The sequence below is a fragment of the Trachinotus anak genome, unplaced genomic scaffold (assembly GCF_046630095.1).
Source record: "Trachinotus anak isolate AG129_WGS33_773 ecotype Australia unplaced genomic scaffold, CSIRO_AGI_Tana_v1 ptg000001l, whole genome shotgun sequence".
NCBI lineage: Eukaryota > Metazoa > Chordata > Actinopteri > Carangiformes > Carangidae > Trachinotus > Trachinotus anak.
The window spans coordinates 23,530,450-23,802,035 of record NW_027273852.1 but is presented as its reverse complement, the minus strand read 5'-3'; the positions used below and the strand labels follow the sequence as shown (position 1 = coordinate 23,802,035).

Sequence of the window (271,586 nt, the reverse complement as noted above, 5' to 3'; positions counted from 1 at the left end):
GGGGAGGATAGGGCCACTCAGAGCGGGATTCGAACTGGGGCCGCCTGCAGTGAGGACTATAGCCTCAACACATGTATGTAAATTCAGTCCAGACATTGTAGCGAATCTAGGGTGTCATTGGGGACTGGAGATGGACATAATTAGTCAGTTAATCAATTGGTCAATTGACAGAAAAATAATCTGCAACTATTTTACTAAACTGTCAAGCATTCTCTGCTTCCAGCTTCTCATTCGTGAGGATTTAATGATTTTCCCTGTTTGATGTGAAATAAAACTTATTATCTTTGGGTTTTATCATATAGTTTTTGTAAATGTCATGTGAGTAATTTTAATAAAATCTGACAAGCTTTTGTGTTACAATGATCTAATATGATTCCTTGTATGGGGTTTTCTGTAATTAAAAACACAAAGGAGTCTCTCTGTGTACCTCAGTATAATCCTTTATTTTGCAATTTTAGTTTTTAAAGGTCATCAGTTTCAGTTACTGTGGCTCCACTATCAGCAGGTAGAGGGTTGTTTCTTTACATAACAGACACAGGACACTCACTGAGCTGTCACTTGGAGCTGGACTCTGATAAAGCTGATAATGGATGCACCTCTGGGCTCTACAGCAGCCAATACAATCAGCAGCTCAGACTCATTTCCTCTCTGCCGACTCTCACAGGAAGCCGCTTGGCTGGTTTTAGTCTTTTATGGTCTGAATTTGAATAATGCAGTAATGATCATCACACCTTACAGACACAAATGTGTCATATTTAAGAACTAAATATTTATCAGTTTGCATACTCAACATAGAAATTATAACTGAGAAATCACTCACCAGACTCTACAAGTCCTGGAAACTGAAATCAATCTGCAAGATACTGAGATTGACACAGAGGAACTCAGCTCAGAATAGAAGTAATTTCAATTATGTGGCTTCTCTTTTTTTAAAAAAAAAAAAGATTATACACATGTGTTCACACCGAACAAACATACAAACCCAAAAATGAATGATGCAACATGTCCATTCTTCAGATTTTTTTAATAGTTTTTTTAATACTTTTGCCCGGTGGCATTGTGGTACTCAAAATGATAAGCCAGTCATGTGACACCTGCCTAGAGAGAACAAATGTGTGTTTCAATCAACGTCACTTTTTAAAACCTTGTAACCTTATAACTATAACCTTTAACTGGATGAAGGATTTTAGTCATTGGACATCTGGATGATCAGAGAAACAAGCTGAGAAAACAGCCCCTCGTGGCATCCTGTGTCTGCCAAAAAGTGTTGGAAAATACTGATTTATAACATGCAACTGCTTTATTGAATGTTCGTACTGTCATCAGGGTCTGTTTGTCTGTATTATCCTCTGCGGATTATTCTGCTTCTGGTAAAAAAATCTCCTGAACAATCACAGAATGATGCCTAAACTAAAAATAAAATGGCATTGAGTTGTTTAACAATGAAGACAATACATCCTATGATCCCGCACTAATTCACAACATCATCAAACTCTGTCTTTTGTTATTTTTTTGTTTGACAGACTCCTTGCAGTGCTGGTGAGATTATACTGACTGGAACATCCTCCTTTTTCTGAACAAAATGAGGTATAACACTCCAAGGTTTGATATACATTTGATAAAAAAGACATTCTAATCATGCTTGCGATTCAGTAGCACAAACTAGCACTCAGAATCCATGCACTGTTACAGTAGGTCCATAATTTATCCTAATCCATGAAAGTTTCAACACTCATTATTTTACCAATTACAGTATGTAAGGAGGGTTGTGATGCCTTCCAGTTGCAGCAGTCATGTTCATGTTAGCTGTTTAAAAATCTGATCAAGTGTGAAGTAAATTCTTCTTTAATGTGTTGGAATGACAATAACAGCGTCACTCAAAATCAAATGTTGGTGTAGGCCGATGGGCGTCTGCTACTTCATCCCTCTCACTGCTGAGATTAACAGCCTTCATTCTTTTATCATGTTACAGAGAATCAACCCCAGATAAATAACTAATTTAAAGCTCATATTCCCAGCAGGCACAAAGCTGGCCACCGATGTGGCCAATGTAATCTTGACACAAAAATATTGACATTGTAGTTGTGAGCAAAACCCACCCTCTACTAAACATCAGCTAAACATCACAATGTCAGTTAGTGAATGTTGGGTTTTGACGTCAACCCAATTTTCATTTCCAACCAAAATTTAACATCGGTCAAACTTTAGAGTGGTTAGAGTCGAAGGTCTTTCTGAAGTTATATTGACATCCGGTGCCAGGAACCTCACAATTAAAAGATCATTAACACAGGGAAATGATGGTGCAAATGTAAATAAAAATAATTATTTCATTTATATTGATTATTAATTCAGTCAGTAAGTAAGAAGAACATTCTTGATGACTGTCCAGAATATTAAAGGAGTTCATGTGAGATCATGAGTGTCTCTCATCAGCAGGAATACTAACAGAGATAATTACTGTTCAGGTCATCGTGAGCTCATCAAAGCAGATTTAATGTACTGACCATGACCCTGAGCTGATGTTGCTGCTTTACATCACTAACTTGCTGTGGAGACAGGATTAGATCTGTAACACATTGTAATGTTGAGAATCTTTCATGTTCATGTTGCTCACTGATTCGGTGAAGGACATGTTATTTGTTAGAGAGACATCTCTTAATGAACTGCCGGTCATCTCTTTAATGACTGGGAGAACATGTTCTATCAACAGAATATCAATACAACATCCCAGCATGAAGAAGTGGACTAACACTGAACTCCACTTTCTGTGCAGCAGGTCTCTGTGACACCTTTGAGGGTTTTTGTGTCAGATTTGCATGAAATGTTCTCTGTGGAGATTTAAACCATGAAGCTGTCCTATTAAATGAGCATGATTTGTTGTAATTGTAAATGTGTTTGTAGAAAAAACATAATTCAAGAAAATATAGTATAGTATATTATAGCTGCCTGATATTCACAACTGGGAAAAAAAGAGAGAAAGGGGGGAAAAAATGTGTACAGTATATATATATATATATATACACACACACATTTATGATAAAGAATTAATAGCACTTCACAAAACCAATCTGCAAAACCTGTGTCAGAGTGTCTTTCTTTCTTTCTTTCTTTCTTTCTTTCTTTCTTTCCAAGGTTTAGCTTGGAAACACAGTCTTTCACCAGTTCACCAGACATGTTCATCTGGTCAATGTTGGGAGGAGGTGAAGTTTATGTACTGACTGGAAGGTAGAGAGTTAATTGTTTTGAGATGATATGGTGTCACATGCTGTTAGTTGACTGCACTGTGTTCATTACCATGATTAGAAGTTACACATGTTTTGTGCTGCTGGGCTGCCATGTGTCTATTGTTGTCAGATTAGTTCTTTTTATTTATGAAGAGCCCTACCAAAAGCAGCATATTAATTTCTTGATATCCTTGGGTCGGGATTAGGTTGTAACTCTGGCAGTACATGATGGGTTTGGTCAGGTTAAAGGGTAAAAGCTGAGTTTGGGTCTTGGTTTTTGGCCTGTGCTGAACTTTAACATGTTCTAATAAATATTTGATTTTCATGATAGTAAAGGTTTGTTAGTATTGTGGTTGTCTGCCAGAAGCAGAAAATTTATTTAGATTTAAGTCACAGTTTTAGAGACCCCTAGCAGCAGATGATTACATATAGTCTGTTAAATTATTTACTTAATGAAAGATAAGGTTGAAGTTAAAAGGTAAAAAACTATACATACTCTGACAGTGGGGTCTGGGGTAGATCATATTCCTTCTTATCCTGTCAATGGATTTAAATCCCTCTGGACTAAAAACTGATATTCTGACATACATGGCATGTAGATGGGAACTGCTGTCTGCTGAACATTAAGGACAAACACCACAGAGAGGCTGAAGAATCTGACCAGTTGTGGGAATGAGAACAAAATTTGTGCTAGTGTCTGAGCCTTAGAAATGCACAAGGTCTGATAAAAAGTTTTCCAACTACTTTGGTTTGTTTTTGTGCCCTTCTCTCTTTGAATTGACTTGTGATGATAGTGTCATCCAATTAGCCAAGAGGTTTATGTAAAGACCATCCCAGAATTCTGATTAAACTGGGCTCAAAGTGAGACTGCTGGCATGATTCAAACCTCAGAGCAGACTGATGGATCATGTTAAACCCTCTGTGATCCATTTTGCTGCTTTAGCAAGATGGTGGGAGGTGCAGGGCACTGATTTGTAAATGGTAAACTGTTAAAAGGTTTGGAGCAGCTACAGCAAACACCTGATACCCCTTCGCCCCAACCAAGGGACAACCAGCAGCAACTGACCTGATGTTCTGGGAGGTCTGGGGATAGAAAGGGGACAGGGGGTCTCCATGACGTACTAGGGTGACAGGCCATGTAAAGCTTTAGAAAAAAATAAAAAAGAACCTTAAACACACCACTGAGCGGCTCTGTTATACCCCCGATGAAGTTGGAGGGACCAAACAAAACCACTTCGATCTTACTACCATTTAACTGAAGACAGTTATTTACCAATATTTCACCAATTATTTGGAGACAGTCAAGGAGAACCTTTGTTGAATTATTTTGTATGATTATAACCAGGTTCTAATGGGAGGTATAGTGGAGTGTCATCTGAGTTGCAATGGTAGGAGATATTGGCTCTATTCCAATCTGACCCTTACACCCTCCCCCCACTATGTTTTCACTTTCATGTGGAGAGTCCATCACATTAAGGGTCGTTCCAAACCAATGACCTTTAAGTGGGATGGGTTATAAAGCCCTCCAACACAGAGTCTGCAACAATGCAGGCTTACAAATCACAAATTCCATATTTTGGAATGAACATGTTGTGTACTTCTGTTTTTTTGATGTGTGTGCGCGCTCTTTCCTAAGAGCGCGGATGTCATTGTTGAGTCAGGGTTGTTTTGTGATTTTGAGAGTGCCAAGAGTGCTACACAACTACACAGAGGACTGAGGTTGAACCATCATCAAGACTTCTTGAGAGCACCTGCCAGGTAGAATGAGATAAACTGCTGTTGGGACTCAGTTCATTCAAGGTGGAGGTGACCACATGCTCTTTTGTTCTACAGACAAAAGAAGAGCATTATTTTGAATCTGCCATTTTTACTTTGTTTGCATCATCTCAAACCCCAGACACATACAGAGACACTTAGAAGATTAGACATTGGATATTCTTGTTTTTCCTCCCTGTAAATAAATGTCTTGAAGTACAGTATCTCACAAAAGTGAGTACACCCCTCACATTTTCGTAAATATTTTATTATATCTTTTCATGGGATAACACTGAAGATATGACACTTTGATACAATGTAAAGTAGTCAGTGTACAGCTTGTATAACAGTGTAAATTTGCTGTCCCCTCAAAATAACTCAACACACAGCCATTAATGTTTAAATTCCTGGCAACAAAAGTGAGTACACCTTAAAGTGAAAATGTCCAAATTGTGCCCAATCAGTCATTTTCCCTCCCCAATGTCATGTGACTTGTTAGTGTTACAAGGTCTCAGGTGTAAATGGGGAGCAGGTGTGTTAAATTTGGTGTTATCACTCTCACAATCTCTCATACTGGTCACTGGAAGTTCAACATGGCACCTCATGGCAAAGAACTCTCTGAGGATCTGAAAAAAATTCACTTCAATTCAATCTGATTTTATTTGTATAGCGCCAAATCATAATATACATTATCTCAAGGCACTTTACAGGGTCAGGTCAAGACCTTACTTTGTTACAGAGAAAAACCCAACAGTTCCCACAAAAAGCAAGCGCTTGGTGACAGGGGGGAGGAAAAACTCCCTTTAACAGGAAGAAACCTCCGACAGAACTGGGCTCAGGGTGGGCAGCCGTCTGCCTCGACTGGTTGGGTTTAGGAGGAGATTAAAAAAGGGGTGGGGGTGGGGGGAGACCAGGAACAGCTGTATAGGTAATGGTGTTATCAATAATAATGACAGATAACAGTGGTTAATAGTAATAATGAGTAGTGGTGGATCTGGATCCTGCTGCTCCCGAGGCAGAGAGACCTGCAGAATTAGGACAGAGAGAGGGAGAGAGAGGAGAAGCACAAACTACGGGAGAGAAAAAAAAAAAACAAAGTTAATGGCATAAAGACTACTGTCTAACTACTGTAACTCTTTATTGTCAGGATGTCCCAAAAATTCAGTAAAAAGCCTCCAATTGATCCAAAATGCAGCAGCACGAGTACTGACAGGAACTAGGAAACGTGATCACATCTCTCCTGTGTTAGCCTCTCTGCATTGGCTCCCTGTAAACTCCAGGATAGAATTTAAAATCCTCCTCCTCACCTACAAAGCCATTAATGGTCAGGCACCATCGTACCTTGGAGAGCTTATAGTTCCCTATTTTCCCAATAGGATACTTCGCTCTCTAAATGCAGGTCTACTTGTGGTTCCCAGAGTTTGTAAGAGTAGAATGGGGGGCAGAGCCTTCAGCTATCAGGCTCCTCTTCTGTGGAACCAGCTCCCAGTGTGGGTTCGGGAGGCAGACACCCTCTCTACCTTTAAGATCAGGCTTAAAACTGTCCTGTTTTGTAAAGCTTATAGTTAGGGCTGGCTCGGGTATGTCCTGACCCATCCCTTAGTTATGCTGCTATAGAGCTAGACTGCTGGGGGATTCCCATGATTCACTGGGTGCTCTCTCTCTATTTCTGTCTCTCTCCCCCTCTCTCTCTCAATGACTTCATGCCATTAACTTTGTATTTTTTTTTCTCCCGTAGTTTGTGCTTCTCCTCTCTCTCCCTCTCTCTGTCCTCATTCTGCAGGTATCTCTGCCTCGGGAGCAGCAGGATCCAGATCCACCACTACTCATCATTACTATTAACCACTGTTACCTGTCATTATTATTGATAACACCATTACCTACACAGCTGTTCCTGGTCTCTCTCGCTCTCTCTTCTCCCCCCCCCCCCCCACCTCCTCTTTTTTATCTTCTCCTAAACCCAACCGGTCGAGGCCGACGGCTGCCCACCCTGAGCCCAGTTCTGTTGGAGGTTTCTTCCTGTTAAAGGGAGTTTTTCCTCCCCCTGTCGCCAAGCGCTTGCTCTTTGTGGGAACTGTTGGGTTTTTCTCTGTAACAAAGTAAGGTCTTGACCTTAACCTGTAAAGTGCCTTGAGATAATGTATATTATGATTTGGTGCTATACAAATAAAATTGAATTGAATTGAATTGAATTAAGCATATCTGCTGTACTAGTCATGAAATTCATTATTGTGCATTTATAGAGCTACAGTATTTTTTGACCTTTGTCTGCATGGTAATTCAGCTCCATTTCTTGTTTAAAAACTTTAGCATAACACTCATTATTCTCAACTATTCCCAGTTAGTTCTACAAACATAATACTACTTACTCACATCTCTGTAAGGACAGTAGAGCTAAACAGCAGCTCGATGTTTGAGGTAACCTGACACAGTCCTCTCACTCCACAGCCAAATCAATTAACACTCATCTTTAATTTAGAAGTATTGATCTGCAGCAGCAGCACTAATTGTGAAAAGATTCAGGTTACACTTGGTGTGAAAAGCAGCACATGCCATTCACAGTCACAATAAGACTATTTTATTACTGTGGTCAGATGGGGATTTAGGAGAAATCAATTATGAGGGCTGAATATTGACTGTTGCCTCTTTTGGCATCAAAAAAAATGTCCAAGTATCAAAGACTGTCAAGAACCATGTGCTGGAAAACAAGACAGAAAAATTCAAGGCACTTTGAGTCCTGAATATGATTTTTTTTTTAAAGAAAACTTGAACATTGCACTATTGATACCACTGCATTTGGCTAAAAGACCCCTGTTTAATTAGATTATAAATTGACACAATGGAGTTATAGGTGTGTGAATGGAGGCAGGAAAAAGGCGAGCTATAGGAATCACACTTCCATGCTTCATACAATATGATGCAAATTCCCCAAAACAGGTGAGATGTTGAAAAAAACCCATCAAAATACAACTTCTATAAAATTCTGCTCCAACAAAACTTTGACAAAATAAAATCAGTGGATTTATTGAGTCACGGGAAGGTTGGCAAGTTAAAGGATGAATTTTATTTTATTTTTCTTACTGTCACCAAATCTCATGTTTAGAACAAAATCAAGAAATAATGTAATCTAATGACCTGTTTGTGTGTGCGAGAGAGAGAGAGAGAGAGAGAGAGAGAGAGATTTGAACCCTCTGGAGGGAGCTGTGTCTGTGTGAAACTGAGTATACTCCATGATGAAGTGACAAAGTTGTAGGAAATGCCATTCCAGAAAGACAGGATACGTTGCCACATACACATTTACATTTTGCATTCATCAATCAGAACAACTTTATGGGAGGACAGCTGCAGCTTCAATTAAAAAGGTCAGGTAAGAAGAATTTAATGGGATTACATATAGTCTGTTACTGGCACAACTGAGGTGGCTAGGAAGCGTTAGTGACAGCAGTTTGGTGCATTTGTTTGCAAAGAGATAGTCAGGCAGAAGCAGAGTGATCTGCTTTATTTCCTCTAAGGACAAAGATGCCTTGCTTGTTGAATTTATTCCAGATAATAACTTTATGCTTGCTGTTTTATATCCATTATTTACTATACCATTTCAATGTGTTCGTTAGTTAATTTTAAAGACTATATACGTTAAACATATGGAATCAAGGCTAAAGAGTGTCTGTGAGAGGAGACATGGGCTGGAGATGTTACTATATATCTGACTCTATTTCCTTGCATTAATCAGTCTTGTAGAGACCAGCTCAGGTCTATGTGAATAAAGGATCTTTAAACTTGGACTCTCTTCTCCGGGTGATTTTTCCACCAAAAAGGAAACTGAGTCCAGGGTGAGTCCAGTTTTTTGTCTTTGGAAAGAGTTCTGTCAAAGCGTTTGTGAGAGTTGATAAGTGGAGGTGAGAAAGTGAGCAGTAGAGTGACAATAAGAAAAAAAAAACTAGAAGATGGAGTATATAAGGAAGTACATTAGTCAGGATCCAGCACAGGCTTCTGAAAGATGGTCAGAGAACAAAATTATAGGCACCTTTCAAGCATAGCCCAAGAAACGGCAGAAATCTGGATAAATCAGAGTAGATCCAAACCATGGTAAATGTCTTTTTTTTTCAAGGGGCATGTTTAGCAAAAACTTTAATAAATTCTCTAAAAAAATACAATAAAAAAATATTTTTACAATGTCTCATAGTTACATATATACATAGAAACATACATGTTGTGCACAGGTAGGGGCAATTTGGTTATTGGCGTATACTATTAATGATTATCAGGGATAATCACCTATATATATATATATTTATATATATCAGAATCAGAATCAGAATCAGAATCGGTTTCCACATACAAAGAATTTGTGCTGGTGATTGATGCAATATATATATATATATATATATAATGTTTACTACAAGTAGTAACCTTGGGGCACCACCCTGTCACCAGGGACCAATGACCAAATTGATGGCTCAAAATGCAGTCTCAGAAGGTTAATTGAAGGGTAAATTCAAGCACTGACTGTCGTGAATCCAGCTGTCACAAATATGGTCACAATAATCACAGACAACGATGAGTTAAATTGTAACAGGATTTATTAGTAAGAGTAATAATTATTCAAAATAACATTACTTGATATTAAACCGATTATAATTCAACTATAACTAAAACAAACATTGGTTACTAACTAGATGATTACAGGCAAAAACCCATATGTAACAACCGTGTGTGTGTGTGTGAGAAAGAGTTAGAGAGAGAGGGAGAGAAAAGATGGCGACGAAGTCATGAGAGTAACATGTCAGTAGGAGCCAAGATGGCAGCTGGCGGTGGAGTGTGAATGGCGTGAACAGCGAGAACAAAGGGAGGGGCCCTTGAGCTTTGCATGTATGACCTGATCACACCCTAGGGCAGCCTGAATGTGAGTGAGATGCGATTGGGAGAAAAGAGGGAGAATAGAGGTGAAGAAAGGAAAGACTCCACAAGAGGTCGTCACCACAGTTAATAATCACCACAATATCACTACATAATAACGGAGCCAAGATGAACCGGAGTTCGTCTAGTCGGATATTGGTCCTTTAACTAGTGATATTTGGCTTTTTAAGCTGATCACAGTGAACGATCTAAAACAACAAGATATGCAGCACTTATAAGTCAAATTACAAATACAACATGCTACACTAATTGTGTCTCTGCCCAGACATAAACCTCTTACTTTGCGTTGCTCCGATCCTTAGTTAGATATTCTGCCCTCGCTATGCTCGGTACAGCTAGACAGATAGTTAACAGCCATGTAATGAAGAGAAAGTCTGAAAGTCTTGTTGAGGATTGTCTTTTGTTCTTCTTTTCCTCAGTTTTATTTCTCATAATTCTTCAATTACTCAATCTTTTTGTAAGACTGAAATGACAAAAAGAAAATATACATTACAAAATGTAACGTTTTGCTGTCTCTTTACAACAATAAAACATAAAGTTACACAGTCATAAACACATGAATATGAATCAACAGATGTGAATTCTGTGGCGTAACGCCACTGCCCCTCTAGTGGCCAAACTAAATATGGCGTCGGCAGGACGAACAGTATTTACCGTGAGTTTCGCTCGTAAAAATAGATACAGTCAGAAACGTGATAAACTGTATAATGAAAGGTAAACAAATACACCACACAATAACGTTATGCTGGCGTGAAATAACTTACAGACAAAGATTTAACCCAGCGCTGTATTGAAGCAGACTCAGGTGTGATTTCCTCGTTGTTGTTTTAGCTGGTCCGTCACTCAAAACGGTACGACTAGAAACTAACTCAAAACGCGGGAGGGCGGAACATTAGAGTTAGAAAAAGAAAGTCCGCTCTGATTCTCCACAGCTCAGTCCTTGGCTGGGAGCTTGGCGGTTCATGTCTCGCTCTCCTGGCGATGACGATGTGATGAGTTCCTCGGCGGCAGCGGGAAGATCACAGATGAGGGACGGTGAACTTTGTTTGGTCCTTAACAAAGTCGGGGCTCATCCTCACAGAACGTAAAATCAGCTGATTGCACAGCGATCTACGTCAGATCTGAAGGATGAAAAAAACAAAAAGGAAAACAAACAGCAGCAGTCTATGCGCTCAGCCCGCGAGTTGAAGACTGTGACCTGCGCTTTAAGAAGTTGTGGAAAAAGGTCAAATGTTTGCATATTGCTCCCTTTCAGCAGCCGAGTCATGGAGAGAGCTTGGAGTAGCTCTCTTCTGTTACTGGTGCACGGGAAAAAAGCAGCGGCGGAGGGTCGTGGTGCTGGTGTTATCACCTGAGTGACGTCGCCGGGGATCCCTGCTGAGAGTGCCTGGCCTCGGCCAATGCTGATGCTGAGTTTACATTCAATCTCTGATTCGCAACTATGTGTGAATTGTGGGGGGGTCGTGGCGCCGCTGTTCAAACGGTCGGCCAACTCAGGCTCAGGCTTTTGGAGGGACATGTAGGCCTCTCCATTGTTCTCTTTAGGATACATGGCTTCAGACTCAGGCTTTTGGAGGGACATGTAGGCCTCTCCATTGTTCTCTTCAGGATACATGGCTTCAGACTCAGGCTTTTGGAGGGACATGTAGGCTCCTCCATTGTTCTTTTCAGAACCCGTGGCTTGAGATTCCAACATACATGTATCTTGGAGGAAAACAGGAAATGATTGAAATATAGTTCAATCAGGAGAGACCCCATGATGACGTCATCATATGTAAAAAGGGGGTAGGGCTGTGTGAAGTATAGGAGACCTCCCTGGCGTCTAGACACTGGTGTTGGTCCTGTTGATGGAAGAAGAGGAGTGGATGTGATGAGGATTGATGATGAACTTGGCCTGCACTGAAGGCTGGAGGTGGATGGTGTGTAGGACAGTTGCAGCAATTTGCACTGGATATGAAGACTGAAGGTCAATGGGGTGGAAGAGTCTCGCAGCAAAACACACTGAAGTGACAGCTGAAAGCAGGGGAGAACAGATTTAAAAGTATGATATGGACAACAGGATTGGCGGGTTGATATCATGGCGAGATCTGATTGGTTGCCAAACACCTGAAGTCAACTGATTACAAGGACAGGGGTGAGAGGGGGAGAAAACAAGAGAATTGTGAATGGAAAGGGAAGAGAGTCTTCCCGGTTTAACTTATGCTAAGATTCATAAAATAACAGTATAACGTCACAAAAACAATCAGAAATCCCCTCTAACTTAATACAATATTGTAATAAACCCAACCGGTCGAGGCAGACGGCCGCCCACCCCGAGCCCGGTTCTGTTGGAGGTTTCTTCCTGTTAAAAGGGAGTTTTTCCTCCCCCCTGTCGCCAAACGCTTGCTCTTTGTGGGAACTGTTGGGTTTATTCTGTAACAAAGTAAGGTCTTGACCTTACCCTGTAAAGTGCCTTGAGATAATGTATATTATGATTTGGCGCTATACAAATAAAATTGAATTGAATTGAATTGAATTAATAATCCTGTCACATCCAAAGAGGTAGAGGATCCGGAGAGGATGATGATTCAGTAATTTGGGGGTTCAGTAATAAGTTAAATTTATGCTATCAAATATGTTTTTATCATTTGAGGTGGAACAATATAAACAATTTACATTCAAGTCCCCTAAAACAATAAATTCAAGCAGACAGAGAGAACCAGTTGACAGGAAAGGTATACATTTAGTGCATCTAGAAGGCACAGGTGGAGGTCTGGAGATTTCCCAGAACTAAATATTTATTAGAATGAATATTTATCTTAACAAAAAGACATTTAAATGATCAGGTACAACTTGAGGAATAACAAGCTGTCCACCCTGTCTGCTTCAAACAAAACATAATCCTCAGTTTGGAGCTCCCCATCACAAATACTATTAAACCAAATTTGAAGGCGTGAGAACATTAGATCTGTACTGAGTAATCCAGACTCTGGAAAGGAAAACTTTTGAGAGAATGCTCCTAATGTTCAGATGGATGACTTTTTAAAGCTTTTACAGTATTAATGCTGTGGAAAATAAAATGAGAGAGGTATGAGAGAAGGAGAGAGCCACACCACAGCACAACACACAGATATGGACATAACAGAACAATACAAATTACAGAGCTTTTTACCTCATACAAATTGCTGCTACTCTTGGATGCTGATGGCTGGAAACATGGTTCCACTTTAAAAATGTCAAGCATGACGACACCACACTAAACAGCTTGTTGACATCTCTTATTATATTTTTTTAATGAGTGTATCACATCACTAACATCTGAAAAAATGTAAAGGCCACAGAAATTAAACTTGACAGACAGCTGGCCCATGATGAAACACTTCACTTTGTCAAAAATCATTGCAATGGTGCCACCAGTTATTGATGTTTATTTGACTAATACTATTCCTTCTTAAATATTCATGTACCTTGCTTTGACCGTGGTGACGACCTTGTTTATATATGGTTGACATAAACGATGGCAGCAGATTGCAGCCAACACATGTATTTCTTCAGAAAAGAATTACAGACCTTGAATGAAGTTAAATGCAGACCAAGTATGCAGCATATTCTCACGCAGTGGCCATTTTTCATAATAAACAATATTTATAATAATAATAATAATAATGATAATAAATAAATAAAAATAAATAAATAAATCAATAATTTTGTCTCATTTATAAATGCAAGTGCAATGCTGTTTTAAGTGTGACGACCCCTGTGGTTACTTGTGTGGCTAACTCCTCTTACCACCTTCAAGCATGGTCAGTGCCTCCTGGTGACACCTGGTGTTAAACCAGCCTGTAAAATCTAGGTCTTGTCAATCAATCTCGCTCTCTCTCTCTCCCTCTCTGCAGGCACCATGTTGGTGAAGTAGCAGCCTTAGTTTGTTTTGTTTTCTGTGCATCCTACACACACTCACACCCAGCACACACACTCTGCCCCCACACATCCTGACATTAACGCTCCATGTTTTGTAATTTGGTGTAAACCTACAATACCCACCATAAACCGAAGTGAAGCTGAGGGTTGAGTTGAGTTGACTAACTGTCTTAGTTAGTGGTGAGAAACTCTGTGGGGTCAGTTTTGCCTCCTGGGCATTTAGGGAGGTTAACACAGTGTGTTCTGTTGTGAGAGTTGAGAGGTTGTTTTTTGATATACCTTCAGGGGTGTTTATTGGTTTCAGTGGCATTAATGTTGCAGATAAGAAACTTAAGGGCAAGATAAAATAGTATTTTGCCTCTTGATTGCAGAGGTGTGGACTCGAGTCACATGACTTGGACTCGAGTCAGACTGGAGTCATGAATTTGATGACTTTTGACTCGACTCGACAAAATGTAAAGTAAACTCGCAACTCGACTTGGACTTTAACATCAATAACTTGTGAATTCACTTGGACTTGAGCACTTTGACTTGAAAAGACTCGCTACTTTCCCCAAAGATTAAAAAGTATGTTACGTATGTAGGACCACTTGTGTGCGTCTCTCTCTCTCCCTCCCTCTCCCTCTGTGTGTGTGCGTGTGTGTGCGCGCGCGCTGTCGGCACAACATCCAATCAAATTCGAGCCACGTTGTTTTGATCAACAGCATCCATCCAATCAAATTGCAGGACAACCAACGAAGAAGAATTGCCAAACAATGGCGCGAGTTGGCAAAAATGATACCAAAGATAGTTTTGTTCGGTATAAAAACTACGAGGTGGTCAACAAAAAACGAACTGCAGTATGCAAAACATGTGGGACGAAGATTAAAGACGGAGACGCAACAACTTCCAACTTCGTCCGACATTTGAAGTTGCACAAAGAACGGTAAGTTCTGAATGAAAGCTAACGCTAGCTTCTCGGCTAAGTAACTTTGCTCGCAGCATTGCTAAATCAGTGAGAGTGTAAACTCATTACATTACATTGCAAACACGGTAATCATTCCACTGCGGGTTCACTCCCTTACTCAAACTATTATAAAATGATATAGTTCGGGATTTTTGAAGCGGGTTGTATGACGTACTTAGTCAGTGTAGCTATCACACACATTAGACAGCGGTCAGCAGCAAAACGTAAACAACGTTTAAATGTATTTTATATTAAGAATATATGTCGTTTGTGTAATTTCGGTAAATCACAACTAACCCAAACTAACACCGAAGACATAAAGTAACACAATTAAACATACTAATTGAGGCAGCAGTAGACCAGCAACTTCTGTGAGATGCGGGGTAAAATTGCCTGTTTTTGTCAATGGAGTTTGTTGTGCTGGATAGAGTGAATTAATAAGCGATATAATCCTGACGGAAAGGGCTGTTTGATGGCAAGGTAAAGCAGTAAAAATATTCTTAATATAGCATGCACTTAAACTGATATTGATTTTATTAGATTTGTGTCATGGCTAAAAGCCTATCTGGCGTGGTGGTAGTGTCTGCTTCTCCATACTGAGAATAAAATTAATATTAACACAATGTTCAAATTGATTGATATTAATAACATGAGTAATAAAGAGTAGTTTCAAATACAGTTCATGTGTGGCTATAAGGGATTTTCTGACATCTTTTTAATATGCTTACCTCTCACAGATTTGAAGAATACCAGATGAACAAAAGCATCATAAATGAACCACAACAGCCTTCAATCTCGCAGTTTCAAAAAGATTTCTTGGGATCTTCATCAACGTGAAAATGGCAAGGACACAAGATGGGATCACTGACCCCTTTTCAGACCCAGTCTACCTCAAAGTAGCTGCCTTGGATCCTTCCTTTTCTCTGCTGTGGGTGGAGCCCCATATGCTGGTCAATTGTGACATCAAGGCAGAGGTGGTACAACGAGTTAAAGGTAAATATTATTGACTTAAATGTAACTTTTTTCCTCATAATCTAATTGACTGCAACAATAATTGTGTTTTTCAGTCTAATATTGTATCACCAACACCAATGGTAATGAGGGCTCTTTTGTTTCTGCTGTTGTTGTTACATGTTTTGCCAGAATTGATCCTGCAAGATGCTGCAGAAACTGAGCAACCTGTGCCGCTCGTTGATGAAGAAGAGCAAGAGGACCATAGAGAAGGAGAAGGGCTGTTTGCTGCATACCGTAAGAGGCAGAAGAAGGATGTTGGGACCACTCCAGCACTACAGCTAAGTCACTACCTTGACATAGCCGAAGGACAGAGCGCACTTTTGTTCTGGGCATTGAACATGAAGACTCTTCCTTCCCTCTTCCGAGTGGCCATCAGAGTCTTGGCAGTGCCTGCCTCCAGTGCTCCAGTGGAGCGAGTTTTCAGCCATGGTGGCATCGTACTACGTCCCCATCGTGCACAAATGACTGACAGACTTTTGGCCAATTTGATCTTTTGCAAATGCAATGCAGCATAGGGCCCTGACATAAGAAAGCACAAGCCTGTTCATTGTTATGTTCATGTATGTTATTTAGCCCCCCTTCTCTCTCTCACACACGTACACAAGCGCACACACACACAAAATATGAGATGAGACGAGACAGGACAGAAACTGCTGTGAAACTAGTTATAGTGCAACAATATGCTTTCGAAATACAATGTCAGCACTTTTATATACATTTGCACTTGTTTTTTTTCTTCAAATGGAAGAATGTTGTTGCAAAAAAAAGTTTTGATAAATAAATACAGATTTTAAAAGCATACATGATCTGTGTAAATATTATTACTCTGTTGTTAAAACGACTCAAAAGGACTCGAAACTCAAACTGTAGGACTTCGAACTTGACTTGAGACTTGTCAGTCTTGACTTGGGACTTACTTGATACTTGTAAATCAATGACTTGGTCCCACCTCTGCTTTATTGGAAACAGGCACTTTGGGGAAGGAAAAGCCACTTTTGGAGTTGGCAGCGCCAGGTGTGTCATCGTCTGTGCCAGCATCTGAGTTGACTTTTGAGCAGCGAAAGGAATTACTGATTTTTGCAGTTTGAGCAGGAAAGGATTGGACTGAATGTTGAAATTGAACATTTTTGCTAGTCTATAAAGGTGTGGGGGGCCAAGGGCTCCCTGTCTTTTTATGTAAGCCGTCTTCTGATATACAGTTCTCACAGGTCTGATGAACCCATTTCACTGCAGTATATAAAACATATTTACATATATCTTTATCATAGATGTGTCATTTTTTGGAAATATATACCCGGTAATCTTTTGCTTTTTCTCTTCCACCGATTTAAGTTTTAAAAAACAAATTCTTAAAGTTCTGTGTGGTTGGGTCCAGAACAGCTGGGGATCAAACTTTGTCTTCTTGAGTTGAAGAGGTGATGAATTGGAGGTGTGCAGATGGATTGGCTTGCCCAGGCAGACACGCACGCACGCACGCACGCACGCACACACACACACACACACACACACACCGGACCTGCCAAAATGTCCTCACTGTTAGTAAAATACTTTTTTTGGTCCTTACTATGTAGGAAGTACAAGTACACACACACACCCACATACCCACATTACATACTGTATCTACATTAGATATAGAGAAATTCAGTGTCTGATTTTGTAAATTTATTGGTATTGTCATGTATTAAAAAAAAAAAAAAGGAAAATCTGTAAAATAAGCAGTGTATATGTGATATGTTGGTTGTTTAAGTCACATCATGGCTGCTCAGGAAAACTGTACTATACTGTGTCTGCTGTCATTCAATATAACACATTTCCTATTTGTGCTTCTATGTTGTTGTGTGTGCAAAAGTCACTTTTCTGGAAATAGAAGATCTGAGTACACCCTGTAAATCACACATCACACACAGCAGCTGTTTTATTTTCAACTGATTGATCATCTCAAGTTCAGTATTAGCAGCTCAGTGAGTCACAATGGGAGCACTTAGATAAAGATTGTGCTTATTAATTAGTATATAATAGAAGTATTATTACTCATAATAATGATAATATTTTTAGGTACACATCATTAGAACACGATAACATTAGCTTACTAACAGGGGATTGTTGTAGTCACTCGAAATTAACAATGAGACCTGGTTATGATGTCATTTTAATTGACAATATGATATTAATATTAATGATTATGATGAAGCTGCTTTAGATATTGTCTGTTTTTGTTTGGAAGAATAACTGGGAGGAATTTCACTCATCGACTGTGAAGGAATAGAGGGTGGTATCCTTGGGTTGGAGATGCTGGGATTAGTTGAGCCAGATGGTATGAGATGTGAGGGGTAGGTGGAGCAGATAGTGTTAAAAGATGATCTTTGTAGGCTTTGAGATGGACTATTAAACCAATCTTTTTTCTATTATCTAATATTGTTACGGCCATAGTGTCGTGCTGCATGTTTTTTGTCTGCTGCCCCTCCAGGTATCGCCCTCCTGCGGCAAGTGCATGAGCGCACCGGTGTCCCATTGCTTATTAGAGGTGGTATAAAGGCTGGGAGTGGAGGTGTGCAGGTGCCAGTCTGTCAGATGACAGCATGATGCTGTGTGTGTGAGCGTGTGGTGACGGCTCCAAGATCATTGTTAACGGCCAGTGGGCCAGTTCTTCTAAGTGTGTACACCAGGTAGTGTCTCCCTGTGGCTGGGAGGGTGCTTTCTGTTGTAACTTATCGTTTCCTGATTGTTTTTCTTTTCCATGTTTTGCAAGCTCCACCCGTTTCCTGGAGCTTTTTTTGTGTTACCATAATAAATTACCTTATTTGTGACCTTACATTTGTTTCCTAGTAATTCCTTCTCCCCGGTTTATTTAACTTTGTTACTCCCCACTCCCCTGGACCACTTGGGGATGTAACAAATATGAATTCAAGTTTAAATTTACTAAATATATCAATAATCACTACAATAAATGCCCTCACAAATTGTTAATTGGCAAAGCCCTTAATTCAGAACATGTTGGTTATTCTTTTCTGCTGTTCAGACATAATTTGAGTTGAAGCACACATGTTTCTGTAAACTGTTACTGCAGGTCATAATTTTACTGTTCATTTCGTTTCCTAATATTCTAATAAACTGACTTATCCTTTTAGTTGCTGTGAATAAAATGCTGTTGACATCATCTGAAAGTGAATGTCTCAGAGGCCACACTGGTGGACAGTTTTTTTCCTGAATGCTGAAGCTGTTTCTGTCTGCTGATAGATTTACGGTGGCTGGAGAAGGAGGGTGGGGGCTGCAGTCAGCCAGAGTGCTGCTGGTTAATGACCCATCATTGCAGGGACATGCTGTAACCTCCAGAGCCATGATGAAGCTGAGAGCTGCTGAACACCGCTGCCTTCACATGCTGCTGCATACTGCTCAGATCAATACTAGGGAATGAGTAAGGATGGACATAGTGCACAGAGATTAACACATCATACATACACTGTATAACCTTTCCATTTACAATTGTTTTTGTTCTTGGTGACAAGCCTTCATGTTTTCTTTGTTTTTATCAATGATGCTCCATGATTTTGTAACAACTCACTCACTGGTTCCACTATCTGATATTGTGTTTTTGTGACTACAATAATATGTTTTTCATTGAAGATATGTTCCAGATGTGTCTGGAAACCACATAGCAGCAGCAGTTGCAGGATGATGTAAAGCAATTGTTTCCCGTGTCAGGTGACAGAGATAATAGTAGCCACATCCTCTCAGAGGAGGGAGTCCTCCTGCTCCAAGATAATGAGGTTGGCTCTCTGCAGTGTTCTGCCTCCCTGCAGACACCTGATCTGTCACCCTGAAGCTCTGAAGGCTTCTGGGCAACTTTGAAAGCCTTTTTACTTTAGGAAAACAGGAAGATGAGAGCGCTGGGTTTCGGAGTAATGGGAGGAGAGGCTCCATTAGACTCTTCACACCAACATATTGCACACAGTCTTCAATGCCAGGCATCAGCTGCTGGTAAAGGACAACAAACAGATGTCCTTCTTGTTAAGTTATAATTTGGCTCAGGCAAATAAAATAACCATTCATGCTTTAAAAATGCTAATGTTTAAGTCTGGTATTATTCAATATTTAAATCCTAAAAAGACACACCAAAAATGTATTAGCTGGGAAAAGAGATCTCACTGAGACTCTCTTGGTTAAAATATGTGTCCCACAAGGCCCTTGGTCTTACTCTTCGTCCTCTTTTAGTTACCGCATACATAAACAGAAAGATCTCTGTCATTCCAAACTGTATTGTACAGTTTTACGCTGATTACTATTTTATATGCCACTGACTCTTTTCTCCATCTGACCATTGCACATCTACAGTCCGTTGTTATTAGCTTATTTTAAATTCTGACAAAAACTAAATGTATGCTTTTCAATAGGCCACTTAAAAGTTTCAAGCCTACTGTCATGATCCATACTGTTACTGGTTCTCAAACTTGAATGTTATAAATTCTCTAGCTGGATACTGGACTCACTTTTAGACCAATGTCAAACATTAAACAAGAAAACTGAAGATCGAAATTGTTTTTTGACAAATGTACAATCTTCTGTTACATCTGTTCTTGAGTATATACATGCCTCTCCCTCCACCTTAGAGCTTCTGGACACTGCAGTTTATCACAGTTAATAAATTCCACACGCACCACTGTAACTCATATGAAAAGGTGGGATGGTCCTGTGGTGGAAATTCTCTGCTGTTGGTGAGGAATGAAATAGAGACTTCTGCCGGCCGACAAGGTTTTTATTTTCTTTGCAAAGAAAAGGTCAATCAACATGCGAGCGGTCAGAATGAAGAAAGACCCCGAGTATGGGGAGACCTAAACATTTATACCTGAGGAACGCCCCTCAAGAGTGTATCAAAAGGGCCTTTGATCATGTTGCCCTTTGGCACCTTTCCTGTCTGCTGCAGGGACCGGCGCACCCCCCCCCCCCCCCCGCCGGGGTGATGTTTCACACTTGGGGTATCCTGCAGGATTTTGTATCTAAGTGGGAAATTAAGAGGTCTTGACATCACAGTTCACAAATGGTTAAAAGACAAAAATTTTTTGCCTTATTTTCTTTATAAATTCAGTTTTCTGCCTTGGTTTCCGGAGCTCTTTCACCAGAGAAGAGCTCATAAACATCAGAGAAACAACTCCAGAGGATTTTTTCCCACCTTTCTAGACCGTTGCTCTCGCAGTGAAACGCCGGAGGAGAGGAAAACGTGCCGGTGCACTGTAAAGAATTTCACTGTAAAATAACAGTAAAATACTGGCAGCAGGGACGCTGTTTGGTGATATGGCTGTTTCTGCTGCAGTGAGGCGGACTGCTGGAGTCACGGGGCTGAGCTGCCCTGCTGGGGGCCTGTCGGCGTTGTGGCGCGGTCTCCACGTGGTAAGTCGGCGTTGTCCGCCTCTCGTTTCAGCCTGTTATGCTGCTCCCGACTGATTGTTTTGTCCTGCTCTGTTGTCCTAGACCTCTCGGCGCTCTGTAATGCCCTGCTGGTGAGGCCCAGAAACTATTAAAGCCACCATTTCCTGGACCCACTGCTGTTTTGGCTGCGTTTGGTTCACCCTGACTGTTTTGGCTGCGTTGGTTCATCCTGACTGTTTTGGCTCACTGAAGCCGTTTTGACTCCTCAGCTCTTCTGAGCTGTGGGGAAGCAACATACTAAGGCTCTTCACAGAGCTGGTGTCAGGGCCTATTGCTACTTTAAGGATTCTGTTTAGTTCATTAATCAACCTTGAAAAGATTTATTTTGTATTCATTTGTTTAATTTGTTGAACATTATTGACTGTTTGTTGTTTAAGGAACATTATTTACCTTTGTTTGATGGTTTGTTTCGTTGTTTTTAATATATATTGTGTTAATGTATATTGTGTGTGTGTGTGTGCGCGTGCGCGTGCGTGTGTGTTTGTGTGTGCGTGTGTGTGTGTGTAAGAGTGTTAGGTAGCAATCAAGGGCCATATTAACTGGGAGGCCAGTTTTATAACTTGCTTTCTTGTCTTTGTGGACAGGTGCGGAGGGCCAGGCGGCGACCCAATTCCTGGTGGTGGTATTTTCTTCACGAACCCCTTGCGGGTGTGTGTGGTTGCAGTGTCACGGGTGTTTTTGGTTAGTTATTCCTCCCCCTTGATTTGATTTTGGGCCGCCGTAGCCTCCACAGCCCTGTTCATTCTGCTCTGTGGCCCCAGTACGTAATTACGAGCCAGTACTGTTCAAATGATATTTTAATTGGTTGTAAAATAAGTCATTTTTCTACTTTTCCAAATACGTCTCTGCTCGTGGTATACGGACCTGTGTAGACCTGTGTATAGTAAATTTAACCATCTCATATAAACTATCTCCTGGGGCGAAATTCCCCAGGTGGCGTTGTCGGTACACCCTTTTCCACCCCTCCACTCGCCACATATGCTAGTGTGTTATAAAATCTGCTCTTTTGCATTCGTATAAATCCTCACCAATTTAAAACCAAAGTATGCAGGGCTTTTCAAATACCCAGCCCTAGGCTACCACATTCATCCCGACAGCCAGTCAATATCCAGAAGTCCTACACGAAACACATAGCTTGACTTTTCTTGTATTTTAATAACGTCTTGCCTTCTCGTGCTTCGAGCGGATCAGAAACACATTCAGCAACAACACGCATTCATCACTGTTCATCTGTCTATGCTCAACTGAAGAAAAGTAGAAGGTTAAGCTCGCGGAGGACACGGAGGAGGAGAGTAGTAAAGAGTGGACAGTACAAGGAGCGCTTACTCTAATGCTGTTTTCAAGAACCAGAACTCGCAGAGCACTAACACTAACATGGCTTCCCAGAACAGACAGTACAGAGCTCTCACTTTAAACTTATTCAGCTGATTAATAAATTTCACTTAATAACTTCTACCAATCTGTCTGAGCTGTGTCTGCCTCAGTGCTGGCTCAATGAAGAGACATAATCATAACTGAATTGATAACTGATTGATTTATTGCCAATCATCAGCGAGTACTTGACAGCAGCGTTTGGCTGGTCTCCTCAGTCACTGATGACAAGTACCTGTAAAAAAATAAATAAATAAAATTAGCAACACTGGTAAAATATAAAAATCTGAAAGACTAATGGCGTGAGAAAAAGAAACATAAAAATGAGGGGGGAGAAATGGGCCAGAGCAATAAACTGTTCAAGGGAGAGAGAAAATGGTTAAAGACAGGACGAAAAGTTCAAAGAAGAGAAAAGCAAGAGACAGAAAGGAGAAAGGGTAGTTAGTTTAGGGAGGGTTACCTCCCTAAACTAACTAGGCTAGGTCAGTAGAGTAGCATGTTGTTGGAATGTTAAGAAGGACTAGTGGGAGGAATGGAGTCAAGCAGAAACTAGAAATGTCTAAATTTTCAGAAGACAAATTGTGTGCTTGCAAAATTTTGTTTTAAGTATTTTAATCAGTACTTGATGTAGTCATCAGTACTTGAGGCAGTAGTTGAACAAGCTGATACAGTACTTCATGTATTTTAAGAAGTTTAAAGAGCAGGCAAAACAATGCGGTCATTTGAAATCAGACCATTCCTCTGATCAATGATAAAACCAGATAAAATTATTTGCACACGTTCCTGCTGCTCTTCTCAACCAAGCGCAGTGATCCTGTCAAGACTGCGGTATTCTAGTATGTTGCTTTGGCAAATTTATCAAGTTTATAAGCAAAGAAGAGTGTTTAGTATGCCATTTTAATGGATCTGAAGCAAGCAAATAATAAAGAGTGACAAGACATCTGTGACCTACCTTGATGAAGTCCCACTCGAAGTCCAGCAAGTTATTCAACAGTGTGGCAACGTGGGGGTTGACACTTTCAGCCCTTTTCTGAACCACCTTACCGTCATCTTATCTCTTGGAGATAACCTTTCCATAAAAATGAGGGGGGGAGAAATGGGCCAGAGCAATAAACTGTTCAAGGCCTTGCTACCTCTTTCCGGATTTATACCGATGAACCGTCTTAAAAAAAAAAAAAGAAGGAATAAAGAAATTAAATACTGCAAATGCATAATTGTCACATTGGTCTGATGACAGGAAATGTATCTGATGATTGCTTTGTTTTTGGAAAACTCTCTAGTCTGATGAAGGTCCTTCTGGAAACTGGAATTTTAATGGATAAACAGTTGAAAATGTCACAGGTGATATAACAACACCAGCCTACTGTATGTTACACAGGTGGTTAAGATAACTTCAAGGCCTACTGGATGACGGGGGGAGGAGCTCCCACTCCATATTGGCCAATATCAAAGCAACAATTGCAACACCTCAAATTGCTAAATGGGGTGAAAAAAAACACATTAAAAACTATTTACAATGAGAGAGAAATCACACTCAAAACAAAAATCCATTTGTGTGGAACTTCACTGTCACAGTTTGAAGAGTTTCACAGAGTTTGAAAAGCAGGTCTGACTGACTTATGTCATGCATCTGTTGATAGTCCTCTATGAATCACAGAGGCTGGAAGGAGAAATTTGGCTTGCAACTTTTCTTCCACAGCCTCTGGGCAGACCTCTGTTTGCTCACAACTCAACTGACCTGGCTCATCAATCTGCATATCACTATCTCCATCAATATCTCAGGAACTGGACGGATTCACAATGCAGTCCATCAAACCCTCTTTGGAGGACTTTTTATGTTTACTTGAAATATGTGATGTGAATGAAGACTGGACTTTAAATCTTTTGTCACAGTTTCTGAGAGGGCATGCCACCTCTTTCCCCTCTATGATATGCACTTTCAAATGTGAGAAAAAGTTCTGAGTATTGTCACATTTAGTACTGCACAAGCCAACATGACAAGTTAAATCAACCACACCAGACAGTGTAGACCTAGACTGGCCACGACAGTGGTGGTAGCTGTGTGATTTAAATGTTCTGAACTTTTGGAAAATTCTATGACATCCAGGAAAAACACACTTAAAAGAAGCATTGGGTGTGCAACTGTGGGTCCGCATGTGCCTCACATATGTTAACATATCAGTGTATGTCTTAGCACACGTCACACTATCATCTTGCTTTTAGTTAAATTAGTGTGATAAAAGAATAACTTCTGGCATTTAAGAAAAACAAAGTAGGCTACTGTATGTTAGCCAAACACAGCAATACTTGGCTAATATGACAATATCATGCAGTTTAAATGTGCAGACTTGCCTATATGATGAAATGATCAAGCAAAGTTAAGGAAGCTGATTTTTTTCCTGATTCAATTTCACTGATCAAGAAAAACAGACACTACTACAATGGAGTACATAATAAAATGTGTTTGTGTTTGTTTTTAATGTTGCTCCTGGCAGGAACACACTGACACACCTGACTTCTCCACCTGGTGAGAGACTGGTGATTGTAGGTCCTAACTCACTCCCTTTGGAAAATCCTCTGTTCCTTCCCGTTTGTAGTAGCACAGTCAGCTCTATAAAAGCACAAGTTAACACAAGTTAGTTATATCTTCACAAAATTGGCGATTAACTTTAATAACGTAACAATCTCTAAGATGTTAATGACATAAATTTTACAATAAAAAAACTTTATGAAAGTCAGCAACACCTACCGCTAATTGAGCTCAAGCTAGCTACAGAGCTTGCTTTCACTTAGCCAGGCAATCTGAACTAATGAAACAGACCTAATAAAACATCTGAAATGTCAACAGTTCAATAATCATGCAGACAAAACAACACTGGACACTTCCAATTTCGGGAGATAAGCATAACTTTACTTAACCTGCTCTGTTAAACTCCACATGGACTTCTCAAATGATATGACGGAGATGTGCTCTCCAAAGTCAAGTTCAGGAATAGCCAGTTAGTATATTGTCACTCAAAAATGAGGAGTTTGAGGAGTTTGATCAGTAAAGAAGTGCAAAATATCAAAATAGAAACATAAGCCCGCAATCATCAGTAAGATGCTGATGGATAATGACTGGACTAGAGAAGCTATTCCTCCACTGCTTGACAGAAAATACAGTTTTATGCTGTTAAATTACAGTTTCTTATTGTTAACTGAGCATTAACTGTTAATTTACATGTAAGCATGGATATTTAACCGTATTTTACAATTATTTTAAAATACAGTAAGATACTGTAGTCATCCACCGTAAATTTACCGCAATTCATTACAAATACTGTTTTATGCTGTTAAATTACAGTTATCTACTGGTATTGTTAAATGACTGATTTAACTGTTAATTTACATGTGAGGGATGAATATTTAACAGTATTTTACAATAATTATAAAATACAGTAGGATACTGTTGTAAATCCACCGTAAATATACAGCAATTCGTTAGAGTGTGCGCTTGCGCGTCTCCGCCGGCGCGGACTCCGCACACCGCTCCCAGGTATCTTTCTCTCCAAGGTGCGTTCACTGTCCAACAAGCTGGATGAACTTCAGCTTCTGGTGCAGAAGAACAGAGACTTTTCTTCATCTGCCGTCCTGTGCTTCACGGAGACGTGGCTGTGTGGATCGATTCCGGACTCTGCGCTGGAGCTGGCCGGCTTCCAGCTCTTCAGAGCGGATCGCGACACAGAGCTGTCCGGCAAAACCAAAGGTGGAGGAATCTGTTTTTATGCTAACAGTGGCTGGTGCAGAGACGTGACAGTGATCCTGCAGCACTGTCCTCCTGACCTGGAGACTTTCATCATAAACTGCAGGCCCTTCTACTCCCCCCGTGAGTTCACCTCATTCATCCTGGTCGGTGTTTCCATCCCACCACAGGCCACAGCAGATACTGTGTGTGGAGCGGACCAACCCGGACTCCGTAATTATTGTCCTTGGTGACTTTAACAAAGGGAACCTCAACCACGAACTGCCCAAATACAGACAGTTTGTTAATTGCCCGACCAGAGAGGGGAACACTCTGGACCACTGTTACCCCACAATCAGTGGTGCTTATCCCGCCGTCCCCCGGGCTGCACTGGGCCACTCTGACCATGTCATAGTCCACCTGATTCCCACATACAGGCAGAAACTAAAACTGTGTAAACCTGTTGTTTACAAGAACCTCCAAGAACCTCCAACTGCACCAATCACCAGAACAAATTCCTTGTATGTGGAAACATACTTGGCAATAAAACGGATTCTGATTCTGATTCTGAAAGCAGAAGGTAGGGTATCTCAAGTTGAAACACAAGGAAATTGAAATTACCATTACAGTCCTCAAATGCACTGTATGTTGTTTATCTATAAGGCTCTGCTGCAAAAACTGCTCTCTGCTCTCAGACAGATACAGAACTCCCAATGTCAGGTCACATGATATTTTAACATTAGCTGCACCACGTCTTCAAACTAAGCTGAAAGACCTGGTTTCAGATACATTGCTTGCTATGTCTGATATTGGCTGCAAAAAACTGCACTGAAATTAAAACCTTTTAGTTCACTTGATGATTTTAAAACACCACACACAAGTATTTGCATTTCCATTTACTATAGCTTTTCCTCATGTGAAACTATCTGTCTAACTTGTGTGTGTGAATTCCAGTGTCTGTATGTACACTGTATTTAAACTGTACATTTTTTTTATTCTTGTATACAGGTCTCTGTTGAAAAGAAGATCATGATCTCAGTGAGATGGCCTGTATCAATAAATGATTAAATAAAATATATATCATAGATGCATGATTTGTGCAATATAATTAAAATATACTGTTATTATTACCTCATTACACATGCAGATGGTTTGAGCCCACAGATGTCACTGAAGCCTGTGTGAGCTGACACAGCCAGTGGATGACTTCTCATCAAGTTCACACAATGAAAAAAACTGACTGAACATAAATCACTCAGCATCAGTGATCAGTGTGTTGTTTGAAATGGAGATTGGCTGGATATTTATAGATTTCTGATCTGATGACTGTCCAACTTCTTTTATTTTCTCAAGTGTTCCACAGTGCACTTTTGAGTCGCAGCACTTTAGAGCTCCTATGCAGATTAATGCTAATGTCATCTGTTTAGGAATTCACGTGGCAGTGCAGAGCCACAGAATGGGTGATGAATTCATCAAGGAATAAATGAAGCAGAACTTCACACCAGGAGCCCTGAATCTCTTCCTGAGTATTAAACCAAAATCTGTGTGTCTGGCTTTGCGAACACTGCAGCACTTCTAAGTGGTGAAGTAACATCGAGAGGGATTATTGGGAGAGACCATCTGTAATCTCTGCAATTTCACAGTTATCTGCCTTTAGCCTGAAGTAGAACCTGTGGAGGAAACAAACAAACTAAAGAACATTTATTGTTTTTTGAAAGAAATAACAAAACCTGGATTCTGAAAATACAACATAATTAACAGATAATCTACCTTTGACCTGCTTCATATCTAGGATTGTGAATAATCTTACTTTTTTTTTTTCAAAGAATGTGAACCCTGTTAAAAGATGATGGGAACCCTGTGGAATGACCTGTTTTTCTGGATTAACTAGTTATACGATGTGATCTGAGGGGACGCGGTCTATAAAGGTGCGGCCCTTCGTGGCCGTCATAGGTTGCAAAGGCCAACCTGAAATGAGACAGTATGGTCTATGGAGGATTTTCCCCTTGCGCACTTGCTGGGGAGCCCACCCCCACCCAAGTGTGGTTCCTGTCACCTAGCAGCCTCAACAACATGTAAGTTGGGAATTCTCTATGGAGAATTCACTATGGAGTGATGTGCACATGAATACTTATTGTAAACACTTTTCAAGGAGGAGTAGAGGAATAAGAACACCAGAGCACTTTCTAAGTTGAACCAGAACATATAGCCGGCATTTATTTAAGAGCAACATTGAACATAGTACAGTTCCTTTTTCTTTTCAGTGTAATATGTTGGTCAGTCTTCAATAAACAACCCCAAAATCTCCTTCAGTCCAAATAGTTTGAGATTTAGTCTATTAGTTCAATTGCGTTTCCACTTGCTCACTTCTCATGTTGGGGAGCTGTGTATGTTTCTTGAAAAAATTTGCAAAATTTGATTATTCTCTTTAATTTCTTCTAATTATACCTTTGTTTATTCAACTGAAGTTCTACTACGATTGTTTTTTTTTTCAGTAAATATCTATGAAATTGCCACATTGTAAACACACTCAGTAAATAGCAGTTACTCCTCGTAACCCATGAACTTTTTCCTTGCGTTCCTTCATTACTTCTATATTTTGCTTCTATTCTGTTGTCTAGTTGTGGTGTTTCCCTTTCGTTATACCGTCTCTCTATCCTGGAAATGCTGTTGTGTTTTTTGCTCAACAGTACTGTCTCTGCCCTCTGCTGGACTGTTGAATGGACTGTTGAATGTTGAATGAAAAAGTTCTATCTTCAAAGTCAAACTCTAACTGGGTTTTATAAGGTTCTACTTCCGAGCTAATCAGCACTTAGAATGCACACAAGACAACCAATCATGTTCTGCTTCTCTGTCATGTTACCTCACTGCTCAGTGGGTTGAAAAAGGGGCCAACAAGACAGAAAACTTATTGGAGATAAGAAAATATCTACAACATGAAGTTTATAAGAATAATGACGGCAGAACAAATGCAAAGCAATTCTAGTCTTTATTCAATCGTTTTAGATCCTGCTGAGTTTATTTTCCCTGTTGGCTACAACGCTAGCCAGCTAACGCCTCACAGGTAATTCAGTCTACATTTGAACTGATGGGGCCTTTTTTTTTCCCTGTCTGTCATTTTCATGTATGAAAGAGACCTGTTCCATATAAGTAAAACTTTGAAACTCTATATCTAAATACCACTCAGAATGCAGATAGAACATTATAATTTGAAGAGGACAAAGTGGCATCATTGGAACAAATAGGTCATAATTATTGTTGATATGATTTGTCCTTTTTATCTGCCCATGCCAAGAACAGAATAACAACATGTTGTGAAAAATTTCCATGGACAGTTTATGTTCTTGTAAGGTGTAAGGTATTAATCTGACACAAAAATGACATTGGAAGTTCAACGTTACATGAGACAGGCAAGTTTAATATTCCTTCCAGCACATTTAGGAGGTCACTTTCCCCTTTTGTTTAAGGAAGCTAATCACAGTTCACAGCCTACCTGTTTAAACTCTGAGGTAAAAGTATCAGGAGGCTTGTTTGGCTTGGCGTGACAGTAATCTGTTTAAACAGGATGAAAGCTCATATGGTAATGCATTCAAACCTCTAGGCCTGACCATACAGAGCAGTGCTTTGTGCCCTTATTACGTTTTAAACTAAGGTTGTTCAGGGTCATTTTCATGCTCTGTGGAATTATGAGCCTTGTCTGCTCTCAAGAATGAACAAAAAAAAGAAATATTCAAGGCTCAAATGTTTAGATTGTATGTCTTATACAAAAGTGCCACTTTACAAAATAACGAGGAAAATAATGTGTATTACATAAAGTCAGTGCTTATAGATCTTGGAAAATTGTTGAAAAAACAAAAATATTGTTCCCCAAATTCTGTTCAGAGCCATTGCTCTCACTAAAGTAATAGGGTCAATCAATTGTAAAAGGTGGTGTTTAATGGGATATTTTCAAAACTTGGGGTATCCCTTAGGGGAGGGTCTTGACCACTCATCATTTTAATTTACATTAATAATTGAAAATCTGACTGTGGAGGCTGCAACATTCATCACATTGCATCAAGATAACCTGTTTGTACAGAATATTAAAGACAGTTGACTTTCTCTGTGTTAATTCTTTTTGTATCTCAAGTAGAGCTAGGAAAATATCCAGAATTTTTAGTTAAGGTACAAACAGTACTGGGACAGTAACAGCAGGCTATAATGTAGATCATCACTTCTCAGTGAAGGTCATTACAACTTTGTGAAAAGACCAAATTCTTAGCCAGGACAGCAGCTCTGCTAGATCGTGGAATATTTAGTTTGGTGTCAGTAGTTCTGCACAACTCATAAAGATTTCTCAAAATAAGCTTGTTATGGCTGTCTCCATTCAGAGTCAGAGTCCTGCAAAGATGAGACAAGACCTCATGCCTGTCGGTTTGGAGGCCTTGCTGTCACAGGTTGAATTATCATATGTCAAGAAATCCCTACTAGTTGGAGGCAGATACAAGCAAACAGCTTGTATATGAGTGAATTGTGTCATGAAATTTATCTAATGCGTGACTTCAACATAACTTTAGACTGATGTCTAAAAACTGTCCACTAAAGAATAAAGTTCTCAGTGTGGATATTATTTAATGCAAGTCATTAATCAACCAACAAGAATCTGTATAAATAGTTTTGTCATGAGAACACTGACTTGCATATATCTTCATAACATCTTTACATATGCTGTGGAGCACATGCTTCAAGGCAAAACAGCTCCCAGTGGGTCATCACAAGCTATAACTGGGAAAGCAGAGGTACCCAAAGGGAAACCAAAAGTGATCATCATACAATAGAATCATTTTGTGCTGATGTAAATAATTTATGATGGTCTGATGTACAAAAGGAACGCATCCTTTAGATACCACAAAGCTTTTAAAAATACACCGTATTATAAAAACATGCACCTATCAATCAATGCAAAACTTTCTCAAGTTCAATTTTCTGCCATTTAGGATAGTGTTAGTCACTGAAAAGCTTCATGCAGTTGTTTTAGCTATCACTAAAATTAACATGTCAGTATTTTGTCTCAGTTTACAATACCATTAAACAACACTGTTGCTTTTGCTGAAAGATAATTTAACTGAAGTAATGTAGTGAGGTGATAAGTCTGACCTAATGCTTTGTTTTCCACTTTGCAGAAAGAGTTAAAAAAGAAGACAACATCAGTGAACCTGCATGTTTACATTCCCAAGCTCAGTGACTTCAAGTGGGACTTTGATTGTTCATACACACATGCACACACCCACTCACTCATTCAATATTGTTCTGCTATTTGAATTAAAAATTGTCATGTTTTTATCATTAGTTATTGTACCATAGTAACATACTGTAAACTTATGGTAATTTACTGAAAAACTGTGAACAGTATTGTGTTGTAAATTTTGAGGAATAGAGTAAAGAACTACATATATTTCCAGTGATTCACTGTAATTCTAAAATACAGTTGTAAAAACTACAGTACCCTATGGGCGAAGCTGCTGCCAGTAAATTATTGTATATTTACACTAAAAAGTCTTACAGTGAAATGTTTTATTGACTATTTAGATAGAATATTGGAGCTTTTTGTCATTGTTATGCTCATTATTCGTAGTTTTACTATTGTTTTTTTGAGATTATTTTTGTTCCCTTTTGTATTGTTTTGCATAATGATAATACTGACTTGAGTGGACCCAGGAAGAGTGGTTGCTACCTTGGTGTTGGCTAATGGGTACATACAGGAACTCTGAAGCAACGGCAGACTGAGAGAGGTCCTAGTTTCCAGGATCTTCTGATGATTTGTAGAGTGAGGATAAACTACCAAACTCCAGTGCCTTTATTAGAGTTGTGGAGTCTAGCTCTATATCACTTTGCAAGCCACAATGCCGTGGCTCTGGCTGCAGTGCTGACATGAAGAGGGAAGCACCAAAAGCGGCGTGAGAGTACCCAGAAGCAAAGGCATCCAAGCTATAGCTAAAGGTGGTCATACTGTCTGCTGAGAGAGCGAGAACTTTACAATTTTATCAACAGATATCAACAAAAAGCCAACTGATTTCAAATCATATCACTTTGCAAATAAGACATTTTGTAGCTTGAGCTTTCATTGTATTTTCAGTCTTTTTTTCTTTTTTTCTCTTAATTGTCCTTCAGTAAAAGCAGATTTGTTTCTTCTCTGTGAAGTGAGCTGAAGTTTCTATTAAGGCAGCAGCAAACAACTCTTTGATTTCCTGGCAACAAACAGTTTACATCACTGTCCTGGTTTAAATAAAGGTCTATGAAAAATCAGTATGAACTGAGAAGACGAGCTGGGGTCATAAGAGTCTGGAGATGATCTGACATTAAAACATCTCCCAAGAAAAAATGTTGTCTGTGTGGTGGAGATACGGAAATGCTAAAACATGCGAACCTTGCTTTTATAATGCTTTCTATTCAGTTCTGCTAATCTGGATGTGATTTCTGTGCTTATATTTTGAAGAAAACGTTGGTGAAATAGCACTTGACAGAGTGACTGTGGTGGTTTCAGCTGGATAGTTTCAATCATGGTAAATTGATTTTCTAAATGCCAAAGAAGCTGCTTTATAGATTGGCCCTCCCAGAGATGAGAGCAAATTCATTTAGCTGGAATATCACTGACTGCTGAAAAGTCTCTAAGTATTTCCACAAGAAAAATCAAGAGATAATGTTAAGTTCATCCTGTGTGAAACATCCTTCCATATCTAATCTGTGACAAATTAAATCAGAGTTGCTGCCAGTTTCTCCCCTCCTATGTTTTAATTCTTCACTTTTAACTCCAATCAGGAATCATTTCAGTTTTTAAAAAGGGAGATATGAGATGAAAAATTGTCATGTATAGAGAAAAAAGTCTGCATATTATCTATAAAATATAATGAGATCTAAGTTCTGTCTTAAATAAACACAAGGCCATGTCAAAATAACAACAGTGGAAGTTTTTACTTCATTATTTGTTTCAGCTGTTTTTAACAACAAAGCTTTTGAGGGGATTCTGTCACAGCCACACTACAACCGCCAGTTTTCCCCAGTGTTTCCTGTTTGTGTTATTCCCTGTCTGTCTTCCCAGTGTCTCCTCCCCTTTGTGTGTGTGTATCAAGTGGCAACCCACCGTGACATCACCCATTGGTTTGTGAACTGCTGTTTTGAAGCCTCGAGTTTGCAATTTGGCCACTGCCATCTTGATTTTTTGAAACCAGAAGAAACCATATTTGGAGAACAGGGTGGAGCTGAGGAGGAGCGAGCGGTGGAGCTGACCTAAGAGCCGAGGTCACTGCGCCCGCCCACCGACACCGGCTACCTGACGGAGCGTGAGAGGCTGCTCCGTGTGAATCCGAAATCAGTCATTCTCCATAAGTCAAGGTAAACTTTAGCACTAAGTGATAACTTACTGTTAATAGCTAACTGCATGCATGACCACATGTGGAAAATATTACATATAGGAATGTAATGTACACACAGATAATGAAATGTTATTGTAACTGAAGTTACCGTATGCTAGCTTACTCACAGAGTAAGATAACTGTAGACTAGCAGTAGTATAACATCTTGTGGTAAAACCATAGACTGTAAATGGTAAAACACTTTACTGTTGTCTTTTAAAACTGGTTCTATGAATCAAAGGTTATTGTCTGACTTCATGAGTGTTAACGATGACAGCAGGTTGTTGGTGTCGTTAAGTTACAAAACGATAACGTAATTACAGTGAACTGTGCTGGAGACCTGCAGACCCAGCAGATCAGTGTTATTGATTAATGTTTATTCTCGCAGTGCAATCGATCATCACGTAAGTGTGCGTTGATATTAAGTGTGGTTCAGTGTTTTTAGTTTTTTGTTAATTTCATCGTTAAAAACAGGCATCAAAACATGTGTTGGAATTATTCTTTCTCTCTTTCAGAATAAGTAACATCACTGTCTGCTTGGATTGATTATTGCATCTGCACCCACTCAATGTCACTGAAGTGAGTATTAGTTTCTATTATATTATATATTGTAAAACAGTACAGCAGTTTTTACAACTAGCTGGAGGGAGTACTGTCTTTTCAGATAACTGTGCGGAGTTGATCTAATAAGAGTGCTTCTTATTTTGCCTTTTTCCAGCTAGAATATCATACATATCTCAATATTACAGTGTTTCTTTCCATCTGGCCAAGGTCTGGATCACTGGGGACAGCTACGTCCATCGTGGAGCCCAGAGAGCTACAGAGACCACGGGGATCAACCTTGGTGATGATGGTGTCTCCGTCCATTATTTTGGCTGGGGTGGTCTGAAGGGGAAGCTGTCTAACACCTCTACTACTTGTTACTAAAATTGAGGGATTGAACAATTTATTATGCAAACTTGTGACAGTTCACCTTTACCTTGAGCCACAAAAGTATTTTATTTTTTTTTAAGTTACTGAATTTAGTAACTTTAGTACCTTTCCAGTATTGGCGATGGTCAATGATTTTGTTGAAATTGATGATTTTGCAATAAAAGTATTTATGAATCTCTTGGTCTAAGTTTGTTGATGGTTTTATGGTACAAATTTTGACAATCCTAGAACACTGACAATGAAGGATCAAAAGCCAGATATTTTAGTTTGTGCTTTCCATGTGTTTTATGTACTTTATGTACTATGAATTATCAACTTCAATGACACTGAACACTCATTCACCAAACTGTACTGTTAAATACATCACAAGGTGTATGGTACATCTGGAAAACCCAGGCAATACTTCTGTAGTTCATAGAAAATGTTCTCAGTACACTTTAATCACAGTAGGTTTATTTAAGATTCCATAAACAAAACAACAATCACAAATTAGAAAAGCACATTAAACACATTTCAATGACAGTAACAGCAGATATGAGTAAAACTAATGTGCATAAGCTGTACTTCACCATACAAAAGAAAAACCATAAAAGGACATAAAACATCAATTTCTTACTGCTTACTTAACTTGACTTTTAAAATCTCACTGTCAAATCTGCAGTACACACCAAAGATTTTGTAAGGCTAATATTTTTGAAGTGGTAACAGCAGCACACATCTGTTACAGGAGTCACATTCTGCTCCTGGTTGCACTTCTGGACTGACAGTGCCAGCTGTTGTCCAGTGAAGATCCTTTAAATGTCAAATTGGGAAATACTTTCATTTGTGAAAGTGGTGACTAGAGTAAGACTAGAGTAACACCAAGGACAAAGAATATTAAACTTCTACAGAACTGGTCTGTCTTTCCATCAGAGGCACCTGAACTGGAAGTGGTTTTCTAGCATCATCATCACCATCCATTTCAGAACTAAGGATGTTGTCCATGCAGCCTCCTTTCTCCACAGCCAGATGAATGGAAACAAATACTGTGCTCCATACATGAGGTCCTCCTTCTGTTGGCAGTGGTCCTTCAGTTTTCAGCGCAGATACCTTTCAAATCACAGTAAAAGACTTTAGTTCAGACATGATGGATCAGTTTATCACATACATAAACCAGCTGTCAGGATAACTGCATGAATATCTACTTCAGTTGAGGACTGTTGTGTATGCACTTACAGTATCAAATGAATGAACTGCTACATATTTTGTACTAATGTTATTTTCTACATTAGTAACAAATTGCTGTAAAAATACTGGATATTTTGAACAGTATTGTACCGTTCTCCATTAATACAGTTGAATACTGTAAATTCTGACGTCTTTGAGAAACAAAATATTAACAGCAAGCTTCTGTAAACTCTTACGGTGCGAAGCAGTATTTTTTAATTTTTTTTACAGCAAGCTACTATAATCTTACGGTATAATATAGTATTTATTTTCCTTTTCAGTTAAGACTTGATCTTTGGTCCATTCAAGAGCAAAATTAGAAAGTAAATGAAATTTAAAATCAGACTGCACATCAGTGTGTTTATTCAAGATTGAGGAAACAGTAAGAAGAAGAGAAGAATTAGTTTTCAACCAGACTCTTAAACTGAAAGCACCAAACTGGACAGAGCACCTGACGAGGCATCACCTGCTGCTTTCCCTCTGCTCTCATCAACTCCGTCATCCACCCTGGCCCCAAAACTTTCTAAGTAAGGTAAATATCATCTTGCAAAAGTCAGAATAAGATATTATTTGATTTTGTATTGGATTAACGTTTTATTGACCGTTTGTTTCTTGTTTTTGTCGCCAAAAAGTTACCGCGGTAAAGTTGGAAAGATATTGGCAGATTCGAACTTCCGGGATCAATAACTCTTAAGTGAAACGTTGTTAAAACACAAAACACACATATTTTCAACAATAGTAAGATAGACAACGAGCTACAACCTAACTTTCATCAAAATGAGCCATCCTCGGAGCCACACCAATAACATTGGGGTTTACGCGCAGCCGGCTGTGAGAGCAGCGCGCAGGGACCGTCTACAAAGTGCAACACCGAAAAGAGACATTGCTAAAATATTCAATAACTTCACTATGATAGAGTGCAGTGTCACCAAACCCACGACACACTTCATTGACCTCCTACAGATTACACTGCAACACTTGGTTTGAAAGAAAGGCATTTTTCATAATTTCTGGGAATTTGTATTATGAATATTAATCAATAACTTCACTATGATAGAGTGTAGTGTCACCAAACTCACTACACACTTCATTGGTGTCCTAAAGATTACACTGCAACACTTGGTTTGAAATAAATGCATTTTTTATAATTTCTGGGAATTTTTATTATGAATATTAATCAATAACTTCACTATGATAGAGTATAGTGTCACCAAACTCACTACACACTTCATTGGTGTCCTAAAGATTACACTGCAACACTTGGTTTGAAATAAATGCATTTTTTATAATTTCTGGGAATTTTTATTATGAATATTAATCAATAACTTCACTATGATAGAGTGTAGTGTCACCAAACTCACTACACACTTCATTGGTGCCCTACAGATTACACTACAACACTTGATTTGAAAGAAAGTCATTTTTCATAATTTCTAGGAATTTTTATTATGAATATTAATCAATAACTTCACTATGATAGAGTGCAGTGTCACCAAACTCATTACACACTTCATTGACCTCCTACAGATTACACTACAACACCTGGTTTGAAAGAAATGCATTTGTCATAATTTCTGGGAATTTGTATTGTGAATATTAATCAATAACTTCACTATGATAGAGTGTAGTGTCACCAAACTCACTACACACTTCATTGGCGTCCTACAGATTACACTACAACACTTGATTTGAAAGAAATGCATTTTTCATAATTTCTAGGAATTTGTATTATGAACATTAATCAATAACTTCACTATGATAGAGTGTAGTGTCACCAAACTCACTACACACTTTATTGGTGTCCTAAAGATTACACCGCAATACTTGGTTTGAAAGAAATGCATTTTTCATAATTTCTGGGAATTTGTATTATGAATATTAATCAATAACTTCACTATGATAGAGTGTAGTGTCACCAAACTCACTACACACTTCATTGGCGTCCTACAGATTACACTACAACACTTGATTTGAAAGAAATGCATTTTTCATAATTTCTAGGAATTTGTATTATGAACATTAATCAATAACTTCACTATGATAGAGTGTAGTGTCACCAAACTCACTACACACTTTATTGGTGTCCTAAAGATTACACCGCAATACTTGGTTTGAAAGAAATGCATTTTTCATAATTTCTGGGAAATTTTATTATGAATATTAATCAATAACTTCACTATGATACAGTGTAGTGTCACCAAACTCACTACACACTTCATTGGCGTCCTACAGATTACACTACAACACTTGGTTTGAAAGAAATGCATTTTTCATAATTTCTAGGAATTTGTATTATGAACATTAATCAATAACTTCACTATGATAGAGTATAGTGTCACCAAACTCACTACACACTTCATTGGTGCCCTACAGATTACACTGCAACACTTGTTTTGAAAGAAGGGCATTTTTCATAATTTCTAGGAATTTTTATTATGAATATTAATCAATAACTTCACTATGATACAGTGTAGTGTCACCAAACTCACTACACACTTTATTGGTGTCCTAAAGATTACACCGCAATACTTGGTTTGAAAGAAATGCATTTTTCATAATTTCTGGGAATTTGTATTATGAATATTAATCAATAACTTCACTATGATAGAGTGTAGTGTCACCAAACTCACTACACACTTCATTGGTGCCCTACAGATTACACTGCAACACTTGTTTTGAAAGAAGGGCATTTTTCATAATTTCTAGGAATTTTTATTATGAATATTAATCAATAACTTCACTATGATACAGTGTAGTGTCACCAAACTCACTACACACTTCCTTGACCTCCTACAGATTACACTACAACACCTGGTTTGAAAGAAATGCATTTGTCATAATTTCTAGGAATTTGTATTATGAATATTAATCAATAACTTCACTATGATAGAGTGTAGTGTCACCAAACTCACTACACACTTCATTGGCGTCCTACAGATTACACTACAACACTTGGTTTGAAAGAAATGCATTTTTCATAATTTCTAGGAATTTTTATTATGAATATTAATCAATAACTTCACTATGATAGAGTGCAGTGTCATCAAACTATTACAGTGTAGTATCATAAACCTCAGGTCAACCACTCCTGTTACCTCCTTGGTACTACAACAATTAGTTTGTGAGAGATGGCTTTAGTATAATTTGGGGTATTTCAATTTTGTTACATGTGAGAATGCTGTGGTTGCCTCATGGCCACTACCATGAACCAATCAAATGAAGGATGGATAGGAGTGGCTCACTGGCCAATCAAGAGCAACTTTCAATTAAGCTCTACCTGCAGTGATATTTCAGTCTGCAAAACCTCTATCGTGGCATGCCTATGCATATGGATCTCCTGTGCCTCCAGTCCTGCTCCATGGTTATATGTAAGTAATCTTTTTATTGTAGTTATTAATATATATTAATATATTTGCCTACCTCCCTTTCTGCACTTTAGACAGCACTGGCCCCTGTGCCACGTCTGTGCCCTTAACAAATGCTTAAAATGTTTACTGTAACTTTTATACTTATTCTACTTTTTTGCACTACCTCACGGTTTTTACAGTATCTATCCTTATACAGTATTTTAATTTAGTATCTTAAATGTTTTGGTTTTTTCTGTGTTTGTTTGTGCACGGTAGCTCTGCGGGAGCACCCTCAAATTTCATTGTACTACCCCGTACAATGACAGTAAAGACTATTCTATTCTATTCTCTAACCTATCATTAACCATATTGTGAAATGATTATTATGTGGAAAACTGTAAATGTGATTTATTTTCATGTACTGTTTGTGTGAAGTGACAACGATGGCTTTACTGTAGATTTTAGCTTTATCAAGACTTTATTACACAAACTCACTTTATTTTTCCCTTTCCCTAGGTTAGAGGCAATTTAAAGACAATGGGTAGAATTAAAAAAGGAAGCAGAGCTCCGAGGAAAAACTTGTGGGCAATGGCAGGTGGAATGGAAGCTATTGTCAGATCAATGAAGAGCATTAATATTACAAAAAGAGAAATAGAGTATTCCTCAGAAATCTGGTCTGAACTATCTGTAACCCTTTTTGGTCAAGATCAGGAGAAAAACTGTCATTGGCTGTGGGTTATATGGACCAAAAATAGAAAAGGCGTGAGGGACCTGACTATTAAACAACAAGACATGACAAAAAGAGAGAAACCCTCTTTTATCTGACCATTTTCTGTTATCATTTGAGTTTTCAGTCATGGACTACACAGCATCTGGGAAAAAAGTCCATTACAGCAGGTGTCTCTCTGACAATGCCATTAGCAAATTTAAAGAAAGAATCCCATCAGTACTTAGCCCACTGCCATGTACCAATGCAGTAGGGAACAGCCCTCTTAACTTCACATCCACACAGGTTGATGATCTTGTTGACAGTACTGTAGCCTCACTGCGTGCAACTCTAGATACAGTAGCCCCTCTGAGGAAGAAGGTCGTGAGTCAGAGAAGGCTAGCTCCATGGTACAACTCAGAAACACGAGCTTTAAAGCAAAATTCAAGGAAGCTAGAAAGAAGGTGGCGTTCTACTAACCTGGAAGAATCTCTAAAGGCTTGGAAAGACAGCCTATTGGCGTATAAAAAAAGTCTCCGTAAAGCTAGAACATCCTATTATTCATCATTGATAGAAGAAAACAAGAATAATCCCAGGTTTCTGTTCAGCACTGTAGCCAGGCTGACAGACAGCCACAGCTCTGTTGATCCATCTATTCCTTTAGCCCTCAGTTGTAATGACTTTATGAGCTTCTTTACAAATAAAATTGTCTCTGTTAGAGGAAAAAATTCACCATCTCCTCCCCACAGCTGGCTCAGATGTACTGTCCAGTTCAGCAGCCTCAGAGTCCACTGTAACTGGCTTATATTTTGACTGTTTCTCTCCTGTACATCTCTCTGAGCTTGCTTCAACAGTTTCTTCATCTAAACCATCGACTTGTCTTCTAGACCCCGTTCCAACAAGGCTGTTCAAAGAAGTTTTTCCTTTAATCGACACCTCTATATCAAGTCTGATTAACTTATCTTTAACAACTGGTTATGTACCGCAGGCTTTTAAAGTTGCAGTAATTAAACCTCTACTTAAAAAGCCTACTCTTGATCCAGATGTTTTAGCCAATTATAGACCTATATCCAACCTCCACTTTATTTCCAAAATCCTTGAGAAGGTCGTTGCAAACCAGTTATGTGATTATCTGCACAGAAATGGTTTGTTTGAAGATTTTCAGTCAGGTTTTAGAATCCATCATAGCACAGAAACAGCTCTGGTTAAGGTTACCAATGATCTCCTCATAGCCTCAGACAATGGACTTGTCTCTATACTTGTCCTACTATTCAATTCAATTCAATTCAATTCAATTTTATTTGTGTAGCGCCAAATCATAATATACATTATCTCAAGGCACTTTACAGGGTAAGGTCAAGACCTTACTTTGTTACAGAAAAAAAACCCAACAGTTCCCACAACGAGCAAGCGCTTGGCGACAGGGGGGAGGAAAAACTCCCTTTTAACAGGAAGAAACCTCCAACAGAACCGGGCTCAGGGTGGGCGGCCGTCTGCCTCGACCGGTTGGGTTTAGGAGAAGATAGAAAGAGGGGGAGGGGGAGGAGAGGGGAGAGAAGAGAGAGAGAGAGAGACCAGGAACAGCTGTGTAGGTAATGGTGTTATCAATAATAATGACAGGTAACAGTGGTTAATAGTAAAGATGAGTAGTGGTGGATCTGGATCCTGCTGCTCCCGGGGCAGAGATACCTGCAGAATGAGGACAGAGAGAGGGAGAGAGAGGAGAAGCGCAAACTACGGGAGAGAAAAAATACAAAGTTAATGGCATGAAGTCATCGAGAGAGAGAGGGGGAGAGAGACAGAAATAGAGCGAGAGCGCCCAGTGAATCATGGGAATCCCCCAGCAGTCTAGCTCTATAGCAGCATAGCTAAGGGATGGGCCAGGACATACCCGAGCCAGCCCTAACTATAAGCTTTACTAAACAAGACAGTTTTAAGCCTGATCTTAAAGGTAGAGAGGGTGTCTGCCTCCCGAACCCACACTGGGAGCTGGTTCCACAGGAGAGGAGCCTGATAGCTGAAGGCTCTGCCCCCCATTCTACTCTTACAAACTCTGGGAACCACAAGTAGACCTGCATTTAGAGAGCGAAGTGTCCTATTGGGAAAATAGGGAACTATAAGCTCTCCAAGGTACGATGGTGCTTGACCATTAATGGCTTTGTAGGTGAGGAGGAGGATTTTAAATTCTATCCTGGATTTTACAGGGAGCCAATGCAGAGAGGCTAACACAGGAGAGATGTGATCTCGTTTCCTAGTTCCTGTCAGTACTCATGCTGCCGCATTCTGTATCAATTGGAGGCTTTTTACTGAATTTTTGGGACATCCTGACAATAAAGAGTTACAGTAGTCCAGTCTTGAGGTAACAAATGCATGAACTAGTTTTTCAGCATCCTTTAGACATAGAATGGGTCTGATTTTAGCAATATTGCGCAGGTGGAAGAAGGCTGTCCTAGAGACTTGCTACTAGATCTTAGTGCTGCATTTGACACCATCAATCATAAGATGCTATTACAGAGACTAGAGCAGGGGTTTTCAAAGTGTGGGATAGTGAGCCTCCCCTAAGAGAACTCAAAAGCATGCCGCCCCCCCTTCACCCCCCCTAATTATTATTACTATTATTACTGTTATTGTTGTTACTTTGTATGTTCCACACAGGCTTAAAAAAGGTTTTAAACAATAAATGTTATACACATCTTTATTTTTGTTAACATCTTTCCTTGTCAGGAAAATGTATGTCTCTCTGCAGGGGAGATACAGAGAACACATCATGTTTCATAACTTCTCTGAGCAGTTACTCCTTAAACCCATGCAACCGAAAGACTTTACTCAATCTCAGGAGGGTTGGGCAAAGCGAGATGGAGCAAAGCCCCAGACTTCCAGTTCCAAATTTTATACTGCTCCAACCACTATTCCAGCTCCAAAGAGACCAAAGTCAACTCTGAACACTGGCAAAGATCTTCAGAAGAGCGCAGATGGGAAGAACAGCAGTGATGTCCTCACAAGTAAAGGGTCCACGTCTGCCACAGAGGTACTTTTTTGCTGATCACTAAAATGAAATGACTGCTCTAAACAGATTAAAACCAAGTCAGTGTAACTTGCACTTTCCAGAGCTATACAAGCATTGTTAAGGAAGCATTTAGAAACATTAAGCATCAGTGAGGCAGTTGTATTCACAACTGCCTCACTGATGCTTAAAAGTAAAAGTCCCATAAAAGTATGTTTTAAGAAGGGACTTAAAAGAGATCACAGACTCAGGACAGTGCAATGTTGAAAGTATTGCAAATGCTGTATGAAGTGATTACAGTTTCATTGTTCATATCCTTGTAGGTTGACGCCCTTTGGACATGCAAACCAACTGAAGTTGTTGTGGCTGTTATACGACATGCTGAATGTGGCGGTGGGAGCGCTAGGGGGAGGAGGATACACACACACCTCTAGGTTTTATACATTACAACAAATACGGTAATCCGACAACGCCACCCTGGGAATTTCACCCAAGGAATTGTGAACCCTCAATTGATACTGATATTTTAAAAAGGCATACAGGTGTGTTCTACTCAGGAGGCCAGAGATATGGTTCCATCCATCAATAATATTTATTAACAATTTAAAAACATAAGGATGATCATTAAAACACAATTCACTCAGTAGCAGGGTAACTGAAAGTAACTGGAGCTTAGGGGCTTACTCGTGGTAGGGTAGGTCCACAGAAGGGGGATCCCAGAAGTCACCCGAAAGCACACGTACATACACACCCACACAAGTGGAGTCAACACTGGGAGACTCAAGACACTGCACACAAAAAGAGGGCTCCACCACCAAAGAAGGACACCAGCCCCACCACCACCACAGGTGCCCAGCTCCTAAAACAAACAAAACATGATTAGGGGATTACAACTTCCAACATAAAATATAAACCATGCAGTGGCCAAATGCTGAAACCTTGACACTGGTTATCAGCGGCTCTCAAAATGGCCTCCTGCCAGTGGTGTAACCAGAGAAAAAAAAAGGAAAGTAAACTAATAGAAAATAGACTAAAGAAAAGAAACTAATTAGTGCTAAATGATCAATTCAATTAATAAATCAGCACATATATAACAATACATAAATTAAAGTGAAATGAAGAGTAATCCCATCTTACAAATCATATGTATAAGAAAATAAACTACACAGGGCTATTTGTGAATGAACAGCTGTGTGACTGCACTCACACAACATAAACCATACCTGATTAAGGCTGCTTAGATGGCAGCTGTATTACTGAAACAAATAATACAAACAATAAAATAAACAACCATATGGAAAAGTAGATACAAAATTACCAATAAATCAGAACATCGCAAAATAGAATCCTGCACGATCACATTTCTTACCATTCACACTTAAAAACGGACCCAAGTTAAAATAAACACAAAACAAACATTAAACGATTACAGGCCAAATTACTCGGAGGAAAACAGCCAGAGGCAAAGCAGCAGCATCCCTGCTGTGTGCGCCACGGCAGCAGCCGTCGCTCCAATAAGGCTGTGAACGCCAACAGCAGGCCAGTTCCAATCGGGCAGCGTGAGCTCTCACCCGCAGGAAGACAAGGGAATCTGCAGGCGCTAGTCTGATACAGCAGCCATTACCAGCGGTGATCAGCAGAAAGGTCATTGCTCAGAACACGGGAAGCAACAGCCAGGAGATCTGCGGCAAAACGGAAGCAAGGGGCACCAGAAACGAGGCGTGCGCTCTCAGCAGGAACGAAAGAGCACCCGAGAGTCACCTGCTTTTATAGTGCGTCCCCTTATGGTGATTGGCCAATAATTACCAAGTGATCTAACAGAAAGATCCTCTTAAGCCAAAAGCCGCTACAACAAATCTTTATTCTGCTACATGAACATAAGCACAATTACACCCTGCGGCACAGAGAACTTCAGAGTTTGAGGCCTGATGAACTCATCATAGGCGAGGCAAGTTTGTCATTGGGTGCCTAACAGCGTCGCTGTGTAGGCAACCATTGTGTTAGTAGCTTTTCCTATTATTCATCAATTTCCACTGCAATTGAAGTCTATGGCAGCCCCTAGAACGCCATGGTGAAAAGTTTTGAAACTTGGCACATGTATTCAGGACAGTCCCATGGTGAACCTCAGTAATTATCATGCCCGTACATTGAACTCTCTAGCGCCACCAACACGTCAAAGTTTGAAGTGCATTCAGCTTCATAACGGTGGACCTGTTGGTCCAAATTTCACAAATGAGGTACCGTTGGAATCCTTGGATCAATGCTGTCATTTGTACCATATTGGATTTTCCGCCATTTTGAATTTTATCAAAAACCTTCAAAAAGCATTTCAGGTCATGCAGATTGTCCGATTTCCACGGGACTTGACACATAGAATCTTCAGACCAAGCCGCACAAAAATTATTATGTGGACTCATGACCACTTCTTTGAGAAGCCCAATAATTTTGGTGACCTTTGATCTTTGGGGGGCACTATAAGTAGGAAGTAAGCCCATATCGCTGTGATGCATTGATGTATCGATACCAAACTTGGTGTACGGACTCATGACGCCTTCCTGAGCAGGCATAGGCTTACCTGCTACGCTGCTATGCTGCTAGGCACCCTCATTGCTGCTCGCAGCTATATTTAGAACTGATGTCACAGATTTATCTAAAAGTAATCTACTTGTTGATGGATTAATCCTTTAAAAAATGATGTGAAAATGTTATGTGTTGTGCTGCATAAAATGATTTAACAAGTTAATTGTTGTGAAAGAAGGTCTGGAGTGTGACTTCGGACAAACCAGTCTTTAGCTAAAGTATTGCATCAATGACCCATTCTCAAACATGTTGACAACAATGTGCTTAAATATGACTTTAGACTCTACATTGCCATTACCAACACACCGATATTTTTGTGTGATTAATTTTCTCCAAAAGGTGATAGAATGTTACATTAGAGCCATCCTCAATTCGAAGGATACTGCTGGCCAACTGTACCTCATGAATCACTACACCGTGGGTGCAATTGTACATGGCACAAGAGAGCAGATGGCAAGGCAAGGGTTAAAAAAGGTGAGTATAACTGTAATAATTATTATGTTATCACTGTAGTAGTCTTGCTTTTAATCAATACATTTACAATAGCCACTTCACCTTTTTGGTTGGTCCTGTGGAGGAAAATACGTAATATATTCTCATCATGAAATCTTTGTTTTCTGTCAGGTAACATTTGATGACTATAATGGAGCCATTGGATTTGTCAACATAAAAAATGTGCACTGGAAGTTTGTGGTGAGTATAAAGCTACTTATAGTACTATGTGCCTTTACAGCATTTATTTATGGCTCATGGTTTGTCCATTTAAAAGTTATCAACCTTGTAATTGCTATAAAGGTTTATGAATACCTATAATCAAGTAAATAAATCTACATAGATTACTATGAGTTGAATCTTCTTTTAATAAAAGTTCATGTACTTTTGTCAAATTTTAGAATTAATCAACTCACAGACAATGAGAGGCTTACTGTGCATCAAGTTGTCAACTGCAGTTTTGAAGTTTTACATAGATGAAGCTTATTGTTTTATTATTGTTGCTGTTTTTGTTAACGACACATTTGAAGATGGTATATGGTTTAATGATGATACCTTTTCATATTACAGTATCTTCATGCCCTTTCAAACCACATTTTTGTGGTTGATCCTCTGCAAGGGTCAAATGAATTGAGGACTCCAGAAAGGCTGGCTACAGATTTGAGTAATATTAAATAGATTATGGGAAGTAAATAGGTTTCACACACATTCTGTATAGCCATAGAGTAAGCGCAAAGGTTAAGCAAAAATGTATTTTACTTTCAACCTGTAGACAGTATTTCAAGATGCGTCGGAACAGACTGGGAAAGGAGGACTGGGTTAACATCAAGTGGCAGCCTGGCAAGATAACCCACACCTTCCAGAAAGATGTCACCAGTTGTGGGATCTTTGTCATGCAGGTGATTCTTGTGTTTTCTTTATGATAAAAAAGCATGTAGTTTTACTATGTAAGATGATCATACACAGTACATGTGTTGTTTTGCCATCTCTACAGATGGCCAAGATGACAGTGACACAGTTTCCAAACATCCCAAAAAGGTTTTACATTAATGCATCAAAAAAATCTCTTCAAAAACTAAGAAGAGACATGGCTGAAGAAATTCTGAAAGGATCAGGTATTGCTCAAAATATTACATTGATATGTCAAACACTTCCTACAAACTTAACAGTAATAAAGGCCTGTATTTTCTTTTTTTCAGTTTAAAAGGATGCGTTCTGTTCCTTCTGTGGCAATGAGGACCTGCCCAAGACTGCTGTTGATGCTGTCTGGGTGAGACTTAGACATCAATAGATAATCTGAATAGTGGATAATCAGTAATAATAATAATAATATTATAATAATAATAATATAAGAACCAGACACAACATTAAAGTATTCAAATATTATATACTATTATGCATTACGTAGAGGTAACATTTTCTTAATATGTTTAATAAATGTATCCCTGTAGATTCAGTTTGGAACTTGCACAAGATGGTTTCACATGCAGTGCCTTGGAATGACAGCGGCAACGACACCAAACAAAGATACTCCTTGGTATTGTGTACTGTGCAACAACCCTACATAAAGAGGCTGTAGGTGAGTTTGGTGTTGGTCTTACCTGAGATAGGAGACTTTGTATGTAAAAATAGGACTGTGGATTTCTATCATTATGTGTGTGTCTATTCTAGGAGCGTTAATTTTGCCGTAGTTATTTTTCATATAATTGGATTGTATCACAGATAATCAAAATGTTGTTTTTCAGTTTCAGGTCTCAGTTCATGTCTTATGGCCACTCATTGGTAATAAAAATTGAAATTATTTTTCATTTGAGACTGTAAGGCATGAGTAAACTGTTCAGAGTGAATCACATTTCAACTCCGGACCACAGGAAGGCCTCCCAAACCAAACTTTCATCCAGAAGATGCAGTTTAGTAAATATAAGATGGATTGTGTGTTTGAATCTGTACGTCAATTTAACCAGCGTTCTGGTTTGCTGACAGCAAATGGGGCAGCTTCTTATATGGTTTTGTTAAAATAAATCAAAGTAAAACTGTTTTAAAAACTAGATTTTGACTGACCACCAGGGATATCCTGCTATTTGAGGAGAATTTGGGGCCACTACACTTTATCTTACAATTAATACAATTAAAAAGGAAGACATTTCTCAAACTAAGCATTGTAGTGTAATCTGTAGGAGGTCAATGAAGTGTGTAGTGAGTTTGGTGACACTATACTCTATCATAGTGAAGTTATTGATTCATATTCATAATAAAAATTCCTAGAAATTATGAAAAATGCATTTCTTTCAAACCAAGTGTTGTAGTGTAATCTGTAGGATGCCAATGAAGTGTGTAGTGAGTTTGGTGACACTATACTCTATCATAGTGAAGTTATTGATTAATATTCATAATAAAGATAACTAGAAATTATGAAAAATGCATTTCTTTCAAACCAAAGTATTGTAGTATAATCTGTTGGACGCCAATGAAGTGTGTAGTGAGTTTGGTGACACTGCACTCTATCATAGTGAAGTTATTGATTAATATTCATAATAAAAATTACTAGAAATTATGAAAAATGCATTTCTTTCAAACCAAGTGTTGTAGTGTAATCTGTAGGAGGTCAATGAAGTGTGTTGTGAGTTTGGTGACACTGCACTCTATCATAGTGAAGTTATTGAATATTTTAGTAATGTTTCTTTTCGGTGTTGCACTTTGTAGACGGTCCCTGCGCGCTGCTCTCACAGCCGGTTATTGGTGTGGCTCCGAGGATGGCTCGTTTTGTTGAAAGTTAGGTTGTAGCTCGTTGTCTATCTTACTATGGTTGAAAATATGCGTGTTTTGTGTTTTAACAACGTTTCACTTAAGAGTTATTGATCCCGGAAGTTCGAATCTGCCAATATCTTTCCAACTTTACCGCAGTGAAAAGTTTGAGTCAAAATTACGTGCTGCAAGCTAGCATACATTCACTCATTTAGCAACTGTGGACAAGTTTAACTTTCTGTTGAAGCACGCTGCTAGCTTAAGCTGGCTTGGTCATTTGATTTGTTGGCTATAAGCTTCCATTTTACAATTTGTTGCGGTATTCTTTCACATAAAATGGTTTAAAGGAGTTTATAGGGAGACGCTTGTTATGCAGGTTGATGCAAAAAGCTAAAAAGTAGCTTCAAATGTAGCTAACAGTTAACTAGTTGTTGGTGTAATTACTTTGTTTTCTTGAGAGAGTATTTTAAAGATTGTGTGTAGGTGAAATTATTTTGTTGTGAAGCTGTAAGTGAAAACATGATAACTTGCAATATATGTGGTAAGACCTGCAGGAATACATTTGCACATGTCAGGCACATGCGGACTCATAGTTGTCTGCCCACTGCATCTTTCAAGTGTGGTTTCCCTGAAAGAACTTTTTCAAAGTTTTCAGCCTTTCGCTCTCACACTCATCGCCATAAATATGTAAAGAATGTAACTAAACTGGATAATGCAGGAGATTTAACATGTCATATAGACTTTTGTAGTACAAAGTGTGATGATATCCGGGGTCTTCTCTCGCACCTCAAAAGCCATATAACTGATGGCAAGATAGTCTCCTGCCCTTTCAGACAATGTGACAAAAATCCATTTGTTCCAGTTGCCATGGCCCCGCGGATGGCTGCCTCGGTGTGTAGGTGCGCACTTTTTTGCCTTATTTTCTTTATAAATTCAGTTTTCTGCCTTGGTTTCCGAAGCTCTTTCACCAGAGAAGAGCTCATTAACATCAGAGAAACAATTCCAGAAGTTTTTTTCCACCTTTCTCGACTCACCTGTGGAATTATTGGACATTTTGGTCAGAGGTGCACTGACCGTTGCTCTCGCAGTGAAACGCCTCCGCCGGCGCGGACTCCGCACACCGCTCCCAGGTATCTTTCTCTCCAAGGTGCATTCACTGCCCAACAAACTGGATGAACTTCAGCTACTGGTGCAGAAAAACAGAGACTTTTCTTCATCTTCCGTTCTGTGCTTCACAGAGACGTGGCTGTGTGGATCGATTCCGAACTCTGCGCTGGAGCTGGCCGGCTTCCAACTCTTCAGAGCGGATTGCGACACAGAGCTGTCCGGCAAAACGAAAGGTGGAGGAATCTGTTTGTATGCTAACAGTGGCTGGTGATCCTGCAGCACTGTTCTCCTGATCTGGAAACTTTTATCATTAACTGCAGGCCCTTCTACTCCCCCCGTGAGTCATACTGATCGGTGTTTACATCCCACCACAGGCCACAGCAGATACTGTGTGTGGAGCGGACCAACCCGGACTCCTTAGTTATTGTCCTTGGTGACTTTAACAAAGGTAACTTCAGCCACGAACTGCCCAAATACAGACAGTTTGTTAATTGCCCGACCGGAGAGGGGAACACTCTGGACCACTGTCACACCACAATCAGTGGTGCTTATCACGCCGTCCCCCGGGCTGCACTGGGCCACTCTGACCATGTCATGGTCCACCTGATTCCCACATACAGGCAGAAACTAAAACTGTGTAAACCTGTTGTTTACAAGAACCTCCAAGAACCTCCAATTGCACCAATCACCAAAACAAATTCCTTGTATGTGGAAACATACTTGGCAATAAAACTGATTCTGATTTTGATTCTGATGTCTCCAGAAAGCATAAAGATGACACTGAAGGAAGTCTAAATGAGTCCATAGCAAGTACAAGCAGCTTTTTGTGCTTTTTGTGCATCAGTAATCAGAATGATTACTGATGCACAAAAAGCACAAGATTTTGTCTGTATATCTGACCCTTGCAAATATTTTGCCCTAAAACAGATCAAATATCAGAATCAGAATCAGAATCAGAATCAGTTTTATTGCCAAGTATGTTTTCACATACAAGGAATTTTTTCTGGTGATTGGTGCAATTGATCAGCAACAGTGGGGCTCTCTAGCCTTGTTGATGAGGCTAATAGCAGATGGGAAGAAGCTATTTTTGTGGCGAGAGGTTTTGGTCCTGAAGGACCGCAGCCTCCTGCCAGAGGGGAGTGTCTCAAAGAGTTTGTGTCCAGGGTGGGAGGAGTCAGCTACAATCTTCCCTGCACGCCTCAGAGTCCTTGAGGCGTACAGGTCCTGGAGGGACGGAAGATTGCAGCCAATCACCTTCTCAGCAGAGTGGATGATACGCTGCAGTCTGTTATTGTCCCTCTCCGTGGCAGCAGCGTACCAGATGGAGAGAGTTGCATATTGATCATATGCAACTTGTGCTACTTTGTCGAGAGCAAGACTACAAATATTTTGGACAGGATCTAGTGTTTGGCTCTCTTGTGAAAGATTTGAAGGAACTTGAGCTGAGTGGAGTAACTCTGCCAGATGGCCAGCTCTACAAGGGAACCCTGTGTGCCATAGCAGGAGACAATTTGGGTTCACACAACATTGGAGGCTTCACTGAAAATTTTAGCAGGAGCTCACATTTTTGCAGATATTGTGAGATTGATCGGGAAGCATTTCAGGCAGATCCTCTGGCTAAGGACCCTGACCGCACACCACAATCATATCATGAAAACATTATGACTCGCAGCCTAGTCATAATGTGGAAGCAAGTGGCTGTTGTGGTGTTAAGTTTGACTCCATTTTCAATCAACTGGCATATTTTCATGTTTGTCAGCCTGGATTACCTCCTTGTCTCGGCCATGACCTTTTTGAGGGCATTGTCTCTGCAGATTTGGCATTGTACCTCAACTACCTTGTTTCAAAAGAAAAAGAATTTACTTATGTTGAACTAAATTGGCGCATTAACCAGTTTAAATATCTAGGTAATGATGCCAACAACAAACCTTGTGAGGTTAACCCTGGGGCTGGAAAACTCTCTGGACATGCAGTTCAGAATTGATGTTTCCTGAGAATGTTGCCATTATTAATTGGTGATAAAATAAAAAACCCTGGAGAGAGTGAGGTATGGCAACTTATCTTACAGCTGAGAGAGATTGTGGAGTTGGGTTGTGCTCCAACCATTTCCACAGGACAGGTAGCATATTTAAGAGTTCTGATAGATGAGTATTTGCACATCAGAATGCAGACTTTTGCAGATCGTCCACTCAGGCCTAAGCATCACTACCTAAATCATTATCCAGAACTCATTGTTCAGTTTGGGCCACTCATCCGTCTATGGACACTAAGATTTGAGAGTAAGCACACTCATTTCAAGCAGTGTGCAAGAAAGTTGCACAACTTCAAAAACCTCTGTGGAACCCTTGCTGAAAGACACCAGCTTTTCCAGTCTTTTCTAAGTGCTGGAACACTGTTTCCACCATCTGTTGTGGTACAGAAGGGAACTGAATTTATTGTGGGAGACTACAATGATAAGATCAGACAGTCAGTTGCTCATCTTAATTTTGATCCTCTAAATACCCTCATTAGTCATGATGTGACAGTAAAAGGGACAACATACAAGAGCAACATGTTTGTTGTTGTAGGTCATAATGATGATGGCCTTGTAGTGGGAAAAATCAAAAAGGCTGTCATTCATAAGAATTCAGCAGTGTACTTCATCACTGAGGTATATCAGGCTGTTCGTCAACCAGTGATTAATGTTTACCACACTTCATTAATGCAGGAAGCCTTCTACTGTGTCAATCAAGCAGAGCTCCTTGATCAATTCAATTCAATTCAATTCAATTTTATTTGTATAGCGCCAAATCATAATATACATTATCTCAAGGCACTTTACAGGGTAAGGTCAAGACCTTACTTTGTTACAGAATAAACCCAACAGTTCCCACAAAGAGCAAGCGCTTGGCGACAGGGGGGAGGAAAAACTCCCTTTTAACAGGAAGAAACCTCCAACAGAACCGGGCTCAGGGTGGGCGGCCGTCTGCCTCGACCGGTTGGGTTTAGGAGAAGATAGAAAGAGGGGGAGGGGGAGGAGAGGGGAGAGAAGAGAGAGAGAGAGAGAGACCAGGAACAGCTGTGTCGGTAATGGTGTTATCAATAATAATGACAGGTAACAGTGGTTAATAGTAAAGATGAGTAGTGGTGGATCTGGATCCTGCTGCTCCCGGGGCAGAGATACCTGCAGAATGAGGACAGAGAGAGGGAGAGAGAGGAGAAGCACAAACTACAGGAGAGAAAAAATGCAAAGTTAATGGCATGAAGTTATCGAGAGAGAGAGGGGGAGAGAGACAGAAATAGAGAGAGAGCGCCCAGTGAATCATGGGAATCCCCCAGCAGTCTAGCTCTATAGCAGCATAACTAAGAGATGGGTCAGGACATACCCGAGCCAGCCCTAACTATAAGCTTTACTAAACAAGACAGTTTTAAGCCTGATCTTAAAGGTAGAGAGGGTGTCTGCCTCCCGAACCCACACTGATCACTACCCACTGCCTGAGTATTCAGTTTGTGGTATGTCGTTGCTAACTCTTCATCATTCTGTCCCAACATTTTAGATTCATGTCATCCATCGGTGATGAAATAAAGGTCATCATCCTCAAGACGTTGCCCAATTTGTCTGAGGATACTCAAAAACAGATCATCACAGCACTTGAGATCTCAGGTGTGGAATCAACAGAGGACCTCAAATATGTGCAGCAGGATGACATCAGAGATCTCTTGCCTGTTATCCAGCAAAGGAAACTTCTGGAGGCATTCAAAATGGGTAAGTATTATCAATTATAGTTTTTTCCTGTACACTTAATAATATATATAGTACTTGGTCAAAAACACAACACTATACACAATCCTACCAAAGGCTGTAGCCTACTGTAGCCTGAAGTCTGTTCAAAATCTGTTCACAATCAGTTTGCATGCATATCTGAAAAATATTTTGAAATTGTGATTATAATATGTTTTATTTCCATGTGTTCTAGAATCTACTACAATCACACTCGATCTTCAAATCTTGCCAGATGACTCAACAAGTCTGACTTCACTCTCTAGTCCATTGCCCCGCTCTTCATCTTCACTGTCCAGCACTTCATCCCTGTCAAGCTCCTCAGAAACATCAACACCAAGTACTTCACACAGACTAAGACAATCAGCCAACATATCCAGTAAGTGGTATGAAACCTTTGAAAACCCATGGAATAAAATGCCAGAGGAAGTGCAGTCAGCCATTGCCAACAGCAGGAGACCTGCTCCTGACAAGCGACGCCAGATGATACGAATTCTTGTGGATGAAATGAGAAAGTATGAGGTTAACCCCACACGCAGCGAATGTCTTCTCATCTGCCAAAACATTGTTAAGCAGTACCCCAGTAGTTTTGCTGATATGACATCAGGAGGTGTCATCATTGCTGGCGGTTTTACATCACTGGGCAGGGACATTGAAACGACACCGAACATCAAGACGGTCTGGACAACTGCAGAGGCCAACTGCTTCTTACGGATGCACACAATTTCAGCCGGACCCTCCACCTGAAGAAACCAATTAGACAGTGGAGCAGAAGCGTCAACAAACAAACTGAAGAACAAAGATGTACAGTCTGAAGATGGGGATTTGACTCTGTTGAGTTTACTGTCCTTTCTCGTTTCAAGTAAACTCGCGCGTTCGTTTGATGAAGTTAATGCAGGAGACAAATTCAGAATTCTTTTCACTAATTTATTAATCAGAATCAGAATCAGAATCAGTTTTATTGCCAAGTATGTTTTCACATACAAGGAATTTTTTCTGGTGATTGGTGCAATTGATCAGCAACAGTGGGGCTCTCTAGCCTTGTTGATAAGGCTAATAGCAGATGGGAAGAAGCTATTTTTGTGGTGAGAGGTTTTGGTCCTGAAGGATCGCAGCCTCCTGCCAGAGGGGAGTGTCACAAAGAGTTTGTGTCCAGGGTGGGAGGAGTCAGCTACAATCTTCCCTGCACGCCTCAGAGTCCTTGAGGTGTACAGGTCCTGGAGGGATGGAAGATTGCAGCCAATCACCTTCTCAGCAGAGTGGATGATACGCTGCAGTCTGTTATTGTCCCTCTCCGTGGCAGCAGCGTACCAGATGGTGATGGAGGAGGTGAGGATGGACTCGATGATGGAGGTGTAGAAGTTCACCATCATAGTCCTTGGCAGGTTGAACTTCTTCAATTGCCTCAGGAAATACATCCTCTGCTGAGCTTTTTTGATGAGGGAGCTGATGTTTAGCTCCCATTTGAGATCCTGTGTGATGGTGGTTCCCAAGAAGCGGAAATGCTCCACGGTAGCCACGGGGGAGTCGCACAGGGAGATGGGGGTGGGTGGGGCTGGGCTCTTCCTGAAGTCCACTATCATTTCCACTGTCTTCGGAGCGTTTAGCTCTAGGTTGTTCTGCCTGCACCAGGTCACCAGACGGCCAGTCTCCCACCTGTAGGCAGACTCATCGCCATCAGAGATGAGTCCAATGAGAGTGGCGTCGTCTGCAAACTTCAGGAGCTTGACAGACTGATGGCTGGAGGTGCAGGTGTTGGTGTACAGGGAGAAGAGCAGAGGAGAAAGAACGCAGCCTTGCAGGGATCCAGTGCTGATGGTCTGGGAGTCAGACACATGCTTTCCTAGCTTCACGTGCTGCCTCCTGTCAGACAGGAAGTCGATGATCCACCTGCAGGTGGAGTCAGGCACTCTCAGCTGGGAGAGCTTGTCCTGCAGCAGAGCCGGGATGATGGTGTTGAAGGCAGAGCTGAAGTCCACAAACAGGATCCTGGCATAGGTCCCTGAGGAGTCCAGGTGCTGGAGGATGAAGTGGAGAGCCATGTTGACGGCGTCGTCTACAGACCTGTTGGCTCTGTAGGCGAACTGCAGGGGGTCCAGGAGTGGGTCAGTGATGGATTTGAGATGGGACAGGATAAGGCGCTCAAATGATTTCATGACCACAGAGGTCAGGGCAATGGGTCTATAGTCATTTAGACCTGTGGGCCTTGGTTTTTTGGGGACAGGGATGATGGTGGAGGATTTGAAGCAGGCTGGCACGTGGCAGGTCTCCAGTGAGGTGTTGAAGATGTCTGTGAACACTGGAGACAGCTGATCAGCACAGTGCTTCAGGGATGATGGAGAGACAGAGTCAGGACCGGCTGCTTTGCGGGGGTTCTGCTTCTTAAAAAGCCTGTTGACATCTCTCTCCAGGATAGAGAGAGACGTTCCTTTGGTAGGGGTGGTGGAGGGGGGTTCTGATGTGGCTCTGATGTGGAGGTTAGTGTCAGGCTTGTCCCATTGTCTTTCAAAGCGGCAGTAGAACTCATTCAGATCGTTGGCCAGATGGAAGTCGTTAATGGAGTGGGGGGGTTTAGGTTTGTAGTTTGTGATCTGTCTGAGCCCTTTCCAGACAGAAGCAGAGTCGTTGGCTGAGAACTGGAGCTGAAGTTTCTCAGAGTACAGTTGTTTAGCTTCTCTCACCGACTTGCTAAACCTGTACTTGGACTCTTTAAACCTGTCCCTGTCCCCACTCCTGAAAGCTTCCTCCTTTTGCCTCCTGAGCTGACTGAGCTTAGCTGTGAACCAGGGTTTGTCATTGTTATAACTCACCCTGGTGCGTGATGGGATACAGCAGTCCTCACAGAAGCTGATGTATGACGTCACAGCCTCTGTGAACTCATCCAGATTGTTGGAAGCAGTCCTGAACACATCCCAGTCAGTGCAGTCCAAACATTCCCGCAGATCCTCTATGGCTTCACTGCTCCACTGTTTCGATGTCCTCGCAACAGGTTTACACAGTTTTAGTTTCTGCCTGTATGTGGGAATCAGGTGGACCATCACATGGTCAGAGTGGCCCAGTGCAGCCCGGGGGACGGCGTGATAAGCACCACTGATTGTGGTGTAACAGTGGTCCAGAGTGTTCCCCTCTCCGGTCGGGCAATTAACAAACTGTCTGTATTTGGGCAGTTCGTGGCTGAGGTTACCTTTGTTAAAGTCACCAAGGACAATAACTAAGGAGTCCGGGTTGGTCCGCTCCACACACAGTATCTGATTGGCGAGCGCCCGCTGTGCCTCCTGCACGTTGGCCTGTGGTGGGATGTAAACACCGACCAGGATGAAAAACAAGTCTTAAACAAGCTTTCACAAAATTAAAAGAGGATCATTACAGAGCTCCGGGTCCAAACTATCTTTCCCTGACAACAACATGCAGCTGTGTCAGTTCATGAAGTCTGACTCCCTAACTTCCCCTTGCCCAGTGTTTTTATTACTGTTACACAAAAAAGATAGAGAATGTAGGTTGAGCTCTTCTTCATTGGCTGTTGCCTGTTCTGCCCTCGCACCTTCGCGGTTATCTGACTCCCTTTGACCTCCTTCACTTGTGCCTGAAACAGAGACAAGAAGACAGACAGAGACACCACACTCCCCCATCCCCAGGGCTGTCTCCCCTCTATCAGTTGACCGTACCCTTACACACTTCTATCCTCGTCTTTGCCTACGCAGTCTGGCCGTGGCACGTCTGCACCGCACCTAGAGAAAAACCCCATCATGCATCCTTGGCTTCACTATCTGGGGCACCCTGCTCCCTGTTGAGATTTCAGCAACTCCCCATCATTTAGTTATCAAAATATATCAGCAATCATCCTGTCTCCACATGTTCCTCATAATCTTGCAATACTCACACACACAATGCTATTGTATAAACATATTCTTCATGACACTGACATTGACATTTGTAGCCTTTTGGTGAAACACCACAGTTTAATGTGAGTCCTGCAGCCCCGAGTCTGGTGAAATACACTCATATTATAATAGGGTTAAATCATATGTATTCATTAAAAGCATATGTTAAAATCATATTAGAATCAGATTAAAATGATATTAACATTATATTTAAAATCATATTTAAAATCATACTAAAATCATATTTAAAATCATACTAAAATCATATGTGGTTACTTTTACTGTGTCTTTGTGATCATTAAATGAAAAATAAGCAGTATGAAATACTCTTCAACTCTATGCATCATCCAAATGCTGATGGCCTACTTCAATGAAGGCACAGAGGGACTGATTCTCTTTGCTGACATAAGTTTTGTTTAGCATTATTTCTTGTGTCTACTATGACTGTACATACAATTCCATTCTTAATTTGGATACTGTTGTCCATGTTTTACAGATGTGTGCCACTGCAGCTGATTTAGAGTGCACCCTGACCCTCCCAACAAGTCCACGACTGATTCTACTGGGTAAGTGTCATAAAAGCATTACATGGAGTATAGAAAAAAGTGAATCTGAGTGTAACAGTGTAACTTATGTTCTGTCTTTAGTGTGTTATTTTGCAAAATACACAGACATTGCAATGAATACATCAAACACGTTTCTGTCCAGCTTTCCTCTAAGCACTACAGTTCAATTTGAATGTGTATTGACCTAAAACACCAGTTAAACAACAAAAAAGCTCCCAACCAATACCACACAAACACATCACGTTGGACAAAATAAAATAGACAAAACAGTACTGTTAAAAGTAAAACAATATATATTATGGGTGGCTTTTTCTGTGAACTTCTTATCCTTATATAGGGCCCTTATACCCATATTTGTTTTCCATAATTGTTGTCTGTATCAGTTGCTGGTAATGGAGTCACATTGGGCCACTGGATGATCAGCATCGAAAGGCTTGCTGCAGTTTTCGCAACCTTCTATGTGTTCAACCTACAATACCAAGAAGAAGCTGCAAGGACACTGGAGTTTGTTCAAAGGTAAATTTTCTGTCAGAAATATTGTTTTAATGTGTTACCCCTCAGGAATATTGAATTGTCATTTAATATAAGCCATGCTTGTATATTAACTTTACAATTATGGTTGTTGCACCTATCTGTGCAGGAGATAGGTGCAACAACTGTGAAGTGCCAAAAGGAAGCAGGCTTGGCACCCATCTTAAGGAATGGGGCTCTTCAGACTGGCCATGTCACTCTGTGTGGTGCTCTCATTGAGCAATGTGTCCTTCTCTAACCACTCTTCTGAAGTTGCCCTGAAATGCAGTCTTCAAAAAGTGCATCTTGAACTTTGCAGACCAAAGTCCTATAAACAAATTTTGCCAACAAATTTCCCAAATATACAATGTTTCCTAATGCCTCAAATTAGAGTTAAATAAATACTGTTTTAATGGCAGCAGCTGATCTGTTGTAATCTTCAATCATGAATGGTTTGTTTCTCATAAATAGTTTCTCAAAATGAAATAATCCTCTCATAATTGTGAGACACAGGGGTGATTATCATACAAATACATCTTAATTCTTTATTCAGTTAATGTGATATGGTTCCATATTTATATGATTTTTACTTACACCTAATATCTTATATACTTTCTCTATTATTTCATTTTAGGCGCCGCATTGGTATCAATCCTGAGAGGGGAAGAAAGACCAGCCAGGGGAAGGTGGTGTCAGAGAAGACGGGGAAGCTGGTCCACAAAAAGGCAGCAACGGTGTATCCCCATGTGGCCACTCTCCTGAAAAATTTGATGGACTTTGAGTGGGGCTTCATTTAGTAGTATAGTTCAGTCCAGTCTGTCTTAGATGTCCAGGTTCATTTTTGGACTCACAGTTGCTGAAAACCTGTTTAATATGGTTGTTATTGTTATGAAATGTGTGTAATGAAGTTAGCTTTTACTTAGTTTTCTTCGCTGCTATGCAATTGATGCAGTGATTTTAACCCAACTGTTGTCTTAGGGTGAAGGGAGGAAGGAAGAAGGAAAAAAACAAGCAGTAAAGTGAAGGGGAGTTTAATTGGCTGATGATTTGTACTCTATGTTTTGCAAACAGTCAAACCAGACCCAATCAATTTTGACCCGGCAGGACAAAACAAAGTTTAATAAATGTAATGTCTCTTGTCATAGTTCCAGAAACAAATATGACTGTCAAGTAAGGATGCTTTTATGGATTTTATGGATACTGAAAATGTTCAGCTAATAAATGCCTAATGTTGTAAGGCCATCTCTTGTCTGAGCCATTTCTGTGGTAGTTGTTTTCATTTATTATTATTATTATTATCATTATGATCATTATCATTATTATTTCAGATGTTTTACTTTTAACTTTAAAGATCACATTTTACAGTATTTAACATAGTTTTACAGTAAGAAGTTGTTAATGGAGAATAATGTTGGGACTGTAAAATAACAGTATAAGGGCAAGCAAAGAGCTGACAGTATAATACTGTATGTTTCTTTTCTGTACAGCACAGGACTGTAATATTTTTACAGTAATATTACAGTAGGTACACTGTAGAATAACAGTTTGAAGCTGGCAACTCTAGCTGCCAGTAGTTTACTGTAATTTAACAGGAAAATTTGTTACAGTGTGTGTATTATACAGAACTTCTAACTGTATTGTGATGATGGGAGCGAATGAACAGAACTTCTACATAGAGACTCGTGTGCTTTTTGTGCACAACACATCAACACACCACAGTTAACACTTGACTTCATGGCGATATAATCTGTAGGGTCCTTCAAATTATGAGCATATCTGATTGTCCAGTAATAAGATTATCTGGGTCGAATAAAAAGGACAGATCCAGTAAATGTTATTGTTATCTGCCGCTTGTGAACTGAGGACCTGATCAGAAAATGTAGTATTGTGTTCTGTTGTTCCAGTCAGCATCGTTTGCAGTCTACATGTTAACCACATTTAAATTATGTTAAGGTGAAGTTAACACGAACTTTCACAACATCCAAACTGACATTTTAAGAACTTGCATTAACAGAGCTCAATATAAGCCCAACACACTAACGCAGTACACTTCGACTGGTTCCCGTGTTCCAGAAACACAATAATAACGTTGGTACCTTAACATTAGTTATATGCACATTTTAGTTGGGCTTTTAACATTATATTCAAACATGTATTAACACCTCTAGAGTAAACACAGGTCACCATCCCAGCAGAGCCAGGTCCCATTAGCATAGAAAACGCTTGGTAATCAGCTAGCGCTTGCTAGCCAGCTGGGTTAGCAAGGTGTATTTGTAATTTATCTACACCAAAAATTGCCAAATTTATCTATACCAAAAATTGCCAAAATTACCATCCCAATTTCCAATTGATATCGTCAATTGGAAATTGGGATGCTAATTTTGGCTAGCGAAAACAAGCTTAAGCTAAAAATAAAATGTACTTACCGTATAATCTGAACAGCCGATTCCTTAGAGTGTCTCTTGGTTCAGCCAGACGCTGAACAACGCTGACATTTTAGGTGAACAAAAAGTTAAAACTAATTTTCATGAACTGAAAACACTGTCTGTGTAACTGTATGTGGAAAACTCCAGGACGAAAACATTACACCCAAAAACAAGTTCACGGCTAATTCAACATTGTTGGTTCTGTGAGAAGGGACTGCTCTTGATTGACAAGTTACATGTGTCAATCATACTTTAGCCACGCCCCAATGCATACCCTACTTTATCGTATATTTTAAATTAAATGGGACTATAATTTTAAAAATGAACATCACGTTGTATTGAAGAAGACTTGAAACTAGCGATTGAGACCATAAACTCGTTATGAAAACGTTTACTGGAGTCACAAACCAAGTGAGAAGTAGGGTCATTTTCTCATATTCCATACAATCAGACTTCTTTTTGCAACCAGTGGTGTCGCCCCCTGATGGTCATTCGATAGAATGCAGGTTTAAGGCACTTCCGCATTGGCTTCATTTTCCGGAGCCGGCGTCGACGTCCATTTTTATGTAAAGTCTATGGTGTGTATGTGTGTGCTTCTCAGCAGGGGCGGGGCACAGCACTGGTTACCTGGCACACCTGAATCTCATCAGTCATCAAGCTCAGTACCAAAACCCCTGCTTTTAATCCAATGGTTGCTAGATTGTTTTTCTGCTCTCACTGTAATAACTCTCCAGGCTAACGCTTGTGAGTCTTGTGAAGATAGTTTTGTTTGTTTGCTCCTCATTACTTTGGATTGGTCTCACCTGTGTCTCTCTCCGCCTCAGTCTGCCTGCTCCAGTGCTGCTGCCAACCCCTGCTGAAGCTTCGCCTCAGTTCCCCCATACATTTGATCATGCACATTTAAAACAATCTCAGTTGACCAAAGTGCTGTACAGACAGTACAAATGTAACACAAAAATTAAAAGCAGCAAGAAAACAGTAAAACAATAAAACATTAAAAAGTTAAAAGAACAATATGCAAAAAAACAATAAAACTTACTCAACCAGTGCTGAAAGCCAGTGTAAAAAGATGCATTTTAAGAAGTTTTTTAAAATGTTTCTCACATGGAAAGGGAGGCTGTTCCAGAGCTTTGGGGCTGCAACCGAAAAGGCCCTGTCCCCTTTGATTTTCAGCTTGCATCTAGGAACATGCAGGGGCGTTACTAGACATAAAGCTTTACTGGGACACAGCCCTGATTCCCCTGATTAAGAACCTAAATCTATCTAATGTAAATGCTATTATGCTATTATTTTATTATTAAACTTTATCACCTATTTTTCATTGTGGCAAAGCAGTCAATCAGTTGACTGCAACTCACTTTGGAAAGCCTGTGAATATTCTCATTTGTCCAGGTCATAGTATCTCAAAGGAGTTTTAAATCGAAAGCAACTGGACTTGGTTATTTGTCTAGGAAGACGTTTCACCTCTCATCCAAGAGGTTTCATCAGTTCTTTCTCGCACCTGCTTTCGATTTAAAACTCCTTTGAGTCACTTTGGAAAGTTGTTCCTTTTCAACTGACAAAACAGCAAGTTGGTGAAGCCTGTCTTGTCCTGTTGTTGACCTCAGCCATGTGTGGAGCCGTCTCAACTGTTCACAACTACAACTATTCACCAGGATTGTAATCTTTTCATACTTGTGTGGATTGTCTGGAATCTGGAAACATAATATCATGATAGTGGGATAACCTACTGTATGTCTTAGCAATATTTTGTAAAAATATATCATGTACCAACATAACTTCGTAATGTAAGCTACATTAGAATATCAGTCCGAATTGGGAGACAAAATGTTGCTGTTATTTGCTGTTGCTCTAAATTCAAATCCGGATTACTTGAGAAAGGCAAAAGGCACAGATGAATACTTGATACAATTCAAAACGGTAGTGACTGTTGTTTATTTTGATGTATGGTTTGTCATGTAAACTCAGGAGTTAGTGAGGTATTGCGCTGAGAACAGGTGTGGAGATGGAGGCAGCTATATGCAGAATATGATTAAATTTGATGTGAATTCATTGATGTTAATTTTATCACAAACCATTTATCACAGCAACTAGTGGGTAGCACTGTTGGGAAGTTCAAGTTGTGTGGTTTCACGTGATATATGTATGTTAAATCTGTGATGGGTATTCTGCCAGCAATTTAATAGAGACAAATAGGTGCGATTTGGAGGCATAAGTCATATTAGTTATAGTTATTAATAGTTATTTCGCAGTACCAAAGACATTACTGTTTTTGAAATGTGATCAGGATATTCTACTGGGGAACACCTGATATATACTGGGGCACATGCCCCACTAAAATAGGTCTTGCAACGCAAATGGGAACATGTAATAAAAGTTGGTTTGATGACCTCAAAGCTCTGGTAGGCATGTGAAAGATTAAAAGATCTGCAAGATATGGTGGTGCCAATCCATGAAGACTTTTAAAACAAAATTAACAAACCAACAACTGCTGACTTCATTATTTGCTCCAAATTCAACGAGTCACTCAAGATATTGTAAGTTTTATTTTGTATCTATTTTTCTATTCTTATTTTGTGTTATTTTACTACCTCAGCATCATCTGAACTGGAACCTGTCTGTCTGTTTAAATAAGCACAGTGAGCTAGATTTGTGCAGAGCTTTCAGAGAATACACAGTACCAACCATGCCTCACATATTACTAACAATAATAATCTAAATGCATGTCTGTAACTACTGCCACTAGGGGTCTCTCAATCAAAACAATAACAATAGCAGTGAAATAGTGTGGGATCATGGAAGTTGCTGTTTTCACCATCATTGCTGTAAGCTTTTCCCTGGTTTGGATTCCTTCAATGTCAGTGGTTCAAGAGGTTTTTACCTGGAGCTGAATTATCCACAGAGGTCTCCTTCTCTCCACAACAAACAGACCAGCTGATTATAACCAGTACAAACACTGAATAAAGCAGTTAAAATTGTTCAGTTGTTTCTCTTATAACCATCAAAGTGATAAAAACAATAAATAAAGCAGCAGTTGCACATTAAAAATCAGCGAATCGCCAACACTTATCAGTGGACACAGGACATGTCTGAGTGGCTGAGAGCTGAATTGTCTAATATTTACTCAGCTTGTTTCTCTGATCACTTAAGATTCAGACCTCCGATGACTGAAATTCTTCATGTGGTTTAAATATGTATTATACAGGTATACAGGTGAGCAAATAAAACAGAGCGTTAACATGATTAAAATAATAATTAGCTTTGAATAGTGCTGGAAACATTTGGGATAATGTAAGTACACAACTCAGAAAATATATAAGTCTAGTAATTAAAATGTTACATATTCTAACTTTAACCCTCTCTTCCCCTTGTCTTTGCCCAGTGACTCTAAGACCTTATGATCCACACCTGTTTTTACAACTGTTGTGAAAAAACTGTTTTGTTTTGATCTGCACTGTCCTTTATCATATAAATAACACCTGTAGAAAACAAACTCTACCACACAACCTAATTGTCCTGGTGCTTTTACAGTGTATCAGTGTTTTTTTTTTCATTATTTTTCTCTTTACTATTGTTTCTCATCATTGTATTATTTTTCTATTGTTTTTGATTTTTGATTTTGTTTTTGATCTATGAGCTACCACAATTTATCAGTGTTTGACAGTGTCATTGTGAGATTCAACACTAATCCTGCACATCGAGGAAGCTGAATTAAATGCACCATATCCTGTTTTCGTTTCCTTTCCAAGAATCAGATGAAAAATTTGTGTCTGTAGAGTAAATATAAAGCTGTTGCCAGCAGCTGGAAATGGGGAAAGATGCAGCCTCGCTCTGTGGAAAGGTCACCGAATATGCAAGAAGGAAAAATTTGAATGGCCAACAATGGTGGGACTAAACTGTCAATCTGATTAATGCTGTAAAAGCATTTTAATTAGATATTGATTCCCTGGCAGGTAAAAATCACTGTGTGTCAATTAGAAAGTATATTTTGATGTAAGATGCATTTAAATAATTTCCACTTTATTTAAAACACATACATGACCAAATAATTTCTACAAATTACAGGACATTTTCATCATAAACTAAATTAATTAATAATGAATTTACAAACAGAATATTGTAAACAACCTGCTTCTCTTCACTGAACCTCTCCATACTTTGAGAGCGCTTCTCTCAAATGCTGCGACATTAGGAACAGAGTATAGGAACATCTGTTATTAGAGGTACAGCCTTAACAAGGTCAGCTACTCTTAACTGTGGTTTGATGGAACTGTTCACAGCACAAATACAAATGAATGGGCAAATGGTTATCACACTCTTCACCTCTGTCATATTTGATGACAGGTGATTCAGCTGTGCTGTCATCATCAAACTGATTTCACTTCAGATGACGGATTAAAGAAAGTAGATCTCATTTCTCTGGAAACACGTCCTCTTGATTCCTCTCTCCTTGTGTCTAACAGATGTTAAGACAAGATGCAAGTGAAGGAAACAAGGAGACCTTTAATACTAATGAGAAGCAGCCTTACACAGGACAGCTCCCAAAACATGTGTACTTGGAGGTGGACCTTAAATATGGGACATTACTGAAAACATTTTACAAGAACATGACAGCACTAACTGAGAAAATCTTCATGAAGACACTTCTTGATTAAATAAAGGTTGGAAAGATCATTAGAAATATAGGAAGACACATGAAATGCTGCAATGACAACAGTCACCTTCCATTAAAGCCAAACACACAGACAGTCAGAGGTTATCAGAGCCAGTCCTCAGTAAGAACATGAAGTGGCTTCTCTCAGTGTTGACGTAACTGCTGCTGAACAACATTTTAACTTTTTCTTTCTGTTTGTGGAATGCTGCAATTTTCAGGATCTAAAAGCTCAGATGCATCTTCTGGATATTTTTGACATGTCCCGTTTTTTGTTTGTGCTTCTATTTTGGTTACGATTAATGAAATCTAAGCTTTTTAGACCCTTTGCTGTGCATTTCAACATTTCTTTCATTCTGTAAATGGCATTGCATTAAATGATTCATATGTTGCATTCATTCTTGGTATTTTTTATTATTCAACTGGTGGAGAAAGAAATGGGACGATTCTGAGAGCTTCCTCTGTTTTGCTTTTTTATATCATTGCTCATTCACTCTCAAATGCTTTTCTTCCATTTAAACCAGAGGAATGTTTTTGTGTTTAAAGTGCTCTGAGCAGGACTTAGATTTATGTTTGTGTGGCTGAGTGCTTTATGGACCTGACTGCTGTCACGTTTCTGTTCAGACAAGCTCTGAATGTCTCTGTTTCCAGATTTAATATCAGAAGAAGATTGTGAGTGCTGTTAGACTCAGGGATGAAATGTAGGTTTCGATCAACTGCAACTGTCACACACATCGTGATTTTCAAACTTGTTTCACTGGTAGTGAGAACATTTAGCCTGACAATCAATCAGAATCCAGCATGTTGTTATCTGGCTAAAATTACCCCATTTATTCTCATCAAGCTTATTTGGTTATTTGAATTCAGTTTTTTTTTTTTTTTTTGTTATTTTGAATAAGAGCATGCTTTTATTTTGAATTAAACAAAGGCAAAATGATGATTGACGGACACATCTCATGTGTTACTAGTGTTATTTTGTTCGACACTGCGCTCCACAATGTTTCTACTGTTTCCACACTTCACCAGTGATATAATTTGTTAATATGAGTGAATATTATTAGACCATGGGTGCTCATTATTAAGCAGATTTTGAGTGCCTTGTTTGGCACTCAAAATAATTAACCTATGATTAATAAACGTATTCCAGTTCACTTATGCACTTGACATATACATACATGTTACTGTTCAAATGACAAAACACCTTCATTATCCATCCATCAGCTATACCGCATATCCTTATAGGATTGGGGTACACCCTGGACAGGTCACCAGTCTATCCTGTGCATGTCTTTGGATTAGGAATCCAGAGGGGACCTGACAACATGGGTAGAACATGCAAACTCAACACAGAACCTGCATTCAAATCCAGAGCCTTCTCACTGTGAGGCAACAATGCTAAGCACTGCACCACTGTACCACCACGCCTTAATTATGTCACAGTTGAATATCAGAAAGTTCATATCTTTCTTTTATAGAGTTCATTCATTTTTATTGTGTATTTTTATTTGTGTGATGCTTCGTATTAACATTAGCGCTGTCGCCTCACAGCAAAAAGCTTCTGGGTTCGAACCCCAGGTCTGAGGCCTTTCTGTGTGGAGTTTGAATGTTCTCCCTGTGCCTGTGTGGGTTCGCTCCGGATACTCTGGCTTCCTCCCACTAAATTGCCTATTGGTGTGAATGTGAGCATAAATGGTTGTTTGTCTCTTTATGTCAGCTGTGTGATAGGCTGGCGTCCTGTCTAGGGTGTACCCCTCTCTCACCCAGCGTCAGCTGGAACTGGCTCATTGGCCCTGTATGGAAAAGTGGCTTAGATAATGGATGGATGTTGTTACAGACCCTCACACTCGCACTTGCCCCGCAGTCACCTTGCTCTCCCTACCCACGTGCACACCAGCTGCTCATTGTGTCATCACGTATTTAGTATATGTACCTGTGCTTCAGTTGTCCTTTGCTAGATCGCCTGTGCTCTTCTGCAGTTATTGTGTTCCAGCCTACTTTACCCTTACTGAACTTGAACTTTTCATGAGCTTATGACAAGTTCTGCTTAATCCTCTCCATAAAGGCATTTATAACAATGGAATGGGAATGGGTGAATGGTAGTCACCCTGTTCTACATGATTCCAGTTTCCAGGGGTGGTTTTATCAAGAAACATATTTATATTATGACCTGAACTTATAGGCACCAAACCAAAACTCTATTAGCAGCTGTTCTGGGTTGAAACAGAAATGCATTAGTCCCTTTGTCTTGCAACTGTCTTCAACTTCGAGATTTGTTCCCCTCACAAATGTGTAGGTTTCTAATATTTATATGTAATATTACTTTATTTATTAGATTATCTGTCCTTTTGCATTTCCTTAACTTGGTTAATGTATTTTCTCATTTGTTTTCATGGCATGTTGTAGACAGAATGAAAGACATTGCACTTTCTTTTTTGCTGCGGAGGAGAAAGAAAAGAAAAACCAAAAAAATCTAGAGGAGGGGGGGGGACTTGATAAGGGTCTGTAATGGAAAATTTTGGTATAACTCATGTTAGCCTATTCAAAACTGTGTAACCAATGGCAGTGTGGATAGTTCTAATGAAATTTTTGAACCTAACCTTTGTACATCCTTTATGGTTGTGTGAAAGACCTCTGTGTGAACTAATGAAGAACACATGTAGACAATACATGTGGATGTTGTGATGAGAGTGTTGTTCATACATTGCGTTGGGGGAGAAGCAAGCAGGTGAAGTCTCAGCACAGAGACAATCCCGTGAGAAAGAGTATCGTATTTTGTCTTTTTCCCATGAGAAAGAGTATCGTATTTTGTCTTTGTGGAATGTGTTTTTGGAACTATAAGACTGTGGCCCTGGGTAACATCTTCAGGCCACTCACTCACTGACTGTACTACTGTTCGGTTGTGTTTGTGTGACTCCATTCATGAATGTTTATTAAACTCAAGAGGGACAGCTGACGCGTGAAGATCTTTTTTTTCAATTATTGAACAAGGTAAAACATTTTTGCCACCACAATTTTGGCACCCCAGATGGGACTCCATCCGTGAGCGGGCTCCAGGACCTCTAGACCGAGGGTGTTAGAACGCGCGCGCGCCAAGAGCCAGGCTCTTGGAAAACCTCTGACTCCCCAGAAAAGGAAGGTTGAGAGGAGGGCCTGAAGTCTGGAGGAGCGGAGTCCTCTCACTGTTGGAGTCCAACGAACCCGGTGGCTGTAAACGCCTCGCTGTTTTTAAAAGAGTTTTTTGCTGTTATTGTTGACAGTGTGGACCTAGGTTGTGGAAGGCCTGACTGCGCAGAAGTTGTTGCGCTCCTCTGCCTGCTAATGGAAAGTAGTGCCGGCAGACGTGCCGGGCACCGGGTTTTCTTTTCCTGGGGAAAAATTAAAAACGGTGTTAGAGGGAGCATACTAGCCCGGTGTAGGGAACCAGGGCGTCTAGATCTGGGATCTAGCGGTTAGATCTGGGATCTAAAGGGTAAGTGGGACTTACCAGCCTCCGTGTAGGGAGAAGTAGATCTGGGATCTAAGGGGTAAGTTGGACTTACCAGCCTCCGTGTAGGGAGAGGAAGAGGGTTTAGTGTGTTACATTTCTCGTGTTTCGGCTAACATTTTTGACTGTCTTAGGAGAATTTAATTCAGGTTGCTAAAAATAACTTGATAATAAAATAAGATAAGCCAAGAGCAGAGTCAACGATTGTATTGTAATAATACGGTAAGTAGTATAAAACGATTTAGATTTGATTAAAAAGAGAAAAAGAAAAAAAAAAACGTCTGAGAGGAAATAATTATGGGATCAAAACAAAGTAAACCCTCTGAGGGGCCAGATTATCATGCCCCAAATGTGAAGTACATGACAGTAAACTATGGAAAAGAAGCCATAGCCCAGTTAGATGTGTGGGTCAGGGAGTGTAGTTTCCCAAGGACAGGCAGCCTGAGTGTTAAACAGCTGGAGGGTTTGCGTGCAGTGCTTAAAAATAGAGAAGAAATGCGTCAAAAAACTAGGAGCAAGAAGGGAAGTGAGCCAGACTGGAAAGCTTTTGACATGTGGATGAGTGAGGCAAAGCGTAGGCAGACTCCTAGAGAAACTGCGCCCCAGTGTGTGAAGCTGGATCTGGACCTGGACTCCGCTCCACCTCCACCACCGGCTCCAGTTCCAGCTCCACCTCCAGCTCCAGTTCCACCTCCACCTCCGGCTCCAGTTCCAGCGCCAGCTGCTCCGGACCGACATCCCTTGCCCCCACCCTATGCCGGCCCCCTCCCTACACCTGAGCCGCACTCAGAGGTCGCTGGAGCTGCTGCCTCCGCAGCCCAGTATGACCACAGCCCTGCTGCCTCATACTCCTCACCGATACCTCCGCCAAAGGCTGAACAGCTGCTTGACATATTACTGAACAACCTCACTCCAAAAGTTGAAGGCACCAGACCACCACGAAGGAGACTGGAGGTGACCTCACATCTCTATCCCGAACTCGGTGGGATGACCCGTTCGGGCTTGGAGTATAAGAATAACACAGAGACCAACAAGGAGGAGGCAGGGACTGATGGAAAGCCTGATGGCGAGCTGATGGCTCCCATGATTGAAGTGGCAGCGGGGAATGGTGAGACACAGCTTGTGTACAGACCATGGACAGTGGCTGATGTGCGTGAGGTTTGTGCACAGTTGCCACCGATATCGGAGGGAGGCGAAAAGTTAGTTGAACAACTGACAATGGTGGTGGAATCGTACAGGCCGACAATTGATGAACTGAGACGGCTGCTGGTCTGCCACATGAAGGGGGACTGGAACAAAGTCTCCCCGGTTCTTCGCGATGCGGAGAACCACAGGTTGAAGCACCCTGACATGGATAAAGCTGAAAATGCGGAATATAAGGCACTCTTCACCACGCTGTGTGCAAAAATAAAAGAACTTTTCCCCGTTATCGTTGACTGGAACAAGGCTGCTGTCAAACAAGAGGTCGATGAAACTGTCACTGCATTCCTCTACAGAATGAGAGCAGCATTGGTAACCTATGGTGGCCTGACACCAGAACAAGGGAAAAGAGATGACAAATACACTGCGCAAATCGCATGGGCGTTCATGAGAGGACTGTGACCCGAGATTTCCGCGATGGTGGAAAAAGGGCTTTTGACATGGACAACCGCATGTCTCGAGGACATCGCCAAGCATGCGAGTGGAGCTGAGCAGGCCATCAAAAGGGAACTTGAGGAAAAGGCGGAAAAGAAAGAACAAACCAGGGTACAGGACATTATGGCATCCCTGGCTTCAGCTCAGATCCACCAAATGAAAAGGGAGATGGGCAAAGGGAAGAGAGAGTATGACCGTGATCGCGACCCCCGCAGACGTCAGTGGCAAAACAGAGGTCGTGACCGGGGACGTGGATACAGTGGAGGGGACCGTTGTTTCCTGTGCGGGAAGAGAGGACACTGGGCTCGCGACTGCCTAAAAGGCAAAATGGAGAGGGACAACAGTGATTGACTATATGGTGGAAGTGGGAGTCCGGACGGATCTAGTGGAGACACTGGGCCGACAGCTGGGAACACACTAAAAACACGTGAGCGCACCCACACTAACACACACACACCCAAACACACTGATACACAAACACACGCTGCAAAACCTGCCACTGACACTGACGTAAAACCAGTTCATGACACGATTCAACGCCTTGAAGCAGAACAAAATCATAAGCAGCAGAATGGGATGTCTGCTTCATTTTTAGCCGAGGCATACAAACACATGCCCAACTACACTTTGGTAGTAAAAAATGTCACAATCTCTTTTTAGGTCGACTCCGGGGCTACTGAATCTGTGGTACGGAGCTGTGAATTTGGTGAACTGCAGCCTAAACTAAGCGGCAGGTATCAGAAGACAGTGGGTGTGGGTGGTAAGCCTTTCATAGAGCGATACACGGCTCCGCTGAAATGCACTGATCCTGATTTTGGGGAAACTTTCAAACACTCTTTTCTCATCTCTGATAGATGTCCAGTTAATTTGTTGGGGAGGGATCTCATGTGTCTGCTGGGTATTTCTTTAACTTGCACACCAGACGGGGTACACGTGGAGAGGATAGTAAAAGAAAAATACCAATGTTTTCAACACCCAGACCCTGTGGTCAGTGTAGACTGGGAGGTAACTCTCCCCCCCTCTGTTTTCACACAGCTCCTGAGCACATACAGACACATTGACGTCACTCTCCCCTGCTGCACTACACACACACACTCCGGTTGTGATATTGAGAACATTGTGAATGAATTGATGCATGAGAATACATTTTTGCATTTGGATTGGCTGTATTGGGACGATATGAAATCTGCCGCTTCACTGACATTGCCAGTGCAAGTGGGAAAAAGTGTAGATTTACAACAATCTGAACCACACATCGCATTGGGGAATCCTGCATGTACAAAGTTGGACCATTGGGTGAAAAAATTGAATGCCTCCACAGACTGGAAGGCTACAACAGAGCCTCAGGTGTACGTAAACGAAACCCTAGGGGCGAAATGCAAGTTGTTAGATTGTGATGTGCTAATCACAAATGTAACTGTTTGTTTTGATTTTCCTGATTCTGACACTGATAACAGCATGCTGCAGTCTGTTAAAGAGATCCCGGAATTAGAACAGATTCCTGACCACCTCTGGGCAAAAAGTAAACATGATGTAGGCCTGATTAAGAATTGTGAGCCTGTCATCATTACTCCAAAATCAGACTACAGACCCTGTCGTAACCAATACCCTCTCAGACGTGAAGCAATTGAAGGCATCAGACCTGTGTTTGATGCTTTACTGAAAGCTGGTGTGATTGTACCATGTGCTGGTTCTCCAGTGAGAACCCCCATTTTTCCGGTACGTAAGATTCGGAAGGCGAGCCTCCAGAGTGGAGATTTGTGCAAGACCTGCAGGCCGTAAATTCAGCTGTGCAGGCCAGAGCGCCAACGGTACCAAATCCGCACACCATTTTGTCTCAAATTCCATCTAATAGCAAATGGTTCTCAGTTGTTGATCTCTCAAATGCTTTTTTCAGCGTTCCTGTGCATCCTGACAGTCAATTCTGGTTTGCCTTTTGTTTTGACGAGAAAATGTACACGTTCACCCGTCTGTGCCAGGGCTATTGTGAATCTCCAACGATTTATAATACGGCTCTGAGGGACAGTCTCGAGACTCTGGTGTTGCCAGAAGGAAGCGCTTTGTTACAGTATGTTGATGATATTTTGCTTGCAAGTGAGACCAGAGAGGGATGCGTTAAAGCTACTCTGGCTCTTCTGACCCACTTGGCTGAACAGGGGCACAAAGCCAGCCTGTCCAAACTGCAGTTTGTTGCCACAGAGGTCACATTTCTGGGTCACGTAATCTCTGCCAAGGGCAAATCCATCTCATCAAAGAGAATTGAAGCAATTCAGAAAATTCCAAAACCGGTGACAAAGAAACAGGTGATGTCATTTTTGGGCATGACAGGCTATTGCAGGCAATGGGTCGCTCATTATGCTGAAATTGAGGCACCATTAGCAGCAATCGCTCATGGGAAAGGCCTGAAAGCATCAGACCCTGTCACCTGGACTGTGGAGGCTGAAAAAGCTTTCATTGACTTGAAATTGACTTTACAGACACCTCCGACACTTGGGTTACCTGACTGCTCACGACCTTTCACTCAGACTGTTGACGAAAAGGGGGGTTTTATGACTTCTGTGTTACTACAAGACCACGGGGGCAAGCCTAGACCTGTAGCTTATTTCTCATCTAAGCTTGACTCTGTAGCTGCAGGTCTGCCTCACTGCCTCAGAGCTGTAGCAGCTGCGGAGAAGGCAGTCATAGCGTCACGTGACATAGTGGGATACTCTGATTTGACCTTGCTAGTCCCACATGCAGTGTCTCTTCTCCTCAAGCAGAAAACTTCACATTTGTCTGCTGCGAGGTGGCTACGATATAATGCTGTTTTATTGGAACTGCCTAACGTTAAAATAAAGAGATGTACTGTTCTTAACCCTGCTACTCTTTTACCAACAGCTGAGGACGGAGAGCCGCAAGACTGTGTGGCAACAATAACATCTATTTGTTCCCCCAGACCTGATTTGACTGATGTGCCCATTGAAAATGCTGATTTTGATTTCTTTGTTGATGGTTCTGCTTCTAGGGATTCAAACACAGGCAAGAACATCGCAGGTTTTGCTGTCACAACTCTCCATGACACTGTCATGGCAAAACCTCTGTCTTCTTCACACTCAGCTCAGGCGGCTGAGTTGGTGGCTTTGACAGAGGCCTGCAAGATGGCTAAAGGAAAATCTGTTAATATTTACACAGACAGCAGATATGCTTGGGGTGTAGTTCATGACTTTGGGCAAATGTGGAAAAACAGAGATTTTCTCACTTCCACAGGGAGACCGATAGCTCATCATGTGCTAGTTGCTGCTCTCCTCGATGCCATCTTGTTACCTAAACGAATTGCTGTGTGTAAATGTGAGGCTCACACTAACAACACTGGCTCCATCTCTCTAGGTAATGCACGAGCAGACGCAGCTGCAAAGGCAGCCTCCAGGCGGCCAGTGTCTCCTGATACACTGGGCGTCTCACTAACCTTCAACTTTACTCCCCCTGTTGTGACTACAGTAGAGATAGCGGACCTGCAGATAAGAGCCTCACAGGCTGAAAAACACTGTTGGAAGAAAGCAGGCTGCTCTGTGGTAGACAGAGTGTGGACAGGCCCTGATGGCCTGCCTTGTCTCCCCAGGTATCTTTTCCCTCACTATGCGAAATTGACACATGGATTGGATCATGTGTCAAAGGGGGGAATGGTAAGTGAGGTACGGAGACATTGGTTCACGAGAGGGTTCACAGCCTATGCCACTGACTTCTGTAAAAGATGTGTGATTTGTTCCACAAACAATGTGGGAAGAGGTTTAAAACTTCCACAGGTTGCTCACCCACCACCAGACAAACCTTTTGATCACTTGCAAATGGATTTCATTGAGCTAACACCAAGTGAAGGGAAAAGGTTTGTTTTGGTTATTGTGTGCATGTTTTCAAAATGGATTGAGGCTTTTCCCACAGCAAAACAGGACGCAGCAGCAGTGGCAAAAGCCTTGATGTATTTGATAATTCCCAGATGGGGAATTTCAGCAAAAATCAGCTCAGACAATGGAACTCCTTTTGTAAGTGGGGCACTGAAATTGGTTGGTGATTACATGGGCATTGATTTAAGACAACATTGTGCATACCACCCAGCCTCAGGTGGAGCGTGTGAAAGAGAAAATGGCACTTTGAAAAACAAACTCGCAAAAGTGTGTGAGGCCGCTAAAGTGTCCTGGACTAAAGCCCTCCCCATTGTGCTAATGCATATGAGGGCCAGAAGGAGAAGCAGGAGCGGTTTAAGCCTGTTTGAAATCCTGTTTGGGAGGCCTCTGAACACTGGGATTGGGCCCGCTAAGAGACAGCTGCCAGACACTGGCCTGTGTGAAGAAGAAATGTTACGATATTGTGCAACCTTGTCGTCTGTTTTGTCTGATATTCACAAACAGGTGAAAGCTGCCCTGCCCAGACCAGCAGAGACGAAACTCCATGACCTCAGCGTGGGCGACTACATTGTGGTGAAGGACTTTCGACGAAAGAACTGGAAAGCTCGCAGGTGGAACGGACCGTTCCAGGTGCTTTTGGTGACAGAGACAGCAGTAAAGGTTGCAGAGAGGGCTACGTGGATACATGCCAGTCACTGCAGACGGGTTCCGGATCCAAACGCTCAACATGCACCTGATCGAGAGGCCAAGACCGGCCCATCCCCTTAGGCGGCTCGGATGCGGCCTAAGGGTGGCGACTGGCATCCTGCTGGTCATTTCCATCGGGGTGGGAGTGATTGTGCTGTGTGTGGAGGAAATCCAATATCGGAGAGTAAAGAACAATAACACATCAGTGTCATCTCACCCTCACAACGAATCTGAAATAGCACACACACCTCACCGGCTGGGGAGGAGATCTGCTGGGATCACACCCAACACAACATCGAGACTGGAGGACAACACGTGGTACCAAGCCGTAGCTGCTGTCGCCAGGAGGCTGACCAACAAGAGCTGCTACGTCTGTGCTGCCATGCCACATCAAATGGGTAATTCATTGCCACTGCAACCTTATCCTCTAAATATTTCTAAGACTTTAGGGGCGCTGATTGCTTTCACCTAAGGAGAGCATGACCCTGACAACGTTATCCACAACCTCACAGAGAAACTGCTGAAGATTAACATAAGTGTCGTAAATTATGACGGGTCAAAAGTTCGCTTTTGGAATGTTTCCACAATTGATAAAGAGGGGGTCTATCACTCCCTGATGACCACCAATCCTACCCGTCACAGGGGCACAGTCTGTTTCATTCAAGATTGTATCTCTCCCAGAAATTATTTTCTGGGAACATCAGCATGTGTGCAAGGGGTGGCAGCAACATGTGGGGTAGTGTGGGACATCATCATGAACAACTGCCAAGGACACATGCCGTATGTTGGAGCCCTGAACCTCACAGGTACAGAGAGTCTGAACCGCACTGGTGTTGATAACCCAATCGTCTACATGCCATCAAGTGATGGTTTTGGATCACTCAGACACCATGTCTGGGTGTGTGGAAAACATGTTTATCAGGCTTTACGGCCAGGTTGGTGTGGCACATGTTACTTGGCTAAACTACTGCCAGCTGTCAGGATTGTGCCTGACTTAACTCACTTTCACACTAACTATGATCACTATTACCCACCACACAGGGCTAGGAGAGACACTGACACAAAGGCAGAACGTGTCAGCACTGTGGAAAAAGTTTTCGGTGCTCTCCTGCCTGGGTACGGGACAACGAACAACGCAGTAAAGATAAATGCAATTGCCTTGGACTTAGAAGATCTCACCAGCACTGTGGACATTGGGTTTGGGACACTCACGCCGGCTGTGCAGGGCCTCAGCAATGTGTCTCTGCAGAACAGACTGGCCCTGGACATGGTGCTAGCAAACCAAGGGGGGGTTTGTCATGTTGTGGGCACTGACTGCTGTACTTATATTCCTGATATATCTGATAACATGACCCATGTTGTTGCACACCTAAATGACCTGCTTCATTTCCAGAAGAACCGGGACACCAAAGAAAATGCTGAGAGTGATTGGGGGTCGTGGTTTTCACTCACAGGTTGGAAAAATGCACTGTTGCATTTGCTTGCCCCAATCCTGGTCATTTTTGCTATTCTGTGTTTCCTTGGATGCTGCCTTGTGCCACTGAGTAAATCACTAGTGAAATCAATGATTTCGGCTACAATGGGTCGATTTGTGCAGATGGATGCAGTAAATGATGGGTGGGTTCCCCCTTTTCATGGTCAAGATGAACTCCTCTAAAGTTTCATTTTTTTCTTATCCAATCAAGTTGATCCAACATCTCAAATAAAGCCAATCAATTATATATAATCATGGTTTGATTTTATTTTCTTTTTTCCTTTTTTTATTCTCATATTATTCAATTTGTTATAATTCATTGTAATCTTTTTCTTTATTAATTCTCATTATTATACGACAGTAAATACAGGACAGTGTGAGTTCCAGAGAAAAAACTGAGGGTTTTTTTTTGTCTTTTATTCATTGTGTGTTATGTTTGAATTATCTTTGCCATATTATTTGAAGTAGATTAGCTCAGTAGTAGAAAACAGGGCTTTTTCCTCATCATATCTGAGGTTTTTCCCTTTTCCTTAGACTAAGTGTAGTTAGACAGATTAGTCTTTTTGCCTCCTCTTGTCAAATGGGGGGGGACTTTTGGCTCCTCTGTGCTTATGGCCTGTGTTCTTCTGCCTGGGGTTTCAACTCCTATGTTGGAGACTGGGAGCGCTAGCAATTGGCTGGTGCGAGGCAGAAAACAGGGGACATGAGCTAGATAAGTTCAAAATTTTCCGTTTATTATGGTTTAGCATAAGAATGCTAAAAAGGGTGGAATGTAATGGAAAATTTTGGTATAACTCATGTGTGCCTATTCAAAACTGTGTAACCAATGGCAGTGTGGATAGTTCTAATGAAATTTTTGAACCTAACCTTTGTACATCCTTTATGGTTGTGTGAAAGACCTCTGTGTGAACTAATGAAGAACACATGTAGACAATACATGTGGATGTTGTGATGAGAGTGTTGTTCATACATTGCGTTGGGGGAGAAGCAAGCAGGTGAAGTCTCAGCACAGAGACAATCCCGTGAGAAAGAGTATCGTATTTTGTCTTTTTCCCATGAGAAAGAGTATCGTATTTTGTCTTTGTGGAATGTGTTTTTGGAACTATAAGACTGTGGCCCTGGGTAACATCTTCAGGCCACTCACTCACTGACTGTACTACTGTTCGGTTGTGTTTGTGTGACTCCATTCATGAATGTTTATTAAACTCAAGAGGGACAGCTGACGCGTGAAGATCTTCTTTTTCAATTATTGAACAAGGTAAAACATTTTTGCCACCACAGGTCAAATGGCTGACCTGGCCAGGCAAACAAATTACTGGGCCATCAAACGCAATCAGCTGTTAACCTCAGGTAATCATAACTATTTAGCTTAAACAGGATCTGCATTACCAAAGACTAAATAAATAAACATAATAAATAATATTTATTGAAAAACTAAAAAACTCTTGTTTATACTCATTAAAAATTAAACAAAAATTAAATTAAACCTTTTTTTATAACAAAAACATAACTAATTTATTTAAATTCAATTCAATTTTATCTGTGTAGCGCCAAATCATAATATACATTCTCTTAAGGCACTTTATCCTGTAAGGCCGAGACCTTACTTTGTTATAGAGAAAAATCAAACAGTTCCTACAAAGAGCAGGCACTCGGCGACAGGGGGGAGGCCTTTTAACAGGAAGAAACTTCCAACAGAACCGGGCTCAAGGTGGGCAGCTGTCTGCCTCGACCAGCTGGGTTTAAGTGGAGAAAGAGGGGGTGGGGGGAGGAGAGAGGAGAAAGGAGAGAGAGACCAGGAACAGCTGTATAGGTAATGGTGTTATCAATAATAATGACAGATAACAGTGGTAAATAGTAATGATGAGTAGTGGTATATCTGGATCCCGCTGCTCCAGAAACAGAGATAGCTGCAGAATGTGAACAGAGAGAGGGAGAGTTAATGGCATAAAGTAGTCAAAAGAGAGATAGAGAGAGAGAGCCCAATGCATCATGGGAATCCCCCAACAGTCTAGCTCTATAGCAGCATAACTAAGAGTTGTTCAGGACATACCTCAGCCAGCCCTAACTATAAGCTTTATCAAAGAGGATAGTTTTAAGCCTGATCTTAAAGGTAGAGAGTGGGTCTGCCTCCCAAACCCACAGTGGGAGCTGGTTCCACAGGAGAAGAGCCTGATAGCTGAAGGTACTGGCCCCCATTCTACTCTTAGAAACTCTGGCAACCACAAGTAGACCAGCAAAGTGTCCTTTTGGGAAAATAGGGAACTATAAGCTCTTTAAGGTACGATTGTCTCACAATTAATGGCTTTGTAGGTGAGGAGGATTTTAAATTCTATTCTGGATTTTACAGGAAGCCTGTCACTACTTGTGCTGCAGCATTTTGGATCAATTGGAGGCTTTTTACTGAATTTTTGGGGCATCCTGACAATAAAGAATTACAGTCCAGTCTTGAGGTAACAAATACATGAACTAGCATTTCAGCGTCCTTTATACACAGGATGGATCTGATTTTTGCAATGTTGCGCAGGTTGAAGAAGGCTGTCCTAGAGACTTGCTTTATATGTGAAGTAAAGGACAAGTCCTGGTCAAAAATGACACCAAGGTTTCTGACTGTAGCACTGGAGGCCAAGGTGATGTCATCCAGAGTCAGTATATTATCACATTGTTTATCTCTGAGGTGTTTTGGGCCAAGTACAATAACTTCAGTTTGTCTGAATTTAAGAGTAAAAAATTAACGGTCATCCAGGTTTTTATGTCCTTAAGAGACGCCTAAAGCTTGGGCACCTGGTTAGTCTGACCTGGCTTCATGGATAAGTACAGCTGGGTGTCATCTGCATAACAATGGAAATTTATTGGGTGCTTACTAATAATATTTCCTAGAGGAAGCATATATAGAGTGAAAAGTATTGGTCCTAGCACAGAACCTTGTGAAACTCCATGACTGACTTTGTTGTGCAAAGAAGAGTCATTATTAACATGAACAAACTGGAGTCTATCTGACAAATATGACTTAAACCACCTAAGTGCGGTTCCTTTAATGCCAACCATATGCTTCTAGTTTCTGTTATAAAATCTTATGATCGATGGTGTCAAATGCAGCATTAAGATCTAGTAGGACAAGTATAGAGACAAAAACATCTGGATCAAGAGTAGGCTTTTTAAGTAGAAGTTTAATTACTGCAACTTTAAAAGCCTGCGTTACATAACCTGTTGATAAACATAAGTTAAACAGACTTGATATAGAGGTGTTGATTAAAGGAAAAACATCTTGAACAGGGTCTAGAAGACAAGTTGATGGTTTAGATGAAGAAACTGTTGAAGGTAGTTCAGAGAGATCTACAGGAGAGAAACAGTCAAAATATATAAACAGTTACAGTGGACTCAACAGTGAGGCTGTTGAACTGGACAGTACATCTGAGTCAGCTGTGGGGAGGAGATGGTGATTTAGAGTCATTACACCTGAGAGCTAAAGGAATTGATGGTTCAACAGAGCTGTGGTTGTCTGTAAGCCTGGCTACAGTGCTGAACAGAAACCTGGGATTATTCTTGTCTTCTTCTATTAATGATGAATAATAGGAGGTTCTTGCTTTACAGCGACTTTTTTTATATGCCAGTAGGCTGTCTTTCCAAGCCTTTAGAGATTATTCCAGGTTAGTAGGATACCACTTCCTTTCTAAATTCATTGAGCTTATTTACAAATTATTACAGTGGAAATATAATTTGAGGTTGGATGAGGTGAGATATGAGGGACAAAAATAACTTTCGTCAAACTGGTGATGAGATTTTATCAAAAGAACATCATGAAAATTACACTATTTTCCTCTTTCTTTCACAAAGAAGGTGACCTCCTTTTGCAACAGGAGAAAGCTTCATAAGCTTTGCCTTCCAATATTGGCTTGGGAAGAGCTCCGTCTATGAATCTGTACCTATGGCCTTCAGGGCAACTGAGAGACAACTCACTTCCCTGTGCCCACGGAACAGATGTGGAGAACCATAGCCTCAAAATTCTGGTCCAAGTGGGACTTCCCAAACTGCCGATGTGCCATTGATGGCAAACACGTGACCATAACAGCACCTTCACTTTCAGGATGCCTGTTGCTCTCCTACAAGAAGACATTCTCCATTGTTCATCTTGCACTGGTACTGCTTGGTATTTATCCGGGTGGGGGACTTTGGAAGAGCAAGTGATCAGTCATCAGCTCTGAGCTCAGAAGTGTTACAGAGGCCAAAACTCTGAACGTGCTTGCTGACAGCCCTTAGCCAGGGTGGGGTGTACAGGGTCTCATGCCATACACTATGGTGGGGGATGTGCATTCCCCCTGAAGACCCATCTAATGAGGCCATTTCATGGGACCAACCAAGATGGAGAAGGATTATTAATTACAGACTGTCCCAGGCTTGGATGGTGGTTGAGTTTGCCCTCTGCGTACTCTCAAGGATGGAGAATGCTCCTAACCAGTATCTACCAGAAAATGTTGACTGCTGACTTATGCTCATGGCAATGTGCACCCTGCATTACTATGTGCTAGCCCCATCTCAAAACCAAGTGTGGCTGGAGGAGGCTGAACAAAGAGGGGACACACTACTACCTGGGAGAAGTTAGCCTACACACCTAGTCTATCACAAAGTACAGATTGAAAGCAAGTCAGTATGTTAAGGCTAAAAGGATATCTGGATCCCATTGCAAAACTGGTAGGTGCAAAAGTTAATATAATAACAAACTGTCTGTCAAATGGTTCATACAAAACAAGACAAAAGTCAGGTTAAACTCAGGAACAGGAGGATGAAGAAACATCAGGGAGACTGAACGGAAGCAAGAAGGAACATAGAGGGAACACTGAGGGAACATCAAGGGAACACAGCAGATGAACGGTAACAGGCTCAGGGAGAGACAGAGGGAGGCAAGGGTAACTGGATACAGGTGAAACACATCATAATAGGCTAATAATAGGCTTCTAGAAGGAGAGGGAGGAGGGGGACAACTGTACGCTTTCAATATTCAGTCATGATTGCTAAACAAAAAATATTTATACAGGTGACAGGTGAAAGTAGCCAACTGATTTTGGCAATCCAGCTGCCTTTGATATCGCTGTGACCCTCATATTATTATCTTCACCTCTTTACTCATCATATCTGCAGAAGCTCTCAGATGACTGATCCATCGTCTGCTGTATCACAGACTGTATCACAAACTACAGAGACTGGTCAAGAGCTTTGTAGGATGCTGTGACAGTCAACTCAACATTGGGAAAACCAAGGAGCTGGTGGTGGATCTTTCACACAGAAGGTGACCTCCCTCCCCTGTTATTAATGGGGAGGGGGTGGATGTGGTGGATAGCCACAAGTTCCTGGGGGTGCAACTTATCAATAAACTGAACTGGTCAGACAACACTGATGCCCTCTATGGGAAGGAACAGAGCCTGCTGTTCTTTCTGAGGAGTTTGTGTGTGTGTGTATGTGTACAGGATGTCAGGCTCTCTGTTAGTTACGAGCATAGAACACGGAGTAATAGACAGCTTTACAGAGTATCGTACCTGTATATGGCTGGATTGATTAAAATAGGAGCGTAGCATCAGACGGGCCTCTGAAACACAACTGAAATGTTTTCTGTGTAGATTCAGCGTCACTGTGAAAGAACTCTGTTAGCTTTAATCTGAGACTCTCACTGACAACCAGTGACACCTGATTAGGTGACGTTTGCATGTTTTATTAGGCAACAATGTAGCACCTGATTTTACATTGTACTTCACTGGTGGAAATATCTAATTCTAAAATTGCAATGACCCAAAAAAGCAACAGACAGACTTGTGAGGCCCTGCTGGTCTAGGGACTTGGATTAATGACCGTTTGCATCAGGACAAACAGCTCTGAGTGAATAATGGACATGGAAATGAAAAATGAAGCAGCTTGAGCATGTGGAATTAAACACACTAATTATTTCTCTAATCCATTCCCCATTAAAACAAAGCTGCAGTCCAGTTGTCTCAGTGAGAGATCATAAAGATGAAACCTCTTTGTGGGTTATATACGGCTGATCTCATTAATTGAGGCTGAGACACTGATTAACCTTGGTGGAGGTGAAGGAACTGCAGTTGTTTTACCTGGTGGTCCTCTCTGCAGTGATTCATTATTGGATGTATCTGGTAAATGGTGAGAAGAACTCACCTTGGGCAGAGTTTGGTACATTTCACTTTATTTCACATCACTTCATTTCTCTTGGGGCTCATTGTGTCCAAAAGGGATTTAGTCAACTTCACGTTGAGCAGAGGGGATATGAGGTATTAATTTGAACATCAGTACAGGGTGTCCCCCAAGGTTTTGTGCTGATGTAATTACATGTTTTGTCATTATTCATATTCACATAGATGTGCAGGCACTGCGGGGCACATTACCAAGCAGTGAGCTGCAGAAATCACAGAAAAATGTTTCTTTAAACAATAAAACATGCCAGGAAGCAGCAAAAATACATTATATATCCAAAAGTATATGGACACCAAGTATTCCCATTGTCTGTGATAGTTGAACATGTGACTCTAAAACCATGGGTATCACTGTGCTGTTGCTACAGCCTTAACTCTTCTGGATACAGGTCAATCACATGATGACTCAGCAGGGATTTGCTCCATCCAGCCACAAGACCACAGGGCAGGGTTGTCCACATAATTTTTTAACATTGAGTGAATAAAAGCTTTGTAGTGAGGTAAGCAACCACAAAATGGATAAATAAAATATCAAATAATGGGGTAACTTCTGAATTTGTCTTATTTTCTGTCCTTTATTCAAACATGGCACATTATACTTATTTCCAGGTTGAGTTTTATTTCAGGGTCAACTAGATAATATTTACTCAATGCTTACTGTTGATAAAACACATTTTCTTTCTCATATTGTCCATTTCTGCAGCATCTTTTCACGCCCTGTCTGAAACATGCTCTGTCATTTTAAGCTCTGTATGTTTAAGGCTACATCCACACTAATGCGTTTTCAATTTAAAACAATGTTTTAAAACCACTGATCTCCATCCAGATGAGCTTTTTATCTCTGTATTAGAAATGATCTCTGTCCATACTAACACACCTGGAAACACATACATACATGACCATTCAGTACACTGAGCATGTGCATGCTGTTGTAAACAGGAAGCAGATTGTCTACTCTGCAGGTGATTAGTTGCAGAAAAAGAGTTAAAATACAGAATTTAACTGAACAACAGCTGCTAGCAAAGACAACAAGGTCAGTAACACTTGTAATTCATTATCCATGTTGCTTTCACCACTGGTGGTTGAGTCTGATAAGATCCAGTCAGGATCAAGTTTCCAAAGGTCTCTGTTTCTGTCCATCCAGACTACAGCACAACCCCAGAGCTGTCAGAGTAAAATGGGTCCAACAGCGTTTCTGAAAGTTTCTGTTTCACTCAAAAACTCTTCGTAGTGCCCCTTCACAAAAAAAAACAACTCTGCACTGACTGGTCAGCTCGCAGAGGTCTGAACACATATGCCTGTGTTTCCAGTCTTCTACATACACTGCACCATGTCCACATTGCACAGTGATTTACTTTGCGTCATAGTTTTTTTGCTGTTTTGGACACAAGTTCATCTGATGAGGGTACCTTAATGTGTAATCAGAAGTTTTATGTAGATGTGAATTAAGTTGATGGTCAGTTATAATGTTGATAATGATACATTTGGTTTTACATAAGAGATATAACTGTATAAATCATGTAGCAGGTTTGATCTTTGAAAACATTTTGATTCAAGACAATTAGAAACATGTGAACACGTGAGGCCGCACATTCAAGACAACTTTAACTCATTCATAATGATTTAACATTCATAATCAATGCAATATTGCATGACTGCATGCAGTCAATATTAATAAAAACATGCATTAATGCACATATTATTTACATAACCTCAATGAGTAGTCATTTCAGATCCTACACAGGCACAGGCCACACGGGTATGATGCACTGGTTGGTCATGTGACATGAGTTTTGGAATCTAACATCTTGGGCTGGGTGGGATCTAACAAAGTTTAGCTGCATTTCATCACAATAACCCCTTCCAAACCAAAACACAGTCACATATGTTTGAATTGGAAATTTGGGGAAGTCAGAGAGAGATGAACAACATCATATCCAAACTGTTATCATAAACTCTAGTTTACATTTGTCTTTAAAGCTACATTTGTGAGACATAATCTACAGTGCTCAGTGAAGTAGAGAGCATTTGTTGTGAGGATGTGCACTGGTAATGTGTAAACAGGAAAAACACAGTACCTATTTAATACTGACAGCTACACTAAGTGTCAGGATGTGGGCTGGAAAGTACAATATGTAACAATACTGTATGTGTTTCCTGGCTGTACACACTAGTGACACAAGACCAGTGACACTCTCCATCATGAGGCAATAACTTGCATGAAAAAGATATTTTACACTCACCAAGCACTTTATTAGGAAGACCTGTACACCTGGTTATTCATGCAATTGTCCAATCAGCCAATCATGTGGCAGCAGTGCAGATCCTGGTGAGGAGCTTCCGTTAATGTTCACATCAAAGTGTGACATGATTGCTGGTGTCAGATCCTGGTTTACCATTACACCTATAGGTAGTTCAGTCTGAATGCTTAAATACAATAGTATACCAAGCTATTCCTGGTCTCCCCCCTGCACCTCACCCACCCCCACTCTCACCCCCAGTTCTCGAAATCATGAGGAAATGAGCTTCAGTGCTTCCTTTCTTATTTCCTTTAGCATAAAATTCTGTTGCCATGGCGCCGCGGATGGCTGCCTCGGCGTTTTGATGCGCACTTTTTTTGCCTAATTTTCTTTGTAAATTCAGTTTTCTGCTTTGGTTTCCGAAGCTCTTTCACCAGAGAAGAGCTCATAAACATCAGAGAAACTACTCCAGAGGATTTTTTCCCACCTTTCTAGACTCACCTGTGGAATTATTGGACATTTTGGTCAGAGGTCACTGACCGTTGCTCTCGCAGTGAAACGCCGGAGGAGAGGAAAACGTGCCGGTGCCCCCTGCGTGTCTCCGCCGGCGCGGACTCCGCACACCGCTCCCAGGTATCTTTCTCTCCAAGGTGCGTTCACTGCCCAACAAACTGGATGAACTTCAGCTACTGGTGCAGTGGAACAGAGACTTTTCTTCATCTGCCGTTCTGTGCTTCACGGAGACGTGGCTGTGTGGATCGATCCGGACTCTGCGCTGGAGCTGACCGGCTTCCAACTCTTCAGAGCGGATCGCGACACAGAGCTGTCCGGCAAAACCAAAGGTGGAGGAATGTGTTTTTATGCTAACAGTGGCTGGTGCAGAGACGTGACAGTGATCCTGCAGCACTGTTCTCCTGACCTGGAAACTTTCACCATAAACTGCAGGCCCTTCTACTCCCCCCGTGAGTTCACTTCATTCATCCTGGTCGGTGTTTACATTCCACCACAGGCCACAGCAGATACTGTGTGTGGAGCGGACCAACCCAGACTCCTTAGTTATTGTCCTTGGTGACTTTAACAAAGGGAACCTCAGCCACGAACTGCCCAAATACAGACAGTTTGTTAATTGCCCGACCGGAGAGGGGAACACTCTGGACCACTGTTACACCACAATCAGTGGTGCTTATCACGCCGTCCCCCGGGCTGCACTGGGCCACTCTGACCATGTCATGGTCCACCTGATTCCCACATACAGGCAGAAACTAAAACTGTGTAAACCTGTTGTGAAGACATCGAAGCAGTGGAGCAGTGAAGCCATAGAGGATCTGCGGCATGTTTGGACTGCACTGACTGGGAAGTGTTCAGGTCTACTTCCAACAGTCTGGATGAGTTCACAGAGGTTGTGACGTCATACATCAGCTTCTGTGAGGACTGCTGTATCCCATCATGCACCAGGGTGAGTTATAACAATGACAAACCCTGGTTCACAGCTCAGCTCAGTCAGCTCAGGAGGCAAAAGGAGGACGCTTTCAGGAGTGGGGACAGGGACAGGTTTAAAGAGTCCAAGCACAGGTTTAGCGAGGCGGTGAGAGAAGCTAAAAGACTGTACTCTGAGAAACTTCAGCTCCAGTTCTCAGCCAACGACTCTGCTTCTGTCTGGAAAGGGCTCAGACAGATCACAAACTACAAACCTAAACCCCCCCACTCCATTAACGACTTCCGTCTGGCCAACGATCTGAATGAGTTCTACTGCCACTTTGAAAGACAACGGGACAAGCCTGACACTAACCCCCACGAGTCCAGCCACCACCTCCAGACCACCAGCTTCTCCTCCCCCACTTCAGCAGGGGCCCTGGCACCTCAACAACGAGCCACATCAGAACCCCCCTCCTCCTCCCCTACCAAAGGAACGTCTCTCTCTATCCTGGAGAGAGATGTCAACAGACTTTTTAAGAAGCAGAACCCCCGCAAAGCAGCCGGTCCTGACTCTGTCTCTCCATCATCCCTGAAGCACTGTGCTGATCAGCTGTCTCCGGTGTTCACGGACATCTTCAACACCTCACTGGAGACCTGCCACGTGCCAGCCTGCTTCAAATCCTCCACCATCATCCCTGTCCCCAAAAAACCAAGGCCCACAGGACTAAATGACTGCAGACCCATTGCCCTGACCTCTGTGGTCATGAAATCATTTGAGCACCTTGTCCTGTCCCATCTCAAATCCATCACTGACCCACTCCTGGACCCCCTGCAGTTCGCCTACAGAGCCAACAGGTCTGTAGACGACGCCATCAACATGGCTCTCCACTTCATCCTCCAGCACCTGGACTCCTCAGGGACCTATGCCAGGATCCTGTTTGTGGACTTCAGCTCTGCCTTCAACACCATCATCCCGGCTCTGCTGCAGGACAAGCTCTCCCAGCTGAGAGTGCCTGACTCCACCTGCAGGTGGATCACCGACTTCCTGTCTGACAGGAGGCAGCACGTGAAGCTAGGAAAGCATGTGTCTGACTCCCAGACCATCAGCACTGGATCCCCGCAAGGCTGCGTTCTTTCTCCTCTGCTCTTCTCCCTGTACACCAACACCTGCACCTCCAGCCATCAGTCTGTCAAGCTCCTGAAGTTTGCAGACGACACCACTCTCATTGGACTCATCTCTGATGGCGATGAGTCTGCCTACAGGTGGGAGACTGACCGTCTGGTGACCTGGTGCAGGCAGAACAACCTAGAGCTAAACGCTCTGAAGACAGTGGAAATGATAGTGGACTTCAGGAAGAGCCCAGCCCCACCCACCCCCATCACCCTGCGCGACTCCCCTGTGGCCACCGTGAAGCATTTCCGCTTCTTGGGAACCACAATCACAGAGGATCTCAAATGGGAGCTGAACATCAGCTCCCTCATCAAAAAAGCTCAGCAGAGGATGTATTTCCTGAGGCAGTTGAAGAAGTTCAACCTGCCAAGGACTATGATGGTGAACTTCTACACCTCCATCATCGAGTCCATCCTCACCTCCTCCATCACCATCTGGTACGCTGCTGCCACGGAGAGGGACAATAACAGACTGCAGCGTATCATCCACTCTGCAGGGAAGGTGATTGGCTGCAATCTTCCATCCCTCCAGGACCTGTACGCCTCAAGGACTCTGAGGCGTGCAGGGAAGATTGTAGCTGACTCCTCCCACCCTGGACACAAACTTTTTGTGACACCCCCCTCTGGCAGGAGGCTGCGGTCCTTCAGGACCAAAACCTCTCGCCACAAAAATAGCTTCTTCCCATCTGCTATCAGCCTTATCAACAAGGCTAGAGAGCCCCACTGTTGCTGATCCCCCTGATCCCCAATTGCACCAATCACCAGAAAAAATTCCTTGTATGTGAAAACATACTTGGCAATAAAACTGATTCTGATTCTGATTCTGATAGGATACACTGGACCTTCCTTTGCAAAAGGAAAAGAGGAAATTCCTTCCCAATCCCACAATTCTGTGCCGCAGCAACATTTTAAAGCAACACAGGTTTCACCACGGCAGACCCATGTAAATATAGAAAACACAGCACCTGTTTTATGTTACTGATGCAATCCAAAACTTATGGGAATGCTGACATGATTGGTTGAGCTCCAAAGATAGATTTCTTCTCTTTTCAAATCTGTCCAGTTAGGAGTCATCTTGAAGAACAAGCATACTGAATATTATCATCATAACAAAATGCAATATATATGAATGTCATTTCAATCCCCTCCCACTGTGTAAAGCACTAAAAAATCATTTTCTCCACTTAACAAATGTATAAAAACGTCAAAGGTGCCCATATCAGGAAACTCTATATACTTATGTCTGGATATCATTTATTCTGATCCCTTGCTCACTTCCTTATTTTATTTTAATTATTATAGTTTTTTATTTTAAATTGTAAAAGGTGTCATCCTCAAATTAAATTGTGCCTATTATTAAATTTACTAATAAAAACACACATATATACACACATAAAAATAATAATAAAAGTAACACATAAACACAAGTTGAGGTAGCAAGGGTACAAACATTGGCTGTTGGTAAGTTAACAGGTAAATAGTATAACTATAAATATTGCACAGTGTAGTTAGGCGGTATGATACATGAAGTTATTGCACATATTTAGAGTGTTATACATAAATAAATATTGCACATATAGAAAAATACTGCACATCATACATGTGATATTGCACAGCACAGCTTTATCAGACCGGGAGTTTTTATTAAATAGTTCAGCAGCTTTGGGGAAAAAGCTGTTCTTCAGTCTATTTGTTTGTATGCGGATGGATCTGAAGCTCCTACCTGACGACTCTCCTTAGCCACCTTAGGAAGTAAAGTTGATGTTGTGCCTTACCCACCACTAATGCAGTGTTGACACCCCAGGAGAGATTCTAGGTTATGTAGATGCCTAGAAACTTGAAACTGGGGACTCTTTTCACCTTCTCTGAGTAGATGTGTACTGGACTTTGTGGTATCTTCCTGTTAGTCCTAAAATCTCAAATGTAGCTGAACCACATCAAATCAAATCCATGAGTCAATTCAATTCAATTTCAATTCAATTTTATTTGTTTAGCACCAAATCATAATATACATTCTCTTTACAGGGTCAGGTCGAGACCTCACTTTGTTATAGACAAAAAGGGTTAGGAAGAAACCTCCAACAGAACCGGGCTCAGGGTGGGCAGCTGTCTGCCTCGACCAGCTGGGTTTAAGAGGAGAAAGAGGGGGTGGGGGGAGGAGAGAGGAGAAGAGAGAGAGAGAGAGAGAGAGAGACCAGGAACAGCTGTATAGGTAATGGTGTTATCAATAAGAATAACAGATAACAGTGGTAAATAGTAATGATGAGTAGTGGTAGATCTGGATCCTGCTGCTCTAGAAACAGAGGTACTTACAGAATGAAGGCAGAGAGAGAGAGAGAGTCAGAAGATGAGCTGGCAGCTTCTGCTACTCTGTTGAGCTATGCTAGTAGCTAATTATTTTTTTAATGTAAGTAAACTTAGCTTTAGCTAAGGCAAGCCATGGCCAACTTACCAGCTAGCCGTTAACTGTATTTAGCTTTTGGTGTTATGTAAAATGTTGAAAGCTGTTGTCACTGTGTGGCAGAGGAGAAGGATGTTAAAATGTCAGCTCTGATCTTTTTCTACCGTAGGAAAATGTGGTATAAAAAGACTGGTGACTGTTTGGTCCAGCAGCATGAGATCACTTGACTTTGCAGCTCAGGGAGTAATGAAGAATAAAAACCCATTAAACCGTGATCTATATCGGCCTTTTTTGTTTCACAGCATAAGATCATTTTTAATGTGACTTTTTCTTTTGATTATGACCAATTCACATGTTTCATTAACGCTCAGAAGGAGCGATTTCACAGATTACTGCAGTTTAATTCTCTCAATCAGAGGAAAAGTTGCGCTTGCATTTGGTTCTTTGTTCTCTTTCATCTTGGAGCAGATTAGAGGACTCGCTGCCACCTGAACCAACTTGTTGGTTTAATTTAACTGATGTGCTGGCGGTTGGTGTCTGATGTAAAACAGACTCTATTGTTTTCATTAATCAGTTCCTCTCTTCTGTGGACATTACTATTAATGAGTACAAACAGCCAGCAGCAGAGTTCCTCTCTGTCCTTGGGCATTTGCACGATCACCCGCCTTCACTGAGAGCACATTTGGACTGATACACCGTTCACTGTTCATTTCAGAGGACAGAAACTGTGTCACATGTTCTGATCTGGATTATTTTTAGTCACAAATTTGTATCTAAATGAAGCAATTAGAGGATGTAGTCTTAATTTCAGGTGCTTGGCATCATTTTGATTCATTACGTCCTTCAGTTTAGGTCTCTCTCTCTCTCTCTCTCTTTCCTCTGTCTCTCTCTCTCATGAAATTAGCAAAGACACTTGCATTGCACTTTGCTGGTGCAGGGTGTAAAATAGGGACATAATAATCCATAATCTACACATATCTTTTGTGTCAGGTTCAACTTTGTTAAACTTTAACATGTATAACCTGCTGACTTCAGTGCCTCATGTGTGCAACGCAGCAGGACAGGAAGTAAATACCTCGTGGAATGTCATGTTTGCAGGAAAACTGGACCCAAATTCAGACAACACATTCAAGATCACTGAATAACGAATAACTTCTCTAACTTGCAGGCAAAACACAGGGACAAAAAAGAAATGGAAGCATTACAAAACACTGTAGTGACACTGTAGATACAAGAAGCTAATTTTTAATAACGTGATAATGATAATGTAAGTTCACAGCCTTTTTTACCCATGTGGCCAAAGAGATCAGTGCCATTTTCAGCATGTTACTGTCAGTTTCTACAGCTTTATTGGACTGGATCATTCAAACATTTGACCCTTTAACAAATAAAACAATTATTTAGATTAAATTCAACAGCCTCTGCTTTTTGAGGTTTTACACCTATAGCTGAGACTCATGGGTGCCATAGTTGTTTCCAAATTAAAATTGGAAAGAGGTCAGGACAGTGATATCTTTCCATCTGATGTGAATAGCAACACACTGAGTCTTGCAGAAGCAGCTTTGAATTGGATTAATGAAAGCTATTGTCTCTGCAGAGAAGCTTAAAAAGTCATTAAAGAGTCATGGCACTGACAACTGTCTCCCTGCTGCATGTCATCTGACCAGTAATGACTTTCAGCACAGCAGGGTGCGTCATTTCAGGATTAATGTGTGTTTTGGCTGCTGGAGGACATCTCTTATCTGATATCACCACCTGCAATATGTTAATGTTGGAGAAAGTGAAAGCTCATCCTCACCAGGGACAGTGTTTGCACTCTAAATGTTTGTAGCTGTGATACCTCCAGTAACAGCTGCATTTAGATAAATAGTTCAAACCCAAGTGTGATTATACTTGGCAAAGTCCACATTGACTTCCTGTCTCTTCCTTTGTTTTGCTGTCTAGAGAGGAAAACCACACAGAAACAATGTTGACTACAAGTGCAAATGGTTCCTCAATGGAGCACATGTGTTGTCATTTAAAATGTCTGAAACCCAGCAGACATTCGTCAAGTCCTGCTGTAGTGTCCTAAAGGCTGTAATTGTCAAAATACACCAGAATATTTCAGTGTTGGACAAAATAAACAATGGTTTCTGCCTCATCCCGTTTATGCTTGGGACAGGTAGGTTGAGCTGGAGGCAGCTGGTCTGCGGAGGTCAGCGTTGAGCAAAGGGCTGCTGCATAGCTACAGACAAACACAAAAATATATAGCTTATCATACGCTGTGAGTGGCAGCAAGAGTTCTGCCCTTTGAATTCTAGCAAAGAAGTTGGCTCGCGTGAGCAACTACTTCCCAAACGCTGGTCCACAAACCAAACTCCAGCTGAAACCAACAGCTGGAGGACAGACATCCACACCCCCGCTGAGCACAAACAGCGAACACACCGTATTTCCTCATAGCAGTCACATTTTCTCACAGGGCAATTACACTGCAGCTCCGACTGACGTGGTCAAAAGGCTACTGGAGATGAGCGTAAATCAATGATTGATAGAATTAGCCTTAGCTAATGCTACCACCGTAGTGAACCTGCAAAGTGAGAAGATGAACAGCAACTGATTCCCTGATGTAACTGGAAGATATCCCCTCTCTTAGGTCATCCAGGGTCATGAGTGACACTGTTGACACTGTGACACGGTATGAATCCATATAAGGTACTCCATAGATTACTGCGTCCAATGGAAAAAAACTAACAAAAAAAAACAAACAGGTAACCCCTCTGAGTAGGGGAAGAGGATCACCACAGATATTTCAAGTCATCCTGCAGGGAACATGAATGTCTGAAACTAATTTCATGGGAATCCATCCAAAAGTTGTTGAGACATTTCACTTAAAAGCTAAAATGTAAAAAAACTCATAAAATCACTCTGATTAATCTTCTGAGCTGGATATCTGTACCAAACGTCCATAACAATCTATCCACCAGTTGTTGAGATGAATCAGTCTAGACCAAAGTGGCTGAAAATATATGTAGGGGACAGTGAGGTGATTTGAGCCTGTAAGGAAGTTGAGACACCTCGTGTTTCTAGGCAACTATGGACAAAATAGGTCATGTGACAACACATTTTTAAAAGAGACATCAATTTTACTCACCCTGTGATGGAGAGAGGCCCATTGAAGAAGTGACAAGCACAATTTTTAGCAGTCCAAAGTTATTTTCTCATATTCAAGGAGTTGTGATTCTTGTGTAAGTTTGAAAATCTCATACGTGTTAGTGCTTTAGGAAGTTACAGTATGAGGCTACACTTTTAGCCTGACATTTTCTCTAAACTGCTGGATAACACAAGTTTTTGAAATAGCAGGGGTGGTGTAATTTGAGCCAAAAGGTCTGGGGGAAGTTGAGCCAGAGGAGACTGGCGTTGTCCAGATGACTTAAACTGTCAATTTTTTTTTTTAATGAAATCTTGATGATAATTTAAAAAGTTACAGTCTGAGGCACTTCTGCTGCTTGATTCAGTTGGTTTTGACTTGGCTTATAGAATAAAAGATTGTGCATGTAGACTAAGAAAAGTTACTTGGAGTGTGTGGCAGAAGAAAGACAAAGAAGATGTGGGCAAAACAATAAAGGAGAAATAAAGTGCAAATGGAAGACTGGCACAGATATTAAAAGCAGTGTGTGACATCATAACAGTTTTATCCCCTGGGAGCTGGTGCATATTTCAGGTGTCTGCCTTTTTTTCAACTTGAGGAGTGAGTAACTTTCTATAGAACTTTTTAATTGTTTAATCTGGAGTTTTATCTGTAAAACTCACACATCCCTCTTTCACCATGACCATAAAACATTAAAGGACACAACATATAAACCTAATTCAAATAATGACAGCAAGACAACAACACAAACACTGATTTCATATTAGGTCTACATCCTTCAAAACCTTAAATTAATTATAACAACTGGTTAACTGATCAAAAAACATAATCAGTGTTTCCTAACGCTAATAGTAAATAAGTGTGGGTTACACAGCAGTGCTTTGATTATAATAGCAATAATAACAAAGACAGTGTGGATGTCTGTAGTGTCTGTTACCTTGAGTGACAGATGGTGATAGTATGGTCATATGAAAGATATTGTCTTGAAATCTATATGTTACATCTCAGCTAGAAATTTGGGGATTTACTAAATACACAAAAACATTGCATAAAATAGTTAGATACTTCTTTTTTATAATTTACTCAGGTCAGGACAAACTGTTGGCTACTAGTCAGGATTGAGGAAACCTCAGTGTGTGTGCGTGTGTGTGTGACAGAGACAGAGAGTCCAGGATTCACACCTGAGTGTTAATCACAGTTACGCTATTTAAGTAACAATCAATACCAATGTACAGACAGAATCTTATTGTTACAAAATGGAGATTTTGGTTGTTTAGTTTAATCTTGTGTGCATTCGTTGATCCTCTGAAGACCATTCGACCCATGGGCTGGTTGTATACTGTATGTCTCTCAGACCTACTAAAAGCTTGTCTCTCTGTTACTCTTCCCACCATCAAACTATCAAATTGATTGGAAACAAAGTGTCAATTTTGCATCCATAACTTCTTTAATGGCTATTTCTGATGCCATTCTATTTTCCGTTGCACACCATAGTGAAAGGTTTTGTCACACTTTGTTGTGAGAGAGTATTTTGATCAGAGTTCACTGTGTCCATGGTGCCTAGACTCTGTAATCTACTTCAGCAATGCTCAACTGTACCATCATACATTCAGATGTTCCCTGACTGTGGCTGGAATGAGCAGTGTGAGGATGATGATGTCAAATGTAGAAATATGAGGAATGTGCTCAATAAAAAGGATAGAGATAGTTCTGGACTGTGTTTAACAAACACTTCAAATTTTCATGTTCTTTTTATAAAGTCTTTTCCTTCATTGAAATTGGCTCCAGCTTTTTATCTCAAGCAATAAGTGTTGAGTTATTATAAGGTGCCCTGGAGCCTTCTAACATTAATTAACATGATTTAAGACTGAAACTAAATTGGTGTGCTCCAGAAATTAATCACTGTCGACAAATGTGTCTTTATGAAACTATAAAAGAGCAGCTGGTTTTACTTCATTTTCTTCTATTATAGTCATTTACAATAAAGACCTTTTCAGTTGAGATTGACTGATGTCTTTTCCATTACAACTATCACTGTCTGCTTCAGGACAGAATGGAGGTCTGAGTACTCTCAGACAACGGTGGCTACAAAAGGCTCACACAGTGGCTGGTTCACAGTGAAGGCCTCAGTCATCAGAGAGCAGTGCTGTGGATGTAACTGATAACAGCTACATGCTTTCAGCTGGGGATTTCAGCTGGGGATTCCAGCTTTTGTTTTCAAAATAGTTCAGTCGAGCAGCTTTTTAAATTGAAATTTTCCGCCTAAGACTCCCTCACCGCTCGTCTCCATTTTCAGTTCATCTCTGGCTCCAGGGATGAGCCCCGCGGCTTCTGTGTCAGAGGTCAGCGCCCACAAAGGAAGTAAACAAAACTGCAGCGGCATTAATTGCGTTAATTTATTTTAACGCGTTAAGTATTTTTGAAATTAATCGCAATGATTGACGCATTAATTTTGACAGCCCTAATATACATATAACTAAAGGCCATAAAACCTTAGGGGATGGAGCCTTGGGTTTAGTTTTAGTAAGATCTGGGCTAGGCAGATAGTGGGGTTCAGTCTGTCCTCGTGTGCATCTAGGGAGGGCTATCGCTCTGCATTCTGCTGGATCCAGCTCATGAGCTAATATGGCTTCTGTTTTGGAGTTTTTTGACGCGCTTTCGGAGGTGTCTTTTGGTGGCTGTACCAAGGGTCAGCTACTACGAATAGCCGAGCGCTATGGGATTACTGTTGCAGATAAGTAATGTAAGGGTTAAGATTAATTATTAATATTATAACCCTAACCCTATCCACTTTAGTGGAGAGGGGTATTTTGGGGGAAGGAGAGCCTCTTTTGGATGTAGCAGAGCCAGCGGTGCGGTATAAATTGAGTTTGATCAGGGATGGGAAGCTTTCATCCAATGTTTCAGTGGTTTGTGAAGCTGAGCAGTATTCCTTTGATGTGGGTACTAATCTACATTTAATGAACGTTATCTTTACTCTTTATCGTTACTTTGTTTGAACGCATCGCAGATGCAAAAGATTGGTCGGACATAGACAGAACTTTAATGCGTAGGAGTTGGTCTCTGACGCGAACCGCCAAAAGTAAGTGCTGGGAGAAAGGTTATAAGCAGACGAATGTGGAATTTGCTTGTGATTTACTGTCCCATTTGAACCACTGGTGTTCCACTGCTAATGTGGTGTTTACTTTTTACTTTATTTTGTTTTTTATGTATGTTCTTTGTAACTCAGTTTTGAAAAGTGCTATATAAATAAAATAAAGTTATTATTTTATTTTCATTGCAGGTTTATCTTAGTGAGGCCCCTATCATCTGCATATAAATATCCGCTGACCCTGTGTTCGCTGTCACAGATGAAAATGAAAAAACTGCATCAATCAGAGCTCAGCTTTGTGAAGGGAAGAGACAAGAGACAAGATGAGGAGACAGAGAGAATGACAGAGAGAAGTTGATGAAGATGAGTGAGGAAGAGCAGGTACACAGAAAAAAACAAAGTAATGAAATATCTTAAATCAAGAGAGAACATGCTTTTAGTCTGACTAATTTTTTTTTCTTTTTTTGCCAGGCAGTGGGATAAGTGGCAATAAAACTTTCAATCTGTTAAGTAGATAAACGAGACTAGTCCTAAACAGTTTTTGCAGTTTACTAATTATACTTCATTTTTTTCTGCATGATAGCTGTTGATTTTGTAGTATTTACTATCAGTGCAGCAGTAACTGTTCTGTCTGGTTCTTGTTTTAACCAGCTGATTGTACAAAAAAATCACATACAAAAATTTCTGTTTTATGTGTCATAATGTCGTGTCACTCAGTGACCAGTAGAAATGAGTTGAGGGTCTTAGCTCTGAGGTTTGTTCTGTCTGTATGTTTTTTGACCTGTTAAGTTATTTGTTTTGCTTTACTGAATTTATAAAACTGTTTTGTGGGCTTTTTTTTATTCATAGTTACAGTGAGGGAGAGAGACAGGAAAGTTGGGCAGAGAGAGAGAGGATGACATGCAGCAAAGGGACACAGGTCAGATCCGAACCTGGGCCGCTGTGGTTAGGACTAAGCTCTGCCAGGTGAGCCACAGAGGTGCCCCCTTACTGCTTGTTTTACTGCATCTTTTTGTGAATGTGATTATTGATTTCTCAGAAAATCCTTTGTCAGATTCGAGTTTGCATGGCTGAGGGTCAGGCTCATATATCAACTATGGTGCTGCTCCACAATTAAAATATTCTGGGCTGAAGTGATTATGTCCAAATGTATTCCACTGTACATAGTCCATTATTCGTGATGTAATGACTCTCAGTAATGACGACCATACTCATCCACTGGAAACTGAAGAACTGGCTTAAACACTATCTGGGACCGATATCTACAGAGCAAAGAGCAGCAGCTCTTCAGGAGTGAAAAAGTTGCTCTCACAGAAACTTGAACACATCATCCCTGAATACAGCTTGTGCTATTTAGAGTTCTTTTTTTCAACAGCTTGTGATGTTGTATTGTACGGTAGCCAAGATCGTACTTTCTTAATTTTGTTATCTCAAAATCATAAGAATCTTAAAATATTAAAGCTTGCTCAGTGATTAAAAACTGTCACAGCCCCGCTGTGACCCCAGCTCCTCTCTAGTTGCTCCCTGTGTCTTTTTGTCTCTGTCTCTGTCTCACTCACTCACAGTGTTCTTTAATTTGATATCATGCAATATTCATGATCATGGCAGTCATGATCATTACCCCACACCCCATTTTAAAAATTTAGCACAGGAATATTTACTTAAAGTGCATTTTAACTGGCTCACTGTATCTAACCTGACTAAAAACTATGTACACTACTGAGAAATAATTTGACTGCTGCCATAAGTTTTCCCATGGATCTCTGGTGAGAGATGCCTCTACCTGTCTTTCCCACTGTGATCTAAAATTTATACAATTAGTTAAAATGTATGGCAAGAGCTCGTCTCTGTCTCCTCATTTAGTTATTGCCACCTCTGATACCAAATATGACAATGAACAATAAAAAGCTGGGAGAGCTTGTCCTGCAGCAGAACCGGGATGATTGTGTTGAAGGCAGAGCTGAAGTCCACAAACAGGATCCTGGCATAGGTCCCTGAGGAGTCCAGGTGCTGGAGGATGAAGTGGAGAGCCATGTTGACGGCGTCGTCTACAGACCTGTTGGCTCTGTAGGCGAACTGCAGGGGGGTCCAGGAGTGGGTCAGTGATGGATTTGAGGTGGGACAGGACAAGGCGCTCAAATGATTTCATGACCACAGAGGTCAGGGCAATGGGTTTGTAGTCATTTAGTCCTGTAGGCCTTGGTTTTTTGGGTACAGGGATGATGGTGGAGGATTTGAAGCAGGCTGGCACGTGGCAGGTCTCCAGTGAGGTGTTGAAGATGTCCATTGTGGCGAGTGGAGGGGTGGAAAAGGGTGTACCGACAACGCCACCTGGGGAATTTCGCCCCAGGAGATAGTTTATATGAGATGGTTAGATAGTTAAATTTACTATACACAGGTCCGTATACCACGGGCAGAGACGTATTTGGAAAAGTAGAAAAATTATTTATTTTACAACCAATTAAAATACCACTTGAACAGGACTGGCTCGTAATTACGTACTGGGGCCACAGAGCGGAATGAACAGGGCTGTGGAGGCTACGGCGGCCCAAAATCAAATCAAGGGGGAGGAATAACTAACCAAAAACACCCGTGACACTGCAACCACACACACCCACAAGGGGTTCGTGAAGAAAATACCACCATCAGGAATTGGGTCGCCGCCTGGCCCTCCGCACCTGTCCACAAAGACAAGAAAGCAAGTTATAAAACTGGCCTCCCAGTTAATATGGCCCTTGATTGCTACCTAACACTCTTACACACACACGCACACACAAACACACACGCACGCACACACACACGCACAATATACATTAACACAATATATATTAAAAACAACGAAACAAACCATCAAACAAAGGTAAATAATGTTCCTTAAACAACAAACAGTCAATGTTCAACAAATTAAACAAATGAATACAAAATAAATCTTTTCAAGGTTGATTAATGAACTAAACAGAATCCTTAAAGTAGCAATAGGCCCTGACACCAGCTCTGTGAAGAGCCTTAGTATGTTGCTTCCCCACAGCTCAGAAGAGCTGAGGAGTAAAAACGGCTTCAGTGAGCCAAAACAGTCAGGATGAACCAACGCAGCCAAAACAGTCAGGGTGAACCAAACGCAGCCAAAACAGCAGTGGGTCCAGGAAATGGTGGCTTTAATAGTTTCTGGGCCTCACCAGCAGGGCATTACAGAGCGCCGAGAGGTCTAGGACAACAGAGCAGGACAAAACAATCAGTCGGGAGCAGCATAACAGGCTGAAACGAGAGGCGGACAACGCCGACTTACCACGTGGAGACCGCGCCACAACGCCGACAGGCCCCCAGCAGGGCAGCTCAGCCCCATGACTCCAGCAGTCCGCCTCACTGCAGCAGAAACAGCCATATCACCAAACAGTCAACACGTGAGTGGGAGAGAAAGCAGCAGTGGGCGCCAATGCCCCTTACCCGTGCGCCGAAGGAGAGCGCGCGTCGTTCTGGCGACACGCCAAAGACGCACTGATGCTGGGCACGCTGCACTGCGCTGAAGGGCAGAGCGTGCGTTATTATGGCAAAACGCTGAAGACGCTCTGGTGCCAGCACGACACACGGCTTCACCACGCCACTCCAGGCCACAGCCACCACCACGGACGAGCGGAACAGGAAGAGAGAGAGCGCGCCAGGTGTACCCAGGCCCCAATATATAAAGGTGCGCTCCCCGCCCACAAATCAGTGCCACAGGGTGACACAGCGCCCCACTGTGAGGAGGAGTAAGCCGTGATCCGGCCACATCCATGAACACCGGAGACAGCTGATCAGCACAGTGCTTCAGGGATGATGGAGAGACAGAGTCAGGACCGGCTGCTTTGCGGAGGTTCTGCTTCTTAAAAAGCCTGTTGACATCTCTCTCCAGGATAGAGAGAGATGTTCCTTTGGTAGGGGAGGAGGAGGGGGGGTTCTGATGTGGCTAGTTGTGGAGGTGCCAAGGCCCCTGCTGAAGTGGGGGAGGAGAAGCTGGTGGTCTGGAGGTGGTGGCTGGACTCGCGGGGGTTGGTGTCAGGCGTGTCCCATTGTCTTTCAAAGCGGCAGTAGAACTCATTCAGATCGTTGGCCAGACGGAAGTTGTTAATGGAGTGGGGGGGTTCAGGTTTGTAGTTTGTGATCTTTCTGAGCCCTTTCCAGACAGAAGCAGAGTCGTTGGCTGAGAACTGGAGCTGAAGTTTCTCAGAGTACAGTCTTTTAGCTTCTCTCACCGCCTCGCTAAACCTGTACTTGGACTCTTTAAACCTGTCCCTGTCCCCACTCCTGAAAGCTTCCTCTGTTTGCCTCCTGAGCTGACTGAGCTGAGCTGTGAACCAGGGTTTGTCATTGTTATAACTCACCCTGGTGCATGATGGGATACAGCAGTCCTCACAGATGCTGATGTATGACGTCACAACCTCTGTGAACTCATCCAGACTGTTGGAAGTAGACCTGAACACTTCCCAGTGCAGTCCAAACATGCCGCAGATCCTCTATGGCTTCACTGCTCCACTGCTTCGATGTCTTCACAACAGGTTTACACAGTTTTAGTTTCTGCCTGTATGTGGGAATCAGGTGGACCATGACATGGTCAGAGTGGCCCAGGGCAGCCCGGGGGACGGCGTGATAAGCACCACTGATTGTGGTGTAACAGTGGTCCAGAGTGTTCCCCTCTCTGGTCGGGCAATTAACAAACTGTCTGTATTTGGGCAGTTCGTGGCTGAGGTTACCTTTGTTAAAGTCACCAAGGACAATAACTAAGGAGTCTGGGTTGGTCCGCTCCACACACAGTATCTGCTGTGGCCTGTGGTGGGATGGAAACACCGACCAGGATGAATGAGGTGAACTCACGGGGGGAGTAGAAGGGCCTGCAGTTTATGATGGAAGTTTCCAGGTCAGGAGAACAGTGCTGCAGGATCACTGTGACGTCTCTGCGCCAGCCACTGTTAGCATAAAAACAGATTCCTCCACCTTTCGTTTTGCCGGACAGCTCTGTGTCGCGATCCGCTCTGAAGAGTTGGAAGCCGGCCAGCTCCAGCGCAGAGTCCGGAATCGATCCACACAGCCACGTCTCCATGAAGCACAGAACGGAAGATGAAGAAAAGTCTCTGTTCTTCTGCACCAGTAGCTGAAGTTCATCCAGTTTGTTGGGCAGTGAACGCACGTTTGAGAGAAAGATACCTGGGAGTGGTGTGCGGAGTCCGCGCCGGCGGAGACGCACAAGCGCACCGGCACATTTTCCTCTCCTCCTTTCACTGCGAGAGTAACGGTCAGTGCACCTCTGACCAAAATGTCCAATAATTCCACAGGTGAGTCGAGAAAGGTGGAAAAAATACACTGGAGTTGTTTCTCTGGTGTTAATGAGCTCCAAGGTAGAAAACTGAATTTACAAGAAAATAAGGCAAAAGAGTGCGCACCAAAACACCGAGTCAGCCAGCGGCGCCATGGCAACAGAACCATATTGACAGTAAATGTGATTAATTACCGCTAGTCATGGGCTAGACCAGATCATGATAGACTATGTGATGGAGCTGATGATGTCTAAAATAATGAGATTGTAATAATTTCATCTCAATTTCAATGGGAACAAAAGTAACTGATTCCTTCCACTTGTGTTGTGGAGCTACTTCCACAGTGTCATTCTGTTATGAATCTAGACAGTGAAGATAAGAACGTCTGCATTTCCCATTTGGACACTTGCCTTGGATTACATAAAAAGGTTTATCATTTCCATCTGATCCAGATGAAAGCATGAGGGAAATGAATTGGCTTCTCGCTGCAAAGAAAAGCAGAGAGCAAGCAGAAAACCTGGCTATAACTTGAAAAGGCAATGAAACAAGAGACATTTGCTTTGGAAACGAGCTCTGTAATCCATGCAATTGAAATTAAATGGCTGACAATGACAGTTAACATGTTTGTCCGTGCAGCAGCTCATTGGATCTATTTGCGCAGCTCTGTGGAGAGGTCAAGACAAACACAGTGAGGGACAATTATTGAAGACCTTTGACGTTACCATGAAATCAACAGCATTTAAAATGTAATGCTTTATAACTGTGTGGAGAATGTGGCCTATACACAGTTCAGTCTAACATTGTCTTCTTTTCAGCTGTTTTAACCAGTGACTGCTGACCAGTGTATTCAGCTGCTGACACTGAGGCTGTTTTCCTGTGTCACGTCACCTTAGAGGACATCATAAAATGGACACTGAGCACAAAAACAAAGACAAATAACTGAGGCAATTGAGATTTTTGGAGGCTTTGGAGCCACATTCATACCATAATGGTTCAGACCCTTGCTCACTCTGCTCCTGCTGTTTTCAACAAGCTCTGAACACAACAGTGTGCATGTGGCCTTAGGGGACTGCTGCTAGTTTGAAGAAAACAGGTGACCTCCTTAGCACTAATCACCGGGCAGACACAGTTAATGGCTTGCTGATAAAGAAAGACGTATAAGTAGTGATATTTCCATCAGGAGTTGGCGCAGAGAAATCTACTGTAAGGCAGTTGCCTAATAGTGTCAGTAGATGGCGCTGGTACATTGTTTTTGCACTTAGGTGCTGCGCGATTGTTGCTGTTTGTACCCTACTGGGCACCGTGTTTTGTTTGCTTTGGCGCTGCGTGGCCGCCATTTAGGGTTTTCTCTTGTGCTCTGAGTTTGTAACTGAACCTGTTTTAAGAGGTTTAATACCTGTAGAGGTACAGCGCTTTATTTTGAATACTGTATGATCACTTTTGATGTTTTTACTGACGCACAGTTTCTGTTCATGGTTTGCAAGGGATGAAAAGCCGCCAACATCGATGGTCAATAAACCAGGCGCTCAGCCACGATCCTGACCACCCGTGCGTCCGACTCATCCCTCGCATCGCACCCAGCCCCAACATCATTAACACAACGCAGAGTCTCGGGTGTAGGGGGGGGCGTAGCACGCACACGGTCAGCTGGGTTACATCTTTGGTGCCGTGACCCGGATCGTGGTGCTCCGAGACAGACGAGGAAGTGAAGCTGTCGCCTCGCGGCAGCCCCTCAGCTGCGCCGCTGTATTGAACTGTTATTATTCGAGCGTATTCATCCCTTTCCAGTATATCCTTTGAAAGTTGAATTATACTGTGTAATTATTGAGGTGTGTTATTCATTTGAAGTCTCAAAAAAAAAAAAAAAAAAAAGACAAGACTTTAAAGGTACTTGAATGGTAAATGAATATATTGTGCGAAATATTTTTATGAGGGTAATTTGTGAATACTATTGAGCAAGTGTTTTTTTTTTTCTCTCATTCATATTCTCTGTGCTGAACATAGAGTTGTGCAATGATGTTCTGAGTTAACTTTCAATTTAATGTGAGTTTTTGTGGTACTAAGTGATAACTGTGCCATACTTTTTGTTTTGGTCATTACATTCAAACACAGTTATACTCACTCACAACTGAGCATATAACAAGTAATTCACAAACACACACATTCTACTTTGCTACTTAAAACTGAGAAAGAGAACATTAAAGATGATGAGTAACAACACGAGTTCTCCACTGAAGCGGGTCCCCTCTGCCGCCACACCAGGCCCCCCACCCACCACTCCCGGGCCTGCAACAAGCCACAGCTATGAGTCTCCAAGGGGGACACATACCCACCTCTCCAGTGAAGGAGCTGGGACCAGCAACCAACAGCCAGCTGTTAGGTCAAAGCTAACCACCCAGTTTCCCCTGTCCCCTAGCCACCAGCTGCAGTACCACACCCCAGTTCGGCAGTCCCCAAGCTCACAACTGGGAGCCCAGCTCACTCCACCACCCCCAGTGCTGTCACCCTACACTCCCTGTGCTGCTCCAGCTCAAGTGCCCACATTTTCAGCATCTGTAACCCCAAGTGCAACACCCCCAGTGTTCCAGCCAGCTGGGCAGACCACCATGGCCCCTGCCCTCCTGCCCCAAACCAGCGTGCAAAGTCCCACAACCACCCTTCCACCCCAAAGTCTCCCACGTCCCAGCTTCCCAGTCATGCAGCAGCCCACCATGAACCAGCAAGCTACCTCCCCTTACCCAACACAGGGTTATCAGCCCAGCTCCCAAGTCCCCACCAGCTATGCTGATCACTCACCAGCGCCCCAAGCCCTCATGTCAAGTCTTCTGACACCCCACACAATGAACAATATGAACCCCCCTACAGCCGAGCAGACCCCTCAAGAGACAGAGTATGGACAGATCCCCCAGTTGCACATGTCACAAGCCGCTGCCCCCCACCCTCATGTTCTACTGCACCCATCAGCTACCAGTGCATGGGACTCCACTGCAGCTGCCCCCACCTCTCTGAACAGTACTCATGCAGCTTTTGACTACACACCTTCTCCCCATGCCCAAGCCCCCGTACAGCTACAGCCCCCTGCTTCAGCCCCTCAAGTCAACATGTATCCCATGTATCCAGTCCCCCAGTCCACCCTCCTGCCTCCACCCCCCTTCCAGCACATGCACGCACCACTAAATGCCCCTGTAAGAGCCACAGCCAGTCCAAGCTTCCAACCGGCAGCCTACAGCGGTTTCCTGCAGACTCACCAGGTGAAGAACGTCCAAGTCTTCACTGGTAACGCTGACAGCAAGATGCTCATAGAGGACTGGATTCGTGACATGCAATATCTCCTTGAGGCAATAGAGCTCCCCCTTCACCTCCGGTTCTCCACGGTGGTACGTCATCTAAGTGGTGAGGCCAGAAAGCTGATCCTGAATCTTCCCCCTCATGACCAAACCCCTGAAAAGGCATTTGAAGAACTGAGGGCGGAGTATGGGGACACACAAGGCTCCCTGGACCCCCTTGCCGATTTCTATGAGCGTGGCCAGAGGCCAGGTGAGTCTGCCTGCTCTTATGCTATTGCACTGGAGGCAACACTGCGAGCTGTTGAAGAAACCCAAAGAGGTGGCAAGCCTTTCCCTGACCGTGACAGCAAACTCACCCGACAGTTTCTAAGAGGACTAAATAATGAGGAGGTGTACATGAGGATTGCTCCAATGAAACCTCGGCTTCTGAGCTTCCGGGAGCTGCAAGATGAGCTCAGAAACCTGGCAAAAGAAACAAAAAAGTTCCAGTCATCAAACAAGTCCCAGAGGACATACGCTCAGATCCAGGTTGCCTCAGAGTGTCACTCAAGTGTGAAGACAGAGAAATCTAAACAGACATCAGAGTGGTCAGAGTTAACAGAGCTGGTCAAGAAATTAGCCCTTTGCCAAGAGGAACAGATGGCCAGGCTGACTCACCTTGAAGCAAGAATCGCTGCCCCCTTCTCTGCCCCTGTCCCCCCACCAGGAGTCCGGCCGCCCCCCAGACCTGCAACCCAGGCTTCAACTGTCACATGCCACCGGTGCGGGAAAAAAGGACACATAGCTCGGGTTTGCAGAGCAGTGTTTCCAGATCCCAATCAGACATGGGCTCACCGACCTCAGCCTATGACTCCTGCCGAAGGGACCACACCTCACCCAGCTCAGCCTTTAAACGGCTTGAGCCCATAGTCGCTGGGGCAACTATGGGCAAGCAGCAAGACCCCCCACTGCAGGTGAACAAAACTGGTGATGGAGGAGAGGACACCCCCATAGTGGGCCCCAGAAATGAGGGAGAAGTGGAAGTCAATGGAATGAAGTGCAGGGCGCTCATTGATTCTGGCTCTCAAATAACCAGTATCACACACAGATACTGGTGCAACCACCCCATCCTTCAGAATCAAAAGCTCCAGCCCTCTAAGATTCCCATTGAAGGTGCAGCTGGCCAGAGTGTAACCTACCATGGTGTCCTGCGCATCAACGTAGCTGTGTTGGGAAAAGAGTTCAAGAACGTGCCAGCTTTTGTTGTGACTGACTCCGAGTATCGCTCCTCTGTCCCTCTGCTGGTGGGCACTAATGTCCTCCGTGCTGCCAGAAGCCATCTCCAAGCAATCTATGGCCAGCAGTTTCTCCACCAGGTCAAACAGAGCCATCCAGAATGGTACACTTCTCTGCTGGAGATTGGGAGCACTGAGCCTTGTGATGTGGATGATGTGGTGGGCCCTGCTGTGTACGCTGGCCGCAAAGTGCGCATTCCTGGAGGAAAAGAGATGGATCTCCTGTGTAGGATTAAGGCTGGCCCACAAAGAAAGACGTACACTGCCATGATTGAAGCCCACTCCCCCCTGCAGCTCCCCCAAGGCCTCATAGTCGCCAAAGTCCTTGCTGATGTAAAGAAAGGCCATGCCCCTGTGAGAGTAATGAACCTGTCCCAGCACACTATTACCATCAAGCCACACACACACCTGGCCAAAGTTTCCCTGGTGAGCAGTGTTGTGGACTTTTCAGAGGAAAAGCAGAGTCCATGTCACAAAGGTGGAGGCGAGGAGACATGTATGAGTCTGGACCAGGTCGTTGCATGTTGTGGGGTGGATTTGAGCGAAGCAGCAGTTGAGAATGAGCAGCAGCGCTCCCTCCTTAAAGATCTCGTGGAGAAGAATGTAAATGTGTTCTCCCAGCATCCTATGGATTATGGCCACACAAAGACAGTGCAACACGAGATCCCTCTGGTTGATTCTAGACCTTTTTGGCTCCCTTATCGCAAGATCCCCCCGTCACAGTGGCAAGATGTGAGAAAGTTGCTGATCGAGATGGAAGCAGCAGGAGTCATCAGGCCCAGTAAGAGTCCGTATGCTTCACCTGTAGTTGTTGTGACCAAGAAAGACGGCTCTTTAAGGTTGTGTATCGACTACCGCAAGCTAAACTCCTGCAGCACAAGAGACGCCTTCCCCCTGCCCAGAATAGAAGAGGCCCTGGAAGCGCTGGGGCAGGCAAAGTTCTTCTCCACACTGGACCTCACGTCAGGTTACTGGCAGGTGGAGGTGGCCGAGCATGACAAACACAAGACAGCATTCAGCACCCTGATGGGACTGTTTGAGGCCAACAGAATGCCTTTTGGACTGCAGAACGCCCCCTCCACCTTCCAAAGACTCATGACCTGCTGCTTCGGGGATCTGAACTTTACTCATCTCTTGATCTACCTTGATGACCTCATCATATTTTCCAAAACCTTTGATGAGCATCTGGAAAGACTGCAGCTGGTGTTTGATCGGCTTAAGGAGCACGGCTTGAAGTTGAAGCCTTCAAAATGTCAGCTGGTGAGACAGGAAGTGCAGTATCTGGGTCACTTGGTGTCTGCTGAGGGAGTCCGGACAGACCCAGAGAAGATCAGCAGGGTTAAGGACTGGGTGAGGCCCACAAACCGCAAGGAAGTGCTGCAATTCCTGGGGTTTGCGGGCTATTACCGGCGGTATGTGAGTGGATACTCTGCCCTGGCTGCTCCCTTATACCGCCTCACTGCTGGTGACCCCAGAAAGAAGAAGAGGGGCGGGGAGAAGGGCCTGACATCTGACCCACCTTTTTTGTGGACTGCTGATTGTGAGATGGCTTTTCAGTCCCTGAAAGAAAAGCTGACCACTGCTCCAGTGCTGGGCTATCCTGACTACAGCCTGCCATTTGTCCTCCAGACAGACGCCTCAGGAGAGGGGCTCGGTGCCGTCTTGGTTCAGGTCCAGGCTGGGGCAGAGAGGGTCATAGCCTTCGCCAGCAGAGGTTTGAGTCCGGCTGAGACGAGGTATCCGGCACACAAACTCGAGTTCCTCGCTTTAAAGTGGGCGGTGACGGACAAATTCTATGACCACCTCTATGGGCGAAGATTCTCTGTACTGACAGACAATAACCCTCTCAAGTATGTCATGTCTTCTGCAAAGCTGGACGCTACAGGCCAGCGGTGGGTGTCTCAGCTGGCTGCTTTTGATTTCGACGTCCAGTATAGGAGAGGCCAGTGCAATGCTAACGCGGATGCCCTCTCCCGTCTGTCCAACCAGGAGGTCACCGAGGTCCTGCAAACGTGCCCCCAGCAGGTGAGATCCAGTGAGCCCAGGCGTGGTGTGGGACAGCCCACACAGGACCCAGTAAGCCCCACAAGCCAGAGCACATCTGCCTCGAAGAAATCCCAGTCTGCCCCACCTAGACCCACTGAGCCCTACAGAGACGTGGGGATGGAGTCACTGCCGGCCATGACGAAGCAGGAGATCCGTGCAGGGCAAAAAGAAGATCCCATCATTGGCCTTGTCCTACACTATAAGAGTCTGAACCAGAAACCAAGCCGCAGTGAGAGGATCAGTGGTGGTGGGCAGGTGTGCCTTCTCTTAAAGGAGTGGAGGAGGTTAGTGATCAGAGATGGTATCATGTACCGCCGCATCCGAGACAGCCAAAGGGGAGTGGTGGAGCAGCTAGTACTCCCAGAGAAGCTGCGTGAATCAGTCAAGACAGCTCTCCACAATGACTCCGGGCACTTGGGTTTTGAGAGGACTGTGCAGATGATAAGAGAGAGATTCCATTGGCCCCAGATGTTCCAGGAGATAAAGGCTTGGTGCGAGCAGTGTGAGAGGTGCTGCCTCAGAAAGACCCCAACTGCAGGTGTAAAGGCTCCCCTGGTCAGCATTCACAGCAGTGCCCCCATGGAGCTCATTTGTGTGGACTTTCTGACTCTGGAGAGGTCTAAAGGTGGAATTGAAAATGTCCTCGTCGTCACTGACCACTTCTCACGCTACGCACAAGCATACCCCACTAAAGACCAAAAGGCCAACACTGTGGCCAGAGTGCTGTGGAGAAACTTCTTCTGTCGGTTTGGCTTCCCCGCAAAATTGCATGCAGACCAGGGGCGCAATTTTGAAAGTGCTGTTGTGAAAGAACTATGTAAGTGCACTGGCATCACTAAGACCCACACCACCCCCTACCACCCCCAGGGCAACGGGACCACTGAGAGGTTTAACCGCACCCTCATGAACATGCTCGGGACACTGGAACCTCACCTGAAGCCGCGGTGGCATGAACACGTGGATGCAATGACACACGCCTACAACTGCACACGACACGACTCTACTGGCTACACGCCGTATTACCTGATGTTTGGCAGGCATCCCAGGCTCCCTGTCGATCTCATCTTCAGGCTCCAGACCACTACTGAGCCATGTGAATACAGTGAGTATGTCCAGACTCTGCATGACTGTCTGTCGCAGGCCTACGCTCAGGCTAATCAGACCTCTCACCAAGCCAAGGGACAACAGAAGAAATACTACGATCAAAGAGCAAAGAGTCAAGTCTTCAACCCAGGTGACAGAGTTCTGGTGAAAGTGTGTCATGTGGAGGGGCGGCAGAAACTGGGAGACAAGTGGGAGCCTCGCCCATATGTCGTGGTGAAGAAGCAGCCCAGCACACCTGTGTATGTGGTGCGATCAGAAAATGGCAACACAGAGAGAGTGGTCCATCGCAATCTCCTTACACAGTGCATGTTTCTTCCTGTGGAGCAAGTGGGTGAGGAGACAAGAGGAGAGGTTGAGCCAGACACAGAAGAGGATCTGGGCATGGAGGATACAGAGGACGTGGAGGAGCAAGCCAGTGAGGTGACAATACAGGGAGATGAATCAGACAGAGTGGAGGACCAGGAGATGGATAACATGGAGGAAAATGTGGAGAAGTGTGTACCTGAGACAACACATGGACAGTGTGAACACACAGAACTGGAGGAAGTGGATACAGAAACAGGACAAGTGAGTGAAGGAGAGGAGGGACATGTAACAACCCGTGGCACCAGCCGGCCTCCCAGGCCCAGTGTTCCAAAGAGGAACCCGCCGAGAAATCGACGTCCCGCCATAAAGCTGTCCTGTGAGCTACGAGCCGTGGAGTCAGAGGAGGATCAGCAGAAGATAGAGAGAGGATGGAAGTTGTGGCAGAGGGCCAAAGCAAGAAGAAGAGCAGGACACATGTAGCTTGACACAACAAGAGCACCCACCTTAATAGGGGGTACAAGCACACATTTTCATCATAAATCATTACACACCACACTCATTCATTTGTCACATGTTTATTTTGGCAGCTCTCTTTGTTTATCTTGAGTAGATGGTCCTTGTTTAACTTAATTTGTGATGACGAGGACGCCATCAATTAAAGAAGGGGTGGATGTAAGGCAGTTGCCTAATAGTGTCAGTAGATGGCGCTGGTACATTGTTTTTGCACTTAGGTGCTGCGCGATTGTTGCTGTTTGTACCCTACTGGGCACCGTGTTTTGTTTGCTTTGGCGCTGTGTGGCCGCCATTTTGCCACAGTTTCTGTTCATGGTTTGCAAGGTAAGCAGCACGATAAGTGGCTCTTCACATTGTGGTCGAATATCTTTACCATAACAGTTGATATGCTATGTGACCTAAACAGTGTTTGTAATGAGATGTTTGTTTACTATTTCCATGAAGTTTTAGGATTTTGTAGCTCCGTTTTGTATGAGTGTGTTGGCTGTGTTTGCTACTAGCTTCGTGTGTTAGCCCCGTGGCTACTGTGAGCTATTTAGGGTTTTCTCTTGTGCTCTGAGTTTGTAACTGAACCTGTTTTAAGAGGTTTAATACCTGTAGATGTACAGCGCTTTATTTTGAATACTGTATGATCACTTTTGATGTTTTTACTGACGCACAGTTTCTGTTCATGGTTTGCAAGGGATGAAAAGCCGCCAACATCGATGGTCAATAAACCAGGCGCTCAGCCACGATCCTGACCACCCGTGCGTCCGACTCGTCCCTCGCATCGCACCCAGCCCCAACATCATTAACACAACGCAGAGTCTGGGGTGTAGGGGGGGGCGTAGCACACACACGGGCAGCTGGGTTACACTACCATAGAAAATACCTAAAAGGAGAGTGAACTGGACTTTGCAGTTGCAAGAAAAAATGCATAATGGACACTTGACTTAGGTGCACTCGTACATATTAATACAGTAGTTTGATGGCTCACAAACTGAAGTTCCATAGGAAAGGGCTGTTTAACGGTAGACGAAGTGGTGAAAATATCCTAAATAAAGCAAACACTTAAACTGATATTAGCTTTTTTCTGTGAGCATTTTTCAAGGTGGCTAAAACACATTTTTGCAACTGACCGCACCCACAGCAGCTCATCACTTACCTCCTGCAGCTTCTCTAAACAGGGAGCTGATCTGAGGTCCACACTACTACTTTTCAATTTTAAACGCATCTCTTTTGCTATGTTTTCGCCTCCCATCCAAACTACTCAGGAGTTTTTGAGCCTTGAATACAGATCATTTTGGAAACACTACTGGCCCCGCTTTAGTTGAAAACTCTGGGGTTGTGTTGTAGTCTGGATGGGCAAAAACAGAGACCTGAGGAAACGATGACGCAGACACACCAGCTCGTTCGCTGATTGGGTCTTCTCAGCCGCGACAACCAGCAGTGAAAACATTGATTACAAGTGTTACTGACCGTGTTGTCTTTGCTAGCAGCTGTTGTTCGGTGAAATCCTGCATGTTAACACTACAACTGCCTTTAGACACAGAGGTCCGCAAGGTTCTGTGCTTGGATCAGTTTATATATGTTTCCTTAAGGCAATATTATCAGGATCTGTCGATAAACCTTGATTTAACCCATTACTTGGCCAAACTTCAGCCTCAAAAAGGGTGAATTGCATATAAACGACCTGTAACTGCAACTGTTACTCTGTGAGGCACAAACAATAATTATCCTACTATACCACAGTCTAGTCCTACTGTATATGAATACTGTATATAAGAACCTTGAGAAAACTAACTTGACTGTCCAATCTGTCAATAATAACTCCAGAATTTCCCACAGCTACAATATTTTCTATTTGGTCGAGGGAGAGCGTCATGAATGTGGTCACAGAATGGCTGCAAAGCCTCACAACTGACAACTCAAGTTTGTTAGATCTAGCTAATTCAAATAACCAATCGTTTGTGTCTGGTTAAATTAGTTTACAAACAGCTACAAATATGTCACTCATTAAAGGTAACTGAGGTTATTGTGACAAGGCTAGAAGTGGGGGCAGCCGCCTTCAAATAATGTGACCATCTGTCTCACTCTGTCAGTACTGTCTGCGTGTAGCTTGATCTCTTTAGCAGACACAGGATAACAGGCTAGCTGAGCAAGATGAGTGACCTAACACATTAGATAACTCAGCTCTCTTGCAGATGTCATATACAAGCATCTGATTTTAGGGAGATTTCCACCTACTTGCACTTTATAATTGTACAACTTAATTATAAACGAATTCTTTAAAATGACCGTACTGCTATCTTAAATTGTAAGCATTCAAAAAATTACAAACATTCAGGGAGTGTGACAGTTTTAAAACTAAAAAATTATGAATTTGTTAAAACAGATCAGAATCATTTAGTTTTTCTTCACCATAGTTTTATCCCTGGCTTTTAATTCACTGTAAGCCTTGGCACCCATCAGAACAAGAGACACTGGCTTGATTTCACCAACTTAAATCCCTCCCACAAAGCAGGCTCAGTTGTTTCTTTGGAGAAAAAAACTTGTTGTTGCTGATGTTGTTGCTAAGGCTATCTTTGGAAGTAAAGTAAGCCAAAGAAGACCAATCCTTCGAAGGCTCACAGATCACCTGGATGTGTGACACCTCTCTGATTGCAGCTTGCTCATGATCTCCTAGCACATAACCTCCTGAGTAAACTGTCCTCTGATGCAGCCACTGTGGAGAATTTAATTTGAGAAAGAGAGGCACTGCAGAGAGTTTCACTCATAAGGGTGATGGATGAGCAGGAGTTTTCAGATGCAAAGAACTCAGGTTTCTGGCTGAGTACTTCTGATGAAAGTGCCCTTGAGGGGATTGTTCTCTCTCACAGTCAAAGTGGCTAGGTAACCAGAAAACTGAATTTTAAAGCCCAATTTTCTAGTCCCTCTGAATTTCTCTTCCTCCATTTCTTATAGATTGTTTAACAGTGTGAGACAATACACATGAGACTTGGACACCAATCTGTCATTTAAATAAATTAATGTTGTTTCTCCTATGACAAGCATGACGAGAGTCATGTGATCAACAGAGATAGCTCAGGGTATATGTAGGCTAATTTTGGTGAGCTGGGTTACTGAGTACTGAAAACAGAGTGGCCAGGTGAAGCAGAATTAATCCAGCTGCTAATTTTACTCCTGCCACTCTCTCCTGGTCTGCAATAAACCCAACCCTTCCCGCCATTACCTGTTACTAGATTCCCCACATCCATCTATTCACCTGCTCCCCAGCCCCTCAGTTTTTATACCAGTTTCACTCTTTCCCTGCTAGACTGTCTATCGTGTTGTATCTGCTGTAGCCCTTCCATCAGGGAGAGTCCTCTGGTCCCTGTTGTAACTTTTCTCTTCCTGTTAACCTGTCTATTTATGATTCACAGCCTGATTGGCTTGCTCTTTTTGATCAGTTCCCCTGTGAATCCCACCTGTGTGATGCCAATCCAAGCCTGACCATGGACATTGCCCCCTGCCTTTTCCCTTTGGCTTGTTTTGTCTGCAAACTTAAAGAGAAGATGAACTTTTATCTCCCTACTCATGGACCCAGGGACTGGGTGACTGTGCATTGGAGAGACAGTCACCAGTATGTGCCTCAGTGGAGGTGTTCAAGAGTGGGAGCGCAAGGTCTGCTCAGTCTGAAATTGAGTTACCTGACCTCTGGTGTTCCTTTGGATAACCTGGAGTACAAGGAGGTAAAGAAGATAGAATAAGGCTTGTTCCCACAAAAGCCCTATTCTTGTGTCATTGACCTTGTGGGAACCTCACTTCTTAACAGTTACCTGAACTCTCTGTCCACTCCTGAGACCAAGGGCATGAAGAAATGTAGCAACTTCTCATGGAGAAGGAGGACAAATGACTTCAACCCTGCATTGACTTTTGGGGCCTGAGTGATATCACAATAAGGAATAGATACCCCCACCCTGCTTATCATCTGATCTGAATCAGGAAGGAGGATGAGTAGAAGACTGCGTTCGATACCCCAAGTGTCCATCATGAGTATTTAGACATCCCCTTTGGTCTTAGCAGTGCCCCTGCAGTCAGACATTTTGATGTGTTTGAGGACAAGACAGGGACGTGTCCAGGCTCTTTGTCAAGGCAGAAAAGCGTGAGTTCAACATCTCCACAGTATCTTCCTGAGATTCATGGTGCTTGCCAGCAGCGTTAAAATGGACCCCACAAAGGTCAACACAGTCGTTGACTGACCCACTCCAGCTTCTCATAAGCAACTTTAGCATCTCCTGGACTTCACCAACTTCTATAGATGCTTCATGTGTGACTACAGCATCATACTGGTCTTTCTCCCCACTTCCTCCAGCATCCATATTGAGTGTTATTATCAGGCTGTCCTGGCTTTCCAAGGGGTTAAAATGTTAAAATGTTGATTCTCACCCTCACCATCCCTCACTGCAGCCATCAGTTTGTGTTAGAGGTTGATTTCCTCTTAATATCACAAGCTCCCCTGTGATGGCCACACTTGCAGCCACACATTAAAAGTCGGTAACCCCATGCACTAACATCTCTTTAGTTATTTTAGGTTTTCTTTACACCCACATTGCACATACATGTAAACACATAAAGACACATAGTTCTTTATTTCATATGACATACTTATGGTTTATTTCATATTTTATTATTTAGTTTAATAGGCAGTACACATGTTTAGTTAATTTTCTATACATTTAACATTTCTGTTTATTTATATAAGTTGCCTTAAGATGATAAGATTTCTTTCAGTTTTGCCAGTGCTCAGGGTTACCTGCTAATACCTGCTAATTAGTGTTAACATATAAATAAAAACACTAGAATTTCCCTCACCTCAAAAAACAGTAGCTCACATTCTCACATTTCTGTTAGTCAAACAAGAAGTCAAATTATCTGTTTGATATTTGTGTGAGAAATCCTCCAAAAGTACCAACACCACAAACACAGCCGAGAGGTCACGTTCACTGACTCAAATTAGCTGAGCTGACGCTGAGCAGGCAGGTAGCGGACTGTGATGGCACCCACCTGTAACTTGAAACGTCCACGCCCTTATTTATGTGTAACTTTAGTCCTTAATAAAATGTTAACAGAGACCAAAACTGTTTTTGTACCAGGCTGTAAATATGTTTATTTCTGTTGTAAAGACATTTTAACATGGGAGTCTATGGGGACTGACTCACTGTTGGCGTCGGACTCTAGTGGTCATTAGAGTAACTGCACTTTCATGTTGGCTTCATTTTTCAGCCCCCAGAAGTTGCCGTTTGTATAATCTGGACTTGAATGAGCTCTGCTGGTGCTGATACCAACTCTAGCGCACAATCATGAATTTCTCCTAATAAAAAATATGAGGCAGTTGGAAGAACAGTAATCTGCTGCTTTTGACTAACACACAAGAAGCAGAAACATCTCCAGTAAAAAGCTGCTCATCATGATCACAGCTGTCTTTGACACTGACTTCAAGATCTTAAACACGGTGATATCATGTTTACATGACAACATGTAAACACAGTTAATGTAGGAAATATGATGAAAGCACAATACAACCTGATCATGTATGATACCACCTGTATAGTACTGCTGTGGTGCTGTGAGTGGAGGAAATCTGACAAAATAACAGCCTATAATGTGTTGATAATGTAAGTATGAACTCAGTTTTAGTATTAATTTTTGTTTTGCATGTTAAATTACAGGCATCTGCTGGAGTTTTTAATGTGCACACACATTAGTACACACATGCGGCTGATGCCAATGGTTTCATCCTGTTCCATTTGTCTACAGGTGGCAGTAAAGTGCACACAAAGACAGTGAAGAAAACTGCTGGCACATTAATATGGATGTGAAAAAAGCAGGTTTCAAAATTTGAAAAGAAAATCTATGTTGCAAATGCTTTCTGGAGAGGTCCGGTGTGTTATAGGCCTCAGGAATACACATTTTGTGGGTAAACAGTAAATTTCCAAAGTCCACGGGGCACCTTTGAACATTCCAGTTGTTTACATTTTCTGCTGCTTTCATGATATAACTTCCAGCAGTCCAGATTCTGGATCAGTTTGGGATGAATTTAGTAACTATGGTGTTTTGTTCCCAACAGCTGAAGGTGCTACTGCTGTGATTCACACTCTGGCATCTTCCTAATGACTGCTGAAAGCAGCAACGGCTCCTCCCACTTCACACCTGCTGCTGCAGGTTATTACCTAGGTTATTACTTGCAGGTTAGCCTATTTGGCAAAGGTAAGTGGTTATTGTCTTTACCCATTAACTATTGATTTTTGTTAAAAACACAAGATGGTTGTTTCCATTTTTTTTGCTGTTAAACCAACTGAGCATTAGAAAATTTGACTTCAGATTCACATATAGACCTGCAGTGTTTAATAATGTGCCACACAGAGATGTCATATAAAAAGAACCTAGAACATTATGGACAGGATGAAAACAGACATTTTGTTTTAAGTTGTGTGTTTATGTGAATTGTTACTGTCTGACTTCGTAATGTTACTATACTTGTGTCCTATTTATGTCATTTCATAACTTTTTTCCACAAAATTGATTTTACATAAAAAAATAGAAAATAGACGTTAAACATTTTCCTCGTAGCCCTAACCATGTGGGTTATGAAATCTCGGCTCAGTGGTCCCACTTGTAGTGCACATTTCTGCACTGAGCCTCAGGTGAGTACACAGCATAAGTTCTGCAGTACACACAGACATTTTTCTGAACCAGGAAATCTCCACATATCAGCACACTTCACACCATGACTGTAGAACTCCTACTGAAAACTAGTGATCTCAAAGATCTCTGATTCATTCTCTCTGGCGATACCTATGGTGAGACATGGGCATTACAGGTTTCTTTCTGAAACACGTGTGTGGTTATACCACTAACTTTGTGTCAGTGAATTGTGGGTCACACTAGACACCCAGTTCGCAAAACTGTAAACAGACAGACCTAGAGGAAGTGAAGTTGGGTATTAATAAAATATACTTTAAGTAGATTCTAATTTTGTTTTAATTAATTGATGTCTTTTATTTATTGCTATTGATTTGTTGAACCGATTATTTTACTGTTTTACACAGAATGTTTTTGTATAAAGAAATATGTGTTGGTTGATAACAGAAAATAAAAATGAGAACTTCTTTCTTCTGCACAATTTCAATTGTCACTTGGAATAATAGTGTAGTTAATTATATATTCAATGTCCAGCTGTATTTGTACCAGTCTTATGTCCTTCTTCTGTATTAATTGTGATATTAAGAAACACTAATAAGGAAAAATGTGTCTCAACCACGCTAAGACCCCTCCTCATTTTGTACTCCAACTGCAGACAATTGTAAACAAGCAGGCTGAGTAAACTTCATCTGGTTGTATCTACAGTATCTAGACGGCGATTTCACGGCCAGTAGCAGACTCCAGGATAGTTGTTACCCCTCGGCCTCCACGCTCCAACCTAACCGTCCACCGCAGCTCCAGCAAACTATTTGTACAAGAAACCCATTAACGCTTAATGTGACAAAGAGCTGGACATATGTAAATTCTGCCATACATACGACTCCAGACTGCAGTCACAGGCTTCTTGAATGAAATGAACCTGCTTGCTTAACCTTCACTTCACTACTCTGCTCACAGTGATGGTATACATCAGTAGCCTTATAAAATCTACTATCAGAGCACAGAGTCAACCCCATTGACCCTCTTATCATTAAAGTCAGATAAACAACAGAAGGGAATTGCTGCTCTATCTGCAAAACGAGCACACAGGAAACCGCCACGCTAGTTTGAGCTTGTGCTTGTTACCACACGAGGGAACGGACCTCAGAGCCCCCCCCCCTGCCGGACTACATCTCTCGTACAAGTAAAAGCAGAAGAATGTGGAGTGTTCAGGTGTGTTGGAGGTGAGCAGTCAGTGTATACTCACAGTGAGTGGCGGCAAACGCAGCGCTGAAGACGCTCAGAGTGGAAAGCCGGAGGAGCTGCAGCAGTAGATCCATCTTCCCGCCGGGCTCAACTGGACTGTGTATCCGAGTGGCCACAGCAGCTAAATCAATGTCCGGGGAGAAAAAAAGACAGAAGAGAAGATCCTCCTCGTTCACGCCTGGAAGGAAGGAAGGAGAGCGCCACACAGGAGGACCACAGCTGCCCGTGAGAGACTCTTTGAGATAATAGGAGAGAGACAGGACAACATGCCTGGGCAGCCAGAGACACATGGTGGAAAGTGAGATTGAAGTTGGAAGTGTGTATGTGTATGCAGTCGTATCAATAAAAGGACATTGAGTGAATTGTCTGGTCAATGTTTGTGCTGGGGGAACTCTCGGTGGCAGCGAGACATGTCATACATCTGAAATACGACCAGGCTTCTTCTTCAACTAATTCAACTTCCCCCTCTCCTGCTGGCCAGGCTCCAAAAACAAAAAAACAGACACCCCGGCCTGAAAATGCTCCTGGTGATTCTCCCTGCATTATCAGAGCTGTCACTTGGGAGATCATGCAGAAGGTAAAACCTTTGCACTTCAATCCACAAACACCCAGCTTCTAGCAACTGTCCCCCTAACCTCTTTGTTCAAGCTCATGTCTGCTCTCAGTTTTTCCATTCCTTCTGCCTGGCCTGCCATCCCAATATCAAACGTATCTTGTCCCTCCTGTGTCAATGTGTCTAGTGGTCCACCATAGGGTTGGGCATTCCTCACCGCCCCATGTCACATATCTCCCAGGACTTTGTTACTGGACAGCCACCGACTGACAGTAACACAGTCATTAGGGGCATTAGGTTTTCCTTTGCTACTGAACTAAAGAAAGAAAGCACAGTGGATACACTGGGAACAAAATGGGAACAACAGTTGCAGCTGCAAGGCAAGTATACCACACCAAGCTATACCATTACTATTCCTGCAAGGTATACCAAGCTTAGTAGCACTGACTTCCTCATTACTTACCACCATGACTTTGACTGTACTCCAGCTTGGCAAAAGTAGTACAACCTGTTATATTGCATATACTGAACTCCAGTTTCAGCTAACTATTAAGTTATTAAACCAATGCCCTGGTCTCATGTTGAGTAGGGAGTCAGTGTAGCCAATGTATGAGGTGGTAACTGTTATACTGAACAGTTAGTGTTCAGTACATGCATTTCCTTGGTTCTGGTGGATTTGCCAGCCCTTTTCCAGTATTTTTAGGTGCCCCGGTTGCTGGAATAATACTGTTTATTAAAAGCTGTTATTCATTTATTTTACAAAATAGTCTGAGTCATGCATATGATATGCTCAAGTAAAAAAAAAAAGTATTTGGTTGTCCTTTAATCAGTTTAAATCTTTTTATCAGTTTTAGTTTTGTTCATTGGAGAATGCAGCAGTAGCAGTGGCTGCATCTTGACTCATCTCTAGGTGTCTACAGTTCCTCTGTGTGTACGCAGTCAGTGTAAACACGCCTTATACGAGATCCTGCATCGTGCCTTTGGCTGTGCAAACTGGATACTTCCATACAGTCTGAGAGAATGAATTTAATTTTCTTTATTCTACAGTCTACTCTGTGTTAATCTTCGAGTAAAGCTGTTCCTGACAACTGTCTACCTGACATAACAGAAGGATGCAGATTAACTTAGCTTAGTTTATGCCAAAAACTTATCACCAACATGAGTGTTGTATGTTTACTTTGGTACCACACATATTTGCTTTCCTATCATGCTTTTTCATTCCTCTTCATACAAGTTGATTACAGTGGGCTTTTGGGAGCTCATTACCTATATGTATGTGTGTATGTATGTGTGTATATATATATATATATATACACACACACCTACACACATATAATACTTGTATATAGCTTGTATATAGCTTTGCATAGACATCAGTGTTTGATCATGTAAGTGTTTTGTCTTTGTGTTTCTCTGTGGTTGAGCCCAGACAGTCGCCATGTGTGAGAGTAACGCTGTCCACCACTGTGGTGCTAAAATGATCCACAGCCACATACACACAGAGTAGCTATAAAGTATTACATGTGCATAAATGAAAAAGTAGCTACAGGGAGAGAGAGAAGTCCCGAACATGACCCAAATTCTAACCAGCCCTTCATGAACTGTAGTGCGTATGATAGTAGTCTGTCACAGCCTCGCGTTTATAAAATCCAGCTGAAGCCCGCGCTTCAGACAACACAGACTAGTGTTAGAGAGAGAGAGAGAGAGAGAGAGAGAGAAAGAGAGAGACACAGAGAGAGAGAGACTGGTTTAGAGAGGTAAATCGGGGAAGGAAGGGGTGAGCTGTGGCTCACTGTAAGGGAGTGTCTGAATATCGACGTAGAAGACGTTCACTCCTTCACACCACCACTCTCCTTCTCCACTCTCCTTCCTTCCTTCCAGGCGTGAACGAGGAGGATCTTCTCTTCTGTCTTTTTTTCTCCCCGGACATTGATTTAGCTGCTGTGGCCACTCGGATACACAGTCCAGTTGAGCCCGGCGGGAAGATGGATCTACTGCTGCAGCTCCTCCGGCTTTCCACTCTGAGCGTCTTCAGCGCTGCGTTTGCCGCCACTCACTGTGAGTATACACTGACTGCTCACCTCCAACACACCTGAACACTCCACATTCTTCTGCTTTTACTTGTACGAGAGATGTAGTCCGGCAGGGGGGGGGGGCTCTGAGGTCCGTTCCCTCGTGTGGTAACAAGCACAAGCTCAAACTAGCGTGGCGGTTTCCTGTGTGCTCGTTTTGCAGATAGAGCAGCAATTCCCTTCTGTTGTTTATCTGACTTTAATGATAAGAGGGTCAATGGGGTTGACTCTGTGCTCTGATAGTAGATTTTATAAGGCTACTGATGTATACCATCACTGTGAGCAGAGTAGTGAAGTGAAGGTTAAGCAAGCAGGTTCATTTCATTCAAGAAGCCTGTGACTGCAGTCTGGAGTCGTATGTATGGCAGAATTTACATATGTCCAGCTCTTTGTCACATTAAGCGTTAATGGGTTTCTTGTACAAATAGTTTGCTGGAGCTGCGGTGGACGGTTAGGTTGGAGCGTGGAGGCCGAGGGGTAACAACTATCCTGGAGTCTGCTACTGGCCGTGAAATCGCCGTCTAGATACTGTAGATACAACCAGATGAAGTTTACTCAGCCTGCTTGTTTACAATTGTCTGCAGTTGGAGTACAAAATGAGGAGGGGTCTTAGCGTGGTTGAGACACATTTTTCCTTATTAGTGTTTCTTAATATCACAATTAATACAGAAGAAGGACATAAGACTGGTACAAATACAGCTGGACATTGAATATATAATTAACTACACTATTATTCCAAGTGACAATTGAAATTGTGCAGAAGAAAGAAGTTCTCATTTTTATTTTCTGTTATCAACCAACACATATTTCTTTATACAAAAACATTCTGTGTAAAACAGTAAAATAATCGGTTCAACAAATCAATAGCAATAAATAAAAGACATCAATTAATTAAAACAAAATTAGAATCTACTTAAAGTATATTTTATTAATACCCAACTTCACTTCCTCTAGGTCTGTCTGTTTACAGTTTTGCGAACTGGGTGTCTAGTGTGACCCACAATTCACTGACACAAAGTTAGTGGTATAACCACACACGTGTTTCAGAAAGAAACCTGTAATGCCCATGTCTCACCATAGGTATCGCCAGAGAGAATGAATCAGAGATCTTTGAGATCACTAGTTTTCAGTAGGAGTTCTACAGTCATGGTGTGAAGTGTGCTGATATGTGGAGATTTCCTGGTTCAGAAAAATGTCTGTGTGTACTGCAGAACTTATGCTGTGTACTCACCTGAGGCTCAGTGCAGAAATGTGCACTACAAGTGGGACCACTGAGCCGAGATTTCATAACCCACATGGTTAGGGCTACGAGGAAAATGTTTAACGTCTATTTTCTATTTTTTTATGTAAAATCAATTTTGTGGAAAAAAAGTTATGAAATGACATAAATAGGACACAAGTATAGTAACATTACGAAGTCAGAAAGTAACAATTCACATAAACACACAACTTAAAACAAAATGTCTGTTTTCATCCTGTCCATAATGTTCTAGGTTCTTTTTATATGACATCTCTGTGTGGCACATTATTAAACACTGCAGGTCTATATGTGAATCTGAAGTCAAATTTTCTAATGCTCAGTTGGTTTAACAGCAAAAAAAATGGAAACAACCATCTTGTGTTTTTAACAAAAATCAATAGTTAATGGGTAAAGACAATAACCACTTACCTTTGCCAAATAGGCTAACCTGCAAGTAATAACCTAGGTAATAACCTGCAGCAGCAGGTGTGAAGTGGGAGGAGCCGTTGCTGCTTTCAGCAGTCATTAGGAAGATGCCAGAGTGTGAATCACAGCAGTAGCACCTTCAGCTGTTGGGAACAAAACACCATAGTTACTAAATTCATCCCAAACTGATCCAGAATCTGGACTGCTGGAAGTTATATCATGAAAGCAGCAGAAAATGTAAACAACTGGAATGTTCAAAGGTGCCCCGTGGACTTTGGAAATTTACTGTTTACCCACAAAATGTGTATTCCTGAGGCCTATAACACACCGGACCTCTCCAGAAAGCATTTGCAACATAGATTTTCTTTTCAAATTTTGAAACCTGCTTTTTTCACATCCATATTAATGTGCCAGCAGTTTTCTTCACTGTCTTTGTGTGCACTTTACTGCCACCTGTAGACAAATGGAACAGGATGAAACCATTGGCATCAGCCGCATGTGTGTACTAATGTGTGTGCACATTAAAAACTCCAGCAGATGCCTGTAATTTAACATGCAAAACAAAAATTAATACTAAAACTGAGTTCATACTTACATTATCAACACATTATAGGCTGTTATTTTGTCAGATTTCCTCCACTCACAGCACCACAGCAGTACTATACAGGTGGTATCATACATGATCAGGTTGTATTGTGCTTTCATCATATTTCCTACATTAACTGTGTTTACATGTTGTCATGTAAACATGATATCACCGTGTTTAAGATCTTGAAGTCAGTGTCAAAGACAGCTGTGATCATGATGAGCAGCTTTTTACTGGAGATGTTTCTGCTTCTTGTGTGTTAGTCAAAAGCAGCAGATTACTGTTCTTCCAACTGCCTCATATTTTTTATTAGGAGAAATTCATGATTGTGCGCTAGAGTTGGTATCAGCACCAGCAGAGCTCATTCAAGTCCAGATTATACAAACGGCAACTTCTGGGGGCTGAAAAATGAAGCCAACATGAAAGTGCAGTTACTCTAATGACCACTAGAGTCCGACGCCAACAGTGAGTCAGTCCCCATAGACTCCCATGTTAAAATGTCTTTACAACAGAAATAAACATATTTACAGCCTGGTACAAAAACAGTTTTGGTCTCTGTTAACATTTTATTAAGGACTAAAGTTACACATAAATAAGGGCGTGGACGTTTCAAGTTACAGGTGGGTGCCATCACAGTCCGCTACCTGCCTGCTCAGCGTCAGCTCAGCTAATTTGAGTCAGTGAACGTGACCTCTCGGCTGTGTTTGTGGTGTTGGTACTTTTGGAGGATTTCTCTCACAAATATCAAACAGATAATTTGACTTCTTGTTTGACTAACAGAAATGTGAGAATGTGAGCTACTGTTTTTTGAGGTGAGGGAAATTCTAGTGTTTTTATTTATATGTTAACACTAATTAGCAGGTATTAGTGTCAGTGTTCTTCACACCTGGGTTTTTAGCTTAGCCTGTTAACTAGGTAATGCTGCTTTTAACTAACACACATCAAGTAGAAACATCTCCAGTAAAAAGCTGCTCAACATGATCACAGCTGTCTTTGACACTGACTTCAAGATCTCAAACACGGTGAAAACAGTAGAGCGGCAAGTACGAACACCGCAAGATTATGCGTGTCCATAGTGCGCGAATAAGAGAAGCTGATCAAAAATACAATTTAAAAAGTAGAAAAAAGGGAAAAAAGCTCAACAATGAGCAGGAGCTGCCGTAACAGGCTGCCACTCGTGCGGCGCCATGGCAACAGAAATGCAGATATCATGTTTGCATGACAACATGTAAACAATGTTAATGTAGGAAATATGGTGAAAGCACAATACGACCTGATCATGTATGATACCATCTGTGTAGTGTTGCTGTGGTGCTGTGAGTGGAGGAAATCTGACAAAATAACAGTCTGTAATGTGTTGATAATATAAGTATGAACTCAGCTTTAGTATTAATCTTTGTTTTGCATATTTAAATTACAGCAAATGAATTAGCCTTGGGTTAGCTTTCAAGCAAGATGCCCAGCTGTGCTAAAAATGCTAACAGGAGTGTATGTTGTTGAGTGTATGAAACTGTCAGACTTCCTGTCTGACAGGAGGCAGCACGTGAAGCTAGGAAAGCATGTGTCTGACCATCAGCACTGGATCCCCGCAAGGCTGCGTTCTTTCTCCTCTGCTCTTCTCCCTGTACACCAACACCTGCACCTCCAGCCATCAGTCTGTCAAGCTCCTGAAGTTTGCAGACGACACCACTCTCATTGGACTCATCTCTGATGGCGATGAGTCTGCCTACAGGTGGGAGACTGACCGTCTGGTGACCTGGTGCAGGCAGAACAACCTAGAGCTAAACGCTCTGAAGACAGTGGAGATGATAGTGGACTTCAGGAAGAGCCCAGCCCCACCCACCCCCATCTCCCTGTGCGACTCCCCCGTGGCCACCGTGGAGCATTTCCGCTTCTTGGGAACCACATTCACAGAGGATCTCAAATGGGAGCTGAACATCAGCTCCCTCATCAAAAAAGCTCAGCAGAGGATGTATTTCCTGAGGCAGTTGAAGAAGTTCAACCTGCCAAGGACTATGATGGTGAACTTCTACACCTCCATCATTGAGTCCATCCTCACCTCCTCCATCACCATCTGGTACGCTGCTGCCACGGAGAGGGACAATAACAGACTGCAGCTTATCATCCACTCTGCGGAGAAGGTGATTGGCTGCAATCTTCCATCCCTCCAGGACCTGTACGCCTCAAGGACTCTGAGGCGTGCAGGGAAGATTGTAGCTGACTCCTCCCACCCTGGACACAAACTCTTTGAGTCACTCCCCTCTGGCTCCTGCCAGAGCTGCGGTCCTTCAGGACCAAAACCTCTTGCCACAAAAATAGCTTCTTCCCATCTGCTATCAGCCTCATCAACAAGGCTAGAGAGCCCCACTGTTGCTGATCCCCCTGATCCCCAATTGCACCAATCACCAGAAAAAAATCCTTGTAGGTGAAAACATACTTGGCGATAAAACTGGTTCTGGTTCTGATTCTGATTCTGATTCTGATTCTGATGTTTGCCACAGTTATTAAACAGTCACGCCTTCTTCAGAAACCTATGAGTGACGTCATGGAGTCTACATCCATCTTTGTTTACAGGTTCTGGTTTGTACTGAATGTTGTCAGCAGTGAGCACACACAGCTATGGTTAAATGTATTTAAAATGTGTCAGGAAATAATTAATTGTTGTTTTTTGCCAGCAGTATGTGAATATACAGTAGCAATGTGAATATATAGCACACTGAATATACTGTACCACAGCCATGACATTGTCTGCTCTTTTGGTCGGTCTTTCTCTCTGGGGATGAGGACCATGACACCAGGCCTGTGTAGAGGTACAGAAGACATTTATGTTCGTGATGTAAGCCAATGAACTGAACTAAACTGACAGATGCATTACTCATTTACGATGCTCCTGTGCTTCTCAAATGCATCCAGTGATCAGAATTGACATGCTGTGCTGAGATGAAATGGTGAGATGCTCCTGAAGGACAAGGAGCTGCTCTCATATTTACCTCTGAGAAACAGAAGGAGGGGAGCAGACATCCATCAGGCCTGCTCTCGGTGAACTTGTGTCAGGTGACACGGATAATGGCAGCCACGTCATCTCAGAGGACGATGTTGTGTTGCTCTTTACCTGCCTTTTCAAAGAGACGAGAAGAGGTATTTTCTGCTCTCATCCCCACTGAGAGGCATTCAATGCGCCTCTTCAGAAGCCACTTACATTACCATGGCCTTTCAGTGCCACACAACTGGCAACATAGCAGCCTTTCACAGTTGGAGCTGCATGATTTGGGGCCTTCACTTGTTTCCTTTATCATATTGTTAGGAAGACCAAAGTGAGGCTTAAGTCCTGAAGCGAAATTAAACTGCATGTTTTTTTCTGCTACTACATACACATCTCATCAACTGTGCTCTTTTTGTAAAAATACAAAAATCAGTACCTGAAAGGTAAAAATGAATTTATACTTTAGATTAAGTGCTTTCATGACAGCACCTCCTTTCTGTAGATCAGCCAGTCAGAGGGCTGTTCCTCTTTATCTTTTTAGACTGAATAATCTTTTCCAAAGTCAAACAAGTCATTTCTCATTACATTATATTAGCATAAAGCTGTTTGCATCACAATCCTAGTTCATTTGTCATGACCACAATCATGCACTAAACTTAACAACACTAAAAAACACAAAAACATAACAAACAAGCAAAAACCCATAGACTAGTTGCCACGTGTAGATGATTGTAGAAAGCAAGAAATTTGAAACAGCACTGGCCGTAAAAAACAGTTGTCATTGTATACAGTCCTGGGTCTGACTTGTGAGGGTTACAGGTGACCTGGGACAACCTGTTCACACCTGTAAAATTCACTGTCTTTGTGCTAACTACAACAACCCACAAGCTAAAGGTCTACAGCAGTTTTATATGATGCACAGGTCACCTCATCCCCCCGGTCACATTCAATCTGATATATTTATGTACACAATCCTGAGTTATCAGGAATGTTATGTTTTACGCACAAAGAAAAGGTTTAAATTTACTCATTATCGTTTTTTGACATATTAGTACACAAGCCAGTGTGTATTTAAAGCATGAATTTGGTGATATTTGAATAACTCCCTAAAACAGCTGGTCACTGTAGGTTTTATAGAACTGTACTCAAACAGCAAGATATATTGAATTTGTCTGGCACTATTTTCAGTTGTGGATTAATCCACATTAGGTGTTCTAGTGAATATTTCTGGCAACAGACAATGTATGTGGGCTGGAGTCAAAATAAACAACAATATGTGATTTGACACTCACACAGAACACAGTAGGATGCATTCATTCTTGTTATGGGTCTGCACATGGGATTTCATGACAGAGAAAAAAAATATAGGAGATTATCCGACTTATCCATTAATGTGGAGCCCCAGGATGATGGCAGATAAAGAACAGAAAAAAAAACAAACTTCTGACATGGAGTCTCACGCACACACACACACACACACACACACACACACACACACAGCTGGAATATATATATATATATATGCTGCTTATATATATTATTAAATATTGACAAAGCTTTACTATTTTAATCAGCATTTGATAGCCTTTATGACACTGGTCATGTGACACGCCAATCATTGCGACTTAAGTCAGTCACAGAGACGCACACATACGGTGAGAGACGACGTGGGAGAAATAAGTGAGGAAAGTGGGATAGACAGGTATAGAAGAAAAAGAAAAAGAAAGAAAAGCTGCTCACTTGTTAAGATTGTCTGACTGGAATGCTTTGAATTTTAAACCTCACACAGTAGTCCTTTAAGGGGATTTTCCTGCTGTGAGATTTTTTTGGTGGAGACAGCAGGGGCTTTCATCACCATGTCTGATATGATGGTCTGTGGGAGGAATATTGTTGCCCTCTCAAAGATTCCCTTACAGCTGGTGGAGCTTGCTGCACTGACATCTATCTTTTATAACCAAGAATGTGTCGTTGCAGCAGCTCAGCTCAGCTCCCAACCTCCTGTATATGTTGTTTCATTTACTTAAACTTTCATGCTGTAAATTAGCTCAGTGAGCAGACACTTCACAGCAGATTATTTCCCACTCGTTGCATGTTTGAACAGAGGTGGCATGCAGCTTAACAGCAGCCACTCGAGGAGCTCCTGCTGTTTGTATTCATGAAGATGTGATAAATTTATCAGTAGATAAATGAGGCAGAACAGTGTGGTGTGAAGACACTGTCACTTTACCTTTCAGCACATTTCTCCACAGAGACACAAGGAACTGAAGAGAATATTCAGTCCAAATGGCCAGTATGGGCTGTAAACAAGGTTACCGTATGCTACAACAGCTACAGCTACGTTGCTATTTGTAAAAAAAAAAAAAAAAAGCTTCTTTTTATATAGGTTTATACAAACCTGTTAATCCAGCCTTTGGTCCTGTGACATGATGAGATGTAGTCCAAATGTACTCCGGTTCCAGCAAATCCTTATAAAGTCTCTGGGATTTATGTATTTGCATGAGATTTCAAAGATGTGAAATCAGTGGTCTGTTAATCTGCACTCGCTTTAGGACCCAGATATTCATCTCATTAAACTGAAATTTCATTTTAGAACTGAATTTGAATTAGGAGAACTGAATTTAGAAAGCTGAATTTCAGTGAGGATCAAATGCAGTTTCAGAGAAAACAAATACAATTTCCTAATATTACATTCAGTTTCAAGTTTATTTTAATTCAGTTTCAAACAAATAAATTAAATTTCTAATTATACTATTCAGGTTCAGTTTTTCAATACAATTATTCCAGTTAAGCAATTCAAATTCAAATATAAAAAATTCAAATACAATTTCTACTGGAACAAAGTTTTCCATAGTCCAGAGCCACTGATTGATTAATTAATTAATTAATTAATTAAAAGCACCAGGGTACAAAAAATAGTTATATACAAAAACATATACACATGTACACACAGAAGGGGTTGAATAATGTAATAGTAACATACTGGAAACACTTGCAGAATGAACATCTGATTTATTGTAATTATGTTCTGTTAGTTTCAAACATACACATATACATGTGTATCTGTCCCTCTCAGATAGTTTTATGTCCATCATTGTTTGATTTTTTAACTTCTTTAACTTCATAGCAAATATTTGGCCAGAATAATGTATTTATTTCCCTGTGTTTTTACTGTAATTACAGAATATGAGAGCTCCTCCACACAAGCGGCATATATTTGTCCAGTCACTTTACCGCATCCCTGGGTCGGTGTCATCCTTCTGAATTTGCTGTTTCTAAGAACACTGTATGGGCACACGTCCTTGTAAATGAAACAGCTCATGGCTTCAGTTTGGTTTCAGGTAGAAGCAGCACACTAATGCTGTCAGTGCTGACAGCATTAGATGAATGTGGATAAACCAGAAACCAGATAGCATACTAAAGGGTGAACTCTGCAGTCAGACGCCAGGCTGGGAGTGACCAGCTTGTAGATCAGAGAACTGTGCACGCTGTGCAGATGATACAGAACCGGCCACAACCTTTATTACACACTCCTGAGCAATGCACAGCTGTTGTGTTCACTGTTGCCAAGATGAAGCAGGAGGATGTTCAGTGAGCGCCACCACTAGTTGGCTGGTGTGGTGTGGTGTGGTGTGCTGATTAGCGAGAGGATCAGTAAGCCCCCTCTCAGCTGTTAGAGGTAGCTGATGACATGCCTGCTCAGCTGCAAAAAATTAAATACAATATGTTACATCGAGATTTCGGTCAGACACAAGGACTGTACAGTTGGGTCAAACACACTGACACTAAAGAGCACAGAGAGAGAGAGAGAGAACCTTGAGAAGATTGATTTTCAGAACATCCTGCAGAATTTAGGTGTGATCATTGGTTGTGTGTTGATGTAGATTAATCTCTGTTTTCTTTACAGTCTTGATTGTACACTCATACTGTGTATGCTTATACTCACATACAACTTAAGATATATACACAGGGTTATCTTAGTTTATATTGATATAGTTACACAAGGTACAATGTTGGTAACCTTTTGGAATGGTAGACCAAAAAACAACAGTAATGCAATTATGCATCAAACATAAGAAACATTAGGAACTATCAGAATTGGCCACACTCTGTCTCTCAAGTATGATCCTACAAAAAAAGCACAGATTCTAGTTTCTCAAGTAAATAACTGACATCTTTCCAGACGTGCAGACATATGGTTGAAAGCTATTAAACAGACTGGACTCAGGAAATCTGTTCAGTATTTAATGAATAAATGGGTCATAGAGTAATATAATATCTTTACACTATGACTGAGCACAAACTTAGCTCAGCCTGGGGACCACATAATATCACTGGTGTTACAATATAATGAATGTCTCACAGGGAAGGATCAGTGGATCCAGAAAGTCCAGACTTTCTTCCCTCATCATTGATCATCACTGATTCACTCGTAACTTTATCCTCTGCTGGAAAACCATTAAAATAATTGGAGAAGGCATCTGGATGATCCATATTCCTGGTTGTAAACTGACACCTGACACTGTTAACTGTCACTTTCAGACACTAGATTAGCTCCACCTACAAAAATGTCATTGCTGTTATAAACACAAAAAAAGAACTCATCTACTCTGTCTTCCTGATTGAGAAACATAGATCAGTGTGCCCCGCCCAACACTTTCTTGCTCCAGGTAACAGAGCAGAGAGTATCAAGATGGTTGGAGGAGGAAACATCAGAGAGACTCAGCCACATGTTTGAGCCTCAGTGAGACCCAGACTCAGATGAGGAGTTGGTTAAGACCAGAATCAGAGACTAGCAGATGTATAAGAAGGGTTAGCATAGTTAGCATGTTTTATTTGTTTATTTTATTTGTTAGCTTGTAACTGGCAGTAGCTGACACAGTGTTAGTGGTTGTGCTAATGCTAACTCTGGCTCTATGCACAGACAAGATTTCAGGTTAATCCCCCCCCCCCCTTAATACTAACTCCATGAAACCAAAAATTTAATAGCAAGAAAAGTAGGGGCACAACTTTTGCCACATTTACATGAGGACGTCCTACTTTGTAGTGGCGAACGACCAGTTTACCAGTCCATTTGTCACACCGTCTTATTCTAAACTGTGGTACGGTAATACAGTATCATGTTATCAGATTTGTGTGTGTGTTTGTGTGTGTGTTTATTGGAGGGGGGCTGGGATGGGGAGTGCTGGACTGATCACTGAGCAAATGTGAAGCGCTTTAAAGACTATTTTAATCCTATTAATCCTTGAATTATCTGGATGTTTGGGATTAGCATTTATGCCAATGCACTGGATATCAGATCTGACAGATCTTTGCTTCAGATGAAGTAAAATAACCTGCAGCGCATTGATTCTCTCTGCTCCTGCAGAAAAAATTTCAACAACAGTGGCTGAAGTTTTGATAAAAACAGACAGAGATTCATCAGTCCTGTGCTGCTTTTTTTAATATGTCCTGCTGATCTCCTGCTTTCTGAAGCTTTCTCTCCTCTTTGTGGAGACCAACAGGAGGGAGCAGGTGCTGTTCACATCAGACTTGTTTGATTGGGGAAACTGTTGCCGGCAGCTCTGTTAGACTTTTGGCTTAAGCTATTTGAAGGCTTTGACTTTCTGATAAGGCACCATGTTTCTGATGAAATAATTACTTTATTGATAGTTATTAAATCATTTACAAACTTTTTATTACAGATTTAAAGAAACGGTTATTTATGTAGCCTATTAAATCATTACTCTGATTAACATCAAACAGGTGTCCAACATCATTTCATAAACATGATAGAAATGTAGTATATGAGGAAAAACATCCCTTTTGAACCTGCTGTAGTGACTGTATGATGTTTATGAGGGGAGGGTAGACAAAAAAAATTTTTTGTTGACTTTACTTAACCCAGCTATATCAACAATTTCCACAAAGCTGAGTTGTGTTGAATATAAATTAATAATGTCAGTAAGATGGAAATATATGACTGTAACTACATTTGGCAATCCCAGCATTATCTGGTCCCTTTGGATTTATTTAATATATCGGTTTCCAACTAACTAAACTGACCAACATAAATCTAACAAAGCATTTTTTCTTTGGTGTTACTTAACTCTGTTGGTCAGTGCCACCATAAAGATATTTAATTATACCAACTTAACACACCTATGTAAGTATAAATTAAATAATGGACCACCATTTCTCAACTGTGTTGATTAAGACCAATTAAACTATTCTTCGTAGGTCCAACTTAACAGACAATATGTGCAACTAAACTGGTTTCCATTGTTATTACAATAGTATTTTGTCAACAATTTCCACATAGTGTAATTAAGTACATTCAAATCACAGCAATAGGTTTAATGCAAACAATTTATTAAATTTTTAAATTTTAAATGTATCAAATAAATTACCAAAATAAAAGTAAGCATCACTTCTTCAGCTTCTAAAGTTCTGTTTGTTAAAGACAATCCAAACAACATGTTAAACACGTCTGAGGTTTCTTTTTTTAAAAAACATTTAGACTTGGGCCAGAAAAGGTGTGTACCATCAACATACAAGACTTAAATAAAGCTCAAATGAAAAATGTTTCCACATTAACATGTCCAGGTGTGGCAACAAATATTTAAGACAAGTGTCAACACAGATTATTAAGTAAACTCCTATTAAAGGGAACACTGATGAATTGGTGGAACTGTAGAGAGCCATCAACATGTAAAATAAATGACAACCCCCAAATGTGAACTGTCAGTTGCTGTTACAACATCAATAAGGTGAGGCTATAAAAAAAACAGCAAAGGAGTGGGTAATATTCATTTGACATTAGAGTTCTTTTTAGAGACATTTTCAGTTCTCTGCACATTCCTATACGATCAAAAAGTGAAAAAGACACTTTATCTCTTGCTTTCATCTGCTTGTTGCTGCCAGCATATAAGAACAATATATAAAAACAGAAAATAGTACACAAACAGGTTTTATTTTAAAATATCTAGCATTCTTATTTGTGTGCAGTGTGTGGGTTAAAGTGTTTCACCTGTTGTAAATCCTGGCATCTGTAATCAGATATGGGACTGCCTTGCAGTTCAATCTAAATTGTTCCTTTGAACAGTTTGTTTTTTAGGACTTGGACCTTTGTTGAGAGGTGGTTCCCATCCAGTTCCGTCACCAGTTTTTGTACAACTTCAAATGTGCACTTTAAGTTTTTGGGTAGCTCAGGTCTAGCGAGTACATGAGGCCAAATAAAATGGTGAGTGCATTTGCGATGTTACCCAGGTTGTTAAGCACTTCCACTCCTTCAATGATGATTCCAACATCCTTCAGGTCATCTGTGGGTTCTGCACCTTCCTGCTTGACGAAGATTCCCAAGACCGTCTAATCCATAGTCTGCTGGTTGACCTCAACATCCTAAATTAAGCCACAATGTACTTGTGTGTGGGGATCTTGATATTTTGTCAACCATGGATACAATAAATGCCTTACATAAAGTTACATCAGAGAAGATCCTGCGGCTATAATTTTTCCAGTCAGGCTACCAAAATCTAACACTCCCCTGCCCTTACAGGCTTTCTGAAATATTGAAATAGAACTAAGCTATCTTAAATGACCCATTTTATACATATATGAATATATATTAATCTGTCCAAGACAGAAGAGCATCAATGATCGATTAATTAAAAGTCCAATCAAGCCTCTTTCTCTAATGTTTCCCCTCTACTGACGCTCTCTCATGCTCTGCAGAGAAACACAGAAATTTTCTGTTTTTAGTGTCTCCTTTAAATTCACTGACCTTGGCACGATCTCTTATATTTATTGCAGGATGACTTGTGCCTTTGTTTTAAACTTTCTTTTAAACTGTTAAAATACTTAAAAGGTACTCCTGAATTAGGTTTTCAGGTTCTTTGTTGAGGTAAACAATCACTGCTTTTAGTGCACAGGCTCTTCTGGTTTCAATGGTATCACTCTGTAACAAAGAACAAATAAGGTGTTTAAAGAGTGGTTATTCTATTATTGTATCATTACTCAAGATAAATTAATTACTCTATGATAACTGATCAGAATGGCATGGTGGCACACTAACTATTCGAATCTTTATAATTTTTTTTCTTCCGTACGTTTTTTGGCATCCAACTGCTCCTACAGTTGTTGTCCTACAAAAACCGTTCGAGTATCAAAACATTCAGCTCGTTCATGAGATGGGTGCTTACACATTACAACTATGTCAACATACTTTCAGCTTCAGACTTCATTCAAACTTTCAACTGTTTAGCAATCTTTCAGCTATTAACTATTATTCAGCTTTTTCATATCTTCAGCCATTTTTGATTTATGACAGTTTAAGTTTTATGCTTTTTCAGACAATTTGAGTTTATAATGGGTGTGTAATGAGCGAAATGTTGAGAGCTAGAGTTGGTGACATCACAGCTAGAGTGGGAGGGGGAGTAAAACTGACCCAAAAAAATCCAAACTTAATGACTATAGAGTGACCATAAATGTGGATATTGTTAGTTTTTGTAAATGTTACTGTGGTTGTTTTCCTGTTGTTGTGTTCTTGTTCTTGTTTTTCTCTCTCCACTCCCATTTTCTTTTTCCCCATATTCTCTCTGTTTTCCTCTTCCTGATGCGCCCTGGTTGTCTTAATAAAGTTAAAATATGCAACAGGAAGAGTATCCCACACCCCTCCTTCGCAGAGTAAATCTGCCCCAACAACACAAGGCATCCAGACTACTCATACTGCTTGCCAATGTTATCGGGACAGGACACAAAAAAGTCAAATAAAATGTAAAAAATCCAAACAACTCATCCTCACGGCCACACCTTTCACTTTACAAACACCATTACTAAACAAAATGGTAGATTTGTCCTCTTTGACACGGTGTGTCTACCAAAGCACAGAGACTTACAGAATATGAATTCTGAGCCTCTTAGTGATGAGAGTACCAGCCGACTGCCCCATTAACCGCAATACAAATTCAGAAACAGGATTTTCAGACAAAATCAGATGTACCCCGTTTTGAAAGTCCACATTTTTGACTTGTGCCGCCGATGGAGTAAAAATTATTCTGATAAGAGGTACCATTTTTGAGAAATTAAGAGGAGCTTGAGAGGTTAGCAGAGCCAAATTCTCACTCATCTCTATGTAAGGACAATCTATTCCAGGTAGACACAGGTGCAGGTCAAGGCACACACACACAGAGACAAACACACACAGTCACATACATACAGAGACAGACACATTTTTTCAACTACTTCACGCTATTCTGCCTTCAGCTACGACTTTCTGCTTTTAATATTCTGCTACTGAAATTCAAACCTTTACCTCTTGCAGGATTTTGCTTCAACAATTCAACTTTTTCAACCATTTCATGTATTTCAGCTTCCAGGTGACAATTTTTGCTTTAAGCTTCAGCTATTGCTTTTTTCTACTTCAGCATTGCTTCAACAACTGCTTCACTTTCTTGAGCATTGTTCCAGCAATCTCATTCAGCTCTCAGCATTCACACAGCATTTTCTGCAGGAAATGCAATTTCTAGTTTGGGGTACATGTTCTAATATCTTAAGAATGCCAAGAACCTGTAACAAGAATGTACAAGAAATGCTATATGTGAGTATTTTTAAGAGGCTGTGTAAGAAGAATTAACGAAATTTAGAGCCTGCAAGATATTTAGGGCCAACAACAATTCTGACAATATGATATCGGAGAATTAAAAATTCTGATTCCAATATAATGGCTGATATCCTTTTATTTTCCTGAGACACAAGATTTTATTGTAATATTTGTTATCTGTAGTTATGAGCCCTACTTAAGATAGTCTGTGATTTAGTTAAAAATAAATTGTTCTTATATATTAAACAGTACTTTGAGCAAAGGTGCAACAAAATATATTAAAGGTTTTGATAAATAATTAAAAGAAGCATTGCAGGGTGCCCCCTGGTGGACAAACTACAGAACACATTTAATCAATACCTTGTCCAAGTGTGCCATGATATTCCCTATTTTTCTTCCAGCGGTTCCTCCCTTCCTTTTAAAAATGCACATCAGCTGCTGATGATCTAGCTGCTGCATAAACTTGGACATCAGTGGGAGAGTGGTGATGCGAGCAAACTCTGCTTCCACCTACAAAGATGTAAATGTGGCAATATTAAAATACAGTTGAACAAATGTTATGTCTCCACACAATATAAATGAATGATAGGTATTTGTTTACTTCCTGATAATTTCTACATAAAATACTGTTTATAGTGGTACGTTAAAAGGTAGTTAGGGTCTATAAATCAAAGCATTATGACTTATCCAGGTTGTGGAGAGTCTTTATGACTAATTAAAATTATCAAAAATTATCATTTTATTGGAAAATGTAATGTAATTTCCTTGTTCCAAAGATCCCATGGGTAAACAAAGTTCAACTTTAGAATGAGTTATTATTAATTGCTACTATTGGTAAACATCCCTTAATTCAATTTTTATCTCATTTTTAAGTTCCTCAACAGTTCCAGGTATTCCCAAGGGCAGCGATATTTTTGTAGACTCATTCTCCCCTAGGATGACACGAAAGCACTGCTGGGGTAGCCATGTTGGTCAGTATTCTGAAAAACAAAAAACAAAGAAAATTGTTTAAACACAGTCATAAGTAATAAAAGTATGTCAGTATGAATATGACTGACACTAAAAACATAGATTACATTTTTAGAGAGTGTTCCTCAAACTGTGTGAGACCCCTGTGTGAAATCAAGGAGCCATTGTTTCAAAATGCCACTATCTTCACACTGCAGAACAGAAACTTGCTAGGTATAGCAACAGCTACTAATGGGGATGGGGCTTAGTGAACCCTCATTGCCACCAGTGAACTGTGGTTAATAATTTTGCCTGACTGCACTGTGTTGTTTTGGTTTTTTTGTTCTTATATTTGCTGCTTGAAAAGTCATCAGGAAACAGTTTATGTGTCACTGCATTTAGAGTGAGTCACTGTGAATGAGAGGAGACTGAAACATTATTAATTGGTATGTGTGTTTCTGATCTGACAGCTCCATGTTCTGAGAATGAAGGTGACTATGTGAGATTGTTATTGAACAGGACACAAGGCTGTTTGGTTGTAATGAGTAATTTACTGAGAGAAAAAAACATGGATATGTGATATAAGGCAATAATTTATTTAGAGCAATAATCTCTGCTTGGTCTCCAGGGAGTGGAGAAAATCTATTTTGATGAATGCGGCACCAGTGGAGGTCTTTTCCATTTCCAACTGTATTGCTGACACAGATGCTGAACCAAGTGGAGGTCTTTTCCATTTCCAACTGTATTGCTGACACAGATGCTGAACCTGATCTATAGAGAGCAATGAATATGCTTGAAATAACAGTGGAGTCCACAAGTTGCATCCTCTGTTTATTTTCAGTGTTAGTGGCAGAGGGTTTTAGAGGATTATCAGCACCCACATTCTATCGACCGTGCCAAAGAGATGAACGCAATCATTAGCAAGGGGTTCCGTCAGTAATGAAACTGGCAAGATGCTAGTTTTTCAACATTTAGTCTCCAAGAATGAACAACTGGGGAGTTAAACTGAAAAAAAGGTGTAAAATTGCACCGAGGAGGCTTCTGACTGTACTAATAAGACCTGCATTACAGCACTTCACACTTATCAAAAAACCATGTCAAACAATCTGTGTCATTTTATCTTTTATTCATTCAATCAGACACAGACTTGCTGCCACACTCAGATATTGTTTAGGATTATCTATAATGGATCAGAGGAAGGAAAAAGATAGGAACCTGATCACACCATCAACATGCAGGCTGGTAAAGATGATTGCAAACAGCGCCATCTGTCGGTGTTTTCCTGACCTTCAAGTGTCCATCCCTCTGGTTAGTTGCACTTTGCTTGTCAGAGACTGTAGATGAAACACAGGTATTACTCCTGCTGCTTTGTGATGACTGCAGGCAGGCTACTTAATCAATTAAAAGGAAAATATCTGACATCAGACAGCACCCTAGAAAATATCACTTCAGCCCCACCCCCACCATCTGTCGCTATCATCATTTCTACACATCATGTCACTGCTGTGGGCTGCAGCAGCAGCTTCAGGATGCATTCAGGCACAGTATTGAGTTGTAGAAAAACAGGTGCAGAGATCATGGCTCAAAGAAAACTGCTGAGAGTGGATGTGCTCTACTGCTGGCTTTGTGCTGGCAGAGAAATACAGACCAGAGTATAGTCAGTGTATTGAATTAACCTTGTGGAGTTGATGAAACAAATAGTTCATCAAATGGTAAAACAAATGGTAACTGATGAAAACTAATGAAACAAAAGTTTAGGTGAAGGTCTCGGTTCAGGAACAGCTTGAATGGGTTTATCAATATGTTTACAGTATCTGTTTTTACACAGCTGCTGTTTACTGTGTGAAAAACTTATTCACTTCATTAAATCTCTGTAGACACCTGAAGGCAACACAGCACAGTGCCATTACACATGGTGCCCTCTGCGTTTATCTTTATTACGGCACCTGGCTGCTACATAACAACCACATACAACACTGCACACATCAGAATGTTATAACTCATTTTCTGCCGTTGAATTGTGAGATGACAGATCAGTTCATCTCCTCTGTGTGTTGTCTGCTGTAATTTTACAATATGATGAGATCATTTCTGACTTGAGAAACACAATTAAAAGTGAAACAGCAGGAGGAGTAGGAGGAATAAAACTGAACAAGCTTACACCTGTGGGTTTATGGTAAATGATATAAAATACTATTTTTATTTTTATGCTTAAAATGTTAATGAAGGAAAATATCTCAAACTCATTGATAAAAGGATGTTATATTTAATATTCATGAACTAATATTCTTATCAATCTCATCAAAAAGAACAAAGTTTTAATATCAAATGATATCAAGAGTTTCTACCGTAACTCTGTAGTGTTCAGACAAGAATAATGCAGCACACAAATACAAAATAAATAAACACAACACAACGTAATACACAAATACTCACAAAAAAATGGAAGTGTTTCCAGGGGACCAGCAGGTCACTCTGGCACTGATTTACCAGCACAAATCAAAAATCAGTAATGTGATAATCCGCGAGAGCAGCTGCCGTCCCACAGACTTTCTTTGAGCCAAGATCACAAAGCTGTGTAAATCTTCCAGTGTTCAGCTCAGTGATAAGTCGCCTGATTCCCTGTCAGTGCTATCAGTTTCAGCTTCTCTGGTGGGAAATTGTGAAGTGACTGTGTCATAAGCTGATACTCATTTATGTGGCTTCTAGGTCAGTGGAAGAACTCAGTGGGATCTGTAGATAACTTTATGGCTCTTTAAGCTTCAAGTGCTGGATCCAGTTGGTAAAGAAAGTCAAAGTCTGGAAGTTCTACAGTTTAATGTTTCTTTTTCTAATGTTTTAAATCCACCTTTTTGAAATGCCATCAGGGCTGTAATACACAAGTGTGCATGTCATTCAGCAGAACGCAGATTGTTTTATTTACCATATTCAGCATTTATATTTTTTATTATGCTACTATTTTAATGGAAAACACAATTTTTGTCAATTTTATCGTAATTTGTTCATTTGCTTGATTGATGTAAATATATATTTACAATAATAATAAATCCGAAATCTGATCCTTTCTTTCTTTATATGGCCTCTTTAGTGCAGCATGTCACACACATGCAAGTGAAAATTAGAGTGTTTGAATGTGACTGTGTTTGTTTGCATCAGCGAGTTACTCTGTCACTCGAACTGGCAAAATAATGTTACATAGATTTACTAAGCTCCGACTCCAAATCTGTTTCTATTCAGCATAGAGCAGAAAACACACAGCTGGCAGCTTGTCAGTTTTAAATGATAAATGGCAGCGGCAGTAGTTTATATGAGCTGTCATTAATTAATGTCAGTCCCATGGGTAACTGGTCTGTGCTCTCTGCAGCCAGTCTCACACCACAAACCATTTGTGCGGGAGAGAAGCTCCACTGTGTAACACCACTGTACAGATGCAAGTGGACTGATGTGTTTCACCTCCTACAAAGTGAAATTACAGTGAGGGTGCAAATCCTGCTTTATTATTGGATCAATATGGAAAAAAACACCTGTCTGCACAAATGATTCATTTGTTGGTGTGACACACTTTAAATTTCCGTCTCACTCTATAAAGCAACTGTGTGAGTTAACAAAGCTGCATCAGCAACATCTGACAACATCTGAACATTGAACTTTCTCATCTCAATCCAGCTCCAACAAAAACAGAGTTTGCGTGTCTTTAATTGGCAGAAGCACACACATTAACAGACCTCTCTTAAATCATGAAGTCACTGATATGATGTCTGCAGACAGGCTTTTTTCAGTCCCATCATACACACTTCACAGCTGAACACTGGAAGGGTCTGATATATACCACTCTGAGTGGTGGTGACCATTAAGTTGCTTTTTTGTGCCTCCAAAATATGCCTGAAGATGCCTGCACCACGTTGTTCACTCAGAAGCATGCCACCTAACTGGTGTAATTTTGACAGACAGTCAACCAACTAATTTCACATAACACCATCACATCTAATTTAGAAGTTTCACAGTTTGGAATCTGGTGGTGGGGCAGCCACCAGTGCTGTTTTCAAGAAAATATCGATCCTCAGGTTAATGTGGCTTCATCTGTCTGCAGCTTTGTGTGAGGCAACAGGAAGAAAGAGCCGACTGCAGACACAGAGCAGGCAGGCAGGAAAGGTAGTTAAGGCTTACAGGCGGACAGGCAGACTGGGAGGCAGACAGACAGGCAGGCAGACAGAGGAAGTGAACAAGTAACAGGGTGACAAGAACACAACAACATGTAAACCATGAATGACACAACAATCTGGCAAATGACTGGAGCAAGACAGCTTGTGTATACTGTATACTGAGAGCTGAGTGGAGAATGCAAGACAGGTGTGCAGGTGGGTGTGGGGAGTCGGGTAACTGAGACCTGGAGGAAAGTCTGATGAGCTGGGAGGATGGAGAGTGGCAGGAGACAGACTCATGACAACAGGCTGTGATGAGCTGAAAACGTCACTGATGTGAGGTGAGGTTCAGTTTTGGTAAAAGTTAAAGAACATCAGTCACTCAGCAGACAGTCAGTAGTGGTCTCCTGCTTCACAGGTGGTCATGCGGGAGGTTGCTGCTCTCCTGTCGAAATTGCCTGAAATTTACCGACAGTATTAAGATGTGTTTGTATTTAACTGTCACTCTGTTGGAGCAGCTGTCTGAGGGAAACATTATAATTGTATTATAATTGTTATAATTGAGGGAAATAATTTTCTCATATGAAACACATTTCACATGTGATACATTTACATACAAGCACATATTTGATTTGTTTGTAGAGCATCAGCACTGCTGATTGTTGTATTTGTCTCTGTGCTACAAAGAACAACTATGTTCATATCAATAAAAAGCTGTAACGATGAATTAATGAGTCAGCATTACTGTGTGTGTCCCTCTATTCAAAAGTTGTTCAAAAATTTGATTAAATGACAGATTGTCTCTACGTGTTGTGCTTGTTATTTCTGATTATCTAGAGGCCAAAGGTCAAAGTGAGGATTCACTGCCCAAACCTGAATGCATTTGCTGTCATCCATCTTTGTTCACATCACTGTGTGACTGGGGCGAGGGAGGGATAGGTGGCATCTATTATTTTTATCCGAAGCACAATCAGTGATAAGCTGTGGTGATGTAACATCAGCTCGGGGTGTGGGGCTGACTGTTGTGTGCAGCTGTCAAACTGTTGGCCTGAAGAAACAAACATCACTCCAACACTTGAAAATCTTTTCTCAAACACTTGATGTATTTGTGGCTGGAAGAGTTTTCACACTCACTCACAGTCATGTGTTTGTGCTGTCGCATGCAGATGCTCGTCTGGGCTCACATGAATATGAGATTTAAGCCCTGGAGCTTTGCATAGAGAGTGTGCCATAACACAATCATATTCATGGCTGTAGAGGATTTTCAATTATCACACAGGTCAAGGAGGCAGCAAGCAGCAGCTAAATCAGTCTCCATCCATAAGTCTCTTTGATTGACAGCTCAGTATTTGGCTCACCAATGTGCACCAACAAGGGGGGTGTAAACAACAACAGCAGGATTTATTAGAAGCACATTTAGCACATAGAGAGATGGTTTTAGTGCCTGCAGAGCCTGACATTTATGGCTCCATGAGTCAATTTAGGTATGTACCATAAAAATGTGATTGGTTTGTTTTTGCTTTTCCAGGACATCAAGGTCTCACTTCTCATATGTGGGAGTGTAAAGTGCAGATGGAATGAAGAGGAAAAGCAATCTAGCTTTTGAGGGAGTTTACAGAGGTGAAAGATGTGACCTGAGGGTTACAGAGAAGCAGCAACTGCAATGAGTAATGGACAATACCAGAGGTTTTACATGCTTAACCTAATGAAGATGTTGTCCAACAGGATCACAGGTTTTTGAGAGTGATCAAAATCTTTTTGAGTGAGATCAGAAAATCAATCTCTTCCTGTGTAGAGAATACAGAGGAAGAGTCAGGATTAAGTTAGCCTAGTTTAGTATAAAGACAAGATGCCTGGTGTCAAGACATGTGCCTTTATGTGTTGTAACTATCCATCCAGCCAAGGTCATTAATGAGGAACTCCCCAGGCTTAACACATCAAGCCACTGAATGTGATCCAGTTGCGTAAAGCCTTTAGTGTCTGCAGAGGTTGCTGTGTTAACAGGCCTCTTCTTGTCCTTGCTCCTGGCTATATCAGCTGCTACCAGCATTACACACTGAATTTTCAACTGCATTGTTGACTGTTGGCTGCATTTTGGGAAATGTAGCTGCCAGGCTTTGGTGAAAAAGAAGAATGCGTTGAATAAAAAAGATATCTCAGGTTCTGCCCATCATGAATTTGACTATATCATAAGAGAGCACTGCTAAAAAAAAACTTAGATGCATTTAACTCTCCCTAAAACATTGTGTATGGATGAAATCTTAACTGCAGATCACTTTTGCATTATATTACAACAAACCCATTTACAAACCATGTTTTGTTTTGTAATTTAATTTCTTTTTTTGTTAATGCTTTAATGGTTTCCTTTCTGTGAAGCCATAAATTTCATAATCTGCTCAGGTCTGCCACAGCATGCAGTCCACTATCTGTGAGCACATGAAATGTAATCACAAGTCAATCCACTGCTCATGTGCTAGAGGGTCAGCTGCTTGTTTCATGCATTGTGTGTGTACTGTATTCATGGTCCTTTGTTCATTGAGCAGCCAAATACACCATTTTCTTGTTCTTGGCGTCAGTAGGTCACCATCATGTTTTCCGGTGCACATGTGGAGCGCGTGCGTGGATGATGAACGTAGACCCCATTTGTAGTATTTATAGACACACAGGTGCATCCGCCATCCACATGCAAACTGTCTACATCTCTGTCTGTACTGAAGTCTGCTCAAGGCTTCATAGGTTCATCATTTCAGAACAATTTAGAGAAAGAACTGTGTCATTTGCTACTAATTATAGTAATAAAAAAAAACCTTCCAGGTTTTGTGACCTTCCAGCATTGTATGGAGGAATGTTTGGAAGGGCTTTGAGATAGCATCTGTATCTCTTGTCTCGATGACACACTGGTCTTCAGCAAAACAACCATGTGAACAATGTACAAAAAGTGCTGCAAACACCTCCAAGAGTACAGCATTAAACTCAAGCCAAGTAAGTGTGACCTATTCAAACCTGAGGTTCGCTATCTGGGAAGAATAGTGTGTGCAGAAGGCATTTAAGCTGATCCAGCCAGCTTTGAAGCTGTTAGAGCACTAAAAGACACTAGACCTCAGACTGTGGGCCAACTCAGAAAAATGCTTGGTCTATTCACCTATTGCAGGCAGTACCTCAAAGACTGTATGAGCTCCTAAAAGCAGACCCAGAGGAAGTTCCTGACAACAACACAAAAACAAAGGGTAAAGAAAGTGAGCCATGTTGTGCCCTTAAACAAGCCCAACATCTGGACAGACCAGCATCAACACATACTTGAACAGCTGATTGACTGCTTGCTGCTTCCACCAGTGCTAGGTTTCCCTGATATCACTTAGCCATTCATTGTACACAGTGATGTGTCGCACAGGGTCCAGGAGAGATATTGTATCAAAAACAAGATGGCTCACCTACATATTACAGACATGAAACAAAAAGCATGACTTGATATTGTAACTTGATGACTTGCAGACTTGGCGTTCATTGTGATGGATTATAGAGATCAAGCAAGTCTGATAATTGGTTTTTAATGCCACCAGGAAATGGATGGAAACAACACTTGACAGCTTGAACTGAGAAAAGAGAAAAAGTGTGACCCCCGTTGTTTTGTCAGATCATCAGCCAATGAGGCAGGAAGTGATGGACTGATAAAGAGGGAAGATGAGAGTTGACCTTTTGAATATCAAGTAGGATCTTCCAGACGTCAACAGAGCTGTGCTTGTATAATAATCAGAACTGTTCCTGTGGTGCTTGGGTAACACACCAGTCATCCTGTTTCTCTGATGGAACATCAGTAGCTTCATCTGTCACAGGGGTTGACTGCTCACCTAAACATCTCTGCTTTCCCTGTCAGCACATACAGTGGAAACCAGAAGTTTACATACACTATATAAAAAGGCACATAACCTTTTTTTTCTCACCGTCTAACATTAAATCAGATTAAACTTTTCCTGTTTTTGGTCAATTAGGATTACCAAAATTATTTCTATTTGCTAAATGCCAGAATAATGAGAAAATTATTTTTATAGACAAATTTTATTACTTTCTTCAAAGTCAGAAGTTTACATACACTAAGATTACTATGCCTTTAAACAATTTGGGAAAGCCCAGATGATGATGTCATGTCTTTGGAAGCCTCTGATAGGTTTATTGACAACATTTGAGTTAATTAGAGGCACACCTGTGGATGTATTTAAGGCACACCTGAAACACACTGCTTCTTTGTGTAACATCATGGGAAACTCAAAAGAAATCAGCCAAGATATCAGGACGAGAATTGTGAACTTGCACAAGTCTGGTTCATCCTTGGGTGCAATTTTCAGATGCCTGAAGGTGCCACGTTCATCTGTTCAAACAATTATAAGCAAGTATAAACATCATGGGAATGTCCAGCCATCATACCGCTCAGTAAGGAGACGGGTTTTGTGTCCCAGAGATGAACGTGCTTTGGTCCGTAATGTGCATATCAACCCAAGAACAAAAGCAAAAGACCTTGTGAAGATGCTGGCTGAATCTGGTAAGAGTGTGTCATTATCAACAGTGAAACGAGTCCTGTACCGACATGGGCTGAAAGGCCACTCTCCCAGGAAGAAGCCATTAGTCCAAAAGAAATATAAAAAAGCCAGTTTGCAAATGCACACAGGGACAAAGACCTTAATTTTTGGAGACATGTCCTGTGGTCTGACAAAACTAAAATTGAACTTTTTGGCCATAATGACCATTGTTACATTTGGAGGAAAAAGGGGGAAGCTTGCAAGCCTGAGAACACCACCCCAACTGTGAAATATGGGGGTGGCAGCATCATGTTGTGGGGTTGTTTTGCTGCAGGAGGGACTGGTGCACTACACAAAATAGATGGCATCATGAGGAAAGAACATTATGTGGAAATACTGAAGCAACATCTCAAGACATCAGCCAGGAACGTAAAGCTTGGGCGCAAATGGGTTTTCCAAATGGACATACTGCCAAACTGGTTACAAAGTGGTTTTTAAGGATAACAAAGTCAATGTTTTGGAGTGGCCATCACAAAGCCCTGATCTCAATTCTATTGAAAATTTATGGGCAGAGCTGAACAGGCATGTGCGAGCAAGGCGGCCTATAAACTTGGCTCAGTTACACCAGTTCTGTCAGGATGAATGGGCCGAAATTTCTGCAAACTATTGTGAGAAGCTTGTGGAAGCATATCCAAAACGTTTGACCCAAGTCATACAGTTTAAAGGCAAAAAAAAAAAATCTCTCTCATTATTCTGGCATTTAGCAAATAGAAATAATTTTGGAAATCCTAATTGACCAAAAACAGGAAAAGTTTAATCTGATTTAATGTTAGACGGTGAGAAAAAAAAAGGTTATGTGCCTTCTTATATAGTGTATGTAAACTTCTGGTTTCAACTGTATGTTCATCCCAACTCTGCAGTGATGGCAGGGTTGGTAATGTTTTTTTTCCAGCTATTGTTGTTAAGGCAAGGTGCTGCATTGCTGGGTTCTTAGAACCTTAGAATACATTAACTTAATAGTTTAAAGTATACCTAAAGATATAACTATGAACAAATACAAACTTAACTTGCTTAATGCTTCAACAAATTCATGCGATTGTTAAAACCTAACACAACTATAATAATTTAACACTACATAGCTATGAAGTTATTTTTGTGTCTTTTTTAAGCAATCATAGAAACTGTTTTGAGAGCATATTTCTTCTACTAATTCTACTTCTTAACTTAAATCAAGTTTGTTAATAAATCATATGAACTGACAAGAAAAGTATCAAGATTGCAAACAAATGATCTGTTGCATTTTTCTTGGTTTTTGTCACAGACTTCATAGTTTTACTTTCGAAGCATCACAAAATGTTTTGATTGCAAATCTGCCCTCTTTGGTTATGAGTCAAAAACTTTTGCTTGCAAAATGAACTGGTTGTAATGGGCAGGGTCTACACTGATGGTTGAGAGAAGCATTTCTATTGGTGGATTGGGCTTGGATTGATAGCATGGCTTTGCACACAGTTCCCTCCCTTACTCCCACCATAAACACTGACTGGAGATGAGAGACAATACGTGTTGAGCTACATGGAGGAAAATTTTCTGCTTGTTTTCTGTGACCATGGTTGTTGACATTGTGTGATGAGGTTAACTGTGGTGTTTCCAATAAGAATCTATCAGAAAAGCTGACTTGAAAGAAGTCATTTCTTTCTCAAGACTGTTACTGGCTTATGCCGATCTCTGGTGGCAAGGGCTGCTCCAGGACAAGTCTCTCCAGGGTCTTCATGATGTGGGAGGTCAGTGATGCCAGTCTGTAGTCCTTGGAGCCACTGGGACACAGTGTCTTTGGCATAGGAATGAGGCAGGATGTCTTCCACAGCACAGGGACCCTTTCAAGACTCAAGCTCATATTGAAGACATGATAGAGCATAGCTGGGGGCCACAGGCTTTGAGCACCCTGAGGCTGACACCCTCAGAGCCTGCAGCCTTGCCTGAGTAGAGTCTCATTTGCTGTCTCCTTATATGTTCAGGTGTAAAGCTCACTGTAGAGGGAGTGAGGGGGAGGGGTGGAGTGTTGTAGAGGGCAATTAGTCTTCTAATTCTAATCTAAAAATCTGCCTTCAACTCTGTTTACTCTTGGTCTGAAAGCAGTGATGGTCTTCATGCCCTTCCAGAACTCCCGCATGTTGTTTTGTTCAAGTTTTAGCTCCAGCCTCCTCCTGTATTCTTGTTTGGCCTCCCTTATCTTCACCTTCAGCTCGCCTTGTATAGCCCTCATCTCCTCCTTATTGCCAGCTCTAAAAGCCCTCTTCTGTGCAGTTAGGATAGCCTTGATGTTTTTAGTTACCTATGGCTTGTTATTTGGATAACAATGTACAGTCTTTTCTGGGATGGTGCAGTCCACACAGAAGTTGATAATTGACATGTAGGCCTCCAGCGACCATTTCCTCATCCCCCTTGTGGTTGCAGGCTGCCTTTTCAACAGAGGCACAAAGCAGGGGTTGAGGTGACCTCCCCAGGGGAGTGGGTGAGAAGAGCTGAATGCATCTTTAACATTAGCATTTGGTTGGACAGCTCACATACTGGGTGAAATTGGGCAGGGTTGTTGCCAGGGTAACATGGTTGAAGTTGCCTGAGATTGCAATGAGGACACTCCCAGTCGAGCTAAAGAAGTATGAATGACTTCACAAGCCGTCATCGGGTTAGCAGAAGGGGGAATGTAAACAGCTAAGACAATGACGTGAAAATTCCCTGGGCAAATGAAATGGCCAGAGTCCGACAGCTAAAGGTTCAATGTCCAGGCATCATATATGTTCTTTGACCGTAATGTGACCAGGATTGCACCATCTGTTGTTGACTAGAACAGCATGGCTCCCGCCTTTACTCTTACTGCTCCTGATGCAAACCCTGTCGGCCCAAACAGTCTAAAAGCCGGCAATGGAAACTTTGTGGTTGAGAATATCCTGTTGAAGCCATGTTTCAGTAAAGCACACGATACAACATTCCTGGAACTCCCTCTGACCCCTGGTCAACACTGTTAGCTCATCCGCTTTATTTGCCAGTGACCTCACATTGCCCATGATGAGACGGAAGGTAGGCTTATATCTCCTCTTCTCCAGTCATCATTGTCTTTGCCCGGCTTCCTTCCCTCGGTTTCTACTTTATCCTTCCCCTATGCACTGAAGGCAGAGTTTGGGCTCATTTCAGATTTTATAACCTGGAGGGGAGGAAGTAGCTCGATCAGACCCATGTTATCTGCAGGTTTATATACATTTTTAAGAGTTTGAAGATCCAGTTATCAAACATGGATGTTTCCAGTGTGGCTTCATTTGCTCAGCACAAGTCAGTAAATGATTCAGTCAAACACAAACTACTTGTTCATTCACCTGCTGCTGATGCAACCTACGACATCAAGGTATCATCTGATATGACTGGCCTGAATGATTGTATGATGCTGAATCACATTGTCAACATGATCAAACTGTTCATAAAGTCAGTCTAACATCTGATCATGTGATCAGAGTTGACTGATCAGAATCAGAATCAGAATCAGTTTTATTGCCAAGTATGTTTTCACATACAAGGAATTTTTTCTGGTGATTGGTGCAATTGGGGATCAGGGGGATCAGCAACAGTGGGGCCCTCTAGCCTTGTTGATAAGGCTGATAGCAGATGGGAAGAAGCTATTTTTGTGGTGAGAGGTTTTGGTCCTGAAGGACCGCAGCCTCCTGCCGGAGGGGAGTGACTCAAAGAGTTTGTGTCCAGGGTGGGAGGAGTCAGCGACAATCTTCCCTGCACGCCTCAGAGTCCTTGAGGCGTACAGGTCCTGGAGGGTTGGAAGATTGCAGCAAATCACCTTCTCTGCAGAGTGGATGATACGCTGCAGTCTGTTATTGTCCCTCTCCGTGGCAGCAGCGTACCAGATGGTGATGGAGGAGGTGAGGATGGACTCAATGATGGAGGTGTAGAAGTTCACCATCATAGTCCTTGGCAGGTTGAACTTCTTCAACTGCCTCAGGAAATACATCCTCTGCTGAGCTTTTTTGATGAGGGAGCTGATGTTCAGCTCCCATTTGAGATCCTCTGTGAATGTGGTTCCCAAGAAGCGGAAATGCTCCACGGTGGCCACGGGGGAGTCGCACAGGGTGATGGGGTGGGTGGGGCTGGGCTCTTCCTGAAGTCCACTATCATCTCCACTGTCTTCAGAGCGTTTAGCTCTAGGTTGTTCTGCCTGCACCAGGTCACCAGACCCACCTGTAGGCAGACTCATCGCCATCAGAGATGAGTCCAATGAGAGTGGTGTCATCTGCAAACTTCAGGAGCTTGACAGACTGATGGCTGGAGGTGCAGGTGTTGGTGTACAGGGAGAAGAGCAGAGGAGAAAGAACGCAGCCTTGTGGGGATCCAGTGCTGATGGTCTGGGAGTCAGACACATGCTTTCCTAGCTTCACGTGCTGCCTCCTGTCAGACAGGAAGTCGGTGATCCACCTGCAGGTGGAGTCAGGCACTCTCAGCTGGGAGAGCTTGTCCTGCAGCAGAGCCGGGATGATGGTGTTGAAGGCAGAGCTGAAGTCCACAAACAGGATCCTGGCATAGGTCCCTGAGGAGTCCAGGTGCTGGAGGATGAAGTGGAGAGCCATGTTGATGGCGTCGTCTACAGACCTGTTGGCTCTGTAGGCGAACTGCAGGGGGTCCAGGAATGGGTCAGTGATGGATTTGAGGTGAGACAGGACAAGGCGCTCAAATGATTTCATGACCACAGAGATCAGGGCAATGGGTCTGTAGTCATTTAGTCCTGTGGGCCTTGGTTTTTTTGGGGACAGGGATGATGGTGGAGGATTTGAAGCAGGCTGGCACATGGCAGGTCTCCAGTGAGGTGTTGAAGATGTCCGTGAACACCGGAGACAGCTGATCAGCACAGTGCTTCAGGGATGATGGAGAGACAGAGTCAGGACCGGCTGCTTTGCGGGGGTTCTGCTTCTTAAAAAGCCTGTTGACATCTCTCTCCAAGATAGAGAGAGACGTTCCTTTGGTAGGGGAGGAGGAGGGGGGTTCTGATGTGGCTCATTGTTGAGGTGCCAGGGCCCCTGCTGAAGTGGGGGAGGAGAAGCTGGTGGTCTGGAGGTGGTGGCTGGACTCGTGGGGGTTAGTGTCAGGCTTGTCCCGTTGTCTTTAAAAGCGGCAGTAGAACTCATTCAGATCGTTGGCCAGACGGAAGTCGTTAATGGAGTGGGGGGGGTTTAGGTTTGTAGTTTGTGATCTTTCTGAGCCCTTTCCAGACAGAAGCAGAGTCGTTGGCTGAGAACTGGAGCTGAAGTTTCTCAGAGTACAGACGTTTAGCTTCTCTCACCGCCTTGCTAAACCTGTACTTGGACTCTTTAAACCTGTCCCTGTCCCCACTCCTGAAAGCTTCCTCCTTTTGCCTCCTGAGCCGACTGAGCTTAGCTGTGAACCAGGGTTTGTCATTGTTATAACTCACCCTGGTGCATGATGGGATACAGCAGTCCTCACAGAAGCTAAAGTATGACGTCACAGCCTCTGTGAACTCATCCAGACTGTTGGAAGCAGTCCTGAACGCTTCCCAGTTAGTGCAGTCCAAACATGTCCGCAGATCCTCTATGGCTTCACTGCTCCACTGCTTCCATGTCTTCACAACAGGTTTACACAGTTTTAGTTTCTGCCTGTATGTGGGAATCAGGTGGACCATCACATGGTCAGAGTGGCCCAGTGCAGCCCGGGGGACGGCGTGATAAGCACCACTGATTGTGGTGTAACAGTGGTCCAGAGTGTTCCCCTCTCTGCTCGGGCAATTAACAAACTGTCTGTATTTGGGCAGTTCATGGCTGAGGTTACCTTTGTTAAAGTCACCAAGGACAATAACTAAGGAGTCCGGGTTGGTCCGCTCCACACACAGTATCTGATCGGCGAGCGCCCGCTGTGCCTCCTGCACGTTGGCCTGTGGTGGGATGTAAACACCGACCAGAATGATTGAGGTGAACTCACGGGGGGTGTAGAAGGGCCTGCAGTTTATGATGAAAGTTTCCAGATCAGGAGAACAGTGCTGCAGGATCACTGTCATGTCTTTGCACCAGCCACTGTTTGCATAAAAACACATTCCTCCACCTTTCGTTTTGCTGGACAGCTCTGTGTCGCAATCCGCTCTGAAGAGTTGGAAGCCGGCCAGCTCCAGCGCAGAGTCCGGAATCGATCCACACAGCCATGTCTCCATGAAGCACAGGACGGCAGATGAAGAAAAGTCTCTGTTCTTCTGCACCAGTAGCTGAAGTTCATAGTTTGTTGGGCAGTGAACGCACGTTGGAGAGAAATACACCTGGGAGCGGTGTGCGCAAGTGCACCAGCACGTTTTCCTCTCCTTCAGCGTTTCACTGCGAGAGCAACGGTCAGTGCACCCCTGACCAAAATGTCCAATAATTCCACAGATGAGTCGAGAAAGGTGGGAAAAAAATCCTGTGGAGTTGTTTTTCTGATGTTTATGAGCTCTTCTCTGGTGAAAGAGCTCCGGAAACCAAAGCAGAAAACTGAATTTACAAAGAAAATAAGGCAAAAAAGTGCGCACCAAAACACCGAGGCAGCCATCCGGGGCGCCATGGCAACAGAATAGCATCATGATGGATGTCAACTTGTCACTGTAGGAACAGCGGTTACATAACCTCCAAAATGAGCTGCAAATAATTGTGTGCATGCATGCATGTGTACATGGCATAAATACTTAAACAAATAGCACTAGCTACACCTCTGACTATGATATACTATGTACATTTACATGAAATATATACCTAAATATTAGGTATATCCATTCATCCATCCCTCCATTATCTATACTCTAAAGACACAAAATGAGATGTGATCTGTTTCAGTCTTTCTCCTTTTTGGAATGGGTGGGGCCCTTTTTCATGTCTGTGCCCAGGGGCCCGTTTTGTCATAATCTGTCCATGAATATGAGGCTTAATGTTTCTGATGCAGTGTTCCCCTCACAGTTGATAGGATTTACTGTTGTTATTTTAGGAAGTTTGGCAGAAATTGAAAAAACTGCTGATCTTCAGTTCTTGTGCCATTCTTGTCCTGTTATCAGACTGTGGTGATGTCATAGTTGTAGTGATTTGTATTTAATGACTGAAGCATCAACCAGACCAAACCTCACTTCATTTCTCTTTTAACAAAGAGAAATATGATTAAGCTTTGTTTGATATCATTTGTACTCGGACTGATCCCTGATAGTCAATAAGAAGTCTCAGACTCAGAGGAGTCTCAGTTGACCAAGTTTTGATTGTTGGTTGGTTGCAGGGGGAAGAAAAACTTTACAGAAAGTGTTGACACTCAGTCACAGCTGGTTCCTGCGGTTATTATGTAGCAGAGTTTCTTGTAATCAACTAAGTGGGCCCATTTAGTAATAAATAAATAAATAATAAATGTTGTTTAGACACATTCAGAAACGGTCAGAAAAGTGCTGCAGTTTTATTATACTCAGTATTACTGAGTAGTAATAAATTATGACAGAAATTTTGAGACCCTGTCAAAATGACAATGGCAAGAAAGTCTAACACAACCTCTGTTGACACAGAGTTAGAGTTAGGCCCAGAAATATTTGGACAGTGACACAATCTTCATGATTTGGGCTCTGCATGCCACCACATTGGATTTGAAATGAAACAACTACAACGTAATTGAAGTGCAGACTTTAAGGTTTAATTCAAGGGGCTGAACAAAAATATATGATTAAACACGTAGGAATTGTAGCTATTTTTATACAAACGCTCCTCATTTCAGGGGCTCAAAAGTAATTGGACAAATAAACATAACCCTAAGTAAAATGTTACTTTTCAATATTTTGTTGAGAATCCTTTGCAGGCAATGACTGCCTGAAGTCTGGAACCCATGGACATCACCAAACGCTGGATTTCCTCCTTTGTGATGCTTTGCCAGGCCTTTACTGCAGCTGTCTTCAGTTGTTGCTTGTTTATGGGTCTTTCTGCCTTAAGTTTCTTCTTGAGCAAGTGAAATGCATGCTCGATTGGGTTGAGATCTGGTGATTGACTTGGCCATTGCAGAATATTCAACTTCTTTGCTTTAAAAAACTCCTGGGTTGCTTTTGCAGTATGTTTTGGATCATTGTCCATCTGTACTGTGAAGCGCCATTCAATCAACTTTGCTGCATTTGGCTGAATCTGAGCAGAAAGTATATCCCTATACACTTCAGAATTCATCCGACTGCTTCTGTCTTTTGTCACATCATCAATAAACACAAGTGACCCAGTGCCATTGGAAGCCATGCATGCCCATGCCATCACACTGCCTCTACCATGTTTTACAGAAGATGTGGTGTGCTTTGGATCATGAGCTGTTCCAATTCTTCTCCAAACTTTCTTCTTCCCATCATTCTGGTACAGGTTGATCTTAGTCTCATCTGTCCAAAGAATGCTGTTCCAGAACTGGGCTGGCTTCTTCAGGTGTTTTTTGGCAAAGTCAATTCTGGCCTTTCTATTTTTGAGGCTGATTGATGGTTTGCACCTTGTGGTGAATCCTTTGTATTTACTTTCATGAAGTCTTCTCTTTATGGTAGACTTAGATACTGATACACCTACTTCCTGGAGAGTGTTCTTCACTTGAGTGGATGTTGTGAAGGGGTTTTTCTTCACCATGGAAAGGATTCTGCGATCATCCACCACTGCTGTCTTCCGTGGATGTCCAGGCCTTTTTGAGTTACCAAGCTCACCAGTGCACTCTTTTTTTTTTTCTCAGAATGTACCAAACTGTTGATTTGGCCACTCCTAACATTTCTGCTATCTCTCTGATGGATTTCTTCTTTTTTTTGTCAGCCTCAGGATGGTCTGTTTCACCTCCATTGAGAGCTCATTTGACTGCATGTTGTGTGTTCACAGCAACAGCTTCCAAATGCAAACGCCACACCTGGAATCAACTCCAGACCTTTTAACTGCTTAATTGATGACAGGTTAAAGAGGGAAGAGCCCATGCAGCCTTGTTTTTTTTATTTTTATTTTTATTTTTTTTTTGCAGCCTTCTGAGTCAATTGTCCAATTACTTTTGGTCCCTTGAAAAAGAGGCAGCTACGTATTAAAGAGCTGTAATTCCTAAACCCTTGCTCCAATTTGGATGTGAATACTCTCAAATTACAGCTGAGAGTCTGCACTTTGTATCCTGAATATGTTTTCATAAACAGCTAAAATAACAAAACTTCTGTCACTGTCCAAATATTTCTGGGCCTAACTGTATTTGCATTATGATTCACTGTTCGAAGGAGAGGCCCAGCACAGTGGCTACAGGGGAATACTTCATGGACCTGTGTGAACTGGTAACTGGTAACCCTGCAACTAACACTTCAGTCTATATTCACACACCACTGAGGTTGGATACACAGCTCCACTACAGAACTCTTCCTGAAGTGAAACGGACAAACATCCAAAGTGTCTGTCTTTGAGAGGAGAAAACAGGCTGCTACCAGTTTCCATTCTAGTCTCAGATTCAGACCTTAATGCAGCTTTGAGCTTCAACAAAACATTATGGTGGATGTTGGAGCTCACTGCTCTTATTGTAGCCGGCAGGGCTGAGATCACTGGACTCTTAATCTTCTCCTGCACGTTGGAAATGCTGTAATCTCACACTGCTGGATTAAGCAGAACAAACACACACACATAGAAGGAAGTGAAGCCTCCTCTGTCCTGTTTTTGGGGGTCACTGCACAAGTTAATGGACTGTTGGAGAGAGATTTGAGAAGTGGATAAGTGAGGCTGCTGCGACTGCCTCACTTATCCACTGCGAGACAGACTGAGGATTTATTTTCAACTTGAACTCCTCAAGGGTGAATTTTCCTTTTCTTTGTTCTTCGGCAGAATAAAGTAAAAAATTATTGTAACAGCTTCAGACAACTGAACTCTTGGAGAGCATTGATCTATCACATTCTGTCCTGTGTCAAGATATGGACACACACAACTAGGGACACTGTGCCACCAATAAGTGACATTATGTTAACATTTTTAAAATATGACTGGATGGATGAATGTTTGTAGTTCGATATGTTGTCTTTCTGAGAATTATTATTCTCACAGCTGTGTGATTAGTGCAGGAATGAGTGCACGGTTAGCATAGCTTAGCATTTAGACTAGAGGCAGAGCTAACAGCTGCCTGGCTCTGTCAAAAATGAAAAAAATATACGTCTAAAAATACACACAGGGTTTTCAATATGTTTTTTTTCTGATTTAAGCAGATGTCATTTTCCATTTGCGAGGCCCAACAGGTTTAGAAAGCTTATGTACTCATTTGGCAAACAACGACTCATATGTGAATGTTTGTCCCACTGTGATTGATAGTAGATTTAATGTCTACTGACAGAAGATGTGTAAAAAATAAATTAATTTCACTCCCACTGCCCAAACTCTATCAAAAATGTTCAGAAATAATTGTGTGTCTGGTTTCAGCTTCAGATGTGCACACATGTACAACTGTTACCCTTTTCTATTTATTTATTTTTCATTCGAGAAGAAAATAGCCCAACTGTAAAAAAGCCTTAAGCTCAGGAGGAAATCCTTCTAGATCCACAAGAAATATGAGTAACTGTTGTTTCATTCAACCACGGTAATATTCAAATATGTTGTTGACATCAACAGTTTTCATATTTCACATTTCCTCATGCGAAACATTCGATATCAGATCATGTAGTATTTTAAGCTACATACATTACATGAATGATTTTTAACATGTATATTTAATGTAGTAGGAGAGAGCTGCTACGCTTGCTGCCTGCTGTAGCTCCCTTTCTTTCTGTTTTCTTGGGCTGTCCTTTGTTGCCTTCATGTGGCAACTCGTAAATGAGCAAAATCTATTTTGTGCAGGATAATTAAGGTTAATCTCCTAAACCAATCCCAGCAGTAGGATATGATGTTTACTTGGCAAAGACAGCACAATTGATCTATTACAACTGTAAGCCTTACCAGCCTGGAACTGTCTGTGGCCAACTGTACAGGTATTTGTTGTTTGGCACTGTTTTATTAATATTTAAGGTACACACATGAAATAGATTACTGCAAGTATTGTAATGTAGACCTACCTCATACCAGGTTAGTTAAACTGTAATGCTGACAAAACACTAATATTCATCTAAAGTACATACGTTTGCACATCTTCTTGTGCTGGATGGCAGGTCAGCTGACATCTCTGATATCCAGATATGACTATTAACTATGTAATGCTTATTTATTTTTATTTTTTTTGTGTCCTGTCCTAATATCATTGGCAAGCAGTTTGAGTGGTCTGGATGCCTTGTGTTGTTGGGGCAGATTTACTCTGTGAAGGAGGAGTATGGGATACTCTTCCTGTCGCATATTTTAACTTTATTAAGACAACTAGAACGCATCAGGAATGAGAGCGGACAGGAAGAGGAAAACAGAGAGAATATGGGGAAAAAGAAAACGGGAGAAAACAACAACACAACAACTGCAAAACAACCACAGTAACAATTACAATAACTAACAATATCCACATTTATGGTCACTCTATAGTCCTTAATCATTAGACGCTCCGTGTGTGTGTGTGTGTGTGTGTGTGTGTGTGTGTGTGTGTGTGTGTGTGTGTGTATATGTGTATGTGTTCATTTGTGTATGCAAGTGTGTAGCGATTTGTCATTGGATGTGGTAGGTAGTTGATGTGGAGGGTTGCAGTAACACCGCCCCGGCCAGAAACCAGGCCACCAAGACTCCCAGTCACCCCGCGGCAGCATGCCCCCCCGGCAGCCATGTGCCCGACCCAAGGGGGAGCCCATGAGGGAGTACAGAGGCAACAGCCCCCAGTGCAAGGAGGCCCGTAGAAGGACAGCGGGCAGGAAGCCCCAGAGCCAGCCCGCGACCACCAACCCCAGCGCAAGCCAGACCCACAGCCAAATGGCCCCGGAAACTGAAGGCCCACCCACACCCCCGGCGGAGAGCCCACCACGCACTGGAGAGGCCCCAACCCCCCAGCTCCCACCCCCCCAGCAGGAAAAACCCCAGCCCACCACTGCAGCGCAGTATTTCGGCACCAGCGACCCTGCAGGACAAATGGAGGAAGGAGGACGGATGGAGTCCCCACCCCCCTGCCGGGAAGCCAAGCCCAGGGGGATAGAGAACAGTAGGCCCCCCCGCCCAGCCCCAAACCCAATCCCCCAAACTCGGCGGTAGGGCCCAGAGCATCCCAGAAATGCCAGGATTACCAGTTGGGGCCCCAAACCATCACAGCATGGCCCAGTTCCCCACCTGGCCCGCCACCCACAAGAGGAGGCCGCCCACCCCCACCAGGACCACCCGCGAAATCCCCGCAATGGATCTTCTCCCCCAACATGGCAGGCTCCCCGCACAGACCACACAGTAACAGGGACAGATAGACAGGGGGGTCCCTTGAGCCACCCTCGCCCCACCCTGCGTCTGGTGTGGTGTGTAAGTTTGGGTGTGCGTGCGTGAGTGAGTTGGGTGTCTGGGTGACTATGGCGCATTAAAATTGGGGGAGCGATCAGGGCATGGGCACCCCACCACTAGCAGGTGGTTGGGTTCTACCTGCCCTTCCCTACCCCCAAAGCCCTAGTGTCATATGGCTTGTGGGCCGTGTGGATGACTAAGGTGTATTAAAATTGAGGGAGCAGACGGGGCATGGGTACTCCACCACTGGTAGACAGCAGAGTCTAACCTGCCCTATCCTGCCCCTCAAGGCCCTAGTGTCGTTTGATATCTAATGTGCAATTAAAATTGAGGAGGAGCACGACACAATGGCAGTCCTGCCCGTCAACCTGCCTCGTCCCCGCACCACCCCTCAGAGTCCTAGTGTCATGTGGAATGTGGTGTGTGGTACAGGGGAGCAACAAAGGCAGGCAAGGCATGCACCCACCCACTGGGGCCAGATCCTCAACTGGCCCCAATACGTTCCCCATCCCTGCCCCACCCAGCCAGCAGGGAGCCAAACCGGGGTGCCCAGAGATGCCTTCACCCCTGCAGGCACAAGCTCGAGGGGCACAGACCCGCCAGGCATGGCGAGACCCCCGTCAGGTGCCTAGGATGGGACATCCAGACCCACCGATGAACAGGGAGCCAATCCGGCCAAGCAGGTCGACCCGCACATCCCACCCCCCCAGCATCCCCTCCAGGCGGGGAGGCAGGCCCCCCCCCACAACCCCCACAGTGCCCGGGGCCACAACTGCCCCAGAGCACCGCAGCAGGCGCCAAGACCCACCCACACCAGTGCAGCAGCACAGACAGAGCCCAAGGGCTCCCACACCTCCCCGAGCACCCCTTGCCCCGTGTTCAAATTCTGTTAATTGATTTTCCTTACAGGCAGATATCCTCTCCATGGAAAAATGATCTAATAGTAGATTTTTAAACTGCATTATGTTTAAGTTCTCTTTTGACTTCCAGTTCAGGAGGATTGTTTTCTTGGCCATGGTTAAGACTGTGAGAAGCATGCAAGATTTGTTTGTGTCCATATTAATGTTAGTGAGGTCACCGAGCAGGCAAAGTTAGGGGGAGACAGGGATGGGATGTCCGAGGTGCGTCAATAGTTCTTCACAAATCCTCTGTCAGAAATTGCTGACCAGTGTGCAGTGCCAAAAAGCATGCAGATAGTTATCTGGTGTGTCATTCTTGCAGCCTATACATAATGCTAATTTTTGATGCTTGTTTTTTGTTTCAGTTGCCTCCCTACAGAGTTCACATTTTCATTGATGATGGTATTTTATGCAAGACCAGCTGGGCCGTTGCCTGAGTCACTCTGTCTGCATTGAGATGTGACAAACAAAGCCAAGGCTTGGGCAAACACTATTGTTACCTAGTTAACACCGGTGAGGGCAGGTCAGCAAGATGTGTTGCTCCGCTGGGCTTTCAGTCTGTTTACGTTAACTGTGGTGGCTGTTGAAGAGGGAAGTTAAAGACGGTGGTGTGGGGGCTCATGCCTCTCACAGAATTAGAGTTTAAAGGTAGATATCAGGCATTACAATGCAGTTTTAGTTGAGACATGTTGCTGTGGGCCAAATTTAAAAACTGAAAAATTAGAAAAAGAAGTAGAAAAAAGATGTTTTGCAAAAAGGTTGCTTATCTAGTCAGAGGCCAAAAGGGCAGGTGCATGAGCACCACCTGAGAGCTACCTGTGATTAATGGCTGTCATTTTCCTTTTCTTTTACAGATAGCTGCAACAGTCCACTGGTGTCCATATTACCACAGTCATCCTTCCAGAGCTCCTCACAGTCCTCCATCAGTTACGCTGCTCACAATGCCAAGCTCAACAGGAGAGATGGTGGGTAGACATTCAACAGAACGCCTAATGACCAATTAAACATATCACCTCTTGGCAGCCTGGGGAATGGGATGACTGCCTCAACCAAGTTGCTTTGGCTTATAACACCAGCCCTTCCTCCACGACAGGTTTCATGGAGTCAGGATGCCTGTGTGGTGCACGTGGTGCTCCCAAATAACATGCCATCTTCATCTGCTTCAGGTTGTCCTGACTGTGTTGCACAGTTAACCCAGAAACTTCAGTCAGCCTTCAGTTCTTCTGCATGGAACAGGGACTGTGCCCACAATCAGCATAAACAGTGTCAAGCACACTCCCCATTTTTCTGGAGACCTTGTGTGGTTAAATGACCCAACTATTTCAAAACAAAAACTCACTCCGTACTGGAAAGGCCCCTTTGAAATATTGGAGTGCCTCAGATCTGACACTTAATCAATTTCTTCAAGATTGTCCATTACAACTGTCTCAGACCATACAATGCTCCTGTGCTTGATTGTGCCTGTTTGTGACTCATCTTTGTAGCCTTAACTCTCGACTGGATTGCCAGCTCCTTCACCCTTTAAACCTTGAACCTGCCTCTCAGATCTGTCAGCCACAACCACAACCCCACTCTCCACAGCTGAAGCTCCCATTCATAATATTGTGTATCATTGAAAAAAATGTAGTTCCTTTAGTGTGAAAGGGCCACTGCCCTTGCACACCCACCCTCTGATCAAATCACAAACTTTTCAATTTCTTTCAGCAACTGCTGCACAAGATGCTGGCAGGGGAGGACTGAAACATACATTCTAACCAAGGCCACCCTCTTCACGCAAACCATCAAGTTTGTAGGCTAACCATATTTCTTGATGAATTTGGCCACTATGTCATGGTTTGCCCTGAAGGGACCAGTTCTTTGGACTTTCTGTGTTTGGACTTATGCTGATTTCCTGTTTTACTTTGAAATTACTTTACTTGTGTGTCTCATGGATGCTATGCTTCCTGTCTTTGTGCTCTTTCCCTCTGTTGTCCCTGATGTGTTTCACCTGTGTCCTGTCATCAGAATCAGAATCAGAATCAGAATCAGTTTTATTGCCAAGTATGTTTTCACATACAAGGAATTTTTCCTGGTGATTGGTGCAATTGATCAGCAACAGTGGGGCTCTCTAGCCTTGTTGATGAGGCTAATAGCAGATGGGAAGAAGCTATTTTTGTGGCGAGAGGTTTTGGTCCTGAAGGACCGCAGCCTCCTGCCAGAGGGGAGTGTCTCAAAGAGTTTGTGTCCAGGGTGGGAGGAGTCAGCTACAATCTTCCCTGCACGCCTCAGAGTCCCTGAGGCGTGCAGGGAATCCCTGCCTCCCTGTGTATTTAAGTCTGTGTCTTCCTCTCTGTCTTTGTCAGATTGGCTGTTTTTCTCCTGTCAAATTTCCCCAGTGTCTCGAGCTCTTCTTCAGTTTTTTTCAACACTCTTTTCCTCCTGTTCCTGACTTTATGCCCACAGTTTTGATTTTCTGAGTTTTGTTTTCTTTGCCTCAGTTTGCATCATCTACTTGTAAGTCTGAGTTGTAATTAAATAACCTCCTTTGCACCTATTTGGGTCAAGAAATTCTAAATCTGTGACACACTGTGTTCATCTAGAAGCAAAATAATCTATAATAGATAATACAAACATTTGGGACTAATCAGTAAATCTGAATACTGACTTTTCATGGTTTGCTATGACTGAGTGGACCCTCAAAAACTCAGTCATTGCTAAAATGCTAGACACCCAAAACAATTAGCCTTCACTTTTTAAACAGACGATGAGATACAGAGGGAGTTTAAATGTTCAAATGATTATCTTTATATTCAAGCATCACATGTCACTAACTGGTGTCCATAAAGCAAACAGCACCAAAATAAACACATCTATACAGCTTTAACCACAGCTAATTTTCTTTCACCTTTTTCAGCTAGTTAAGGAAGAGTCATCACACAGGTACTTTAGTCACCAGTAAGTAATTACCATTTGTAAACCAGCAGGTGGTGCACTAACCCCTCATTGTCTGCCGTGTTGTCAGTGATGTCATCTTTGTCAAGTCCCATAAGAACCTCTTTCTCTGTTGCCATCAAAAGGAACATGTCAAGATTATCTTGAGTGATGGTTCTCTTGAGGTTTCTTAGGTGGTTCCTTACAAATTTCAGGGTGGAGGATGTTCTCTTACAGGCCACCTGAGGAATGAAAGGATCAGGGGGAACTTGTAGCCCAAAGCAATAATGTGATATGCATCCGTGAGCAGATTGCAGACAGTGCCACAAGTGACTGAGTTCATCAGTAAACTTCAGTATAATAACTCCAACTGTGAAGTCCTGTTTGACCCTGAATGCCATTTGTCAGGACCAGAGTCTTCATCAGGCTCTAGACAGGCTCAAACTGTGATCAGTAAATATTCAAATAGTCTGAAAACAGTTTACACAATGACTCCCAGTAAATAATGAGGATATAACTTTAAACAATGCTGTAGGAAATACTGAGCACAAACACACTTATTTCTGTTTATTATTGTCAAATTGTTTTTGCTGTGTAAATAGAAAAACTTAAAAAACTTACATTATAATGATAATAATGAATGAAGCTCAGTGAAGTTTTGTTTTATGTTAAATTCTGTGTCTCCTCTTTATCTTACATTTTTGATGAGATGATCGCAGTCTCACATTCTGTTCATAAATGCCAATTCAAGTGCAGGAAATGGCGTACACATAGCTTTTGTGTGTATGCATCGTTCATACATCTGGCCCCTGCTGTTGTACTTCTTCAGTGGTTCCAGTCTTTCCCACTGTTGTACAAGGCTGATCAGTTCAGCCTACAATGCCTCAACAGTGGCACATTCATCAAATCCCAGCAAGCTCAGTCCTTCATGGCTGAAAAGACTTCAGGTCCGCAGAGGAGACATCTGCACACACCGCTGCATTTACCGCATAACAGCAGTGAATACTTTGAACAGCTGTGGCCAGTATCACAGTGTGGATCTTGATTTTATACTCCACGTCTGCATTAACAATGGGCCAGCTCACCTCAATCTCTCTTCTTCCATCTGACCTTCAGCATCACAGTTGAGCTGTGCCACTTGTTTGCAAGTATTTAGAGAGAGGAGACATCTGTTCAAAAACCCTGAGAAAAACCTCAGCTGTAAGTTTCATACTTCAGGGGAGCATCCTTGCACCATTCTTCTGATGGCAGGTTTTATGGTCACATCCTTTTCAATACTTTCCATAGTGATAACTAAATCTGTGCACAGTCAGGCTTTTGTAAAGGTTCCAAATACTTTCCTGGAGGCCTCATCTGTGGCCCATTAGTAGGTTTCACCGATTACGCCAAGCTGTCTGTAGGTGTGTTTCCATTAACCTGCTTAATGTGCAAATTGAAATTTTGAACTTAAAAATGAGTAATGGAAACATGTGAATTTATAAAAAAACAAACAAAAAAAAAAAACACTCTTAAGTGTCACAAATAAGTTTATATGCTCTTAAAATTGAAATCAAAACACTTTTTTTCACATTCAAGTCATGGCGCCTGTCTCATCATGGAGCCAGATGAAATAAAGAGGCAAACTGCTGGAAATCTGTTGTCACGTTTAATTGGAATAATATCACGAGAAGAGGAAACTCAGCTTTATTCACATAAATTACTCAATCATCACACAGACAATTCGCCTTTTCTAAAAAATGTGTTCCACAAAACTGTGATGGAAACCCAACTTGTGTCTCCTGTGCTCACTGGTTTCCTCCAAAAGCTTCATGCATTTGTAGGAATTGTAGGAACAGTACAGTGTCATTCCGTCATGACAAAAGGGATTCATTTGCTATAACAACTCCAGTGGTGTCACCACAAGATTAAGAACATGTGAGTAACACCATATGTGTAGTTGGTTAGGAGACGCTCCTACTGTGAGCAATGCAAGGAGCTTCTGTATACTCCTGTTGCATTACCAACACACTGTTCAGTGTCTACATCCATCTTCTCAAGGATCTGTTTCACTAGCTCCACAAAGACCTGTCCAGCCCACAACCACAATGAATCTAATGGACAACGGTGACATATCGCACAACTATTTCACACTGGTCTTTGGATGTGAACTCCTCTGTTGTGTATTGAAAACACCTCTGGCTCTCTCACTGCAACAGCAGCTGTCTGATCAATAAACGTTTTGATGATCTACGTTACTTTATCTGCTGCTGTTGTGGATCATAGTTACCTAAGACCCTCTTCCTTTACTTCCCATCTGCTTCTTACTCTTATTAATACAATTACTAACAGGCTCTTGTAAACAGACATTCATATTTGCCAGGATTGACATCCATGTTTTCCAAGTTATATGCAGCTTGATGTCTGTGTCCTCTGCAGCTAAGCCCAAACCAAATTAAAAACTTTAACTACATCAGTCACACGTGCCTTCTCTTTCTGACCTGGTCCCATTGAACTGACCTTTGCTCATCACTCGTCTGAGTGATGGATGTCTGCTGTGGCTCTGAGGAAAAAGGCTTCTGCAATTTCTCTTGCTTCTCTGATGTTCCTGTACTCTCTGATGGGCATGTTCCCAGTCCTGAATACCTCCTATGACAAATACACTGTCACTTGCTGAAGGTTTTCCAAACAAGGAGTGAGTTACTTTGTTGTATGTCAGACATTTTCAATTTGTGCCATCTTTGGAGTGGAATATGCTGAGAATTACTCTTTCAGGAGTTTGTTTTGGGTGTTACTGAAAAAATGACAGCTCATAGGTGTGCTATGAAAACCTGTGGCACTGTGGCAGTAAAGACAATGTGATTTCCACAAAAACTGACAACAGGAAACAGGGAAGAGACAGGACTTAATTCACAAACCAGGCTGCATGTCCCAAAATATAACAGCATTTCACCTCTAAGGAGTTCCACTATATTAACCTCACAAACCTCACCTCTGCACACATCCGGACTTCTAAACCCAATGGCAGAGGGGACAGAAAGACTGGGTCGAAAATCAGTTCATTTGGTTTTTAAAGGCACTCTTGTTTGTGTGTTTCTTCTGCCCTCCCAGGAGCAGGAGGCTGGTCTCCCATGGTAACGGACGAGGAGCCCTGGCTCCAGGTGGACCTAAGGGAACAGAAAGAGGTGACAGCTGTGGCGACACAGGGCCGCTATGACAGCTCAGACTGGGTCAGCAGATACCTGCTGCTCTACAGTGACACAGGCCAGGCGTGGACACAGTACAGACAGGACGACAGTATCTGGGTGAGTTTTATTTGAACATTTCTATTCAGTCGTTGTATTCAGTCTAATGTGGTCTGGTAGGGTCTGAGGTCTGAAGTGGATCCAAGCAGTCTCCATCAGCTCTGATCATGTGATCTGTCATCATTAGTGGGGAACTAGAGACCATCTTGTGATGAGATCACAGCAGCCGCATGCCCATCACCATGTTGACGTTCCAACTCATGTGTCAGACCACACCCATTTTGAAGATCTACCTTTATTTTGATCTCAGCTACACACCTGTAAAGTTTCATGGTTGCATCGTTGGTTTTGATACTATCACAGTGGCAACACACACACACACACACACACACACACACACACACACACACAGTTACTCTAACCTTAACAATAACTACAACCTGCCTAACCCTAACCCTAACTTTAACCTACGCTTTACTGTAGAACACAGTCTTCACCTCTATAAAAACAGGAATAATATGAGTTGTTTATAAATGTTTACACCATGTTGTTCGTTCAAAGATAAGATTTGTTTTCTGCATCAAAACATGTGAACAACTCTTTTTTTCGCTTTTTATGCAAAACATTAAAGAAAGCACCTCATGAATTGTTTATCAAATGTTTTAAAAGTTGGCACATGAACTATGAAAAAAGGAGAAAATGTTAAATGTATATCATAAATGGGTAATATATGTACACGGGACACACAGTCTGTAAATTCGGAATAAAAATCATATTTTGAAAAAAATCAGGAAATTGTGGCACTTTACCCTAGATACATTATAAAATAGCAATTAATTGATTTCCAGAATATTTCCATGTACCCATTTAAGGGTTAAAATTGAGTGGACTGTCATGCCAGCAGCTCTGTGAGGCTGTACTTGGGCACAGTGGTGCTGTGAGCTAAATAGCATGTTAGCCAGCTAACACTTGCTGATCAGCACTAAAACACAAAGAACAGCTGGGAATGTTGCAGGTATTTTGTCATAAATCAAATTACAGCCCCTGAGAACTGAGAAATTTTATTGTTTCATGAAAAATATTTGCTCAATTTGATTTTGATGCAGCAACACGTTTCAGGGACAATAAAAGACTGGAAAAGTTGTGTAATGCTAAAAAAAAACAAAAAACCACCTGGTTGAATATCTCACATCTAATGAGGTTCATTGGCAACAGGTCAGTAGATGATTTGGTATAAAAAGAGGCTCCAGAGAGGCAGAGTCTCTGTGCAGTGAAGATTAGGAGAGGTTCACCACTCTGTGAAAGACTGCGTGGGCAAATAGTGCAGCAGTTAATAAAAACAATAATGTCCCTCAATGTAAAACTGCAAAGAATTTGGGAATTTCAGCATCTACGGTTCATAATATCAGAAAAGACTCAGAGAAACCAGAGAGATCTCTGTGAGCAAGGGACCAATACTGGATGGCCATGATCTTTGGGTCCTCAGGCAGCACTGCATTAAAAACAGATATAATTCTACAGTGGAAATCACTGCATGGGCTCAGGAACACTTCTGAAAACCACTGTCTGTGAACATAGTTTGTTGCTTCATCCACAAATGCAGGTTGAAACCCTACCATGCGAAGAAGAAACCATATCTAAACATGATCCAGAAACGTCTCCGACTTCTCTGGGCCCAAGCTCATTTAAGATGGTCTGAGGTTAAATGTAAAACTGTCCTGTGGTCTGATCAAAACTTCAAATTCTTTTTGAAAACATGGAAGCTGCATCCTCTGGGCTACAGAGGAGAGGGACCATCCAGCTTGTTATGAGCACACAGTTCAAAAGTCAGCATCTGTGATGGTGTGGGGGGGCATTAGTGCCCATGACTTGGGTAGCTTGCACATCTGGGAAGGCTCTATTAATGTTGAATGGTATTTACAGGTTTTAGATCAACATATGCTGCCATCTAGACAACACCTTTTTCAGAGAAGGCCTTGCATATCTCAGCAAGACGATGTTAAACCACATTCTGAGAGTATTACAACAGCATAGCTCCGTAGTCGAAGAGTCTGGACACTAAACTGGCCTGTCTGCAGTCCAGACCTGTCACCCACTGAAAACATTTGGAGCATCATGGAATGAAAAATATGACAAAGGAGACGCCGAACTGTTAAGCAGCTGAAATCCTATATCAGGCAAGAATGGGACATTTCACTTTCAAAACTCCAGCAACTGATCTCATCAGCTCCCAAATGTTTACAGAGTGTTGTTAAAAGCAGAGGTGATGAACACAGTGGTAAACATGACCCTGTCCCAACTTTTTAAAACATGTTGCTGCATCAAATTCAAATTGAGCATTTATTCTTCATAAAACAATACAATTTCTCAGTTTCAACATTTGATATGTTGTCTTTGTTCTATTTTCAGTTAAATATGGGTTTACATGATTTGCAAATCATTGGATTTTGTTTTTATTTACATTTCACACAGCATCCCAACTTTTTTGGAAACTGAGTTGTGTTATGATCAATTATAGTTTATATAGGATTATATAAGGTTCATTATCGGGGAACCAAAATGTTGTGCCTCATGTTGAGTCAAAAGATCACAACAGTCAGCAGGATTCACCTGGACCATGACTCTCTGTTAAATCAGTCTATGCAATGGTTGTAGATATTTCAGTCTGGATCCACAGACTTACACTGCCCTCCCTAGAGTCAGGCACCCATCATGGCTAAAAAGACACCAAAGCAGGATGAATGGCAGATAATTAGAGAGGCATCTGTGATGAAGCTCACACCGAGCTAGATAACCACAGCCTCCACCCAGACCTTTGGCTCATACTAATTGACGTCCGTCTGGCATTTTAACAAAAGAATTTCAAAGGTAACGGCTCAGTGCTGGAACCTGAGCTGACGGGTAGATGAGATGAGAGAGCAGCACCTGCTCATGTGACTGTTAGCTCCCAGCAGCCCTCCGCCTGACAAATTAGACTCAACCTTTAGCCTTACCAAAAAAAGAAAAGCCTGTCAAGCCTCCAGTTCTTCTTCCCGGTTGCTGATGCAGAGACATTAAATGAAGCAGTGAAGGATTTCAAATTTGGGCCCAAATTTCACAAAGCTGGACCTAACATCTTGAAGTTAGATATGAAACTGATTCTGCAGCTGTAAAATCAGCTTGTTGAACCATGTTTCTCTACCTTTGTGCCACCTTTCACTCAGAGACATTTGGTATCAGGTTTGGCTTGTTTGAGTTTGAGTTTAATAAGAAAATGGTGGCGTGATCATGGGGTAGGAGAACCAGTCGTTCAGAGTGGACTAGTGTATTTCTATTAGTTTGAAGATGCCTAACAGAGCAACTATCTGGACTTTTGGTAATTGTCTCTGATATTAACATTTCTGTGGCCTTAAGGTTAATTCATGTTTCCATTCAAGGCTGTATAAATCCCATCTGCACTCTTTCTTGAGAATCTTCTGCTCAAAACTGACAGTTGCAAAATGAGTGATGATAAATAATAATTTGAAACAGCCACAAATATGTGGGCAGAGTGATACAGATATGTAAATTAGATGTTTTTGCAAGGTTTAGATGTGAATTCTTATTCTATATTTGAGTTCATTTACTAAAAATATATTTACACTGTTTATACATTTCATTATTTACACACAGCTAACTATTTACATATTTACCTTTACACAATTGTTTAAATAAGTTTAATCCTGCATCCAGAGAGTTTTGATTCCCTTTGGTTCCTTTTTCTTTGTCTTTTTTTTGGCACAAATGTCCACTTGGATTCAAAGATGAACTGATTAGATTTTGGTGGTCAAAGGTCAAAGGTCAAGGTCACTATGATAGTATTTTCATAATGAAGTGATGTGTTAGACTCCATTTAAGTTTCCATTACACTCTTTGGGTGCTGTTAAAAATGCTTTAAAAGCATCTAAAATTACATTTCTGTATTTAACCAGGTTTTAGTAAAAAGAGCACAGTAGCACTTAGATTAAGTTGGTAACTAAGCTTCAGACTTAAGCTGATTGTTATAATAATCAGCCTCTGTTTAGAAATCTCCTGTCATTTGTGTGATCCTCCCAGAAATGCATGCACAATAAAGAAAGAAGCGTACTCTGCAAACATCCCCTTGCCCCAATCTGCTGTTTTGATAAAAGAATCAGGTCAGGGCAAACTGTGTCTAAACCTGAAAGACTCGGCTCCCAGCCTCTCTGAGATCTCCTCTATTAGAGAAACACTGCTTTTTTAATATGAAACTGCTTTATTTATTGTTACTACTGGATTTAATCATCAGCTGTTTGTTTTCGAGACTAAGAGACCTCTGTGGATAATTCAGCTCCTAGTAAAAATCTCCTGAGCATCTGGATCTTAAGTTTTCAGAAAAACAAGCTGAGCAGTTCAACAAGAACATTCAATGAGGCCTTGTTTTTCAAATCTCCAACTGTGCTTTAATTTTAGAAACTCTGAGACATTCAATTATGTAAATGTAAATAACAAAATTTTTTACCGGTAGTGTGGATAGCCCCTGATGCTTCTATCATCACTAGAACCACTTTGGACTTCACCTTCCACAGCTGATCCAGTTGTTTTTTCATCCCCTGGTAATTCTCAGTCTTCAAGGCCTAAGAATCCTGAGCTGATGTAACAAATATACAGCAGGGTCCAAAGTCTGATAGTTTGACCAAAGAGGTCAAACTATTCAAGATTTCAGCCCTCAGATTTAATTGGTGACCCCCGCCATATACCTGTATGTGTATGAGGGGGTGACCGGTTAAATCTTGAGGGCTGAAATCTTGAATAGTTTGAAATCTTTGATGTCTCAGACAGTTATTCAAATGAAACCATGTGAAAAGTTAAGTCAGTTTGGTGTAGTCTTAATACAAAAAGTAACTAGAAACTTATAGGTACAACATTTCGCCCTCTGAATTATAGTGACCTACGAGTAGAAAGTAGCACAAATTGGAAATACTCAAGTACAAGTACCTCAAAACTGTATAGTTTTTGGGTAAATGTACTGAGCTACTTTTCACCATTGGGACCAGCAGAACCAGAGATATTACCTTTTTATTTAAAACAATCTTTCTTGCTTGTCAAAACATGGCACATACATTACCCACAATGCAACTAAATAGAGATCTCATGAGTTGTTGTTGTTTATCTTGTTCTGGACTTCTACCTGTGCAGTCATCACATGTTTTTGTCTTGAGATTGATCTGTCTGTTTTGACTTCAGCTGCAGTTTTGTTCTTCACAAAGACACATTCTGAGCAAAGCTTCAAAGGCACAAAAGGACACGAGATGTCACTGATGGTTTGATGAGGATGACAATGATGTGAATCATATGCTGTGTCCTTCACAGTCTCCAGATCTCAGCCTAGTTGAACACCTGTGGGAGATATGGACCGATGGGGTAGCTCCACCACAAAGGTAGCTCCTTGTGGTGGAGCTCTCCACCACAAGGAGCAGCTGGTGACGTGATGGAACAACATGTTACTAAGACACCTTCTCTAAATTTTTTACAGTGTACTCCATTGTTAAACTGGACTGTGAAGAATTTCACAGTACATGTACTGTAATTTATTTTCACAGTATATCCCTACATTTACAGTATATGATAGTAGGATAACTGGGTTTTACTGTAATTTTACAGGACATGCATGCATGGTACTGCTTATTCACAATACCCATTACCCACAAATTAAAAACATAAACTAAGAGAATACAAATTTAATAAAAGTAAATTGCTGTAGTTTATCACGTCTTCAAACATTTGTATTACACGAGGTACTGCTTAACCATATTTAAATCCTTAATGATGGTCTTTACTGAACTCATGAGCATAACCTCATATCCTGAATGAAAATAGCATCAAGAACAGTGTAAGAGAACTAAATCACAGTGTAGCTTGGAAATAAATGTTTTGCGCATGTGAACTGCAGTGAAAGGGAAAAAAGAGAAGAGAAAGAGGGACTGAGCGGTAGCAGTTTCCATTAAGCTTTCACCAAAGCAATATTTCACAAAAGTGAAATGGAAACACTTGAGTGGTCACATGACATTAAAAAAGACTGCAGACTATGATCTCCCTGATACGTGGCCGCTGCCAGACATAAGGGCTTTTACTTTCAATTCAATTCAATTCAATTCAATTTTATTTGTATAGCGCCAAATCATAATATACATTATCTCAAGGCACTTTACAGGGTAAGGTCAAGACCTTACTTTGTTACAGAATAAACCCAACAGTTCCCACAAAGAGCAAGCGCTTGGCGACAGGGGGGAGGAAAAACTCCCTTTTAACAGGAAGAAACCTCCAACAGAACCGGGCTCATGGTGGGCGGCCGTCTGCCTCGACCGGTTGGGTTTAGGAGAAGATAGAAAGAGGGGGAGGGGGAGGAGCGGGGAGAGAAGAGAGAGAGAGAGAGAGACCAGGAACAGCTGTGTCAGTAATGGTGTTATCAATAATAATGACAGGTAACAGTGGTTAATAGTAAAGATGAGTAGTGGTGGATCTGGATCCTGCTGCTCCCGGGGAAGAGATACCTGCAGAATGAGGACAGAGAGAGGGAGAGAGAGGAGAAGCACAAACTACGGGAGAGAAAAAAATACAAAGTCAATGGCATGAAGTCATCGAGAGAGAGAGGGGGAGAGAGACAGAAATAGAGAGAGAGCGCCCAGTGAATCATGGGAATCCCCCAGCAGTCTAGCTCTATAGCAGCATAACTAAGGGATGGGTCAGGACATACCCGAGCCAGCCCTAACTATAAGCTTTACTAAACAAGACAGTTTTAAGCCTGATCTTAAAGGTAGAGAGGGTGTCTGCCTCCCGAACCCACACTGGGAGCTGATTCCACAGGAGAGGAGCCTGATAGCTGAAGGCTCTGCCCCCCATTCTACTCTTACAAACTCTGGGAACCACAAGTTGACCTGCATTTAGAGAGCGAAGTGTCCTATTGGGAAAATAGGGAACTATAAGCTCTCCAAGGTACGATGGTGCCTGACCATGAATGGCTTTGTAGGTGAGGAGGAGGATTTTAAATTCGATTCTAGAGTTTACAGGGAGCCAATGCAGAGAGGCTAACACAGGAGAGATGTGATCTCGTTTCCTAGTTCCTGTCAGTACTCGTGCTGCCGCATTCTGGATCAGTTGGAGGCTTTTTACTGAATTTTCAGTCATTCCATGCACCAGACACCCTCATCACCTTTGATTAAATACTGCTAATATGCTGGATGCATCATCCCAACAGTTTTTTATTCACATAACATCACTCCATGGAAACACAGAACATAGACAACTGTGTTTTGTGGACTTTTCTAAGATATCGCCTCTATTTTGCACAAAACTGTGATGGAAACAAGGCTGGTGAGAGAGGACTTGACTGCAGAGTCTGCCTGATATCCTCAATCACCAATAACGAGTGTTTGTAAGCCAAACTTTCTAGCTCACGGTTGTTTTCTCTGCCAACCAGCCAAGTTGCAGAATATATTGTCACATTCTCCCCTTCCTAAGTTACAGTGTGGAATAGTGGCCAGATAGACCTTTGATCATTTGGATATAAGATGTGAGTTGTGTCATAAATAGTGTATTAATTTGTGAGTTATGGCCAAAACATGTTTTGTGAGGTCACAGTGACCTTGACCTTTGACTTCTGACCACCCAATTGTAATTAGTTCATCCTTGAGTTCAAGGCTGAAATTTAAAAGTCTTTTTTTCTTAGTAAGGTTCCTAGATAGATGAAGTGACCTGAACTATGAGCAGGAGCCATGATAAGAGCTGTTCAAATTCTCTATATGATAAAGATAGGAGCTTCAGTGCTTCCTATCTTATCTCCTTGAGCATAGGAAACACTGGATCTTCCATTATGAAAGGAAAGGTGAAAATGTCATCCCACAATTCCTTGCTGTAGCAACATTTAAAGCGATGCACCACTGTAGTTTTTCCTTGGCAGACCCACATAAACGTAGAAATATCAGAGCATCTGTTTTATGTTTTTGCAATCATCATTGCAACTTTATCCCTCAGGATGACTTTATTCCCTTTAAAGGCCAAATCAGTTTCTTTGAGTCACATAGATTACAGGTTTAAGTTGGAAAAGCTGGAAAATACCTGGGTCTCCTCACTACTCAGTCCGAACTGAGGAAGCCTCTTGGACGAGAGGATGAGAGGTGAAATGTCTTCAACCAAGTCCAGTTGCCCTGGATTCAACCTTTCTTGAAACTAAAGTTTCACAACATCAGGTGGTCTGCAAGGGGGCAAGGGACTATTTGGAGACAGTTACCTGCCATTCAAGTGTAAGTGGCTACAAGTGATGACACTAAAACATATCTGCACAGAGCATTTTTCAACTGTCACCAGTGAACATAATCCAGGAAGCAATTATGTTTCCTCCAATACAATATTTGTCAAAGAAAATAAGCAACATATTGAGGTGTTTTATAGAGCAAAAAGTTGGAAATGTGTTTTCTATAATACCTTAATACAAGCTGTTCATTATTGTTGAACATGGCATTGTTGCTGACTGAAGGATGGTCCATACTGAAGTGATTAGTCGTAAAATAAACATATGCCTGTGTGTTGTATGCAACACTGTGATAAAGGAAAAGTGGCATGAGGGAGCTCGTCACAAGAGAGGAAGAGGAAAAGATCTCAAAAAGATCAGTCAATTCCAAACCAGAAATAATTAAGTCATGGTGGGATGAAGATGAAGACTGACCTCTGGTCTGCTGGGAGACAATCTGCACCCCCAGGCCTCTAACCAGAGACACTGCTTTGTCTGCAAGTCAGATGTAAAGGATGTGCTGCAACCAAAACTTTCCTCAGAGGAAAAAAGCACAAAGGTAATTTCTCAAGTCTTCAGCAGCAGAATGTATGGAAATACAGAGTCTGCCGGGGGATTGTGTATGATTGCTACTAATGACTCAAAACCAAGAAAGGGATATAAACAATAATCAAATATTCAAAAAGCAAATGTTTTACAGGCCAAAAAAAGGTATACAACTGGAAAAGACATTACATACAACATAATTAAAAAGTGGAAAGATAAAATAATTTAAATAATAAATTATAGGAACAGCATTAGTAATAATAATAGCTCAGCATTCCACACAGGTAATCCAAACTAAAGGACAGATGGCTGTACACAAGTGCACTGACTGTGCAAGCACATGAAAAGAAAACTGGATGCTTTTTCCATGTTATATATGTTTGCACTTTCTTGCCCATATTTGGTGCTTTCTCATTAAGCAATGGAACACAGTATTGACGCAGTTAATGTCATATTGGATGGTTGACTTCAGAGAGCAGAAACAAAGAAAATGCTGCAATTATGAAAATTACTGATCCATTGAATCCTCATCAGAAATAAAATTAAATTAGGGCACAATTCAAATGTAGAAGTCCAGTTGGCTATTTCAGTTTCAAGTATGAAGCCTAAACATCCATTTAACATCAAGTTTCATTATCATTAAGGCAGCGTTGCTTCACACTGAAAGATATTTGCTAATGGAGTTTTATTTTCATTTTGGCACTTAAATTATAATTTTGTTTAAGGAGGTATTGAGATTTCAAAATTATTATTTTTTTGTTATCAAATATTTTTGTTTTCCACTTTTAACAAAAAAGGACATAAACCCAGTGATGTACAAAGCATACAAATCAACAAAGCGTAACATCAAGATCCAGTACCATATCCAGAAAACTTAAACTTAAAAAAATATATAATTGTATTAACTTAAATTATAAAACAAAAAACAAAAAAACAAAAAAAAAACCCATGGAACAAGTTTATAAGAATCTGTTGGATGGCAAATGATGATGGATTGGGTGTAGGTTGTGAAAGATAATAGATCATGAGAGATACACAAGTCACGATAGGCCCTGTACTGCCTTAGCCACTGAGACTTCTTTAGCTCTGTTTATACGAGCTGTTGATAACTCCATATAAATAACTTCAAGAAAAGTACGACCCCACTCTCTTGCAGTCTGAGTATGCAGGGGCTTGCACTATATGTTTCTGATATTTTGGGATCTTAAGTGAGGATATGTCAATTCAGCAACAAAACGGGTATGGTCACAGATACTGTCTCCGATATATGAGTGCCGTCAGCTTAGAGGCAACACTATGCTAAAACTGGGGGCATTCCCATGTCATGTAAAGAAATGTGTCAGGGGTCTTTAATGTGCACAAGGTACATGAGGCATCATCAATAACTTTCATGAGATACATCTTGCGGGGGTTCAGGTAAGTCCTGTGCATGTATGTCCTGTTCATTTTAATAACTGAGATTCATGCCTGGAAAGAGCTGCGTATGTTTGCCCACCTTTCTAAATCACTTTATCAACTAATTCTGAGTTTCTGTGTAATTATGTTTAACCATGCGATTTAGGGAGGGGAATATTTCTTTACCCAAATATCTGAAATGTGGTTTTGGCAACTTCACTTCAGCAGGAGAGCCAATTTTGACCAACTGAATTTGAATCCTGATAGCTCACCAAACTCACCTAGTATTGATAATAGGTGGGGGATAGATTGCAATGTGTCCTCGAGAAAAACTAAGACGTCATCAGCATTAAGTGCCAGGTGGTGTTGTGCATCATGGATAGTAATGAGTTTAATTTTGTCTAATCCCCTGTGCCAATAAGGGATCAAGCGAGAGCGCGAACAGCCCAGGACTTAAGGGGCAGCCTTGGCAAGAGGATCTAGACACTGAAAATAAAGGGGAGCAAAGGACGGGTCACTCAAGGCGGTCAAATGCCTTCATCGCATCAACGGACAGGACTGCTACCAAGGCTTTGATATCTAATGCAGTATCGATTACATGTAGAAGTCGTCTAGCATTGTCAGAGGCTAAGCTTAACTTCAGTCTGTTCATAATGAACCAAAAATGACACGTCAGTTTGTAGGTGATTTTAGAGTACCTTGGCATCGAATTTAACATTGGCATTCAACAAACTGAGGGGTCTGTGTTCTACATTCTGGCGGGTCTTTTTTTTCCCTGAGGATGGAGATCAATGGTATATTTACATCCCTAGAGAAAGCACCTTTTTCTACAGAGAAAGTGATCATTTTAAGGAGCAATGGCTCAAGGAGGTCCCAAAAGGCTAAGTATTGCTCTGTTGGTATGTCATCAAGCCTGGATCATTTGCCCCTTTCTGTACTGAGAACCGCATCTTTAAGTTCTTCAAGTGAGATTGGTTTTGCTAGATTGTTTGTGTCTTCCTCAGAAAAGCAATGCATGTTTAATTGGTCGTCACATTTGTTCTTGTTAAAAGAAATATCCAATTTGTAATGGTTAGAGTAAAAATTCTGAAAGGTATTATTAATCTGTGTAGGATCAGTAGTGATCTTACCTATCTGTGTTTTGATTGAGGGGATGTCTGAAAACTGATCATTTGATCTAATTTTCATAGCTTGTAGTTGGCTGGGCCCCAGCCATGGAAATTGCCGGGTTCTATGAATAAAAAATGCAGTTTGCTGTTTGAAAATAATGTTAATTTCTTCTTTGACCACTTCACGTTGTAGTTTGGATACAGGATTTGTGTTGATTTGAGGCAAATGGTGTACTATTACTCCTGATAAAACCATTAATGGAGCCCCATAGTATTCTAGGATCGTCAACCAAGCCAATATTGCGTTTTAAAAAGTTTTTCTCTGAATTTAGCCTTAAATTCCTTCTGTTTCAACAGTGCAGTATTAAAGCACCACCTCGGTGCACAAGAGGATGCGCTGCTAAATATCACTGAGTAGAGCATATGTCAAATTTCCTTGTCCTATCAACAGATGGGTTCTAGACCACATTAAAGCCTCCACCCACTATGAATGAGTATTCACTTAAGTACAGCATCGCATTTGTCAAATTGCTGTAAAACCTTTTGTCAAATCAGTTTTGGGGCATGCATAGACATTAAAGACAATCTTCCTGCCATAAATTTAGCCTTTGAATATAGTCAGTCTGCTGCTGTATCTGACCATGTGTCCAGGAACATGATTTTGAGATTGCATCTGGCTATAATAGCTACACCTTTGGTTTTAGTACAGGATGCAGAAGACACTACAACGTGATGGCATTTATCTGCAAGGCAACTAACATCTTTGAGTAAAAGAAAAACAGTGCACTGATAGTGATGAGTGGCACAAAGCCTGTCCCAACATTTGTCTCATTATAGCAATAGTTGGCCTAACAAATTTAGGTAATCTAATAGAGTTACAATATGCCAAGTAGGTTAAACAATGCTCAGCAATTCAAAACACTCAACTCACTGTTTGTAATCTTAGTTGTATACATATTATCACAGTAATGTAAACAGGAATGGAATGAAGTAGTAACACTAACACAAGACTAGAATTAAAGCAATGAAATAAGAAAGAAAATTAATGCTTGTTACCTTGTAACAGCCTCCAACATCACTTCACAAGCCATTTACAAGAAAGAATACGACAATAAAAAAATATGATCATTATGCTAGTCAAGTGATCTGCAATAAAAACACTGAATAGATGTAAGGCTGCGGGTATTTCCCGATGTGCACTTAGTCCATAGTGCTTTACTGTGATGCTGGATTAGTTAGCTGGTCTGACACTGCCAGTGTCTCTGAGCCAGCCTGTGAGCAGAGCAATTAGCGAGTTGGGGTTATAGTTTAAAAACTAGCCCGTAGCTACAACCATACATTAATCCAAACACTAAGTGGGGTCAAGGATCCTCTGAAGCCGCTTGAGTGGTCCTGCTATGGGTGTGGCACCTAACCACCTCAGCGGCCAGGGCCCGGGGGTCTTCTCTTGCTTTGCAGTCGGTCCAGTGTTGAGGAATTCCTTTGCATCTTTTGGGCTGTTAAAAACCAATAGTCCGCTCCATCTTTAATTTTCAGGGTCGCTGGGTAGAGCAGGAAAAATTCCACTCCTCTTTCATGTGTGATGTCCATCGCCTGAGCAAAGGCTTGCCGTGTTTGACTGTGTTAGGTGTTGTAATCCACAGTAAATCTCAGTCTCCACCCGTCAATGGAGACAGGCCATTGTAGATCTGGTGTGTCCGCATGTTCTCAGGTTTCTCAGCCTGGAGGGAAGGGAACCACTTGTGACCGAGTGAGATAATGCACGGCATAAGAGATCGGCTTTAATTAATAGTCCCTGATAGTGAGGTCAGTTCAGACTGGATGGTGTTTAGTTTGTCATTGGTGCATTTACCCATTTCTTGAAGCTGAGAGAGCCAGAGCTGTAGGATTCACATTGTTTCTCTACTAACATATCTGCTATTGCGTCAAGTTTAATAAAACAAGTCCCTTTGATTAACTTCATGGAAGCACCACATGTGTTGATTTTCTCTCTGAATTCATCCATTTCTGCCCCAAATAGATGAAAATACTGTGGCTATAACAAAAAACAAAAAAAAGACCTCAAACTGGTTGAAAATGGGGAAGCAAGGGAGAGCGAGAAATTTTATCCAACCAGTCACTTGACTCCCAACTAAATTTAAATGTAATAATCCAGTATTCTAATTTTAACTTTTGCAATGATCTGTTGGTTTGGGAACCTCAGTATGATTCACAAAAACAGGTTGGGAAATATTGTTAAACTTGCTAAAAGATCATTGGCACTTTGGCACCAAGTCAGAGCCACTCAGAGGGCAAAGGTCATTTTGGCACACCACCTTCAGGAAGGAGGTATACTATACAGCTGTTGGGTTTTTTAACAAGTTGTTGGCCTGGTTATCACTGCAATGAACAAATACAGATGGACTCTTGGTGTTTTATATCTTACTGTAATTTATTCTCTCCACCATATGTTATATGCTATGTCTCTATTTATTGTATGACTTTATTTATGATGTGTACTGGCTGTGTTGACTGTTGCAAACGAAATTGGGGACAATAAAGACTTTCAAATCTAATCTAATCTAATCTAATCAAAATTTTTAAATTTAACTTGAAATCACAATACCTCATATGTATGCAGAAAATTTGATCAAATCATCTTAATTCTTTAAATTAAAGGATTCAATAACTGGCATAAATGGGTAAATACTACTGGGGACAGGTGGGAAAATATGTTTGTTTTTTGGACGACCAGACCCTTTAAATGTGTCTTTTCTGCTGTGGACCTAAAAGTCTGTCCACTGCAGTGAGTCTTGAAAGGCAGGAACAGTAACAGTCTCATCTCCGTTTCGGTTTTTTTTGGTCTGTTCTTTTTTTTCCATATCAACTTTAATGTCAAACCATTGGTTTTTTACCTGAGCAACAGTCTGTATCTCTGGGGACACAACATTCCCCTCATAGGTTATTGCAGCCTCAATTTATTTTACCATCTTCACTCCAGAGGAATCACTTCCACTTCACACTATTGTTTCAGTTTCTTCAGTCATGGAAGTCTTCTGCTCTTTTGATTCAGGTTTAGATGTGTCTCTTTTACAACAGCTTCACCACTTTCTCCATGATGCACCTGCAGGAAACCATATGACCTTACAAAGAGAGAGATGGGGCCATGGCACCTGTCAATCTAGAGTGATTCTGATTCACTAACAAATCCACAGGGGAAAAGATCAAAACTGACCGGTGTTCACGTGTCATAAATCTGACGGTAATTTTACTTGCAAGCTTATTTTGTGCACAAAGTCAGAACATTTCTACGGACAGAGACTGATAGATGATCAGACCAATTAATGGTCATATGCATAATTTCTGAAATTGATGAGGTCTGTGAACTGTTAACTCCTTGTTTTGAAATGAAGGTGTTGCAGTCTTAAATCTGGTGCAGGTTGTGTGTGAAAGCTGCAGTTGTAACATCCTCTGGCTTTTTGCTGCTATTATTTCCCCATGTTTTCCTCACCATGATGGACCAGATAATCTCATATTTCTTCACCACACAATGGTTCTGAGAGATAAAATAATATGTTAAAGGAGAAATAAACATTTCCCTTGGATCTGCCCTGTCAGCACTTTGCTATTAAAAGGAGGTAGATGTTTTCCCCTGCTTGGATTTCAGCCATCCAGCTGATAGAAAATATTTTTTTTACTTCCCAATGGAAATTTTACGTCAGTTTTCTTCAGATTGTTTTGTACATTTGTTTACATCAGTTAAATTCTGTTTATAACCATGATTTCTGTCTCTTGTTCTTCCAGAGATTTGTGGGGAACATGAATTCAGAGGCTGTTGTCCAGAACAAGCTGTCCCACTCAGTGAGAACCCGTTTCCTGCGTTTCGTCCCTCTGGACTGGAACCCAAGTGGCTGGCTGGGCCTCAGAGTGGAGGTGTACGGCTGCTCCTACAGTGAGTGACACACCCTGCAGTTTGCAACACACTCAGAGAGCTCAGTCTGTCCATCCAACCCCTCACTCACACCAGGAGTGACCAGTTCATGTGTTTATGTGGGTGTAAAGACGAGGGGAAAGAAGAGAGACACCAGGTGCAGCTGTATGTATTGTTGATTGTTATAGTGAAAATAATAAAAGTAATACCCACAGGTAATGGTGATATCAATAATAATAATAATAATAATAGGTGTTGTAATGACAGATCTGGATCCTGTATATTATCAGATCATGTATTTCTGAGGTGTTTGAGGCCAAGTACAATAACTGCAGCTTGTAAAAAATTACTGGTCATCCAGCACTTTATGTCCTAAAGACTCACCTGAAGCTTGGCCACCTGGTTAGTCTCACCTGGCTTCATAGATAGCTGGGTGTCATCTGCCTAACAATGGACATTTATCTGGTGCTTCCTTATGATGTTTCCTAGAGGAAGCATATATAGGTTGAAAAGTATCAGTCCTAGCACAGAACTTTGTGGAACTCCATGTCATTATTAACATGAACAAACTAGAATCTATTTGATGAGCCCAACTTAAACCAGCTTAGTACATGTTCTAGTCTCTGTAATAAGATCTTGTGATCGATGGTGTCAAATGCAGTACTAAGACAGGAGGAGGACAAGTATAGAGAAGTCCATTGTATGAGGCTATGAGAAGATAAATGGTGACCTAACCAGAGCTGTTTCTGTGCTATGATGGACTCTAAATCCTCAAATCTTCAAGCAAACCATCCCTGTGCAAATAATCACAGAACTGGTTTGTGTCTGGTGGGGGTGGTGGGGGATTGAGTAAAGTTTTGAAGGTCAAGACTAGGCTTTTGAAGTAGAGGTTTAATTACTGCTACCCTGTGGTACATAACCTGTTAATAAAGATAAACTGATCAGACTTTGCCATCCCTGAACACAAGGCAATCTCAGTCCAGATTGTTCTCATCTGTGGTTTCCCAATGGTGGAACAAGCAAGTTCTATCAGAGCAGGAGCGTCCCTCTCTATTTTCAAGAATCTCTTGAAAACTCATCTCTTCCAAGAGCACCTTCTTTCCTAAAAACATGAACATGTCTAACTAGCACTTCTTGATGCACTTCTGTGTTCAATCTCCCAGCACTTATTAAAAATATGTATTACCTAAAACTTACACAAAGGTTTCCCACTGCACTGTAGCTTTACTCTTGTCCCTCACCTGTAAATCACTTTGGATAAAAGCATCTGCCAAATGAGTAAATGTAAATGTAATGTAATAAAGAAGTGTTGATTAAAGGAAAAACATCTTTGAACAGTCTTTTGAGTCAGCTATGGGGAGGAGATGCTGCATTGTTTCTCTAATGTTACAGTTTTATTTGTAAAGAAGCTTATAAAGTCATTACTTGACTGGACTCATGATAAAGTCAAAAGTTTTTTGCAAAGTGATGAAGTTGTGAAATTCACCACCATCTGTATGGAGGATCTCAGTGTTACTGGACTTTTCTGTATGTTTTCTGTATGTTTCCTTGTTTCTTCATTTCCTCAGTTTTATTTGGAAGACATTGGGTCTTCTGTCTTCATCTAACTCCATCAGTTTCTGTTCAGGACACACTGAGGTCAGTTTCATATGGAAATATAATATGAAGATGATGTTCAAATTAGATTGTCTCTGGTCTGATGCAGAGATATTATTGTACTATCCTCTGTGGTTACACATTAGCTTTACTGCACAGCCGGTCAAGACTGTCCTGTAAATCAATGGTTGTGAAATGAGAAGGAACACAGATAGCTAGGCACTACTTTTTATTTCTATGGAGCAGCTTGTCCTGTGGATCAACATGGCTGTGCCCCATCTTTACAAATGTACACATTTCAGCCTGTAACAAGACTTCTGACTGTTAATATAACTTTACTATCTATCTATCAAAATGGTGATATTTTAGTCCTGTCACATTAATTTACCGGAAAATTAAGGCTGAAGTAATTTACAGTGAAACTGACTGTAAATGATTTATTCATGAATTGGATGAGTCATAGAATGTAATAACAAAGACTGATGCAGGATATGTGCTGGGCTTGCTATTTTTATATGAGGCTGTGTTGACTGTGGTTGTGTATGTGTGTGTAATTATGTATTCCTATTGTTGGATTATATTCATGTAGACATGAGACCTGTGTGTGTGTGTGTGTGTGTGTGTGTGTGTACCCGCTGTAAGAAGTTAGTAAATGTGTCAGAACTTTGTGTCTGAGAGAATCAGGGTTGCCAGACCCATTTTACTGGGGTACGTGCCCCAGTATATATCTGCTGTGCCCCAGTAAAACTTCCTTATCACATTTCAGAAACAGTAATGTCTCAACCGATGCATCCAAATTGCACCCATTCATCTCTATTAAATTGGCAGAATACTCATCACACAATTAACATACATATATTACATGAAACCAAACAACTTCCCACCAGTGCTACCCACTAGTTGCTGTGATAAACGATTTGCGATAAAATTAACATCAATGAAATCAATTTCCCAGTTTCATCAAATTTTGTCATATTCTGCATATAGCTCTGTGTCCATCTCCACACCCATTCTTGTCTGCGCAATACCTCACTAACTCCTGAGTTTAAAAACCATACATCAAAATAAATAGCAGTCCCTACCGGTATCAAGTATTCATCTGTGCCTTTTGCCTTTCTCAAGTAATCCAGTTTTGAAATTACAGCAACAATTTGTCTCTAACTTCGGACTGATATTCGAATGTAGCTTACATTACGTAGTTATGTTGGTATATGATATATTTTTATAAATTATTGCTAAGACATACAGTAGGCTATCCCACTATCATGACCCTTCCTATGTGGAACACATTCAAGAACATGGAAAATTCATAAACGCAAAATGTTTTTCCTGGATAGAAAAGCCTGATGTAAAAATGCAAAACCAGGGGAACACTTTGTTTACTTCATAAAGTTTTTTTTGTAATGTTCCTTCCTGTAGTACTCGAACGGAGAGGAGGAGCAGAGCAGTAGAGTGGGTTCAGGTTTCTGCTCTGGTTTCTTCAGAAAGTCTTGGACACAATTAAAGCCCTCAAAGTCTGTGTGATCACCTCAGACCTACAGAATGTTATCACAGAAAGATCCAATGAAAGGAGAAAATCTACTGAAATTAAAAATCTGTCTTGTGCGGTATTAGCTGCTTAGCTGCCTGAATTCTCTCTCTATAACCACTGTTGATACTCGTCAGTGTGTTGACACAGTTATCTGGTCATTTTTGAGACTGGAGCTACTTTGTTGTAGTTGGTCCCTGAACACAGATGCCATCTACAGGAAGGGGCAGAGTTGGCTCTTTTTCCTCTGGAAGCTCAGGTCCTTTGACGTCTGCAGTGAAATGCTGCATGTTTTATCAGGCAGTGGTGGAGAGGGTCCTCTTCTCTGCTGTGGTCTGCTGGGGCAGCAGCAGGTCAGATAAGAAAACAAAAAGACTGGACCAGCTGGTTAAAAGGCTTAGGCTAGGTCTGTGACTGGCAGGAGTCTGGACTCACTGAGGACTGTTGTGGAGAGGCTGCAGCACTGAGCAGTTCAGGAAATCCCTTGTTCTCACTGCCATCAGACATGTCAGACAAAGGCAGTGGATCATGACATGGACTTAAATCTCAACTGGATACATTATTGAGCTGCTGGACAATCTGAATTTCCCCAATGGATTAATAAAGTATTTTATCTATCTATCGGTGTAGTTGTGGATTAAAGATTTTTCTTCACAAACTACAGTAACAAAATCATCACACAATCTGTAATTGTATTAAGCTAGAATGGCTCCTAGTACAGTGCAGACAGTCCTACACATATATCTGCACTGTACAAGCGCATAAATCTCAGCCCCAGAAAAATGCTTTATCTCACAACATGTAGGACAGTGATGATAAACTCCTGGATCTGCCTCTTTAAGCTGTTCTTCCCTGGCCCATGCTCCATGCCTCCTCCAGGGTTGGTGCAAATGAATTTGTGTTCATCACATGATTCGTGTAAAGTGTGACACAAGCTGTATGTGATGGTGTGTTTCCAGGTGAGTTGTGGTGGGCTGGTCCCAGTCAAAAGTCCCAGGCCAATTTTCATTCATTTCTGGATCTTAGTGTTCAGATCAAAACTGTATATTTTTAGACCAGGAGTAACTTCAGTAAAATCAGGGGATTTGCTCAGGATAGTGTAAATCCATCAATCCATTCAGAGCTTTTGTGTTGAGTTCAACCCAGATGACTCTGAGGCTTTTCAAGCTATGACAGTATTAGCATGACAGTTTCAAACTAAACTGATTGAAACTGCCATGTCAGTGATGAAGGGACGAATGCAGAAAATACAGGTAGTTGTTATATATGTTGAAAAAATTCAAAATTTAAAGTTATAGTCTGTAACTTTTCCACATTAAAATGTCTTGACCTATGTTATATATGTAGTTGAATTGTGTATTTATATTATCTCAAATGTTTCCATCAATCCAGAGCAATCTGTGATTTTAATCATGGTAACAGTCTGTTACAATAGATCACATTTTTTATACTTTGTTGTAATTTTTTGGCCTTTTAATGCCTTTATTGGATAGGTCGGTGAGAGAGTGACAGGAAAGTCAGGGAGAGAGAGGGGATGACATGCAGCAAAGGGCCACGGGTCGGATTTCGACAGGTGTTCAACTGTTTGGCACCCTCACCCTCATCCTCACCCTCACCTTAAAGGGTTTACTAATTATTGGTTGAATATTTGTATAAACGCTGTTAAACATTAAGATTAGTGAAATGTAATGTGTTGCTCTGTAAAGGTAAATCCTAACATTAGCACAGTGTTTTACAAGGCCGATGTGTGCTGTGTGTATTTGACTTGCGACACTGTGTCGTCTGTCTGCTGCTGCAGAAGTGTTTAGGGACACACAGGCAGCATGTGACACCGTTTACCCTATAAACCTTCTATAATGCTCATGGCCTCTTGACAAGTGTTATCTCTCTCTCTCCACGTCGGATTCGAACCCCTTAATGGTATGTGCTCTACCAGGTGAGCCACCAAGGCACCCCCAAACTTACTTTTAAAAAACATACAAAATTGTTTTGTAACTGGCTATGTGCTGGAGCTATTGCAAAAACCTTTGACTATGTGAAGCATTTTACCAGTGGCCAGCCATCTGTCAAGTTTCACTTCTGTACCCTTCACAGGTTTTAACATATTAGTGATTTTATGCACAAATAACCCAGAGATATAAACAAGCTATTTACAGGCTCATATGGTCTTGTCATGCTTCATATTTCAAAGTGGAACCATGTTTCTTTGGTTCAATATTATACTGGTTTATTGACAACACAATAACATGGACAGTAGTATAATATAATTGTGACTGGCCCTGGTGCAAATATGTTTCTTGTGTGAATATGGACAATTCCAAGAGGCTTCTATCACTTGCGTTGCTTTGACAGTAGCTTGTAGTTGTCAGCTTCAATATGAGTTTCAGCACTGCACTTAAATTCTTTATTTATTCCTCCTGCAAACATTGATTTGTAATATCATTTTTAAAATATGATATGATTAATAATAATATTTATGTTTTTAGTTGCAAGGTCCTTCTTGGTTGGAGTGTTAGGTGGGATACGAGTCCTCTTATTGGCTGTGTTGTTGTGCTTGGTTATGTTGTTGAGCTCACCTGTGCTTGGTTGTGACACTTGCCAGTTTGCATGCTGAGGAAGGGCAGCTGCTGGAAACAACGGCGCAATGCATGTGCATCTTATAACTTTCTGGTTTGACTGGACACAAAGTGCAACACACACTGGAGGTGTCAGGTGGCATCCTGTGACACAGACCTGTGACACAGTTAAATACAAAGTCAGAGATAACACTTGTCAAGAGGCCATGAGCATTATAGAAGGTTTATAGGGTAAACAGTGTCACATGCTGCCTGTGTGTCCCTAAACACTTCTGCAGCAGCAGACAGACGACACAGTGTCGCAAATCAAATACACACAGCACACATCGGCCTTGTAAAACACTGTGCTAATGTTAGGATTTACCTTTACAGAGCAACACGTTACATTTCACTAATCTTAATGTTTAACAGCGTTTATACAAATATTCAACTAATAATTAGTAAACCCTTTAAGGTGAGGGTGAGGATGAGGGTGAGGGTGCCAAACAGTTGAACACCTGTCGAAATGTCACAAGTCCTGTGTAACCTGTCTGCAGGTGATATGTTGCTGCTGTGGCTCATTAAACTGCTCTGCTGCACTGTGCTGTGTGATTTGCTTCTTCATGTTTGTCTTATGTGTAGATGAAGGATCATATGTACACCCACACAGACACATTGATTTGACCCATGGTTACTCTGAGTCTGATCACAGCTGTGAAAACACATGTAGGTTGCCAGACTTTAGAGGTTTGAGCATGTAGCACATGTTACTCAGGATGATCTTCACTTTTTATTCTGATGACTTTTCTTTCTTTTAGAGTCAGATGTAGCAGACTTTGATGGCAGAAGCTCTTTGCTGTACCGGTTCAACCAGAAGTCCATGTCCACAGTGAAGGATGTGATCTCTTTGCGCTTTAAAAGCTGCCAGGCTGAGGGGGTTTTACTGCATGGGGAGGGACAGAGGGGAGATTACATCACACTGGAGCTTCACCGAGGAAAACTGGCCCTCTACCTCAACCTAGGTAAGTCCCAACTGTTTCACAGCTTCACGCTCCAAATACTGTACATGTTTTTAACATGAAGATGAGGCCTGGTCACTTGATTGACAGCTGTGTCAGCCTATTACCATCAGTCATGGTGGGTTATTCATGACCCAGCCATATCCAGCAGCAGTAAACCAAAATCCAGGAATGTTGTCTCTCTAGAAATGTGTTTTCATGGCAGTGTTGTCATTTTGACAACAGTCCATCATTTCCTCATTTTAAATAGATTTTCAGATGGAATTAATATTTTCCAGAGGGCTGTGCAGACAGAGTTAGCAAAGCTTAAACATAAAGCAAACAGGAGCAGACAGGGAGCAAATCCACAGACCCAGAGAAGAATCTGAGAACCATGGGATCAAACAGTAGAGACACACAGGGGAACAGAAATGATCTGCACAAGCGTAAGGAAAACAGGGACTGGCAAGAGCACCAGAGGCAGGTGAGTAATAGGAACCGAAACAACAGGTAAGTATTTCAAAGTAAAACAGGAAATAAGACTCCTGGTCTAATAAACACAGAGAGGTTAAAGGTGCAACATGAGATCCAGGTAGCTGTATCTATCAACGTGAACAGGAAGGTCATGTTTCTAGGAGTTCAGATTCTACTATTACACTCATACTACACTATAGGAGCCCATTAAATTTACCAAAAAATAAATCAAAAAGTAAAGAAAACTTTATTTTGTTATTGTGACTTCTTATGAGATCAGTATTGCATAATTATCAAAAGTTTCAACCATGAGACACAGTTTGTGTAATTATATACTAATTTTCTCATCAGATACAGGTGCTGCTGAGACTGTCTTTAAGGAAAATACTGAACCTCAGTGTTTTCTGTGTATTGACAGAAATATGCTCAGATGACATCTCTTAGTCTCGCTGACTTACTCTTAAATCAGATAGTTTACGATTTACAGTAAATCATAATTTTGACAGTTTCTTTCACATAAAGGTGTTGATACAAAATAATACATCTTTGAAGTTTGGTTTATGTTGATAAATAGAAAAAAGGACTATGCAGAAGAATATGTTGAAACATGATGTGCTTGACCTGCCAGATCTGCTTAGGGGCCTGTATTTACAGATGCTGTTACATGTTATGACGTCACACAGACTTTCATTTAAACAAGCTAATTTTTATTGTGAAATTGTTTGTGCAGTGAATGAGGTCTACATCCAATAAAATGTAAATGCCAAACTATATCCTATGTAATTATTTCATATCTGTGTGCAGGTACATACACACACACGCACACATACATATATATATATATATATATGAGACTTTTCCTCATCTTCCGTCCTGTGCTTCACGGAGACGTGGCTGTGTGGATCGATTCCGAACTCTGCGCTGGAGCTGGCCGGCTTCCAACTCTTCAGAGCGGATCGCGACACAGAGCTGTCCGGCAAAACCAAAGGTGGAGGAATCTGCTTTTATGCAAACAGTGGCTGGTGCAAAGACGTGACAGTGATCCTGCAGCACTGTTCTCCTGACCTGGAGACTTTCATCATAAACTGCAGGCCCTTCTACTCCCCCCGTGAGTTCACCTCAATCATCCTGGTCGGTGTTTACATCCCACCACAGGCAAACGTGCAGGAGGCACAGCGGGCGCTCGCAGACCAGATACGGTGTGTGGAGCGGACCAACCCGGACTCCGTAGTTATTGTCCTTGGTGACTTTAACAAAGGTGACCTCAGTCATGAACTGCCCAAATACAGACAGTTTGTTAATTGCCCGACCAGAGAGGGGAACACTCTGGACCACTGTTACACCACAATCAGTGGTGCTTATCACGCCGTCCCCCGGGCTGCACTGGGCCACTCTGACCATGTCATAGTCCACCTGATTCCCACATACAGGCAGAAACTAAAACTGTGTAAACCTGTTGCGAAGACATCAAAGCAGTGGAGCAGTGAAGCCATAGAGGATCTGCGGGCATGTTTGGACTGCACTGACTGGGAGGTGTTCAGGACTGCTTCCAACAGTCTGGATGAGTTCACAGAGGCTGTGACGTCATACTTTAGCTTCTGTGAGGACTGCTGTATCCCATCACGCACCAGGGTGAGTTATAACAATGACAAACCCTGGTTCACAGCTAAGCTCAGTCAGCTCAGGAGGCAAAAGGAGGAAGCTTTCAGGGGGGGGCAGGGACAAGTTTAAAGAGTCCAAGTACAGGTTTAGCAAGGCGGTGAGAGAAGCTAAACGACTGTACTCTGAGAAACTTCAGCTCCAGTTCTCAGCCAATGACTCTGCTTCTGTCTGGAAAGGGCTCAGAAAGATCACAAACTACAAACCTAAACCCCCCCACTCCATTAATGACTTCCGTCTGGCCAACGATCTGAATGAGTTCTACTGCCGCTTTGAAAGACAGTGGGACAAGCCTGACACTAACCTCCACATCAGAGCCACATCAGAACCCCCCTCCTCCCCTACCAAAGGAACGTCTCTCTCTATCCTTGAGAGAGATGTCAACAGGCTTTTTAAGAAGCAGAACCCCCGCAAAGCAGCCGGTCCTGACTCTGTCTCTCCATCATCCCTGAAGCACTGTGCTGATCAGCTGTCTCCAGTGTTCACGGACATCTTCAACACCTCACTGGAGACCTGCCACGTGCCAGCCTGCTTAAAATCCTCCACCATCATCCCTGTCCCCAAAAAACCAAGGCCCACAGGACTAAATGACTACAGACCCATTGCCCTGACCTCTGTGGTCATGAAATCATTTGAGCGCCTTGTCCTGTCCCATCTCAAATCCATCACTGACCCACTCCTGGACCCCCTGCAGTTCGCCTACAGAGCCAACAGGTCTGTAGACGACGCCGTCAACATGGCTCTCCACTTCATCCTCCAGCACCTGGACTCCTCAGGGACCTATGCCAGGATCCTGTTTGTGGACTTCAGCTCTGCCCTCAACACCATCATCCCGGCTCTGCTGCAGGACAAGCTCTCCCAGCTGAGCGTGCCTGACTCCACCTGCAGGTGGATCACCGACTTCCTGTCTGACAGGAGGCAGCACGTGAAGCTAGGAAAGCACGTGTCTGACTCCCAGACCATCAGCACTGGATCCCCGCAAGGCTGCGTTCTTTCTCCTCTGCTCTTCTCCCTGTACACCAACACCTGCACCTCCAGCCATCAGTCTGTCAAGCTCCTGAAGTTTGCAGACGACACCACTCTCATTGGACTTATCTCTGATGGCGATGAGTCTGCCTACAGGTGGGAGACTGAGCGTCCGGTGACCTGGTGCAGGCAGAACAACCTAGAGCTAAACGCTCTGAAGACAGTGGAAATGATAGTGGACTTCAGGAAGAGCCCAGCCCCACCCACCCCCATCTCCCTGTGTGACTCCCCCGTGGCTACCGTGGAGCATTTTCGCTTCTTGGGAACCACCATCACACAGGGTCTCAAATGAAAGCTAAACATCAGCTCCCTCATCAAAAAAGCTCAGCAGAGGATGTATTTCCTGAGGCAATTGAAGAAGTTCAACCTGCCAAGGACTATGATGGTGAACTTCTACACCTCCATCATTGAGTCCATCCTCACCTCCTCCATCACCATCTGGTACGCTGCTGCCACGGAGAGGGACAATAACAGACTGCAGCGTATCATCCACTCTGCTGAGAAGGTGATTGGCTGCAATCTTCCGTCCCTCCAGGACCTGTACGCCTCAAGGACTCTGAGGCGTGCAGGGAAGATTGTAGCTGACTCCTCCCACCCTGGACACAAACTCTTTGTGACACTCCCCTCTGGCAGGAGGCTGCGGTCCTTCAGGACCAAAACCTCTCGCCACAAAAATAGCTTCTTCCCATCTGCTATTAGCCTCATCAACAAGGCTAGAGAGCCCCACTGTTGCTGATCAATTGCACCAATCACCAGAAAAAATTCCTTGTATGTGAAAACATACTTGGCAATAAAACTGATTCTGATTCTGATTCTGATTCTGATATATATATATATATATATATAAGGGTTTCACCCCAAGTCCACCACCCTGAGACTGTATCCTAAGCAGAACAAGGGAGGTCGAGGATTAGAGAGTGTCAGAGTCACTGTCCAGGATGAAGCAACAAAGATCGAGGAGTACATCAGGAAGATGGTCCCAAAGATGAACTGCTAAGTGAATACCTCAGGCAGCAGAAACCTGAGGATGATGATGAATAGGAGGGTGAACCATCATGCAGGGACAAGCGCCTACACGGCATGTACCACCGACAGATAGAAAAAGTGTCTGATATCAAGAAATCCTACCAGTGGCTGGAGAAAGCTGGACTGAAAGACAGCACAAAAGCACTAATCATGGCAGAACAAGAACAGGAACTCAGTACAAGATCAATAGAGGCCAGGGTCTACCACACCAGACAGGACCCCTGGTGCAGGCTGTGCAAAAATACCCCTGAGACAGTTCAGCACATAACAGCAGGGTGTAAGATGCAGGCAGGAACAGCACACATGGAACGTCATAACCAAGTGGCTGGCGTAGTGTACAGGAACATGTGTGCTGAGTATGGACTGGAAGTCCCAAAGTCGGAATGGAAGACACCTCTTAAGGTGCTTGAGAATGACCGAGCTAAAATCCTGTGGGACTTCCAGATCTAGACCAACAAACTGGTGATGGCTAACCAACCAGACATCGTGTTGGTCAACAAACTACAGAAGAATGCAGTGGTGATAGATGTAGCAATCCCAAGCGACAGCAACATCAAGAAGAAGGAACACAAGGAGCTCAAGAAATATCAAGGGCTGAAAGAGTAGCTAGAAAAGATGTGGAGAGTAAAGGCAACAGTGGTACCAGTGATAATTGGAGCACTGGGGGCTGCGACCCCCAAACTGGGAGAAAAAGGTGGATGTAAGGAGATGAACAGGAGAGAGAATGAAACCACAGTGTATCAAACCCACAGTGAAACATGGTGGTGGAAGTATTCAAGTCTGAGGGTGTTTACCTTCTCTGGACCTGACTCCATCCTGACTAAGGAGAAGTGCCGCTCCATTAGCATCTTTGTAGAGGAGGATTCATGCTGCAGCAGGATCATGACCCAAACACACCACAGAGCTTTGCAACAGCTACCTGACAACCGGAGTAGACCAAGGAGTCCTGATTGTCCTGGACTTTCATCCACGGTCACCTGATCTCAGTCACCTGATCTGAAAAAGGCAAGAACTCAGTGACATCACAAAAAGCTCGGTCAAACATTAGCTTATGCTGGAAAAACATGGGTCATCAGATTTTGCACAAACTCATGTCACCATGCAGCACAAGTTCATACTGTCATTGAAGCAAGAGCAGGACAAATCAAACTTTTTACTCAAATTCTTCAAAAAACTGAGATCACTCATCAAGATGCTTCTATTTTACAATTGTTTCAAATGTAATGCAATTTTTTTTTCAACTATATTTCTGCTCTAGTATTTATGGAGCTGATGATGAGGTTGTGATACACACCATCTGTCAATAATTGTCAGTTCATTAATACTAGAAAGGGAATTTTAGATTAAAGTGGAGTTTAAAAATCAAAAGTTTTGTGACACCAAGTCCTGTAACTTACACCTGCAAATCCTTGTGCTGAGTAAATTACTTCCGTGAATCACTGTTCACTGAGGCGTTTTTTTGTCTTTACGTTAGACAACACCAGACTGAGGTTCAGCAGCAGTCGTGTTGCCATCACAGTGGGCAGTCTGCTGGATGACCAACACTGGCACTCGGTCGTCATCGAGCGCTTCAACAAGCAGGTGAACCTCACAGTGGACTCCCACACACAGCACTTCCAAACCAAAGGGGAGGGAGACTCACTGGAGGTCGACTATGAGGTCAGTCCTATCAAGCATTCAGACTGAAGAATGGTTCCACTACCATTCATGTTTCTATAGAAAATGCTTGTCTCCTCAGGTTGTTAGAAGCAAACCCGAAGGGGATCTACCAGTTTCAGAAACAGTGTCACACAACATAGCTCTATATGTCCCATACCAACAAGCTTTGGGTAAAGATTACACTGTTTAAAGATGATAAATCTGTTCACCACAGATAATCCCCTATCTGACCACAGAAATCCGGTTTCCATAATCCCTGACCTGACCACAGAAATCAGTTGCATGACATTGGAGAAATCAGCTCACTGGAGAAAGCTGTCTGAAGTTCCGTTATCTATGTACATGTAAATATAATGAATGAACCGAACTGTCCCCATTATTAAAGTGAGATCTACCAGGCAAATGATGCCAATGAGACAGTCCTATTTCCCAGTCCTTCCTGGTTATAAAACATGGTGGTGCATTCATAGGTCACATAAAATAAATGAACAGAATGTTAATGTCATTGTGATAAGATTATAATGTTTTTGCATTTTACTTGTCTTCATTAAAGCTGAGCTTCGGAGGAATCCCGCTGCCTGGCAAGCCTGGCACCTTCCTCAGAAAGAACTTCCATGGCTGCATCGAAAACCTCTACTACAACGGCATCAACATCATCGACCTGGCAAAGAGACGCAAGCCACAGATTTACACTGTGGTGAGTTTAGTTCTTTTACCCCACTATGCTCTACATACACTCTACTCATCCACTGTTAAGGTTTGGTTTCTTCTGGACCCAAACACAGACACAAGGTGATGCATTCACAGGTCTAATAAAAATGCAAAAACAGATGGTTAAGGAGGTGGAGATGAGGCAAGGGACAGGCAGCCTGATGAGTGAGGGGGCTGAGACTGGTTGGCTGAGATGTGAGGATAGATGAGGTCTCTCCACAGAGAAGCAGGAATCCTAAACACAGGAGAATCCTAAACACAGGAGAAGAAAGTTAGTCACTGTCATGTGGAAACATGAGAAATAACTGGTAGAGTATGCAATACAGAGTGACAGAGAGCATGATGACCAGTGAATGTGGCAGAACATGAGATGATGAGATAATAGGAGGTGTGGAGGTGAACCAGCAGCCAGTGAGAAGGTGGGGAGTTGGAGACAAGAGGGAAGCACAAGGAGCTGTGGCATCATAGTTGACAGAGAAATGGTGATTCTACTCTACCATTGTCAGGGTACTATAAATCAGACATCAGCCAGACAAGCTATCAGATTATCCTTTGGCTCTCTCCTCCTCCAGGGAAACGTGACTTTCTCGTGCTCCTGGCCCCACCTGGTTGCCTGCACCTTCCTGAGCTCCAGCAGCAGCTTCCTGTCGCTTCCAGCAGCTGCACCATCTGCCCTCATGGCAGGTTTCTCTGTTCGTTTCCAGTTCAGGACGTGGAACCCTGAAGGGCTGCTGCTCTCTGTGCAACTGAGCCCAGAGCCCTGGAGACTGGAGCTGCAGATCAGCAGCAGCCAGCTCCTCCTGACCCTCTACAGCTTGGGACAGCAGAGATCAGAGGCATCAGCTGGTCAGGACACACACATACATACACACACACACACACACACACTCACACACACTATATGTTTATATAGCTTACTTTATTCTCATATCCAGACAAAATTATATCGAAGGCTGTTGTTGTTGACTGTGTTGGACTTGGCTATTGACAGTTTCTATTACATCATCAGGATGTGTAACCCTGCTAGTTTAGATGTGTGAAACATACTTTTTTTGGTCTCATTACATGCTGAAAATGACCTACTGACAACAATACAAGAAATGTATAACCTTAGTTTTTAAATGTTTCTTTAAAAAATGTGGTATTACGAGTCAAATTTAACCCAGTAGTAATTTTGAGTTGTTTATGCAGAGAAATAAATAGTAAATCTTTCCAAACAATCTTGAACAATAAAGATTACAGCAAAACAAAAAAAAAAATAAATAAAATACTATAATAACAGAGTAATTATTAAAATTATGTTTCATACCAAGAAGGCATATTGACATTAATTAATTTGTGGAGTGGCACTCAACAAACATGATGCAGCACTAGATGCCACATGTAACGATAACTGCTCATTTTAACATACAAGAAAGTACAATCAAGTTATTTTAGCTCTAAACCTTTGTCACTTTGTGTAGAAGAGAGTCACCACTACTGCCCCATGAATGTCATAGAAGTGACTGCTGAAACCAACTGACACTAGGATGAAACCAGCTGACACTAGACTAATGAAATCAACTGACACTACACTAAAACCAGCTGATACTAGACTGAAACCAGCTGACACTAGACTGATGAAACCAGCTGACACTACACTGAAACCAGCTGTTACTAGACTGATAAAACCAGCTGATACTAGACTGATGAAACCAACTGACACTTGGCTGAAACCAGCTGATACTAGACTGAAACCAGCTGACACTAGACTGAAACCAGCTGACACTAGACTGAAACCATCTGATACTAGACTGCATCCAGCTGACACTAGACTGATGAAACCAGCTGACACTACACTGAAACCAGCTGATACTAGACTGAAACCTGCTGCTACTAGACTGATAAAACCAGCTGATACTAGGCTGAAACCAGCTGATACTAGATTGATAAAACCAGCTGATACTAGACTGATGAAACCAACTGACACTAGACAAATGAAACCAGCTGATACTAGACTGAAACCAGCTGACACTAGACTGATGAAACCAGCTGACACTACACTGAAACCAGCTGATACTAGATTGAAACCAGCTGGCACTAAATTGAGACCAGCTGACACTCACTGAAACCAGCTGATACTAGACTGATGAAACCAGCTCGCATAAATATAAATAAAACAGTACTGAACATCTTCAGCAATACTAAAAGCTCTGTGAGGCTGTTAGAGCTAAATGCTAATGTTGGCACGCATTTAATGATTTGTACAAAACACTAAGTACAGCTGAAGCTGATGGGAAGGTCATTAGTTCTGTGTTTGGTCATAAAGCACTGGACAAATACCTAATGACCTGATGATGGTCAGTCATGGGATCACAGTTCATCCTGAGTGGGGGCTTGAATGTCTCCTTATGGAAATCCATCCAAGAGCTGTTGAGATATTTACATCTCTCTTATTCAATTTCAATTTCAATTTAATTTTATTTGTATAGCGCCAAATCATAATATACATTATCTCAAGGCTCTTTACAGGGTCAGGTCAAGATCTTACTTTGCTACAGAGAAAAACCCAACAGTTCCCACAAAGAGCAAGCGCTTGGCAACAGGGGGGAGGAAAAACTCCCTTTTAACAGGAAGAAACTTCCAACAGAACCGGGCTCAGGGTGGGCGACCATCTGCCTCGACCGGTTGGGTCTAGGAGAAGATAAAAAAGGGGGGTGGGGGGAGGAGAGAGGAGAAAAGAGAGAGAGAGAGAGGTAATGGTGTTATCAATAATGATGACAGATAACAGTGGTTAATAGTAAAGATGAGTAGTGGTGGATCTGGATCCTGCTGCTCCAGAGGCAGAGAGACCTGCAGAATGAGGACAGAGAGAGGGAGAGAGAGGAGAAGCACAAACTACGGGAGAGAAAAAAAATACAAAGTTAATGGTATAAAGTAATCGAGAGAGAGAGAGAGAGAGAGAGAGAGAGAGAAAGCGCCCAGTGAGTCATGGGAATCCCCCAGCAGTCTAGCTTTATAGCAGCATAACTAAAGGATGGGTCAGGACATACCCGAGCCAGCCCTAACTATAAGCTTTACTAAACAGGACATCTTAAAGGTAGAGAGGGTGTCTGCCTCCCGAACCCACACTGGGAGCTGATTCCACAGGAGAGGAGCCTGATAGCTGAAGGCTCTGCCCCCCATTCTACTCTTACAAACTCTGGGAACCACAAGTTCCCAGTTATCAGATGGCGGTTGGAGGAATCACAGCTAGAAAACTCTTTACCATCAAAAATCAGGTCCGGTTTTAAGTCTGAGCCACTGACAGACACCTCCTTCACTTCTCACGGTCAAACCTGTTTTCATCATGTTGTTTTCAGTGGAAATAAAACATTCAATCATGTTTTATAATTTTCCTTTTAAATCACAAAACCAGATATTTTTTAAATTATTGGTAAAATGACAAAATACAGAGAAAAATAGCCAAAATGACAGACAGTGTACTGGACAATCTCAAATTCCCCTTGGGATTAATAAAGCTATCTATCTATTCATCCATCCATCCATCCATCCATCCATAAAATATGTTGCTCGATTCAGCACAACCAAGTCCAAATGTCCATGTGGGAGAAACCGAGCAGTTGATGAGAGTTGATGTTTGTGTGTCTGTTATTTCTTCAGGCCCCCAATGAGACTGTTATATCTCTGGGGGACTGCAGTAATAATTATTTGTTCTGTGACCTCGCTGCTACTCCTGTCATTTAACTCAGTATGACGATACAAAAAATTTAAGCCCTCAAGAGGATGATGCTGTGAACTGTGCTGTTGTGATGTAGCCAGAGAGCAGTATTGGTTTTCTCTGATGATCCCAGTTTTCTCAGGTGATATTTTACCATTAACAGTGTCAAACCTGTGGTCAGCTCTTGGATGTAGAGACAACCATCACTGATCACTATGATACTGAGGAGAACTTCAAAATGTGATGATTCTACGGCAAATTATTATTATTCTTTTTTCTTTATGATTTATAGAGATCAATTCTTGACGGACATCAGAGACAGTGATGACCTCTGAATGTGTAAGACATGGCTGTGTCTTAAGATTTGACTGAGAGATGAGAATGAGTGTCAGAGTGTCAATCCTGAAATAATGTAGTAGCTGTTTCTTCAGTCTGATCACAGCAGCAGTTAACCCTTGTATTGTAGTTTTGTATTTTCTTTTCGTGCTTGTGATTCATTGTCAGAAGTGATGGTTTCAACAGTGACATCTGGTTCACAAGATTGAGGCCATTTATAAAATACTCCTAATCATTAATTACCATATATTAGTGAATTACTCACCTGATATAGATTCATCAAGCCTAATCAGAGCCCCCAGGTCACCAGTTTTTTTTATCTCAACACAGACATTTTATTGAAGCTTCCTGTCCCAATTTGTTTCTCTTCATTTTTAATCTTACAATGATTTTTGCTTCTCTGTCATTCAATTGTGGACTCATGTGCTTGCTACTGTCATAAAGGATAATAAAACATAAAAAGAATACTGGGATGGAGAGAAGTGGGATGTAATTTGAACGAACTGAGTGTGAGAGATGAGAATGAAGCCGTCCGGGAAAGACAACAGGGTTCACAGAAGGAGCCAGATGGAGTCAGGTGGATCTCATTGTGGTTCTTCCGTCAGTCAGGAACAGGGGGGAGGGAGGTTGATTGCTTAGTAGGTCATCAGTGGGATTATTTTTAGTCTGCTCTGTAGTGACAGTAAAATAATGATGTGATAATGTGATAATGATCTGCTACATAATTATAGCAGTTTTATTATTTTGGCAATATTTCTTGTTACTGAGGCTGCAGCTGAAGTAATTACTAAGGACACTGTACTACAAATTCAGGGGCTTATCATGCCGCTCAGCGTGGAGACATATTGCCTGACCGTGTCTCAGTCACATTAGGAGAGACACTTGGGATTTGCTCTGTTTGTCTGTATGTTTAAATGCTAAGCACAAAGCACAGACAAAGGAGGAAAACTCATGTCAAAATCTCTGTGTAATACTCGTCCATTTAATGCAGGAAATAACTTCAATTCCTGTCCACACAGTTACTGAGGGATCTCAACACACATCAGCTGGGACAAAGAGTGCAATCTTCGTTTCCTCTATGTCAGGCATGAAATGTGACAGAAAACAAAAGTATCGCACACGCTGTGTTTCCAACCTGGCATCATGCAGAAATCAAACAGTTGATAAATGTTACAACACAGCTGCATGGCCCCTTGTGATGTTTCACTGTTCTGTAAAGAGGAGACCAGAGATGGTTGTAATATTTTTAACATTTCTGTCTTTTTCTCAGAGCTCTTTCAAACTTTAACACAAACTAGTTACACGTGCCTGCTAAACAGTGTATGTATCACCGCAACACTGTATGTGTGCGTGTGTGTGTGTGTGTATTGTTGTTACAACTAACCCAGTCTCTTGTAGCCATGAACTAGCTAAAGCTAAAACTGGATAAAGCATAATAGTACTTCACTGCAATTAAAAGCTTTATTTGTTTTTTATTCTAACAAATTTTTTAGGAATGTGCCTTGGCCCCTCCCAGTGAGACAGGATCTCCTGTCATAGTTGGGAGGGCATATTTGGCATCCCCATTCAGATCACCTTCAGCTGTATGTTTGGCCCTTGAAGGGCCTGGCCCACTATTGAGTTTGTGTGATCAGGCTGTGATCTAGACTGAACTTAATACTTGGGCACCTTCAACTAGGGCTCTGAATGTCAACAGGTGGAAACTTTTTTCCAGTTGGTGCACAGATCAGGATGTGGACCCAGAACATTGCTCTGTGCCTGTATTGCTTGAATGCTTGCAAATGTTGCTGGATATGGGTCTCTCAATCTCTTCCATTAAGGTTGTTGGCATTATGGCTCAGCATGTTCTGCTGGATAGTCAAACTGCAGGGTCACATCCTCTGGTGAGTTATTTTCCGAAGGGCACCGACAGTTGCTGTATGGTATGCTTCATGGGAGTCACCGAGTCCTAGAGTCCTTATGCTTCCCCACTGTTTGAACCCCTGGATCTCTTTCTCCTCACTGTTGCATCTGCAAAGCATGTTGGTGAGCTTTATGCCCTGTCCATTTATATTGGAACTCTGAGGGGTCTAGGGTTACTGTGTGGCCCAACCCCTCTTTTCTTCCTAAGTGGCTCTCAGCTTTTCATATCAATCAGTTTGGCAGCCTTCGCTCCTCAGCCGGGGGCAGAGGAACTGCATCCTGATAACAGTCTACTTTATCCTCTCAGGGCTTTGAGACAGTACATGGATGTGTCAGTTGGGTTTCGTAAGTCAGATGCACTTTTTGTCTGTTATGGTGGGCACAGGAAGTGTTGTGCCTTGTCCTAACTGAGGCTCTCAAACTGGGTTGTTGATGCCATCTTGCATGCGTACAGATTCAGGGGCCTCCAGGTCCCCCCTGTGAAATACCATTCAACTAGGAGTCTCTCCACCTCTTGGGCTGCCTTGAGGGTGTTCCGTTGAGTGACATCTGTGCTGTGGCTATTTGGGCTTCCTCCTGTACCTTCGCCTGCATTTACAGGGTTAGTGTTGCTGCTCCCCATCTAGTGGCGACAGTAGTTTTCTAGTAGCAATCGTGGCACGGAGAGTGTGGAGTCCTCGTGACCTTGTTGGTATGGGTCATCCAGGTAATACATATTGTCTCTGACAGTCAGAAAGAATGAAAGAGAATGAAAGTTACAGATGTAACTGAGGTTATATGAATTCTTGATGACCGCCAGAGTTCACTTTCACTCGGAATCTAGACAAGAAGATTCTGTAGATGATTACTGGTTGACGGGCACCTTTATTATGTTGTTCGCATCACCTAGGTCACACATGACTTTATTGGCCCTCCAATGCATATCCAGGTATTACATACCTTCTCTGGTAGTCATCCAGAATTCATAGAACCTTAGTTACATCTGTAACTCTTGTTCTGTGTATAGAAATATGTGGAAGCCTTGGGTTAACGGGAAGAATATCTGTAAAAATTCCCTCTGTGTGAAAGATTTCATGTTCCACTGTGAGCAAATCCAATAGGCAGCAACTCACTGAAATAAAATTATTTTAGACCAAGTTCTCACTCCATTAGATGCTGTCATGACAGAGTCTTTATCGTACAAGAAGACAGCTACTCTGTTTCATCCTGAATGATGTGAAGTACTTTACTTTGTCCCCAGGTCACAAAGTCAATGATGGACTGTGGCACTCTGTAAGTCTCGACACCAGAAGTCTGCAGATCACTCTGACTCTGGACAGTGAGCCAACCTCCACCATTGAAAAGTGGGAACAACTGGAAGCCAGAGGCAGCTTCTACTTTGGAGGTCTGTAAATGTGTAACATGTGGTTGGACAATGTGGTTGCTAGATGCACCATCAAAAATAACTTTTGAGTGAATTCTGTTGTTCTTGAGCAGGTTAAGCTAATGGTGTGTCATCTCCACCCAGGCTGTCCTCCAGCCAGCTGTCAGAACCCAACTCTGGCTTTCCAGGGCTGCATACGCCTGATATCCATCAACAGCCAGCCAATCAACCTCAGTCATGTCCAGCAACGACTGCTGGGAAATTACAATGGGCTTCAGTTTGATACCTGCAACATAAGAGACAGGTAAATAGATTTTTAGCATGTTTTCACAGAGAGACTTTAGGTACGATAGGAGCTGCATCCAAATTCAGTGATTGACCCTCAAAGTGTTTATAGTGGTATTTCTATGTGTCAGATGTGAACACCTTCAACACAGTTGGCTTGAAAGCTTCAAGGGTTCAACAAGGCTTTGTCAACCCATCGTTCATGGCCTTCATGTTCTCCAGATCTCAACAAATTGAAGACCTAGAATTTGGAAGAATGTCGACCACCATCATCAAAACACCAAATCAGAGAATACTTTATGGTCAAATGTTTTTCCCGTCAGTAGAGTTCAGAGACCTGGAGATTCATTGACATGGAAGCAATGAAGCTGTTCTGGAGGCTCAAGGTGCAGCAATACCTTCTTGATTTTAGGTTTTACTTCATACTGGTTTTTCACCCACCTGTATTCACCAGCCAGTACACAGTGAGTTGTTTAAATTCGATTTTCTAGTGATAAACTTTAAAAAATTGTTTCACAAGTTAACAAGAAATGCTGGGAATGCACCCATTGTATAATGAGATTGGGTCACCTCATGGCCATGGCATGACTGTAGAAAATGTCAGCTTAAAAGGTTTTCACTTTTGTCCAGACTGAATGGCCATTAACTTTTTAATTACTCATGGTTTCCAGAGGATGGATGCTAATTAGTATCCATTAGTCATTAATGATTTGGTGATCTTTTGACTTTTTCTCCTAGTGCCTTGGTGGTTGCTCTATTTCCCCCACATCAATACAGTCAAATGTTTCTCAGTTCAAGTGCACGGATGACATGAAAAGAAGTAGCATTTAAGTGTAACAGTGGGCTTAAAAGGCTTTGTTTTTGTTTGAACACATATTGCAATTTACTATCCAAACATCGAGGCTGTCTTTGCAGGAAAAATAACAGCATCTGTCATTTGTACAAATGAATAAAACAGCTTTGTTTACCTGATAAGTATCTATAATAGTTGGGTTCTAGGTTATGATTGAAATATGAATGGATTATGATTCTTGTCTGACAGGAGGAAAGAACAACAACAGTATTGAGACATTGTTGTCATAAAAGCTTGCCAGTTTTACACAGGAAACTGTTTGTTTCATTACCTCATCTTAATCTGTAACCTTTAACCTTTTTCTTTGCAAACCAAGTTCAAGTCATTGATGTAAATCAGAATAATACCAAGACTTGGGATAATCCACAAGGCAATTTTTATCTATTTGAAGTGTGACCATTTCTGGATACAAATTGTTCTCTATTGTCTAAACCAGGGGTCGGCAACCTTAAACACTCAAAGAGCCATTTGGACCCATCTCCCACAGAACATTTGACATCTAAAATGAAGATAACACTCCATATATCATTTTTTACCTTTATGCTATGTATAAAAAGACTATAGTGTGTTGCATTTATGAAATCAATGAACTGCTACAGAGAAAACAAAATTACCGGGGGTCGAAAAGCTCAATAAATCATGTGCCGGCGGGTGTCACACATTGGCGGTTGACTCATATTTTGAGTGACAAAAAAAAATCTTTAAATTTAGAATTACATTTTAAAAACTAACGAACTAAAATAAAATAAATTTAAATGAAATACTCATTATTTATTTTCCAAAGCCACAGAGAGCCGCAGCTGAGGGATGAAAGAACCCCTGGTCTAAACCAGCCTTTCTCAAAGTGGGTGCCGCGGCACACAGGGGTGCCCCCTGACTGTGTCAGGAGTGCCTCCAAAAAATTACCTATTCTGACATTTAATTTAAAAAAAAAAAATCGGTCATATCATATATAAATATATTTGAATACATAAATAGTACATTCTTTTTACATATGAATGGATTAATAAAATATAAAAATGTAAATTCATTTTAGATAAGTAAATATATAAAATTAACCATAACAATCTGTCTCACGTACCCATTGTCAATAACGTGTCACAACGTCAATAGCCCACCGGGGTCAACGTGACTGCGCAGCACATTGTTTTTTCAATTTGGCTTCATCAGTACTGGGGATGCAGCATGCCCTCTACCTTTGTGCCTAATATGTGGCATGAAACTGTCAAACCAAGGGATGATACCGAGCAAACTTAAAAGACACATGACCGCTAATCATCCATCACATGCTGACAAGGATGCTGAATATTTTGTTCGAATGATGATTAAATCTCCAAAAGTCTCGGAGAAAGCACTGGAAGCTAGCTACCTCGTAGCTGAAATAGTAGCTAAAACAAAGAAGCCCCACACTATTGCAGAGACTGTAATTATGCCAGCATATACAGCAATAGTGAACAAAATGCTAGGGCCTCAAGCTGCAAAAGAAATTGCAAAGGTCCCGCTGTCGGATTGTACAATAGCGAGGCGAATCAATGACATGTCTGTGGATATTGAAGATGTCGTTTTGGGGAAAATCAAGACAAGTGGACATTTTTCTTTACAACTTGATGAGTCAACAGACGTGAGTGGGCACGCTCAGCTCTTGGCAAATGTTCGGTTTGTGGATGGGGACCGTATCGGAGAGAATTTTTTATTTTGCAAACCACTGCCAAACAAAACGACAGGAGAAGAAATTTATCGTGTGACAACTGAGTATCTTGAAAAGGGAGGATTGGGCTGGAAGAACTGTATTAGTATCTGTACTGATGGTGCGGCTGCATTGACGGGCTGTGCCAAAGGTTTCATTAGCAGGGCCAAAGAGCAAAACCCAGACATCCGAACAACCCACTGCTTCCTTCACAGAGAGGCACTTGCTGCAAAGACGCTCCCAAATGAACTTTCGGACGTACTTGACAGAGCAGTGGACATTGTTAATTTCATAAAGGCGCGCCCGTTAAAGAGCCGCCTGTTTTCGATTCTGTGCGAGGAAATGGGGGCAGAGCATCAGAGCTTCTTGCTGCACACGGCAGTCCGCTGGCTCTCACGAGGGAAGGTTTTGGGCCGATTGTACGAGTCTTCTTGACAGAAGAGAAATCTGCACATGCAGAGCTGTTCACAGATGAGCAATGGTGCGTAAAACTAGCGTATTTGGCTGACATCTTTAAGCACCTCAATGAGCTGAACATTAAAATGCAAGGCAAAGAAGAAAATCTCCTCTCCTCGTCTGACAAACTGCGTGGCTTCAGATCTAAACTCACACTCTGGCGTTCCTTTGTGGAACAGGGCAGGCTGGATATGTTTCCCCTGTGCAATGTGCATGTAAACAGCAGCACACTTTCTGACCTCATAGCCCAGCATCTGAAATCTCTCGACGAGCGATTTAATCATTATTTTCCATCAGAGTCTTATGCACAGTTTGACTGGGTCCGTGATCCTTGGAGTCCAAGCGCACTGGAGAGCGCAAAGGACTGGTCACTGCCAACACAGGAGCAACTGATGGAGATCAGGGAAGACCGCACATTGAAAATGAGATTTGGAGACATGGAATTGGACAGGTTTTGGATATCAGTGGAAAAAGAGTACCCAGTGGCTTCAAGTAGCGCTGTTGCTATTCTGCTACCCTTCTCCACAACTTATCTGTGCGAACTGAGCTTTTCAAGCCTAACATACATCAAGAACAAGTACAGGGAGCGACTGAGGACTGTGGACCAGGAGCTCCGTGTCTGCCTCTCATCTAGCCCTGCCAGGATAGGGCGGTTGTGTGCGTCGCACCAGGCTCACGTCTCCCATTGATGGTGAGTCACACCCCCTCCTCTCTCTCCCCTCTCTCTCTCTTTCATTTGCGGCTTATTTGTGTGTGAGCGCATGCCTGCGCGCAGCGCGCATGTAGACCTCTCTCTCTCTTCCTCTCTCATTGCGGATTATTGTTTTTGTGTGTGTGTGTGTGTGTGTGTGTGTGTGTGTGTGTGTGTGTGTGTGTGTATGTGTGTGTGTATGTATGTGGGGGTGTGTGTGCGTGCGCGTATGGCACGGATGGAAACAAGCACTATGATGGAAAGAAACATTCCTGCTTATCTCTGGTGCATTTTTTAACATGCATCTTTTTCTTATCTTATTGTATCTCATTTTATTTATTTTTATTTTATTTTAACTGCATCCTGCACTTCATTTGAGTTCTCCTGTGTGTATGTGTGTGTGTGTGTGTGTGTGTGTGTGTGTGTGTGTGTGTGTGTGTGTGGGTGTGTATTTGAGTTCTCCTGGTCTCAATTTGTTGTTGGGTTCTTGTATTGCCTGTGTTGCTGTATCGCTTGGGCGGTCCACCCCTTATGGTTTTATGGCATTTGTGATTTGTCTCTGATTTGTTTTGTGAAGCACTTTGTAAACCTGTGTTTTTAAAGATGCTATATAAATAAAGTTATTATTATTATTATTATTATTATTATTATTATTATTATTATTATTTACAGTTCGTATTATGCTCTGTTCATTACTGTCCCGTCTAAATAAACAGGACATTTGCATTTACATTTAGGCTATGCAGTGTCATTTTTAATCATATTTTACACTGGGGTACCTTGAGATTTTATGCACTTTTGAAAGGTGCCCTGACTGAAAAAAGTCTGAGAAAGGCTGGTCTAAACAATGACCCAGCCATTTCAGTGCAACATCCTGCAGTCCATATTTGTTAAGGTTGGAAATAAGAATGTTGTGGTTAGCAGTATCAAATGATCATCTAAAAAGATGCTGAGTGCACTTCTTTTCATCCAGGCAATAGAAATCAAGCTGTATCAGTGCCAATCAAAATCTTTTTTGAAAACCATATTGATGTTTGTATAGGATTTTGTTCTGAACCAAATGCTTTGAGAGCATAAATGAGATTTTTAAAACTTTAAAACAAGGTAGCATGGAGCATGGCATCGATAAGTTTAAGTTGTGAAAGTATCATGGTCATCTGATTTGTATATTTGTATAACTTTAGCAAATTTGAGATCATGTGGCACAACACCCGTTCTTAAGGAGAAAATGTGTGTAAGACAATCAATGACTGAATTGTGTCAGAAAGTGTCAGAAAAGGGTCATCAGGTCTTTGCCAGGTAAGATCATAAAATCAACTGTGAATCAATTGTGACTGGATGAATTACAGATGAGATTATACGGCACTTATTGCCTCATAAATACACCTGCAAAGCTTGAAGTCGATGGGATGAGCAGTTGAAATAGAGACAGACAGAGATGATGTGTTTATGGACTTAACTTTAACTAACACTGAGACAGAAACACAAAGTAAAACAAAGGACTAAGTGAGATAACTGTGCACAGGTGAAGTGCTGAAGGTTTTATGTTTTCTAGAATATGGGCCACTTTTAACAGCCTGTAGCTGTGTGTGCTGTACATCAACTCATTGCAGTGCAGAGATGCCAACACTGCACATAGCATGAATTAACACTGTAAGTTACTGGTGACAGGCTCTATCAGCTGTGGTAAATGAAAGTCATATAATGTACAGACTTACACAGGCCTCCCACCACAAACTCCTTCATTTAATCTATATTTTAGTTGTTTTTGGTATAGCTGAGTCATATTTAATTATGTGTAGCTTGACAAACAGACAACCTCCTGCGCTGTGATCAGCTATTGTCAGGATCAGCCTCTGTCAGATTTTTTTTCATGTTCTGTCTGCTTCAATATCATGACCTCACTTCATGTTTTCATTGAGAGGAGAACATTAACCTTTATGGGACTTTTTATCTCTCTGTGTCAGTTTAAACTTCATGGCTCAGTTTATGACTGCAGAGCATTTCTGTGGGTCACGTACTTTAATGTCTGTGAGAGCACCTGTGAACATAAAGAGAAGAAGCTTCAGCATAGTTAAACCAACAGCCACAGCCTCATCCAAGCTTCAGCTGAGTGGCTAATGGCTGAGAGGTGACAGTGTATGAAGTCACTGGTTTGTGAAGGCAGAACAACACAAACAACTACTGCTTTCTATTTCCAAGGTGGTTGTTCTGTGACTCAGGATTTGATTAGCTTTGCTGTGGTTTAGAAAAGGTCCAGCTAAAACCTGCAGGGGTTAAAACTCAGCTGGATGCTAATCTGGTGTGTGTGTGTGTGTCTGTGTGGTGTGTGTGAAATGTGTGTGTGAGAGCCTGGGCATCATGTGGCACAGTGGGAACAGGTGTGTCTGAATGCTGATCAGCATGAACTGGGGCAATGGGAGCAGTCAGTGTCATTATTGTGTGATTTTTGCCAACGCAACAATCTTTTGTAATCCTCCTCCACCATTCTCTTCTCCTCTGTACATTTTTTTGACACACCATCAGTCCTACACTAGTGCAGCTAGAAACATGGTGTCAAAACTAAAATGCCGTAAAACTTCAATGAATAGCCCAGGCTTTTATTTGCTTTGGTCCTTGAATTCAGGAAGCCTGTATTTGGAACAGGCATCTACATGGGACAGGCCTTTAATTCCTTTCACACAAAACTCATGCACAGCAAATTGGTTAATTAAATCAGTATGAATATTACTTGTATAAATATTACCAGGCTATCAAATAACATATTACAAAGCATTCATTTAAATTAGCTCTGACAGACACTGCATCCACAGAGGGAGAGAGTGAGAGAGAGAAAGTGAGAGAGACTCATATCAAAATACCGCTAGCCTATTTTCACTCTCATGACAATACATCAAAGAACTGGGCAGTTCAGTTAGAACCAGTTGTCTAATTGAGACCTGTGTTTATTTGACAAAATGTGCAGCCACATTAGGCCAGTAAATTGAAGTTTTACGATACTCAGCATGTTTAGGAAGTAGGTGCTGTGGTTCTTTTTCTTTAACAGCTGATTTTATATAGATTTTTTAGGTGTGAGCAAAACATGGTGAAACATGATAAATATCTAGCTACATCAGTGACACAGCTTCTCCAAACTTCAGTTACTCACCTATCTTCCTAACCTGGCAGTGACACCATGAGGTGAGAAATGACTCAACAAATATTGTAAAATGTGTTGGCTGATGTCCAACAATAGAGAGGTGTAGAAAAGAATTCCTGGTGTCTCTGGAGTGGATGATTCCCTCTCCTACATCTTTCACCCAAATGTCACCAAACTTAGTACGTATCATATTTTGACGACCCTGGATACAGCCCACATATTAGGTTTGAGATATCAAATATTGTTTTTCCATGATTGGCTTGACAAACTTTTGTCAACTTGCTGTAACTTTTAAACGCTCAGGGATAATCACCAATATACACTACCGGTCAAAAGTTTTAGAACACCACACTTTTTCCAGTTTTTTACTGAAAATTATTCAGTTTATTGTGTCATTGCACTCTGAAATGAAAGCATAGAACAAATAAGCAATTTGAGTTGAAAAAGAAATCATGGAATCAATTTATAGACCAAAATGTATTCTAAACTTTTGACTCATCAAAGTAGCCCCTTTGGCAGATATAACAGCTGAACACACTTGTGGCATTCTTTCTACAATAGAAATCAAATATTCTTCAGAAAGTTCTTCCCAAGTCTGTTGCAGAAGTTTCCATAAATGTGTGGCACTTGTAGGTTGCTTGGCTTTCACTCTTCTGCCCAGTTCATCCCAAACCAGCTCAATGGGGTTTAAGTCTGGAGACTGTGCTGGCCACTCCATGTTTTCAAGCTTACCATCTTGTTCTTTTTTCCTGAGGTAGTTTTGGCATAGCTTGGATTTGTGTTTTGGGTCATTATCTTGCTGTAGGATGAACCTCTGACCAACTAGGCGCATACCAGAGGGTATTGCATGGCGCTGCAGAATGCTGTGGTAGCCGTATTGGTTGAGGGTGCCGCTCACTCTGTACAAGTCACCGACCCTGGATCCAGCAAAACAGCCCCAGACCATCACACTTCCTCCTCCATGTTTGACAGTTGATGTCACACACTGTGGAACCATCCTCTCGCCTACTCGACAGCGTACAAAGATCCTGTGTGATGAACTGAAGATTTGAAATTTTGATTCATCAGTCCATAATACCTTCTTCCAGTCTTCAGTAGTCCAATGGCAGTGTTTCGTGGCCCTGGAGAGCCTCTTTGTCTTATTCTGACATCTTAGCAATGGCTTTCTTGCTGCAACTCGTCCTGTCAAACCTGCAGCTCGAAGTCTTCTCTTCACAGTTGAAACTGAGACTTGCTTACTACGACCACTATTAAGCTGTGCTTGAAGCTGTTGTCCTGTGAGCCACCTATCACGCAACCTGTTAACTCTCCGAAACTTGTTCTCTGATTCAGTTGTGGCTTTGGGTCTGCCAGACCGCTTCCTGTCAGAGTTTCCCCCAGTTTCTGAGTGCCTTTTGATGGTGAAGAAAACTGTACTCACTGACACCTTGACTTTCTTTGCAATTTCCCTGTAGGAAAGACCTACATTTTTAAGTGTTATGATGGTCTGTCTCTCTTCCATTTCTGCAGTACAATACTGTTCACCTGATGCTCATGAGGGTCTGGTACCACAGTGTGTTCCAACACTGCTTTTATGCAGACAGAGGGGGTTGTATGTACTCAAGAAAAGTTGGAACACCTGTGGGAATTAGTAGCACCAGCTTTCAAGGCAGATTCAACCTTCATTGCTGCAGAACAGCTTTAAATTGTTAACCCACTTCGTGTTCCCTGAAAAAGGCCTTTTTGTTTAATTCTGAAATGTACATTATTTTTCAGTTTTGGGTAACCAAACCTTTTTTTTTAACCTCTGGCTGTTCAGTACTTACCTTTGTACCATTTCAAGCTATTCAGTGGACTTGCACGACTTGAATTGCAATAAATAACTGGAAAAATTAGGGTGTTCTAAAACTTTTGACCGGTAGTGTATATATAAATATTTACTACAAGTAGTAACCTTGGGGCACCACCCTGTCACCAGGGACCAATGACCAAATTGATGGCTCAAAATACAGTCTCAGAAGGTTAATTGAAGGGTAAATTCGAGCACTGACTGTCGTGAATCCAGCTGTCACAAATATAGTCACAATAATCACAGACAACGACAAGTTAAATTATAACAGGATTTATTAATAAAGGTAATAATTATTCAAAATAACATTACTTGATATTAAACCGATTGTAATTCAACTAGAACTAAAACAAACATTGATTACTAACTAGATGATTACAGGCGAAACACATATGTAACAACCGTGTGTGTGTGTGTGTGTGTGTGTGAGAGGGAGAGAGAGAGGGAGGGAGAGAAGATGATGGCAAAGTCACGTGAGTGATGTGTCAGTAGGAACCAAGATGGCGGCAGCGTGACGTAAGGGAGACGTACTCGCTAGAGCCAAGATGGCAGCTGGCCGCAGGGTGTGAATGGTGTGAACAACGAGAACAAAGGGAGGGGCCCCTGAGCTTTATGTGTTATGACGCGATCACACCCTAGGGCATCTTTAATGTGAGTGAGATGTAGATGAGGTGATTGGGAGAAAAGAGGGAGAATAAAGGTGAAGACAGGAAAGAGTCCACAAGAGGTCGTCACCACAGTTAATAATCACCACAATATCACTACACAATATAATGGAGCCAGAGAACCAGAGTTCATCTAGTCGGATATTGGTCCTTTAAATAGTGAAATTTGGCTTATTACTTATACTTATACTGATCACAGTGAACGATCTAAAACAACAGGATATGCAGCACTTATAAGTCAGATTAGCAAAATACAACACACTACACTAATGGTGTCTCTGGCCCTACATCAGCCTCTTGCTTTGCGTTGCTCCGATCCTTCGGAGTTAGAAAAAGAAAGTCCGCTCTGATTAACCACAGCTCGGTCCTTGGCTGTGATGAGTTCCTCGGCGGCAGCGGGAAGATCACAGATGAGGGAGCCTGTGAATATTCTCATTTGTCCAGGTCATAGTATCTCAAAGGAGTTTTAAATCGAAAGCAACTGGACTTGGTTATTTGTAGGAAGACGTTTCACCTCTCATCCAAGAGGCTTCATCAGTTCATCACCTGACCAGGCTGGGACTGGTCCAACTATCTGGTGTGGAGACCCAGGTATTTAACCTCTGGGAGGGGTTTTCACAAGGCTGATGATGTCATTGGTTCTCTTTGTGCTCCATGTGCCAACGACAGTCGTTAGAGTTACTGTCTTGGTGGAGAGTTGGTTTCGACTTCGTTAGAGCTCTATTGTGTTATAACGACAGTCGTTGGAGTCACATGCCACTTGTGAACAGTTGTTTCTCTTAGAGGTTAAATTGTTGAATCTCCTGGGAAGGGATGAAAGGGCAGCATTGTAAATTGGAGATAGGTGGTGTCTGAGGCCTCCTCCCCTGTTGAGGGATGGTTTCTCTACTTTCACATAGATGGCTTCTTTTACTCCTCTTTCGAACCACCTGTCCTCTCTGTCCAGGATGTGAACCTTGCTCTCCTCAAAGGAGTGGGCTTTCTCCTTAAGATGTAAGTGGACAGCAGAGTCCAAGCTTGAGGAGTTAGCTCTCCTGTGTTGGGCCATGCGTTTATGCAGTGGTTGTTTCGTTTCTCCAATGTAGAGGTCTTTGCATTCCTCACAGATGAGGGACGGTGTACTTTGTTCAGTCTGTAACAAAGTCGGCGTGCTTGTCACAGAACGTAAAATCAGCTGATTGCACAGCGATTTATGTCGGATCAGAAAGATGAAAAAAATAAAAAGGAAACAAACAACAGCAGTCTGTGCGCGGTCCGGGTATCAAAGTATAATCCGTCTTTCTGTCAAAACCAAAACATGAAAAAACAGAAACAGCGCCCCTTTTTCCTTTTTTCGTTTTAAACCAAAAACGGAAAAACGGTTTTTGCTGTCAGCATCAAAAAACGAGAAAACGAAAAAACCAAAACCAAATAACGGCCGAAATTTGGTCTTTGCAAATTCATTTTTTTGTTTTTCGTTTCTTATTTATGAATATGACGGCGGACAGACCGGAAGCGGAAGTGAAGTGTAAAACCGTCAAAATAATAGTTTAGCGTGCTGGTGCTAACCTCTTAGCATATATTATAGACTACCGTTCTCTTTCTACACATGGTTCACATTTAGTTGAGTGTGTGAATGCACTTTGTGGAAAAACTTTACCCTAATTAGCTAGGCTATACGTTCCCTGCCAAACAGGCTAATGATTTTGAAAATGAGAATTTATGACTTAAGTGCAGTTGATGTTTAGCCACAGGGTGGCGCAGTATTTACATGAATAGTAGACCTGTGCTTTACTACGGGGGATGATGGCCAACACAGCCAGGCTCTGTGTTCATGATGCGGCTCAACAAAACCCAAATACCCGGTCAGACCGAACTAGTATCACGGCGGTGATGAGCTGCGCCTGTGATTTCAGCCGGGAGGAGCAGGTTGATTTAATGGAGAGCTGTGAGGAATAGCCTACAAAAACGTGATCACAGCCAAAACATGACAAGAGATGAGGCAAGCTTTTAATTTCTGACAGCTGAGCATTGCACATTAACCCTCACCCATTTAAACAAAATAAACGATAGCCAACAGCTGTCTGTTTTCTTTCTTCTTTTTTTAAGTGTTGTACTGTGCCAAATAAACAAATGCTTTTGCTCTTTGCAGTTGTGACAGTTTTGTGTAGGCTACGTGTCAGCAGGCAAGCTTCATGATTTGGAATAAGAGAAATTGATCTATATTATGGAAATTTGCTCATAACAGTCTGGCTGGAATACAAACCAAACTTACCTCTTTCAAATGCACAAATGCACATCCATGGAAATCTTGTACATAGTGTCATCCCAGGACAAAACACAAACAATACAGTAATGTAATAGGCTTAATATAGGGCCTACATCTTTAAATGGACAATAATGAGTCATTCAAAGAGTTATTAAATATTTTTATTATTTAATTACACAGAAACCACATGTCAGGTGCTATTTTCTCATCCATACTCTGTATAGCAATGTGTGGGTGTCATACATGGTGGTTGGATCACTCTTCCTGAGAGGTGTCCTTACTCTACAGTGAGTAGAGCGTACTTTCCCTGGAAGTATAGACTAACACTATGGACTAGGGTTACAAAGTTATTTCAATGCTTCATTAAGTCATCTGAAATTCATACAAAGATGAAACAAAGTGTCCCCAACATAAAATAACACGTCTGTGTCATGTTGTTGCAGCAGTTGTTGATCTTCTCCCATGTTTTGTCTCAGACTTTTCTTCCTTTTGTCTCTGGCTTGTCTACAGGTAAGCTGTCACATGGGAGCAACAGATTTCTGTGTAATGGGCGGCTTTGCAGGAAAATAGATGTCAAAGGCAAAGTGATTGAAGACTTTTTGCACCACTGTTTTTGCTGACTTGTTCTTAGTTGCATAAGCTTGTGCCAAGCGTGTGAATTGGTCCATCACCACAAGAAAGTATTCATATCCATGGATCATAACCAAGGATCTTGCTCCTGACTCACTCTGATATCATCTGTTGAAAGACACTTCCCAGCAGACAGGTATGTAGTGTCTTGCACTGAATTGATGGCACACTGGCTGACTACAGTTGTCTCAGGAAAAGCATTGTTTCTCTGTTGTACTGTGCTTTCCACAGCAGCTCCAATAACATCCTGCTTTACTTCTGCTGGGCACTGAGCCATGTACTGGTTAATGTCAAGGGTTAGCTGTGACAGTCCATCAGCATCAGCATTCCTCTTGCCTGGTTGAAGTCGGCCAGCTCACCCACCCAGCGATAGCCTGTTGTATTAAGTTTTGCTGTTGTTAAGAACATATGTTAGGGGGTTGTCATCTGGATAGACGATAAAATGTGGGGCATAGTCTCTGAAGTGTTCACAAATTGACCATTTGAGGGCGAGGATTTCTAGCTTCCCAGAATGCTTATGATACATGTTTCTCAGGGGGTGTTAATGTCCATGAGCCATAGGCTATGACCTTCATCTTGCCTGCTTGTCTCTGATATAACACTGCCCCCAAGCCCTCTTGTGAGGCATTATGGAGGAGAAGGAATTACTCTGCAAAGTCAGGATAACCTAAAATAGGTGGCGGTGTTAGACAGTCAGCTAGATTATTTAAAGCATCCTGGTGGCTCTGAGTCCATCTGATGGGTGTGCTGGGTGGTGGGTGGCCCTTGTGCCTTGTACTACTCACTTTTCCTTTGCTTTTGGACACAGGTGGCAAGGCTCTGTCTGGAGGCAGGGTCAGCAGCTGGTAGAGCAGTTTTACCACCTTGGATAAGTCTGGGATATAGCCCCTGTAGTAGGAGAGGAAACCCAGGACTGTGCTCAGCTCACCCACTGTTGATGGTGGCTGAAAAAACTATATGTTGGGGGTGTGGTAGTGGAACAACAATGGGGTCTGCACATTAAAACACTCGATCCAGAGATCAGTACAGTTATTTATTTGTAACTGAAAAAAAGTAAAGTGGTGAACAAAGGGTGGTGGATGATTTCCTGTACAGGAAAAATAGAAGAGAACATAAATATCAAGTTCAGGAAAATAAAACAATCAATAAAGACATTGAACTTAACCCACTAATACATCCACAATTAAATGCTTTTAAGGTAAGGATATGTCTCCGGTTCTTTTGGTCTCTGGTACCTTTGTCTGATGTGGAGGGAAAGGAGAGAGGGCTGGAGTTTGAGGGTGGGCCTTTATCACCTCAGGAGGAGGCGTGTCCATCCCGACAGGGTGGAGTCTTAGATTTTCAACAGCTGCCCCAGGGTGTTATAAACGCTGTGAGGGGGCGACTCTCAGGGTCCAGGAACCCCTGGTAATATCGTCTGACCTGAATGAGAACTGAAAACCAGGATCAGCCATGCAGAGAGTCTAGCATATCTTGATTTCTGGGAATTGGCTGTCTGTCTGGCACTGACTTCCTGTTGAGTTCCCTATAATCACAGCACAGCTTCAGTCCACCTGACTTTTCGCAAACACAGACGATGGGAGAGGAGTATGGTGACCTTGACTCTGAAATCCACCCACGGTTCAGAAGATCTTGGAGATAATCCTTCACCTCTTGATGCAGGGGCTTGGGCACTGATATGTAGGTCTTCTGAACAGGTGTAGTGTCATGTGTGATGTGCATGTTCAAAGTGGGAATGCACCAAAAGAGGTGGTCAAGGTTATCAGGAGGATCCCACTGAGATGGTCTGTGTCTGTGTTGTGCATTGCTGGTTATCTCATTTAGTTGGATGGAAGGCTGCAAGGTGTTTTGCGCTGCTGCAATTACTGTCTCACCAGGCGACTCCACTGCAATGGGGTACGCTGCTTTAATTTCTTCCAGGTGCCTCAGAATGGTGTGAGGATTTCAGGTGACGTCATGCTTGTTGGTGTTGGCTATTGAGACTGGAATATGCACCACCCTCCTCTCACTGTCAGTGAACAGTCCCTCCTGGATGACAAGATCCTCAGGCAGCTGTGATGTCTTATGTGGAAGAAACAACATACTTTGTCCTGCAAACTTGGTTCCCACAGGTGCACAGATGGATGAGGTGGTTATCTGTTTGGCCGCAAGTCCAAGTAAAACTCTACTTCTATCCACCCATCATATGGATTTTCACTCCCATTTGTAGCTACTGCTACCAGTGGTTTGTACCCAGAAGTTCAGCAATGTCCTGACGTTGCTGTGTGGGAGGTATTGTATCTGGCTTGACTGAGCTCCAGTGTCCCATAGAGCCTCAGTTGCTACATTGTCTTGGTGGCACTGGACCATGCATCTTCTCCCAATGAGACAGATAAGCTTGTTTCGGCACTGTGAATGCACATAGTGAGCATGTGTGGGTGGTTGCTGGGTGGTTGTGGGATGGCAGAGTGAGTGTCAGTGTGATCTCTTGGTGGGTTTAGTGCTTGTGAGGGCATATTTTGCAGAGACACCGTGTTCACTTGGGACCTGGAGGATTGAAAAGCTACTGTGGTCCCAACTTAGCAACAATAGCAGTGTCTGCATGTGTCACCTGCTTGAGCCTCTCTGCATTGCTTACATCCTCCAACCCATCTCACAACTGGTGACGGACGGGTGTTTGTGCTTTGCCTTGCCCTTGCCTAAGAAGTATGTGTACGTGTTACATTGTTCTGTTGTTGCCAGAGGATGCCGTGTACGTGGTGGTGAGTCAAAAGAGCCCTGACATGCCTGTGTATGAGATCAGACCAGAGGGGGGGGGGGGGGCAAAGCCACCCATTACACAGAAATCTGTTGCTCCCATGTGACAGCTTACCTGTAGACAAGCCAGAGACAAAGGGGCAAGACAAAAGGAAGAAAAGTCTGAGACAAAACATGGGAGAAGATCAACAACTGCTGCAACAACATGACACAGACGTGTTATTTTATGTTGGGGACACTTTGTTTCATCTTTGTATGAATTTCAGATGACTTAATGAAGCATTGAAATAACTTTGTAACCCTAGTCCATAGTGTTAGTCTATACTTCCAGGGAAAGTACGCTCTACTCACTGTAGAGTAAGGACACCTCTCAGGAAGAGTGATCCAACCACCATGTATGACACCCACACATTGCTATACAGAGTATGGATGAGAAAATAGCACCTGACATGTGGTTTCTGTGTAATTAAATAATAAAAATATTTAATAACTCTTTGAATGACTCATTATTGTCCATTTAAAGATGTAGGCCCTATATTAAGCCTATTACATTACTGTATTGTTTGTGTTTTGTCCTGGGATGACACTATGTACAAGATTTCCATGGATGTGCATTTGTGCATTTGAAAGAGGTAAGTTTGGTTTGTATTCCAGCCAGACTGTTATGAGCAAATTTCCATAATATAGATCAATTTCTCTTATTCCAAATCATGAAGCTTGCCTGCTGACACGTAGCCTACACAAAACTGTCACAACTGCAAAGAGCAAAAGCATTTGTTTATTTGGCACAGTACAACACTTAAAAAAAGAAGAAAGAAAACAGACAGCTGTTGGCTATCGTTTATTTTGTTTAAATGGGTGAGGGTTAATGTGCAATGCTCAGCTGTCAGAAATTAAAAGCTTGCCTCATCTCTTGTCATGTTTTGGCTGTGATCACGTTTTTGTAGGCTATTCCTCACAGCTCTCCATTAAATCAACCTGCTCCTCCCGACTGAAATCACAGGCGCAGCTCATCACCGCCGTGATACTAGTTCGGTCTGACCGGGTATTTGGGTTTTGTTGAGCCGCATCATGAACACAGAGCCTGGCTGTGTTGGCCATCATCCCCCGTAGTAAAGCACAGGTCTACTATTCATGTAAATACTGCGCCACCCTGTGGCTAAATATCAACTGCACTTAAGTCATAAATTCTCATTTTCAAAATCATTAGCCTGTTTGGCAGGGAACGTATAGCCTAGCTAATTAGGGTAAAGTTTTTCCACAAAGTGCATTCACACACTCAACTAAATGTGAACCATGTGTAGAAAGAGAACGGTAGTCTATAATATATGCTAAGAGGTTAGCACCAGCACGCTAAACTATTATTTTGACGGTTTTACACTTCACTTCCGCTTCCGGTCTGTCCGCCGTCATATTCATAAATAAGAAACGAAAAACAAAAAAATGAATTTGCAAAAACCAAATTTCGGCCGTTATTTGGTTTTGGTTTTTTTTCGTTTTCTCGTTTTTTGATGCTGACAGCAAAAACCGTTTTTCCGTTTTTGGTTTAAAACGAAAAAAGGAAAAAGGGGCGCTGTTTCCGTTTTTTCGTGTTTTGGTTTTGACAGAAAAACGGATTATACTTTGATACCCGGACCGTGCGCTCGGCCTGCGAGTTGAAGACTGTGATCTGGACTTTAAGAAGTTGTGGAAAAAGGTCAAATGTTTGCAGATTGCTCCCTTTCAGCAGCCGAGTCATGGAGAGAGCTTGGAGTAGCTCTCTACTGTAACTGGTGCACGGGAATAAGCAACGGCGGAGGGTCGCGGTGCTGCTTTTCTCCCCTGAGTGACGTCGCCGGGGATCCCTGCTGAGAGTGCCTGGCCTCGGCCAATGCCGATGCTGAGTTTACATTCAAACTCTGATTCGCACCTAGGTGTGAATGGGCGGGGGGGCTGCTCAACTTACTTGACTAATACTTGTAACCAATATTTTTCTTATTATTATTTTTCTCTCATGTTCATGTTCATTGCTTTGACCATGATAACATGTTTACACATCAGTCAGAAGCTGCAGCAGTCACACACATTTTCTTCAGGAAATGTAGATGTTCTTATTTTATCTGTGTTGCTGTGCTGTGTCTGGTGTTATTGTAATCTGAATTGTTTCCACTATTGTTCACATTTCCACTGTTAAAATTAGTCAGTTCAAATGAATGTGATGGTGTGTGTACAATTATTTGGATTCTTACTCTTAACTGTTTTCTGATGACTGCGTTTTTTCTCACCAATGAATCACATAAAGTGAGAAACCATCTCCCTTAAAACCTGACAGAACATTTCTACCTGCACTATTGAGAAACATTGTTCCAAATATTTCAGTCAAACATTTGCTTTCTCTTTGTTATTAGCCTGCTGCACCATCAATAATGTGTGTGTGTATTATTTGATAATAGTTATTAGCAGTATTATCTTACAGTATATATGTTTGATAATCAGTAACTCATCAAAAATAATATAAGGAAATGTTTTATTACTTTATATTGTGTTATATGTCATATTGTTATAATATAAAAATTGTATGTTATGTTTTGGGTGGTTTTTATAACCACCCGAAACATGTATTTTGTTTGAGGTACAAGTGACACTGTCACTAAACAGCAGTTCAGAGTTTTATTTGCAGTGAAATGAGGGTCAGGCTCAGCAGTGCAGCAGCCTGATTAAACTGATATTTCTGTCTTAATATTATGAAAAATATCACATAAGGCAGCAAATATTGTGATATTTGATATTATTGAATATCAGGCTATTCTTCTATGAAGATTAACAGGTCAAGTTTAAAAAAAACAAAAAACACTGTCCTCTGCTGCAGGTGTCTTCCTAACCCATGTGAACATGGAGGTCAGTGTTGGCAGTCCTGGAGCTCCTTCTCCTGCAACTGCTCTGGGACCGGCTACTCTGGAGCCACGTGTCACAGCTGTGAGTCACCAGTTCTTTATTGTTTCAGTGTGAAACAGAAAACATGATACCACACTCATAATAGGGCCAGAAGAAGGAAGAGTGGAGGATACTGATGGATGAATATGACTCACATCATATTTACAGTCAGAAAATAAAATAAAAGTATAATATAAGGTACAACAGTAAGAATTTAGGAAAATAAGCTAAAGAAATTATTCTGCATAAAGGGATTTTACACTTCAAAATACTCTGTTTTAACAACAAAATTCCAAATGTTTAAAAGAAAGTAAAAGTAGTTGAACCTGTGTCTAGTAGTTATTAACAGTGTTCAAGAGTCTTCCAGTGTGTTCAAGAGTTTCTGTCTGGAAACAGGACGAGAGAAAAAAAAAAAGAAAGATGATGTTAGAGAAAAGTTCCATTTATTAGAAACAAGTTGAAATATTCCAACTGAACTGTTAGATTTTTACTTAAAGTTTGATGCTTTTCTGTTTTTCTTATTATCGTCAGTGCAGACAGAAACCTTCACACTGACAACATGACAGACCAGTTGACTGACATGTTGTCAACTTCTAGCTCATTCACTGTCAGGCCTTCTCAGAGTCAGGGTCATACATCTACTTCTCTGGAAAGGGCTCAATGTAACTTGAAGTTTTTTCTGGATGTTAGGATTTCAGGTGGCTTCAGACCAAATTGCAGGTTGATTATAATATCTAAGAGGGTCTGCTCAGTAAATATAAGAAAGAATTCTAGATCAGTCCATGATGCCTGCAGTCACTTTGGTTTCTCCACCACAGGAACTGAGGTCTGCTACAACAGCTGTCTTCTTTTAAAAGCAAACAAGACATCTTTTTTCACCAGCTTTTAGTTAGGTTTAAAATCAAAATGTTTATTTTCATCTTATTGTATTAATAATCATAATTCGATTCAATTCAATTTTATTTGTATAGCGCCAAATCATAATATACATTATCTCAAGGCACTTTACTTTACCTTACTTTGTTACAGAGAAAAACCCAACAGTTCCCACAAAGAGCAAGCGCTTGGCGACAGGGGGGAGGAAAAACTCCCTTTTAACAGGAAGAAACCTCCAACAGAACTGAGCTCAGGGGGGGCAGCTGTCTGCCTCGACCGGTTGGGTTTAGGAGAAGATAAAAAAGGGGGGGAGGGGGGAGGAGAGAGGAGAAAAGAGAGAGAGAGAGACCAGGAACAGCTGTGTAGGTAATGGTGTTATCAATAATGATGACAGATAACAGTGGTTAATAGTAATGATGAGTAGTGGTGGATCTGGATCCTGCTGCTCCCGAGGCAGAGATACCTGCAGAATGAGGACAGAGAGAGGGAGAGAGAGGAGAAGCACAAACTACGGGAGAGAAAAAAATACAAAGTTAATGGTATAAAGTAATCGAGAGAGAGAGAGAGAGCCCAGTGAATCATGGGAATCCCCCAGCAGTCTAGCTCTATAGCAGCATAACTAAAGGATGGGTCAGGACATACCCGAGCCAACCCTAACTATAAGCTTTACTAAACAGGACATCTTAAAGGTAGAGAGGGTGTCTGCCTCCCGAACCCACACTGGGAGCTGGTTCCACAGGAGAGGAGCCTGATAGCTGAAGGCTCTGCCCCCCATTCTACTCTTACAAACTCTGGGAACCACAAGTAGACCTGCATTTAGAGAGCAAAGTGTCCTATTGGGAAAATAGGGAAGTATAAGCTCTCCAAGGTACGATGGTGCCTGACCATTAATGGCTTTGAAGGTGAGGAGGAGGATTTTAAATTCTATCCTGGATTTTACAGGGAGCCAATGCAGAGAAGCTAACACAGGAGAGATGTGATCTCGTTTCCTAGTTCCTGTCAGTACTCGTGCTGCAGTATTTTGGATCAATTGGAGGCTTTTTACTGCATTTTTGGGGCATCCTTACAATAAAGTAGTAGTCCAGTCTTGAGGTAACAAATGCATGAACTAGCTTTTCAGCATCCTTTAGACACAGAATGGGTCTGATTTTAGCAATATTGCGCAGGTGGAAGAAGGCTGTCCTAGAGACTTGCTTTATATGTGAGGTAAAGGACAAGTCCTGGTCAAAAATGACACCAAGGTTTCTGACTGTAGCACTGGAGGCCAAGGTGATGTCATCCAGAGTCAGTATATTATCACATAGTGTATCTCTGAGGTGTTTTGGGCCAATTACAATAACTTCAGTTTTGTCTGAGTTTAAGAGTAAGAGATTACTGGTCATCCAGGTTTTTATGTCCTTAAGACACACCTGAAGCTTGGCAACCTGGTTAGTCTCACCTGGCTTCATGGATAAGTACAGCTGGGTGTCATCTGTGTAACAATGGAAATTTATCTGGTGCCTCCTAATAATGTTTCCTAGAGAAAGCATATATAGAGTGAAAAGTATTGGTCCTAGCACAGAACCTTGTGGAACTCCATGACTGACTGTAGTGTTGATAGAAGAGTCATTATTAACATGAACAAACTGGAGTCTATCTGACAGATATGAACTAAACCAGCTTAGTGCGGTTCATTTAATGCCGACCATATGCTCTAGTCTCTGTAATAGAATCTTATGATCGGTGGTGTCAAATGCAGCACTAAGATCTAGTAGGACAAGTATAGAGACAAGTCCATTGTCTAAGGCTATGAGGAGATCATTGGTAACCTTAACCAGAGCTGTTTCTGTGCTATGATGGACTCTAAAACCTGACTGAAAATCTTCAAACAAACCATTTCTGTGCAGATAATCACATAACTGGTTTGCAACGACCTTCTCAAGGATTTTGGAAATAAAGGGGAGGTTGGATATAGGTCTATAATTGGCTAAAACATCTGGATCAAGAGTAGGCTTTTTAAGTAGAGGTTTAATTACTGCAACTTTAAAAGCCTGCGGTACATAACCAAAAAACTTCTTTGAACAGCCTTGTTCTAGACCTTGGGGTCTAGAAGACAAGTCGATGGTTTAGATGAAGAAACTGTTGAAGCAAGCTCAGAGAGATGTACAGGAGAAAAACAGTCAAAATATAAGACAGTTACAGTGGACTCTGAGGCTGTTGAACTGGACAGTACATCTGAACCAGCTGTGGGGAGAAGATGGTGAATTTTTTCCTCTAACAGAGACAATTTTATTTGTAAAGAAGCTCATAAAGTCATTACAACTGAGGGCTAAAGGTATAGATGGGTCAACAGAGCTGTGGCTGTCTGTCAGCCTGGCTACAGTGCTGAACAGAAACCTGGGATTGTTCTTGTTTTCTTTTATCAATGATGAATAATAGGATGTTCTGGCTTTACGGAGACTTTTTTTATACGCCAATAGGCTGTCTTTCCAAGCCTTTAGAGATTCTTCCAGGTTGGTAGAACGCCACCTTCTTTCTAGCTTCCTTGAACTTTGCTGTAAAGCTCATGTTTCTGAGTTGTACCATGGAGCTAGCCTTCTCTGACTCACTACCGTCTTCCTCAGTAGCCCCTACTGTATCTAGAGTTGCACGCAGTGAGGCTACAGTACTGTCAACAAGATCATCAACCTGTGTAGATGTGAAGTTAAGAGGGCTGTTTCCTACTGCATCGATACATGGCAGTGGGCTCAGTACTGATGGGATTCTGTCTTTAAATTTGCTAATGGTATTGTCAGAGAGACACCTGCTGTAATGGACTTTTTTCCCAGATGCGGTGTAGTCCATGACTGAAAACTCAAATGATAACAGAAAATGGTCAGATAAAAGAGGGTTTCTAGGAAATACTGTTAGATATTCAATGTCAATCCCATAAGTCAGAACCAGATCAAGGGTATGGTTAAAAGAGTGAGTGGGTTCATTAACATGCTGAGAGAAGCCAATTGAGTCTAATAATGAATTAAATGCAATACTCAGGCTGTCACTTTCAACATCTACATGAATGTTAAAATCACCCACTATGATAACTTTATCTGTGCTGAGAACTAACTCAGACAAAAAGTCTGAGAACTCAGATAAGAACTCAGAGTAAGGGGCAGGTGGATGATATACAGTAACTAGTAGGACTGGTTTTTGTGTTTTCCAGTTTGGGTGTGACAGACTAAGAATAAGGCTTTCAAATGAATCATGATTAAACTTAGGCTTAGGATTCATTAATAAATTGGAGTGATAAATGGCTTCCACCCCTCCTCCTCGGCCTGTGCTTCAAGGGATATGAACGTTAACATGAGTGGGGGGTGTTGATTCATTCAGACTAACATATTCATCCTGCTGCAGCCAGATTTCCGTCAGACAGAGCAGATCTACGCGATGATCAGTTATCAGATCAATGACTAGTAGAGATTTAGATGAGACTGATCTGATATTCAATAATCCACATTTAATTTTCCTGTTATTTGGTTCTGGAATAACAGTTGTGTTAATTTCTATTAGGTTTTCATGTCTAACTCCTCCTCTGTTCACTTTTGATTTATTACATTTAAATTTAGGTGGTCGGGGGACAGACACAGTTTTTAGGGGGTGAATGGCAGTCGACTGCTCTAAGAGAGGCGCAGAGAAGAGTGTAAGACTGCGACTCTGCCTCCTGGTCTCAACTCTGGATTGTCATGGCTTTGGCTTTCTAATAAACTCAGTGAAATTTCTAGATAAGAGAGCAGCTCCATCCAGCGTGGGGTGTATGCCGTTCCGTCTAATCAGACCAGGTCTTCCCCAGAAAGTCTGCCAATTATCAACAAAGCCCACATCGTTAGCGGAACACCACCTCGATAACAATGACAAGTGGCTGTACATGTCATCGTTGGTCAGATTGGGTAGGGGCCCAGAGAAAACTACGGAGTCCGACATTGTTTTAGCATAAGTACACACCGACTCCACATTAATCTTAGTTAATTAATCCAATTCATAACACCTTCCTATCTCATGCCCTTTTCATAGTATGTTACCGTCTTATATGTCTTTGTGATGTATGATCTTTGCCTATTTTTTGCTTGCTATCTTGAAGCACTTTGAGTCTTGGTATGAAATGTGCACCATAAAACAACATGTGTAAAAGCCTTTAGTGTCATCATCAGGCTACATTAACAAACATGTTAAATTGTATGACCTGTTGTTTTTAGTAACTGAATGAATTGTTTTTATTGTGACATGAATTTTCCAGGTCACATGAAAATAGATTCACGTTAGAACAGTTTCCAGCCGAGTGTCACAACTGACTCTAAATGTGCATTCAGTTACATCTGTGATTGACTGTAGTTTTAAGAGATGGGCTCTGCTGCAGGAGGCTGTACAAACACACACTTAGAAGGATCTTCTCAATGGTGCAACTACCGACAGTGCAGCCGTGCACTGCACTGGGGCCCAGTAGATTTTAGGAGGCCATCACACTTTCAGTTTTAAGTCATAGTCTTTTATATTTTATTGTCCTTAATGAAATTTTCCAAAACTACATGTTTTATGAAAAAAGACACTCAACGTTATGAAGTCCTAAAAGCTGCAGCTGTGCAGCCATGCTGTCCCTGAGAGTCAAACACTGGACATTCAGACAATGTTTCAATGACAGACATTGATAATCCCATGTCTGTTCCTCTAGTGCCATCATGAGGTTGACCTTTTTGCTCTTTAGTGAAATGTTTTGACAACTGTTGGATGGACTGTCATGAAATCTGCTAGATATTCATTTTCCTCAAGAGATTTTTTTTTTTTTCTCAGGCCTTCATCAGGTCGAAGTTTCAGTTTGTCCAGCTCCAGGTCCACTAGCATGGTGGTGTGTGAAACATTGTGAAAATATTGAGTTACCTCAAAGTCCTTTCTCACAAAGTGTATAAGGAGGTTTGTCAGGTCTACTGATTATTCTGACACTATAGGTTTGTATTGTGCTGAGTGGGACTAAACTGTCTGAAGAACAATGTTCAACTGGATCTTGACAGGTTGAAAAGAAAAACTGCATCATGCAGCCAAACGACTAAAACTGGTACCCACACGTTATTGTAATAAAACTTCTGAAATCACATTGGAGCTCTGTAACACCAATAAGATGCTAATTAACAGAAGAATTAATACAAGGCCAGTTACATTTAGTTGAATCAAGTCAAATAGCCTTGAATAGATAATCCAATCTACACTCAAAACAAGTCTAAATATAAGATTGTCTCACTTAGACATAGATTTTACGTGAAGGACGTCTGGTTCCTGCCACTGCTTTCACATGACAGGATGACAGGAGTGGAAGTTGTGATAATTTGTTTTCTTGCGTCAAGATGCAGACTCACTTTTAGTAACAAGTCCATTGTTACTGGAAACATTTTCTTACTCTGAGCACAGTGAACACTGTTTTCTGCCAGACTGAGAGCTGAGTTGGTTATTGTCTCTGTTCCTCTCTGTGGTTTAAAATGTTCAGGTGGATAAAGATGATGTTGTGTGTTTCTGTGCACCAGTCAGGATCAGCTCATGATGCCTCCTCTAGTGAAAACACTCATGGTGCTGACAAAGCAGATCAATTAAGGTTGTGACTGTTATGCTCCCAGTAAATATAAAATATCTTTTCATACTCTGATTCCTGCTCATTCAGTCATAAGTATCTAAGATTAAACAGATGGACTTCGACAAATGGTCTGAAGATATTATAGGTATATGATAGATATTTTCATTCTAGACAGAAATGACTTGATTAGATGGAGATTTAGTTTTTTGCAGTACAGGAACAGGAAGCTGTTGTTGAATAAAAGCTTTCTCCTCCTTGCAGCCATCTATGAGACATCCTGCACGGCCTACAAGCTGATGGGCAGTTCCTCTGGCTTTTACTCCATTGATCCAGATGGGAGTGGCCCGCTGGGGCCCACTGAGGTCTACTGCAACATGACAGGTTAGTTCACTGCAGTCCACCATGTCATCACCTTTCCTCTGTCAGAGCTCCAGTGGGACCAGAGCCCAGAGTCAAGTCTCTCAGAGATCACATGACTTTGCAGCACTGACACTTCACTGTCCACACAGAAATCTTACTGCCCAATGACCTTCCCTGACAGGTGGTGACGTCAGGCCGTTCAGCATCCAAAAAATAAAAAATAAAATAGTTATTCATCCGCATTTTTATGTAAAGAAAATACAATTTCTTCTTCCTTTAAAGTCATAATCTGAAAGTCTTCCACATTCAAATGTCTGAAAATGATTAGACCTATGTTATATATTTTTTGGATTTATATACAAACATTATCCTGTTTAGGTTGCTTGCCAGAAGCTCAAAATTTACTTTTATCCCATTTTAAGAAACATTTAAAGATACACTTTTTACACCTTAGTGTTTTATAACTATATATTTTAACCAGAGGACGGATTTTCAGCATCAGATGTCTGGACCTTAAGTTATCAAAGAAAGCAGCCAGGCAAATGGCAGCTCAGGTCCCTTCCACTCTGAGATGTCCTGTGTCCACCGAACAGCGTTAGTGAATCACCAGTTTCTAAAGTGAAACTGCTTTATTTGTTCTTTCTTTCATTTTGGCGAGGAGGATGCTTCTGCAGATATTTCAGCTGCTGGTGAAAACCTCCTGAACGTCTGGTTCATAAATGAGCAGTTAGTTAATAAGATTAGCAGTTTTAGCTCCCAGCCCTTCCCTGATGTCCTGTGTCTGTTATAGAGTGTCGGTGAAACAATGACTTTAAATGTGAAACTGCTTTCAGTGCTTTTAATGGTTATAATCAGCGGGTCTACTTCTTTTGGAGAGCACCTCAGGAACTTGGTTTTATTAAAACTAGCAGATTTAACAAAGAGCTGTTAAGATCTCACAGGCTTCCTATTCAACATTTTACAAATTCCACCATTATAGACTGTATAATCTGCAGAGATGCTGCATGTGAGATGGAATTTATCAAGTGTTATTAGCTTAAAATGTGAAAGTCCACTGAGTCTAAATGTATCTGACCCTGCTCACTATTCTAACATGTTTCTCAAATTTTACACCAAGACTTTTTTCTTTAGAAGTGTTCAATTAATCATCCATTAACCTCTAAATTTCACTTATTAAGTAAAAGTCTGGCTGAGTCATTCGTGGAGACAGACACGACACTGTGAATACCCATCATCATTGAACTGAAGGTCTGCTCAGTGAGGAGAGCAGTGCACCACAGACATGCCTGGTCATTATTAAACAGTTGTGTTGTTGTTGTTGATATTGGTTGTTTTAGACCTGCCTGTATGGTTCTCATGAATATGTTGACATCTGTTTCCTTGTTAAATCAGTTTCTTTCTCAGTGAGCAAACACACACTTTGGTTTTTGGTTGACAGACTTAAGGGACTGACTGTTTGAATGCAGGTCTGAGAGTTCCCCTGTTAATTAAGTTGATCAACACTCATTGTTGGTGAAAAGTTAAAAGGACTCAACCATGAAACTGCTGCACCCTGAAGAAATTGTGCATTTCCTCCTGTGCTACTAAAAGGAATCCTATAATCCCAGGGTTTTGGGTGTGCAAACCTTCTTTTTTGATTCTCAGAGTTGAAAATGTTCACAGATAAGATATCAGTCAAATTGTGTCATTGTGTTTTCTGCCTCACGGCTTCACACACTACAGAAAAAACAACTAAACTTGTGGACAAAAAAATTTTTTTTTGTAATTGGTGTCATTAAACTCCAATAAATGATTTTTCATTGGCTCCTTGTAGCGGCAGAAACAAGTTGTGAACACAACATTAATTTAAGAAAATTAAAAGGCTGTAATTTTTATTTTTTTCTTGTCAACAAAGACCTAAACAACAATACCCTAATCCCACTAACCAGTGCTGTCTGTGTATCCAAAGCCTGATTTGCCCGAGCCACGAGCTCCAGTGTCAAACACTGTCAGTGAGACTGAGACTGTTTCACTGACATGTTCCTTCATTATGAAAAATATCAGCATGGTAGTTTAGTTACAAACTGCTCCACAGTCTAATAACTGTAACAGTTTTTGGAGAGTAGTTAAATAAATGACTGCACGTTTCATCCTCTGCCGTTGCACAAACATCAGGGGCTGGTTCGTCAAGACAAACAGCTGGTGGCACTAAAACCACTGCTGAGTAAGAGGGCAAAACAGAGCCCTACACCTCAAACAGTGGAACACAATGTAGAAAAGATGAAGAGATATTTCTTGTGTTCATGTAATGAAGCTAACAGTCTCCTCATGCTCCACACACATCTGTTTGTATCTGTTTTCAGTCTATTCAACATTTAGTTCACATGCTTCATGTGTGTCATCCTGTCCCTACTGCACTGTGTCTCGTTTAGCTTTACTCTGGTGTGACTCACCTGATGTAGACTGTGAGTATAAGCCCGCCATTGGCCGTGTGTCTTTGTCATCAAACTCTCCTACGCTTCCAGACACAACAACAACAGCCTCCAAGCTGGAGCCTACACGCTGACACAGGGAAGTGTTGATGAAAATTTGGATGATTTGGATTTCCTTGTATTTCTGGAGTTTCCACTCAGATTTCTTTATTTAGACACTGAAAAGACAGGTGGATGGAAACCCACATACTCTAAATCACTCACATAACTTTAAGTGAGAAGGTAGTGATATGTAACACAACAAGCCAGCAGGGCAGTGTGAACTGTATCACTGCACATGATCATTGGCCTCTGCCTTACAGGGGCCACTCTCCAGAGACTAGGTCACTGACATGTTTTCAACAACGGAGCTGTGGCCCAAAACCTGGCCCAAATAATCCAGGTTTTAGACACAATCAGTTCAGTCTGGTTTGGGCCTTTAATTTAATAACAATGAAGAAAAATATAGAGACTCACCGGCCTTATTCTTTACGTCACTCTAGCAAAGGGGGCAGAGCTTGGTGGTTTGATCCCAGACTCCTCCTGTCCATATTTCAAACTGTCCCCAGTGATGAGGGCAGGATGCTGCCTCTCTGCTGCTGCTGGCTCTAATGGAGTCCAGTCATTAGCAAATAGTTGTTTATTCCAACATCCAGCAGTTACAGAGCAACATTGTCTTTTGGATGTGTTGACGTCCACCTGATCCTTCTCTGTTTTTAGTCTCAGCAAACTCCTGAGGGAGCAGTTACTTTGGTAACCAGTGTAGTATCTGAAGTTCTATAGGATATGTAACTTTATGGGTTTGGTATGTTTAGATAGGGGCCCCAGGTCAGAGGATGCACTGGGAGATGGGTGCTTCTCTGTTTAGGAGAATGTGGCCTTTTTTGGTCTTAGGTATAGGGGTTTTGGGAGATGACTGTCCCTCTGAATGAGGCCTTTTATGGTATGGATTACATACGTTGTCTTAGGTTCAGGAAGACAACCAGCTCATATAGATGGGGAGTTAGAGCAGTTATTCAGAGGAGATTCACATTGGCTTCGACTCCTCTCTCAGGCAATCTCGAGTGCTTGATTTGATGTTGGACTTCTTTGTAATAAACCTCTTTATATACAAGCAAGACGGTGTCAGCGGAGTTTTCTTCATCATCATCACATCATCGCTGTTTAAGAAACAACACCAGCGTGTCATTGTCTGTCTCTGTGTCACTGTGTTCATGAGCAGTTACACTGACAATTGATTAATATTGTTATTGTTATTATTAAAAATGTGATTTTAAGTTGTGAACAGGTGAAAAAAAATCTGTACAGTGTCTTTCTGTACTGTTTGTGTGTCCCGTGCACTGTCTGTGTGTCACGTATACTGTCTGTGTGTCCCGTTTACTGTCTTTCGTCTATATTTTACATTACTCATCTGAGCAATGTTGATTCTGATTTTGTGGGTTTCTATGTTGACACTGTCTGCTCTTTATAATTTGGATTATTTTACATTTTCCACATCCTTCATTTATTTATATATTATATAAAGTCGTCCTTACTGTTGTGTTTATTAGTGTGTAACTGCTACAGTTTTCTTGAACTCTTTGCACATGACAAAAACATTTGAAAAATATTTCAACCAAAAATAAGTTTGAAAAGACTTTTTTCCAGTGTTGACAGTCTGTCCTCCTATGGACTAGAGACACCTCATCTTAGCATGTGTCAACTGACCGTAAAATTTGTTTTTTTGTTAGTTTTTTGTTTGTAGAGTAGAAGGTGTGGACAGTGGGTTCACATGGTTTTTGAGTGTTGTGTTGTGTTTGTTTAGAGGAGCGGGTGTGGACAGTGCTGACCCACAATATCACAGCTCCAGTCAGAGTCCAGGGCTCCTCTCTACAGAACCCTCACATCATGATGTTAAACTACAGCACCTCAGCCCAACAAATGCACACCATCATAATGGGGTCAGAGCAGTGCCAACAGGAAGTGGTTTACAGTTGCAGGAAGTCCCGCCTTTTCAACACCAAAGGTAAAAGTGTCTGTTTCAGAAGATTGTTTTTCTCTGGATGTTTTCTCCTCTTTCATCCTGTTTGTGTCCCACTGAGGAAACCCCCCCGCTGACCTCATCAACCAGCACTCACTCTACTCTTGTGTCACTCATATCGTTATGTTTTTTCAGTGACTTGAAAGGAAATCTTCAATCATTTCTGTGCACATTCATCTTGAATTCCTCTGGGAGTGTTTGGTGTCCCAAACATTGTGCATGTGCTGCTCTCATGAAACATTCATGAAGTCCTGGATTCCACTATTCCCTTGGTACCTTGTGAACACAAACAAACACATTCATGTGCACAGCAGATCAAAGACAGATCTCTAATTTCCCCTGTTTAATGAGTATTTTTGCAAGTCATTTAACCATTTTCTGACCTGCTCCTGTTTTCATTTGCTGTTAATGTAAATGTAACACTTTCTCCATGTTTACCTGTCTTGATCAAATCTGCATTGTGGAACATTAACAGTTACAATTTGTAATGGTCACCACTCCTCACAGTTTCTCTTTTTAACACAAACACTCTTTATTCACTACTGGTTCTGCTTTGCAGTTTTTTCAATTTATGCTAATTTACATTCATTGAAACTAAACATTTCCTGCACAGATCTTCACATCACACTGGCAGCCTTATAGTAACACTTGACACTGATTGAAAACTGCTTAGTGAGGGAAAACAAATGATGGTATACAAAAAAAAAACAACTCAAAATGTGGTGAACCAAATCAGCAAAGCTGCTGTCAGATGCATTTAGATTCTCTCACAACTACCACCAGAAATTTGAACACATTTTTGTTCGTAACTCAAGAATTCATATGCTAATTATAACAGAATTTAACACAAATGTCTGAAATGAACTGATCAGATTTTGGTGGTGAAACCTCACAAAATACTTTTTAGCTGAAACTCAAGACATCACACAGCAATTATGACAAAATTTCATGCAAATGGTTAATATTGTATATGACTCTGGATAAACAGGGATGTAATCTGAAACTAGTCTGAGTGGTGGAGGCATACACCTGCAAGGTGGTAATTCTACTTTAATCTCTGCTGCGTGTTCAGGTATTATTTCAGTGAAATACGGGAGCTGCTTCTTTGACTGTGTGGTGTGTGATTGCAGATGGCCGCCCGTTGTCCTGGTGGTTGGACCAGAGAGGAGAGCGGCGGAGCTACTGGGGAGGCATCCTGCCTGGAGTCCAGCAGTGCTCCTGTAGCCTGGAGGAGAACTGCATCGACATGAACTACTTCTGCAACTGCGATGCTGACAAAGGCTCATGGTATATAGCACACACAGTGAATGCACAACGATAACTGTCACCACTGCATTGGAGACTTGCAAAGTTGGAATGAATATTCACAAAGCACCAAAACCATGACAAACCATCACATTGACTACATCAAAAGTTTTTTTCAAATCTGCATCAGCCTCAGGAGAAATCTGAATTAGCCATAGACTGTATATAAAAATGGACGTCGACTCCAGCTCCAGAAAATGAAGCCAATGCGGAAGTGCCTTAAACCTGCATTCTATCGAATGACCATCAGGGGGCGACACCAATGGTTGCAAAAAGAAGTCAGATTGTATGGAAGTCTATGAGAAAATGACCCTACTTCTCACTTGGTTTATGACCCCAGTAAACGTTTTCATAACGAGTTAATGGTCTCAATCGCTAGTTTCAAGTCTTCTTCAATACAATATGATGTTCATTTTTTAAATTATAGTCCAATTTAATTTAAAATATACGATAAAGTAGGGTATGCATTGGGGCGTGGCTAACATATGATTGACACATTTTGGCTTGTCAATCAAGAGCAGTCCCTTTTAACTATTAACTATTAAAAGTACTTTAACACTTTGTAATAAAGTTTACCACAACTTATGGAAAATGACTTCAGATTCAGCAGCGCTGCGTAGCCGAAAGATTGATGCCGTTGTCAGGTTAACAGTTTAGGTGGCGTGCATCATGACCTCGGCTCTTAGGTCAGCTCCACCCCTCGCTCCTCCTCAGCTCCACCCTCTTCTCCAAATGTGGTTTCTTCTGGTTTCAAAAAATCAAGATGGCGGCGGCCAAATTGCAAACTCAAGGCTTCAAAACGGCAATTCGCAAACCAATGGGTGACGTCACTGTGGGTTGCCACTTGGAATTAGCATATTGTAACTCAATGAAGCAGAAAGTTCATGTTGTGTCCTCACACCACACGCCCAGGTTACAGGCCAGTGCTGCATTTTACTCTCCTGTCACTGCTGTCACATCTGTTGTCATGCATATGGCTGAGCTGATAACTGTGATCAAAAAAATTCATTTATTTGGACTCTGAGGGGTGACTGTTCTTCTTCTGTCAAAGGGCCAATGACACGGGGGTCCTCTCCTATAAAGACCACCTGCCAGTGCGCCACATGGTGATTGGAGACACCAACAGAACGGGCTCAGAGGCCATCTACCGAATCGGCCCTCTTCGTTGCTATGGAGACAGTAGGTGACCACTGCAATGTTGAAGCTCCACTTTGGGCTCCTGGGTGCAGAGGGAGACTTTGAATCTCAGCGTTGATGTTGATTGAGACAAAACACACTCAAATACCATCTTAGCACCATATAAAGAGTCAAGCTGCACTGGTGTCTGACTCCTCACCTTAACTCGGAGTTATTGTGATGTGGTTTTGTGAAATGCTTGGTACTCCTTTATGCCTCACTGAACCTGACCTTCCTGTCAGCCTCCCAGCAGGAAGCAGCTCCCCCACTTTCCTTTCATCTTCTTTCAGAGTTCATGTGGAACGCAGTGTCTTTCTACCAGGAGTCCTCCTCCCTCCTCTTTCCCACCCTGCAAGCTGAGCTCACCTGCGACATCTCCTTCTACTTTAAGACCAGTGTTCCTTCAGGAGTCTTTCTGGAGAACCTGGGCCATAAAGACTTCATTCGAGTGGAGCTCAGCTGTGAGTGAATGATCAGCAGAATAAGACTGATAGGAAACAGGACAGAATAGGACATGTTCACAGTTATCAGTACCACATGTCTTAGATGGAAATGCTGTAGCTGCTGAAACTTAATTTCCTGTGAAAGCTGTCGGCCATGTACAACATGATGGACATGATCCTGATGACAATGAGTGTCATTTCTTTAATGCCTATGTACAGTAGAAAACATCTTAAAGAATATATTGGCTATAGAAGTAAGAATTCAAATATTGTAAAGATTTATTTTACTCTCTGTGTAATGATGTGACTGATTCCTGTGCAGAGCAGCAGTCCAGGGTCTCATTTATAGGACACGGGATATGAACCAACAGTTTGCACAAAGGCAAAAAATCATGTAACCTGTAATCACAGTTTCCTGCACAGTTTCCTCATTATTCATCATAATCAACTTGAAAATGTGTGCATGTGTGTGAGCCTCATATGTGAGCTATATCAGTGCACTATAATTCTCTCTTTTACATGGAGATGAATGTCTGCTACATTCAAGCCGTTGCTAAATGAGTTAATGCACAGAGCTGAAGCTGCAGAGGGGAGCACCCACTGATGGAATAGATACAACAGCAGGAATCAAGTTTCTGATGCTGCAGATGAAAAAGAAACTGTTCAGACAAAGGATCACAGTAAGAAAATGAAAGACAAACAGATAACCATCAGTGTGGCTTTTCCTCGTTCTGTTGTGTAGTTACTCTCACAGCCAGAGGGAGACCAGCAATCCACTCTGCAGGTGTAATGCAATTTTTGCACAGTACTGAGACCAAACCCCCTTCATAGATTTAGACCTTTAAAGTTTTATATCTGAGAAGGAGTTCTGACTTTTTCTGTAAGCTGTGCCTAAATCCACTCTGGGTCAGGAAGCTGCCCAGCAGCAGTATGAGTCAGTCTTACCAAGGTGTGTGTGTTTGTTTATGTGTGTGACATCCCAGCTCCCTCAGTGGTGACTTTCTCCTTTGACATGGGGAACGGTCCGGCGGTCCTAGCTGTGAAGTCCCACCTCCCTCTGAATGACAGGCAGTGGCACTATGTGCGGGTGGAGCATAATGTGAAGGAGGCATCACTGCAGGTTGACCAGCTTCCTCTTCGCTTCCTAGAGGCTCCAGCTGATGGACAACACCGTTTACACCTCAACAACCAGCTGTTTGTAGGTACGACAGCTTCTGACCAGAGAACCAGACCAGAGGTTTAAGAATTATGTCCTGTCTCATCACATCACTGCAAGTTTGTCAACAATACAGTTGATAGTACAGAAATCTCGTTACTGATCTGCTGCATTTGTACACTGATTTTCAGTTACCAGGTTTCTATAGTACATGTGAACTTTCTCTGATTACATGTGTAGCTTGGTTTCTATGAGTAATCCACTTACTCAGGTGCATGTAAACAAACTGAATGTGAAGAGTCACATAAGTTAAATTTATAAAAGATGTTAATCTAAAATAGTGTATATGTAGATGTATAGGTGGTTGTAGCTGGTTGTAGCTGTGTTGTGCAGTGAACAGTGCTTCAACGTTGTCTTCATCCCAGGGGCCACAGCATCCCAGCAGAGAGGCTTTCTGGGCTGCATCAGGACTCTGACTGTCAATGGTGTGATCTATGACCTGGAGGAGAGGGCAAAGATGACTCCAGGGGTGAGCCCTGGGTGTCCGGGTTACTGCAGCAGCTCCAGCAGCCTCTGTCACAACAGAGGGAGGTGTGTGGAGAAGAGCAGCGGCTACACCTGTGACTGCTCGCAGTCAGCGTACGGAGGACCCACCTGCAAGGAAGGTGGGTGATGGTTAGATGCACTGCTCAATTCATGGTGATTATACAGCACAAATAAATATATTCATCTTCAAATAAAAGCCACAACACTAGTGTTGAAGAATGAGCTTGACCACATATAAAATGTGTAACAGCAGAATACCTACAGTGTGAGTTCAGATGGCGAGAAGCCAGTGAAGCTTCAGCTCTGCTCTGAGCCCGAACATGAATGAAGAGCAAAGAAAGTGAGCATTGAATTCTCCATGTTGTTTGTGTTGGAAAGCCTCAGAGGTTCAGCTGCCTCCAGCTCCACCTCCATGGTCACATGGATCTCTGAATGGCTGCCAGGCTGTTGGTGAAGGTCCTTCAATGATGCAGTTGTGAGTGTTGCTGAAGTGACGGTAGCCTCGTGTTCGTGTTCTGCTGTGGAGTGGAGCGACAGTGAAAACATACAAACTGGAACCACTGTATGTGCTTGGTAAAGGATGTTGTTCTAGATTTAGTTTTATTTGAATAATGCAAATTCAGGTTCATGTGAGTTTGTCAATCATCATCAATGACAGATGTGTACAGCTGTGCCAGCTGCTCTGTGGGGCTGTACTGTACAGCTCTGCATTCAGTTGCTTCTAGAGGAGAAGTCAGGATCAATGCATCCTGAGCTGACCATGAACATCTGTAGTGAACTTCATGAGAATCCACCCAACAGTTGGACGGATGGAGATTTTTCATTCGATACCACATGCTGAGTGTATGTCAATGGTCATGTATGTACATATTTTCAGATGTGATAGTATGGACGGAGATCGTTTTAGACCTATTAGTGTGGGTTTCGCCTCAGATCTACCACCAGAGTTTCCTGCACCCACAAAGGGATTATAGAGTTGGACTAAACCTTTTCTCTCCCTCTCTCAGCCTTTAACTGTGTTTTGGTTGACCGTCTCCATGCCCCTCAGATTTATCCAGTCGTTCACAAGCAGATTCACCAACAAACACTCAGGGTTCTATTTTAACAATCCAAAGCACATGGTCTGAAGTGTGTGGCATATGTCCTTATCACTTTGTTAACTATGTTAATGGTTGAAAAAACAGTCACTGTGCACATGTGCATGGTTCAAAAGGCTTTAACTTAGTCTCTTAATTAATCATGGGAGTGTTTTGGGCGTAACATGAAATAAACCAATCAGAGTCCCATTCCCTTTAAAAGCTCCTTCATTTACTTGAGCTTTTCTGAGTTCATCCTCCAGACACAACCCTGATGTCCATCCTCACCTAAACTCACTCTGGTCTCTTGCCCTACATTGTTTCTCCAAGAACCACATCAGCCTCGTAGTGACCATCTGTTCCACCTACAAACATGTGATGTCAAGACAACAGCCCTTTAGTTTGTTGGGTTACTGACATCCTTCCAAGTTTTCCTGACCAGAATAATTACTGCTTCCTTCCAGCTCTAAGGGACTTTTCCTTCTTCCCACACTTTATTAAATAACATCGACAACTTTCTCCACGCCTCCCTTCATTGTTTTGTTTCAGCATATTTTGTCTTTCCCTGGTTTTAGTCAGAGTCCCCCTCTGGTCTCCCATGCTAAATAAAATATTTTGTTCATCCTCTGTGCCCCCAGGTGTTCAGATCTGGTTTTCTCTCTCCCCTTTCTTCCCTCTTCAGATAAATTATTGGAACTTTGTACAGTAACAAAAGTATTTACCAGCTCTCAGCCTTTTCCTTATTGGTTACTGCTACCTCAGGATAACTCCACTCCCTCCACTCCCTGATTTTTACATGAGTTAAAGTACTATAGTACTTGATTTTAAAAACACTTAAGTATTCAAAAGTGCATTTTTTTACGTTAATGTATTGTTGCATTTTTCCACATTTACAGAACTTAATGACTCTGAAACAACCTGCTGACTGGCTGTAGAATTTGTGGAGTAAAAAGCTTGTAGAATATGATACAAAGCCAATAGAAATGACCATAAACCACAGCATAAAACCCTCCCCAGCCTCCTGTAGCCAGTGATGGAGAAATGTTATCTTTACAGAAGACACATGGTTAATGGCCACTCTCTATGGTTCTTTCTTGACACACATGCCTGTCACACATATTATTGGAGACCAGTGTGAGATGAGCAGAGATTCCTTTCCCCTGTTAGTATCTATCTTTGTTTTATTTCCATCATTTATAATACACACCAAGATTTTTTCCACCAAGCAACCCATTAAAATCCCCACACCAAACATTATTTCTAAACTTTGCCTCTATTTCTTCAGGTTACGACTACTAACTTCTTCCTCTCACCACCCACTCCTAGCACCTCATATCCCTGTTCACTCCCTATGCCTACTGCTCTGTAGGGAATTCCCTGTCTTACCATAGTAACCCACCCTCCACCTCCTCATCCTTCCTACCTAACTTCCATATAATACAAAGTCCCAGTTAGGTCTTAGCCAGGACTCTTGAATACGTATAACATCTTCTTTTTCTTGTCTATTGGCTATAAATTGTTGAAAGTCTTTACCATTTGCAATTAGCCTTAATAACATTATTACTCATATCAATCCACACATGCTGCTTCTTGACTTGACTGAGCTTCCTCCTATCTCAATCCTGTCATATCCATGTCCTGCACAGTACTATCCCTAACCCTAACTATAATCTGGATCATTTCAGTTTTAGATTTGATCTCAGATGTTGCTTTATCACTGCTGCCATGAATGTCACCAGTTTCCTTTTTTCTCTCCACTTTTTTCCCCCCTTTCAGTGTACTGCATTTTTATGCCTCCATGCAGGCAACAGCCAGAGCCGGATTGTTTTCGGGCTGTCCGTCCATCTGTCTCACTCACATGGATATGATATCTCAGTAATGCCTTGACAGAACTTCCTCAAACTTGGTACAAACATTGTCCTGGAATCAAGGATGAACTTATTACACTTTGGTGGTCAAAGGTCAAGATCAGTATGATCTCACAAAACACTTTTTAGCCATTACTGAAGACTTCACACAGCAATTATGACCAAATTTAACACAAATGGTTAATATTTGATATGACTTTGGATAAACAGGGATGTGATTTGAAACTAGTCTGAGTGGCGGAAGGATACAGCCATGAGGCAGTAATTCTAGTTCTTTTTGTCATATTCTCCACCCTCCACCCATCTGTTTTTTTAACTGCTTCCACTTTTATCTACTGCACCTCCACCTCTTGCCTCATCACTTCACAGCCCCAAAAGGCAGCAACTCTTTGTCTTCACTCCCTAGCCACATTTTCCACCACCACACCTTGCACATTATCAGTTTCCTTTACATACCTTTGCCACTTTCCCAAATTCCTGGTCGTGAAAGAACCTCATAGGCTTAGGTATGTATTCTCCAGTACTGTATCTCATAAATCTATAGGCTAATCTTTGTCTCAAACTCAACCAAAATGGTTTCTGTCTCCATTCTTTTAGCACTTTTCACTCCACATCTTCAAATTCTCCATTAGTTCCTTAACACCAACGTTGAGCAGTACTCATTACTGCCTTGCGACTTCCACCTGAGCTGGCTGCATCCTTTATTCGCCTTCATGAGTCAACACCTCTTACTGCTTCCTTCCACTCATTCTCTCTCCTTTCATCTTCCTCACTATCACCTTCCATCTCTCTCCCCACCATCCTGTCATAGTTTGTGAGGAGCAATGTAAGAACACCGTTCTGGACCTATACATGGACCTATGTCGATATCTATACAAAACAATCCCCACACTACCCAATCCTACTGCTAACAAGCCTTGACGTCTGCAAATCCAAAGTCAGTGTCATTTAATCATAACGAATGAAGTCAAATCTGGTCAAAACCAGCATAGCAACACACAATTATTCAAACCTCACTCCTCCCGCCAGACCTGCACATCAACTGACTAACTAACAGAACATCCCTACAGCAATGCCAATTATCAGCTTTGAAATTGATTGACAAAAGACTCAAAGTTCAGTCCATAGAAAAACATACATTATTCAAGTGATGGTACAGTAAGGACCCAATTCACTCTCAAATCTTACTTTTAATCAATGGTACTAAAGATGTAATCAGGTAAAAGGAGTCTCTTGTGCTTCAGTCCCTCCACTAATGGAGGTCACTGCTCTCAGAGTAGGACAAGATGCAAAGAGTTTAGTGGGCCATTTCTGAACATATGAACCCAAATAGCAGTTTGATGATGCAAACGACTAACGTTTGGATATATCTGTTACAAGCTAGCTCATTTTTGGGGAAAATGGAAGCAACATAAACCAGATGTGATTCGTTTTGCAAATGTATTTAGTAGTAAGGGGATAGATAAGGATACAATCGATGATTAAGGGTAATTAAAAGGGGGAACAGGGCAAACAGGTGCTACTAAATCAAAGAACCAAATATAATGAGTTATTTTTCGCAGACTTTCTAAAGCAAAAGTTAAATGGAAATCATGTACTCTGAACTAAAAAAAAGGAGAGAGGCAAACAGCACCCCTGGTCCAAGTTACATTAACAAAGAGAACTTCCTATGTGTTGGTAGATCAGTTTGGATTTTAGCTAAACCTGGCCCAGTCCCCTATAGACAACTAGTACCTCAGTCATAACTTTTCTCATTTCATTCACAAAAATATCAGTAGAGCTTCAAGTCTGGCTCTTAGGAATCAGCATGAAAACAAACCAACTTCAGCTGTACAGTCAACAGTCATTAGGGGCCTTGAAACAATCAGGAAAATATGAATAAGTTGCCAACAACTTGTCATCAGAGCTGTACTATAACTTAAATAAAGAGGGTGATGAAAAACATCTTGCTAAAGCAAAGTGGTCCATGATGGGGAGTGTGACAAAAACATGACAAGGGTGTGGTTCCTGTAGCCAGTTCCATTTTGTACCAGTTCCAAGTTAAACATAAAATATCTGGATTTGTGAAGACGAATCGTTATTGTTAATACACATTGTTAATGTGTATTAACAATGTTAAGTATCCTTTTTTCTTAGTTCAACATAGAAAATAAACATAAAAACTGTTGTACAGTTTTGAGAGTTGTGTTATTATCAGGTTATTTAATTGTGTTGTGACAGTAATAGAGGGATCAAAGCCCTTTAAAACTGAATTCTTTGGTGTCTGTGTTCATACACATTGAAATGATGATATTAACAACAACCAGAGAACTTGATGTTACTGACCGAGTAACCCATTCTCTTTCATTGTTTTACTATCATTTGATTAACCAACTGGAGACTTAAGCCTGTGAATATTCTCATTTGTCCAGGTCATAGTATCTCAAATTAGTTTTAAATCGAAAGCAACTGGACTTGGTTATTTGTTCCTAGACAAATAACCAAGTCCAGTTGCTTTCGATTTAAAACTCCTTTGAGACAACTAGAGACTTGAAAAGAAAAAAGAGATGAAAAAGAACTATCATACAGAAAGGCTTCAGGCTTAATCTTCACGCTACCTATGGCAGTGAATGTGAAACTTAAAGTGCGCATATTATGCTGTTTCTTCTCTTTCATCATGTGTGCTTTTTTATGAATGTAAAAATTCTGCTAGGTTACAAAGGAAATGATTCTCTCCCACAGAAAACTGTGAAACACCTCGTTTGTGTCTATGCTTATCTGCGTCACTATGTAACACATATAGAATAACACCTGCCTACCGGCACGTTTGGCACACCCTACCTAACAACAAAGCTAGTTATAGTGAGTTTGGTTAATTTCAGCCTGTCATCATGTTGAGAAGACAGTTTTTTTCAGTGCCAACATAAATTCCCTTTGTATACAAATAACCGATGGTGCAGGTTTGTTAAACAGCAAAATAACATTTTACTAGCAAAGTTACCTTTGGTATTTCCTGTCAGCAGACACATATTAACAGGTGCATAGAAACCCACCCTTTTTTATATGGATTGAGACAGAGAGACTAAATTGATCTGCCACACAATAAGCAGGTAATGAGTGTAACATTGACCTAGCAGAGACGTCCAGCTGTGATTGTTGGTGCTGCAGATGTTTGTGCTGTCCACTCTCATTTTCAGGATCAGGTTCAAGCTCAAACATGTATGGATACTGACTTGTTGAAGGTGTAGTTACTAGTTGAAGTTCTGGGTCCACTGGACCTCAGTTGGCTTCCAGATGTTTAAGGAGGTCCAAGCTAATGCTTGTTTCATTCAGAGGCTGCATATTAGGCAGTTAGAGATATTTTGAACTGTGAATCATGCAAAGCTACCAGAGTGAAAATACAGAGCTGGAAATAAGCAGAAGATGAACCGGTCTGTCTCTGGTAGAAGTGGTTCTGGGGGTTCATTGACTGTTGATCCGTCCAAGATATGAGGACAAGTACTGACCAGATTACCTTGAATTTTAAAGGATATGATTTTGCTAAATACTGAGAATTGAATAGTCAACACTTATATGGTTTTCCAGATACCACAATACATTTGTACCAACCAAAAATTCAAAAACATTCAAGTACAGCATCAAATTAATCTCAGATAGTTTTTGATTTAAATTAGAATTTTGAAGGTTCTCCCATGTTTTTTTTATTAGTTCATCAGCATCTAACATTTTTCTTTTTGTAGAGAAGCATGTTTACATGAAACTTGTATTGGCACTAATATTGAAGCTTTCTAAATGACGCACAGGCCTAAATTTAGTTGTCCTGCTGATCTTTAATCCCAGTGTCAAATTTTGTCATCACTTTGGTCCATGACAAGTAAATTTATAACGTAATGAGGTTATTTACATTAAATTTAGTGAGAATATTCATGAATCCTAACAGTTAGGTATCCTTCGAGCCGCTTTCACCCTTGGCGTCTCTTTTTTGTCTCCACATCTTTGTTGAAAAGAGATGTCTCATATACAGAGAAATAATTAACACAGACAAAACAATCGTACACAAATAAAGTTGGCTCTCTGCTGTTGTCTCTCTGTTGTGCGTCACATGACCAATGGAGCGTAACTTGATTGGCTGGATGTTGGTTCGATTTGAGACACAATTGACTGCTCATTCTTAGTCCAGATTTTGAATCTGAATTGTTAACTTGCATTTTTGCATTTGAATTTGGTCTGTCAAATTTGAGCAACTTGAAAATATAATTAGATTTTTAGAATTTGACCTTTCCTTCATGACTGGGCAAAAATCTACTTTCAGTGTGAATCATACTGAGTTGTGTCGACCTCAGATGAATGTCCTGCTACATAAACGTGTCTGTGCTTGTGTGCAGAGGTTTCAGTGTCCTTCGACACAGAGTCCTCGGTCACCTTCACCTTCCAGGAGCCCTTCTCAGTGATGCAGAACACAAGCTCCCAGGCCTACAGTGTTTCCAGAGAGAGCAGCAGCAGGGCCAGAGAGGACATGGCCTTCAGCTTCATCACCTCCTACAGCCCGGCCATGCTGCTGACCGTCAGCACCTTCAGCCAGCAGTACATTGCTGTCATCCTGGCTCGCAATGGTACACACACACTGTACTCCATCTCGCTACACTGACATGGAACACAAGTGACCAGCAAATACTGTTATCATATCATACAATTAAATTTTTCAATTCACTTTACAGGGTAAGGTCGAGACCTTACTTTGATATAGAGAAAAAACCAACAGTTCCCACAAAGGCAAGCGCTTGGTGACAGGGGGGAGGAAAAACTCCCTTTTAACAGGGAGAAACCTCCAACAGAACCGGGCTCAGGGTGGGCAGCTGTCTGCCTCGATGGGTTGGGTTTAGGAGGAGAAAGGGTGGGTGGGGGGAGGTGAGAGGAGAAAAGAGAGAGAGAGAGACTAGGAACAGCTGTATAGGTAATGGTGTTATCAATAATAATGTCAGATAACAGTGGTTAATAGTAATGGAGGGAGAGAGGAGAAGCACAAACTACAGCGGAGAGAAAAAAAAACTAAGTTAATGGCATAAAGTAGTCGAGAGAGAGAGAGAGAGAGAGCCCAGTGCATCATGGGAATCCCCCAGCAGTCTAGCTCTATAGCAGCATAACTAAGGGATGGTTCAGGACATACCCAAGCCAGCCCTAACTATAAGCTTTATCAAAGAGGACAGTTTAAAACCTGATCTTAAAGGTAGAGAGGGTCTCTGCTTACCGAACCCACACTGGGAGCTGATTCCACAGGACAAGGAGCCTGATAGCTGAAGGCTCTGGCCCCCATTCTGCTCTTACAAACTTTGGGAACCACAAGTAGACCTGCATTTAGAGAGCGATGTGTCCTATTGGGAAAATAGGGAACTATAAGCTCTTTAAGGTACAATGGTGCCTGACCATTAATGGCTTTGTAGGTGAGGAGGAGGATTTTAAATTCTATCCAGGATTTTACAGGGAGCCAATACAGAGAAGCCAACACAGGAGAGATGTGATCTCGTTTCCTAGTTCCTGTCACTACTCGTGCTGCAGTATTTTGGATCAATTGGAGGCTTTTTACTGAATTTTTGGGACATCCTGATAATAAAAATTACGGTAGTCCAGTCTTGAGGTAACAAATGCATGAACTAGCTTTTCAGCATCCTTCAGACACAGAATGGGTCTGATTTTTGCAATGTTGCGCAGGTGGAAGAAGGTTGTCCTAGAGACTTGCTTTATATGTGAGGTAAAGGATAAGTCTTGGTCAAAAATGACACCAAGGTTTCTGACTGTAGCACTGGAGGCCAAGGTGATGTCATTCAGAGTCAGTATATTATCACATAGTGTATCTCTGAGGTGTTTGGGAGCAATTACAATAACTTCAGTTTTTTAAGAGTAAGAAATTACTGGTCATCCAAGTTTTTATGTCCTTAAGACACACCTGAAGTTTGGCCACCTGGTTAGTTTCACCTGGCTTCATGGATAAGTACAGCTGGGTGTCAGCTGTGTAACAATGGAAATGTGCTTCCAAATAACATTTCCTAGAGGAAGCATATATAGAGTGAAAAGTATTGGTCCGAGCACAGAACCTTGTGGAACTCCATGACTGACTTAAGTGATGATGGAAGAGTCATTATTCACATGAACAAACTGGAATATCTGACAAATATGACCTAAACCAGCTTAGTGCGGTTCCTTTAATGCTGACCATATGCTCTAGTCTCTGTAATAAAATCTTATGATCGATGGTGTCAAATGCAGCACTAAGATCTAGTAGGACAAGTATAGAGACAAGTCCATAGTCTGAGGCTATGAGGAGATCATTGGTAACCTTAACCAGAGCTGTTTCTGGGCTATGATGGACTCTAAACTGGTTTGCAATGGCCGTCTCAAGGATTTTGGAAATAAAGGGGAGGTTGGATATGGGTCTATAATTGGCCTAAACATCTGGATCAAGAGTAGGCTTTTTAAGTAGAGGTTTAATTACTGCAACTTTAAAAGTCTGCATTACATAACCAGTTGATAAAGATAAGTTAATCAGACTTGATATAGAGGTGTCGATTAAAGGAAAAACTTCTTTGAACAGCCTTGTTGGAACAGGTTCAAGAAGACAAGTCGATGGTTTAGATGAAGAAACTGTTGAAGTGAGCTCAGAGAGATCTACAGGAGAGAAACAGTCAAAATATAAATGAGTTACAGTGGACTCTGAGGCTGTTGAACTGGACAGTACACCTGAGTCAGCTGTGGGAAGGAGATGGTGATTTTTTTCTCTAATAGAGACAATTTCATTTGTAAAGAAGCTCATAAAGTCATTACAACTGAGGACTAAAGGAATAGATGGTTCAACAGAACTGTAGCTGTCTATCAAGCCTGGCTACAGTACTGAACAGAAACCTGGGATTATTCTTGTTTTTTTCTATCAATGATGAATAATAGGATGTTCTGGCTTTACTGATACTTTTTTTGTATGCCAATAGGCTGTCTTTCCAAGCCTTTAGAGATTCTTCCAGGTTAGTAAAATGCCACTTCCTTTCTAGCTTCCTTGAACTTTGCTTTGAAGCTTGTGTTTCTGAGTTGTACCATGGAGCTAGCCTTCTCTGACTCACTACCTTCTTCCTCAGGGGTGTTGATTCATTCAGACTAACATATTCATCCTGCTGCAGCCAGGGTCTTCTTGATTCAGTGTTGCCCGCTCTGGCCCCAGCAATGCATTTGACTATAGCCGCTGGTGTCGCTAACGACATTTCTCCGAATAAAATCACCAATGACCAGAGTTTGTTTCCCAGCGGGTGTGTCGCTGAGGGGGAGAACCTGTTAGAAACGTGAACAGGTTGGTGGTGAACCATGAGCTTTTGCTTAGGACTAAGCCTCTTCTTGTTACGAACAGTCACCCAGCCGCCCTGACCTCCCGGCTGCTGAGGAGAGAGAAGGAGCTACAAAAGGAGCTACTCTGGGTCGGTCCGCACCAGCTACTGGGGGCTGGCTAACTGGAGAGGCTAACAACGTAGTTTCCATGGTGCAGAGCCGGGATTCCTAATCACTGAGCCTCGCCTCCATAACATGGATGTATTATAAGACCTGGATGACGGATCTAAAAATGGTGCCCATTCAGTTCAATACAAGTTGCTCACCTGGCGCATACGCCGAAAAAGTTTCTGGCTTCCGGGTTACTTCCGCGTTATGCGGCCCATAGAGACTGCGCAGTCGTGTCTCTCCCATCATGCCTTTGGGCAATGAGAACGAGCGAAAAACGTTCTCGATCTGGCGCTGCGAGTTCACGAGTGCTCTGCTAGCGGACTTTTTGATGTTTAACAGACTAATACAGGATCGGCCCGGAGCTTTAAACCATGGATTTATACAAACGGCAACAGTAACAACATTCAGGTTGAAGCTTTAGAGCCTAAAGTCACATTGGAATTAACATTTTAAAAAATTATAACCAGGCAAAAATATTACGTTTAAATTGTCTTTTAGGCATTTTTAAGATATGGATGCTGCATGTGACAGAAAACTACAACTCATCAGATAGTTATCACGTTTACTTTCTGTCATTGAGAAGCATATTTATACTGCATGCCTTCTTTAAAAAAAACAAAAAAACAACCAAAACTGTGCAGTGCTGTAGTTATGCTTTATGTCCCGTCATTGCTCTTTCTATTTTTCACTGTTCTATTTCACAGATACTTGATTTGAAAATGAAAAATAAAAAATGCTTTTTGGGCCGCAGGGGGATTTTTCGCTGCAATACCACGAGTGGCTGAGCGGCGGCGCCGTGTCCAGCTCTTATAATACGTCCATGCTCCATAACTACGAACAAACTAGATTTATTACATGTACAATTAACAGAGGTGTGGACTCGAGTCACATGACTTGGACTCGAGCCAGACTGGAGTCATGAATTTGATGACTTTTGACTCGACTCGACAAAATGTAAAGTAAACTCGCAACTCGACTTGGACTTTAACATCAATAACTTGTGAATTCACTTGGACTTGAGCACTTTGACTTGAAAAGACTCGCTACTTTCCCCAAAGATTAAAAAGTATGTTACGTATGTAGGACCACTTGTGTGCGTCTCTCTCTCTCTCTCTCTCTCTCCCTCTGTGTGTGTGCGTGTGTGCGCGCGCTGTCGGTACAACATCCAATCAAATTCGATCCACGTTGTTTTGATCAACAGCATCCATCCAATCAAATTGCAGGACAACGAAGAAGAATTGCCAAACAACGGCGCGAGTTGGCAAAAATGATACCAAAGATAGTTTTGTTCGGTATAAAAACTACGAGGTGGTCAACAAAAAACGAACTGCAGTATGCAAAACATGTGGGACGAAGATTAAAGACGGAGACGCAACAACTTCCAACTTCGTCCGACATTTGAAGTTGCACAAAGAACGGTAAGTTCTGAATGAAAGCTAACGCTAGCTTCTCGGCTAAGTAACTTTGCTCGCAGCATTGCTAAATCAGTGAGAGTGTAAACTCATTACATTACATTGCAAACACGGTAATCATTCCACTGCGGGTTCACTCCCTTACTCAAACTATTATAAAATGATATAGTTCGGGATTTTTGAAGCGGGTTGTATGTATGTATGTACTTAGTCAGTGTAGCTATCACACACATCAGAATCAGTTTTATTGCCAAGTATGTTTCCACATACAAGGAATTTGTTTTGGTGATTGGTGCAATTGGAGGTTCTTGGAGGTTCTTGTAAACAACAGGTTTACACAGTTTTAGTTTCTGCCTGTATGTGGGAATCAGGTGGACCATGACATGGTCAGAGTGGCCCAGTGCAGCCCGGGGGACGGCGTGATGAGCACCACTGATTGTGGGGTAACAGTGGTCCAGAGTGTTCCCCTCTCTGGTCGGGCAGTTAACAAACTGTCTGTATTTGGGCAGTTCGTGGCTGAGGTTACCTTTGTTAAAGTCACCAAGGACAATAACTACGGAGTCCGGGTTGGTCCGCTCCACACACAGTATCTGCTGTGGCCTGTGGTGGGATGGAAACACCGACCAGGATGAATGAGGTGAACTCACGGGGGGAGTAGAAGGGCCTGCAGTTTATGATGAAAGTCTCCAGGTCAGGAGAACAGTGCTGCAGGATCACTGTCACGTCTCTGCACCAGCCACTGTTAGCATAAAAACAGATTCATCCACCTTTGGTTTTGCCGGACAGCTCTGTGTCGCGATCCGCTCTGAAGAGTTGGAAGCCGGCCAGCTCCAGCGCAGAGTCCGGAATCGATCCACACAGCCACGTCTCCGTGAAGCACAGAACGGCAGATGAAGAAAAGTCTCTGTTCTTCTGCACCAGTAGCTGAAGTTCATCCAGCTTGTTGGACAGTGAACGCACGTTGGAGAGAAAGATACCTGGGAGCGGTGTGCGAGTCCGCGCCGGCGGAGACGCGCAGGCGCACCGGCACATTTTCCTCTCCTCCGGCGTTTCACTGCGAGAGCAACGGTCAGTGCACCTCTGACCAAAATGTCCAATAATTCCACAGGTGAGTCGAGAAAGGTGGAAAAAAATCCTCTGGAGTTGTTTCTCTGATGTTAATGAGCTCTTCTCTGGTGAAAGCTCCGGATACCAAGGCAACTGGAACATTAGACGGCGGTCAGCAGCAAAACGTAAACAACGTTTAAATGTATTTTATATTAAGAATATATGTCGTTTGTGTAATTTCGGTAAATCACAACTAACGCGAACTAACACCGAAGACATAAAGTAACACAATTAAACATACTAATTGAGGCAGCAGTAGACCACCAACTTCTGTGAGATGCGGGGTAAAATTGCTGTTTTTGTCAATGGAGTTTGTTGTGCTGGATAGAGTGAATTAACAAGCGATATATCTCAGTTTCCTGACGGAAAGGGCTGTTTGATGGCAAGGTAAAGCAGTAAAAATATTCTTAATATAGCATGCACTTAAACTGATATTGATTTTATTAGATTTGTGTCATGGCTAAAAGCCTATCTGGCGTGGTGGTAGTGTCTGCTTCTCCATACTGAGAATACAATTAATATTAACACAATGTTCAAATTGATTGATATTAATAACATGAGTAATAAAGAGTAGTTTCAAATACAGTTCATGTGTGGCTATAAGGGATTTTCTGACATCTTTTTAATATGCTTACCTCTCACAGATTTGAAGAATACCAGATGAACAAAAGCATCATAAATGAACCACAACAGCCTTCAATCTCGCAGTTTCAAAAAGATTTCTTGGGATCTTCATCAACGTGAAAATGGCAAGGACACAAGATGGGATCACTGGCCCCTTTTCAGACCCAGTCTACCTCAAAGCAGCTGCCTTGGATCCTGCCTTTTCTCTGCTGTGGGTGGAGCCCCATGTGTTGGTCAATCATGAATCGCTGGCAGAGGTGGTACAACGAGTTAAAGGTAAATATTATTGACTTTAATGTAACTTTTTTCCTCATAATCTAATTGACTGCAACAATAATTGTGTTTTTCAGTCTAATATTGTATCACCAACACCAATGGTAATGAGGGCTCTTTTGTTTCTGCTGTTGTTGTTACATGTTTTGCCAGAATTGATCCTGCAAGATGCTGCAGAGACTGAGCAACCTGTGCCGCTCGTTGATGAAGAAGAGCAAGAGGACCATAGAGAAGGAGAAGGGCTGTTTGCAGCATACCGTAAGAGGCAGAAGAAGGATGTTGGGACCACTACAGCTAAGTCACTACCTTGACATAGCCGAAGGACAGAACGCACTTTTGTTCTGGGCATTGAACATGAAGACTCTTCCTTCCCTCTTCCGAGTGGCCATCAGAGTCTTGGCAGTGCCTGCCTCCAGTGCTCCAGTGGAGCGAGTTTTCAGCCATGGTGGCATCATACTACGTCCCCATCGTGCACAAATGACTGACAGACTTTTGGCCAATTTGATCTTTTGCAAATGCAATGCAGCATAGGGCCCTGACATAAGAAAGCACAAGCCTGTTCATTGTTATGTTCATGTAAGTTTTGATAAATAAATACAGATTTTAAAAGCATACATGATCTGTGTAAATATTATTACTCTGTTGTTGAAACGACTCGAAAGGACTCGAAACTCAAACTTCGAACTTGACTTGAGACTTGTCAGTCTTGACTTGGGACTCGACTCAGGACTTCCCTGTCTTGACTTGGGACTTGACTCAGGACTTGAGGGCAAAGACTTGAGACTTACTTGATACTTGCAAAACAATGACTTGGTCCCACCTCTGACAGTTACCGCTAAAAGAGTCAAAGGACACACTAAACATGAAGCAGGCTGAGCAAGAGAGGGCAGGAGAGCGAGCGAGAGAGAGAGAGGGAGGGAGAGAGAAGCCAACGGCTAAGCTAAAGTGGTTAACAGAGCTAGCGTTTAAACAGCTGTGTTTTAATGAGAAGCTCGCTCAAAGAAGGAGAGAGCTAAGAGCAATCGAACAGAAGTTCGACAGTACAACAGATAATTAGCAGTTGTAGTGAAAAGAGAAGAAAAAATAATACAAAAATACAACTAGGATAAGCTAAATTCAGGGAGAGCAGCAACAAACAACACAACCAGCAACCGGAAGTGACACAATACGCTTACACAAACGTTTTTTTCTCAGTGTCTGGCTGATGTTTCCTGGCATTCAGTTGTTCATTTGATGTTTCTCAGCATAGATGTATAAACAGACCCACAATGGATATATGTGGTTTAGGGCCAACAGTATTATAATAATCAATTTCAGTAAAATTTCCTAATGATATGAAAATAGTTGTTATTGATTTAAATAAATCCCATCATACGTTTTCTGTGCTATGACAAACATTGTGTTGTCATGTTTGTCGTCATTTCAAACATGGTTGGTACTATGGTGGTTCTGCAGCTGGTTCATGTTCCCTCTTTGTTGAATTATTTAAAAGAGATTAAGAAGCACTGAATTTAGTCTCAGGTGAAACTGACCTGGTGGCTGAATGGTTATAGCCACATAAATGAAATGTCCATGGTTTGATTCCAGTTGGGACCTTTGTTGCACGTCATACCTCGTCTCTCTCCCCCCATGTTTCCTGTCACTCTCAAACTGTTGATGAAAAGGCAAAAATTAAAAAAAAAGAAGTCATCTAAGAAATAAAACAAAGGCAAAGTATGTTTTAGGGCCAACAGCAGCTCTTCATGCTGTTTGTGTGATCTTGTGTGTAGGGAGTCTGCAGATCTGGTATCACCTGCAAACACACAGGAAGCAAGACGTGTTCAGTCCCATCCTCAGCAGCCTGGCAGACAGACAACTCCACCACATCAGAATCCACCGTGAGGGCAAAGACCTGTACGTACAGGTGAGCAGTGAGCTGTGCCTGCCTCCTATTACTACTCAGTATTTATTTTATAATGAAATCATGATCACCATCATACAGATTTTGTCACAGAAAAAGAAAAACAGAAAACTGTTGTCAGTGAATGTTCAGTCTGAATACTGAGGAAACTAGAATCACGCCTCCTTTGACCAACCCGGGATGTGCGGTTACTGTGACCTTTTGACTTGTCCACTGACATTGAATCATTTCATGTTTTAGTCCAAGTAAAGAGTTATGCCGACTTTGAAGAAGTTCCCTCAAAGCATTACGGAGATATCACGATGACCAGAATGGGATGTGAAAATATAGACTGTCCATGGCTGTCACTGCTGCAGAGACATGAAAACTCATCCAGACGCTCCACATTGTAACAGTTATTTTATAAGTGACTGTAATTTATACACAGTGAATGCAGGACAGTTACCACATTAAAGTCTCTGAAATACTGTCAGTCATTTTTATTCTAACTAACTAAAGATCTGTAGATCATTAAACACTCCTGTGTTCATTATGATGAACATCATTTGTATCTCGTAATTTCAAGAGAAGATCTCATAAGGTCCAGATGATTGACTTCGTTAATAAAACACTGTGCATTGACTCGATGTTGTCAGGTGTTGGCTCTCTACAGAGAGTTTACGTTAGCCGCCATGCGCTTGTTTTTAGTGGTAATCATGCTGGAAAATATGCAGAATAAATAAATTAATGAATAGCATATTAAATGGTCTTAATATTGTGAGCTATAAAATATGTAGCTATGGAAACTTGAATATAAACTTATTTATGCAAAGGTTTTTACTTTTCCTATGAGAGAATCAGTGGCTGTGTGGTAATGTGACCAGACCTCATAAATAAAGTTATAAGGAGCATATCTGTCAAAAATAAAACAAAGAACTATATGTAAAACAAATATTTAAATAATCCAACAATGAACAACTGACATCACAATAATATGAATGTGAACCAAATCTCCTGCCACCGAGCCAAACACATACCGCAGCAATGTGAATGTGAAACAAAATAAAGAAATAAGTCATTAAAATTCAATTTTCTGTAATAAAATCGGAGACATCATCTCTAAATGTCACCACCTCAGGTGTTTCAGGCTCAACAAGGACCTAATGAAGAAAACCACAGTGATGTTAGCGCTCACACACATGAGCACGTGAAAGAAAACTGAAGACATGTTTGGTCATCACAGGTCTTCAGATCAGTGTTAGATTTTCTGGTCTGCATCGGGCCCAGTGTCTGAGTCAGCAAGTTGGAGCTGGAGTGGAAGAACTATAAGACAATTGTGGGTTTGTGTGAATTTGTCAAGAACATAGTTTACTGTTGTCACAGTGTGCTGCTGCTGATGATGATGATAATATCTTGGTTTAAATTTCTTGTAACCCCCTTTTTCCTTAACTACTTCCTTTCCACCAGATCGACCAGGACGTCCACAGGAAGTACACAATGTCATCTGATGCAGAGCTGATCCTACTCAGATCCTTAACACTGGGCAAAGTCATCAGTAAGTCCTTCATAATGTGAGAGTCCACAGAATGTGTCATTTCCTGTGACCATCTCCTCCCCCTCCTGAGAGACCACTACACTTTGAATAAGTAGACTTCAGCATCAACACCAAGGTTATAGTTTATTTCGATTCTTCCTGCTGCAGTAGTGGGGAAAGGGTCTTTAATGGGCCACAGAACACAGAAGGGTTCAGTCAAATGTTAAACAGTTGATGTTCTGAGCAGAAGGATGCAATCTTTAAACATCACATGCTTGAATACAACATGTAGCTAAAGGCCTTTTCCCATCAACCTGGTGAAGTTGTCATGTTAACACATTGACTACCATGCACTGTAACTGTGCAGACCTGCACACTTGCCAACCTGCTTGGCAGCAGGGTCAAACCATGGCAGCCTCCTCCCTCAGCTGAACCTGAAAGGCTCCACATGTGTGGTTGTTATTGTCACAGTTTTATAACATTGCATCAAATCTGGATCTAGTATTTCATCTCCAGCTCCCATGTCCAGGTCTGAGGTCTGCTTTTGTTCTGTTCCACTCCTGCTTGGACCAGGTTTCAGTTCTAATCCTAGCACTACAGCTGAGGTTGAGTACCAACACAGCGCCTCACTGAAGGGCTTAGGTTTGATTTAACATTAATTTAAGTACTTTATTCTTTTGAAATGAACAATATGCACATTGTTGCATTGGTAGCTCTATGCAATATGCATTTGCTTATGTAACTTGTACAATGTGAATCATTATTATCTCTCATGTTTTTTTTTTTATCTGAAACTGAAACAAATGTTTAAATAAAGATGTGATACAGTTTGACTCTAATGTTTTTATTTAGAGCTGATTGGATCCACAAGTACGAAAAATGAACTGATGAAAATGGAGGTGATGAAACGTATGTGTATTGAAAAATAGATAAATTGTTGATTGATTTGACTACCTGGATTGACATTTTATTTGAAATAGTGTTGACATGTTTCATTTACAGTAAACAGCTGTAGTATGATGATGATGATGATGAATGATGGAACCTGGCTCGGTCTTCGTCACATCATGACTGTTTTAATCAAATCACTTGATAATTTATAACTTAATTTTTGAATTTTCATCAGTTAGTTCTTGTAACATTCAGCCTTCACACACAAGGCGAGTAATAAAAAGATATCCCATGACAGAGACATCAGCAGAGCTCAAACACCTGACCTTGAAGGTCACCTGACTCACCTGAGAACTTCCAGCTCACCTGTCTGTCTCTATGCTGCTGCTGCTGCTGCTACTGGTGCCAGAGTTAAGTATTTCCTGGCAAGTTCATTAGTTGGATAAGTAGTGGCAATAATAACTACTCCTGATCCAGTCATGGACAGGGGCTGATGACTATTTAAATTAACACTATAAAAAGAAGATGACAGTTATTTGCTTTGTTAGTCTTTTTAGCAACGCTTTTTCTTTCACTTTAAGTGAAGAAAGAGCCTCACAATATTAAGACTGTTTCATGTTCATTTATGCCTGAAATTTCAAAAATAAATTTTTACACTGCCATGTTTGTGCCCAGATGACATCAGTTGATTTCATATTCAGATTATTTGGACGTAACACTCATATTCTCAAACTTGTAGTTCTAACTGTTGTAAGACTGAGGACAGTACATCTGTGTTTCTCTTTTATCTTAATAATTTTATTTTCATGTCACCTCTCACTCAGTGTTACCTCTTATTCTGAACTCTTTCAGTGTAGTCAGTGAGCATGATGACTCTATCAGAGTTTCTGCTGTTTAGGTGTGTGGCTGCTGTTTGGTGAGCCACCATGGGCCTCAGCTCCAGTGCGTTGGCCCATACTCTCAGAGGGTGCAGCTTGAAGCCGGCCTGATGATGATTTCTTACTGGGATTATTTTTAATTCAACGATGTTTGAAAAGTTTAAGCAGCAAATACTAACTGCTTCATATCTGCTGCTGTTCACACAGCTCAAAGATGCTGCTGTCAGTACTGCAGAACAGCCTGAGGGTTACCAGACCATCTTTTAAGGTATCTCCCATATCTGGACCCCCACTTTTTACACAGACCTGGCAGATCGTTAGACCTTAGGTGGAGTTTAAATGTTTAAATTAATAGCTGTCCGTGTGGTAGCTGTGTTTAACATGAGCCCCGGTCCTCTGGTGAACCAGTGGCAGTGCTTTGTCTGACTGAGTGACAGCTTAAATGAAAGTTCAAATGAAACTGCAGAACAAGCATCAAACCTTTACAATAGGATAATCAGATCAAACAAGATATCCAAACATCATATGAATATTTCAGTCTGTGCTTACACTGAAAGCCACAAGCCTCTGCTCCATACAGTAAAACCAGTTTGATTCAGTCTGCTCTGTTATTGGATCTTTGTGACTGAATCACACAGGGCTGCTGCTGAGCCTCCACCTGCTGGTCCCTGTGAGCCTTGTGGCTGAAACTCTACTTGTACATCATGTTTCTGATTTTTATTAAATGTTCTCATTATGCAATAAATCTTGTAGTTGGACTTCATTATGGCTGGGTTTAATTCACTCTTTGTGGTAACTCCATTCTCACTGTAGTGTTTGACACTGAGTAACTTTCACACTGACAACCATCAGTGTAAATGTATTCAGTTCATCTCTCATATGTGCATCAATGTGAAGTGTTGACCAATGAAGCAGACACAGTGACAACAGGCCGTGACTGTGAGATCACACTCACTGTTGAGATGGAGGGAAAATCCACTGCAGTTTGTGATGTCATCAGTTCCTCATAACTTCACTCTGTATCGTATCACAACTACACGTACAGTACATATACATCTGGTTGTTTCTGACAAAATCTGTCTGTCTGCCTGTCTAACTCTCTCTGTCTGTCTGTCTCTCTCTCTCTTCCTGTCTGCTTGTCTGTCTGTCTCTTCCTGTCTGCCTGTCTGTCTTTCTCCCTGTCTGTCTGTCTGTCTCTCTTCCTGTCTGCCTGTCTCTCTCTCTCTCTTCCTGTCTGCCTGTCTGTCTGTAGGAAGAGACAGCTCCCTAGACGAGGTAGCTGAAGCAGGTTCGAGGGGTTTCATTGGTTGCCTCTCCTCGGTCCAGTTTAACCACGTGGCTCCTCTGAAAGCGGCACTGCTGAATCGAGGGAGCTCATTGGTCACTGTCCGTGGTCCACTGGTCCAGTCCAACTGTGGAGCACTGGCAGACTCCATCACATCCCACAACCTGAGAGGTAACACACACTGCATTCTACACGCCAGCAACAACACGGCAGCAGATAAAGCAGACAGCTCTCCCTCTAAAGGTCTCTTATCTTTTCTGTGAAATATCAAATCATTTTACACCTTGGAGCCCAAACTGTTTATTTGGGTTTAATTCATTTTATTTGATCAGTTCATGATAAATGTTAACAGAGGAAATGTCTCTGACTGGAACAAGAGGCCACAATTTCTGTGTCACCTCTGGCTGAATCTTTAATAATTGACTGAATTCTATACATTTATCATATGGTTTCATTCATGAGAGGTTTTTTTTAGGGCTGTCAAACGATTCTTTTTTTTCTTAATCGTGATTAATCGCTGAATTTCAATAGCTAAATGCAATTAATTGCATTTTTTATCATTTGATTAAAAGTCAGTCAGTCTGAACTAGAAGTTAATGTTAGCATGTGTGATGTGTAATTATGAGGAAGTCTGATAATCTATTTATCTGTTGACAAGCTCTGGGTAAGTTATATTTTTATTTTCGATTCTCACCAACGATGATTCAGGCATTGGATTTTAACACTTTAGGTCTCCCAACACGCTCCTTTATGCAGACCGGAACCGTCCCCCTTTTGCTCCCACAGACATGACTTGCCATGAAGTATGTTGCTTCACCATGTAAATCTTTGTAGGAAGTGTCTGTGGCAGCTTGACAACAGGTAAGGGTGCTTCAAAAAATTCAAAAATTCCTTGTATGTGAAAACATACTTGGCAATAAAACTGATTCTGATTCTGATTCTGATTCTGATTCAAAGGGTCAAAATAGTACCAGCCAAAGATTCTAGAACATAGCGCTCCAGAATCTTTGGTAACAGCACCAGTGACAGTGTAAAATAAAGAATCTTTGGCGGCAAAAAATAACGCATTATACTTGGTCCTTAATCTCATTGTGATTAACACATTAATGTTGACAGTCCTCATTTTTTTTATCTGACTTTGAAAAGTAACCACAGCTGTCAAATAACTGTAATGGAGAAAAAAGTAAATTAATCCCTCTGAAATGGAGCTTGAGTATAAAGTAGCAGGGAAAATGTATGAAAACTGTACTTCAGTACAATACTACAGTATGGTATTTAGTTACATTCCACCGAAGTGAACAGAATGAAAACACCACTGCGTGTTCGTTAATACATGTCTCACTCATTCTTCTACAGATCAAACTGCAACGGCAGATGAAGATCAGGAGCAGCACAGTGGTGATACCAGAAATAATGTGGCTGTAATAGCAGGTCTGTTTTCTGCTTGTTTTTGAAAATGAGTCCCAGCTGCTGTGTTTGTGTCACTCATCCGTCTGCATCCACCTTCACCACCTCTCTCTCCTGCTCCATCTCATTTACACTGTGGGCTCTAGTTTAGAGTTGGGGTAAAACGCAGCAGGGTAAAACACATGAGAGTGTCTGACACAGGTCAACAGCTCATGTGATTGTTGTTCAATAATACTTTTGTGAGGACCTGTTCCTTTTACTTCTTTGAATCTGTGTCACCTTGACAGGGCTCACACTCACATGTTTAAACAGTCCAAATCACAATGCTTTACTTGCTGATTCTGTTGCCTTCATTTGTTTGATTTATTTATACTTCAAACTAAATAAATATCCAATTGTACATATTATTATCTATTATTTATCTTTTTCTTAAGTATACTGACATTTGCAGTTTTTTCTCTTGCACTGTCCACCTTGCTGTTGTGATATAGCAAATTTCCCCACTGCAGGACTAATAATGGCTATCTTAATCCTAATCTTAAAACATTTCTAGTCTAATGTGAGGTCAAACACTGTACCAATTGCCTGTCTCCACCCGTTTCCAACATGTTTGCCAAGACAAGAACCTCAGTCCCACCTCTCCTCCTATATATAGATAACATATAATAGATCCAAAGATGAATAAAAAATATTACTTAAAATTTCAATTCAAATCATAAATTAGAAGGATCAACAAATGACCAAATTTTTGAAAATATAATTTGTAATAAATACAAAAGATGGCTCTGTCAACTTTGGATTTTGGACCAGCTGATGTGATCACACAGAAGAAATAATTTTAAACAATTCTGATTAATCCAAGCAAGACCGAATATACATTAAAGAAGAGCTGTACTTTTATCCTGGTGACTCACCTGAGGTAGCAGCTATCTGTTCCATCTGCAGTCTCTACCTGGAGCCAGGTTACATATTGTAAAGCCACAGTTACATCTCCTGGATAAAGTTTGACAAGCAGAGACTGTTGTAAAATAACCACAAAGACTTCTGTACATCAAACTTGCTGGTTTGGATGAATTACTCTGCAGTTGCTGTCAGGACTGTCAGGTCTGCTCCTGTCTCCTCCCCAACTTGTCTATCCTAAGCACCATGTAACCATGGCAACAGCTGCACGCTCCATCGTCTCACCAAAGCAACTCCTGCAATGCAACATTTCCAGATTGTCAACAATAATTTTTTCATGTACGTTAGTCCAATCTGAGAATTAAACATTTCAAAAATAAAAAGATACAACATGATCAATACATTTTATATTCTACTTTCCTTTTGTATATGGCACTAGGGTGATTGTTGGTGTATGGATAACTTTTTTTTTGTTTTGTTTTTTTTATGTTTTTTTTTGGGGGGGGGGCATTTTTGCCTTTATTTGATAGGACAGTAGAGAGTGACTGGAAAGGGGCAGAGAGAGGGGGAGTGACGCGCAGGAAAGAGTTGGGAGTTGAACCGGCACTCGCCTGCTAAGAGCATCAGCTCATGTGGTACACGCCCTAACAACTCTGCAATCGGGCCGCATCGTATAGATAACTTTTGATGCCAAGTAAAATCATGTACACACAGAAAACATGATGACTTGGACAACATGTCCAAAAATTTATTTGAGTTAAAAAAGAGGCATCGCCTGCTGTTGGTGAAACATTTCAGCTGCTGTATTCATGTTTAAAACCGCACATCCCAGACACCTTTCTCTGAGGAACACTCTGCAGGACTCCCAGACTGTCAGTGCATCATGATGCTGACTGGTCACATGCCCACCTATTATATATAATCTGATTACAAACTTCACCAAATTACCAAGAGTGCATCTGACACGCCCCCGCAGCACTGAGCAGGAGCCTGTGACAGCTGCTGTTTACTTATGTTTGAATAAGCTGGGAACAGTGTCTCCATGAAAAATAATAATTCTGTCATCTGTCAGTATCACACAGTGTCAGAACAATGAAACTGGTCTGGAGTCCTGGTGTCCAGAGCCATGGTCTTCATCAAACTCTTTGTCCTCTCCTCAGGTGTGTCCATAGCCGTGGTCTTCATCACACTCTGTGTCCTGGCCGCGGTGACCCGCTTCCTGTACAGGCGACAGGCCCAGAGGAGTAGCAACAGCATCACAGAAAAGGAGCATCGCCACGGCAACAGGACAGAGATCCACCTCCACAACTCCCCCAGGGATGACATGAAGGAGTACTACGTCTGACTACATGAAGAGTACTACATCTGACTACATGATGTACTACATCTGACTACATGAAGGAGTACTACATCTGACTACATGAAGAGTACTGCATCTGACTACAGGAACTACTACATCTGACTACATGAAGAGTACTGCATCTGACTACAGGAAGTACCATATCTGACTACATGAAGTACTACATCTGACTACATGAAGGAGTACTACATCTGACTACATGAAGAGTACTACATCTGACTACATGAAGGAGTACTATATCTGCCAACATGCAGAGTACTATATCTGATTACATGAAGTACTACATCTGACTACATGAAGGAGTACAACATCTGACTACATGAAGTACTACATCTGATTACACAAAGAGTACTATATCTGACTACATGAAGGAGTTCTACTTCTGACTATATGAAGTACTACATCTGACAACATGAAGGAGTACTACATCTGACTACATGAAGAGTACTACATCTGACAACATGAAGGAATACTATATCTGACAACATGCAGAGTACTATATCTGACTACATGAAGTACTACATCTGACTACATGAAGGAGTACTACATACCTCTCTCATACATGGGGCTGACAATGTGGATTTGTTGTTGCACAAGATCTGTAAGATCCTGACCTGCATGTGGACCCTGGGATCTTCCAGGACACACAGAAGGGGGTAGAGTCTTCAGAGTGGAGCTGCTGCACCACCTAAATGTGCATAACAGTTTCTTATTCCTTATCTTTTCATTTCTATTAATGAATTTTTCCACATTTGAATTTTTCCACATTTCAGTAGGATACACTTCATGAGCTGGAGAAGTAGGCCTGGCCTGTAAGATAAGTGCACATTCGCTGCCATCTTTGTTTTTCTGTGTGGTGGTAAATATTGTGGTGTTGGCAGGGAACAGAGCAGGGGGTCGTTGCTGCCTACTGTATGAGTGCCTAATCTGTCAACAAGTTTTTCTTTCAACCTTTTAGACCTTTTATAGACGTGAATAGCACCAAGGAAAAATCCTCTCCATAAGCCTTTCATCCTTTAGCCCAAATTAAACACTGATGGATGAAGGTGGAAATTTATCATAGCTCAGCCACATCAGTCATTTGACCACTGAACAATGTGTGAAATGCTTCTTTCTCTGCACTGCATTGTTGCGGTAGTATTAATCACTAACTCAGAGGTATCACTATATGTGTGTGTGTGTGTGTGTGTGTGTGTGTGTGTGTGTGTGTCTGTCTTGTGGACACTAGGCTTTTCATACCTCTGAAGTGTTATTTATTATTATTTATTAATGCTTTGCATTGAGTCCTATCATGTGATTACTTCTCTTTATTAATTATTCGTGATTTGTACAACTGCAGTTTTATTAGGAGTATATTTAATAATAAAACTGAATATATTCTTATGCCTTTGTTGTAACATGGTTTCAATTTTCATTTTCAAGATTTTACATCGTATTGCCAAAAGCGTGTGGACCCATTTTCTGGTTTGGGGCCCTTAGTCCCAATAAAGCAGAGGTACCAGGATGACCACGGTCCAGATCTGGACCCAGGATGTGATATAGCTCAGCACCACAAACGCCTGTCACCTGTCACCTGTCACCTGTCACTCTGTGCCTGAGTGATAAAGTGTTTAGTCTTTGACACAATGTCAAAGTATGTTCATAGGAGCTGTTTTATTAGAAAAACATGCACACTATCTAGGATGGGATAATTTAGACTTGGAAATTTCACCCTGAGAGATCTCAGGGCTGTGTCCACTACTAAGTACAGCAGCTATCAGCTGTTTCATTCACTTGAAAAATGACAGTTCAAATGCAAACAAGGCACTCCTGCATCACGTAGTCACTGATGCTGCTCCTTATAATTGCTTGTCAAAACTCACTTTATTGTATAGCTTTTTCTTAACTGTATGCAATTAACTATTTAAATTCAGTTTTATTGTTTTTGTTGTTAAGTCCTTTTCAAAAGGTGCTTCATAAATAAGTGAATACTTTTTAAAATGTCATTATATAAATGATATATGATGATGATATATTATCTTTTTATTGATTAATTTTACTGTCACCATGTATTTTGCTACAAAATCAATTTCCTGGCCACATTTCCCAGGTCTTGAATAAGCAGACCAACAGAATATGGAAATCTTAACTTTATACATAAAGATATAAAGGTAGATGTCCATGTGTTTTTGATTATGAAGCAGGTCTAGTGGCCAACCTTCCACATTAATTCCACATTAATACTGTGAAAGTATCAAAGCCTCAGTCCACAGAGAAATGCACACAGCCTGTATTCAGAAACTGTCACAACAAAGCAGTCACTGCTCTCAGCCACACCCCAAGCCCCGCCCACCTGGACCCACCATTCAACATTGCAGGATTTGGTTTCTCTGTGTGTTACCTGAAATCTGCTATATTTTTGTTGGATCACTCAGAAAACAGTCAGCCAATCAGGAGAGATGCTCTCATCCTCTCTTCTTATTGGCTAACTGACTTGCTGTTACTAGAGCTGCAGAGAAAAGCCTGAGAGAGGAGATGTAAAACTACACTGAGATGGTTTTTGGTTCTTAAAACCACATATATGACTTCACAAAATACTTTTTAGCATTACTCAAGACTTCACACTGCAATTATGACAAAATTTCACACAAATGGTAAATATTTTATATGACTCTGGAAAAACAAAGATGTGATCTGAAATTAGTCTGACAGGTGGAGGCATACAACTGTGAGGCAGTAATTCTAATTTTGGAAAGTTTTTAGAACTTGGAAAGGAGATTTTACATTGTTGAAGCAGTGGTGGGATTGTGGGAAAGTGGAAATCAAGTAGCTTTGTCACCAGTACACTCTCAATGTCTCTTGTGAAAAGGCGGCATTGAAGACCTCCAATCAGAAAAGGCATACTAGCAGACCTATTCTGATCTGATCAGACTGTAAAGAAGAACTGGAAGGAAGTGGAGGAAGGAAGTTGGCCAACCTCCCTCCGGAAGGTTGGCCAAGTGGAGGTAGCTGTTACCTCACATATTGTACAGAGGAAGAGTTCTGATTATGAATAATTTGGTTCCATCAACTCTCTGGCACAGGTTAAAAAGTGTATGGATCCCCCTGCTGGTCTGTTACAGAATGTGCTGTCCATCATGGTTAACCCCTTTTGGGTACTGTAAATATTTTTTTTAAATAACTTTATGCTATGGTATACTTTCACTGAAGTTCAGAGGGAAATATTGTACTTTTTACTCCAATACACTCATCTGGCAATGGTTATTTTTAGTAGTAGTTATTTTTAACATGAGTATGTCACACAAAGGATAGCTTAACAAGCATTAAAATGCAATGCATAGTTAGAGATTAAACCTGTGGTTTCAAGGCTTTTTGGCCTCTGACATTTTACAAAAAGCAGTGTGCAGACAGTGTCACATTTCAGATGTCTATGAGTTATTAACAGCTCCACTAAATAGTGATTTTTCCCTCTAAACTTCTCACATGGTTTCATTTCAATACATCTCAACAGAGAAAAAGTCCAAAAGCTGAAAACAGATGTATGTATGTATGTTTCCTCTCAGACTAAGTAATGGTTAGGTATCTGTCACTCAGTCAGAGGGGCCTAACCATTACTTTTCTGATATAATTTAACTACATTTTGCTGCGAATACTTTTACCTAGGCAGGATTTTTCATGCAGTACTTGCAATGAAGGATTTGCTGTATTGGTACCTTTGCTGAAGTAAAGGGTCTGAATACTACCCCCACCACTGTGTTATTAGTTCAAAGGCTACTTCATCGAAGAGTTAATTCATAGATGAGCATGAGCAAGCGGAGAGGAGAGAAGTTGCTGAAAAAAAGAGTAAGCTGAAACTTATAAGAATTAGGACTCAGAGATGATATTACTGTGTTTGTTTTCTGTGGTTGTGCTGTTGTGTTAAACAAGCAGAGGGACATCAGCAGGCAGGAGGAGGTCAAGAGGACAGTGAGGACCTAGAAAGATTTTTGACATCCTGGGTGAGAGCTGGACATTGCTTTCTAACATTGTTGACGCCAGGGAGGAGAGCCCAAGATAGTCAACCAAAACCTCTGTGGTCAATTTTCCAAGGTAATACTGATTTGATAGAAGCTTTTGTAGTGCTGAAGTCGCCATAACAAATGTCAACATTGAAAATGCTTCAACATCAATATTTTTAGGGAGACACATTGTTTCCCATACAGGCAGGGCTGCATATTCAGTCCACACACACACAGGCGCAGGCCTATATGCTGTATAGACATCTGCCTCCCTCTTTGTGATGTTGACTGTGTCATGGGTTCTGGTACAGCATTGTGTGGCTCGGTTTTGAACTAGAAATGATGATCTGCTGTTATGGTTATGGGTCTGACTTCTTTGCAGTTTTGCTACAGAATACTTTGTTATGTTTTGAGATGATAGCTTATAGAATTCATATTAAACAATCTTTTGCTTCATGTTATTCAACATATCATGATGTTCATCACTTTGTGAGTGTGTGAGGTCGTCAAGTATGAATCAGTATTTTTAGGAGACTAGTGAACTGAAAATCACACAGTATGAGCTCAGAATCAACAGTTGTGATGTATTTGAGTGTCTGAGGTCTGCAGGTGTGAAGTACAAGTTTTAGAAGACAGTGAACTGGAAATTTCTGAAAGTGGGGGAATACTGGTCAGAATCAACAGTTGTGTGATTTTCGTTAAGCTTTTGAGTTTTTGACGGCATATATGAAGTACTAGTCTTAGGTCAAATTGCACAGAAAATCACTCAGATTGAGTGAATACTGTTTAGAAACAATAGGTGTGTGACTTTTATGAAGGTTGTGAGTTTCTGAGATCGGCAAGTAAGAATCCCTGCTTTGAGGTCATACTGCAGACAAAATCACTCAGATTGAGTGAATACTGTTCAGAAACAACAGTTGTGCAATTTTTGTGAAACTTTTCAGGTTTTGACGTTGACAGGTATGAATCCCTACGTTTAGGTCACTTTGCTCAGAAAATCACTCAAACTGAATGAATACTGTTCAGAATCAACAGTTGTGCGTTTTTGGTGAAGCTTTTGAGTTTTTGACGTCGGCAGATATCAAACAGTAATCTTGGGATACAGTCAGTTTAAAATGACTGAATGTGAGTGAATACTGTTCAGTTGTGCGTTTTTGGTGAAGCTTTTGAGTTTTTGACGTCGGCAGATATCAAACAGTAATCTTAGGATACAGTCAGCTTAACATGACTGAATGTGAGTGAGTTGTGCGTTTTTGGTGAAGCTTTTGAGTTTTTGACGTCGGCAGATATCAAACAGTAATCTTAGGATACAGTCAGCTTAACAAGACTGAATGTGAGTAAATACTGTTCAGTTGTGCGTTTTTGGTGAAGCTTTTGAGTTTTTGACGTCGGCAGATATCAAACAGTAATCTTAGGATACAGTCAGCTTAAAATGTCTCAGACGAGTGAATACTGTTCAGTTGTGCGTTTTTGGTGAAGCTTTTGAGTTTTTGATGTCGGCAGATATCAAATAGTAATCTTAGGATACAGTCATCTTAAAATGACTGAATGTGAGTGAATACTGTTCAGTTGTGCGTTTTTGGTGAAGCTTTTAAGTTTTTGATGTCGGCAGATATCAAACAGTAATCTTAGGATACAGTCAGCTTAAAATGACTCAGATGAGTGAATACTGTTCAGAATCAACAGTTGTGCGTTTTTGGTGAAGCTTTTGAGTTTTTGACGTCGGCAGATATCAAACAGTAATCTTAGGATACAGTCATCTTAAAATGACTCAGATGAGTGAATACTGTTCAGTTGTGCGTTTTTGGTGAAGCTTTTGAGCTTTTGACGTCGGCAGATATCAAACAGTAATCTTAGGATACAGTCATCTTAACATGACTGAATGTGAGTGAATACTGTTCAGTTGTGCGTTTTTGGTGAAGCTTTTGAGCTTTTGACGTCGGCAGATATCAAACAGTAATCTTAGGATACAGTCATCTTAACATGACTGAATGTGAGTTAATACTGTTCAGTTGTGCGTTTTTGGTGAAGCTTTTGAGTTTTTGACGTCGGCAGATATCAAACAGTAATCTTAGGATACAGTCAGCTTAACATGAGAGTGAATACTGTTCAGTTGTGCGTTTTTGGTGAAGCTTTTGAGTTTTTGACGTCGGCAGATATCAAACAGTAATCTTAGGATACAGTAATCTTAAAATGACTCAGATGAGTGAATACTGTTCAGAATCAACAGTTGTGCGTTTTTGGTGAAGCTTTTGAGTTTTTGATGTCGGCAGATATCAAACAGTAATCTTAGGATACAGTCAGTTTAAAATGACTGAATGTGAGTGAATACTGTCAGAATCAACAGTTGTGCGTTTTTGGTGAAGCTTTTGAGTTTTTGACGTCGGCAGATATCAAACAGTAATCTTAGGATACAGTCAGCTTAACATGACTGAATGTGAGTGAATACTGTTCAGTTGTGCGTTTTTGGTGAAGCTTTTGAGTTTTTGACGTCGGCAGATATCAAACAGTAATCTTAGGATACAGTCAGCTTAAAATGACTCAGATGAGTGAATACTGTTCAGTTGTGCGTTTTTGGTGAAGCTTTTGAGTTTTTGACGTCGGCAGATATCAAACAGTAATCTTAGGATACAGTCAGCTTAACATGACTGAATGTGAGTGAATACTGTTCAGTTGTGCGTTTTTGGTGAAGCTTTTGAGTTTTTGACGTCGGCAGATATCAAACAGTAATCTTAGGATACAGTCAGTTTAAAATGACTGAATGTGAGTGAATACTGTTCAGCTGTGCGTTTTTGGTGAAGCTTTTGAGTTTTTGACGTCGGCAGATATCAAACAGTAATCTTAGGATACAGTCAGCTTAACAAGACTGAATGTGAGTAAATACTGTTCAGTTGTGCGTTTTTGGTGAAGCTTTTGAGTTTTTGACGTCGGCAGATATCAAACAGTAATCTTAGGATACAGTCAGCTTAAAATGTCTCAGACGAGTGAATACTGTTCAGTTGTGCGTTTTTGGTGAAGCTTTTGAGTTTTTGATGTCGGCAGATATCAAATAGTAATCTTAGGATACAGTCATCTTAAAATGACTGAATGTGAGTGAATACTGTTCAGTTGTGCGTTTTTGGTGAAGCTTTTAAGTTTTTGATGTCGGCAGATATCAAACAGTAATCTTAGGATACAGTCAGATTAAAATGACTCAGATGAGTGAATACTGTTCAGAATCAACAGTTGTGCGTTTTTGGTGAAGCTTTTGAGTTTTTGACGTCGGCAGATATCAAACAGTAATCTTAGGATACAGTCATCTTAAAATGACTCAGATGAGTGAATACTGTTCAGTTGTGCGTTTTTGGTGAAGCTTTTGAGCTTTTGACGTCGGCAGATATCAAACAGTAATCTTAGGATACAGTCATCTTAACATGACTGAATGTGAGTGAATACTGTTCAGTTGTGCGTTTTTGGTGAAGCTTTTGAGTTTTTGACGTCGGCAGATATCAAACAGTAATCTTAGGATACAGTCATCTTAACATGGCTGAATGTGAGTGAATACTGTTCAGTTGTGCGTTTTTGGTGAAGCTTTTGAGTTTTTGACGTCGGCAGATATCAAACAGTAATCTTAGGATACAGTCAGCTTAACATGAGAGTGAATACTGTTCAGTTGTGCGTTTTTGGTGAAGCTTTTGAGTTTTTGACGTCGGCAGATATCAAACAGTAATCTTAGGATACAGTAATCTTAAAATGACTCAGATGAGTGAATACTGTTCAGAATCAACAGTTGTGCGTTTTTGGTGAAGCTTTTGAGTTTTTGATGTCGGCAGATATCAAACAGTAATCTTAGGATACAGTCAGTTTAAAATGACTGAATGTGAGTGAATACTGTTCAGCTGTGCGTTTTTGGTGAAGCTTTTGAGTTTTTGACGTCGGCAGATATCAAACAGTAATCTTAGGATACAGTCAGCTTAACAAGACTGAATGTGAGTGAATACTGTTCAGTTGTGCGTTTTTGGTGAAGCTTTTGAGTTTTTGACGTCGGCAGATATCAAACAGTAATCTTAGGATACAGTCAGTTTAAAATGACTGAATGTGAGTGAATACTGTTCAGTTGTGCGTTTTTGGTGAAGCTTTTGAGTTTTTGACGTCGGCAGATATCAAACAGTAATCTTAGTTAACAGTCAGATTAACATGACTGAATGTGAGTGAATACTGTTCAGTTGTGCGTTTTTGGTGAAGCTTTTGAGTTTTTGACGTCGGCAGATATCAAACAGTAATCTTAGGATACAGTCAGTTTAACATGACTGAATGTGAGTGAATACTGTTCAGTTGTGCGTTTTTGGTGAAGCTTTTGAGTTTTTGACGTCGGCAGATATCAAACAGTAATCTTAGGATACAGTCAGTTTAAAATGACTGAATGTGAGTGAATCCTGTCAGAATCAACAGTTGTGCGTTTTTGGTGAAGCTTTTAAGGTTTTGACGTCGGCAGATATCAAACAGTAATCTTAGGATACAGTCAGCTTAACATGACTAAATGTGAGTGAATACTGTTCAGTTGTGCGTTTTTGGTGAAGCTTTTGAGTTTTTGACGTCGGCAGACATCAAACAGTAATCTTAGTATACAGTAATCTTAAAATGATTCAGATGAGTGAATACTGTTCAGAATCAACAGTTGTGCGTTTTTGGTGAAGCTTTTGAGTTTTTGACGTCGGCAGATATCAAACAGTAATCTTAGGATACAGTCTGCTTAAAATCACTCAGATGAGTGAATACTGTTCAGTTGTGCGTTTTTGGTGAAGCTTTTAAGTTTTTGACGTCGGCAGATATCAAACAGTAATCTTAGGATACAGTCAGTTTAAAATGACTGAATGTGAGTGAATACTGTTCAGCTGTGCGTTTTTGGTGAAGCTTTTGAGTTTTTGACGTCGGCAGATATCAAACAGTAATCTAAGGATACAGTAATCTTAAAATGACTCAGATGAGTGAATACTGTTCAGAATCAACAATTGTGCGTTTTTGGTGAAGCTTTTGAGTTTTTGACGTCGGCAGATATCAAACAGTAATCTTAGGATACAGTCAGTTTAAAATGACTGAATGTGAGTGAATACTGTTCAGCTGTGCGTTTTTGGTGAAGCTTTTGAGTTTTTGACGTCGGCAGATATCAAACAGTAATCTTAGGATACAGTCAGCTTAACAAGACTGAATGTGAGTGAATACTGTTCAGTTGTGCGTTTTTGGTGAAGCTTTTGAGTTTTTGACGTCGGCAGATATCAAACAGTAATCTTAGGATACAGTCAGATTAACATGACTGAATGTGAGTGAATACTGTTCAGTTGTGCGTTTTTGGTGAAGCTTTTGAGTTTTTGACGTCGGCAGATATCAAACAGTAATCTTAGGATACAGTCAGTTTAAAATGACTGAATGTGAGTGAATCCTGTCAGAATCAACAGTTGTGCGTTTTTGGTGAAGCTTTTAAGGTTTTGACGTCGGCAGATATCAAACAGTAATCTTAGGATACAGTCAGATTAAAATGACTGAATGTGAGTGAATACTGTTCAGTTGTGCGTTTTTGGTGAGGCTTTTGAGTTTTTGACGTCGGCAGATATCAAACAGTAATCTTAGGATACAGTAATCTTAAAATGACTCAGATGAGTGAATACTGTTCAGTATTCACAAGACTGAATGTGAGTGAATACTGTTCAGTTGTGCGTTTTTGGTGAAGCTTTTGAGTTTTTGACGTCGGCAGATATCAAACAGTAATCTTAGGATACAGTCAGCTTAAAATGACTCAGATGAGTGAATACTGTTCAGTTGTGCGTTTTTGGTGAAGCTTTTGAGTTTTTGACGTCGGCAGATATCAAACAGTAATCTTAGGATACAGTCAGCTTAACATGACTGAATGTGAGTGAATACTGTTCAGTTGTGTGTTTTTGGTGAAGCTTTTGAGTTTTTGACGTCGGCAGATATCAAACAGTAATCTTAGGATACAGTCAGCTTAAAATGACTCAGATGAGTGAATACTGTTCAGTTTTGCGTTTTTGGTGAAGCTTTTGAGTTTTTGACGTCGGCAGATATCAAACAGTAATCTTAGGATACAGTCAGCTTAACATGAGAGTGAATACTGTTCAGTTGTGCGTTTTTGGTGAAGCTTTTGAGTTTTTGACGTCGGCAGATATCAAACAGTAATCTTAGGATACAGTAATCTTAAAATGACTCAGATGAGTGAATACTGTTCAGAATCAACAGTTGTGCGTTTTTGGTGAAGCTTTTGAGTTTTTGATGTCGGCAGATATCAAACAGTAATCTTAGGATACAGTCAGTTTAAAATGACTGAATGTGAGTGAATACTGTCAGAATCAACAGTTGTGCGTTTTTGGTGAAGCTTTTGAGTTTTTGACGTCGGCAGATATCAAACAGTAATCTTAGGATACAGTCAGCTTAACATGACTGAATGTGAGTGAATACTGTTCAGTTGTGCGTTTTTGGTGAAGCTTTTGAGTTTTTGACGTCGGCAGATATCAAACAGTAATCTTAGGATACAGTCAGCTTAAAATGACTCAGATGAGTGAATACTGTTCAGTTGTGCGTTTTTGGTGAAGCTTTTGAGTTTTTGACGTCGGCAGATATCAAACAGTAATCTTAGGATACAGTCAGTTTAAAATGACTGAATGTGAGTGAATACTGTTCAGCTGTGCGTTTTTGGTGAAGCTTTTGAGTTTTTGACGTCGGCAGATATCAAACAGTAATCTTAGGATACAGTCAGCTTAACAAGACTGAATGTGAGTAAATACTGTTCAGTTGTGCGTTTTTGGTGAAGCTTTTGAGTTTTTGACGTCGGCAGATATCAAACAGTAATCTTAGGATACAGTCAGCTTAAAATGTCTCAGACGAGTGAATACTGTTCAGTTGTGCGTTTTTGGTGAAGCTTTTGAGTTTTTGATGTCGGCAGATATCAAATAGTAATCTTAGGATACAGTCATCTTAAAATGACTGAATGTGAGTGAATACTGTTCAGTTGTGCGTTTTTGGTGAAGCTTTTAAGTTTTTGATGTCGGCAGATATCAAACAGTAATCTTAGGATACAGTCAGATTAAAATGACTCAGATGAGTGAATACTGTTCAGAATCAACAGTTGTGCGTTTTTGGTGAAGCTTTTGAGTTTTTGACGTCGGCAGATATCAAACAGTAATCTTAGGATACAGTCATCTTAAAATGACTCAGATGAGTGAATACTGTTCAGTTGTGCGTTTTTGGTGAAGCTTTTGAGCTTTTGACGTCGGCAGATATCAAACAGTAATCTTAGGATACAGTCATCTTAACATGACTGAATGTGAGTGAATACTGTTCAGTTGTGCGTTTTTGGTGAAGCTTTTGAGTTTTTGACGTCGGCAGATATCAAACAGTAATCTTAGGATACAGTCATCTTAACATGGCTGAATGTGAGTGAATACTGTTCAGTTGTGCGTTTTTGGTGAAGCTTTTGAGTTTTTGACGTCGGCAGATATCAAACAGTAATCTTAGGATACAGTCAGCTTAACATGAGAGTGAATACTGTTCAGTTGTGCGTTTTTGGTGAAGCTTTTGAGTTTTTGACGTCGGCAGATATCAAACAGTAATCTTAGGATACAGTAATCTTAAAATGACTCAGATGAGTGAATACTGTTCAGAATCAACAGTTGTGCGTTTTTGGTGAAGCTTTTGAGTTTTTGATGTCGGCAGATATCAAACAGTAATCTTAGGATACAGTCAGTTTAAAATGACTGAATGTGAGTGAATACTGTTCAGCTGTGCGTTTTTGGTGAAGCTTTTGAGTTTTTGACGTCGGCAGATATCAAACAGTAATCTTAGGATACAGTCAGCTTAACAAGACTGAATGTGAGTGAATACTGTTCAGTTGTGCGTTTTTGGTGAAGCTTTTGAGTTTTTGACGTCGGCAGATATCAAACAGTAATCTTAGGATACAGTCAGTTTAAAATGACTGAATGTGAGTGAATACTGTTCAGTTGTGCGTTTTTGGTGAAGCTTTTGAGTTTTTGACGTCGGCAGATATCAAACAGTAATCTTAGTTAACAGTCAGATTAACATGACTGAATGTGAGTGAATACTGTTCAGTTGTGCGTTTTTGGTGAAGCTTTTGAGTTTTTGACGTCGGCAGATATCAAACAGTAATCTTAGGATACAGTCAGTTTAACATGACTGAATGTGAGTGAATACTGTTCAGTTGTGCGTTTTTGGTGAAGCTTTTGAGTTTTTGACGTCGGCAGATATCAAACAGTAATCTTAGGATACAGTCAGTTTAAAATGACTGAATGTGAGTGAATCCTGTCAGAATCAACAGTTGTGCGTTTTTGGTGAAGCTTTTAAGGTTTTGACGTCGGCAGATATCAAACAGTAATCTTAGGATACAGTCAGCTTAACATGACTAAATGTGAGTGAATACTGTTCAGTTGTGCGTTTTTGGTGAAGCTTTTGAGTTTTTGACGTCGGCAGACATCAAACAGTAATCTTAGTATACAGTAATCTTAAAATGATTCAGATGAGTGAATACTGTTCAGAATCAACAGTTGTGCGTTTTTGGTGAAGCTTTTGAGTTTTTGACGTCGGCAGATATCAAACAGTAATCTTAGGATACAGTCTGCTTAAAATCACTCAGATGAGTGAATACTGTTCAGTTGTGCGTTTTTGGTGAAGCTTTTAAGTTTTTGACGTCGGCAGATATCAAACAGTAATCTTAGGATACAGTCAGTTTAAAATGACTGAATGTGAGTGAATACTGTTCAGCTGTGCGTTTTTGGTGAAGCTTTTGAGTTTTTGACGTCGGCAGATATCAAACAGTAATCTAAGGATACAGTAATCTTAAAATGACTCAGATGAGTGAATACTGTTCAGAATCAACAATTGTGCGTTTTTGGTGAAGCTTTTGAGTTTTTGACGTCGGCAGATATCAAACAGTAATCTTAGGATACAGTCAGTTTAAAATGACTGAATGTGAGTGAATACTGTTCAGCTGTGCGTTTTTGGTGAAGCTTTTGAGTTTTTGACGTCGGCAGATATCAAACAGTAATCTTAGGATACAGTCAGCTTAACAAGACTGAATGTGAGTGAATACTGTTCAGTTGTGCGTTTTTGGTGAAGCTTTTGAGTTTTTGACGTCGGCAGATATCAAACAGTAATCTTAGGATACAGTCAGATTAACATGACTGAATGTGAGTGAATACTGTTCAGTTGTGCGTTTTTGGTGAAGCTTTTGAGTTTTTGACGTCGGCAGATATCAAACAGTAATCTTAG

At 41.5% G+C, this 271,586-nt stretch overlaps 1 protein-coding gene and 4 long non-coding RNA genes across 9 annotated transcripts; 4 read left to right on the top strand and 1 right to left on the bottom strand.

Annotated features, from left to right (window-relative positions):
* The first annotated feature begins 13,580 nt into the window (after positions 1-13,580).
* LOC139625129 (uncharacterized) lies at positions 13,581-20,687 on the top strand. The gene is made up of 3 exons (XR_011691841.1): positions 13,581-14,721; positions 15,480-15,735; positions 15,886-20,687. It is a non-coding gene; the product is annotated as an uncharacterized lncRNA (long non-coding RNA).
* Positions 20,688-21,038: 351 nt separating this feature from the next.
* On the top strand, positions 21,039-22,050 carry LOC139625124 (uncharacterized). Its single transcript, XR_011691839.1, has 3 exons — positions 21,039-21,141; positions 21,223-21,251; positions 21,765-22,050. It is a non-coding gene; the product is annotated as an uncharacterized lncRNA (long non-coding RNA).
* Positions 22,051-44,573: 22,523 nt separating this feature from the next.
* LOC139625120 (uncharacterized) lies at positions 44,574-50,557 on the top strand. Its single transcript, XR_011691838.1, has 4 exons — positions 44,574-46,830; positions 46,926-47,046; positions 47,131-47,201; positions 47,383-50,557. It is a non-coding gene; the product is annotated as an uncharacterized lncRNA (long non-coding RNA).
* Positions 50,558-98,679: 48,122 nt separating this feature from the next.
* LOC139606708 (uncharacterized) lies at positions 98,680-100,073 on the bottom strand. Its single transcript, XR_011684743.1, has 3 exons — positions 99,828-100,073; positions 99,670-99,746; positions 98,680-99,588 (listed from the first exon to the last, which is right to left on the bottom strand). It is a non-coding gene; the product is annotated as an uncharacterized lncRNA (long non-coding RNA).
* Positions 100,074-118,873: 18,800 nt separating this feature from the next.
* LOC139625093 (contactin-associated protein-like 5) lies at positions 118,874-260,004 on the top strand. Of its 5 annotated transcripts, XM_071484716.1 has the most exons (24): positions 118,874-120,720; positions 159,311-159,421; positions 164,454-164,647; positions 179,687-179,834; positions 186,311-186,514; positions 192,150-192,334; positions 192,888-193,031; positions 193,618-193,891; positions 200,224-200,367; positions 200,491-200,650; positions 218,413-218,519; positions 225,190-225,309; positions 229,543-229,743; positions 230,889-231,045; positions 232,115-232,242; positions 232,530-232,700; positions 233,666-233,884; positions 234,264-234,503; positions 241,693-241,920; positions 249,972-250,105; positions 251,549-251,636; positions 254,637-254,840; positions 256,026-256,100; positions 258,137-260,004. In XM_071484716.1, exons 1-24 carry the CDS (start codon positions 120,648-120,650, stop codon positions 258,319-258,321), a joined length of 3,894 nt encoding a protein of 1,297 aa, XP_071340817.1. In that variant the 5' UTR covers positions 118,874-120,647; the 3' UTR covers positions 258,322-260,004. The 5 variants fall into 5 exon arrangements, 4 of the variants coding, with proteins under 4 accessions (XP_071340817.1, XP_071340826.1, XP_071340846.1 ...); XR_011691834.1 differs by lacking the exons at positions 256,026-256,100; positions 258,137-260,004 and adding an exon at positions 253,592-253,652 and having other exon boundaries at positions 249,972-250,095; positions 254,637-254,682; XM_071484725.1 differs by lacking the exons at positions 256,026-256,100; positions 258,137-260,004 and adding an exon at positions 253,592-253,652 and having other exon boundaries at positions 254,637-254,772.
* Positions 260,005-271,586: the final 11,582 nt, after the last annotated feature.

Coding starts and splice junctions, on each gene's coding strand:
- LOC139625093 (XM_071484716.1), top strand. CDS start 120,648: ATGGATCTACTGCTGCAGCTCCTCCGGCTTTCCACTCTGAGCGTCTTC. Junction 164,648..179,686: donor GACAGGACGACAGTATCTGG/GTGAGTTTTATT, acceptor TTGTTCTTCCAG/AGATTTGTGGGGAACATGAA. Junction 251,637..254,636: donor AACACTGGGCAAAGTCATCA/GTAAGTCCTTCA, acceptor GTCTGTCTGTAG/GAAGAGACAGCTCCCTAGAC.